This window comes from Agelaius tricolor, unplaced genomic scaffold (genome assembly GCF_023055355.1).
Source record: "Agelaius tricolor isolate 1412-34295 unplaced genomic scaffold, bAgeTri1.0.p SCAF_8, whole genome shotgun sequence".
Classification (NCBI taxonomy): Eukaryota; Metazoa; Chordata; class Aves; order Passeriformes; family Icteridae; genus Agelaius; species Agelaius tricolor.
Genome location: NW_027269268.1, coordinates 31,414,334 through 31,658,120, shown reverse-complemented (window position 1 = coordinate 31,658,120; position 243,787 = coordinate 31,414,334). Strand labels below are relative to the sequence as shown.

The window sequence follows — 243,787 nt, the reverse complement described above, 5'->3', positions numbered from 1 at the left end:
CTTACAATGGCCCCCATCTGGTGCTTTCCTGATACACTGAAGAAGAGAAAATCAATTGTATCATACCATGAAACACAGAAACTGGAATGCAAAGTCTTACTTTTTCTAAGTTTAGATACATATTTCACGTTGAAAAGTGACTGCTATATTTATAAAAATAGTTTGGATGATGAATGGTTTCATGAAATTACTCAGAAATTATTAGCACAGTAAGGATTACATACTATCTTATCTGAGTAAGTTGCTAAAAATTCGTACTCTTGTTTTGCCAGTTGCCTCCACCAAAAATTAACACTTACCAAAGCAAATACTGTGAAATGTTATTCCAAGGTTTCTTGAATAGGTTGAAACCAAAGTAAAATATCCAGGATTGCTGCTTAAGATACCTGAACATCAGCTTTTCTATGACTGTAGAGAATATAATTATTTTGTTAATAATTTATTAATTAGGTCCAACACATAGGAAGTGGAGCTGAAAATCCTTGTTAGGAGGTCATTTGTTTCAATGGTACTGAAATTTATTATTACTGGGCCTATCTTTCTACTGCAATGGGATAGGGCCTTCATATATACAAGCCCTATATACATATATTCCTATTTTCAGTCCAGCAAGTAGGTGTTACTTCTGTACAATAGCTAGAATCTTGGCCCTGGGTAGTTGTATTCTGCAGCCACTGCCTGGATTGCCAGGTATCAATAGAAACTTCCTCTCCCTGACCCAAGTTTTGATACCCCAGGGAAATTACACCATTCCTCACATCCTATGCCTCTAAATGCTCCTCAGTAGTGGATCTGAATTTCATTAGAAAGGGAAGGGTCAGCCCACATGGAATTTCTGCTGCTGGGGTAGCAGCATAACCTTCACCACAGTTCAGTTCACTTCTGCCAAGGGAATGCAGAGAACATGGAACAAGTGTCCCCCAGCTGGCCACTGGCAATGCTCAAAATGTGCCGCTAGGTAGAGAGAATCTGATGGCTCTGCTCCCTTCATGTCCTGCTGACAGAGTAAGCACAACATTCTTCAAATGACTTTCTGAGAGAACTTCAAAGGGAAAAAGTCAGAGGAAAGAGAAATACCAAATTAAATTCTTCTGGAGCTTTACCTGGGCCTCCAAGGATATGTCACTGTCTTACCACAGCTCAGGAACTCCTGATCCCATCCATTTCCCTTGCCAGCAGGATCAGTTACAATTAAACTGATGTCAACATAATTGTCTAGCCTGCCTTGTAGCATCTTTGTCACTGGAGATCTTCACTTTCCAAAGTAATATATTCCAGTGCTTCACTGTCACTATGGTTGGACAGCACATTTTTTTTGTTTTGTTTTCTCCCTAGTGTCTTATTTAAACTTTCAGTGCTCCATCCAAGGGACATTAATTACTGTCCTTTTCACTTAGACAGATTGTCCCTTTCCTCTTGAAAGCAAACTTTCACATTACTGAGGATTCCTGACCTCAGTCCTCTCATTTCTAGGCTCTGTTCTATCATTAGAAGTCATTGTCTTCTATATCTTTTCTCTATCTTGTTTGTTTGAACTCCCTCCACACCTTTAAGCATGGTTTCTGAAACAAAATAGCACACAATTACTCAACATCTGAAAACAGAATTCCTATTTATTAGTCTCACAAGATTTGGTGGGATTTTGCAGCTTTCTTTTTGCTATGGCACAAAATTAGCAATATGTTGATCTTTAATCTCTTCACATCCCGGGGGTTTTTATCATTAATTATTGTACTATATTAAATAATCATTGAAGTGGTATTCCTTAACACTAGTATCAAATTAATATTAGATATGTTTATCTGACAGACATTTAAAATTACTATTTTTTCTTAATTTTAAGTTTAAAAATTACTGAAGAATGAGCCAGATTTGTACTGCTTGACAATTACATGTGACACCAGGAGAACTGGGTTTGGAGTCATGATGGAAAATAGGTAAACTCCTGAATATGCTCCTCTTTTTTCTTACATGAATGGTATACTCCAGAACTATCAAATTCTTCTACCCTGTGACTTGGTCAAAAAGGAAAAATGAGGAAGCTGGCTAATGCTGATAAGGTAACTTCATGAAATGCAAAGAATAAGTTAATAAATTTTGTGCTTCTGCTGAGAAGTCAAGGAGTGTAAATGTTCGTAAAAATTACTTCAACTTATCTTCCTAAACAAAATTACTCCCATGTCATCTTCATCCACTCATTTGCCTCCTTTCACTGTGATAAAACCATGGTCAGTCATTTTGCCAGGTTTTTGCTACTTTAAGTAATGACACAAATATATGAATTTCTGCTTATATGTTCTCATCTTCTAAACTGGAAATGAGCAGGAATGTTGGGCTTTCATTGATAAGAAGGTGCATGATTTATTTGAAATTAGGCTTTGTTTTGTGCATCTTTAGCAAGCAGTGCATGGGACTCTGGTTTTAGGTATGACTATTTGTGACTGACTCCTTTTCCCAGCTGAGGTAGATGATGATCATTCCACTCTGTACTCCTTCTATTTCCCTCCCCTCTCCATTAAAAACAAATGAGAAAAAACCAACCAAAACCAACCAAAATCCACACACAAACCTCCCCCCCCCCAAAAAAAAACCAAACAAAAAAACAACAAAAAAACCACAAAACCCAAACAACCAAACAAAAACAACAACAAAAAGAAAAACCCAAAAGACCAAAACCCAAGAGCAACCAAGCAAACAAAAAAAAAACCCAAACACAAAAAATCCCAACCCAGTACTGTCCCTCCATTGCCAGCAAATGCAACTATTGTGACAACCTCATGTTGGCCCTGTCTGGGCTGTTGTGTCCCAGTTGAACCTCGCTGTATTCCTTACTGGAAGGTTACAGTCACAAGTAAATTGCAGTTTTTCCCCCAGAAGTATGAAAAAAGTTTACACACCTAAAACTTGTTAGATTTTTTTTATCCATACTGCATACGCATCCAATCTGCCGCCCACAAAAATCTCTGCCTCACTGATACCCATAAAGGGCCAAAATGAAGTTTGGGGTGGCATCTACCTTCCAAAGCCTTCCATTTCCTAGCCTGACTGGTGACCTAAATAAAACTTTTCAGTATTAGGTTTTTACAAGATGTAATTTATACTATGGCTGTCAGGAGTTAAGATAGTAGTTGCCATGGAGCTTTAATCTTTTTTTAGGCTTTAGTCAAAGGAAGCTGGAAATCAGTATGCTGGGTAGAACCCTGCTCAATAGAATTTTATTCAAATTGGGGCAGGATTTAATCCTAATTTTTCTGCTGAACATTAGTATCAAACGTTCTAGAATTCATTCTATTTTCTTCTCTTTTGAGATTCTTAAACCACATCACATTCAACCCAAAAAGTACCTGAGTTTCTTCCCTTCTATTCCTTCAACTATAAACTGTAACTTTCTTCTAATCTTCATGTGCACAGCTAATCACTGTAGTGAAATTCATTCACCAGTTCTTTCATTTTCAGTGGAGGCATTCTGTAAGTGTATGAAAGCAAAGCTTTAGGGAGGATTTTATTTTTTTCTATGCACACACTAAGCACTAATCTCTACACTGGAAAACAGGCCTTTGAAACAGAAATTACAGTTTGAATCTGTGTCTATGCTACTTATAACTTCCTTGATGTATATTTAAGAAAAAACCCCAAAAGCATACAATGCATAAAGTGCATCTCTGAGCAGTACAAAATTGGCCAGTAATGCTCTGCTGGAACACAGCTGCAGCAGAACAGAAATGCAATTCAGTTTAATACTTACAGTTAAAACATGCACTTAAACTGAACTTGCCCTATATGAGGTAAATTAAAAGAATGCAGATCTAGATAAAAAAATGAATTTGTTAAAATGAGCTTTTAGAACTCTTACTCACCAAAAAATTAAAAAAGATTCAGATGCAATCTTAACTTGACCTTGAAACTAGGATTCAAAAGCACATGGCAGTTTCACTTAATGAAAAATTTCCCAGAATTTTCACTAAATACAACTGTTTATTGCCCAGCTGTAGTGGCACTGCATAATTCTCAAGCTGTTCCAAAGACTGCAGAGTAATCAGAAAATTGTCACAGGAGAGAATTTCAGACTCCTTTCAACTCTTTCATGGCATGTATTATAAAAGAGGCAGGAAAAAAAATACATCTTTTCCCTTCTACGGTATGTGTGGGACTTGAACACTTGCACATTAACATCTGTTTCTACCACTGATAGCAAAATGTCTTACCTAACTAGCATTGAACAGAAAAACAATTGTGGGTTTGAGTGAAAGCCCTGCTCATCAACTTCAGAGGATCAAATGCAAAGAGACCTGTGGTATATTTTTCAGTCTGAGGTGTCAATATCAAAGACTTGCAGAGCTACTGGAAATGAGACCTCTTAACAAAAGAAATACATATGCAGATAAGAGGGAGAAAGAAGTCCAAGCCCTTAACTTGCTGGTGTGGCCAAACAGCTCATGTGAATTCAGACAAACCATAGCAGTTTCCTTAAAGCTGAAGTTAGAGACTTTTAAATGAAGAGTCTTCAAAGTTATGAAATGCCATCTTCTTTATAAAGGCCCATCTCAGCTCTAAAAGGATCCAAAACAAAATCCTTATATAAATTCAGGGAAGAAAGGGGCATTTCCCTTACCTTTATTCTGAACCAGTTTCAAGACCTGTCAGTATCACATTACCATTTCTGGATGTGTAGATTAGTTGAAGCTTGGCAGTGAAATACAGTTAAAACTAGTTTAAGTACAGAAGTATTATCATAGTGCTGCAGATATCAAGATGGCCTTACAATACAGATGACAAGCATTAAATTGCTTGTTTTGCTTTCAAAACAGTATGCTTTCTCTTATGTGCATTTGTGTTTTGCTTTAAGGCTTATTTCATCAAAATTTATCAAACCAGTCCACAGGACAGTGATCAAGAAACATTCTTGCTCCAATAAAATTTCTTTTAAGTAGCTTATTGGGGATGTTTTGCTGCTGATAAACTTGCATTACTTCAAAACTGAAAGGCGAAAAGAACAAACATAGAAGTGCACCATTTTTTCAAAAGCTCCAAGAAAACAAGATGTAACTAGGCTGAATTAGGATTTTCAAAAGAGAAAGCAGTAAACTGTGTAGTCACATATACTACCATCAACTTCCAAAGTATGCATTGCCCTGATTAATTTTTTTTTTTTTTGCAAGAAGACAGACTTACTTCATGAGACTCAATACATATCTTGAAAACTAGTTTAACAGTCTTTACTTTTCATTTTGACTTCACTAGTGAGGTTCATCCCTTTAAGAAATGTAACTCAACATTAAGAAGCAACATAAGAATTCTCTACTTAACTTTCTGATTTCCTGCTAGCATCTTATGTGCATCTTCAGCAATTCATCATTGATCTTCTATGGGAATGGATAGAAACCCATAAAATTTAGGTTTTGTTAAAAAAAGTGGTGAAAGGCTAGATACCAGATAACATCAGTCAGATCTTTTCTCATGTATGTCTTAACAAAAAATTAGCTAGAGCATTTAAAAGAAATAATTGCAGAAGGACCCAGTATATTTGAGGCATGCTGCTAATTTGCAATATGAACAGAACTATTGCTACATTTGAGCAATTTCATACATTAGGCCAAGCAAGTGCCATTTCTCGAGCACTATCTTCACTGGAAGCCTTGAGAATTCCTATTCACTACTAGAAGGGTCATTAGAATAAAAGAAAGCATCCCTGCATTAAAGATATTTATCTGGACCACTTTCAAAATCTAAAATTTCCTTTCTGTATCACCCCAACATACACCTCCTACTTCAGCAATTATTTCAGATGAATTATGTAAGGCTCCCAGATTTCCTCTCTGCATTGGAAAGAAGTATTCTTGTTTTATCCAGTACAAATTCAAGCAATACTTTTCCAGATAAATCAGTAACATTAATAGTTATAATTTCACTTGTACTTTGTTCTGCAACTTCAATGCTTACCTAAGCAATGTTTGTTTTTTAATACTAGGGAGCATTGTCCATTTTAGGTAAATGTTAGATTTTCATGTAATCCTCAGCCCAAGGCTTCTAATCAATCTTCTCAAAAAGGAAATTTGAGAATCCTTAAGCCATAACAAATAAAAAAAGGAGTCAAATGTTCAGAAGACAACTTACTGCCACTCATCTCCAACAGGTCTGATCATTCTCCATCAAAAGCCATGATCCAGCCCCTCAAGACTATATTTGCAACCTGAGATCAGCCAGTAGGCCTGGAAAGCAAGGTAGGGATAAGGTTTACCCTCTATCCCATCCTACTAATGGTCAGAGCCCTTACAGGAGTTTCCTGCAGGAGCTGTTTACTTACTGTGGTACAGATCTCCCTACTGGAGCACTACTCCACTTCATAAACCTATAGTTCAAACATTTGCCTTTCCACTCCCCTGGTACATGCTAACTACTTGCAAATGCTCCATCCTGCTAAGGAATCAGATCATACCTGAGGAAACAGGTTTAGTGTGTTACTTACCTTATGATAGTGAGCATGCTGTGCACTGATTTGTGCCACCTGATCTGACAGCACCGAGGCTTTGAGCCCTGCACAGCACATTCCCCCCTCAAGCCCCAGCTGGCACAGCCCTCTAGTGGAGATGCAGGAAGGAGTTCTGATGGCATTCATCCATCCCAGCTCCCTTTTGCTCATCTGCCTGCCTTCTGGGCCGCTCTCATCTCACTCAGCACAACTGCCTTCTAATCGGCCTTGGCCACAGCTGGTGTCACTTTTCCCTCTGTACTGTCAAGGGACACCTTAGCAGCAAAGGACCTACAGGGACTTCTGAGCACTTGCAGCCCACCCTCAGGTAACCCCACAGGCAGCCCTGCAGAGCTGCTGCCTGCCTTGCCAAGCCCAGCCCAATTCCAGTCTCAAGAGCACTGCTGAGCAGGAACCCTAGGACTGAGCTTTGGTACCCACTCACCTCTCCATTAGCATCTCCCATTGCAAAGGAGCAGCAACAGCTGTTCTCATCTTTTTTTCCACCTCCTTTAAGGCATGGGGGTGAGGAAGTTCACTTTTAACTACCACCCAAGTAGTGTTTAGATACTACCAGCATACTTCAAGACAAAGCTCTTACATCGCCCGTCAGAAACCTGCTGGGATTTGTCTATTGGCTGTGTGCCACGCATGCTTATGTTTTGTTAGTTTGTATCTATGAACTTTTTATTGAAAGCTTTTGCCTTCAGGCTTTTAAGGTAGTTGCCCAAGTCCAAGAATTTTGGTGCTGTGCCTAAACCCAGGTCTGGCCACATGCACACACAAATCCTACTTGACGAAGAGCAAAGTTTACACCCCAGAGAATACCAGTCATGACTCAGCTCTCTACAGATGGATTATAATGAAGATTCCATCACATTTCCAGTTCCTGTTCCCCAAAATGTTAATATGCCCTCCTCTCAAGGAATCCTTCTACCACTTCAAGGCTTATAGAGAGATCAAGTTAAATGATAAAGACCACATCAGGATGCTTGACAAAACCTATTATGAAAAACTGAGTATACACCATAATTATATCATACCCAAAAACTGACTCCCAAGTATAGTCACAAAGACAAGAGTTTAATGTTGGCAAAAAAGAAAAGTTTAAGTTAGTGGTATTTTCTTCCTTGCAATAACATATTGATCATATGAAAGTCACTGGAGAGGTCTGCTTATAGCTCGGAAGACTTTTACAGTTACAGCTGAATTTAAAACCCCTAACTCCAAACACATGATGTTAACACAAAAACTGAAAATGTAAAACTTGGGATAAAGAACAAACTCAGTTGTTAAGATGCTAGCAGAGATATGAGGCCTTTCAATCCCTTTACCATAACATGAGAAGTTCTTCAGTATCTTTCCCACCACCATTATTTCAGGATTCACAAGGTTCTTTAAAATACTAAAGTAAATTGAAACCAAGCGCCATCTGCTTGTAATGTCTTCTGTGAAAGGTCTGAAGCCACCCTGTTTCAATTATTTGGTTATTCAGTGCAGAAAGTTAAAGATCACAGAAGGTATAACAGTTTTTAATATTAATATTATAGATTAAAAATTATTGCATAGTCTTATGCATTTCCTAAAACAATGTTCTGTGGAAATGAAACATTTTAATATAAAAGGAGCAACTCTTTAAAACATAAATTGTTTTCACTACCTCGATCTCCTATCTTTTTTTGATTTGTCAGTACATTTGTCCATCGTTTTCTCATTGTCTCCTCTGCACTTGGGACAATACCACTTCCCCTTTGGTTTGTACGTCAGTCCAACACAGGAGAAGTGGAACCACTCAATAGGGCACTGTTCATTGTCACATCCTATCATTTCGCCGTAAGACACTTGGTTGCATAAGCAGTAAGTTGGTTCATTGGGATCAATTGCAAATTCCACAGGTGAAACCTCTCTCTCCTGTTTGGCTTTGGAGCGTTTTTTCTTCTTGGAAGATTTTGATCTTTTCTCTTTCGGTGGCTGGTCATCGCAGTCATCGATGCCGTTGGCTATGTGGCACAGGTCGCGGCTCTCGCTGGTCCGCTGCCGACGAGGCCTGCGCGAGGATCTCTCTGGCTGGCACGACTCCATCTTGGCCTTTTCTAGAGGCTTTTCGTTCTCAGACAGGTCTTGGAAACACTGAGAGTGTGTCTCCATTTGACGGGCTCTGTTCTCGACCAGTTCTAGCATCTGAGTAACTATTTGAATTTTTTCATCTCCAAGTTCTTGACTGTTGATTAATGCACGCTGAAGATGTTGTTGCAAGCGTTTCTTCTGGACAGGATCATTTTCTGACTTGTATTTTTCATAGACATCATCTATTTCTTTAAGGGCTTCTATAAAATAAAAATAATCATAGGAATAATTACACAAGATGGAACACGCTCAAGAAAACAAATATATTCTCTAACTGATGAGAAATAGTACAAATCTTAATTACACTATACCCTACATATGATTCAAGTGCATGTGGTCATCAAATCAGTGTTTAAGGTCACAATATGTTGCAAGAAAATATTCTCATGTTCTAAGAAAGAGCAAGCTTATTTTAGCCACTGGAAAAAGAAAGGATAACACAAGAGAGGGGACACGATAGTTGTTGAGGCATGGATAATCCAGATCCTCCTTCCATTTGAAACAGGAGGAGTTTCTCCTAAGAGTCCTTACCACAATAATTCCAAAACTCGTCCAGCAAATCAAAGCAATCACTTATCAGGATCCTGAAATTCACAGAATTGTCATATATCATGATATATAACACTCCAGAATTAGTTTATCCAGGTCCTCTGCCTTCCCCTCTTACTCATCTCAAGGTTTGGCATTACATTTTCAAGTAGACACAGTTATAAAAGGAATATGACAACTGAAGTTACATAATAGCAAATTTACAATCAGAATGAAAATCAACTTACACCCCTCAAAATACTTTCCCTATTGCCAAAACAAATTATTTTAAATCAGTGTTGAACTTTTCAGAATAGGCGACCTTCTCTTTAGTGCATCATAGGATATTCTTAAGCAACTAGTAAATGAGTGGCTCACAGTTTGATTTCCCAGCTTTCCCTCTTCCAAGTCACGCAAAATAACCGCATGAGTTGCTGTGAATCTTTCACTAAATTTAGTTCTAAGAAGCAAGTTGAATGAACCCGAATATGAGATCAACGTCTTATAAATCAGTCGATACTCTGCTGTTCTATATTGCTGGATTTTAAAATTACTTTTTCCAAGCCAAATGTTACACTAGATCGACACATAAAGGACAGAGAAATTCCAAATGGGGAAGGAAATAATTAGAAGAGCTGGCAGTGAAACTTGATGTAGTGTTAGGTACAGTATTGGTTCAGTCATCACACTGCAACAGTTCAGTGAGAACTTCGGATTTTATTTGAACAGGTAAGGGAGTTTATAAATGGTACAAAACTATTTACTTCTAAAGCAGAAGCACAATCTACCTCTTCCCAAAGACCTGCATTTAAATAATTTGCTTTCATTTTAAAAGAATTTGTCTGCACTGTTGTGAAATGATTCAAGCTTGTTATCTCAACATCATTCCTAGTGATATTTTTTTTCCTCCTGATATCTTGGAACAGTAGCTTAAACATGAACAACTGCTTTTTGCTATAAATTCTGAAACGTGTATGACAACAGGAGCCAGCTGAATTTTGTTCTGTTCCAGACTTTCACTATGGTAATATAAAAATCACTTCTCTGGCCTGTCCAGTAACTCAGCCTGTATTTTCTGTATTTTAATATAAGCATTCCAGCTACCATTTAAACCATAAGCTTTATTTCACTATACCTTCAGCTGCATCACTTGCCTCTGGCCCTGACAAGAAAAATAAAATTTTTAAAAATCATACTCTCAGCTCCTGAGAAGCATGGAGTAGTGTACTTTGTATGCTGTTGAACAAGAACGGCATAACCAGAGTACAATATTGTACAACCACACAATCTCCCACCCAGACTTCTTTTTTTGGAGGCAGGAGTGTAGGTATAGATAGATGAGCTAGATTTCCCATATTGGGAATGCCCTATGCAGAGCCATTCACAAACAATAGCTGTTCACTCGTTCATACTGTGACACAGAACAACATTCATCCGACATCGGTTATTGCCTGGATGCAGCCTGTGAGGATATGCTGAACTTTACAGGGATCCACATCCACTAAAGAACGCAAAGAAGTTTTGGACTGATAGAGATGGAAGTTTACCAAACTACATGTGAATCCCCAAAGATTAGACGAGGCATTCATACACCCTAATAAACAGCTCTGAAACCTCTGTTTAAAAAAACAAAAACCCCACAAAAAACTCCAACCCTAACCAGGGCCCAGTGTTCATTACAGATAATCTGATTAAGTTTGGTGGAGCTAATAAAAGCTAAAACGATTTGTTTTCTAAGCACAAGAGTGACTTTTTCCCTCCTCCACAGACCACCATTACCTTTTAAATTAGCTGAAATAAGATAGCATTGCTGTTACATTTTTAGACTCGGGTCTAAAATATTTTTATGCCATTTTTAGGGTTTTGAAAATGTTTTGTTGTTGTTTTAAACCAGCTAAAGGCTTTGATTAAAACTAACAACAAATTTATTATATGACCCAGTATTGGTGGCTGGATAAACAGACAGTAATAAACAGTCTAAAGAAAATATTTAATCTATTAAAGTCTGAGGATTGCTGGCTAGTCACCATGGCTCAGGAGGTAAAGAGTCAGCCTTGACTAGGAATTCAAAATGCTGCAGGCAAGTCTATGCCATTTAAACTTTAAAATCCCAGGCAACTTACAAAAGCCTGTTCCTATGTGTTTTCTCGGGTAATTAGAAAGATAATTGAAAGAATCCCTTCACAACAGCTGCCTCCTGAGGTGGCCCTTCAGCGTCTGAGAGGCCTTGCCGGTCCCCATGGTCCCTCCTGCCCACGCCGAAGGAGGGAGATGCGGCTCCGGTGCCGACTGCCCGGGATCAAATTCCTGCCGCACAGCAGGGCCGGCTGGCAGCTGCCGGGCACCGCCAACGTGCCCCACAAACTGCGCGGGGCGCAAGATCTTCATCGGCACTGAACCTGCCTCCCGAAGGAGCCTTCGGGGGAGGTTCAGGGCAACTTCCCGCTCCGCAGCCTCCCTCCACGACCCAAGGGAACGCTGCTGGCGCTTTATGTGTCCCCACCCCCACCGTGCGTGCGGTCTACCGTGGGACGGGCGCTGGGCTCCGCCGGGACACCGCCCCCCGGCTCCGCACGGCGGGAGGAGCGGCGGGGAGGCCGATTTCCGGACCGCACCTCCAGCGGCAGCGTTGCCGGTTCGGGCAGCAGGGCTGCCCGGCGGGGCGGAAGCGACCCCAAACGGCGGAGCCGGGGCCTAGCGCCGGGCAGCGCGGCCCCGAGGCGGGGCGGCCTTCCCCGGGACCCACCGGGCGCCGGGAGCCCCGCGCCCCCGCAGGCTCAGCCCCGCGGGGCCCCAGCAGGTTTCACCCCGGCCCCGGCTCCTCCGCGCCGGGCGCATGTGCGGCGGGTGGAGGCCGTCCCCTTTTCCCCGCTGCCCGGTGCCCCGCGGCGGCGCCCACCTTGGCACTGCGTGTCCATCTCCCGCAGCAGCGAGGCGTTGCGCTGGATGTCCAGCGGCAAAGACTCCACACACTCCAGGTAGTCCTGCACGTAGAGCGAGAGCAGGCGGGCCCGCTCCCCGCCCGGCGCCGCCGGCCCCGCCACCAGCTGTGGCCCCGCCAGCATCATCCCCCCGCGCCAGCAGCACATCCGCCGCAGCCGCCGCGCCGCCCGCACCGGGCGCGGGGTCCTTGCGGCGACCCCGCTCCCTTCTCCGTGTTCTTCTCCTCCTCCTTCTGCCGCCGCCCCGTTGCCCTGGGGCGGCCACGCCCGGGGGGCGGTGAGCGCTCGCCGGGCCGGGCCGGGCCGGGCCGGGCGGGTGCGGCCGCCCCTCCGCGGGGTCCCGCGGGTCGCGCGCCCCTTCCCGCGGTGCCGCCGCCGGAGCAAAACCCCCGCTCGGCGCCCCCGCCCCTGCCCGGAGCGCGCATGCGCGAGGCCCTGCCCTTATAAGGCGCGGCCGGCGGCGCTGCCAGGGGTTCGCATTCTCCCGCCTTCCCCAGGCGCGCGCTCCCATTGGCCCGGAGCGCGGCGAGGGGCGGGAGCGCGCGCGGGGGGCGGGGCCTCCCATAAAGGCGCCCGGAGGCTCCGGCGCTTCCGCGCCCGGCGGGGCCGCCACCCGCGCCGGGATCCCTGGTCCTGTCCGCAGTAAGAGCCGCCTGATCTATCTTTAACGAACAGCAAAGAGGATTTGGGATGGGCTGTTATTTAGGGAAGCTGAGTGACAGTTTTATCCTGAGAAATAATTTCAAGAGTATTTTAAATAAGGTATCAACGAACTTTTGGCCTTTTCAACGCCACTCGCCAAACAGCAAATCTCGAAAATTTGACACAGTATCCTGCCTTTCCCATGCCCGTTGCAGAATTTGTATCAAATCTTGGCCACAACAATTATAGTGGGAAAAAAAAGCTAAATTATACTTTTAGACTATATACTAAAATGTCGAGATTTCATCTCCCCTTTGAGACATTTTTCAGGTCTTTACTACATGAATAATAATTGGTAAGCATCAGGAAAAAAAATTAATTTTGCTGAGTCTTGAAACACCCCGAGGAGACCTGTATATTTTGCATTGTTTCATTTATACTTTAGGCATCCAAAAAGATATCAGGGGAAAATGCACATGGTAAATGTAGCAGAAAAACAATCAATAAAAAACAATCAGAGATTATTGAATTCAGGAAGAAAATTGAAAAGAAGCAAATTCAAATCCCCAGACTCTCTTCTGTCTTACATTCCTACCTCTAGTTGAGTAGCCAGCACTAAAAGAGTACCCATAGTAATCTTGTAGATAGCATTTCAGGATGGCATGATCTGGAGTAGTGGTGAAGCTGCAGCACAGGTTGCACAGGGAAGTTTCATAATCTCCATCCTGGGATATTTTTGAAGCCTGGATGAGGCCTTACACAACCTGATCTGGCTGTGAAGCTGGCTCTGCTTTGGTGGCCTCCCAAGGATCCCATCTAGTCTCCTTTTTCCTGGGATTCTGTCTTTGTGTAGTCTGTACCAAATAGCTCCATGGCTACTCCTACAACAAAATTAATATCTCACATGATGGCAGTCTGCAACTGTTATTTTCTTAAAGATCCTAGTTCACAGAACTATTTAAACATTCCTAACTTCCAAGTCTCACAGCTGCTAGGCAGGTGTTCTACATGGCAGGGATTTTCATATGTCTATGTCCAAGCTGTTGAGTAATTGTAGCTGCAGTCAGTCAGCTTTGCCCAAGTCAGCAATGTGTTGGCAAGGTCATAAAAATGAATGAAAACAAAGTTGTAGACAGTACTTTCAAAACATCCTTCACTACACTGATGTCACTCTGGCCAAAAAACCAGGAAGTCTGTAATTCTGCGTGTTCATGTTCTTAAGAGGGCGCCTTCATTTTAAAATGAACAGTTTTAATTTACAGTAACACCTGTAAAACCAACTGCCTTTTTTTTTCCTTCTTTTTTTTTTTTTTTTTTTGTGCACTGTTACAGCTCAGGTTAATGAAGCCTCAGATAATTTTTTGCTACTTGTCTCATTTTTGAGCAAATAGATTTAGAAAATGGCAATAACGTGGTTACCTTGGCTTCCATCGGCACTGATTCACTGTAACTTTACTGTGTAGTGGTCATTGCTGTCACTTCTGAGTAACTGAAGACGGAATTTCTTGATGTAATAACAGATAACACTTATGCCAGTGAAAAGGACCTGGATTAATATAATTGATACAATGTTCTTGAGAAAGGTGTTGGCTCTTTTGAGGGGTTGTGTTTCTGCTTGTAGTCAGTTTGAGTAGGTGTAACATCCTGCCATCTCATGAAGAAATAAAGTTAAGAAACAGGAAATTCTCCTACAGAGCAGAAAAAATAAAGCAAAAATGTTCATTCAAAATTAACATGTTATTTAAAATTAAATATTAATTATTATTAAATATTAATTTAAACCAAATATTTTGGCATAACTTTTTTTTTTTTCTCACAAGAAACTGTGCATGCACTGTCCGTAAAGAAATAGCCAAGAAAATAATTAATAACATTTGTTACAGGTGGTTTCTGTGCTAAAAGCTTGCTGTTTGTCACTATAGGGGAAACAGTATCTAAGGTACAGCAGAGAATAGCTAATGACTTCTAAATTTAAGTGTTATCTACTGCTTTCAAACACTAAAATAAAAATTTTAATTTTGGGGAACCTCAAGAATGCAGCAGTGGCACTGGACCAGATTTCCCTAGGAAAAAGAAGCCTTAGCTTGCTGCATGTTTGAAGCCTCAGGGGAAAGGAAAGCAAGAAGAGCTGATTGAATTCCCTGCTTTGCTCATGACTCAAAATGGCTAGGAGCAAACACAGGAGAATTTTGATGTATTGGGCTCAAGTTTGCAGGTTGATTGATAGCTGTGAGAACCAATTGTGTCCCTTCTTTCGCTGTCAGTATGTGAGAATACTCTGGAGATAGGAACAGGCATGGTAGAGCAAAACCTTGCTAATTGTAGAGATGGACAGGCAGAATGATCACATAGTTCCACCAACCCTCTCTGCTAAGTGGGAAACTGTCAGCGTGAGGTTGACATACACAGGGATGTGGTATTAGGGTGTATTGCATCAAACATATCTCAGTAGTTGTCCACCAAGGGTAAGTAATACAGAGAACTCCTATATCCAGTTTATTTAGATTTATTTATATATCTCTAAACTATTCCCAGTTTTCAGGAAGAATAGATCCTAACAATTTTTGTTTCTTTATAAATTACCAGTATAGGTTTTTAAAGTCCAAACCAGAGTATTCCCTTTTTTTTTGTGAAAGATTTCATTATATTACAGATTTTACTATGATAAAAATATTTCCAGAGATTTAATCCAACTGTTATTTTCCCCAATTAAAATTTTGCCTCTCATCTTTCATAATCCTGATTTTAAATCCTCAAACCACCAATGATTCCTATCCTGTTTCATATAATAATACATAAGTTGGTTAGGGTTTTTTTTTTTTTCTTTTGGTTTTGGTTTGGTTTGGGTTTTTGTGTTGTTTGTTTGTTTTACTTTGGTGAGGGTTTTTTTGGTTTTGTTTTGTTGGTGGGGGGGGGGATTTGTTTGTTGGATTCGGTTTGGATTGGTTTGGGTTTGGTTTTATTTGGTTTATTTGGTTTTGTTTGGGATTGCTTTTTTTTTTTTTTCTTGCTTTTTATTGATAACCCAGGAAGTGTTTCAGGCTGTGGAAAAAGAAAAGCAACATTATTGATGAGGACAAGTCCATAGTGGAAAAAGAAAAGCAGCATTATTGATGAGGACAAGTCCATAGGGGGCTGTAATTGTGAAAGACCTTCTTAGCATTTAGTAGGAATGCTCAAAAGATGACAACAAGGTCCTTCTTTTAAGCAAAAGAACTGATTTTTGATGATATATATTTCTTGTCAGAAATGCTTCTCTGTCTTCCATGGGATGAAAAGCATGAAGAATTATCTGAGATACCATAAAAATAAAAAGATTTTAAAAAGAATGAGTACAAGCCAGATGGGCTTCTTAAGAGTCAGCTGAAAGAAACAATAGGCAGAGTTTTATACAGGTGATATTCTTGGAAGAGGTTATCCTTGCCAGACATACATATGTTTGACCAGGTAAGCTATTCTCAAAAGTTTCTCTAACATGAGGTCATCCAAAAAAGATACATCCCTGTAATGCCAGACATTGCTTTTTGTTTTCCTTAAATATTAGGCTTGATTTATCTGGTGGAATACAAATCATATGAATTCACTATTATTACTATTTTTCTCTTTCATTTACGCAATGTAGAATACTTAAAAATAAGACATGGGCTGACAACAGATAATTTCAATCAGATGATAAACTAAACAGTAGCTTTCCTGAAAATACTGGGATGTGCTTTTTTCCCTGTTAGCTTCATCCTCAACTGTACCAAAGAGCTTTCTAGTACCAAGTGACAAATATCCTGCACTTATCAGGAGATGTATGTTCTTCCTTATCCACAACATTTACTCTGTTTTCTGCCAATATGCTATAATAGAAAATCTCTTCCTGAATCTTAGTAACCAGTTGACTTGTATTAACACAGGAAAGAGGGCAGCCACAATATCCTGCTCAATTTTTTCTTTAAGCAGATAAGTTCTACTAATTTCACCATTGTTGGGGAAGATGAAACAGGAAAGCCTTATAAATATGATTGTCTGACAAAAGATTTTGAGAACATAGAAACTATAAGCGAGATTGAAATGAAAGCAAGCTTTGAGATCCCTTAGTTACTGAACAACAGGAAAACAATGCTGTGGCTGCTGAAGGTAATCCCCTTTTGATGAAACAAGACCCTCTGCAAGCAGGCAGGTCCAAGGGTCCAGCAGATCCTGCCAGCTTGGCAGAAGGGGCCCAAAGAGGAGTTTTTAGGGTTTAAAATGTAGCACAGTATGGTAATGTAGTGATTCTTACAGGCTGTATGGAAATGCTATAGGATTTGTATGTTGGACTAGATCGGTTAGTGAGAATCAGAATATTCAACACAGAAGATGATTTATTGTATTGTAACGGGAACTTCGCTCACTTCCTTTCCATACTCTTACTTACTCACTCACTTACTTTCTATACCCTTACTCTTGTCTCTTAGCTCTTACCCCTTTTACTCACTTATGCTTTTACGCTCTTATCCTCCCATCCTCTCTGCCCCTCTCTTCTCTCAGGGCTGCTCCAAGCTGTGGCTGTCAGCTCCCAGCAGGGCCCTGCACCCACGCCCTTTGTAATAAACCGCAAGTGCCAGGACCTGGCTGCAGAGATCTCTCATCTCCGTCCGTCCTGACCGTGCAGACCCCCTGTCACTCCTACAACCATGAGCAGACTGAAAAAGGGACTAAAAAGTGCAGACTAACTATACTCTGTGCTTTGTTTTGTAATAACTATTTATTTATTTATTAAGGTTCTTCACATTCAGTTTCCATACTCTAATGCCACAGCAAAATGTGTTTTGAGAAATTGGTAGGTCCAAGGCAAGACATGTTAAGAAATTCACTTATATATGACTTCATTGCTTTCATGAGAGCATACTCATACACTGTCACTTTGTTTTGAGTAGAACCACACTGCTCCTTTTTGAGGCTATCAGCTCTGTTTGGAATAGCCTCTGGAAATCAGCAGGGGCTGGACACCACCAGCTTCTCACAGGTGCTATGGACCATGCTTGGCTGGCATAGGAAGTGCAGCTCCTCAGAGGAGGGGGACAGTGCTGATCAGCTGAGCACATGTGAAAAACACATTCTTACTTCTTCCATTTGTGAAGAACATATTTACACAAGTGCACCTTTGTAATCAAGGTTATTACATGAGGGCAGACAGTACACCTGCAGAAAGTTTCAGTAGGTGAAGGTTTAAGACATTCATAATACTCTCCTATATGCAGATGTTAATTTTTCTTTCCAGCTCAGGAAATAAAGGTGGGAGTCACCCAGCTAAATATGTGGAATGAGAGAGAATCTTAGTATAAATAGGTATGGCTCTTAAAACGTCTCCGTTGACTGTAAGGTTAGCCCAGGTCTCTTGTCACAGAAGTCAGTGAAATTAATTCCACTCCGTGTGCAAAAAAGGGGAAATTACATCCCTATGATTACCATTTATGAATTTCAGAGTTCCCCGAAAACTTGGACAGAGTTTTGGCATATGTCATTAAAACTCTGCAACAAACAGTAGGAAGCCTCATTTTATTTCCCTCCTAGTGTGGATTTTTTTTTCTTCTTTGGAATCCGCTTATCCTAACCTAGTAAAAATTATTAGTTTCTAGTGCAACTGAAAAGTCACCACAAACAGCTCCAGAGAGTAATTTCATATCTTCAAAATAACCCTATAGCACCAAATCACCCCCATTAGGGGTTTTCCAGCAGTGCTTCTGCTAAGCAAATTTTTCAGTGCCCTCACTCACTCCCAGTTACCAAAAAGTGGTATTATCTTTGACTACTAGGATATGACCAATGTACAGGGCTTTCTTCCCAAGAGCACACAGAGTTTACATTTGCTGTGTTATTCAGTTGTAATTGTGAGAAAAATTAATGGTTAAACAAGATGAATAGATTCCTGCCCCTCAAACATCCTCTTCCCCAAAATAATGAGAAATGTGGCATTTACTCCAGTGTAAAGGAGGCTTTAGGCTGGAAGACTGCTATCAAAATACAGGCAGCATCTGACTGAACATAGAACTTAGCTGCAGTTAAAATCACAGAATAACAGAACAGGTGAGGCTGGAAGACACCACAGTGAGTCATCTGGTCCAATTTCCCTGCTCAGGCTGGGTCCCCTAGAGCACATTGCACAGATTATGTCCAGACAGCTTTGAAACTCCCTGGAGATGGAGATTCCACAACTTGTCTGGGCAATCTGTTCCAGTGTTTGGTTACCTGCACAGTAAAGAAGTTCTTCCTTGTATTCAGATGGAACTTCCTGTATATCCATTTCTGCATGCTGCCTCTTGTCCTATTTCTTGGTACCACCTAGAAGAGCCTGGCTCCATCCTCTTGACATTCTTCCTTTGGATACTTATAGGCATTGATAAGATCCTCTCTCACCTGTCTTTTCTCCAGGCTAGACACTGGAAGATTTGAAATGTAAAATGTAAAACATCAGAGGATTTAGTAAATCCATTGGTTAGATCAGTTTTCTTACTAGTGACAAAATATCTTTTGCCCAATGTGATTCATCTCTACATTCATATTGAGAAGAAGTCCTTTTGCAGCCCACTTGGGCTTAACAGTTAATGTTACTTGACCACTAGTGGCAATGAAAACTTCAAAGGGCTGCAGGCTCAGATGTTAGAGGTGAACAATGCTTTTTTATTTGCAGGAATGTTACTAGAGGAGGAAAATACATAGCTGGTAACCACTGTAACTCAATCTTCCATTACCTTAGGAACAGGCAGTAGTGCTCAGAAATTATCATGCACTATTTTCATGATTAGCCTACAACATATTTGAAACTGTTACCAAGTATCAACATAAAACCTGTTTTCCTAATTGCTTATCTGTGAGTGAGTGTTAATTAATCACAGACCAGAAATTGGTGCATCCTGACAGCAGATTTAATGACAGCATTTTCTTAAAAATGCTTAACCTACCTAATGGCAGTACCTTTGCTGTGGCAGTGGCAACTAACAGAACCATCTAGAAGCCACATACACAAACACAAGTTAATTGTTGTTACCTGAACAAAGAGTGTGGCATATTATACATTAGGTAAACGTGAAAATCTAGCTGAAAGAAAAACTTTAAAAATATAGATATTGCTTTTATTTTCTCTGTATTTTGCAGCTTACAAGCTTGGGGACAGATTTGTCCAGTGAAAGAGAGAGACAGTATCAAAATTCTTTCAATGTGTGCTTTTTTGCCTCAATCTCTGGACCACTAGATCATGTCATGTCAGCTTAGTTTAACCTATAGGCTAGAGAAATTTTATGTTTGACATATTCTCTCCTATTAACAAATTTGAAGACCAACATTTACCATAACATTTACCAACCTACAAGTGAGACCATTTTGTTCACATGCATAGAACTAGTTCAAGTCATTAAGGTGCTATGGTGCAATTTTAGGGCCAAAAAAACCCCAAGCACACATCAGTCGCTGCACAAGCTTCAACTTATCTCCACAAGCTTGACTGTGGTCTTTAGCCTGTACAGCAGGTGCTTCATACAGCTTTAGATATATCCTTTTAGTAGATGAAACTGGGACACTGAGATTTCATCACAGTTTCTCAGCCAAAAAAACAAGACTTCATAGAGCTGTGCCCCAGTTTTGTTGTTTCTTTGGGGATGGGTTCTTTGATAGTGTTTTAAATTAAAATCTCTCTTTTCCCACATACATATAGGTGATCAAATGCAGGATCACAGGAGAAAAGAAAGACATTTGAGTAGTTCAAGTAACAACAACGAGTAGTTCACCAAAACAACAGCTCAGGCCAGGTGGTTTCTTGTGAACCCTTCCAGGGCTCTCATGTGAGGCAGTCAGAGCTGACACCACCCACTCTGCAGAGGTGCTCCCCACTCTGCACACTGGTCTCCCCTGTCTAGTGTGGGCTCTGACATGGCTGGAAAGAGGTCACCATGAGGATATTGCTGGAAGAGGAACAGCAGGTGTAGGAAACTAACAGGGTTTACAAACTGTACTGTGCCTGCATATAGGCCACATGTCTGAGGCTCAGCCAAAGAGAAAGACGCTGTTTAGCAGACCTGGCCTCACCACAGGAACTTCAAAAATACCAAGACAGAATGAACCAGAAGGAAGCATTGTCTCTGGGCCACTTGGGAGCTTTTAGGGTAAAGTAATAAAGATAATTTGGGGTAAGGTAATAAACCATTTATTTTGGGTCTGAGATGCCCAAATTTTATGTCATTTTGGGGATCTCTGCCGGTGCTCTTCTGTCATTTTTTATACCCAGACATGACTGTAGTGCAGCAGAGGGCTTTATTCCACAGTGGAGCATAATCATGTGCTATTTGCTTGACATACTAGAGGCAAAAGTGGCACTGCCTATGACATTAATTCAGTTTTTCAGCAGGCAGCAGCATCCTGCAGAGTTAGTCCCTGGGAGTTTAAGCATGAGAACCTAATTAAAGTGGGCAAATAACACTGGCGGCATGCACTCCTTCTCTGCAGAGAAGGTGGAGGAGGGGATCCCGGGGGTAGGTGTGCCCCGCACAGCACAGCCTGGGGAAGTGGCCGCTGTGCTGAAGAGCGTGGCCTGTACTGGGTGCTGTGTCAGCGTTTGTGCTCAGATACCCACCGAGCCCTCCTGTGCTGGTGCACCCCGTCAGGGTACTGCCATCCGGCCTCTTGCTGCTTCCTGGAGCGGGGAAGGAGGGAAAGCCTCTACAGACAGGTAAGTGCTCCGCACGAAGTGCCTCCCCAATAGAATGTGCTCAGGTTGGACAATGGGAGAAATTTCTTCACAGAAAGGATTGCCAAGCATTGGAGCAGGCTGCCCAGGGAAGTGGTGGAGTCACCGTCCCTAGAGGCGTTTAAGGAAAGACTGGACATGGCACTTAGTGCCGTGGTCTGCCTGACGAGGTGGTGTTCGGCCAAAGGCTGAACTCGATGATCTCAAAGGTCTTTTCCAACCTAAATAATTCTGCGGGCCAGGAGGCACTTGAAGCCCAGCGGGTGCGAGCAGCGGGGGGGTGCGGGCCCGCTTGTCCTGCACGCCGCTGTCGGGCAAGCAGCGGGTTCCCCCCCACACGCTTTGCTGTTCCCGCGCAAGGCTGTGGGAGCACCACCCCGCCCTGGGGGGTCCCGTGCAGCCCCCGCCCGGCAAAAGAGGATGGCCTGAGAGTGAGCCCCGTTCTGTTGGCGCGCTTGCCGCGCTACCTGCGTCTCTGTGGCCGTGACGAGAGCCCGCCCCGCGCTCATCCGCTCGGCCCGCAGGCGTCTCGGCGGGAGGTGTGAGGCGGCGGCGGCGGGCGGGGGCGCGGTAGCGCCCGGCACTCTCTGCCTGCGGTCCGGGGACTTTCCCCTAGGCGGGCGCGGGGCCCGTGAGGAACGGCTGTCCTCCGTGCGTGGCCTAGCGAGCAGGTCTTCAGAACATCCCAGCATTCACTGCTTTCTAGTGACGTTATATAAACCACAGCAGACTGGAGAACTTCCAGGGCAGGGTGAGTGGTTTCTTTTTTGTTTGGTTTTTGTTTTTTTTACATTGCGCTTGCCTCCCTACTGGTCCCCGCAGGCGATGCGCAGTGGGCAGGCGGCCTAGCAGCCACCTGAGGGGCACCACGGCCCCGGAGGGCCGCGGAAGGCGACCGTGGAGGAACGGAGGGGCGCCGGGAACGCGCTATGCAAATAGAGCGCCTCGGCCCCGCCCCGAGCCGGGCGGGCGCGCCAGCCCCGCCGTGTGGCCGCCGCTGAGGCCGCCGCGCTGAGGCCCCCCCGCTAAAGCCGCCCCAGCGCCCGCAGGCTGCAACCGGGGGCGGCGGCGACATACCCCGCACGGGTGAGCAGCCGGCAGCGGCTAACAGCAGCCAGCGGGCGGCTGGCCGCAGGGACCCTGCCCGGCGTGCTTAGGCTGTGCTAGCAGAGGAAACGGGAGTCACTTTCTGATGGCTGCGATTTCCCGTACTTCCGTAGAAAAAACAGGGTCAGTTTTCCTTTTGGTTGGTTGGTTTGCTTTGTCCCCCCGAAGACAACTCTGCACGCCGACAGTGTAAGTGCAGGTGCTCACCCTGGCCCTCGTCAGCGGCGTCTGACAGTTCAGGACCAGCATCCCAGTCGCTAGAGACCAGGACAGTAGCTGGAGGAGAGACACAGGATTTTAGAACAAACACCTCTTGCCACAGCCAGTTCTTTCTATTTCTTTCTTCCTTTAGGGCTAACAAAATGTTAGTAGATTCTCATTTGAATACTTGACTAGTGCTTATTCACTTGTATGTGAATCCGTTTGTTTAGTTGCTTTCCATGCAGAATGTGAAATAAAAATAACACACTTCAGCTTTCAGTTTCTTTTAAGAGTAGCTACAGACTTGTTCTTTAATGATTCACAACCAAACATCAAAGAGGAATAACATTCAAAATTTTGAAAAAAGTAATTCTAAATCAGGTCTTTTAAAAAAGGCATCTAGCACCTCAGCCTTTTAACACAGTTGCCCTAACAGCCCCTTGAGGTCAGTGAATACTGAGAGCTTTGCTATACAGACGAGAAACACAGGTTTTCACATTACAGCATGTGCTGCAATTCTGACCCAGAGATCTGGAGGTGACCGAACTAGCAGCAGAGAAAGCTGTACTACAGAGGGCACAGGATGCAACTCCTGCCTCACAAGCACAGTCCTTACATGTGTCTACCTGAAAACAGATCTCACACTTCCCATCATGAATACCATAGCTCCTAAGCACAGCACGAAGCTTGCCCTGCACTAGAAGCAGACACCAATTCTTGCACTAAGTCACAATTTAGAACACTGCATTCCAAACGCCAGGTGGTGCTCCAGGAATGCCAGGGGGGAACTCCTGAGAAATCTAACTAGGGCGAAGGGCGACCGAGGGCACAGAAGCACAGGGGTCAGGTGGAGGAGGTTCTCAACCAGCCATCGGGAAGTGCGAGCGCCTTGCAGGCTTCTGGTGCTATGGACTGGACAGCCACTGCTGTTCAAAAGCACACAGGGTACAGTGTAAACACCACTGTGGTTTAGTCCCAAAACTTACAAAATAACTGAAAGTGGATGTATGTACTTCTGAGATCTCAGAAATTCCTATTCATTCCTTTAGCACTTGATCAATGGATCTGACAGTCAAGTGTAAGGACACCACTAAATGATGCTAACTACTGTAAAAGGACAAGATTAAGTCAAAATAGCACTGAAGACATTATGTTTTTACAATTACATGTCATTATCCAATATACCAAAACATGCAGTTTGTGCAGGTATTTCAGCAACATTGAAAATAAAAGGTAATCTTCCACTTTCTTTGCCTCAAACTATTCTGTACAGGGAGTAAAAACGTAGCAAAGGAAGGGCTTGATTAGAATGAGTGTTTTACAATACACTTGCTGCCTCCAGCAGACAGCTGCATTTTCATTTTGCTTACCTTGGTGTTACAAAAGTTGAAATTCATATTCTACAGGTTCCCTCTATCAGTTTTATAGTATTTCAGCTACACACCTAAAGAAACCAACTAATTCTTGTGGGATTACACCTTGAAGCCACTCAACGTAAAGCTTTACTGAAGGTGTTGCAATATTATTGAAATGGCTGGAATATTTAGTAGCCAAAACCAAAATACTATAGATGCTTATCACAGAGGTTTTATTGTTTTAGTAGCAGTCAAAATATACTTAGTATAGAAATCCATGTTCATTTGGAAAAAAAAGTACCAAACAAAACTGTAAATGATACTTCACCATATAAATTAAATCTGCTTACAGTTTTGGTGGCCGAAATAGCTGTGACTTGACTGCTAATTGCTAATTTGCCAATGTGATATTAAAAGGGCTCTAACCTGATAGCATAATGTTAAATGGGATCAGGATGTCACTTATATTGCAAGTGTTATGAAAACATCCCATAAAAAGTCAACCAACTACTTTCTCTCCTAGTATGAGCAACAGTGAACATTATGAGCAACAAGCCTGAAACATGTAATTCAACTTTTTGATTGAAATTTTTAAACAACTTTCAATTATTCAAGTATTATGGTCCCTATGTACACACTTCTACAAGCCTAGAAAAGATATGGTAGACAATTGAGCACACTACCATCAAATTGTAAGAATTACAAAAACGTCAGGTTTTAAACAGCAAATTGTACCTTAATAGTTTAATTAAAAATAGAAGAGTTAGGTAGACTATTTTGCAAATACAACAGCACACTAGTGTGCTGTATATTAAGGCAATACCTTTAAATGCGCACTTGTCATCTCTAACAAGTTTTATACAATTGCTACCAAGTGAAAGAACTATCATTGTCTTGCAAAACTGAGAAAGAAATACAAAATATCTGGAAGCCTACATTTTCAAAGTACAAAATTAACCTTCAGTCCTTGTGTTGAAATACTATACACAGTACAAACAGTGATTCTCCCCTACAAGATCTCACGAGGATTTCTTAAAGCTGGAGGCAAATTTGAAGGTTTTGACTCTTCATCCAGAAGCACCAAATCTTCAATTTCACTACCTTTGTATTTTCTTTTACATATCTTCACAATAACTTTCTTCTTGAGGAATAATTTCAAAGCTTCTCTTGAAGCCACTGCTTTGGCATTTTCCATACTTTTACCACAGCCAGTACCCAAGTAGACAGACTTGCACCTCAGTTCACAAACTATATTTTCTAGAGAGCTTTTATTTTGAGGCAAGTCTGCAAGTTCCTTCAGGGGAACGAAAGCAACATCTAACGTAGCTTTTACAGACTGAATAGATGAATTTAGAAGTTCTGCATGATTTACATTAGGACTGAAGCCTCCAACAGCAACCAGTTTCCAGGCTACAGCTTTGTAGAGTCTGTTGAAAAAAGGTTGTCTTTCCTTTGCATCTTCACTGGTTAGAGGTTTGCACAAAGCCTTCGCAGGGCTCTCACCTGCCTGCGCGCCACTCTTGGAGGCCAGCAGGGAAGCGCCTGCCTGAGCTGCACCCCGGGAGGGCCCTTGCTGAGCTCCGCTGCGAGCGGCCAGCAGCGAAGCCGCCACCTGGGCGCTGCTCTTGGCAGCCAGCAGCGAGGATCCCGGCTGCGCACCGCTCCGGGCAGCCAGCAGTGAGGCGGCCACCTCCGCACTGCTCTTGGAGGCCAGGAGCGGGGAGCCCACCTTAGCTGGCCCTTTGGAAGCCAGCAGCAGCGAGGTGCCCACCTGAGTACCACTCTTGGGGGCCAGAAGCAGTGAGCTGCTCACCTGAGCACCGTTCTTGGACACTGATGCTGGGGCACCCACCTGGGTTTTGGAAGACAGCAATGCAGCACTTGTTTGGGGGGTGCTCTTGGAAGTTGGTGGCACTGCTGCTGCCACCGCTGCTGCCTGTGGGGTGCTCTTGGACGTTGATGGCACTGCTGCTGCCACTGCTGCTGCCTGTGGGGTGCTCTTGGAGGTCACTGGCACTGCTGCTGCCACCGCTGCTGGCTGGGGGGTACTTTTGGAGGTCACTGGCACTGCTGCTGCCACCGCTGCTGGCTGGGGGGTGCTCTTGGCAGCTGGTGGCACTGCTGCCTCCACTGCTGCTGCCTGAGGGGTGCTCTCGGCAGCCAGTAGCGCTACACTTACTGTAGTTTTCTTTTCAGGTGACGGCACATTTTCACACTTGCTTTCCTTAGGTGGGCTTGAGCAAGGCTTCTTTCCTGGCTCTTTTTCAGATGAAGGTGGCTTTTTCTCAGCAGTACTTTCAGCATTAGCAGGTTTTCCTTCTGTTTCTATGTCCGAGACTACGACCATTTCTTGATCTGAACTGCAAGTTGACTGGGAAGTTTCTGGATCTTTGCTAGTACCTTTTTCCTGCTTTTTGGGCAAGGTACTCTCCGTTTCCTTCACTCCTTCTGCCTTGGTTGTTTTCACATCCTTTCCAACATCCTTAGAGTCTCTGCTTTTCTCAACAGCTTGTCTCTTGCATGGCTCCTCTACCCCTTCTGCAAAACAGGTAAAATATGTGATCCTCTTTGATTTCTGCACTATCAAACAGCCATGGAGAGAAAAATAATCTAAAACTTTCTAGCAATATTATCTGTGAATTTAAAGGGTATATATTAGCAATACACCTGAACCATTGTTTCGAGTATTAACCTGCTATTTTAGAATTTTGGGTTTTTTTGACAAAATCTGGACAATACTCATACGAGGTTTCAGATGTTGGTTTGGACCCAAGTATGTATTTCTATTCTTGAAGTCCAAACCAAAACTGGCCAACATACATTAAAGGGGCTATCTGATCTAAAAATAAAGGAAGTGTACTTTGTCTACTAATACCACAAAATATCTTTACAACATTTGTCTGAGAATTACTTTAAGAAACTCAGTTTCTTACACAGCAACAATGCCTGACTGGCAACAAAGGCAAAGTAACAAGAACATATTTAAGCTGGAGCACAGCAGCCCATATCACAACACACAAGTTAGCAGATTAAAGTGCACCAGCTGTAGAAATTCAAAACAACAGCTCATTACCAAATGACTAGGTACACATTATGTGCATTTTAGAGACATTATATTAGAAAAAGAATAGCACAGAGAGAGGAAACTATTAGCGGGAGTTTAAAAAGTACATTATTTTTACTACTTTCTAAGCCCGAGGCAAACCGAGAACATTCAGAAACAAGCATTTTCTAGACTCCTATGTATTGTCACAGCTATGATCTGCTAACCATTGCTACTTGATATGCCTCTTTTCTTCACCTTGGCAACCAGTTCGTCTCTCGTGGTGCGGACAGGCGCGTTGGTCACTTGGATGCCTTCGGCCATTTCCAGCGCCCTCTCCATGACCTGCGGCGGGTACCTGGAGGGGCGACAAGAGGAAAGGAGGGAAGGGGCTTCGTCAGGCGGCCGCGCCGCGCCGTCCCCCCGTCCCCCGGCGCGTCCCGCTGAACCCACCGGCATCCCAGGAAGACGTGGTTGGCCCACACCATGGAGAGGGACACCAGGCGCTGCAGCTGGGCGCTGCCCGCGGCCGGCAGCTCCCCCACGTTGCGCAGCAGGAACTCCCGGCGGTACCGCCAGTGGTGCTCAGGCTCGCAGGCCCCGCGCAGCGTCTCTGCCCAGGCCGCCTCTTCCGCCGTCCGCCCCAGGGGCTCGCCCGCCGCCGCCTTCCCCGCCATCGCCGCCGCGGAAACACCCGCCCCACTGCTTCCGCCCGGCGCGCCGTGAGCTCACATCCGCATGGGCCGGGCCGGGCCGGGCCAGGCCGGAGCGGGCGGGGCGGGGTGGAGCGGGAAGGGGAGCGCCTCGCCGCACCCCGCCCCGCCCCGCTCCGGGCGGGTTGGGCCTTGGCGCTCAACCGGAACCGGCTGTGGCCTGTCCTACCCACACACCTCGGGTGCCGGGGGAAAAGAGGTGCTCTGGGCTCGGCTGCCAGCCCTGCATTGTGACTGGCGAAAGCGTGAACAAAAGTTCTGCTTTACGGGTTGTTTGTGGGGGATCAAGTGGTGTTTTACCTCAGAATCACAGAATCACTTCGGCTGGAAAAGTCATCTGAAATCATGGACTCCAGCCTCTGACCGAACACCGCTTTGTCACCCTAGACCACGGCACTAAGTGCCACGTCCTGTCTTCCTCTAAACACCTCCAGGGATGATGACTCCACCACCTCCCTGAGCAGCCTGTTCCAATGCTTCACAATATTTCTGTGAAGAAATTCCTCCTAATTTTCAACCTAAACCTCCCCTCGTGCAGCTTAAGACTGTATCCTTCAATCCGTCACTGGTTGCTTGGGGGAAGAGGCCGATCCCCACCGCGGTACAGCCTCCTTTCAGGTAGTTCTAGAGAGACATAAGGTCTCCCCTGAGCTTCTGTTCTTCTAACAACCCCTGCTCCCTCAGCCACTCCTAATAATGCTTGTGCTCCAGACCCTTCACCAGTTTAATTTCACTTCTGTGGCCTTCCTCCACCACCTCAATGTCCTTCCTGAATTGAGTGGCCATAACTGGACACAGCCATTGAGGTGTGGCTTCACCAGTGCTGAGTACAAAGGGGCAATCCCTTCCCTGCTGGCTGCACTATTTCTGATCCAGGCCAGGATGCCACTGGTCTTCTTGGCCACCTGGGCAAACTGTTGGCTCATGTATTGCTGACTGATATTCTTCCAGCACCCCCAGATCATCTTCCACCAGTGAAAGGAAAAGGACCCTCAGATCCTTTGCCCTTTTCCTCCTCGGTTTTGTCCATACAATCGGATTTGTTGCCTGGTGTGCAACAGCATAAAATTGCATACTCGAGAGAGACAATGATTGTTTATTTCAGAATTGCACAAGCCTGGGTGCTCAGTGGTATTCCACAAATCAGGTACACCCCTCCGGACTTTTCGTGCCATTATTGCTACACAGAAGTTTGGAGTTAGTTGCTTTCCAAGGGAAGCCCCACTATTATGCTTGGTTAGTAATTTCCATACAAGTTATATAACCCCAGCTAACTTCTATCCAATGCTCTGAGGAGGGGTCTTCACCTGGGCAGGGGTATTTTGACCTATAGGCATGAATTTTAATATTATAAGAAGATAGTTCAGGTATAGGATACATGGACCTTGAGTACTTGGCAAGTTAGCAATGTGGACATAGATGTACATCAATGTCTTGATTTGCTCCATTCTTAAAGCCTGTTAGTTCCTAGATGTCCTTGGCTAAGGGATGCTGCCTGTTCTCAATTAGGTCTCCTTTCCTGATGGCTTGCACCAAAGACTTATCCAGACTTAAAATAATCTTGACATATTCCAAGTTTTACAACATTGGCATGTGACAGAAAGGTGGTGGCAAGGGCATGGGTTGTTGTAGCATTTTTGAGGAAGCAATAAATGAGGACTGCTGGCTACAAAGGGTTCAGCTAATTGCTCTTGCATCTCTGTAGGCTGTCTTTAGTTTGCAAAATATTACTCCAGAATTTGATTCAAGACCATTTGAACAATTCTCTGTGAAAAAGGGATAAGCACACTGTGAAAATACCACAAGCTTCAGTCTGAGATAGGGCTTGCTGAATCAGTGCAAAAGAGGAAAGAATTCTGAATTCCAAAGGGCTGTCCCTGGAGAGTTGTATTGATTTTTCCTCCTGAATTAAAAGTCTGGGTTTGCTTAAGTTTTCAATTTTTAACACCTACATGTCATCATGAACTGAACTACAGGACAGATTGCATTGAAGGAAGGAGTATTTTTCTCCTTAATGACTTAGATGTCTTATTTTGTGGAAATTGTTATGTAGTGGTTTAACTAAGAGTGCCTCTACAGAGCAAAAACTAAGGGATTAAGGAAATGAAGTCAGAAAAAAGAAGTCAAATGCACTTTTGCTCTTTATCCATTGTTAGAATGGAAGTACTTTTTCTTTGCTTTTCTGGTTAGGCCCCGCAATGTTACCTTGTGCATTGGCAGAGGGCAAGGGAACAGTAATGAATGGGATGGGGCTGACAGGAAGAAAAGGGCAGAAAGTTTGTACCCTCTCTGCTGTGGGTGTCTTGGAACAACGGGTTTGTTACAAAACAGTGTCAGAAAGTTTAGAAACTGTAGTCACCACATCTATTTCGAGGCATTAGTTGTATCAGTCCCATATATGGTTATCTTGTAGTATAATTCCTCGAATACAGGAGAGGCATGGTCTGTCACATTAGGGTTTCTGCTTAGAGGTGAGGTGAGCCTGTCTCCTAGACCTCTGAGTCTGTGATACCACAGTTCTTGACTTCATGGTCCATACAGACCTTGACGGGTGAATGAAATCCTTGGCAAACATAGGTTTGAGTTTGCACCTCAGCCAAGTTCATCCATTCTGCCAGCCTGTTTATGCTCTTCAATGAACCAGTTTGCTTTCTAATGAAAGGCTGGGACTTCACCAGGCTTGAGATCCGCCCCTCAGAGACAGCAGGAATTCAACCAAGCCTGAGTAGCTGCAGCAGAATTGTCTGTACTCTTGCCGAAGAAGAAGAGCAAGCAGTACAGACAAGAATGTCCTGTCCTCCTCCACAAGCATCTGAGTTGCCAAGTGGACTAAGGACTAGCCCACGTTGAGCTGCTCATATACCAGTTAAGGGTGGGAGCTGAGGAGGCTTAGATTCCACAGGATGGTGATAGGAACATTTCATACACTCAGAGGGATCTCGAGAAGTCATATTCTGGTGTTGCTGGGTTAATGACAGCCAAACTACAGAGACAGGACTCCACACCTCAGGGCTTTGTGAGTGCTTCCAGTCACCCAATGTGCATAAGATTATATGGACTCCCATGTGAGTCCTGGGCTCCTACAGAAGAATTGTTCTAGGGAGTGTTGGAGACTCAGCACATTATCCGGTCCTAGAGTGGCTAAAGGACTGATCAAAAGAACTTACTCTTGCCCAGTTTTAGAGGACAAATTAACTGAGAACCATTTCACCTCTTTGCCTGCTGACTATACGTGTGGACACAAATATTGGTGACATCTGGAGAAAAATCAGGAGCAGTTTTGCACGCATGTAGAATGGCTCACAACAGTTTTTGGTTGTAGTGAGGAACTTCTCTAGTCTGATACCTTTCTGGAGCCCTATGCTTTAATTTTGGGTTAATTTTCTCTGGTGTTACTGCTGCATCAATGTATTGTTGCTGGTACAAAGAGGACTTAAAATGAGCCTTTCATCTTCCCTACCTGCTTTTTTCCAGTCATATTCTTTCTACTTTATTAATGTGTGCTTGAATCACACTGGAAACAGGATAAATCCTACTCCTGGAGTATGGGATGGTGTGCACAGACAAGCATAGGTGTATACCTGTAGTGCTCTATGAGCCTAAGAGATATATTGTGTCTCAGGTTGATAAGTATGTGTATTAGAAAAGAGAGAAAAACACTGCTGTTAATTTTGAAAAACAAAACAAGTACGATTTTCATTCTCACCAGGAAAGGCAATTTTGAAGTTAAACACTTCACTGATGGTGTTAATGCTGTGCATTTAATTTTCAACATTGGAAGAAAAGAGATGGTTTTGTTCCCACTAGGGGAGGAACTTCTAAATGCCATGTCGATAGTAGTGTTGTTACGAGTCATTTGGGGTTTGATAATAGCTGCTTTTGGCAAGATACAACAAAAATCTCAAGGTGAATCATACCAGTGTCTATAAATCACAGTATTGCACCTGCACTTCTTGTATAATAAGTTTATTTGTGCCTTTATAAACCAGTGAATTATTGTTTCTTCAAAGTCAAGTCCCACTGAAACAGAGGGCAGTATCTCCCATTGAGTTCAATTATGTTCTGTGCAGTTAAGTTTAATATATAGTGACATTCCCTACTCAACTTAATATGAGAACTGTGCCCTTAACATCATGCAATGCAAAGGGAGCTCAGAGTTATTGCCACAGAAAGCCAGTAACAGTGGAATCCTACTGGCCTGACGCAGTAAATCCCCTGAACACCATCTTTGGTTGGTCTCTGCTATAAGTAATAAGTAAACTACTGGAGAGCTCTGGTTTAAGCTCATTAGAAAAGCAGCTTGAAGAAGGATGGGGAAGAGACGTTTTGCTGTTTCCTGATATCATGTTATGTATTCTGCTAGAGGAGATCATTGAAGTTCTCCTACCCAGGCAAGGGACAGCACTTCCACAGAGATATGTGTCTGTATATGCCAAAGTACCCAGTCATTACTGTTCAGTAAACTAATCCTTGGAATAAAAGAAATTATTCGCTAGAAGAGCATTAATTACTATCTAGGCTTGTCAATGGAAACTAGAATAGATCTGGTTTTTTGTTTCACTACAGTTATGCAACTGTTCTTATGCTACCATAAGCAATTCTGGATTACAAAATCATCCACTCTTCTAAGATTGCTCAGCTGAGGAAAATGTATTGAGTAATTACAGAGTATAAAAACTAAGGGTGGAAAGGAAGGTGAATTCATAATAATTTTCCTTTACACTTACATGCTCTTATTATTAACTTAAACACTATTTTGCATTTAGTAATACATTATACTTTACATATATAACTGCCTACAATAGGGTTGTCAGTTGTTGTTCTTTAAGTTTGTTAAACTTTAACTACAGCTAAAGGTAGCATATCAATTGCTAAATTTTTCTTGCTAAACTATGCCTTAGGTAACATGCCACTTGCTAAAAGTCCACTGCTTGGCATGAGATGTTCCATATTGAGGATAGAAGTTTAGGATGACTTTACTACTACCAAATATGATCTAAGAAAAAAAGGCTTTTTCTAGTGTAAATTATTCTGGAGAGCTTATATTTGAGGTTCTTAAATGCCTTTATACTCTAGAGCAAACTTGGAATTTGTCAGAAGAAAACTGAATTGGGGTGTCTGGTCCTTTGACTACATGGAGCATAATCTATGAGCCTTGAAGAAATTAATTTTCCATGTTCCTGAATTAGGATGTGTCCCTGCCATCCTTACTACTATTGCAGTCATCTGTTCCCCTCTTGTGGGCCCAAAAGAGACCTCTGTTTGCCACTATGGGCTGGGGTGGGTCTGTGGACTGAGTGAGACTATGGAAATCATCCCCCATGCTCCCCAAAAGCTGCTGTTTTCTCTTTTTCATGGGTTTTTGAGTGTGTCTTATTGGAATGGTGAGGGAACAAGGACCTGACTGAAGGGAAGGAAACAGTAAGTATGGAGGCAAGACTGAAACTGTTGGAAGTGGAATACCTTAACATGAGAGCAATAGGTATAGGACACTGGGATTAGGTGAGGAAGGAAATGAAGTCCTCAAGGAGAAACGTAGGAGAATGAGTTCAAGGCAATGGAACAAGTACATATCGACAAGGAATCTATATGAGACAATAGACGTGGAGGCCAGTGAGGAAACCAGAAGAATGAGAGCACATTGGTAGAGCAGACAAAATCAAACAGAATCAAATCTTGACTCTGAGAAAAGGGACAAGCTATGATGGGAAGGGGAGCATTGACAGAGGAACCACTGGGATTTGAACAGAGACTTAGAGAAAGGAAAGTTAAAACTCACAAGCACAGAGACATTAGCATTTCAATGACTTTTTTTCTTCCATTTCCAATAGTTATATGCTAGGGTAAGTAAAACCAAGAAAATATTCTGACTTTTTAATTTAGAAAAAGATATTTTCTTGTCTTTTCTGTGTCCTATAAAGGAACAAAAGAGGTAGAACTACATTAGGTTGCAGAAACCCATCTTAAAAGCCACCTTTAAAGAGTTTCTAGGTAGGAAGCCTTAGGCCTTTGGCAGGCAGCTGTAACCTGGAGTTGGAAAAATCAAGAAAATGGCCTTAGGAATGTTAATGCAAATATTGGCATGAGTTCATTGTAATTCAAGAGGATTCAGGAAAGTACTAAAAGGGCAAGGAGGTTTTATATAAAAGAGAATCTATTGTGAGGCTGCAACATACCTACATTTTATTTGTGTGTGTGCATATATATGTATACAGCAGGTATGTATGTCTGCATACACACGCATATGTAATACAATATAGATGTGTGTGAATATATGTTAAAAATCCTGTATTACTGATAATGTGAGTGCCTGTAAATCCAGATATCCCTGATCTTTCAGTTAAGATATTCATACCTCAGAGGAGAAGCAAAATTACAAATAATGTTTTGGTGGCTTGAGTTGCGGATAGGAGCATTACACAAACAGATGCTGTTAAATCATTATACCATGCTGTACCAGTATGACTTTTGTATGTCCTACATATTTTTCAGACACAAATAACTATTTTAGAAATTATATAAGGAGCTTTCCTGAGAATACAGGCAACAATGTCAGATCTAATTTGAATTATAGCTATTGGAAATCATGGTTCTGTTTTTCATTACTGTTATACCAATATCCCTGACAACCTGCAATTTACCTGGTATGAACAGCAGCTCCTGAAAATGTAGGGTTGTTTTGTGTGCTCTGTGCTGTTGTATTTTTGTATATCCTCCCTGTGCATGAGTGATATTTCACATTAATTCCACTGGATGGCACTGAAGGAGACAAGATTGCCTGGAAATATCTCTAGAAGTCGGTTATAATTCCAAAAATTGAGAGTGGCTTACTTTTTCATTCCATTACTGAAACAGACAAATGTGGACCCATTTTCCATCCTGATGTAATAATTTGTCATCAAAATCAGCTCTTAAACATTCCTAGCTGCAGTTCTACGTTTTTGACAGTAGCAAAATTACAGTGGAGGCAGAGTCAAGGCTTCTGAATCTGAATACCCCTTCTTCCCCAACAAAGGTAAAGGCTGAGAGAAGTGGCTTTGGCCCATTCTGGATTCTTAAGTAAAGATTTACAAAGCATCTGAAAAATTTTGACTCCTCTCCTCCATGGCAATGCTGTTCACTTCTATCCTTATGAGCAAGTGCAAGTATTTTAGTTTTCAAGCTAATTTGAAAAAAACTACTTAGGAAGGCATTCAGGATTAAAAGCTTCCACCTGTTGAGGAAGTGTAGTATATTGTTTCAGAGAACCTCCTGAGCTGAAACTCCATCTGCAGTCCCTACACAAGGACCACTGTTTTTTCCTGGATAAGGAGTTTGCAATTCTGTCTGGAAGGTACACAATTACACTCTGTCAATCAGACCTGTAGGAGTCATGAGAGTCATCTTTGACTTCACTCTTTTTTTGACCTGTTTATCTTGATGTATATGAATTTTATTTCCTTTTCTTCTCCAAAGTATCTTCTTATCTTTGTTCACATCACAGATATGCCTTTTTAGGCTTTTGTTATCTCTCATCCTGCTTATGACAGCTTTTTTTTTTTTTTTTCCCAGGCCTGACCTGACCTGTCAAAAAGGTCCCTTGAAACACTATTCTTGCACTTATCTCCCTGGCCTATTTTTGTGGTTCCTTTTTGTACTTACCTCTTTAGTGTATCTCCATAGATTTCCCTGTCTCTGCAAACCCCGTAGCCCTCTGAGAATGCAGTTTGACAATTTTTTTGGCAGCTATGCTGGCCTAAGACAGTTTTTGCTCCCAGCCATCCGTGCTTGTCTCTTTGATATGCCCGTTGGTTTGCTGGCACAGTTGTTTTGTTCAGCTGTGTGATAAACCAGATTAGGAACCTGATTTGGCTGAAAAATAGCATGGGGGAGGGAGGAGAGGAGCCTTTTACAACCAACTTATTTCTCCAGACAAGGCTATGAGGCAGTTGGGCCTGCAGCAGGGACAAGCAGTGAGAGATGCAGGGCTGCAGAGCAGCCATGGCTTGTGCTGGTTTGTGTAGGGCTGTTGCCAGCTGTTGGGCTGTGACCTGATTCTGATGTCAAGCCAAGCTCATAGCTACCTGCTGCCAGCAGGGTGCTGCTGCAGCTCCTTCCTCAGCCCCCAGCACCCCAGGGTTGGTTCCTGTCCCTTCCCTGGTGCCAACACAGGTGCTTATCCCACCCAAGTGAGCCGGCTGTGGGAGCTAACCCAGCACAGAAGCACTCACTCCTTCTGAGGCCTCTCCTGGTTATTGTTTCAGGAGCCCATGGAGCCCACCCACTCAGCAGCACCTGGGTACTCTGTCAGCTCAGCTTGGGCCTCAATTGCACCACAGCACTTCACAACTTTGTCTTTTCCTGTCTTGCCTGTCCTCTTCTCTCTCAGTCTCCAAATCTACTCCATCTGCTTTTCTCATTGCTGTGTTAATGATGTCCTTTTGGTCACCCTCAACATATGGAATACACTCCCTGGAGCAATTGCTGCATCTTTCAAATCTCTCAAGATTTTCTATTACCATGACACATACTACAAACTGCCAGCAGATAATGCCCAGTTTAGTTGCTTGTAGGAATTTTGGATTTCGTTACTACACTTAATGTGTCCATGTGTTAACTTGAAACAGGCACAGTCTATCAGTTTATTTGATAAGCTAAAAGAGATTAAATAGAATATATATATATTTGGGGCTTTTAAAAATTTTGTTTTAGAGAAAAAATTCCCAAAGCTATGCCCTGAAGGAGATGTACTTCCCTAAGGTCATATATAAATATCAGAGGATTATTTTCTGTTGCTTTCACACCTTGGATCATCATTCATGCTTGTGCAAATGGACATAGCATTGCTACTAAGCAGTTTACAGTAACATCTTACAGAATTGAAAATTAGTGCCCCAGAGACATGATAGCAGAGAGTCAGCACTTACATGGGCAGCTGAGCATAGAGATTTAGGAATTTCTTTTCACCTAGCTGTTTTTACTGTTTGGGTTCTTTTTAGACTCATGTAGAAGCATATCCTAAAAGTATTTCATCCTAGTACCTCAGTGTGCTAAGCATTCTTTTTCCCATTCAGTTTTTATAGAAGAATAGAAAAACAGTAGTGAGCAAAGCAGCATATTGCCTTGGAAGCAATAAAATAAAATTATCTGTGTTTGCTATTTAAAAAAACAAGCAACACAAACATGACAGGGGATACCTCTGCACCATGCAACAGAGCACAGGACTTAGCATATATTCATCAAGTTACTTGTGGAATAGGAGATAGCAGCTGTAGACTTGTGTATGAGTGCTGTTGCACCCAAAGTACTTAACCCTGTGGTAGGTGGTGCTAATTAGGTTGGACATGGTGCTAATTAGGTCAGATACAACATTGTGGTCACATGCAAATACACAGTGCCTGTGAGTCCAGCTCAGACCTGGCTGGAGGATTCTGCACAAACTGCTGCATGAGCCCATATGTGTGCAGCCAGAGAGAGAAATTGTTTGCTCGTGGCTTCTTGTTCATTACCCCTGTAGGGTTTAGCTTCAGTAACAGATGCATTTGCCACATACAGGTGTCAGATGTGGCTTTGTTCCAGGGTTTACCTCCCTCTTGGTAAAAACAGAAGATGCACTTTTAAGTGTGTTTTTCAGGCTCTGAGTTGTTGCTGTGGAATAATGGGTATCCAACACAGCTGCTTCTTAAAACCTGTTTTACTTTTCATTCTGTTTTACTTCCTAATTAAGGCTGTAAGTACTGAGAGGAGCAGGAAAGAAGGGGATAGTAATTTTTTCAGTCACCAGAAGTTTATAGAAATTGTGAATATCTGCTGCAAGGTCATGGAGGCAGAACAGCAGTATGACAAAGAGCAAAGCACATTCTCCTCCAGAACGTTTATCAGGAGGTCTGCCTTCCCCCTTCAGTGAGACAAAGCAATGTTTCAGATTGGAGATACAATCATGACTACAACATAAATTCTCTGTCTATGTAACTACATGGCAAATATATCCCCAAAGAACTGACTGCAGAATTGCTGTCTTTGAATAACTGTTTAATAGATCTATAAACATAGCATTCTTTCAAAATTTGAATATTCAAGTTGATGTTTGTAGGAAGGTTAGTGCTTATTTGTAAGAACAAGATAAGCTGAAGAAGCATTGTTCAAGAGGCAGCGTTCAGAATGACCTGTGGGATAAAGGGTATTACAAGATCTTTCTCCTTTTTTTGTATTTTTTAAAGGATCTCAAGTAGTCGTTCTGGCAACTTCTCTCTGTTGTTTCATTTCCATTTGACAGATAGATGAGACAGAGGTTTGATTAGAATGTCCTGAGCTATCCGTAATAACTAGGAAAGACTAGTGAAAATGTGGGCCCTGTCTGTAAGGAAATGGGATGTGGTTATCCAGTATATGGAGAAAGCTGAGGTGAGCAACAACTTTTTTGCCTCAGTCTTCACTGACAGGTGCTCCAGCCACAGTGCCCAAGTTACAGAGGGCAGAGACAGGGACTCAGAGAAAGAAGATTAGGTTCTGCTCTAGGAGATCAGGTTTTGAGAACCTGAAGGTGCCCAAGTTCATGGGACCAGATGAGATACATCTACAGGTCCTGAGGGAAGTGGCAGAGGAAGTGGCTAAGCCACTGTCCATTGTAATTGAGAAGCTGTGACAGTTTGGTGAAGTTTCCTCTGAATGGAAAAGGGGAAGCGTAGTCCTCATTTTTAAAAATGGGGAAAAGGAAGATGTAGGGGACTAGGGCCCAGTCATCTCACCTTGGTATCTCGCAAGATCACAGAGCAGATCCACCTGGAAACTACTCTATGGCACATGGAAAATAAGGAAATGATTGGTGACAGCCAGCATGACTTCACTAAGGGCAAATCTGACAAATTTGTTGGCCTTCTGCAATGGGGTAACAGCATTGGTGGATAAGAGAAGAGCAACTGACATCATCTACCTGGTCTTGTGCAAAGCATTTGATACTGTCCTGTACAATAGCCCTGTTTGTAAACTGGAGGGATACAGGTTTGATGCATGGGCCAGCTGGCAGATAAGGATATGGCTGGATAGTCTCACTCAAAAAGAGTTGTGGTTAATGCCCAATGTCCAGATGGAGGGGTGCTCCTCAGAGGTCTGTATTGGGACAGGCACTGTTTAACACCTTGGCAAGGTGACATAGAGAGGGATGTTGGGGGCACCCTTAGCAAGTTTGCTGACAGCACCAAACTCTGTGGTGCAGTTTACACACTGCAGGGAAGGGATGCGCTGGGGGACCTGGACAGGCTCGAGACCTGGGACTCTGCAAACCTCACGGAGTTCAACAAAGCCAAGTGCAACGCTGTGTGTGTGTGGGGGGGGGGCAATCCCAGGCATGAATACAGGCTGGGCAGGGAAGGGATTGAGAGCAGCCCTGAGGAGAAGGACTTGGGGGCATGGGTGGATGAGAAGATTGACTCTTCTGTATGAGAATGTAAGAGAATAGTGCAGAAGGTAGTCTCACCCCTGAGGAGTTGCAGCTGTACTAATCACCAAAGATTAGGAACAGGCCTGCCCTTAATAGGCCACAGCTGTGTCCAATAAGAAGATGAGTGCTACAAAAGATTGGGTTAGCTGGGTGAGGAGAGATGGAGTTTGTTGGCTGTGCTGTTAAGAATATGGAGTTAGTGCTGTGAGGAGATGCCCATGAGAAATTACTGAAAAGGCATGGGAGCTTTTGCAATATGGTGACAACAAAAAGCAGTATGGCTGGCAGAGTGAGAGAGGGGATTCTGCCTCTACTCTGCTCTCAGGAGACACCATTGGAATGCTACATCAGGCTCTGGGGTCCCCTACATAAGAAGGATGTGGACCTGTTGGAGTGAGTCTAGAGGAGAGCAGGATGATCAGGAGGCTGAAGCACCTCTCCTATGAGGAAAGACTGAGGGAGTTGGGGTTGTTTAGCCTAGAGAACAGAAGGCTCTGGGGAGTCCTGATTATTGCCTTTGAACACAGAGGGGGGCTGCAAGAAAGCTGGAGAGAGACTTTTCACAAGGGCATGTAGTGATAGGGTAAGGGGGAATGGCTTTGAACTTAAAGGGGTTAGGTTTAGATTGGGTATTAGGAAAAAGTTCCTCATTGTAAGGGTGGTGAGGCACTGGAAAAGGTTGCTTGGAGCAGTTGTGGTTGCCCCATCCATGGAAGTGTTCAGGATCAGGTTGGATGAGGCTCTGAGAAATCTTAGTCTAGTGAAAGGCATCTCTGTGCATGGCATGAGGGCTGGAACTGGCTGACCTTCAAGGTTCCTTCCAACCCAAACAGTGCTATAGTCTATGATAATTGACCTGTGGCAAGTCAGCAAGCAACTATGTTCCATAATATACTTGGACACCATGGATTAAGATATGACACCTGTGAAATTATGGAAATTATGAGAATTCATAGCTTTTTGATATTGGTATGGTTGCTCCTGGCACTTTTTAAGTTGTTTAATGTCACAGAGAGTGATGCAGTTCCCTGAAGATTTGAGCAATCGTTGTAAACTTCATAATGTCATCAACCAATTTTTTCTTATTCAAGGTATGGCAGTGATAGTGACCACTTCATAACACGAACATAGATTTTAAAAAATAATATTGCTTAGAAAAAGGCACACACAGAGTAAGTTATCAAAAGTTGGGTATTTTAAATTTTCTGAAATTCTTTTTGATGTTATCTTCAATTAGTTGTTTTTTTTTTCACTGTGCCTGCCAGAAAAATATATGCATGCACAGCTAGATATCTCTGACTTTTAAAGTCATGGCACTTGGCAAAATGCTTTTAAAGAGAGAAACACAAAAGCCAACATTATCCATGAAAACTACGTAAATATTTATAAGCAGTATATGTTTGATTTCTGTTCTTTTCAAAAATTATTTATTTTAAAAATCCATCTGCTGCTACCAGATGATAAATATTTAAATCAAATTTGTGCCTGGGATACAAGGGCACTATTTCTTCCCAAAGGGACATAATAAATTTGATACTGTAGGCCCAGCCTCAGTTCCCCAGCTCAAACAGCATAGCAGGCACTTTGTTGGGGTACATTTATAGACTTGCATGAAAAAGCTTCCTGTCTGGTAGGCTGTAAACAAGTGATCATTTTGCCTAATCTCTTTCAGGAGATTTCCTAGAGGCTGGACTGGAATATGTCTCCAGGGAAAATACCTCATTTTGCCTGAAATACTCCAAGCAGTGGTGACTTACCACCTCAGGTAAGTTGTTCCAATGTCTAGTTACCCCCACTGCTAAGAAATCACATAATTTCAATCCTGAATTTGTCTGACTCCAGTTTCCATTCATTATATCTTTTTATGTTTCTGTCTGCAAGACTGAACAGCTCATCCTACAATCAAGTACCTTTTCTCTGTGTGTGTATTATCTGGGTGCAGTGATCCAGTCACCACTCATCTCTGACAGATTTAATAGATGTCTTAAACCTTATACCTTAGGTGTTATTTTTCAACCTCTGGATCATTTTTTCTGCCCTCTGAATTTTTTTTCTAGTGCTTATATATCCATCTTTAATCATGGGCACTGCTTTTTCTGATGCTGTGTGTAGGGCAAGGTCATATCCTAATAGTTACTCCCTTTTTCATACAGAGGAAAATCAGTTATTATGTATTACAGCTGACATTTGCTGACACATTGCATGTGTCAATAGATTGGTTGATAAGGTGCCTGGAGCTGTGGAGGTCTGACACTTGCATTCTCAATGTGTGCTTGTACAGGTGTATGACTTTTAATTCCTGTGATAGAGAATTATAAAATCACAAAAATGTTTGGGAAGGATCTGTGCAAATCATCTAATCCAGCTCTGTGCTTGATGCAGGCTGTTGCCAACATTCACTTAGGAATGGACCTCCTTGGTAAATCTGAAAATTTTGTCCACAGCTCCTCCAACTCCTTATCTACGACGCCTTTTTCTTATTGCACTATCAGACAGGCAAATCTTATTCAGCTCTAACATGAACTCAATCAGGGAACACCACCATCAGGAAGAAAAAAAACCTTTTACTTCTTCAGATTTCTTGAGTTTAATTAGGCATTGATCCTGTCTGACATAGGCTATATGACTGTGGATGCTGGGACACAAATGGCAAAAGGGTAGTTAGGAGCATTTAAGGGGAAGTGCTTATGTAACACAGCTTTCTAATGTAACACAATGCTTGCAGTTTGCTAGTCTAAAAAAAAGTGAGATCATTCTGATTCTCCCCGTCCTCCTTGGCCATGCATTTCCACTTTTTCTGGTGGCCATGGCAAGCTGAACTAGAAGAAAATAAACATCACCATAAAAAGTAAGTAATTACTGAATGGTTTATTGAATAGCAGTGCCAGTTGGGACAGACTTGTATGGAGCTGCTCTTTTCAGTGGCAGCTAACCATTTGGTTGGCTTTGCTGCAATGAGAGATTTCATCTCTGAAGTATGGTTCCATAGCAGTTCATCCTTATCTAAGTCAGAGCTATTGTGGTCTGTCCTGGTATTTTTGCAGCTGAGCAGGAGGCTGGTCCAGGGAGCTTTGCAGCCAAGAACTAAGCTTGAACTAAACCCCAAAAAATCCTGCTGTTTCTCCACTGATTTCAGGGAGTTGATGTATCTGAAAATGAATCGCTCTTTTATACAGCGAGTTTTAAACTTGTGACCTGACATGATGCTAGTGTGCTGGTACATGTGGTGGGAAGGGAGAAAGGCTGGATTGGGAATCTCTGTCCTCAGACATGGACAATGTCCACGATTTCCTTTTTTTGTTTCCTGAAGTGTATTATTGATGTGAATTTTTGTGTTCACAGTAGGTCTTAAGATTATTGTAAAATGATGAAAGAGACCTGTCTTGCATGTAAACATTCAGGGTCAATATTCTGTGGATCATTCTGGACTTGGTGATTATTGAATGACAGCTTATGTTTGCAGGGTCTGACTCAGTGACTGAGATGGTCTCTTCCAATCTTACATTTTTAGCTGTACCTATGCTAAGAGTACCCTAGTGTTAAAACTGTTAAGAACTCATTTTTCTTAATTTGACATTAGTTAGCCACTTTCTAATTTGTTGCATTTGGTACTATTCCATCCTTCACTGCTGTATTAGTTTAACAGCAGAGTGAGAGAGAAAGAAAGAGAGCATTTTTGCTCTTAGTTGTGCTAAAGATTTTCCCCAAATGCAGCCATTAGAGACCAGCTGCAGACAAAATAGCACAGGCAGTTGATTTTTCAGCAATGTTAGATTTTGAGCTCCTGTCTGCAGTAATTAATTAGCTCCATTGCTGAGCCGGCTCCCTGCGGGACTGCGCGATCATTAGTGCCAAAGCCAGGAAGGGAGCATGAACTCCCAAACCCCTGAGAAACTACTGCAGCAACTCTTGTCATCTATAGAGCATTTCAAGAACATTTCAAGTGACACTGGTAGAAAAGATTCCCTTTCTCATCTGTATGAAGGCCTTGCTCAGATTCAGTTAGACTGCTGGCTGGGACCAGGCAAATCTACTTCCTGAGCAAGATTTTGTCAAAGGCTCTCCAAAACCCAAAGGGTTGCTCTCAGCTAATTCATCTTAATTTTGCTGATATGTAGAGAGAATTATAGAAGACTTGAGAGACATCAGGGTACAAATCAATGGTGATGTACAGTACTGGGGCTGTTGTGCAAAAAGCTAGCCCAGAACCAAGTATCTGTCAGCTAAAAGTCAAACTTGGACACAGCAGAGACACAGATGAATCCAAACATGCCAAGATGAAAGTGCTGGCATGAAGTTACACAACTTCCTTCAGGTGCAGAAAACCAGCGGACACTGAGATTATTTACAAATCACTTTTATGAATTACTTTTTGTAGGCTTGGGATGCAGTGTAATATAGTTTAATCTCTTCTCTCATTCCCCATGCTTGTTTCAGAAGAGAACAAGAAATTTAATCCAAACAAAGGATTAAGAAATTTCAATAACTGGACTATTGCCATTATTGAAACAATGGACCAGCTCTTTAAATGCTTGTTCTTGATTGAAGTCAATGACTACATCAGAGGGAGCAGAACTGGAATGCAGAAAAGAGGAAATGAAAAGTCTAGAAGTGATACACAATTATTTTACCTATTATGCACTTCTAGCAATGCATTGCGTAAACAAAGCAGCTCTGAGAAAGGATCTCTCCTCACTGGAGAATAAAGTTAGGGAAAACTTTTGAGAGATGGACAGAGGAAAGAGAAATGAGATTTAATATAGATAAATGTAAGCTAATACACCTGGGAAGAAATAATAATCATCCTGTATACAAAATCAGGAGCTGCTCTTTAGAAAACAGTAATAGAGAGGAAGGCCTGGGAGCAGTGGTTTATAATTAATTATTGCAGACAGGAACTCAATTCCTAGCACTGGGGCAAAACCCAAATACATTCCTTTTCTGGGCCAGCACCAGAGGTTTGTTTCTACAGTGAGTGCACAGAGATCAGGGAGCTGGCAACAACACAAGCAAAATATTAAACTTATGGCTATGCTGTTATTAATTCCATTTATAAGCTACAGACTTGACTGCTGATACCCAAGCTTGTGGTTTTCTATTTGCTGAATACAGTAAAACAATAAAACATGTCTAAGATAAAAACTGCTGATGAGTTTGTAGAAGGGTACCTTTTTTTTTTCTTGTCCTCATATTTAAATGCAGAACTGTGGCTTAAAGATTGAGATTTAGCCTAGACAAGATGGTGGAAGCAAACCCCCTTTCCTAAAGAAACACATTACATTTGAAAACAGTATAGAGAGAATTAAAACAATGTAACAATGCCATTACTCAGTGAAAAGGAATCTGTTGGCAAGAAGTGAAGGCCAAATGTAGAGCTATGCTATTATTTAGGTGAGAAATGTTGGTCAGTAAATGCATTTTAGCAGGTAGAAAAGAAAGATATTACAAGTAAGTGTGTTCCACCAAAACCAGATGAACATTGCTATGCTGAGAAGACAATGTCATGTGAAAGCCTGCCAGACAACCCAGACAGGGTGCCATGAAGAGCTGTCTGATTGCAAGACCTGATGTCTGTGTATTTAGAAGTTCACAACTTGAGGATCACAATGAAACACAAATTGATTCTAGTCCTAGAAAAGCAATGGAGGAAAACCCTAACAAGATATAGTATGTGGAATATTAAAGATTTACAGGATTATTTCCTCTTACTGGTGCTGTGAGCTAGTATCACAGGGTAATGCTGTCTTTGATTCCTTACAGGCCATGCTAGAAAGATGGCACCTCTCTCCACTATAAGGCAGCCTTGGAGTGGTATAATTTCTTCCCAGGCTGGATACAGCTTGGACTGACACCACCAGGCTGTATGCAAGCACAGAAAGAGGAATTCATTATCCCACAGACAACTTTTCCTCCTCCTGGGAAAATAATGGTGGATCATTTCTTAGAGCCCTATATGTCAAAAAGCTTTTTTTTTTTTTTAATAAGTGTAAAACCAGGAAACTATTTTTTTAAATATGAAAAAGAAAAAGTCCCAAAATATAAATGCTCTCAAAACTGACTTTTCATCTTTTATCTGAGAAGGCAGATAAAGCTACATAATTAGTCAGGGAAGGATCATTCCCTTTCTCCCCACAGTCTCCAGAGGATAAACTCCAGATAAGCCTTTTGGAGACTGCAGAGCTTGAACTGTAGAGGGTTTTAGTCTGTGAAAGACGTTTGGAGCACACAATAATTAGCAGCTCACAGCTGAATTTTGCTAGCTGTCATAGTATTTGTTGCTATCACTGCATGAAAGTACTCCTGTAAGTCTCCTGAGTCTTCCTAAATGTGTGCTGTAGTCTGATTTGTCCACATGGAACTTTTTAATAGAATATTTGGTCAGAGTACAACACTTAAAGGCTTACAGCAAATCCCTTTTCCATGGCACAACACCACCTGGACAGAATGAGAAAATAAAAGTTCTTTCTTGGACAAAGCAGGAACTCCTTTACTCTTTATACTATATCCAGGCCCTTACAATCCAGGGGGATTCAGTATGCTGGGAGAATCAATGGGTAGCCTGCTAATCCAAATCCACATCTTCTTTGTATCCCCAAATCAGTGCTCAAGAGTTCTGACAGAAGACAGGCCCTTTCTTAAGACTTGCCCTTCATCTCTGCTTGCTCACAGTTTTTAAGTCCCAGTGGGAAAACTGTAGAGACTCTGGGAACAAACCAGAAAATATATTGTAATTCCTTTTAACTCAATTGAGATTCACCTCTGTTTTAAGAAAGCAAACACCAACAACTGTCTGGGTTACCTTGAATCCAGTTGTGCTTAAGTGTTTCAGGACACTGTATTTGAGATAGTCTTTATTACTGCTGCTTTCCAGACTGCAGTCTCATTTGTATAAATTTCTTACCAGTATTTCTGACTTTAATTACAGTTCACTTAATGGTAGATGCACTTGTGCTGTTTCTTTTCACATCCAAAACAGCTGTTCAAGTTGTTAATCTGTGGGCTGTGCTTTGTTTTCAACAGTTGATGTCTGTCCTGTTACTGCTTTTTATCTTTTTCAGGTATGCTTGGCTTACCTTCTCTTCTCAGCTCCCATGGTCTCTCCCCACCTCCCTCCACAGAAAGCCAGCTGCCAGGAGCTATATGCATAACATATATGCACTTAACAACACTTTCTTTGTCTTTCTGTCCAATTGCAAAGGTCATTTTCTCAGCTCCTGAGAGAATGTCACTCCTTTTTTTTTGGACAGTGCCATTGGCTCCCTTTCTTCACTGCATGAAATACAAATTACTTCTTTTTACTTTTCAAGCCATGTCTAATCTACATCACCAAGAAGTATCCCTCATTGCCATTATACAAATGATACCAGTATTTTAAGGCAGTCTTGTACATTCACTTTCATGATTTCACCCATGTTGCTGATTATGCATAGCACAAAATCTATGTAATAGCCCTAAACTCTTCTTTCTCTTCTTTTTCAAGCATCAAGTCTCTGCCTTGAGCTTTGTCAGAGTCTGAGCATAGCTGCATAATTCTTTTGCTGGAGATGCTTTTTCATAGGAACCAATTACAACCTCTTCCTGCTCATCTTCTCTCTATGAGGCACTTCAAAGGCAAAACAGTTTGTTGTTTTTATGTCTGTACAGTGCAAGCTGCAGTGAGGATGGGTTTAGGTGTAATTTTAAGAGTAGTATTAACAATAAAAATACAGTAAACCAAATTACTTGTCTTGTTTCTAAGTCTGTAAGATACTTCGAGGAAGTAGTTCCAACATAGGCTGTTTAATTTGCCATACCAAAGTTGCTTAAGTCTGTGGATTCCAGGCATAAATTTGCTGCAGGGACTAAGAGAGAGAGAGAGGGACTGGAACTGTGCCTTTTCTGACAGATGACTGTTACTGGCTTAGTAGAATTACCAGAATGCACCCTGAGGGGCTGTAGTCAGTCTGTTTGATTCACTCAGTGAGAACCACGCTCAGCGTGGAGCAATGGGGGCATGGGGTTGTGTTTTACAGGTCCCTTACCAGGATCATAGCTAAATTCACCCACAGTGCTGACTGGACAAACATCTGGCCGCATTCCTTTTAGCATGGAACTAGGAGTCGCTCTGCACAATTCTGTTTTATGGAGAGCTAATATAAAATGGCATTTCCCCCCCTGTTTCTGTTCCTTTTGGAAATTCTGTTTTTTTATCATCTCATGTGTAGGTAGAGTAAAATAAAGAATATAGAGTAAAGAATATTCTATTATAAGTTATACTTGTCAAAAACCAATTAAAAGGGTTAAGACAGGAGCAGAAATTAGAGTAATAGTCAGGGTATGCAATTTAAGATTCTTAGAGACTTAAAATATCACTGAGAAGTGGGCAAAAAGCTAGAGAAATGAGATCTACATGCTTTCAATATTTAGCAGCTAGAAGATCGCATTTTCATTCATGACCACAAAGTGTCTGTTTTATTTGAGAAAAATGAATCTTGTCAAATAGCTTTCATATCGTTCTTTGGCAGGATTACAAGTACATTTGATAAAGATGACTCTATTGACATAATACACTAGTTTATGTAGGGCATTTGTTTTATTCTGTGTGGCAGCCTACATTAAAGAGATGTATGGGAAGCAAAAAATTTTAAAAGTGTTTTTCTATATGGTTGGTTGCCATGTCACAGCTCCCTGCAATATGCCTGGCTCCTTTCTGTGTTTTTACTTTATTGCCTTATAATGCCTCTAGTTTAAAAATGCCCAGTCTTTGCATAATGTCTAGCATCTTGAAGTATTCAGAATACCAAACAATGGGCACAGGAACCAAACCAGTTTGTCAAAGATCTGTCCTTTTCTAGTTACACCTCAAAACTCTAAGATAGTCACGTCTTCTGTATTTTATGAAATAAGTATTATCAGGTTCCTAATTGAATGAATCAGTGATGCAACCATGCAATAAAGCTCATGAACTGCTGAGCCCAGTGCAGGGCATGGCTCCATCCAGTGCAGACTGGATAAATATACCTTTAAAAATAGCCAGCTATCATTTTCATGCTGTTGGACTAATCACAAGAGAATCTGTGGACTGAATAGAGAAAGGGTGAAAACTACTCTCAAAGCCCCCAGTCAGAGTGAGCCCTCAGCAGTGTGAACACATCTGCCAGATGAGAAGAGAGAGCTTCAGTTCCTCTGTGGTCTTGATGAGTCCCTAATGTCATTCATTGATACTAAGTTATACAAAGTTTAATCTCAGTGATGTCAGTACGCTTCTCGGCGCAATTCTCAGCAGATGTCTTAGTAATTTCTCCATGCAGGCAATGAAAGGTGAAACCATTTTTTTTCTAGCACTCAGGAATAAATAACACTGATAATAAAATGTCTCTTTACTTGTCTAGTAGTCTGGCTAATTAAGGTGATGGGCCATGAACTTTCAGAGTATTTATACTTTTAAAAAGTGGAGTATACACCCAATAATCACCTATAGATAGCTGACTCTGGTATTCAGGAAGACCTGATTCCCAAGCTGCAAAGCCTGTTATTCATCTGGGTATTAAGTGTTGATTCTACCAGGTACATGGTGAAAAGGTCTTTGACTTAAGTAATTCAAGTGACATACACACTCTATGAGTAAATCACATAGACAAAATCTCTGACTACAGGTGAGGAAGGCTCTCTCCTTTATCTGAAAAAGTCTCAAAGACTACACGTTGTCTTTTTAGTCATGAATGTGTAAAGAGCTGAGGCCCTGAATATTTGGTTGGTGAGTGTAGGAAACAAGCCAGTACAGAAATTACTTTTTGTAAGATCTGGTAATTTGATAGCAGTCAAAACATTTCATTCTCTTCAAAAGTATATTTTGATTGAGACAATACTGTAAGAATAGATATTGTGTATTTAATTTTATTAAACTTAAAAATGGTGCTATTTGCTATGAGAGAGATAAAATTAAATACACTTTTTAGTGGCTTGTAATCATCTGATATCTCCTAAAGTAACAAAGTGCAACCTGAATTGTGTTAAAGAAAGTTTCTTGGGATTGTGAGTATGTCTGTAACAAGTGACTAGTGTTACCAACAGAGCTTTTAAGTGAAGGCTTTACTGTTATAGGCTTGTCTGACTTGGATAACAAACTCTTTTAGTATTTCAGCCCATAAATCCTGAACAGAAAGATACTATTCTCTTGTGTCTCTGACAAACTAAAAGAGAATCTTTGTTTGCAGAGCTCCCCAGAGTTAACACAGTACTAGTTAATGATTTCACCATGGTAATTACTTTCTAGGGTCTGTCAGTCAGGCAGTTTTAATGTATGCAGAATGGGTTGCGTCAATTTTGTGCAAAATTATTGTTTTACCTGGTTTCATGCTACTTGTCTGTTAACCTGCCCATAACAAGTTCTGAATATATGGACCAATTTATCATAGAATCCTAGAATGGTTTGGGTTGCAAGGGACCTTAAATATCATGTAGTTCCAACCCCCCTGCCATAGGCAGTGACACCTTCCACTGGACCAGGTTGCTCGAACCTCATCCAATTTGACCTTGAACACTTCCAGGAATGAGGCATCTACAGTTGCTCAGGGCAACCTGTTCCAGGGTATCACCACCCTCACTGTAAAGATTTTTTTCCTAATATCTAATCTAAACCTACTCTCTCTCAGTTTAAAGCCATTCCCCCTTGTCCTATCATTACATGTCTGTATAGAAGGTCTGTGGCTTTCCTGTAGACCCCCTTCAGGTATTGGAAGGGTACAAGTAGGTGTCCCCAGAGCCTTCTTTTCTCCAAAAAGGCTGAGCAATCTCAATTCTCTCAGCCTTTCCTTTCCAGATGTGTTCCATTCCTGTGATCATCTTGGCATCTGTCTTCTGGACTCACTCCAACAGGTTTATGTCCTTCCTATGCTGGGGACCCCAGGGCTGGATGCAGCATTCCAGATGGAGTCTTGGCATCTCACCAGAGCAAAGGAGAGGGTCAGAATCACCTCCCTTGCTCTGCTGGCCATGCTGCTTTTAGTGCAGCCCAAGACATGTTTGGCTTTCTGGGCTACGAGAATACATTGCCAGCTCATATCCACCTTCTTATCCACCAACATCCCCAAGTCCTTCTTGGCAGGGCTGCTCTTGATCCCTTCGTCCTCCAGCCTGTTTTGATATCAGGGATTGCCCCAACCAAGTGCAGCACCCTGCACTTGGTCTTGTAAACATTATGAGGTTCCCGTGGCCCAGCTTCTGGAGCTTGTCCAGGTCCCTCTGGAAAGGGCTCAGCTATTGCCATTTTCCTTAGATACACTAGGTCACCAGCTGGTATATTTCTGAGTTGTGTAACTCAGAAATGACACATCATGTGCTGTGTCTTGCCATGCTCAAAGGTAGGGGACATGGTGGACTAAAATGGACATGAAATGATAGCTGTCTATTTTTAAAATAGTGCTTTTATCCTCTGTGCACTTGATTTGGTCTAGTCCTAAATTAGCAGTTCATGAGATTTATACCATGGTTGCATCACTGGTTCCTATGTGCTTTATTCAAACAATATAATCTAATAATACTTCTTTTATAAAGTAAGGATAAAGCAGGTCTAATCTTGCAGTTTTGAGGTGTAATTACAAAGGGACAGATCCTTGATTAAATTCTGTGGTTCCTATACCTGTTGTTTATGTATTCTGAGTACCATGAGACATTAGAATTCACGCAAATATTGGTCTTTTTTAAAATATGAGTTCGTTGAGTATGCTTGCCAATGTTTGTAAAGGACTCTGGCACTCAGTTGGAGTGCTGACATTGGTTTCAATTAGAGTGTGATGAGTCCCTTTGTCGTTGAAATCATCACGTTTAAAGGTATAAATAGGCAAAGCAACTGGCTAATAAAATTTGAAGTGAAAAAAATCAGTTTTAATATGTTTGTATGTAGCTCCTAATAGGAGCTAGGTCGTGACTTTTTTCAGCACAACAGTTGGAGTCACAGCTTGGAGAAACTTGAGAACATCTGTTATTTCTGTTGAAAAATACAAGTACATTGAGTAACTCACACCTTTGAAATTCCTTTGTGGGGGTTGAAGACAACTCCTCCCCAACACAAAGCTGATTTGCTCAGGATTTGGAAAATATTTGACTAGTTCATCCTTTAGGTCTCTCATAATTCAGACACAAATGTTCTTTGGAGGGAAGCTTTGAAAAGGTTTTTCCTGTGAGGTTTGTTGATTCCAGAAGGAAGGGCTAAAATGACTTACACATTTGCAATACATAGAAGTTCATTTTACATGTAGGCTTCTTTAGTTTGTAAAATACATGAAGTTGCTGTCTTAAAGAAAACAAAACAGAAGTAATCTAGTTACAATTGATCTATGATCCAGCACCTAATTTCTTTTGTACATGCTATATATTTTGTAATAGATTTTTGGAAATCTGTTTGCATCTGTAGCAAGTCCTAGGGACAAGGAAAAAATCAGTGGCAGCTGAAAGCATTTCTTATCATCAACATATCTATCAGTTATACTTACATGTTACATGTAAGGCATATACATCACAACACATCATACACATCACAACACATCATTGAAAAAATTTTATTTATTTTTTAAACCCTATGAAGATGTATGCTCTTTGCCAGCATACACCAAGGACTTAATGGTTTACTCACATATTCTATTGACCCTTTAACTAGCATCAGCAAAGAGGCTTGTTTTATGGGCTCATGAAAAGGGTCTGAGTGGCAGCCATTTGAGAATTAAGATTCCTGGACAGGCTGGTGTTCCCAAAATGCCAAGGAGAGAATATTACTTTTCACTGCAGACATACGAGGCTGTCTAGCAGGCAGTGTCTAGTAAATAAAGGAGGGAACAGAGAGAAGGTGGCAGAAGTGTGGGAAGAGGTGTAGAGTATGGAGCCTAGAAAAGTATCTTTGGGTGTGAAAGGATGTGAGAGTAGGAAATAGAAAACCATTATAAGGCTGTGGACTGGAAGCAAATAATAACTACAAGTGGGAATGGTTACATCTATGAAGGTGTTCTGTGGCCTATTGCCATTTTCATCTCCAGACTAGGTGTCTGTTTAGGTGGTGTGTCCCATGACATATGGATTTTCTTGCAAGTACTCTATAATGTAACAGTTTTGGCAGATGGAAAGCTGCAATTCTCCTTGGGAAAGCTAATCCATTGAATAGAACGTGGTAGTTGAACAATAACTCCCCAGAAGCTCTGCAACAATTCACCCAGGAGAAGTTTAGTTATAGATCAACCCCAGATAAGGGGATTGATTGGTTAGGCAAACTAAACATCAATTCAGTTTAACTCAGCATAATAGATTTTGTTCTACTTTTTCTAACAGAACAGAAATAGTTCAGGAAAATTGTGATTTGGACATTTTTTTTCCCAGGGAAATGCAAAGCAAAACGTTTTGTAGAACCTTCCCACCTTCCTCTAAATCAAACAATATTCTGTGTAATTTAGATTAGGTTTAGTACAAATGAGAAAATGATGGATAACTTAGGGTTTTCTTTGTTTTTCATGTTGTTTTTTTCCTTTTCTAGCTTGTTTCTTTAGTGTAGCTTAGTAAATTTTCCTGGATATTCTATTTTCTTCTGCATGTGCAGTATCTGGTTATCTGTCTCATGCAACAATCCATGTTTCTCTCTCACATCTTCTTGATGCTATTTCCTTACTATCTTCCTATACCTCCGTGTGATGCCTTGTTAGTTTTCCTCATTTCTCTATTTTTTTCTCTTCATGTCTCTGCATTTCTCTTTCCTCTTTATCAAATCAACCAAAAGGACTCTCTCCTGCATTTTTCTAATGTTATTTAAAGCTGCAATTCCAGCCTGATGTGAACTTCTTGTTTTCTATCTCAGAGTCACATACTGAGTCTTCTCTCACATTATTAGAAAGCAGGTCCTTCAGTTTCCTTCCCTCTTCACTCAGCATAGCCATGATTTTAGTTTTCTAGATCAAGACTTCTGAGGGGCTTTTCCTCAATTATTTTTCTTCCAGCTTCAACTTTGCCCCTAGGAGGAAGAACAAGATAGTAGTTTAGCCTCTTGGATGGCATTCCTCTCCACATGAGTAATGTTATTTCTGTTCTTGATGGTGTTTAGTCATTAACAGACAGTTTGCCTTGCAAATATTTGTCAATAATTTGGTTAAATAGTAACAAAAAGTAAACTGTGTGATTGCAAATCGAAAATTCCTTCTCCTCCAGTGGTTCAAATGGTTTAGGCCATACATAAAAAGGAATTTGAGGTTACAGAGTAAAATATTTATAAAAGGTCTTTTTAGCATGAACACGTGTATATGCGGCAAGAACAATCACAAAAAATATTCCTATTAGGAAGTACATATAAAAACTAGAATTTAAAAGTAACAAGTTATCTAATTGATACTTTAAAATACATTAAAATAAACTGAAAGAATGCACACATTAAACTTTAGACAGTACAAAGCTTATTTTTCCCCAGAGAAAGAGAAATCATGGCCAGAGTACAAGAGTAGAGATAATTAGAGATTTGTTTCTTTTCTACCTCCCAAGGTAAGGCTTAATCCTACAGTAATCTCTTTATTGAGAGCCAAGTGTTAGTCAAGGAGCCTGCTGCACAGATTCCTAACTAGCATTTAGTTAGATGTTTTCAGTATCTGGGAAGCAACTATCCTATGAATTTATAGTCTGCATTGTTTTTTATTTTGTCCTTCACTGTAATGCACTGGCATGGATTCATTACAGATTTTCTAGCTTATATCGTGATATAGAGTGAGACTTGCAGTCATGAGCAGTAACCTCCAGAGCCCTGCTGTCCTTTAGCAGGGCAGGGAGTTTGTGCTGGGCACACAATGACTGGCACACTCTGGCAATGAGCATAAACCGATTATCTCAGAACAATTCTGCCTTTGAGCATTTCAGCCTTGTTCTCCCCCATTGTCAAGCTTGCTTTAAGGATAAATGCCAGAGAAATTTGGGGTTCATTTGTGGGGTAGATATTAGGCAAATTGGTCTTCTGTCTTTTTAATTTCCAAACTTTGGTTTGCAGCCCTGTTGTAAATTTTTTGGCTCTTTTAATTCCCAGGTGAGATGGGAAAGTGAAACATGGCAAAAAAGAGAAATATACATGCTGAAGTTAAGTTTTGGGGTTTTTGTTAAAGGTCCAAAGGTTAGATCTACCAATGGATTTAAGTGGTATTTATGTATGTGATGTTAAATTTTGCACTGAAGGATCAGTAACCCAGAGGTGCTGCTTCTCTGATAATAAAGTTCCAACAGACCTTGTGCCATGCCCTTGGGAGTCTCAGACTTGGTGGTGCTGGAGAGCTCTCTCATCTATATAGGTCCTGTGGTATTTTCGGGGTCCCCGATGGAGGAAAATGATGAATCTGACTCCATGTTCTTAGAAGGCTAATTTATTATTTTATGTTACTATATTATATTAAAGAATACTATACTAAAACTGTACTAAAGAATAGAGAAAGGATACAGACAGAAGGCTTAACAAATGAAAAACTCATGACTCTCTCCAGAGCCTTGATGCAGCTGACTGTGTTTGGTCATTAAGTAAAAACAATTCACATGTTGGATAAACAACCTCCAACCACATTCCAAAGCAGCAAAACACAGGAGAAGCAAATGAGGTAATATTGTTTTCCTTTTTCTCTGAGGCTTCTCAGCTTCCCAGGAGAGAAATCCTGGGCAAAGAGGTTTTTTCAGAAAATATGATGGTGACAAGGTCCCAATGATGTTCAACAATGAGATAACTCCTTCATAACTGGAAATTAATCCTGTCACCATTTTGGACTTAACGAGCTCAGGGTCCATGTAAAACACAGTAGCTCAGGAGCAGTGGTATGTTTTAGTGGAGGAAATATGGAGCAAGGGGTATTCTATAGGCTTGGGAGAACAGCCACAATACTTAATTAACTAATCTGTGGGTATCTGATTCATACTTAACTGTGTAATTTTGATACCAGTCTAGAAAGAGAAGTGGGTGGTCAAAAGACAAGTGTCTCTGGAAGGGATGGATGTTCAGAGGGTGTGGATATCCAGGTGACCCTATGTGACACAGTTGCATTCCTACACAGTGGTCTGAAGGGTCAGGTAAAGAAAGGGTAGAAAAAGTATTTTGCTGCTTGCTGGGTTGACTTGCTTCACGTATTTTTTGTTTGTCTTAAAATGAATTTGACATAGAAAAATTTTATTTATTAGAGTAGTGAAAATGGAAGAGTGGCCTGTACCCTCTCCTTGTTTATCCAAGGGCTTAATGATTAGAGCATTAATGCACACAGTAGGTGCACAAAGTCCATTTAATTTACTGCCTGCAGGAATTCCAAATGCAATGCCTTAATTGTGAGACTATAAAATGTTCAAGTATTCTTCTTACTGAATTCCTTTTACCAAAGTTTTGTATGAAATGATTAAATATGCTTTGGATCAGGAAGAGCGAGTGTGTCACTTGCTGGTGAGAGGACTCCCAAAGAAAAGGGAAGGTGAGGGAGCTTGGTTCTTCCAAATAGTTGACATAGGATAGTTGCCAAAAGAAGGACTGAAATCCATGTGCCCCCTCTTGAGCAGATCTAAAAACCAGGCTGTAGAGGTTACTTCCTTTACATGCAAGAATTAAGAACTGGGCCATTCAGCTGTGTACTTCCATACTGGGTTGAGGAGCAGCTCCTCACTGCTGTTTCTGAACTTGGTGACATGTGGTGGCAAGAGTACTTTGTGTTCAGTTTTGCAGCATTTAAGACAAAAATCTTATGTTTTATTGGGGAGGGAAGTGGTTTTGTTTGCTGTTGGGAGGGCTAGTATGATAACTCAGCAGTATCCACAAGAACATACCTGTTTGCTGGAAACTTCTCCAGTGTAAATGACATTCAATGACATAGTCAAAAGTGAGTACATGTCATGTGTGTAAGCATACACAAACAGCTGGGACACTCATTTGAAATCTAAGGGACAAAGAGGTCAAAATCAGTTTGAATAGAGTCTCTTGTATCTCAGCTGAACAACTAAAACTATTTATTCTTCTGGATTAACAAGTCTATCTGATTTTATTCCTGTAGGGTTTTAAAGCATAAGCATCCATCTCAAAGCAAAAAACCTTGTATTTCTGAAACCACTGCAAATCTTTGCAATGACAGAAAGCAGTCTGTTTCCTGCCTTCTTCCATGTAAAATGCAACCTAAAAATTCCTTAATGTCTTCTGTACACATTACAGAAGTCTGCCCTCTTTTGACGATAGGGATGGGAAGTTGTTGTGGGGTTGGCTCACTGCAGAGGTATAACCTTAATTAGCAGGAAGGAAGCTCAATGGAGCCTGAGGACCTAGTTGGCTCTCAGCTGTGCCTGGGGGTTTGAGGAGCCTGTGGAGGCAGCTGAGGAGGTGGGCAGGAAAGACCTATGATAGATGAAAACTCGTGTAGTGGAGTTAGTGATAGCACTTTGCTGCAAGAAAATCACAGTCCACGTGAACTGAGAGGAAACAGGGAGCTGGAGGAACCAAACTGAGAGCTGGAATTTTACGATTTTTGCTTTGAGTAAGGAAAGGCTGGGCTCAAATGGGAGGTCTGCAGAGAACTGTGCCGTGAGAGGGGCAGACATACTTGATCTGCAGTGGTGTTTGCCAAGGGATGTGGGAGTTGAGAAGCCTCTGCTCCCCTGAGAGAAGTGTGGCTGCAAGGCCTCAGTGGGCATCCAGAAGGAGGCTCACTTTTTTTTTTTGTGATGCTTGCACTTAAATCCTGACTGAGGCTCCAGTTTGCACAGTCCAGGAGGATTTGTATGGCGGCACTGGTGCACTGGTGTGGAAAGTTGTTGTTTGCATAGAGATTAGATTGAACAAAGGGAAAAGTTGAGTGGCTTCTTGGAAAGAGGTTGATACCTTTGATCACTTGCCCCACAAATAGCATTAAACTTTTTTCCTTCCTGAAAAAAAAAGATGTAGCAAGGTCCATGCATGCCTATGGCAGGGCAGAAGATGCTACATAGCTTTGGTATTCATGCTTCTAAGACAGTTCTTTTTTGCTTTTTTCTTGGCATTCATAAGCAGTGTCCTCTCTGTCCCCACTCAGGTATGTGGAATGAGTGCTTATGGATTTCTTTCTAATGCCTGAGATAGAGACTTTTGAAACTCTGCTTTCCAGAAAAGATACAAGAAGCAGAGCTGGCAGACTGGTCAGGACCACTGGGAACTTTTGACTTGTTTGCTTCATAGGCCTAACTGAACCTGGAATTTGTGACTTAAAAGATCTGTTGGTATATTCCCCATGTACCTCACCAGACAGTGCAAATAAGGGAGCTGGGCTTTTTTTGTCCACACACTTCTAACTAGCTTCAACTCTCAAAAAGAGACAAAAATTATGTAAGGTTTTCTCTTCTAAGCTAGTGAATTGCTTTTATAATGGCATTGTGAGGAAGTCTGTTGGTTACCTGGGGCCTTTCTGTAGCTGTAGAGTTTATTGCCCATGACACTGAGCATGTCTTTCATCATACTTTTGTGGTGTAAGGGCTGAGCCTTGTCACAAAACTCTTGCATGGGACTGGTCTAAATTTAGGCCATGTAGGTAATTGCAGCAGCAACTGTTTTGAGCTTTCATGTTATCAGGTGGAACTTTGCCAGATTGTTCTGGTTCCATTTAGAAGTAACTTAAAAAGGAGGCATTTAATTTACTTAGAGAAGATCTATTCCACTCTTTACTAGGACAATTATCTCTTTTGCAAAAACAAAATGGTCTCCTTTATAGCTAAGATACATATTTTGTCTTACCATATAAAGTTATTCAGCTGCTTTTCCCCTAATTTATAGATGGAAATTTTCTTCTTCCTTCACTCTCAATGCTTTTAGGTGGCATATATTAGAAAAGGTGCTTGATTTCTCTCACAGAACATAGCTGAGCAAAGAATCATTGCTGTTTGTCTTCTAACTATTTGTCTTCTACCATGGCAGATACCGAAATATTAGCTTCTGCTAATTTGCAGAACTGACAGATTCTAATAAGGAATCCTAATAAAACTGGCTCATTACTTCTATTCCTTTTAAACATTACATTTAAATTACATGCTGGAAACAATTGTATTAGAAACACTTTTATAATTAAGAAGTTATTAAGAGTTACTAAAATCCTGCTTATACATACTTATGTTATCTTATACTTTTATCAGTGTGTCTTAAGGCTCTAATGGCACTAGAAATAATATCTCACAATGCATCTCTCCATAATTCCCACTGGTATTCTGAAAGATAGTATTAAGAAGATCATTAAGAGCATAGTCTCTTTGTGTTCCCATTAGCTTTCCATTAATTTGCATTTAGCTGTCTAAACTACAGCAAAGTTAATACTTACAGCAAGTTAATACCTGGCTAATAGAAATGTGAAGCACACTTATTCCTCCTGGTTATTAATACTCCTGTCTGGGCACAGATGTGTTTTCATAGCGTGTGTTTGGTTGCTAGGTATGTGCTGATGACAAGTGCACCCAGAATGGGCACAATCAATTCATAAGAGCATTCTGTCCTAAAATCTTGACTGTACACCAAGCTGTGAAGCCCTTCTATGCTTCTAAATGCCCCTGTAGAGTGGTGTTGGGAGCAGTAGCAAGCAGGCTTTACTGTAGATAAACAAAGTGTATGGATTGAAGAGCAGCAGTGGTGATTGAGCCTCTGGGAGATGTGTACAGCTCCATTTTGGAAGGCATGCATGTCTTGTGGGTCTAGCAGTGGGCCTGAGGTTACAGCCCAGGCATGGAGAAGAGATAGGTGTTTGTCAAAGCAATTAAATTAGGCTTTCTGCATGCTTGGACATGCATTGCTGTGTTTAGTGATCAAGAACTGGAAGCACAGATTTGGATGAAATCGCAGGATTCCATAAGCTGGTACTCCAGGCATGAATCTTCTCTGCCTGTACTACCAAGCTGCTGCTTTTATCTGCTGGTAAGGAAAGGAGCAATGCTATAATCTTTCCAGATGTGATGAAACAAATATTTTGCTAGAATAAAACATATTTGCATCTATTTGCTACAGTCTGAAGATATGTGTTTTCTTCCATCAGATGGCAAGGCAGTATATTTCATTGATTCAACTTGTTTCTCACTGCCAGCAATCTTCTGTGCCTTACAGATCTGTTTTTGCTGAGACCATTTCTAATGTTCAAAAGTTGGAAGCAGTTTTAATCTGCTTGTTTAAAAGCTGTCAGAAAGCTGACGAGAATGAATGTTTTCTTTAAGTAGCCCCAGGCTTCCCATCTGATTGTGGGCTGTGCTCCTGGTATGGGGACCCAGCTTAAGACCAGAGAAAGTTGAGGCAAATATTGTTATTTAGCACAACATCTACTTTTATTGTGCACTGGTTGGAGCCCCAGTGAACTTTGGCAGTAATATTAAATGTGGCTTTTTCATCAGGCCCTTGGGGAAACTCTTACAGAAGATTTTAATCCTTTCTTTTTGAAAGTCCTGAGGATCAGGCACTAACACTTTGTAGGTTGTCATAGCATGTCTCAAAGCATTGCTGCATTTGTGTGAAGGATCACCGAGAAGTCATATCCTGAAAGGGAAAACAAACTCAATTGCTTTTGGTTGTGCCAACTGCACTGAGGTATTTGTTTAAATGAAATGTTTTAGCATAAATAGCTATGCATACAGAAACTAATTCAAGTTTTGAGAGTTCTACCTAAAATTTCTGTTTGCTTCCATAACAGCTGTAAAGATGAAATAAACGGAATAGTCTGACAGGAGCCATATGCCCCTTCTCATGTTAGGGCTATAACCATCAGCTTATGGCACACTATTGCACTAGCAATAAAATGTAAACTGCATAATAAAGGTGTTCAGATGTTGGTCTCTCAGATGCTGAAGAAGTCAAGCTGCATTTAAGGGAAAGTCTTTGAAAACACTTAGCTCAGGTCATGACATAAGAGAAATTGTAATGTAGGAGAAGTAAGTATAGTGTTAATATCAGTTGTAACTTTCTCTGAGGTAACCATTTGGTTTTGTTTATGAATACACATAAACTGTAGCTGGAAATAACCTCCTAACTGTCTCTTATTTAAGTGGAGAGGAAACTTATTTGTGGGCAAACCGCCTGGAATGGTTGTTCATCACTTTACTACTGATTGATCATTGTTATGCAGAAATATGCCTTTACACTTTGCTTATTCAAATATGTAGCAACAGAGGACATTGTGCACGTGAATGATGTTTTTACGTGATTTGTTTAAAAGAACAAGCTCTACTTGAGAAGTAGTAAATCTGGCAAGTCAGAGCTAGTTCATGGTACAGTAAATTATTCCAGCCTTCCTGAAAATGAATATCTGGATACGATAACATTAGCATAAACCCCAAACACTACAGTTATAATAAGCTCAAAGATGTTACCACAACCCTTTACAACACAAACTTTTTATTTTTTTAACTTCTAACATTATTTAGATGACTGTCAGATCTGACTTTTAGGAATTTAGGTAATGGCAAGTATAACAAATTCTAACTTCCATTGCCGTATATGTAAGCATGCAGAACAGGGTCCTACTACAGCTTTACAGAAGTAAGAAGAAATAGAGGCTTAGCAGGAGGTGGTTTAATTTTGCTTCACTTGCATTTAGTTCTTCAGGCTTATGTTTCTCATTTTATCTGGCTTCTGAGTTATGCCTTACATTGTAGCATAAGGAAGGTTTATACAATTCTCAGAGCTTGTTCCTAAGTAATCTTTTAGAGACATGGATTTTCTTAATTGATTTTTTTTCCCAATCCTGTTAGGATAATAAAATGGAGGCAGATATTCTTTACCTGAAGACATATCAACCTAGTGGCATTTGTGTTCAGATTAGGAATATAAAGCAGTATAAGATTGATTAAAGCAAAATCTTGTGTACTTGCAAATGTTACCACTGTCATGTCCTTCTAAGTTCTGGTTTGTGTTGATATTGACCTTGGGTGCTTCAGTGGTACCTGAGTCAGAAAGAAAGATGGCTATTATTACTATTAATCAATACCTACAGAGGAGCATCTGGGACCAATTATGATGTATTCTAAAGGGACAATCAGGACTATCTGGAATAGAATAAATATTAGCATTATTACTTAGTGGGAAGGAAGGAAGCACAGAGTACTTAGCCTGCTATATCTAGTTGAGATGTTGCTGCCGTAATAGGAGATCCTGAAGTTGTTTTTTTTTTTTTTTCTTTATTTTCCTTTTTTTCCCCCTACCTGGAGGTCTTGTTTACAGAGAGTGATGTTTGATAACAGGGTTACAGTTGAAGTTGACACCAAAAGGTGTAATTTCATTCAGAATTGCTTATTTTGGCACAAAAATAAAATAAAAATAGCTAATGCAATTTAAAAAAATCTTTAGGATTGAAAGATAGGGGATAGGTAACAATGACTGTGATTATGGGGCTTGAGATTCATAGCTCACTTGTTATTTACTCTCTAGGATGCTAGTGGGATCCCAGAGCTATGTATTATTGGAATTTATGGGCAAATGGCAATGTAGCAACATGCTGAGTTGTTGAAAATGTACATACTTGCAGTGTTTTGATGGAAGACTCTGTGGAAATTAATTTCCTAATTTGGTTTGGTTTCTTTGATGCTCGCAGATTCCTTGTGAGGTTATGCAAAATAATTTTGTAGTTCCTGCTAGGAAGTACGGAATAGCTAGGTATGTTGGAATGTAAGAGTTTAGTATTTTTAATCATCTGTGTGTGAAACTAAACACAGGCAGCATGAGGGGAAAATGAGTTGTCCTTGGAGGTGTGTTCACCAGAGATTCTAGAAATCCAATCCTATTATGCAGCATGTTCTTTTTGAGACTTAGGAGCAATAAAGCAACATATTTTTCTACAAAGTAAAGGTATATCCCCTTTTTGGGTTGAATCCTTTTGAATCATGTTCTTGAAATTCGTGCACAACATAGTTTTGATTTATTAATAGGCACTGGATACCTATCTGAGCTGCCAGTGCTTGGTCAGATGAGTGAAAAAGATATAAAAACCAAAAAACATACCCCTTGTTTTTCCTTTTTATATTTGCCTCACCTGGGATCCTGAAAAAAATCTGGCATCAATAGGTGATCAAAAAAAACTAGACCATTGTATTTTCCTTAACAGACATATCATTGTATGTCTGTTAAGAAAAATATTGGAGCTGCTGTGTACTTTTCATTTATTTGCTCTCACAGTTACAACAGGGGAACTGTTTAGATCCATCCTGGTTTATACCCCAGATAACTTAATTTGGTAGGGTTAAGCAGTGAATTATATGCTGCCTAAATTACTGATACTTGCTGTCCTTTTGTAGGTTTGATTTTTATTCATTACTGGATTGTACTTGTGGCATGTTCTTACTCTTTCCTGATTTATAATGGATCTTTTTATTGAATTATTGAGCAAAACTTTTAAATAAAACATCAAAGAATTCTCTTCTACTATCAGTTCTCCTATAGTCATTAGATGTATCTACCCTTAGGACCATTTTCCTCACCAGAATACTGACACTGCTAGACTTATTGCCAAATGTACTGTGCACTAAAATGTTCATCCAATATAGCATTTTTTTTTTGAAAGTGAAACGATTTGCCTTATAAATATGCATAATTAGTTTGCTTGTTGTACAAGTATTTCCCACAGTAATTGTTTTGTTCTTTCTGGCCACCTCAAATGTGGAATAGTTTTTATAGGTGAAGGAAAACAGTACTTGCAGAAAATGTAGTTAAACTGCTTCTTAAAAGTATGTCTGTTATCAGAATTAAGAAAAAGGCTGGAGTTTGTCTTCCAGCCATTGGTCATCTTCCATGTTCTGTGTGTTACGTACTGCTTTCCTTGGTCTGTAGAGACACTGAATCCAGACTGTGAATTGTGATGATTTCTTAGTGGTCCAGTTTGTGTGAAGGTCCAGACTTAAGCTCAGGACTTCTCATTGTTAATTGTATAAACTCTCCTAGTTCATGCTTTATTTGTATATTTACCTATATATATTTTTATATATTTTTGCCATGGATTAAGACTGACTTGACTTTATGGTTCTGATTTCTATTAGACAATAACTTTAGGCTATCTTTGAGTTTCTTGTCACTTTGATAGAAGCAGTAAGTCTTTTTTGCCTGGAGGGGGATTAGTGTTTACTTTGCACAAAACAAAACAAAGAGAAGGCACAAAGCACTGTTCAGAACACCAAGAAATAGTTTGTAGTGTAAGTTATATGCTTCAAGGATAGATGAGGCTAGTGGAAACAGCATTCAGTTTCTGAAAGTAAAGCAGATGCCTAGATTCACCAAAAAAAAGAAAGAAAAAGAAAAAAAAAAGAAGGAAATGTGTAACAGCTTTGCTTTTTTTTTTAATAAATGAAATATTATAAGGAATATGTTTGTTTATATTTAAATGTTTCATTTCTATGGCCATTATTTAAATATATATTTCTGTCATCTGGTTATTTTTGTGAAAGCTTGAATAGTCTTGCTAGGATATCTGAACTAGAAAGCCCTCCTATTGTGTTTTATTGTCTATTTTAGTCTCTCAAATGGAAATAAGCAGAAAAACTTATTTAGGTGCTGATTTTAAAAGAGGAGGAAGGGATCATCTTTCACTGTTCGCTAACACTTCTACAGGCAGGAGTTTTTTGTAGTCTTGGCCTGAGAAGGTTTTTTGTAGTTAAACATAATTTCAGTAAGTGCTTGGACAATTGATGAGCAAGCCATTAAATGCAAAGACATAACCTCTAGACTTAGGAAGCCCCTGACCTGCATTTATGTGAAAGCTGGAAAAGGTATTGAGGGTATGATACAGCATTATGTCCTTACCCTGTTGTTCTGCCAGTCCCTGACAGAAATAGGATGCTGGCTAAACAGTGCTTTGGTGTGTGGCTGTAATGTGTGCTCTTAGTGCTCCTTCTTGGATTTGGCCCCACCTGGGTGTGTCTGGGTAACAGAAGACTTTTCTTAAAGCTTGGGGCTGTCAGTATGTTTTCAGTTGAAACCCTTTGAGCTCTTGGTTCTCCAACCCACACCCTTGGCCACCATTTAAAACCAGAGTAAAGCAAGGTAGTCAAAGGCAGTGCAGGATGTATGTAGATACAAACTGCATTATGAATCCTGTGACAACCCCCTTCCTTAACTGCTTCTCATACCAAATTCTAACACCAGTGTTTCTTTGCTTTATGATCTAAATTATTTTATTTTGTGCCTCCAGGGCCCTAGATATGTCTCTATAAATTAGGTTTTTATCTGTTTCAGATGCTCATGGCATTGCAGAGTCTGAAGTTTTCTGTATTAATTGTCTAATGCGTCACATACATAGCATTTCAAAGATGTTTTTTATGCTTTAGTTTGCAGCATTTCTGTGAGGCACATTCCCAAAGACAGTTTCTTGTCCCAGTTTGCCCAGCTGACAGTAAATCTTCCTTTACTGATGAAATGTTAGGCTGCTCTCAGCAGCCCTTAGCTTTCTATCAGTTATTGCTTCTTCCCTGAGCAGTTGGGAACTCCCAAATTATGCATTTGTTGCTTCTGTTTCATTTGCAAGAGTCATTCATTTCTGCCTTTAATTCCTGTTCCAACTGGCAGTGGGGATTGTGGCAGTCCCAGGCTGTGCTGTAGTACCTGACACTGTAGATCCATCTGCTGAAACTTGAGTATCTTCAATCACACTCAAAGATCTTTTCTGTTACTGGTTGTTTAGGTCACTTAGCAGGCTCTATCGGTGTGTTTTCAGTCCTGCTGTTCTCTGATAGAAAGCTAAATCATATGAAAGACAAAGGAGACATTTGTTTTTGTTATCTTTTTGCCATGGGAACATGAAAACTTTTCCATGGCCCGCTTCTGGTCTTGCACAAAACATGTAGCTTTGTAGTCAGCAGTGTGTCAGGAGATCCCATTACCTGTTACATTGGGAGTTCAGGGCTGTGTCCAGCACAATTGCTGTACTCTGATAAAAGCTGTTCCCTCCTCTGGCTAGTTTCATTGCAGCTGCTCTACTCAGCCCTGTGAGGATTGCTGGCTTTGCAGCTTGGGCTGCCCCAGATCAGCTGGAGGTAAAACCATGTTTTCCTGTACAAGCCCAAGAAGTTTATTTGCTGTATTTTGTGGTACACAATGTGACGCATCAAAGGTAAATGTTCTGTGTGGTACCTGGGAGATCATTTGAGCACATTAAGGTTTTCTGTGCTCTAGAAAATAATCAAAGAGATGTGACTGCTCTTTTATTAAGTGGGGAAAAGTGCCACAGCTCCATGCTGACACATCTTTTCTTCACATATGCACTATGCCTCACATGGGCACAGTATTTAGGAACTGAGCTCCAGATCTTTAATCAGATGTTCCCAGGCTATATCTTTTCCCAGCCCTTTCCTCAACCCACCTCATTTCCAGCTTTTCACAACTTGGACATAGTTTAATTCTGATTCAGAAATCTCAGAAAGTCTGGCATTTATGGAGATGAAATAAGAGTTCAACAGGGAGCTCAGTGAACATTCCTACAAGCAGGACCGCTTGCAGAGGTGAGAGACAAAGGCTTTTCTGTCATAGTGCATGGAGGGATACTAGCAGGGAGTAGAGGAAGGGTAATGATTGTCAGTCCCCATCTTCCATGCATCTGCTAGGAGCTGGGGAAGGGCTTTATCTTATCAGCATCATCAGAGGATGTATGTGTGCTGCAAGAAATGTGAATATTAGACCAGAATTTAAAATTAAAGCAAATCAAAAACTGAATATGATTTAATGGTGACAATAACCAAAAAATGCTACTTCCTTTAAGGGATTGCAACAAGAGGAAAGTTTGTAAGAGAGCAGACAGTGCCCATCCCTCTAGCAGTGCACATCCTCTGATTCTCAGTGTTGCTTATAAAGGGAGGACCAAATGTGAGAAGATGAACATGGCCTTAGGAAATACAATCCATAATCCAGTGCTTCATTAGAACAGGTTTATTAGGAATGCTGTGTTTATTCTGTCAGCTGAGATTTTTTTTAAAAGGAAAGCTAAGTAACTGTCTATTAGTTGTCATTTGCTTCATTTTGTCTTGTAAGACAGAGATGGGCAAAAGTGACTTTTACTGATTGTTTGAATTTGTATGGAAGGTAGATGTGATTTAATTTACCTTTTTGGGGAAACTCCCCTGGTTAAAAGCATTTCAGCAACCTGCCGTCAGTGGTGTTCCTGTGGGTTACAGTCTGTATAGCTGGACATATAGGTCAGATAGTGAAATTCACTTGCACTCTTGGAGGGCTATAATGCCCCATTTTTCCATTTACCACAATAGCAGAAAATTCTGTGATCATTGTCCTGTGGAGAAGTGATAATTAGGTAAAGAGAAACATGATAATATGCTGTAGTATAAAGGGGTTTTAAATGAGTACAGATGTATTGCTCCTAACCACTGAACCTGTACTTTATGAAAATCATCACACACTTGATACAAGGAGCACTTCTCTCATCTCATGCCATCTGTGCATCTGGCAGAATATTACTGGAAACTCATTTGTACATTCACTGGAGAGTGTGTCCTTCCCATTAAGAAAAAAAAAAAACCAAGTGATTTTTAGATCATATCTTACAGTGAAAGATACTAGATTTCAAGCAGACCACTGTTGAGATGACTCACTTTTTTCCATTTAATTTCTAGGGCTAGAGTCTTGTTGCCAAAATGTAGATGCCAAAATGCCAATACACCAACAAGATGGTGTTGTTCACAGTATTTTCAACTTCAGGGAAGATTTAAACAAAACTTCTGTCCTAAAGTTAGATTTAAATTCCAGACTTGGAGATTTTTACACTGGAGCATGGAGACAACAGCAATCTATCCTCACCATGTTTTTATATTCTTTTCCTGCTGGGCTGGATAAAGTTTTGGCTTGTCCTTGCATACTACTGCTGTTCCTGTATGAGTGAATGTAGCTTTGCAGGTGTATACCAAGTTCGGTAACATGTCTGTGTACAGTCCTTTAACTCATGCAGCTACTTCCTTTTTCTGCATGGAATTCTGTACAAATAATACAAAAACTTGAGTATATTTCAAAATAGTCACTTTCTCAGTATCTCTTCCAGGGTACCATGTAAATTAAAAGTAGACTCTTGTGATAGGCCAAAGAATCAAAAGAAATGCCTGCTCAAGTGAAGACAGGTTATCTTCATATTGGGGAATACCAATTTTAATCATCTTCATAATTGTATTCCTGCAGTTGGAACCTGAGCTCCTTCACTGACTTTCATTTAGGATGGAGCATTCTCTGTTTAAATGTTTGAGTTTCTGGATGGAAGGAACCTTCACCTCTCTGCAAACATGTTTGGAAAACGTCTGATACTTTGCAGCAGATGCTTAGTACCTTTCCAAGATACATTCATTGTCAATTAGTAAAAGCAGAAATAACTATCCCATAACCATTGCAGAGGTGTGATCTTAGAAGTCTCCAGGATTTCTCTCTCTCTGTGCTGATATGAAACGTGGGCAGACATTGTCTCAATCTCCCTAGCAGCATTCATTGGAACTCCTGCACTCTTGCTTGTCTCAGCTGTATCAAGTTTTGCAGCACATGGGGCATTACATGGGCTGGTGGATTCTGTGCATCACCCCTTTCACCTCTGTGGGCAATGTTTGACTCTGAGGGTGCTGCTGGGTGGTTGCAGTTGGTGAAGTGAAGGGAGGAAAATGCTGTCCTGCCTTCCCTCCTTCTGTGTATCCATTCTTTCCTCCAGAGCAGCCATGGGCACCTTGGTTTGACTCCCTCCTCTCTGCCCTTTTGAAGGAACCTGAAGAGATAGTGACCTTTCAGCTTTTCTTGATGTAAAGTAGGGAAGGTGGGAGGGAGTAGAGAGAAGGGGGTGAGGATGAATGTGGCAGAGGACAACAGTAAAGTGTATATTTAAGCTTTAACTAATACTGAAAATGTTAGTGCTTTAATTTGTTAATGACAGGATGTCGTGAACTCTTTAAACAGTAGGTTTGCTTAGATAGATTTCATTACTGAGGGGATACTTAAATTCTAATGAAATCCTGTGAGGGAAGAAAGGGAAGAAAAGCTGGTTCAGGGTATTGTGTGTGGGGGTTTTTTTTGTTTGGTTACATTTTTTGGTGTTACTTGTTTTTTGGTGTTCTTTTTAATTGAAAAGGTATTTTAGTGTGAGAGAGAACAATTGCTTCCTAGGAAAGATCTTCCCTTTTTGCATTTCCTAGCTCTCTGAACCTTAAAAGGTAAAGGGCAAAACCAATGTAATCCACTAGAATCTAAGGAACAATCATATTTCAAACAACCATAAATTTGTTCAGGTTTTTTCCTTCCTTCCCCTCAAATCTCAATATGGCAAATGAGCAAAATGCCCTAGGTGCCCCACACTTCCTTGTAACACTTACAGTTTGTGTTACATTCTGGCTAGATTGCTGTTAAAAGGTTTGTGCAGTCTTCTAATTTATGGTTAGCAAGTCTCTATCACCTTTGCAATCCCAGCTTGTGCAGTTACTATTCCTATGTAGGTTCAACTGGCAACTATAAGTAATTTCTCATAAGTTTACTGATAATAAGAAACATATCTTAAAGAATGAGAGAGAGCTTATTATAATAATTGTCTGCAGATGTGAAATGAAAAGCATTACATAAATATATATCTGTAACACTCTATTAAACCAGAATCTCCCAATGAGGGATCCATGGTAATAAATAAGCCCATACATTTCACAGCTCAGAAATTAGTTTCTTACACTTCCATCATTCAAGGAAATCACATTCCAATCACTGCTCAACTGACATGAGTTTTCATACTTACAGTAATCTCTTGTATTGACATTATATCAAAAATAATTCCCTGAAGAATAAGGCTAATTTTCTAACCCAGTCAACCCTCACTTTGAAGTCTGCATTGGGATGGTGATGGAAAAGTTTCGCAAAGGTTGAAGTACTGAGTCTTAAAGCATCCTTTATTCTTCCAGTGTAATGATGGTAAATCTACCCTCTCTCATTTCAATGTTTTGAAGAAGTCCCTAAAGCAGAAATCCGCAGTTTCATGTTGCTGTGCTTGACTCTTTCAGTGCCTTTCCCTTCTAGATTTTGTGAACTACCATTAGTTCTACATGACATCCTATTTCAAGCTTTTGATTGATCTTACAGAAGTGAAACTGTTAGCAAGGTCTTTCAATCACAGAAGTAACAGGCTCTTGCTGAAGTTGCTTAATGAATTACAACCAATGTTTGAAGAGGGAAGGTATGCGTGCTTGGGAAGTCCCTGCAATACTGAAAAGCAGGGAATACGCCCTTTTGAGATCAGGACAGTGATGGCTGTACCCTTTTCCCACTTGAGAGGGTTCTGCAGCCCTTTCCTGGCTCTCCTGCAGGTGCTAAATCCTCACCTTCTCCTGCTGTGCTCAGCCCAGCCCTGCCTGGCTGTGTCTGAGCTGGCCCTGGCAGCATGGAAACATCTGCAGGGGCTGCACTGCTGGGCTGTCCTCACTGCCTACACTGGAGGGGTGGATCAGAAGAAGTGTTGTGGCCTTTGTGATGATTTTCTTTGTCTCTGCTGGACTGTTCCATTCTGCTCTAAATTCTCCACCAAATATTCAGTTGTTTGGGTTTATGACTTTGCTCTAGCAGCGTCCCACCATTCACTGAGTGGCAGTGTCTTCAGATGTAGTAGAGAAACAAATAATGTGGCCTTATAAATCATCACCTCTAAATATTGAGCTCAGTTTTTAGAAAGTGTAATGACACCGTGAGCTCACTCTGTGTGTTTAAAGTTACTCTCTTTTCCCTTTTCAAGATGGAAATTGCCATTATCTTCATAACTGGCCTACCCCTCTCCATATTGCCTCTTACCTGCTTTCACAATGGCTTCTAAGTGCCCATAATTAAAGGCTGCTGTTGTGGATTGCACTAGGGCTCAAGGAGAAGTATAACAAGTGCCACTGATACATTGGAGTGGGCAATACTAGTGGACATTGTGTTGCTTTGATTCACTGAACTTCTCACATTACTACATTTACCCTTCCACCTCTGTGTGAGGCTGTGTCTAACCTGGTACTGTAATTCCAATGAGGGAAACAGAGGAACTCAAACAGAAGAACCACCATACTAACTTTAGGAATAAATAAATAAAATTTAGATTGCTCCACATCATTGGGAGGTCAAAAGGTGCCTGGTGTCACTCTCTTGTGAAGTTTATGACTCTCAAGATTTGGAGACATGCAGATAGATACTCAGGGAGAAATTGACTTCTGTGCTGTAATGCTCTCTGAAGCACCCTGAAACCTTAAGCTCTACCAATACAAACAATAATTTTTGTGAAATCTCACTTAAATGCAGACTAGAGTAAGTCAATATGGATAGCAGTATGGGTTGTGTTATTTGCTTGGTGTTTCTGTGATTTCACTGAAGAGCACATTGGCTGTGCAAACCCAAAAGATGCTTCAGCTTCGCTAAGAAATGGATTCCTAGTTGGGTGGGGAAATGTTAACTCTCATGACTTCCAGTTCAAGCAATAAGGTGAAAAGCAAAAGACTGCCAAGCTGAATGAATTAAGTCACTCATAGTAAGATGCTGAAGACACTTCCTCGCCAGCTTCTGACAACAGCTGTTTTACTGGCTGTAACTGAGATTTTGCCATAGAGAATCTATACACTAGCTCTTATTTCCATATTTTGTACATATGTCTGTAAGAGGGGAATCTAAAATTGAAAGATCTGTGAATGATTCATGAAAATACCCAATATTTAAATGAGCAACAACAGCAAATTAGGGAACTCCAGGACTATCTTCAAATACACAAAACAACAGCAGTGTCTGGGCAATGGCACTGGGGACAATCGTACTTCAGATGAACACGCTTTTTGGACCACTAGGGGAGAATAAACAAGCCCACAACATGAACATGCTTTACAAAGGAACTGAAAGTGTAGGAAAGAGCCAGTCTCATAATTCTGCTTTTGGGGGCTTGAATTGCCTAATCAGATTACAAAGTGGTAAACTTAGTATTTCTTTTCACTTACACTGACCATTAAACATTGGGATAATTGTGTGGGCTCCAGAGCTGTGTAAAGACAACAATTCTCTAGTGCCCTTTGCAGGGGATAAAGTATTAGTGTATCTATCCCTGGCTGTGGAGGTTCCCAGAAGGATTAGTGTAGCTTTTAAAGAGAATATGTATCACTTGCAGTAAGATTCAGAATCCTTGTGTGCAGCCTGAAATAATTTTATGGGGAGTAAAACTTTAATGCACTTAACTACATAAGATGATATGCAAACTGACCACTCTGATTCTGCTTTAGTCTAGTCAAAATCAATTTGCAAAATGATGCTTGAAGCTAGTTTGAATGAATGATGTGATCTCCAGTACTTGAAAAGTATTACTGAACCTGTATGAACCTACCTGATCATGACCTGTGCTATATTCTTCAAAGGCATTATTTTACTTGCATAGGCCTCTGTAGGCTGGTATCCCTGTATGTTATATACCTCAGACTTTAAAGTCAATACAGAAAAAGGACTGGGGAATAAATGCTCTAAACACAGTCAAAACTCCCTCTAAATCCATCCTCACCTTCCTTACCTGAAAGCACAATGGTCAGTGATAGCTGTACCTGCTCTTCCTTTTCTTCTTGACTAGCCTGTGTTGCCCAAGCCCAGTGCTTGCTGTAGAGGCTGACAAGGGGAGCAGGGGCAGAGCTGTCCTGGAGCAGCTGTCTTGTGCATGGGCCCCCTACCACTGGCATCAGAGGTTCCTGGCAGGCACCTTCCCTGCCCTGCTGGCCTGGGACCCATCTTTCAGTGGCCATCTCCACTGAAACCCCCCGAGATGATCTGTTGTTTCGGGTTGTGCAGATGCTGGCAGATGTTTGTTGTCACAGCAGAGTAACAGTAAATCCTGGCCTTATGTTTCCAATTGCTCTGAGCCATGGGACAGAAACTGATGGGGACCCAGTTCTAGCCCTTTAGGCTTTGTAGTAACTCTGACACTTGTGTAGGAGCCAGTCCACCAAATACAATTATTCTGAGGATGAGATATTTTTAGATGTAGAGAAAAGAAGTAACAGTGAGGAGGAAAAGTGTGAAAGAAGAACAAGGGAGATAAGACTAAGGCAGTGACTGACCTAAGAATGTACATAGTCCAGCTGTGTTTTTTGGTAAGATCAGTAAATTCCAAGTAAAGGCATTTCAGACCTTGTTACAATCCTAGTCCCAAGTCATGTGTTACCTTCTCCTCCCTCCAAAAGAACAAGAATTGCATATAATCCAGAATAGTGTAAGGAAGCTTTTCTTGCTCAAAGTTAGTGCATTGTTAATAGTAAGTTGCAGAACTTAATTGGCAGATCCCACTAATGTAGCAGTTCCAGTACTTCTGATGGCTATAATTTAAAGGCTGGTATACTGTGCCTGTTGTAGTCAACAGTTGCAAAATGGATGGACTTCACAGACTGGATGCTGTTCTCAGACTATATTGATTGTTGGAATGAAGAGCAGAGAAGAAAATATTAAATGTTCACAGTCAAGAGAAGCACAACAGGCTTCTGTAACAGTCTTTCAGTAACTGTGATTTTAAAGTCAGATAAACATGTAGCCCCTGCAGGCACAGAATCACTCCTAAATCATGGTTATCTTAAAAATTATTTAAATGGTGTTATGGAGGTTCTCATTGAAAGTCACAAGGATTTCCAGAACTAGCATTGCTCCTCTGAACAGAGAAAGGGCACAGAAACAACACTGCCAAATATGAAAATATTCATTCTGGAGAATGAATGAATCCAGGATTGATCTGTCTTATTTTTCTTTTGCCCTGTGGATGGCCAAAGTTACAGGCTAGCTTGCAACACTTTGTTCCTAGTGTTGTCAGTTATATCCTTGGTGATTTCTGGTCTTGTGCATAGTAATTTTTTTGATCAAATATAAGCTGCCAAACTAATGAGTTGGTACAAAAGAAAGGGAGATAGATCATATTTCTGGAGGTTTTTTGTTGGTTCTTCACAGCTTGTGACTGACAGGAAAAAACCAAGGGTTTGAATTTAAAACTCTCTATAAAAATGAGGAAGGAGAGATAATCTCACAGTGGCAGTTCTTAATGATACCCTTAATGATACCCATGATAATGATTCAGGATTTTGGAAACCTTCAAAATCAGTGTTATGTTTTCCCATCACATAACCCATTTTGAGCAACTGAGAATTAAAATATACAGATAAATAAATTATCCTGTCTAGGAAATGAAATAAAGAAAGACTGGAAAACATCTCTGGGTCATACTCTTGTAGATGTGTTCATGCTGCTCAGCTCCTTCCCAGACAGGCTGTGCTGTTACATGTGGGAAGGGAAACAGCAGCTGTTCTCCTTCTGACCCTGTAGACAAGCACAAGGTTAGCTGACATGAGAGCAGGAAAAAGCAGGGTTTCCTAATGGAGTAATGGCATAATGGTATCTTGCTTTGATCAGGAAGGTGTGCTAGGCATTCCTGGCCCTGGGAGCATTGAGTGCCAAATGTTGTTAGATGCTAAGTGAATACTCTGTGTGACATCTGGGACAGGGGCTTTAGGAAAGGGGACACTGAGCTGGTGTAAGCTGCTACCATGGTGTTGCTGAAGTCTTGGGGCAGGTAAAGTTTACGCTGGCTGATGATCTGCCCGGGTTCATTATGGTGGAGGGCATGTCTAGGATTTCATTTTCTATGGTACTTTCACCATACCCGTCTCCTTTTCCCCTTAAGAGTCCGTCAAAACAAAGCCCATTTTAAAAGAAATGAATGTAGAAAATGTGAAACATAAGGATCTTTTACAAAGTGTCTTTTACAGTGCTGGGTACATAAAACAGGGCAGTGGAAGATAAGCCATGGTGTATGTTGAGGAAGCCTAAGAATAAAGATTATAGGCAAACAGTCTACCTTTCTTTACAAGGCCTTGATTTACATCCCTGAAATCTCAAATTTAGCTATTACAATGAAGTCCTGTTGCACACAGGGCTGCCTTTTTATCACCACTTAAAATCTAATTAATCCGTATTGAAGCACAAAGATTTCTGTTGTGTTTTAGGGTGAGGGGTCATAGAGCCCTCTTTGTTCATCCTCAAGCTTGTAATCATCAGGCATTGGGATATAATTTTACCAAGCAAATTGGAAGGTAACAGATCAAATCCTTATCGGAAAGCCTAACTCATGGTTTAGTGAAGTCCTTCGTCCTTTATGTGAAACTTTATATTCATGAAGAACAAAAACGTGTTTCAGAGCTTGCAAAGGGTTAATAGCAAGGGCTTATATTTGGGGCAGCAGAGACCTAAAATCATCACAGCTTCCACCATCACTCAAGGTAGCAGTTGGTACAGAACTGCTGGGGAGACCTTTCTCCGCAAGCTTTCAGGACTCTCCTCTTACAATGGCCTTAGTCTATCAACCAGTGATGCAATTAAGTGGCATATTGGTCTCTCTGTTGGGATGGGTCCTGTCCTGTCTCACCACCTATCTACCCCAGTGGAAAAACCTTAACTTGGAACTAAATGAACTGGAGATCTGGACCATGGGACTCTGGCAAGCTTGTGTTGTCCAGGAAGAAGGCGGAATGCAGTGCAAGGACTTCGATTCTTTCCTAGCTTTGCCTCCAGAGCTCAGGATTTCTAGGATTTTGATGGTTTTTTCCAATGGATCAGGGCTTTTGGGCCTTTTGCTCTCAGGATTTGGGTTGGACTGTTTGAAAATTGGTGAAAGACAACAGGAACAAAAGAAACGGTTGTTGCTGTTTGGAGGAATGCTCTTCTGGATATCGGGGATTACAGCTATTGTCCCGGTTTCCTGGGTTGCCCATGCCACAGTCCAGGAATTCTGGGATGAGAATATACCAGATATTGTTCCCAGGTGGGATTTCGGGGAAGCATTGTTTGTTGGCTGGCTTGCTGGATTTTGTCTTATATTAGGAGGATCCCTACTTAATTGCACAATCTGTTCTACTGAAGTCCATCCATCTTCAGTCCATTATGCAGTAGCAGAACAGCAGGATCAGTGTCAATGCTTGGAAACTGAAACAAGGCCTTAAAATGGGAAGTTTTAAGCAGTACAGCAATACTGCCCTATCTTTTCCAAACCCTAGTGCAAGCCAGAAGCTTGTTCCGGTAGTAATTCAAAGAACTCTTTGTTATGCAGCTGATTTTCTAAATTTATATCTGTTTTCTCCATAAACTGGTATTGGAAGGTGGTATGTTTTCTCACCTGTGGAACTGCTTAAAACTGTTTCGCAGCAAAATGCTGAGGTGTTCACAGACTGCATGCAAAAGGTGTTTTTGCTTTCTTAACTGCAGTGTAAAATCCTGAAAATGAATATGCATGTTCTCTTACATCTTGGATTTTAACCAAAATGCGCTTTCTTTTTTATGTAACCAGTGAAATAAGCCACAAAGTTTGACTCCCTGATGCAATTTTCCACTTGACTGATGCAGTGACATATGAACTTAGAGGAAATAGCTGATCCTAAACAGTCTGAATACCTGCATTGCATAAAATGGTTTTTCTGTGTATTTGGAAATAGTAGGTTTCTGAAATTGTAGCAAGCTTTGCAACTGTCTTTTTGTGCATGGGGTGTGATGGTGTGGGTGCTTAGACCCAGCAAGCTGTGTTCTTCCAGTCTGCCACATTAAACTGCCCATACAAGTTATTCTAAGTGTTTCTGGCACCTGCATACTTTATGCACCAAAAATAGGCTGAGAAATGCCTCTTTAAAAACCAGTGTAGCTATCTTCCTCTGACACAGGTCTTGAGTCATTATGCATCCTGTCTGAGGTCCCTTAAGTTCCATTCACTCATGCTTGGAACATGTTGCTGTATATTTGACATTAAACATATAGCATTTAACTAGCCACAAAGCAGACAGTATCATTTGCTCTAAGTGAAAGTGCATCAATGTGATGATAGAACTTAAAAACAAACTGAGATGCCAAAATCAGCAAAATTGCTGTAATGCTTTAGCTGATTGATGAAAAACCAAGTATATGCTTTTCTTAAAAAAATCAAACAAAAAACTAATGAAAAGTGAGCCCAACTGTGGCCACACCATTCTCCTACTGCTTTACCACACCATGTCCCAGTCCCCCAAACACTGCATGTGGAACCAGGCAAAGCAGGAGGGAGGGGAGAAGTAGTTCATACTTCATAGAGCATTGTTTTAACTTGTGCTTATTTATGACAGAGTATGACAAAGAACTGAGCTGAACAGTGCCCGCAAAAGCCAATGGTTTTGGGCTTCTGTGATTGCAAAAAATGAACTTGGCAAGCAGGCACAGGCTACTGTTAGCTGGATTTCTGATATCTGTGCTAGGAAGGATTTTAACTGATACCTGTATCTACTTACCAGGCTGGAAAAATCTCAGTTTAGACATAAACGCACGAGAGCTTTGGAGCATGGGACTCTGGCAAATGATGTAGGAACACAGTGTAGAGATTTTTATTCTTTCCTAGAATTCAAGATTTCCATGATTTTAGTAGCTACATAGAATGGACTAGGACTTCTGAGCCTTGTGATCTCCAGTCCTGGTTTGCACTGTCTAAAGATGGAGGATACAGTGCAGAAGATAAAAAAACCTGTTACTACTTGGAAGAATACTCCAGGTGAAGTCTGGAGACCCTGTCCCTAGTTTACACTGTAATCCAGGAGATTTGGAATAGTGGCATCCCAGAGATTCTGCCCAGATCAGAATTAGGGGATGCCCAGATAGGAATTTGTGGATTTATTCTAATTCTAGGGAGATCTCTACTCCTCTTCACAATCTGTTTATCACCTGACCATCACTTACGAGAGCAGTATCCAATGGCAATGTACAAGATGCCCATCAACATCTGGAAACTGGAAATGGAAGACTTAAAAAAGGGCAGGGTAGGTTTTCTAACATCTTGCTTGCAGTACAGTAGGAGACAAAGACTTGCTGAACAGACAGGTTACTGTTTACAGGAGCGGGGGTGGGATTCTTTCTTACCGAGTAGTTCCTTTAATCACTACTTACTTCCACTTTTAATGACATGAATTGATGAGCTATGGCAATTTAAGCCACCACTGTATTTCTCCCAAGTCTGATAAATGGCAGATTTTGTTTTTGTGGTATGACTTGGAGGAGTGAGTATAAAATTTTTAATCTCTAGGCCTGAATGGAGACTTGACCATATTTTAAATGGCAGAACTCCTACTGGGGCTGCTTTATGTATTTTCTACAAAAGAATATTAATTGAAGTCATAAAGAGTTTGTATCACCAGTTCACCATGCACTACACAAACCTAATGCAGTTCAAGCTTAAATGAAGTTTGCTGGGCCTGTAACAGGAAACTAAATTTTCTCAGACATTATGTAATGTAATGCAAGATTCTCCATTGTGAGAGACAGAGAATATTACCACCTCTATCCCTGCCCAATCTCTCTCTCTAAGGAAAGCCAGTATTTCTGGGCAATAATGAGCTGCTGTCTGGAGGAGACTCAGCCATGTTCATTGCAGGTGCAGTTTTTCCTTCATGAATGTAAAGAACTAACTGAAGTATATGAATTAGTTTCCATATAACTTATCCTTACAGCTGTCAGTGATTGATGTGAACTTTCTATAAATTGCCATGATTTTACATTGACAAAGCTGTAGCAGCCATCTGTTTCTGCAAAGACAATATATATAGAGAGAAGAGCAATAAAAGAACTAAATAAAACACTAGTCTGGAAAAGAGCTTTGTTAAAAAATGTATTTTCCAATCACTGAAACACATGAAAAGTGCAGAGACAAGTTAATCTATGTAATGTACTTGCATACTCTTACAGACAAAATTAGAACAGAAACACATTCAGAATATAACCTGATTAAATATTTAGTTCAGTCCTGAGCATTTGATATTTAATACAGTATAAACATAGCAATAGTAAAAAGAAAAATAATCTTAAAATTATTTGTGTTCTATTACAATTCTGCTAAACTTTGCTCATTTGGCTAAATATTCTTGTACCAGTAATATTTACTTTTTGATATATTCAATGCACTGACATTGGTACCTGGAAATAGAACTAATTACATTCGTTATATCCTGCTGTGCAGGGTAAATTTCACTCCAAGAGTAATATTTATCACTTTACACTGATGGAACTTTATTTGTGTGTAATATTTTAGCTTATTCTATTGAGTGTTTCAAGTGTGCCACACTGAATTAGTAAAAAACCCCAAACTCCAAACCCAGAATTGTTAAAAGCTGCCTATAAAAATGTTCAACTTTACAAATCTGGAAAATGAAGAGCATGAATATGTCTGTCTCTCATTTTTAAAGGAGTTTTGTAAGCCAAAGCCAGCAATACTCAGGTTTTGACTTCACCATATGCTTACAAATCAGACAATAATACTTTTTTTTTGGAAAATTATTCAACATTTGAGAAAAACCAGCTAACTGGGCAAGAATTTAGACACTTTTAAGTATTTTTCACAATCGCATCCTTAATGACAAATACTTACATGGCCAGAACTGAACTATATTAAACAGAACATAAATAAGACTGTAAATAAATAAAAAGAAAAATCATAAAGTAGACCTCTAAACATCATTCTACAAACACCTTATATAATCAAATTGAGAAGTTGAAACTGTCAACCTTCATTTCACCTCTACATTAAATAATTCCAGATTTTTTTTAATTGACCTTTAAAACATGAATGTTATCTCAAACCAAAGACACAAAAAACAAATGGGGCATTCATAAAGGATGTTGAATCAGTCATCTTGCTCAAAATAGCATGTTTGGCTTTATATTTCAGTGAACTGATGTATTTGTGCATAAGAAAACCCTTGGGTGTTACACAGACCTGTCGTTACAGAATTGTCACTTTGAATCTAAGACAGCTGCTACCATATTGTGGTTATATTGTTTCCATTTGCTCAGCAAGTAATTATAACATTTCTGAAAGATGAAGTTCATGCAATGTGGCTTGTTGCTTGGGGAAGAAAACTGTAGCCAGTGAATGAAATACATCTGAGTGCAACATACTAAGTAGAAAATGAAATATTTCTGTTCTCTGCAATATCCACCTACTTACACAGTATCCACAGAAGATGACCCCAACTGCTTTACCAAGACAGGACTGCTTCAACACCAACATCCAATGTTCTGAACTTCTAACAGAAGGCATCCAAGTTGCCTTCTGATGAAGCAGCCTGCTAGGAAGGAGCACGCAAGACATTTGAAACAAGCTGTTCACATCTATTCATTAAACATGTGCACCCCCAACTGCATACATGGTCAATTCTATATTTTAAAAACTGTTATTTATTGTACCAAAATTTGTGCAGCCTTTTAGTAAGGACCTTTTTCAGAAAATGGTTTACCTTACCTACAGGACTTCTGTTATCTGAGTTAGCATGTGAGAGATTTTTTTCTGGTATAAATACTTTCATGCTGCGTCACAGATCTGCAAACCTAGCACACTCCTTCATTATTCCTAGCTGGCAATCAGACAGCCCCCTTGGACAAATGATTAACAGAGAAAAACTCTCTGTTTTAAGAGCACAGTGGGTATAACTCTTCCAATTGCAATGGTGGTATTATGAATTTGATTCATCCTGTTCAGAAAGCAGCTGCCCCTTTTGGTAGTCTCAAAGTTAAGTTTTTAGGGTTACTTGTCTGCCTTCCCTTTCTCACTCTCCCGCAGATACAAGAAACCTTTTAGTGCAGGTTAAAGTACTGTACATTCACAAAACTAAACTCTGAACTCTGTATCTTCCTACAAAGTATTAAAAAAACAAAACCAGAAAAAAATTATTTTCAGAAACAAAATTACATCGTGGATGATGAATCTAATCAGCAGCTGTTGTGAGGCAGCCTGGATGTTTTGGAAAGGAGCTTACGCTTGTGGTTAACTTTAAACTATAAAAGTTACACTCTTGTACAAAAGTATTGCATGGCAGAACAGCCATTTTCACAGTCTGCTCACATGAAAATCGTGAAAAGATAAACAATTGTCTGTTGAACATAATTTTTCTCAACACAGTGCAGTTCAACAGGATATATGCTTAGTGTACTGCCTTTGTTCCTTTGTTCCATCTTTACAAAATAAAAACACAGATGCAATACACACAAACTGTACAAAATCAGCATCAGCATACCAAAATTAATCTACTTTGGTTTTCTGTTTGTTGGGTTTTTTTGCCATTTTTTTAAGCTTACAACAATTCAGTTCACTATATTTTACAAATAAACATATCAATAGTGAATGTAAAATAGAAGATCTTTGAAAGCACATCACTGGAACTACAAAGCTCATCTGAAAAGAGATGAACAAGTGGAAAAAACACTTCAATGAAACTGCATAATTATACATCATCAGCTGGAAGGGCTGGTATACTGATCTTTGCTCTTGTGAAGTATGCTATCTTCTCCCTGAAATTAGAAAAGAAAACAAGAGACTTTTTTTACCATTTGTGGCATGACTTCAATGTTATCTGCTGTAGAGTTGCTAATGTAAGAGCATAATTCTTTAAAACGCAGGTTTGGAAAATACACATAAAATTTGTTTACAACAAATGTAGCATTCTGACACAATTACCTTCCTACGCAGATTTATGTAAAAAGCAGTTCCAGTTTTGAAAGAGAAAAAAATACCAGTATTTCATTAATAACTGCAATGATAAGACTGAAATGTAGTTCCAGTCACTGAATTTCCAATGATGATATTTTCAGTAGGGGGATGAGAAGGCAAAATAAATAATTTTATCCTGACGTGGGAAAAGGCCAAGCGGGGAATAGTCGTGTCTGGGCAAGACTCAGAGAAGCAGAATTGTCAACCCATTCTCCAGTTGCTTCCCCTGTGCTGTTACCTTTTCTGTCACCTATGAACTGAGACATTACTGAAGCATAACAAGTTTACACAGGATTGCCTAGCAGCAGACTAGAAAGCAGCAGAGAAGTATTGGGGGCTTAAAAATTAAAGCTCAGAAGAGTCATTCTTCTTGAGAGCTTTAAAAATGACTCTCTGTGATTAGTCTGAGGCCACAGCACTGTAACAAGTCCAACTGGCAGGGCACAATTCAGCCTCCAGAGGTAAGTATTTATCCAGAAGACTAAACCATGTTTTTTGCTGGAGTTTCCATGAAAAACAGTAGCTCAGAGCAAAATCAACCTAAACTGGCTTTCTCTTCTTAGTTGTGTGGTGACTAGAAAATAAAGGAAAATAGAGCCTTTTGATATCCTTCTTGCAGGGGAATGGGGTTTTAGGCACTATTACACATTCCTGTGGATTTAGGCAGCAGTCTGTCTGTGATGATGCTTAAATGACCAGCACTGACCAAAACCCTTTCTCAAGATATGCACAAAAAGTGAAATCTTCAGGATGCTCTGAATTTCAAGCTGAAGATAAATTACTCAGCTGTAATACACCTTAGCTGAGGAACCCCTTTCCTTTCTCTCTTGCTTTGGTTCTGCATCACTTACAGCTATGGTTTGCAATACATGCTGCCTCATAGGCCCCTACTTGCTTATGGATTTCTCCAACTGCTCACAAAAGAAGGTTAAAAAAAGGGAAAGAAGTCTCAGCAGCTGACTTAAATTTCCTATAAAGGAATCCAAAATTCAAACTCGAAAAATGTGTGGTAACTAACAAAACAAACCAAATTAACTTGCAGTACTGTTTCTATGTGCAAGAGCAAGCATTGAAACATTGCATTTTTCAATCAATAGATGTGTATTTCTTTCTATATTTAAGTGTGGCCTCCAGGCTGCAAGTCCTGCCACTTACTGGCCGGTCTTTTAGGAATTTAGACCAGTGAGGATTAAGGTTTAAGATAAATAGTGCTTATTCTGTCTTATGCTAAGCAAGAACACTTCATTAATTGCTTCAAGTAATTGGTTGCTTCACAACCAAAAAGAGAAGGGAAACAAAACAGAGGAGGGATTCAAGATCTTTCTTAAATACTAAGTCTTGAGCAAGGCACAAGTAGTGGTTAATAAGTTTCCTGATGAGCTGTATCCTGCCCTACTTCTCATTGAGTGGCCATTTGTTTCAGGCCCTTGCCATCACTGGAAGAGCTCCCATGACTAAAAGCCCACAGTCAACCTGATGTGGGTGAGGTGAGCTACAGCAAGAGCCACACACGTGCCTGCCTATAGCAGATGTCACACAGGGTATGACACTCCTCTCAGCTTCCTCACCACCTCTGAACTCCCACATGAGCAGGTCACCGAAGCCTGGCCCTCTGAAACTCCAACTTAGAACCATGTTAGAAATCTGTGATGTTTCTGGCAAGCCAAAGCCATGTGGATTTTTTACTAATACTACAGAGTATGTCTGGTTATACCTAGAAACAGTTCATGTTACTTCACTACATTAAAAAAGGCATGAAAAGCAGAACAGGCCATACCTGAATGACTGCACCTGCAGTGGCACTTTCTGGCTCTGCTCCCGTAGCCGGCACACATCCTTAGAAGCCTTCCTCATCAATTTCTCAGCACTTAAACCTTGTTTCTGCTCTTCTTTTGACTGTTCAGCCTGTATCAAGAAAAACAACTGTATTTTGCTGATAATGAACAACTATTCATTTCAAAGAAATGAGAGATGCTTCTGTGTTGAGCAAAACACTTGGCAGTGTCATGTTTACTGTTAATGCTATTAAAGGTCTTTTCCAGCCTAAATGAATCTATATAAAAGGTCAGCAAGATAAGACTGACATCACAAGTCTAAACCATGGCTGTGAAATAAACCAATGGGGCTTTTCCTAAAAAAATAAATAGAGCAAGTTCTGTGCCATCACAGGTGGCTACTAGGTTTTGTAAATTCTGATATTTCTTAGAGCTGTAGTTAGACGATACCTAATATTGTATGAGCACAAGTTGTCTATCCAAGCATCTTTTTAGAACTGCAAGCCACTGATTCTCTTCCCATATAAAATACTTCTATTTCCTGACAAAAGCTCTCAGGAAAGTTGCCTATACCTACTCTAAAGTGACGGACAGAAAAAATAGGGAAGGCGTGCTCTCAAAACACATTTTAAGGTTTTGCTGACCATGTTAGCAAGGAACATGAACTTTTATGACTTTATTCATGACATAGTACCTATTTTGCATGAGACTCACTTCTTTCATTTGCATTGTAGAGATGTAAAAGCCAAGGCAAGTGAACAGAACACCAGTGGTAACAAGAGATCAAAGGTCCTTTGTGAGCACTGCTGAGCAGCTATATACCCCACAGTAAGTGACTGAATTTCTGTACCTCAGTGTACCTCAGCTCTATTACTTATGTCTTTACTAAGCATCAACAGGACAGCTTCAGCTGTGCCATCCACCATTTTAGCAACAAGACTGCTATTAATAGCTGTGCTTTGGCCTTAAAACTTTATCAAGGATTTCTGAATATCAATATATATAAATCAATATATATTCTGAATATCCAATAATTTGAACAGTGACTCTTTTTAGGTGGGCAGTCACCTGAAATTCTTAGATAAATGACCCCCATTCCTACACAGGTGAGTTCTGTAATAAATGCATTTTTGCCCACATCACATGTGGGGTGCATGGCATGGGCAGTGCTCTTCTAGACTGCAGAGGCTGTCAAACAAATGTTATTTATTGTATTTTGAATTTTGTCAGCCATTAAAATTCAATAGAAGCAGTTCACATTCTTAAACAGCTATAAAGTTGCAGAGACTTTAATTTTTGATTCTTTAGAGACTTGAAAATGCTGTTCATTACCTCAAATTAAAACACATTTGCAAGGCTGAAACAGCAATCTTCAAAGCTAGTTTGTGACTTAGAAGTTCATGTCCCAGTTCTGAATTCAACCCAGTAGACTCCTAAACAACAAAACCAACTAATTCAAAAGAGCTAGTCCACACTATCAGTTTCATACTGGGTAGTTATAAGAAAGCTGCTCACAGCAGGATAGTGGTACCCTCTGTCTGTTGAAACGCACTCTGGTTTCTATATGAAAGTGTTTTACATGAAAGACAACCACCCTTTCAAAAAACTCACTCAAAATTCAGTCAGCTTGTACTGCTGTTAACTTCTTCAGTCCCCAACTCCAAAATAGCTTTGATTTTAAAATGAAATTAATCTATAAGTATTGTTTTCTTTATTAGTTAGTGAACATAAATTTGCAATCTACAACTGGTAAGGTCCTAATTAATTTCACGTATGTCACTGGTCATATGATTTACCAGCTCCCCTAATTAATATTTACCATCAAAGCACTAAACATAAATATTTCAAAATTTTCTAATTTATCCTTCCCTAACTATACATGAGATTCTTGTGATTACAGCATTTCATGTTTAAGAGCATAGATGACTTGTTTTCATACTCTCTATTACCATGTATCCTTTTTTCATTTTTGAATCCATTTATTTTTTAAGTATGCTTTATGAGAAACCTGGATTTCAGCCCAATGTCTCTAGTAATATGCATATGAGAAGGTATGTACATAACCATAATGTTTATATTTACATTATGTTCTTTGAGTGCTTTATATAAAATACAGAAAATCACACTAATACAAGGGCCAGACATTCAATAAGTCCTAAAATCTGGCACATTTTGTGATGTACCCCCTGCCCCCACCCTGGCAACAGTATGATCTCAGATTCTTTAAGTGACCTGAAAACACTCATTCACAACACTTATCTACCAAATGTAAGTGTCAGATAGGAATCCCTCTATCTGGGATTAGCTTAAGCTTAAGTTAGTTTAAGATGAAGAAGAACCACTATCAAAATTAGAGCTGAAATGCTATTTCCTGTCTTGTTCTTCTGTGGGTTTTATATAGAAAAAACAGAATCCAAAGAAAAACTAACTGTGCTAAACACCAAATCATTGGGACAAAGACACAAATACCAAAATATTGGTATTAATGACATAGTTACATATTCCCTCAACATAAATGATGTACTAAAAAGAAATAAAGAAGATATTTACAAGAATCTTTTCTGGATATAAACAGCAATAGTACTTTAGAGGACACTAGGTGTCTGTAAACTTACTTGTATGAGGATTTAGGACTCAAACTTTGAAACCCTGTATGATTTCTCACAAATATCCAATCTAAGCAAGAGAAAATGCTTCTGGTGCACAGAATTATCTCTGTTTTCTGATCTGCAGGTATTAGTGGGCATTACATACTTGCTGCACTTAGGGAGGTGTGGAAGGAATGAGAGGGAAGGTATGGAGTCTGTGGATCTGGCTTCAAGCAGAGTAACTAACTGCGTGCTAGCAAGCAGCCACTGATTTTTAACATCCCCCACATCAGTGGTTTCATTTTTCACTCGAGACTCTCTCAATTTCTCTGGTGTTTCCAGCTGCTGCATTAGTCTGTGCCATTATAATGCCTGCAGGATCTAAGAAATAATCTATGACAATGTTCTCTAGGCTGCTGTGTTTTGCTAACCCAAGGGGAAACACTGACAACACAGTACAGCGCTCTCAGGGTTGTTTTGCTCTGCAGGGGAAGGCTGCAGTGATTTTAAGGGTAGAAATATTTCTAGAAACTTTGTAAGCACTCTTCAAAGAGGTGGAATGACCGTGATCACTGTTCTGACTTTTACCTTGGGAAGGAGGACTTAAATGCTGTGCTACTGCCCGCATATATTTTAGGAATGTGTATTATTACCCTTATTGTTCACCAGTGAGTGTAATGATGTTGATCACTGACATGAACCATAAAAATGTGACAAACCTACCTCCTGCCTTGGAAGAGCCAGCTGAAATAAAGCACAAATCCGAAGGATTCATAATATGAAATGTTGCAGAGGCATACTCTGTTCTAGAGGGAACAGTTTTAGAATGGGAGTAGTTTTAAATTAAACACTCAGAAAATATAATTTCTGTCCTGCATCCAGTATTAGATATAAACTATTAAATTCCACATAAATTTAGCTACGCTTCTTTTCTATAAGTTACTATTTTTATGAGTTAAAACTTGGATCAAATGAATATAATGGTAAAAAACCAATACAGTTACACTAAGTTTAAACACTACACTATCTTCCCCCATTTTGCCCAGTGTTTTTCAGAACACTCATCAATGTTTACCCTAAACTCTGCTAGTGTTTTATAGTAATTTTAGTACTACACTAACTGTAACCAACAGTAGATACCAAAAAGTGAGACCAGAAGACACAACAGGACATAAATGTAGAATTGGGAGAGCATTCTGGGGAGAAGTTTTATTTCCTAAGGTATCAGTCAAGGACTTAATGAAATATGTAGTGCCATTACATGCATTTTTCTACTGTGACTTTGGCCAATCCATAAATTAATAATTTTTTGAACCTAATTTTTTGAAATTTGTAGCATTCAATGTTTTATTGAAAACATTTTTACAGTTTTTGAATGTCATGCTATGTTTGCTTGCATTTTACCTGCCACCTGTTCAATTTTCTACTTCTCACTGAATACAAGACCATGATTAATTGCTCTCTTCCACCTCACTCATGGTTACATGGACTTCAGTTGTAGCTACTTAGCTGTTCCTTACACAGAAATTGTTTCCTCCCTTGACCATCCTCCTCTCCGCAATTTTATCATCCACTTTGAAAAGGGAAACCAAAAATGAACTATGTTTATGGTACAGGCATAATAATATTTAGACCTTAAGGCAATGATATGTTTTGTTCCAAGTATTTTTCTTAGCAATTCCTCTCATATTTGCTTTTTGACATCTGCTGATCCTGTGATGTTTTTGTTTATGTTTTGTCTCTCATATGTGGAGTACCTCATTCCTAACATTTCCTAACAAAGAGCTCAGCTTTGTAAATGTAAATATTAGGATCATCCTTTCCTCTTCTACACAAGGCTATTTACTGACATTTAGCTTTAAAAAACAACAAAACAAAGAACTATTGCTTACATATGAGGAGGGCCTCTGCACCTTGTTAAAATGTTCCATTTTTACAACTCTGAATAACCTGGTGTATCAAAGCTCAAGTCTCTATCAACCATAAAGAGCTAAGGAGCACAGACCCTTCCTGGCTGTCACTCACAACCTCCCCTCATTGAAAACTGATGGACATTTACAGACTTGGATGGGAAGGGGGCTCCAGAAGGTGTCTACTCCAACCTCCTGCTCACAGTAGATGATACCAAAGTAGTCAGAGTCTTGACCAGTTAGGTTTAGAATACCTCCAGCTGTGCAGGTTGTGTGGGTTTGTTTTACTTTTTTTACTTCGTTGGGTTTTTAACTCCTCCAACAACCTCTCCAGGTACCTATTCCAGTCGATGATCTCCATCTCCAAACAACCTCCCAAAAAACATAATAAAAGCCCCACAACATCTAACTTATTAATGTATCTTATTGGAATTTTCCACATTCTAACTTCTCACTGTTGCATCTCATTCTTCTATTCTGTTTCTTGTCTTTTAATCATGTGGGGGCATCCCACCTTATGGCAGTGCATATATACTTGTATTGTTCGAGAGACCATCACGTAGAAAACAGCATTTGGCTTTCCTTTGCCAAAACGACAACAAGTATGTCCTGCATGAAGAAATAAGCCACTGCCTTTTCTCCATGCCCCTACCACTGTGAATAGTGGTAATTCTTCTAAGTCCTACCTGTTACAAGCATCTTTTGGCTACAAGTTCTGTGCAGACTGCAAAGCAACTGATGCTGAGGGACAGAAAGCACATGCAAGTATGTAAAAGTATGGCTGGGATGTGAGAATTCTAAATTAAGTTTTAAGTAAATGCTATTTTACTACACCAACCATAACTACTACTCCAAATACTAGAGTTTCTAATGTGACTTATCAAAGTATTTAGAGGGCACTAGGAAAATGTTACCTCAAATTCTACGTTTAATGTTGTAGTATTGATCAATAAAGAAACAGTTTACACTATGTAATTCAGAGATATAATTAGTCAAATGTGAGCTTCTGTAAAAACATTTTAACATCATTGAGCAAATTCTTTAACAAATTTATATCAAAGGTAGAGGCATACTTACATATATATGGATACAAATATACATATATGTGAATATATACATATTACATATATGTGAATGCTGCTCATACCTGTTTTTCAGCTTGTTTCAAGAGTTTCTGGAAACGTTCATCCTCTAGCAAACACAGAGGAAGGTCTGCCTCTCCTCTGCCTTTCATTTCCTCAAGCTTTTGTTTCAGGTCCCTTAAGGCCTGGAGCTCGTCGTTCAGACGATTCTGTCTCGTGCGCGACACCTGGAGGTCCAGCTCCAAGTCCAGGGAAGTGCGCGCGGGGCACTCTTGCGCAGCTCTCCGCAGCATGGGCTGGCACACGGGCTGAGTCGTTTGGGAGACAGAACAGTAACAATTAATACCTAGAGAGGCTGGTGGAGAGCTTGACATACTGCAGTCAGAAAAAGCTCAGATATTCTGGGGGGGGAAAGAGGAGGTTTACCAGTCTTTTTTTCTGAAATAAAAAAATTCACCTATCCTGGAATTTTTCTGTAGTCGCTAGCTAAAAATAAATGCTCCAACCAAGTGCACATTATATATTTAAGGTTAAAAACAAAAAACCCATTCTGATCCCTGGGATGACACTGCTGGGAGACACAACACTACACAGAATTCCCTACAGATGTCAACTACATTATTTATTTTTGTAAATATTTGCTTTTTCAAGGCCTAACTGAACACATAATGTTACCAACTCAGTAAACATGCACTTCTTCAGCATATTTCACATTATTTACTGTCCTTTCACTGTGACTTTCTGCATGAGTAAGTCAGGCAGGAGAAGCCATCTCGGACTATTCAGTATCCCAGACTTTTCTTTCTTATACAAAATGTATCCTGCTTCCTGGTAACAAGGCTTCTAAAGGACTATTTTTCTAGTTACAATTAAGATTAAAATATAACTCTCTAAATTCATGTAAGAATTAATTTCATGCAAGAAATTGCTCTCTTGTCTCTCTCTCTCTCATTCTTGCTCTCTTGTCCTTCAATCCTTTTGCTACTTGAATACTTTTGGTGGAGTGTCAATTCCCTTTAAAAGGGCATCTAAATCCTTGAAATCTTCACCAAAATTTGCTCAAGATGTATACTGCTGGTGTTGACTTTTGTGCAGCATAGGCCACCTTGTGTCACATTCTTTAACACGGATCCCTTTTGACAGTAACTTAAGTTCAACAAGAAATGCCATGATGCTGAGCATCAGTGTCTCCCTGCTGGCTTCAGCCACGACTAAAACAACACAGGCTTTGTTGCAGGGGAGCTGACATTGGACTGAGACCAATATGTTGATATTTCAATATGAAACTACAGGACAGAATCATGGTACTTGTGTTGCTTTTGCTGAAATACTTGAAATAAAGGGTATCCTCTATGCCATTTGATATTCCCAGTGTCCCCATAGCTCACTGCAAACCATGTGCAGGTAACAGCACATACCCGTTTAACTCTCAGGCTCCGTCGTTCTGTGGCGTTTCTCACAAACAGAGATTTCTTGGTCAGCGTGGAGCTGTCGCTGTCGCTGCGATTCAGCTGCCAAAACGTACAGAACAAACAGACATAAAGCACCTCCAGATGTAAATACACCTGCACTGGTAGAACCAGTCAGGGAACCTCAGCCTTTACATACACGTAAGGTCATATTCTTACTATAAAGTTAACAAGTTTGCAACTAGAATAAGCATCTACTCTAAAATTATAATCCTATACCAGGACAACCATTGATCTTACTGAATGAATAGTGAGTCTCTCTAGGAATTCAAGGAAGGTAACCATGGTTATTAAGTACTGATAAATCATTGTCTGGCTGCAGATACAAACTATGGATTTTGCTTACCTGGGGCAGGCTTTTAACAAACTTACTACAGGGAAGGTAAATTACTGTAGACATACACCTGTCCAACAAGCAGTATTTTTGTATTGTTATTAATTGCAACAAGCAAAAGCGTGCCTACAGCTTCCCTTCAGAAGCACTGTCTGCTTCTTAAAATCATGTGCCACAGCTCAGTGGTAGCTTCTTCATAACTTTAGCATTATTTCATACACATCAATGCAGAATGATTGTTAGGTGCATCAGCATCAGTAGGTGGTCGGAAGCATCCCTCTGCAGAATATGTATTTCAACTCTTCAGGAGAGGACAAGAAAAGGAATCCTTCTGCTAACATTTCAGTAAGCAAAGGCAGGGCCCTAAAGTGTGCTTACACAAGGCTGATTGGGAGCTGGGGTCAGAAATACAACCACTTGCAATATACAGTACACCTCTTGAGAGACAAATCTGTCTTTTCACCATGAGCCATTACTGGGAGCTCACTCCTTGATAGAGAGAAGCGGCCATCGCCACTGATGTTCTTTAGGCACTTTTCAAGGGACATTTTCCAAAGCATCAACAGACTTTAGTTCTGTCCATTAGGCCTCAAAGATCTCTGTTTTCTGTAACATCAGAGGTGCTCTCTTAAAGCCAGGCTATCTCTTCTGATTAGAGAGCAGCTGGCACTTCACCAGAGTGTATCCAACAGGCGCTTTCCTCCCCTACAGCATCATAATGCAAGGAATGCTGGATATGCCTGTGGTACAAGCTGGGGACTGGGACTGGGGACACCCCAGCTCTCCAGCCTTCTTTGTGAACTAGGATGCAGCTACAGTGCCCACTCTGGAGCCCCCAGCGGTGGGCAACAACTGTTTCTGACACTTCAAAAGATATATCTTCAAACATGTTCCTTTTTTTTGCCAGTGAGAATCACAGAGAAGTGATGAACATTAACATTCCCAAATGATTAAGGCAAATGCCTCTAACTGAACTGGGGAATTAAAGCATAGGTATTACTTTTTTTAAAAAAATATACTTGTATGAATAACCTGTAGAAACTAAAGATCAAAATAAACAGCCTTTTCTATGGTATCTGTGATTAAAATCTATAGAGCTGGGAGTTCATGCTTATATCTTGTAACACATTATTTTCATAGTTAGTTTAGCAGTAGCAAGACTCACAATTTAAATCTTTTTTTCTTTTTCCATGCTACCATAGATCTAGAGAGACTGGAGAACTTAGCTGCCAAAGCCATGTTTAAAACCCAGCCCCGAGGCAGCGTTTGCACATCTTTCAAAGATGCAATTACAGCAGGATTTGGGCTGCCTAGGTTTAAAACCAGTTGAGATACAAAGCGAGATTTAAAATTGATGACTGAGCTCTTTCCACACTGTTACCCTTAAATGGCTGCATTATTAAAATATGGTAATGCAATGGCATTTTACAGTGAATTCTATTTCATGTTGTAACAAATTGTTTTGCTGCGAGAGTGCTGGAGTTGCTGACGTGCAGGGAAACACTTTTTGCAGAGAGCCAGCACAGGCATCTGTGTTATTTCTCTCCAATAGGATGTATTTTTGCCCTAGCAGAGGTGTTTTGCAAGAGTATGCAACTCTGCTAAAAGTCAATTCTACTATACATCAGCTCAGAGAGGGAAGGACTCTAGAGAAAGCACAGGCTCTGCCTCTTGCAGGGAAAAGCAGTACATGACTCAGTGTCATTAATGCTTCACTCCCAAGAAGTTAAATGACTCTTTGGTTAATAGCTCTTCATCCCAAATGCCTCTGCTCTTACCCTGCAGATGTATTGGTTCCGCTGGCCTGGAGAGAAGGTTTGGGAGCGCACTATCATGCTGTTCCTGACAAAGGGACGCTGTCTGCAGCTCCAGCTGGCTCTGTCCTTGGGCCGGACTGCTGTGTTCTCGTTAACCAATTCCTCAGTGTTAGTCTCTTTATCAACCTGTGAACAGGAATTTAATGCATAAGACTTACTATAACCAGATACATGCCCCCACATAGTTTCTGTGCTTTCAGACTTCACAAGCATTCTCATTACCTTGTGGTGGATGGAAAAAGACCAGCGGCAAAAAGCCCTGTGCATTTACAGAGAAGCTATTCTAAGTAAAGAAATGCAAAATTCCCAAGAGGCTTAAGAGTGTGTGGAGAGGCTTTGAAGGTACTCTTTGTAGCCAGTAAAGCTGGAGCTTTTGCAGAAAGGCTTTTGCTGCTTTGCTGCTTGGCAGAAGGTTTGATGCAAACACAGTACAAGTAATGTTTTTCTTTGCCATTTGCAGACATTATGATTATTGCACATTTATATTTACTTTGTTTGGTAATTGCAGAAGGGCAAGGTTCTGCCATGCCAGAGATGGTGCCTGTGCACACTGAAAGGGGGCAGCTGGAAAAGTTACACTGCCCAGGTCCTTCCAGACATACTGCCATACATCCCCAGGCCTCAGCAGCAGGACTGCTTTATGCAATCTCTAGAGCCTCACCAGCCTTGTGAACCCAGGGAAAAGACACTGCTGGCTGCTGTCCCTCAGCACAGCCTGCTGCCTACTAGAGTTGTCCCACATGTGCCAGAGGGAGCCTCAAGTGGCTCCATCCCTGTGGGTGGCACAGCCTGTGCTTACTTCCATGCTGCAATCATCCTGGCTGCTGGGCTAGACCAAGCTCTGCAGCAGCTGGGACATCCAGTGTTACTGATGAGCAATGGGGCTTTTTCTTCAGCTTGGGTAATTTAATGAGGTTCATGATTTCCATAGTGCAGGAGATAAATACAGTGACCTAAATAGCACAACAGCAACCTTGAGAGCATGTGGCCTACAGAGATCTGTGCTGTGTCTGGCTCTGCAGTGGGGACTGCTGTCTTTCACTCATTGTCTGGGTCCACCCAGCCCAGGTTTAGCAAAGCACTTTGTGTGTGTGTCTGACCTTCACGTGTCGTCCTTGCCATCTCCCCTTGCCGAGTTAGGGCTTTGATCTATATTTACTTGCTACCCAGCAGACTGTCAGTCCTTTTAATACCACAGCCTTAGCTCATTTGGCATCTTGCCACATTAATTGGAAGTTAATTACAGTTACCAGCAAGTCCACTGAGATGTTAAACTTTTATATTGTCACAAAGTTGAAGGAACGAGATGTCACTCTTCGTCTTTCTACTTCAGTTATTTTATAGAACTTTTGAGTTTAAAATATGCAACGATGTTTTTACTAAGATGCAGAAAGATTCTAATAATTTTATTTCTGAGAGTGTTCTACCACATCAGAGATATGTTTACTAAACATTTAGTAAAAGTGCTTTCAGGAAAGTGGAATATAATTTCAAAAACAACAGTTACCAAGAACATGGAATTAGAATTTGCTTTATGCAGTGTGTGGACACAATAGTACCCTCAATTGTTCAAAAGTATACACAGTTTTAATACACATTTTGGAATTTTCTGTTCATTAGTCTTTTGTCCTTTTTTCTGCTAAGACAGTTCTTGTATTTCATGCCCAAAAATTAGGGGAAAAAATAAGGAAATCGCTGCATTGGCTTAAAGATCTTGACCCTTGTCATGTGTTTTTTCCTGTTGAGCAGACAAATCAGAAAAAAAGAAAAGGAAACAATGAAACAGATGTGCAGAAATATTTTAAATATGCACAAGCTGAAGCTACTGAACTACTCTTGTATTTTGAATGTCCTCCACATGCAACAACAAAAAAAGTGAAGATAGAGAGTCTTGGTTAATTGTCCTGGACTTACAAGTCCTGCTTAGCATGTCTGTCCAATGTCCTCTTCATAGTTCACAAGTGACCACATCAATTTTGTTACATGTACATACATACAAGTGCTACAGCAAAGGCCTCATCAAATTGTAAATGCATAGATGCAGCAGACTTCTATATTAATTGCTCAGAAATAGATTTTAGACATAGTAAGATACTGCAGGAATGTGAATTTTAAGATATTCACCAGTGTTAGAATTACAGCAGCTTGCTGGCTTTCCTGGGCCTCATCACTGTTCTCTCTGTTCTTGTCTTCATTCATTTCTGGTGCATCCATGAGTAACCCCAGGTCATCATTACAGTCACCTTCTACTTCCAGCTTAATGCCATCTTCCTCTTCATCCACAATTTCATCAGAGGCCTCTGTAAGCATCTCTAGCCTGTATGAACAGAAGTAGCCCAGGCTTATTATGAAACTGAAAAAGCTCACCAAGGAAGATACCAGAAAGCCCAGACCTGCACTAATGTTTAAGGCATGCATTTTCCTGAGAAGGAAAACAACTATCAGCCAAATGCTTCCACCAAGTTCACGTGAAGGCACATTTCACTGCTGCCCTAAGCAAAACCCAGCACTACTACAGTTCACCTTCAAGGTTCTTACGACAGCACTGCACTCTATTCAATAGCTGTAACATTAACAGTGTTGAAGGACTTTTGTTATAAGTTCATAAAACAAAAAGCTACTCCCCCCTTTCCCCCAGTAAAGAATGTATTTTCTTCTACACTGCAGCTAAGAAATTGAACAATAACAGACCTCAAATAGCAATTTAGCAAGAAATCTGTTTCTTAGGAAAGCTCACATTTTCTTCAAAAACAAGCTCATCAACAGAAGCACACCCACACTGACTTTGTCAGACAGCAGCTCTCTTTTCAGATCTAACAGCTTGCCTGTTACAGTTAATGCAACTATAACATTTGAAATTATGGTACACTCCCAGTGGCTTCACAACCCAGGTGGTTTCACAGGAAGACGTACATGGAATGGAGGAGCATTGGCAGTAGGAGTTCATAGAGCAGCCAAGAGACTGTAAACCTACAAGAATGTGAATAAATTGACCATACAAGAGAACAAGACTTTACTCCAATTCCAGTGGTGGTGAGGCACTGGAACAGGGTGTCCAGAGAAGCCACAGATGTCCTGTCCTTGGAAATTTTCAACGCCAGGGTGGATGGGGTGTTGACCATCCTGATCTAGTGGAAGGTGTCCCTGCCCATGGTAGCAGCATTAGACTGGATGATCTTTAAAGATCCCTTCTAACCCATATCATTCTATGAATCTATGATCTCCAAAAGTACAACTCTTTTGTTTGTCTAAGAAGAGGAAGAATGAGCTGAATCATTCAGGCATGAAGAGTGAGGGAGGAAAAGTGTCTTTACCAGTCTTCCTCAGAGGCCCTTTGCTCTTGTTCCTTCTCCTCATCTTCAGCCAGCTCTTGTTCTACTGCTTCCAGCTCAGCAGATGTCCTCTCCAGCAGAGCTGACACAGCATCCTGCTCACAAGGAAAAAAAATAAACCAGAGTTGAATGATACATAACAGGTAGGAAAATGACAACTCTTGCAAGAGCTGACACCCTGATGTCAACAGACACAATGACCCCCAGATCACAAGGATAAGGGGTTTGAATTGTCAGTGTATAGCACATTGAATAATTACTTTTATACAGAGTAAATCTCAATGAAAAACAATTGGTTTTAAAATGACAATGCAATCAAATATGCTCCTGTCATCCTTCAATGTAGTTTCTCATCTTCCCTATCGTACTGTTCTTAGGTGAAAAAGGATGCTTTTCAAAGTTACATTTTCTATGCAGTTCTCTTAAGAAGGAATTAAAGCAGAAGAGCTGATTTAACCAGAAGAGTTAGTATGTTTTGCATAAACAGCATGTTCAATGCAATGGCTTTGAGTATGCAGATTCAACAGTTAATAAATTGCAATTTTTAATGTATGCATATGAAAATAAATTACACACTTAAGGAAGCTCTTCAATAACATTTTTTCTAAAAAGAATCACAGCTGAAGGCCCTACTCACACAAAGTCACTCTAGACAAAAGTGCCTGCAAAACAGGGCCTTGGACCTTCAGGATGGCAGTTCCCACATTCAAATAACTACAATGCAATGGCACAATTGGAGTCTCTGGCTTTTTTCTTGCTATCACAATAATAGCCAGCTCATCACTCACCAAGTCCAGTGAGTCCAGTGACTGTGATTGCTTGCTTAACAGAAACATGTATTCATCATTTTCTTCCTTGGGTTTTTTGCCAGGACTCTGCTTGCAAGGCAACAGGTTGTACCACAGAGTACAGGTCTCATCAGAAAGTGATAAATCTGCCAGGCTGATCTGAGTCCCAGCCTGTACAAAATAAGAAAAGGGAAAAAATTATTTAAATTTGTTCTGTTTTCTACAAAACATTCTACTGTACTCATCATGCAAAACAGGCAGCACAAATTTGACATGAACCTCAATTCCCTTTCTAACCGTACAGTTTTCTATTTCCCTCTACTTCCAGTTAAAATTGACAAATATAAGTACATGGAAATGTCAATTCTGCCATCTCTTATTTCAATCTGCAGAAACGTCTCCCCACACGCACACGCACACCCCATACCATACCACAGTACTGCACACACCTGCTCTAATGCATTCAGCAATGAAACCCTGTGCAGCACCAGTTTGTGGGACAGCGAGTGTCACATGATTTTTCAACTGTCCCACCACAAAAATCATGCATATGGCAAATAATGGATGACCTTGGATGCTCTAACCAGGGAAGAAGGAGATGAAAAGCCAGTAAAAGAGATTAAGAAACCCTTTCATTTGGACAAACGCTGGCATCCACTGAGTTGGTACTCTGGGAAAACTTCTGAAGTACTCATGTTTGGGCTGTGCCTTGGAGATTAAAATCCTTTGTTCTTTGGCAAAGCATATTATCTTCACAGCTGCTGGGCTGCACACATAGCTCTTGCCAAGACTCTGGTCATGCTGTCCAGGGCATTCTGCTGGGGATGATACTCCCAACTCTTTCATTTGATCTTTGGAATAACTCTTGTCCACTGGAGGTTTTTGTTATTGTTGAGTCCTTTCTTCACCTTTGTATCCTGCCTGAGGTTGCATTTTTGTTCTGTTGCCCTTCCCTTTCCTCAGGGGAAAACTCTTACATACTGAAAAAGGCCAACACATTCCCCAGGAATTAAGTTAACTACTGAAAAGTGAAGCTGTTTCACAGTAGTAAGAGCCAATGAACCCCAGCAGATTGCAGCATCTCTTCAGTGTGTGGGAACTGCAAAAATCTCACTGTGCTACTAAAATCCCTCTCGTGGTGAAAAACTAGACTTGAGTTGCACCAGACCATGCAAAAGCAATTTGAAAGTAAATGAAGCATCACTGATTCAGTGATGACTACGATTAACAACAACATTCAAAGTGACAGCTTCCAATGGGCTGATCTATAAATGTCATGCTTTTTTATTTCAACAGATCATAAAGACTAAAAAGGTGTCCATCATATAATCTAAAATAACGTCCAAAATGTAATTTAGTTTGTTCTTTGTGACAAATGGTGATAATGAGGGCTTGCTCTCATTATTTTTTACTGTGGCTCTTCTTCTGTTTTTACTTTAAAACCTAGCATTGAAGTTTATAAGGGTTTTATGTATAAAATGGTAAAGATGGAATATTGATCTGTAATTAAATTAATTCTGTGTTAGAATTATCAAAATACCTTCCATCCAGGATTAGATTCTGTACTAGGAGTTTCAGAGAAAAGCAGTATTCTAGGTACTATAGCAACAACTAAGTTATGCTTCAGACTTTGTCTCCAAGTGCCGTGGAATTTTAGCAGCCTTGACCATCAAAATAAGAGGGGACACTATAAACAAATGCATGCCAAAAAAGCACCAGAAATAAAACCACATACCAAGCATTCTTCCCGACGAGTCCTACTGACAGCACACACATCTACTCTCAGTGTCTTCTGTAGCAGTGCCACTTGAGAAACGGCCACTCTGAATATCTCGTTGAATAAAATGGTTTCCATGGCAGGATGAACTTTAGTGCGGAACAGACAGCTGGTATCAGTGGAGGATGGAAGGACTGCTACTCTGATATACCTGCCAGAAACAAAACAACATCTTTACCTCTGTTTAAACTGCCACTAGCTGGTGATGCAGGGGAGAAGTTCACCCCATCAATTTAAGGACCGCATAGCAACAAAACGGAACAGTAACTTTATCAGTGGAATGGAAAAGAGGTGACAAAGATGAGTGAGGAACTCCCCTGCAGAAACATTTCCCAAGAAGGAATTTTTGTGCCTGCAAGGTAGTAGTAGGAAGAGTGGAAGCAGTTTCTGACTCTATCCAAGTTTAGTACTGTAAACAAAGAAGATCATGTCACAGGTGGCAGGAAACATGCCCTTCACGTTAATTTTAAAAAATGAGAAGAACTGGGGTGGACGTAAAAATTAAATTCTTAGAATAATGCAAGCATCACTGAAAAGCAGTGATGTCTTTTAATCTTTTAAGGAAGCAAATCAAGTAGGATTTCCAAAGAAAGCAGGAAACTTAGGAGAGCAAGGAACAAAATAGCTAGGGCCATAGCTGCTTAAGATCAATTTATAACACATTAAGTGAAACTTGGAAGAATGCATCTTGCAAGCCTAAATGGAAGCACAGAGAGTAACTTAAAATTGTTACAAGGCTGCATTCATTTCATACAACCAATATGAATGGGTATTATGTGCATGAAAGTTGTACTAGCTAACTTGCAGGTGTCACTTTAGCAGCACCTTGACAGAGTAAAGACATTTTTAATGCAATTTGTATGTGCTATTTACCTATTGCACAGTTTCTCATACACACAAATGAGCATAGTAATAGTTTAACATCTTTTCTGTGCCTATATATTAGTCTGTTTCTGGTACTGGCTCTAAATATAAATGGCATTCACTGGACAATAGAATGCAATGAAGCTGGCTAAAGCAAGAAAAAAGAGTAGGTCAATGTAAATAATTGTGGAAAATACTTTTTCTCTCAAAATTTATAGCACTACTATTATATTTTCTGACTTCGTGCAGAGTTTCATTAATTTTATTAAAAACTTAATTTTACATTAGTTAAATCAAAAGAAATTAGGTCTGTGAGAAATATGATTTTTTTACTTAAATTTGGGCATAATCTTTATTTCCCAATTATGCCAAACTTCTTGGAATAAAGAGCAAAATCTAGGTTGTTTGGTTCACATGTACAGCCTGGATAGCAGGTATCCAGCATTTTGACATGCCAGTCCTGAGGTGAAGTGGTAGCGTATTGTAACTCCAGTAATGCTGCTGCTGTATTCATGCAGGTAGGTAAGCAATTGGCAGTCTACTGAAAACAGCCATTTTAATAGACTAAGCAATTAAAAACATTTATAAAAGATGTAGGAATAGAAGATAAAGTGTATCAAAAGTATGTTTAAAAGGTGGTCCATTAGAAGTTTCTTTTAATAACTGTTTGCCAATTTATTGGCATCAGGCCAAATGAAGGGTAAACAAAGAAGTGAAAGAAATTGTTCTTTCACTTTGTTGTATACGAGTGATTACTTTCATTTTAATTAATAAATTTAAAGAGTCAATCAATCAATCAGATTTTACTGTGACAAACCTATGACTTCTCAACTGATGAAGAAGTGACCCTGACACAGTAACCCCTCAACTGTGCTCTACCTGGGCTAAAAGTGAGCAGTTTTCACAGTATCAGTAACACCTCATGTCAAATCTATTCTTCCATGTGTAAAGGTTCACTAAAGTACTAATTTATCCAACTGATGTTCTAGGAAATGCAGCTATAATGTAGCATCTTTTTTCAGACCCAATTTTTAATCTGTACAGATTATACATACATGCACACAAGTGCAAGTGGCAGAAAAATGCTATTTGCAAGGTCCTGCCTTTACCCTGCCCCTTCTTCCTCCTTGTTTTGTGCAGCTTTAATTTCATCAAATCTCTTTTAGCAGCGGCAGGTTAGGACTTCTTGACTATCAATTACAACCTCACACTTTAATTCCTGAAAAGATACCTGCTCTGGCCTAGCTTTATGTTATTGAACATCTTTTTGCCATTCTACATTATCTACTTTTCCTCTCACCTGTGTCAATTTATTCTTCCATGGTTTTTTTGTTTTCTTGTGCTAAATGTTAGTGACTTGGAAGGTCAGCAAAGGAAAGACTAGTTCAAAGAAGGAAGGATAGTAGTAGAACAACCATTGTTATTAACAAAAACAAACAGAAAAATCCAGCAAGCACCCAGGCCTCTATCCTTAATGCATCCTTTCCATATCCAGTGGCTTCCTATTTATCTGCCAATCAAATTTAAGCCAATGGGATACAAAGGGAAAAGAACAAGCAAGAAAACTAAATTTTTCAAGGATTGATTATATCCTACTCCAATCTCATTAAGCTTTTCAACAGTTTAAAGTAAACTTACAGTCTGTCAAAAAGCTTGCTCAAGTACAAGTGTCCCCAAGGCAACCTGTACTTATCTATTCAGATGAGAATTTTGGATTAGAAACTCAGTGATAACACATTCAGGCTTTTCTCTACATATGATTCAAACTGCAATTTACTTTTAGACTTTGTTGGTCCAATTTGAATCAAGAGCTAATTCTTAGCAGACCCCCAAGCTCTAGTTGTTAGGGATGGTGTATCTCAATGTGACTGTGCTTGTCCTCTTGCAATTTATTAAATTACCCCTTTCCTTTAAAAGCTCACTTAAAAGACAAATACTGCTTTAAATACCATTTTACATCAAAAAGACACATAAATGCAAAAAGACAACATTCGGAGCTGAAAGGATGCCAAAGAATCAAAAGAATGGTTTTAGTAACTATGGCATAGCTGTTTTGCACTCACAAAGCTGGAGTGTTTAGAAGCAGTAGAAAAAACACCATTTTAAAATCCGTTTTTACTCCAGTTTAGTGGAATGTGCAAGTTTCCTGATAGCATCTTATTCTTGCAGCATTGCTGGAATATGCAAATACTAAATATTACATAAATACTACAATGCTAAATACTACAACAATTTGAAAAGTTTTGTATATACTTCAGTGCTCTTAAGCCATAAATCAACCAATTCCTTTAGAGAATTTTTAGAATTTATTATTATACTCATATCTCAACACTACTTCTCAGTGATTGTTTGACTTACATCTTAGAGCCAAGGGGGACAGGAAATGCTGGAAGGTTTCTAAGCCGTACTATGATTATCACAAAACTTGAATTGCTGTGGTCATATCTGTTAAAAAAAGGACAACACAAGGGAAGTTTACTATTCACACTTATGGATCAACAGAAATATTCCCCTTGCTGGTCACTCACCTGAGTCCTATTTGTACCTGAGCAGCCTCTAGAGTTGTTGCATCATCTTCACTATATACAGTGTCCTCAGTTTCATTTGGTCTAGGAAAACCAGGCAAATACTCAAATTTTGGAAAATTATAGTTAGCTTTCAGCAATTATTAAATATGCATACACAGAACATATATCCATTCTCCTAAACATGCTGATTTAATTACAGCATGCACTCCAAATAAGGATTTCAGAGCCTACACAACAACAGTACTTGTTTTAGGGGCAGTTGCTGCTGGAATAGTTTGACAACTGCGGCAATGATTCAGAAAGGCCTGAGGCTGATTACTGAAGATTACAGGCAATACTATATAAACTAATATGAAAAATCCTATAGAAGTTGTCTGGTCAAAAAATAACAGCAAATATATTTCTTATATCCTGATCACTGCAGTGAACATTAAGCCTCAACCTGGATTATTTTAATACCAACATTACAACAGAGTTTTTTAATGTCTTTTCTATAACCTCTTTTTAAAAATAAAAACATTCCAAAAAATTGCTATGCAATCTTAAAAATCCTTAACAAAGCAAGAAGTAAAAACAATAACTCTGAGTATTGACAATAGAGTCACATGGCAGAACCTGCATAGTTTAAATCAAGCTTTTCTCTTGGGAACACTTCTAGCAAGGAAAAAAACCCAAGATTATAAAGAAGTATATTAATGCAATTCAACCAAGTTATACAAGCACAAAAAATAACCCTCAGATCAAACTTCATTGTTTGGCAAATATGCCTTCCTTTCCATCTGAAAATACAAATTATTTCTAAAAAAGGCAGGGCTGGTTAACAACTTCTGTGTAACTGATCATAGATATATTTAAATATTTGGTGGAAAGACTTGCATGATTTCTCAAACCTACTGTTTCACAGAAGCTTCATATACACCACTATCTCCAGCTACAGACTCATCTGACACAGCAGCAGAAACACAAGCTGTCTTCTCCTCAAGCAGATGACCAGCTGTTCTTCTTGGTAAATCACCACCTACAAAAAGGAAAAAGAATGAAAACTAGTCCAAGAGATGAATAGTCAGAAAGAGAGATGAGCATAGCTTAGGAAGTTGTCACGTTGAAAGCGGTGACCCTTAGCTGAGTATCACAGAGTAGTTTTGTTCCATATCATTAAACATTCTGAGACTGTACTGCTGTTGCTACATATTCTGGCTACAGATATAACCAGACTGATGAACTTGAAAATATACTATTACTTCTTCCCAGAGATGCAGACTCCTATCATCACCCTTATGCACTGAGCTAGTTATTATCCTTCATTATAAGCCCTCATTTTCCTGATCTTTAAACCAGTATTTGCCATGTTCACATTCAGCACTGTGGTAACACTGCAGCTACATGCCAAGTGCTTGCCTACTGTTTATTAAATATTCAAAAGTCTGACAGACATCATCTCCCCAGTGATATAACTGCTGGAAATAAAATCCCCTCTGGTTTACTATCATCAAAAACTTTCTCTGCTACAGCCTTTCAATGACTACTTAGCTTTAATCTTCAACTTGCATTCATATGTGAGTGTCATGCCATGAAGCCACATTCTGCAGCACAGCAAGCTGAGGGCCTATGCAGTCCTTTTATCTGCCAGGGGTGAGGATATTGGTATGCATTATCATCCCCATCTGAATCATGACTTTACATCCTGTTAAGATGTTAAAATTTCAGGCTCTAGATTAGATGATTGATTGCTGCATTTGTGCTTTTATTTATGGCAGTAGGAATGCTTTTTCCTTGATGATGAAGTGCTCTTTCCTTCCCCCTCGCCATGTGAGGGGTGAAGGTGATGACATGATTTATTGATTACCCTTAGGAATTACCACGGCAGCCTGAATTGACTTTGACAATGACAGAGACTGACTGTGGAAGAACTACAAGATATTCCAACTTGGTTACTGACAGCAGGGACATGCGCAGAGGAGCAAATATCTCTATGGTTCACCTGTACAGAAAAGTCAGAGACAGCCAGAGAAGCAGGTGAACACTGCAGCTAGAGAGCCAGTGCAGATTACATCACAATAGGAGCTGTACTACCTTTGAGTCTTTGTCTATGCCCAAGTTAAGATTCAGCAGTATTCAGATTTGTAGTCCTGTAAAAACCTAAGTCTGTGGGCTGTAATTCTGAATGCAAGTTTAGTGCCTCTGGCTGAGTTTGTTCAAACCTTCCCATTCAGCATCACAGCAGTTTCAAGGATGAAACTGGAGTAGAAACACTGAACAAACCCCAGACCTGTGTCTCACTGTTAATTACTGAAGTCTCACCATGATGCCCATTTTACTGTGGAAACCAGAGGTATTGAAGTGTAATTAGTTAATACCTGGCTATTCAAAATTCAAATACTTGTTTTGGCAGCTTTAATACAAGTTTAAAGACAAACAGTATTATGCATATGGTGCTACATGGGGAAGTATCAGTATGAAGAATCACTGAATGAATTTACATTTTAAAACCATAACTACTTATATAGACTTAAAAGGCAAGCAGACAATATCCAGAATAAGAGGTCCTCAAAAAGTGAAAAAATGTTAGAGAACAACACAATGCCTTTGAAAATAATGACCTATAGAAATATATTTTTTTTAAATTTCTGATTTTACATAGGCCAAAGTGTTCCCAAATTCCAAGCCATTTTGAATTCAGTTCTCCAACTATTTGAGCTGCAGACAGATTGCAAAGACAGACTGAAAGTTGTTGTTAATTTGGAAAGGATATGCTGCTGAAATACAGGCAGGAAAATTAATTATTGTTTCAATCTTTTATAATATGGCTCTAAAGTAAAATAACTACTGTGCTACACTATCCTATAAAGACAAAGGACAAAAAGACCCCCTCCCCCCAGATTCCCTTTCCATGCTTTTTCAACTTTGCATTTTACAGGTTCAGACCATTAGGACATCAGTCAATTTCTTGTTTTCTTTTTGCACAGTGAAACAGAGTGAGGCCTCCCAGCTTGTACTAAGCACACCATACCTTTCTCTTCTGATGCCACATTGCTCTGGCCAACTTTGAAATTACCACAGTACTGCAGCAAGCTAATCTAATTAGACAACAGATGTTACAACAGTTCCTTGAGAGAATTAAAAAAATAACAGCAAATTTTTCATTAAAATATATAACTGTATGAATGTGACATGGTACTTCTATTATAAATTTAAAAACTCCAAGCACAAGGGTTCAAACTTGGTAATAAATCTGGACAATGCTCAAGAGCTAGGCCATGTTTATTCTCTAAAACACCAAACTCCTTAGTTAGCTGCTTCCCTACCAGCTCAGAAATACAATTGGAAATTCCAGGTACTGACCAGGTTTCAAATAGGGCTGCCAGTGCTCAGCACTACTGGAAATCTGTCTCACTCAGTTCTTCCTTGAGAAAACAGAGTGTAACATAAACATGAATGGTTTGCAACATACTCGAAGACAATGACACAGAATGACACTAGAAAAGAATAAATGTGCAGAGAGAGCACAACATACTGCCAGCCTGAACAAAAGGCAGCAAAGAGAGCACTCCAAGACTGAGCACGAGCCATCTTGACAGCTGGGATTTTTGAAATTCTGGCTCTGCCAAAGGTTTTGACAATATAAGATGATTAAGTATGCTGTATGGCTTTTGATACAGACCAGAAGTGGAATTCATCACACCTAATTAACTAATAACTAAGGATACCTTGATAACTCACAGTCATTCATCCCTTCTTCCTTAAAGGGAAGTATGCTTTAGGACAAGATGTCTCATTCTTTTGCAAGTTACCCACAGACTGCAAGGGGATCCTAGACTCACTTAGGAGCTCTGTTCTAACTTAGATTAAAAGCCAAAAGCTGTGAAATTTATGTTAAAAATGGGGAAACTCTCACTGTAATGTAGTCACCTGTCTTTCTCAATTCAAAATGAAACATAGATCTTTCAGTGACAGCAGGCTCAAACAATTAGATACACATAACACATAATTTACAGTCCAGAAGTCTCTTTTACTGAGGATGTCACTTTGTAACTTACTCTTCAATGAGAAAGTACCAAAAAAGTACCTGATTTCAAGTTATGAAAACACCAGCAGAGGGTGTTTGCTCTATATCCACACATCCTGATAAAACCTAGGAACAGCATGCATCCTCCATGCTTTCAAAATCCAGCTTCAGCTTTTTGTGTTACTGTTTTCGGGACAGATTGCAATATATGAACTTACTTTCTAAAACAGCTATGGTAAAATATGGACAGAATCAGGGTGATTGCAGCTCTCTGCAGCCAAAACTAGAAGTTAGGTAACATCCCTCAGAACATGCAAGTGCGTGCTGATCAAGATACTCTTCAGGTACACAAGGTACCTCCTCATTTCAAGAACCAGCTGTTAATTTTCATGTTGTACATACATTTGACATTAGATTTTTTTTTTAATTACCTGAACTTCCTTCGTGTAGGGAAGGCAGAGGCTGCCTAATGTTTAGACCTTTATCATCTGTAGGAGTCTGAGATCCTGCTCTGGCTTCAGAGTCCAGTAATATTTGGTTCTCGCAGAAGCTAATGCCTGCAAAATCACCTGAAAGGTCAGAGTCTTCGAAGTCCGTAGTGAGGTGATGCAGAGGGGAGTTTTGAGCTGACACTGAAAATGCAGCTTCTAAAACCAAAGGGGACCCTGGTGGGGACAAGGAGGAGAGAGAGGATCTGGAAGACAGTGATGTCACAGATTTGGGAGGTTTAGTCAATTTGGGATGGTCTGCAGCTGAAGGAGAGTCACTGTAACCGAGTCTCCCATGGGAACTGACCACTTCATTTTCATGAATAGTAGTGATAGGCCCCGAAGGAATGTAACCAGTTTTTTCTTGCAACATGAAATCAAGTTTGTACTGATAGTCCAAATCTGTAATTTGCTCGCCTTGGTTATAGTAGAGGTCCGTGGAGCTGAGCGAGTTCAGCGAGCCTCTACTCGATGTGTTCAGAGATCCCCGGCTGGACGCCAGGGATCCCAAACTGCTCCCTGAAGACACAGATAACGTACTGGCTGAGAGGCTGCAAACAAAGCACAAACACATGCTGATGTTACTAAACTAAACCAGCACAAAACAGAATAAAAAGAGGGAAGCTTGACTGAATCTGCCTTGTAACAGATTACAACCAAAGGCTGCTTGGGGCATTATGTTTTTTAGGCATCTATACCTGGCTTAGCTCAGTGTGCCCAACCTGCACACTACCAGGGCAATTTACCCAGCCTTTGGCCACCTGCCTAAACCTCTTTTCTTCTGCAGAAGGCTGCAGATTTGTAGTCTGGCAGTAACAGCAGCCTTCTCAGCTGTTATATCCCATTGGAAACCTGCTCCACTCTGGTGTGGTGCTCATGTGGTCAATGTGACAGCACAGGGATACCCAGGATGGAGCCTATGACAGCAGAGGAGTGTTGCCACCTCTAGAGCAAGTCATGCAGCCCACCCTATGCCCAAGCACCTGGGAAAGATGCCAGATAGACAATTTATAGCAGAACTGCTTCCCATCTGCGTGACAACACGCACTCCACGTGCACAGTAAATCTAACTATGTAAATTATGACAAAGGCTGTAACATGCAATCTTGTCCTGTTAATAAAGAGATAGGGAGTCCTGCTGGGCCAGAGAAACTGAGTGCTACTGCCTTGGTTCTGGAGGACTGCTGGGAAAAAATGTCAGGAAAAGTAATTCAAGCAGGCCCTTCTAAACACTTAAAATATATTTACTAAACGATAACAGAACTATCAACTTAGAAAATTTGCTGAAATTATAAAAGCACACCAGGTTTGCATGGTGACAAAACACTTGAAGCTATTACATTTGCTTTTTTTTACTTTAATATATTTTGCTGATCTTCCAGCTAAGAGATAAACCTAAGAATGAAGTTGAGACATCCAGATGTACTACAAAACAGGTTTTACATCATGCAGTACAGTCTCACCTCCTAAGTTGTGAATGCAAATAGGTAGTTAACTTTGTAGTTTCTTCAAGTTTCTGTACCAACTCTTTTCTTCTCTCCTCCAATTTTAATCTGCAAAAATATGTACATATTAGTTCAGGAAAGCATTACAGAATAGGCTAGAACGTTTTATAGATAAAAAAGAAACAAAGTGAAGATCCCTCATTTTTTTATCAGGTTGCCAGTGACTAAAATCCAAAATACTGTGTTAGCTCTCGGTCTGATCATAAAACCCCAACCGCTTCAGCAGAGTGACTTTACCTGCAGAATACCAAGCACTCTAACAAACCTGCTGAGTGTACAAGCAAGCACAGGGTTGGGACATTCACACTGTACCAAGGGGAACATGCACCCAATAAAAGAGTAACAAATGAGCACTGGGAAAATAGCTGCAACTGCAGGATAATAAGATCTGCACTCATGCAGTTTTTAAAAGCCATACTGCAGACTCCCTCCTCACTTAATATAGTTCCAGGGGAAAAAAAACAACCAACCAACAAAACCAGGAAAACCAAAAGAACACCAGTAATACCAGTATTAGTTTTGATAATTTGAAGTTTAAAATCAAAGCACTCCCTTTAATTTCAGAATATTTACATAGAGATAAAGCATAGCAAATCAAAGCAGCATTCAGTAAAAGGTTCTGAGATTATAGACCATATTTAGGAGTCCTTGGTAGAGATCTCTACATTCCCAACAGCTTTGTCAGCACCTCAGAGCCACACAGCATAGTAATGCCCATCATCAAGTTCACCTTTATGAGAAGGCAGGATTTATTGCCTCCTGCTTTGTTATCTAGAACAGCTGTAAAGCCACAAAATGGGGAACTCTCCTATTCCTCTTGGATAGGAGAAATGATTCACTAACCTTTAGAGTGATTTCCCCCCCTCTTTTAATTCCCTTTTATCACTCCATTTACACTAAATAAATTGCTTGCTTTCAGTGGATTCAGCTAAAATCCTCCTGTAGTTTTGGATTACTATATTCTCCTCTAGGCCTTGCTCAGTCAACTGATACATCGCAAGCTCTCCAGCTACTAATCTGAGAAACAAGAAACATCAACCATTGCTTTCTTACACAAAGTGAATTAACTTAATTAGATACTCAAGAGTGCTCAGAATTCACTCCCTTTGAACATCAGATACCAGCAAAGTACATTAAGTCCCTGATTCAGCAAAGCATGAAGAGCACTTGCTTACACCCATGCTTATTCAGCGAGCAAATCTGGGTTATGTAAAGGTGAATAAGTTACCCCGAGGTCAGCCAGGGTGTGACTTCCACTCCACTGCCCACGCCACAGTGCTCTCACACTGCAGTGATGTGCTCATCTGCCAATACCTGCTAAGGCTGTTAAAAGCATACACAGTATTTCATTCTGTGGAAGACATGCACACAGGTTTCCACACCAGGAATTATGTTCATCTATAGTATCAGACACTCTTTCCAATAATTTACTATTTATTGATGCTTTCTGTCTTATTGTAAAGCCTAATCTATCCTGCTTTTCCCAAGCAAGAGTGCTCTTCACTAGCTCTTTTGTGGCTTTTCAGTAGTGAGCTATAATTTTTTCCTCAAGGAAGAGGCATAGAAATTGCTCTGTGTTCAACTACTAATGGCAGAAGATGGGAAAAAAAATAAAAGCTTAGGAATTGCTCTGAATGAAGTCCTCAAAAAAAGCCACCTTGAGAGAGACACTATAGCAACTGAATTTGTACTACTGAACTAAAAGGTTTCATTGGTTTTTGTCTCAAAAGCACAATTAACAGTTTGTTTTCTGTTACCATCTTAAGGAGGTTGATGAACATAATTTATCCCTTATAATTTAGCACCTGAAAAAAATTTCTTTCCTGGAAGTAATTTGATCTACTAGTAATTAAATACAATTGTTAATACCTGCAGGCTAATGTCAGAAAGATGCTAGTCACAAATCTCAAACACAAGCCAAGTGATGAATCACTTGTGAAAGTTTGAGGAAATGCAGGAAGTAATTTTATGATCTCACAACAAATTGAGATTCAGGTAAAGTTTTTTCATCCTACATCCAACAAAATGGAAAAAAAACCCAACAACCCCACCTCCAAAACTTTCAGACAATGAACCTTCCCTCTTTATAGCACAAGCAGGAACTATAATATCCACAAACCCCTGTGTAAACACCTAAACAACCATTGTGTAATCTGTTCTGACACAGGCCTCTCTCTGTCTCTCTTGTTTGTACCACTTCTATTTAAATTTGTTTCTCCTTGCAGGAGGGACTTCAGTGTTAGTGAGAACATCTTTCTCTTTTGATCTTAGATTGTAACATTGCTGAGAGGTGCAGTGAATCTTTAAACAAAATACATAAAAAAGGTAAAGTCTTTCAATGCAGACTTAGGTGGACATGTTTGTGACAGGCACAAGAGCAGGTGCCTGTTTTGCAGGCAACAGCACAATCAAGTATTTAAATCATGGACCTGTTCAAATGGCTGTGTTTACTTGGGAGATACTGCCAAGGATTAAAGCAATAATGGAACTCAGAGGCAAAAAAGTAGCAAGTAGTTCTCAACAGTTTCACAATGCAGTTATTTCTACACAGTTGCTTTAAGGCTTCTTAAAGCAGCCAGAGTATGCCCAGTCTCTGCCTTTTTGAAGTTGATATGTTATGATCTACACCCTCCTCCTGTAAATTGAATCCATGTACATCTACTAGTGGCAATTTCAGCATCCTGCACTAAAATAACCCAGGGCTATGCTATAATGTTTTTGTTTTAAGTCAAAGCACATCTCCTGTTTCTTTTCCCTTTAGAAATAAAAAAACCCCAAAGCACTAAACCAAATGAAAGAACCCTCATTGCATTAAGCTCTGGCACAAACCACAGCTTCTTATGCTGCTGCTTCATTATAATTACCTGTGAACACACTGCAAACTGAATGCATTCATGAAACCTCAGAGAAGAAAATGATAATGCAACAATAGCACAATATTTTGAAGATAGCATGGCTCCTCCACTGAGAACGGAGAGGAGAATCTCCCTCATCTCCAAGAAACAAAATCCTGCTGATTGATCTGGCACAATTAAATGTATTCTTTTTAAATTAACATTTTAGAAAAAGTTTCATCATCTGAATCCTTCTGAAAAAGAAGATTCACTTTATGTTTATAGCAGACAAACCAGAAATAATCCTCAAAATAGCCTCATGTGAAAGAATTTATGTGGTCTGAACTCACCAAAGGAGACAGTTTTAATATAAACAGTTGAAGCTAGAAATTCACTGGAGATTCACTGGAATAACAGAAAAGCAACCCAGAAGCCACTGTAAGTGCTACCTCAATCAGCAGAGCACAACATACCGTACATTAACTTCAGGAAATAAAGCTTAAACACTCCATATTTTCAGGATTAAAAATCAAAGGAAAAAAGTTTGAGGAAAAGAGAGGGGGAAAAAGGAAGCTCTAACAACTCATTTTGTCACTACACATGGAAAATTCATTTCTTCTTGACAATGGGGGACAATTTTACTTGGCCTTGGTACTCCAAGTTTGGCACCTTACATGTATGGGAAAACAGTCAGGTGCAGAACTTACTCTGCGCTAAAGCAAATCCCAACCACAAAATTCAGACACCAGCCATCTATTTATAGCTTGAGTCAAGATTTAGCTATACAACAGCATATTATCAAAATCTTAGATTCAATTTACCTTAGACAGGCAGCTTCTCCTGTGAAAATATAGTTCCCCTCTTCTAAAACATATTTGGATTATTAATATAGTGCAATTTAAACTATTATAAAGTGTAAAAATATTTTAAAAAATATTGCATAAAACACACATTTGTACTTTGTAAGCAAAAAACTTCCTTGTTACTGAGCTAGAATTTAGGCTTCTAATCCTATAATAGGAATTTGGCCATACAGCACACTGGAGCAACAGCAGGTGTTTCCTAGTAGAGGAGCTTTGGAGTAAGAAAGCCACACAATGCTGATAGTATTACTTCAGTAAGGCATACTACACTGATACACACAATGACATTTTGTGTTTATTGCATTTTATGTGGGCTAGAGGTGCCCCTAAATTTATTTCCACTTAGAGCTGATGAAAAGTCCATCTGTGACAGTCAGCTTTGATTTTCTCAAAGTCTGAATACAGCTAAAAACAATTTATTGTGAGAGTAGCTACCCTTACTAGTTAGGCAGCAGCAAGTTAGGAAAGTTTTGCAGCAATTATCCTTCTCATCTGAACTTTCGGGGATTTTCCCCCTTTTGGTTGCATTTTTGTGCATAATAAAACTCACAATGAAAGGCTTCAGATGTTGCAACAATCAAGATAATCTTTGTAACCTGAGTTCAAACAGTTTACAGCTATTATCAGAAACGAGTGAATGATGTATTGCCTTCCTGCTGGTGTGTTGACATTCCTCAGTTATTTAACATCTGTCACAGGCATTTTCATGCTGCTAACAAATGCAGAGCAACTGATACTGCAGAGCAGATACAGGGTGTTCACATTCTCTCACAGTACTGAAGACTTCTTTGTTTCTCTGCCCATTGGGCTAATAACAAATTTAATTAAGACCTACTGAGAACAGTCACTGAAGGAAAATAGCCCATCGAGGCATAGTTCAGGGTCTGCAATGAGTACAAAGGTTAGATTGCAGAAAGCAGCATTTAGTATTAGCAAAAAGCAACCACTTACCTTTCAGCAAGTGCTTGACTGGGTGTGCTTTTCACAGACACCAGCTCTTCCTCAAGCCTCTTCCTTTCTGCTTCTAGCTGCTCTAGCTCGTCTTGAGTCCGTTTGCGTGGTGTAACAAACTGAAGCTCCTTTAAAAGCTCTTCTTTTTCATTGATTAACATCAGTTTTTCCTTTTCCACATCCAGTGCTCCAGGCCAGGCTTCACTATCTAGCTTAGAGAGTTCAATCTTCAAATTAGCCATGCTAAAATAAAACAAAGCAGATTTACTTGAGTCCATCACAGCACACAAAGCCCAGGAAAGAGAGAAGTGATACAATATTTTGAAACCTATCAGGATATAAAAACATTTTATACTCAAGGCCCTACTTTTAGTTTTGTTTCACAAGAACACAGACTATGCTAGAGAATCAGGCCACATGCATATGCATTAAAAATTAGTTGCTCCTATTGCAGTTCAAGTAGAAGTCACAATGTTATTAAAAGCTTTATTGAAAGCAATCTGTCTGCTAACATAGCAGTGGCACCATGCTTTACTCATTCACGAGTATGATGGATTTCTCCTACGCTGTGGGAGGCTGAGGGCTCCTCAGAAACAGACACGGCCATGGTGAAAGAATGTGCACCACAGCAAGGTGCTCACTGCAGCAAATCTTAAAACAAAAGCATTGCTCTTCTATGCAATTAAAGGAAAAGGCAATACAACAGTAGCTACCTAAAGAGAAAAGAGATGAACAGTTTGAGTTCGTGCCACTGCTGTTCCCATTGCAGTAGGGGGGATCAAGACCACCAAAGCTCCTGAAGCCCTCAACCCATTTCCAGAAAGGTCTGGAAGAACACACTGCTCATGATAGCTAATTTGCATAGAACGTGAGAAATGTAACTCCAGGGCAGGGCAAGCCTGGCTACAAACAGGTACCCCCACAGGTACCCCAGGACCTTGGACACCCCATCAGATGGATTGATGCTGGGGCCAGGGCTGGTGATGTTTGTTTGTTTCCTTGCTCTATTTCTTCTTTTCTCTCCCTTTCCAATTTCATCCTACCCCCTATTCAAAATCCATCACCACTTGTTTATACTAGGAGGTCAGGGACTGACATCCCAATTTCCAGGCCGTGTGTATAATTTACTAATACAAGTTCCTAAGTTTTTGCTGACTCTTTGACTTTTGTCATTCCTTTTCCACGATGGGCATCTATGAATCTTGGGTGCTCCTTTCCCCTTAAGGGTGGGATGCCACAACAAGCCAAAAAGGAATATTAGCCAGATCTTCACTACATCAGGAGAGGATTGTCAGCATGCTGTGTCAGTTCCTTTTGAATAACCATTGCAACTGAATTCAGCATAGCTATGAACACTCCATCTCTTCAAGACATTCTGATGGCTAAGCAATATCAAATCAGCAATCTACAAAATTATCTGATAATTTTCAAGTAGAGATATTCACTTACAAGATCCTCTCTTCATCTTAGCTATTTTACCACAAAATAATTGAGAATTTGCACATTTAGTATTTCAGAGAAGATGGTCAACACTTATTAAATGACAGTTGATGGTTACACTGGCCACAATAGTTGGAGGAGGGGTATAATTAGGTACTGAACTTCATGTGCAAACTGGTATGTATCTTCATAATTCCAAGTTACATACATTGAAATTTTAACCCATGTTCTTGGGTAAGTAATTTGTGAGAAAGAAAGATCCTGTGCTGCAGTACTCCACACTCTGAGCACTGTACTGGTCCTTTTTTCTCTTTTCCCCCACACCCCAAGACAGAAGTGGCAAACTGACTTCCTTCAAGGAAGCTTTTTGTTCCTACAAAAGAAAGATAAAATGCAATGCTGGGACTTCTTGGTATCAAGACACAGCCAGAACATAGGGTGATCAGGTTGGGGATCAATTATGCCTGAGAAACAAAGCATCTATCTCCATCTAAGTGACCACCTGACAATTAACATTATGTACATGATGATTCTGAGCCAAAATCATACATGTTCAATATTGAACAAGCACAATAGCCTTGGTGTTCTCTGATGAATGCGCTGATTATACAATGAGGTTTTATGATCCATGATAAAGGATTACTGTTGTTACTGGTAAGGATGGGAGCTACTACCCTGTAGGAGGAAGTATACATTTGAAATTAGGCAAAAAAAACACTCGTGCAGACTCTCCTGCCTTTAAAACTTAAAAACAACTGAGCTGTTACTTGGTACTTTTAACTTGCAGATTTATTTTTGTAGTTTTTTTAATGATCATGCCACAGTTTTCCAACTAAAATAATATTTAAATCTCAGATTAAATGGCATTATAGGCACAGTTTTCATCTGGGGAAGAACACTATTTTTTAACTTTGTTGCTTTGTTTAGTTCTTCATAGTTTAAAAAAACCCAAAACTTTGGGTTTGGAATAGTGCTTAGATTTCTATTTCCCTTAAATTACAAAGAACCTCCACAAAAAAAGCAGTAAGGCTTCTGAATAGCTGACAAATAATTTGCTGACAAGTATTAGAAAATAATACCACACAAGAGTACTATCCCAATGGTAAATCTTGCCCCAGTATTTTGCAGCACTTCTGGTGCACCAGAAGATGTCATTCAAACCCTGAATGTTCTACTTCCTGATGCTCATTTTTCAGTGCTGTGGCAATTCATCAAGATGGCACCACTTCCACGGGCAAGCACCACAGAACTTTATTTGAAAGGCATTCCACATTCATCAGCAGAGCAGTTCCTGACTTCTTTTCTCCCCAAATTAAACTAATGGAAAAAAAGCACCAACCCATAGTGATAACAAGTTTTTAAATTACCTAAAGTCCCAAGGGAAAAAAGAAATAATTAAGCCTACTAAATCTGCACTGGAAGTCTGAAGCAACTCTAAAAATGATGAGCCTTCAGTGGTATAGTAAAGTGAAATTATGATCCTGAAGAAGGATATAATGGACATAAATAACCTGGTGACTGCTTTCCTCAGAAAGCCAGCTCACTCTATTCCCTTAATCCTGGAACAGCCAGTAATTTGTCAGCGTTTTAATTTCGTTTCACAACACATCCAGTTTAGCACTAAGGAACAGCCGCAGCGTTCCCGAGCGCTGCAGTCCCCGGCAGGGCGCGCAGCGGTGCCGCCCGCTGGATGTCGCTGCGAGCCCGGCCTTGGAGCCGCGGGCACCCGCAGCTTCCCGGGCAGCAGGAGCTTCCCGGGCACCGGCAGCTTCCCGGGCAGCAGGAGCTTCCCGGGCACCGGCAGCTTCCCGGGCAGCAGGAGTTTCCCCGGCACGGGCAGCTTCCCTGCCCCGCGGGCACCCGCAGCTTCCCGGGCACCGGGCGCCTCCCGGCCCCGCACGCTCCCACCGTCCCCGTTACCTTCGCTTGGCCTCTTCGTACTGCAGACTGAGTCTGACCTTCTCTGCTAAATTCGATCTATTTCTTGCTCCGATCTGTTGAGGGAACAAAACCAACCAAACAAAAAAGCCTCGTTACCGTGCAAAGGTTTTAAACGAACCAACTAAACCCAGGCAGAGGCTAGAAAAATTACAAGTTAAAGAAAAATAAAACCACCACCCTGCCCCTGCAGCCAGCCCCACACTTGCTGTTAAATGCCTAGTTCTCATCTACTCAGCTGTACAAAAGCTGTTTCCTTCTGAGCCACTTCATACATTTTTAGCTACTGTACCATCAAGTGCTGATATTCCATCACAGTAAAGCCAGAGCTTTTACTTTTCAAAGAATTTACTTTCACTTTTCAAAGAATTTACTTTCTTACTTTTCAAAGAATTCTTGCAGCGACTGCACTGAAAATTCTGATCTACTATGAATTCTGTTGAACTCAGAATTTAGAACTATGTCGGTGCGTTTCAAAGTTAGACTTCAATAAATTTGTTACAAAACACAGACAAGCTCTTTGTCTGGAAAACCTTGTATACTCTCTTTCTTACAACCTTAGCTTGCAGAATGTCAAAGAAGGTATCAAAAATAAACAGCCTTCTGTGTATATAAAATATAATATCAGTGAAATAAGGTTTTACTAAATCACTGAACACTAATCACTAAGTAGTTCCATGAACAGTTTTTCAGCTGTGTGAAATGAAATTGTGCATTTAAATTGAGAGCTTTTTCCTGAAAATTAAAAAAAAAAAAAAATTCATCTTCATATTTAATAGGTCTGTAAGGTGAAACATATCCTATAGATAAATAAAAAAAAAATACTATGCACCTCTCCTGATCTTCACTGTACTGGTACTATTTGACTAAATCAGATTTTCATAAATGCTTTGTGACAGATGTATAAAGTTTATCTGAATCTTGATTTAAAATTCAAGGGCAAAAAAACAGAAGAGTAATTCTAGCGTGAGTGATTCTAAGTAATTCTGTGAAACAAGTACACATATATTTGCTATCTGCAGCAGTGAACAGCCATTTGATTCCAATTCCATTAACAGTAGCATTCTTCTTCAACTTCTCTTTACACTGGACAAAATGAAAAAAGCTCACCTCACCAGAAATGTCAGTCTGAGACCCTGTATCCAGAGTTTGTCTAGGAAAACACAGCTGTGAGTTTACAGAGCTGGAACTCAAGTCTGATTCAGATGTTTCAGTGGTTTGGTCAATATTGAATTTTTCCCTCAGCTTTGCAAGACTCTGTCCAGAAATCAGAGAAAGAAAGTGGCATTAAAGTTCCTTTGCACTTTACCATGTTTATACCAGTTTATCTCCAAAAGATATTTACATAAAAGACTCCACGATAAAAAATTCTGGGTTTATTTCAAATTAAGGAACCCATCCTTTTAATCAAGCCATTCATAGGTGACACTAAGGATGACCAACATCTGTAAAAATGTAAAAGCTACTCATTTGGGTTTGTGTCTGTTTTGGGACTTTGTGTTTTTTAATTTGTCAAGCAATTATGAGTTTTGCTGAAAAGAAAAAAAAAAAACTAAAAAGGAAATCTGTTTTCAAATATGGAAATAGGACAATTTATTTTAGGAAAACTTTCATTGATTTACAAAATGGTCAGGCATCTCAGAATATATCAATTTTGTCCACTTAATATTCTAAATTGTACTTTAGAGGTAACATATGCATTGTACCTTAATTCAAGTTCCAAAAAAATCTATATTCTCTGACACAGAGCAGTTTTTGAACTAGGAATGTCACAGGCTCCAGTTTCTGCATCTGAAACTTCATTTTAATACTAGTTTGGCCCAAAGAGTTTTGAGAATCCCTTAAAAGTATAAAATGTGAAGTATTTATCATCAGGGAAGTGAGTCATGTTAAAACAAATCCACACAAAACTTCCATTAACCAACCAAAATACCTTCATTAAATCTTGTTTTTCTCTCTCGCCTGAAGTGATCGCCTTTCGGATGGACTTCAGCTCCTTCAGGATGGCTTTGGCCTCACACAGCTCATACCCACTCTGGCCTCCAGACATTTTTTGGTCAATTCTGTGGGAAGACAGAATATTAACAGCAGATAGAGAAAACCATACTAATGTCTCTGCTGTTCTACTTCAGGCAGAAGCAGAGTTAGAGAACAGAAGGGAAGGAGGTGAGATACCGTTTCTTTCAACAGCCATGGAAAGGAAAAATGACATTGAAATCTCCATTCAAATACAATTTAATCCTTGGCAAACATGTCAAGGAGCACAGAGTTATTGCTGACAACACTGTCAAAATTCCCATTCCCACCATAACTGTCTGCAGCATAAAGCAGGTTTTGGATACACCTTTCATACTAATAACTGTTTGTGCTCCTTACAGAAGCAGAATTTATTTCAACTAGTCTCCTTCCACCCAAACCCACAATGGGACACGGGCAGACAGGCTGGCTTCTTGGTACTAATCAGCCTTTCTGAGCAGAAACATAACCAGCACCATTCTTGTCTCAGCTTCCCTCTAGTTCACTCTAATCCTGGGCATTAACTGTCTGGAACAGCTGTTCTGCTCAGCCAGTCACCAGGCTCTCTTTATTCACAAAATCTCTGGATAATTAATACCATATGTCATAGATTGGACAATTCCTGAACTTAAATGCCTGAACTACCAATGATTTTAGAAACTGAAACATGAAAGTAATAAAAGGCTACCCTAAACTTAGAGATAAAAAGATGATTCATTTTAGTATTTCCTTCAAGAACTACAGTTTGTAAACACATTTCTCTGGTCTCTAGTTTAACAGAGTATTTCATAGCATCATGAAAATGACTGCAGCTGTGCTTCAAAAATTAAAACCAACCAACAGCCATCTTGATAAAAATCAAGCATTTACTAGAGAATAAATTTGTGTATAATACAATTGGTTTTTTGTTTTTTATCATCATCCATCATCTTTGCTGGAAGTTAACAGCCTTGTCAGTGAGGAGTGAACAAACCAGAAGTGATCATGAGCATCCCCAGCAAGAACAGCAACGTGCACAAAACACCTGTAACTGTATTCTATTTTTCTTAAAGTTTTAGCCACAAAAATATCAAAGTTCTAGAGTAGTCTGTAAAGCTGTGAGCATGTCTGTTCTCCTTTCCTACATTCCAGTTTTTGAGAAAACTAAACTGCATTTGTGTAAGGAAATTACCTCTGTGACTTGGTAATCATTCCTATTCAAGGACATATTTATTTTAGCTTGAAAGTTCCTCGAACTCTTTCATAGGCAGGCACTTAGTGTCTGACAACTCTCAATTTTTGGTAACTTACCAGGTTGCTAAGGGCAAATAGATACAGGATACACCAACAATTGGGATCATGAATGAACGGTTGGGTAATACACCACATGCTGTCTAGTAATATGACATGCCACATTCAAATTGCTACTGCTTTATTCTGTATATAATTAAGATAGACAAGAAGGATCTCTGATATATAAGATATTCCATCATCCTGTTTTAAATTAATGGGATTAGTACTGTTTGAAAGTGGCTGACTGAATTTTAAAAACAAATGTCCATTGTGTTTCTGTGGAATGCTGTTGACAGTTTCTGAAACATGCTTTGGATTCCTATCAAAATGGCTTGTGAGCAAGCTGCTTTAAAACAATACTTCATTGTTGAATTAATATAATAAAACCAGCATGATTGGCTAACCTTTAATCCTGGGACAGCAGCATGAGTTTTTATTACCTTAAGCTTTAGAATCAATATGTCTTTCTTCTTTTAAATTTTACTACAAATGAGATCTGATTCATGGTTAAATTCAATCAACTATCCTTGCTGGTCTGTGTATATTTAAGTAACAGACAAATCTTACATTTCTGTTTAGTCAAAATGAAGGAGGATAGAGACTTAACTGGCATCTTCCTAATGTGCTGAGGATTGCTTCTGCTACTGGAACTAGTGTACTAAGGCCAAGCAGCTCAGCATTTTACTGTGGAAATGTATCCTTAATGTATGGGTACAATGTGGAAAACAGCTAGCATTAATAAATTCCTCTTCACTTTACTCAAGAAAACACTCTTGTTAGCAAGGTTTCCTGCGCAGCAAGTTCTTTATGGTGACAGTTCCAGTAATATTTAGTATTTTAGGGCCTAATGTTGTAAGGCAGGAGCAGCAGGGAGTTCTTAGACTGAAAAAATTAATTCCCTAGTAATCTAACTGGTTAAATACCCAGAAAGCTCACCCGGTTCAGCATCAGCCCTTTGGACACCAGGCATCCCAGCAACTGGAACAAAGAAAGGCAGGTCTCTAATCCTCAAATTGTGACTAATTTCCAGCCCTGCAGAGTTGTGTACCATTTGTACCTCCAAGAGCAGCACCTTTCTCTTTCTTTTGAGCTCATAGGTGGGGAAAGAGGAAAGAAAGACCTAAGTACCTTTTCAAAAATTAAAAAAAAAAAATTAAATCTGACACAGAAAGCAGCTAATTTTGTCCTTGGGTCCCCTGACCACTGCCCTCTTTTCTGCCTCTTTGCAACACAAGCTACCCCATGGAAAAAAAAAAAAAAAAAAGAGGGGAGACAAATTTCTTATGTTAACACTTGCACTAAAGGGCTGCCATTTCCACAGATTTCCCATTTCCTAACAGAGATATTAGATTCTCCTTTTTCTCCACAATAATTCTCTCAGATAAAAGAGATTCAATTCCATGCCAAAGAAAAGAAACCCGGTGACTGAATTACGTCAGTTTCTACTATTTTCATTTACTCACTGTTGCAGTGTTTCAAAGCCCTGCTCCTTGTACAGCAGCTCTTGCTTCATCTGAGAGAGTTCTCTCTTCAGCTTCTTAACCTTGTGTGTTAAATCAAAGCAAGAGTTAGAAAATTCCTCTTGTTAAACGATGTAACACATGGCTTTAAACAATTAAAGTATGCACTACATCAGATGAGAGAAGAAGAGTAAATTGCTCTACTGACACACATTAAAAAAAAAAAGGATCTTATCTCTTCCTGATGTCTACGGGCAACATGCTTTAGTATTAAAGGGACACAAGCAGATTAAATCACATTCCTTATTTGTATTGATACCACACTGTGTTATTAAACCTGAGAGAACTTTAACAAGTAATTTACTTCTCACTTGTTAAGCATGCATTCCAACTGTCCTACAGGGACATGCCTGTTTACTTTTAGTTTTATTATATTTTCACTTTATAATTCCTGTAAGCTGTTCAGTCATTTGCACTGTAAAAGACAAAATGGACTCTTTTTTTCCCTAGGAACTATCCATTCTTTTAAAGCTTTACAGACACTGGATCCCTAAATATATAATTCACACTTACTTAATCCAAAGACAACAATCACTAAAGAATGTGAATCACAAATATAAGTGTCTATTTAATAAAAATGTCTTGGGAAAAATATTCCCTACTCTCCTTAAATCTGCATGGTCAATTGCTTCTTACCCTTAATACTGCTATTTGAGATGTCAGCAGAAATATTTATGAATCAAGATTAAATTTAAGATTAATCAAGATTAATATTTACAAAATATTTATGAATCAAGATTAAATTTAAAAATCCTCCATTTAATTTTCAATGTTGTATTTCCCAAATGTATGAAACAAAGTTTTAGGAACCACCTAAAAATGAATGTACTTAAACACAAATTAATCATCAACACACCCATAGAGACAAATGCCTACTTCAAATGTGGAGTCCAAGATTTTGGCATTTATACATCTACAGTTGGCTCGTTTGCACTCTACATACTAGTAGAGATATTGTTATCATACTACATACAGATATTGTTAGGCTTTCTAATTTTCCAATCATTAAGGTGAAAAAAGGAAAAGCTAAAAGTCCACTTCTGTCATCTACCTCTGTAAAATTCTTGCTTGTTTTTATAAGCTACTCAGATGTTCAACTCTTGAAAAATGTATTATACTAATATCATGAAATTAGACCACTTTAACTGAAATTAATTTCAAAATATGCCTCCAAGACATTTTGTATCCATATCCCCTTAGACTTCCTACTTGCTGATATTCTTCAAATAAAAATAATTTAAAAGAATTAAAAAAAAAAAAAGTATGATTCCCAGTATGCCAGGTAACTAAAAGTACTCAGCATCAGCATCTTCTGCAGTTCAACAAGAGACTTAAAATCCTTTACATTTCTAAAATAACTAGTGATTTACTCAGTCTTTGTAGGGGGTTGTGAATGATACTTAGACATTTCAGCTTGCAGTTTCTAGCTAATGTATTTTCTGTGACAGATATAAAATGCTTTTAATCTCCATTTTCTTCAAAGCAAAATCTGTTCTCTGGATGAGGGGTTATGTTCAGGCTTTTGGAAACTATCATACTATCATCACTAGTTGCTTTACTTGACAGAAAACTGTTTTTATTTTGACCATACTGAATAGTTAGCATGACAAATAGACAATTTCTTCAATATACATTCAGTGCTGCTTGGCTATTTTCTCCTTGACTAGTGTGAAAACTCTAAGAATAATTTCTCAAGTGTTCTGATCAAGGTTAAGGAAAATGAACAGATATCACCTCTGTGTTCCAGCTAAAGTGATGTGTAAAATATGAAACAAGTCTGAATTTTTCTGAAAAATACAGAATAGCTAAACCTTTCCCTTTCAAAATCAGAAACAGGTATTTATATTAATAACAGAAGGCATACTTGATTTCAACTCAGAGGATTGCATCTCTCATAAACTCTTACATTTTTCCTCAAGATCATCTTCTGAGTGTCCTCTGCTGTACTTCATCATCATTTCATTATCAGGAAATGTGAGTTGGGTGCATTATCCTAGAAGGATGTGACCTACATCGTAATATAGCCTCTGTGTTTACTGCATCATCCCTGCATTAAACTATTCTTAGGCTCCTTGTCTTCTCCTTCAAAACTTTCATGTAATTTCTGCTTTTTCACAACTCTTCACTTGTTTTAACATTCACCCTCTTCCTATTGCTTCTGCACATCATCCTCAGTCACCTGACAGATCTCTCTTTCCTACTCCTAACCACATCTTCAAGCAGGCTTCATGCTAACCCCCTTCCATTCCCAGCATTCAAGTCCTACAGGAACAACATGGCCGCCTTCCCCAGCCCCTCCACCCCTTGTTATTTTATAAAGGTGCATTTCCTACTCACTTGCTGCATGTGCATAAAACTTACTGTGATCACATATGCTTTGTGCTGTTTGAGTTGTCTTGCTGATTGCTAATTAAGACCCCAAATGGCCCCACTCAAAAAGTCTAATGCAGGATGTGATCCCTCAGTCTTAGTCTGGTGAGAAAAATGTTTCTTCTCCTTCTTATTTCATTTAACAGGTCTCTGATTTCTGTGATATTTTCTCCATGACCTATTGCACAACAGGCAGTTCATGTATCCAGAAGGCTCCACACATGTCTATTACACACAAGGAAAAGGCCAAAGGCCAATTCAGAACTTCCTCCAATGCTGTTTCCCTCTCCAGCCACCATTAACCTGATGATCCCAGTAAGCCTCAGATATTGTCTGACAAAGAAATAGGTTTAGTAAAACTGATCTAACAAAGTGCAAAATCTAAGTAGCTGGCTGGCAGCTTACTAATGACTTTGTTTCTCATTAAGTCCATGCATGCATATACTGCAAAATGCCCAAAGCTGGCTTATTAGCAAGCATCTTCCAACATTCAAATAAGGGTAAACTGTGGTAACAGCCATACCTCTCTTGCCATCTTCCATGACAACCACTTTCCAGCCCTAGCATCACAGGGTTCCACTTTTTCTTATCTCAATTTTCATATCCAGTGACTTTGGATGACCACACACTTTATGCTGATACAGATACTCTTGGACTGCACCCTTCTAAACTCTGCAGACAAGATGCAGGTCACCTATTTTAGGCACATATGCAGGACTATGCAATGCCAATAAATCAGGAACCAGCAGGGTATTAGGCTCCTTGACTCCAAGAAACAGTGAAGAGAGGAAAGCACCTCCAAAAAGTGATAAACATATCTGACTCTCACCTTGGTTAGCAATTTGTAGATCTGCAGTCAATGCTAAGGGGAAAAACTGAGCACAGGACCATGCCTGAATTTTGCCCTCTTGACAAGAAGATGACTATATTTAAATTTTGTCACCTTTAGTTCTTCAACAACACTGTCCATTTCCTAAATATACTGGTGCTTGCCTTGCCAAAGGAAACATCTGTTACTGCTCCACTCATTTTAGAAAGAAGCTATTGCCTTGTTTCTTCTTTCTTGTTCCTGATAAGGTCCTTACTGCCTTTGATTCCCCCTACTAAGCTTACAAAATTTTTGTTCCCACCTCCAGCATTTGAATAAGTTCCCTTACTGATCACCATCCCTTTGCCTTAATGGATAAGGACTACAAATTGAGATTGGTAAGGATAAACAGGTGTAGTCAGGAGGGCAACATGAGTTTTAGAGTGCACTCCATCACACATCATTTATACTAGGTTTTAAAAGTTTAATGAGCACAGTTCCTTTCAGACATAAATTGTTTAGATTCCTAATCACAACTCTTACTGCAGGTGAAGGAGGATGTTACTCTCTGGGGTTTCTATGAGGGCTGCTCTGTGCACAAACCAGGAGAGGGCAAAGGAAGAGCTGAGTAAATGCTGTCACTTGTGCTGCTTCTGCTCCCCTGGAGTCTGTATTTCTGCCCACATGGAAGAACTGTGCTGTGAGGTGCTATCTTTTTAAAATGCAGACTTTGATGTATTTTTTTTTTTCATTACTAATTACAGAAAGTTTAGGCTATCCATAAAGCATTATATGCCACAGCTGAAATAAATGAAATCCCCATAGATATTTTAAAAGTCTTGCACACCATTTCTTCCCTATTAAAGATAAATTCACTAGGGACTAACCTGTGAATTAAAGTTCTTTCTACAGAGTTTGTTACTGACTGTACTGAACACAGCTGACCAAAGCATGGATTTGTGTTCATTAACAATTTCAAAATCTAAACACAGACTTTCATCCTTGATCTGAACTGCTTCATTTTGACAAAATAGAGGGGTTTCGCACCATTATTGAAAAGTATTTTTCAAACCAACAGAAACTTCTGAGGCAGTTCAAGCAGCTAATGATGCATTTCTCACAGAAGAAAGATTGTGTAAAAACAGTCATCTAGCTGCAGCTCACCTTAGCCTACTCTTTTCTATTTTTACTCTTCCTTTAGAAAACAAAGGCATACAATTGAAAATAATTACCATATTTATTTAAACCTACATCTAATTAGAATATCTGTCAAAGTTGCCCAATAAAGTGTTATCTGACAGCACCAGAGACAGCTTTAAAAATTAATTTTAAACCTCTGAATGGTATCTAATTAGAATATTAGGAGGTTTCAGTACCAGGGTACAAGATACATCTGCTAGTTCAAGCTATGCTTATTCTATAATCATAAACTTGGCAGACAGAATCCAAATGAACATGAATTAAGGACTCTCACCCTTAATCTTGTAGTGGAGATTTCAGCCTTCAGAATGTCAGGGTCATACTTTGTGCTTGATGAAGAGCCTGAAAACACTTTTTAAAAAAATATTAAAAAGACAAATATTTAAGTACTTTTAGATCACTAATTAGTCCCTTCCTTGATGAATCGACACTGATCAAAACCCTACAATGTGCTCAAAAACATAGAATGCTTTAAAAGTTAGCCTTTTATAGAGCAAGTCATCATTGCAGTATGGCAATAACTACTGAATAATCAAAATTTTCCCCTTTTTCCTTCCACCACTATATGGTATCTCTCCTCCTTTACTTATCCCAGGATCCTTAAGTAGAACTCATTCTCCCTGACATCCTATTTCCTGGTCCCTGTTCCCATTCTTCTAGCTGAGCCACCTTGCAATCACTTTCTTCCTGAAAGTTGTAATTTCTAATGAGATCTCAGGAAATCAGAAGATTTATTCAGAAGTCTCAGAGATCTGGCACTCAGTTCTTCCACAGATGTACCTGCTCCTTGCATACACTACTGCTAACATAGGTGTTGTTTGGCCAATAACAGGCCTCTGATACTGCTTTTCCAGATGTTGATTCCCTGCCCAGGACAACAGCCTGTATCTATACTCCACCTGGTCACAGCACACTGGTCACAAAATTACTGTCTGCTCTTCCTATAAATAATCAACACATTCCCTTCTTGGTCTATTGCCACTTGTCAACACTGAAGGGTCATTTCAGCAGGCAGCCAAGAAGGCAAGAGATCCTCCTCACCTTGAACGTAGATTTGGCAAAATTTTGTCTCAACAAACTGTATGACAAAATACATTTCAGAGCCAACTGCTCTAAATCATAGCTCAAAGGAATTCAGTCGTATCAGAGAGAAGAGAATTCTCTCCAGCAGAATATATTTATCTTAAATAAAGTAATAAATAAATAATGTAGGGATGCTCACTCTAAAAAGGCCAGAGTACAAGGCGCTCCTAGCAAACCTTGAAAACTTATCCTAAAGTGAAACAGGATCCCCTGGAAGGCAGAGATCAAAGGAGTTACATTGTATTCTTTACTGTACTTACAGCTTGTACGAGAGCTTGATTTTTCTTTGTAGGCACCATTCAGCCGCACATACTCATCCAGTGCAAGTGCCAGTCTCTGCTCCTTCACCTGGTACAGCTCCTTCTGGGTACTGAGAGCATCCTGGGCTATTGTAAGGTAATCTTTTAACATCCTCTCTTGTTCTTGCCGCCATTGTTTCCTGGGATCTTCTATTTGTGTTGTTTCTTTATAGGAGAAAAATAAATTATTTAAAGAGACCTCTGCTGAAACCCATTGACAACTAAAATTGCTTCTTTGCCTGTAACTCACAGTTAGAGCAGTCTAAAACATAGTTTGCCTTTGGTTACTAAGCAGATGCTTCACTTTCTCTGCCACCACAGTGTGTGTAAAAGAAACAGAATTCAAGGGATCAGTTGCAAAGTTAGAAATTAGAGTAAAATAGGCAAATGCTTATGCAGATTATTCCCATGTTGTCAACCTTGAATTAGCAACATCCTAAAACTCAAAAAGAAAATATCTTTTGCATCAGAGTATTTGGAAATAATAGGATCGACAGTTTCTTTCAATGACATCTTAAACAATGCATTTCTGAACAAAAACTAAAAGCCGTCTTAGCTATTACATGTTTTCAACTCCCTTCCTCCCCACTTCATTATTTTTTACAGCCATATGTTATTCATGTTTTTAGTGGTTCTCTCTTCTTTTGCTCTAGGAAAACAATTTTATCTTTCCCCCTGTAACTGAACTAATAGATCATTAACTCTCCAGCTCACCTCACCTAACTCTATCCCTGTGCCTGCTAGGCATCTGATCCAACACACAACTGTCTTTTATGGCAACAGACAGACAGGGCTGCCGTCAGAGGGCACTTCCTGTCTCTCAAACACAGGTGTCTAAGATATGTTGGACCAGACTGCTTTTTTGAGGTGCCTCCTCCTTTTCACTGACTACTCAGGTAATAAAAATGAGTAGGCTGGAATTTACAGGCCTTTTACAAAGGGCGTCAGGTAACATTTTCAGTCCAGCAGCCACACGCAACACAGACTTGCATAGGATACACAGACAAGAGGATCAGACATAACAGAGATGTGACATAAGATCAATCTAACTGAAGAATTTAAGATTTTATTTCTAATGCAAACATACAAAGAAGATTATATATGTATGGTTCAATGCTCAAACTTATCAATATTTCCTGACTTAGGTCAGCACTTTTTGAAGCTGTACGATGAATATTCTTCCTTTAAAGCTGTACTAAGTACAAAAATATTCTCATAAGACATAGCCATGAAAAGTTTGAAACCTAAATGCAAATGTGCACCACTCTTCCTAAGTTACATACTGTAAATCTGCATAGATCTACAGAGATAAAAAATAACATTCAGTACCAAAATATTTAAGTGCAAAGTATTCACTTCAGAATTTTTCTGCAAAAGCAGGAGGCGCATTTATTCTCTTGGTTAGATTTCTGTCACTTTAGTCTTCTGAATTGCTTTACTGTGAGAATCAATGCAGGGGGGAAAATGGGAACAAGTGGCTGAAGATGTGGAGAGAAAAAAGAACTGCAGTTGAACCAACGTGATTGCTCTTAACTGTAGCTGAAGTGCACTCTTGGGAGAAGGCACTCTTTCAACTCCATGTAAGAAAACATATTTTGTAACAGCAAAAGCTGATAGGGACAGGATCTGGTTAATAACAATGTCTAATAATGACTAACTACCAGTTTTTCAAAAGCATTTTCTCTTGTTAATATCACAATAACAGAAAGACATACAAAGAAAAAGCAGTATCCTATAAAAAAAGCCCTGTAGAATCCTAAACTGACAATCTCTATGGAACTACTGATGCATTTAAAAACAATTAAATACATAAACACCCTCCCCCTCACCATTTACGAATATGACATTTCTACTTGGGAAAGGCATTCCTTGGATGTGCACAGTGAATGCATAGAGAGAATAACCCACATAAGCCCAAGTGTGGTGCATAAAAGATTAAAGCAGAAAGGCTTTATACACAGTTGGTTTTCCAATAACCCCAACAGGAACACTCTCTCAAAAAAAACCTAACTATAGCTACAGACACACATACACCTACATCTGTGTTTATAGCCACCTGCTCTTTTACACAAAGATATTGGGCACACAAAGAAGCAAATCAATACCTTTTCTCTCCTAAATGGTCAACACATGTTCCTATCTGTGCCCACTTACTGTTGTTGTGCTTTAACACACTGCACATTCACAGTTATTTACACAAGATAAGAAGTGCTGGTTTCCAGAGTTGTCCTTTTTATGAAGCAGGTTGAAGAGCATGAAGCAGAATTCTCATGGGTCAATGATCAAATACGATAAATGCAGTTATGGTGGTTTTTTAGATGAATGGAATGATGTGATTGTGTTTTAAGAGTGCAACCAGCAGACATCAAATAATCTTACAAGATTGGAAGGTCTCATCTTCGAGCATGTTGTAGGTAATTGCTTTGTAGGTTTTAAGTGAGGATTGCTCAACATGCAGCCCAAAGACCAAGCATAGCCTGCAGAGTTCTAAAATGTGGCCTACAGATGCCCTGTCCTTGTGACTGCATGAGAAGGACAAAGCTGATCAACAGCAGATTATTTTCTATTGCTGACAAATACAATCAAACATTTCCTTTTTGCATCTCCAAGCTGCAAGTACAAAACAATATTATGATTATATGAGCTAGCATCTTTTATACTGATAGTCATAAATGAGTTAAAGGTGACCCTGCATTTAAAAAAAACTGCACACTAACTTCAGCACTCACCAACGTTTGGGCATTTGCATGTGTAGATGCATTGGCTGGTCAAATTACTCTCAGTCAATTCTAACTGCATGTATTTATTCTGGAACAAATGCTCTGCTGTGAAAATATATTACCATGGAAAAAACAAAGCAGTATGGAATGATTATCCTAGAATTGTTACTCAGCTTTTACCAGAGAAGACTCTGAAGAATTTTATTCTGTACTCTTCTTAAATAGCATGAATTAGAAAACCCAAAAATGCGTATCATCTCTTGTCTGGCAAGTTGTTCATATATGTAAAAACTTGTGCCTGTATAAAGCACCATATGTTTGTTTTGTTATCTATACTTTTCAGTTATCTCTATTTTATCAGTAGGCTTACTCCATAGAGGAAAAAAAACCCAAAGACAGAACTATGGATGATATTTCTGTTTCTGTAGCACTACATTTTGAAATGTAGCACTGAAAAGCATGTTCATTTGAGCACATATACCTTCCAAGAGCCGATAAATTTTTTTTAAGCAGCACTCTTTCAAAAACAAATATTTATACTTCTCAGAATAAAGCCTCAGAAAAGATAAGGATTTTTTTCCGTGCACAAGAATTTTTCAAGCACCTGCTGCTAAGGTCACACTTGTATACACAAAAATATTGTTGGGATAGTTACATGCAAGTAATTGAGGGAAAAGTTTTCTGAACATTTGAAAATTAGTTGTGAAGCCTTTCATGCTTAAACCAGAGTGAGATTTAAACCACAAAGAACATCCAAACTTTTTCCTCCCCTTATTATTCAACAGCTAATGTAAAGTAAAGTAGGGAGATCCCATTTCTTTTCTAAGGCAGATAAATGTTCCCACTGGGAACTGCAACAGGATGCCCTATAACCCTGTCTGCAGCAGATATGAATAAAGCAGCAGATTGCCAGCTGGGCAGATGGGGAGATGTTATTTCTGCTCCTCAGGTGAGGAGTAAGCATTGGTAATGAACACTAGACAGAGCTCTAGAGCTGCATCTGAAAATGTTCTAGAAAATGCAAACTGGACTTCAATAATCAACAGTGGAAAATGAACAAACCACCTCCTCTTGGCAGGGCCTCTCCAACATTTACTGCATAAACTTAGGTATGAACTAAAGGAATCTACTTCAAATGGATCTTTTAACAAATAGGCTTCATCAGGCTCTATGAAGACCACAGCTTAGATTAAAAACCAGTTGTGTATATCAACTTCCTCTACCCAATCACAATGCAAAAATAATGATGCATAGTAACAGAATGAAGAGGATGGCAGTGTGTGTAACACTCAGGCTACTTATTCCTAATTTGACCTGGATTTAGCATCAAGTAAGCAAAGGTTCTTGCAAAGCAAAATCATTCAATTCTATTAAGATAGCTAAAGTTAAAACAAATTAATTAAACTTGAAACAAATTACTGCAAGTGCATAGCTAATAAATTTATTTTAAAATCCCAATAAACAAGCATTTATTTCCTCCTATTTTTACAGATGTGAGTGACTACCCACACTGGGGGAAATTCTGTGCTCTCACCCAGGGGAACCACACAAATGGCCGGATGGCATGCTCCACCCAAGGACATTCCTGTCACTGAAATGATCACAGCCTGTAACATAGAAGAGGAAGCTGTGCTGGCTTTAATCACACTGCTATTCATGAAATGCACTCTTCCTGGCTCACTGCCACAAAAGTTTGATACACTTAAACTCAGGAAAAAAAATAAATCTGGCCAGAACAATAATTCAAAATCAAAATGTCCGGGCTGACTTTAAGTCTTGGAAGTTTTGTTTGTTCTTTTGGCAAGAGCATGCTTCAAGGGCAGCAATGTTATGCATGTCTTTGTAATTATACATAGGATATATACTATACTTCGGATACAGGTGAGAGTTAGGCATGCCAAATTTTTTTAAATTATGTATTTTCACATGTTACGTTCCTGTCTGCTGGGAAGAAGTTCTGCCAAATTTTTACAGTCTACTTCAACAGAAGGAAACTATTACTTTATCAGCAGTGGATCTTATTTCCCTAAAATAAATGGAATTACAATCCCACTAGAAAATCCCACTGGGAAAGGAATGGCTTCCTGACGCCCCACTGCTAGACATAAGAAAATTGGACATTTTACTACAGGATTAACAATATGTGGAAGCAATAGTTTTCCAACATCTCCCCTTGCCAAACAAAATAATAGGATCAACTGGCTCTAGAACAACCCACATGTAACTTGTGTTCAGTCAGAGACAGTTGCATTCAGGCAACACAGTTAGAGAACAAATACTCTCAAGAGGTCCCTCTAAAAAAACAAGCCAGATACGCTAGATTGCTACTTGAGGAGGATGCATAAAGACCAAAAGGAGACAAAACAATGACCTGACATGACATACTTTTCATTCTGAAGAGAGAAGTCTCATCTTTTTAAACATATGCCCATATTATTTCAGTTTGTAACTGTTGCAGAATCACCATCTCAGAAGAGAGGCTACCCCAAGGGAAATTAGCTGAGCGGGCAAGAAATGAGGACCAGAGACCTAAGATCTGTAGGAAGAACAGGGGAGAGTTGCATGTCACAGCTGGAGCTGTGTAATAGCTCTCTTTTTTGTCAGTGATGGTTTCTACCATGTCACCTCAAACCCACAGACATTCACATGTTCTCTCTCCACAGCCTGGTGCTTAATCCAGCGCAGTCTATGTGATGTACTAAGCCCACCCAAACACTACCTGTCTCTAGAAGATGACATGAAGGGAGACACACCATGTGCCAGCAGGTTAGGTGAGCTGTGACATGGTCCAGTGAGCCAGTACAAAGTAGGAAGAACAACCCAGCTGGGGAAAGATCTTTTTTCTGGCAACAGTAACCTACTTACAGATCTAGTAATCCATTGCATTCTTAAATATTCCCAAACCTGGAAACCTGGACTACCAGACAGGAGGCAACAGAAGTGCAGTGGCTGAGCCCTGAAAAGGGTAGCTGTGACTGCTGCAGAACTACTGCTCCATGTCATGGCTGAGCTCAGTGCTCTGTGTCAAGGTGGCAATTTCTCTGCCTGAAACAATAAGTGATGAAAAGATAACTCCACTACACCTGACATGTCTGGTTATCTTGCATAATAATTACAGGACTACCCCTTCCAGCCAAACAAACCCCACCTTCAAGGGAGTTGTGCCGACCTCAAACCCCTAAACCCAAGAGCTGACTACATTCAGGATCCCTCACCACTGGAACTGCTCCTGAGCCTAGCTGCTGAAGAGAGTGTACAAGCTAAATACACATTTGTTTTTCAACAGTGCTCAATAACTTTGCTTTGGCAGGATTACATCCTCTTCCATGGAGGTGGTTTGAGAAGAAGATACCTTCAGAGCATCCTACTGCATGCTGAGGGCAAGCTCTTGGTTAAGGGCTGCAGGCAAACCAATCTAGGGCCAGGCACAGCAAAGGAGAATCAAGATTTTAATGGTAACTTGCACAAAAATCTCTCAAGAACAACCATCTGACACATAATATCAGAAGAGGAAAAATGTTGTTGGATACCAGCTACCACAGGATAGTACAAGTTAGCTAAGTGGTGGTTGATGAAAGCAATTTTATCAACAACATTACACAATCACTATGGATATGTTTATTCTACAAGTATATCCCACATTACTTGATACACAAACTGGCTTTCAATCCTCCATTACTTCTGCTAGTTTCAGGGAGAATAACCAAGTGTTACTAGACTGTCTTAAGAAATGTACTTTATTTTTTACAAATAGAAAGCAAATGCTTTCTGAATTTTTTTCCTTCTTCCTTTCTTTTCTCCCTGTTTTTTAAAATACTTGCAATTCAAACTGAAACAACAATAAAAGCAATTTGTACTCAAAAATTTGTGGAAGGTTTCACAAGTAAATATTGCGTCATTTCATACTGACATTTTTGTTCAATAGGTACATAAAAATAAAGAATTGCACATTACAGAGACAGCAGTTTCAGTAAGACCATGCAAGCCAAAAAGATGACATATTAAAAATGATCTAACACATTGCTGGATACTCAAAGAAAATCACATTCTATCACATAATTAAATGGAATATGGGTTCTAAAGAGAGACATGGATGAAAACTACATTATTTAGAGGAGGTTCAAAACTGACCTCTCTACAGCTTGTTTCCTACCATCAAACATTCACACAAAAAGTGACCCCTCTCTTCCAGACACTTTCTTCACTTTTCCATTAAATAATTTTGTGCTTGAATTTGGGCAATGAGATAAAATGAGAACTTTTTCCAGCTATACTCTCCAAGTATGAGCAGATTTCCAAAAAAGATTAATTCAAATATTTTTACTATTAGTTTCTTCCAGATATGGGACAGAATGTGCTTCTATGTTTACGAGTGAAATACAGTAGTAACCCTGAGGATTTTGTTCTACATTACCAAGCAAGCAGGTAACGTTCTGCTGCCAAGGCTAGCAGAACAAAGACATAAGAAAAACATGCAAGTATGATCTTTACATAAATGCCAGCAAGTAAAACCATGTTTTATCCAGAGCCTTCACTACTTGAGCCCTCCTTCTGTAGCCAGCATGCACCAGATTACTCTAATCCATTCCTACAGCCAGAATACAGAGAAAATACCTACAAAAAACGTTCACATATTGCACTTGGGTAACACATATTGCACTTGGGTTTCTGCCATGTGCATTTGCTGACAGCAAAGAGTCCTCACAATTGATTGCATGCCACCACTTGCTTAGAAGATGGTGGTAGGTCATGGGAACAAACCAGGCACATTTGTGATGATGCTACATTTGACTCCCTCAAGCTATTGGTAATTACAGACTCGTGGTGGGATTTTCAGATTCTTCCTTTTCTGAAAATCAATCCAGCCCACTTTCATAGATGCAGATGTACCAGACTCCCAGGCTGGAGCAGTCTGTCCACAAAAGTCCCTGTTTTAGATAAACCAGTTGCACAAGCATAAAGTAGCATGAAAACCTTTAGGATTACAACAAGAAATAGAACTCTTATAGTTAAAACATTGTGCTGCAAGTGTGAAACAGTGTAAATAGCTAGCCTTTTCTCTCCTTTTTTTTTTTTTAGCATCACTGACTCAATTTTTTCCTTTTCTTTGTGGATGAAACAGTGGTAGAAGGATGCTTCTGGGAAAGACACATTCATGCTTCCAAAAGGGACAGTTGAAATTAAGTAGGGAGAAGCTGCAGAAGCAGAGAAGGTAGTTTTTGAAGAAAAGTGCTGGGTAGAGTTCAGGGAGAAGAATCATCATTTTAAATACAGACTGGCAAAAAGAAAGTGATGTGATGGTCTGAAATTGCACATGGCTAGGAAAAACTACTCTTTCCTATTACTATCTTTTAAACTCCGTCACTCATTGCCATTCTGCCACCTTTGCCACTAAACATTACTAACAGCAGAGTATTTGTTTTATGAGTTAACTAGATCAATGCAATGAAGAAAACAACCATTTGCCTTGTTATTCCTGAGACTTATCTGGAAGATAAGAATTGAAAGTAAGTGGGGTAAGTTATTTAGGAACAGATAGGGTGCTGAAGGCAAGGCAGAACTTGTCACAGTACAGGATCCTCTCAGACCACGCACATCAAACCAGAAGTTTCCTTTTCTTTCTAACTGTTCATCTGAACATACCATAGACTGATTCAGATCAGAAAACCTGAGCAGCTGGGGAAAGGGAAAGGAGGTGGAAAACAACTCACACCTCAGGAAACAGAGGCCTTCCCTGTTGTCCATGTTTACTGCATATCCTCATGCAGACACAATGTGGGGACAGGAACTGGATCAAGCAATGGCTGCTACTTCAGCTGCCACCACCACCTGAGAAGTGCACCTGGAAGTCACAGCCTCAGAGTTAAAACTGTTTTCTGGCACAGAACAGATGAAAATTCCAGGGTGTAATTTCAAAATGCCTTTAACCATTGCTACTGTGAAAAGTATCTATCCTCCATCTCTTCCACCTGACTGTTCATTCATATCCCCAGGTCACCTTCCTTTTCTTGCTTGCATAAATAGAGGTGTGGAAAGGAGAACAAATAGCAACTTTTTTTTTTTCTCCCCCATACCAGATTAGTTTCAACTTGAATCAGCTCCCTGATCTGATTCACTGTCTGGCCATGCAAATGTTCATGGCAGTATAAGCAAAAACACTGCAGAGACAGAACAAAAGGCCAGATGTAGCAATAGAGCAGGAACAATACTTTCAAAGATTATATCAACTTAAAGGTGTTTGCAAATCCAAGCCCTAAGAACATAAATGTTTACATCTCAGACACTTAATGCTTGATGTGGAAAACCCTACAGAAGAATTGGAAAAAGATTGAAAGTGATGACTTCACCTGGAGATACATGAAATAAAGTGGAGTAATATGTTATGTATTATTTTTAGTAATAATTTTTAGGCCTTGAGTTCCTAACCATGTTGTTTAGCAAAATTAATAAATGTTAGCAAATTAGCTGAAGTAGATGAACACATGAGAACAGGTATGCAATAATGACTACAGGAGTCAACAGCATAAGTCATAAAATCTTTGGGCTCTCTCAAACCACAGTAATCAGGATCTTGCACAAAACAAACTCCTCAGGCCCTGCCCACCAAATAATATCCTTTCAGTCATCCTCTAACAAAGGGTGCTACTGAAGCACAGGGTAAGCATTTAAGTTCTTACAGTATTAGCTATCCAGATCATATGCATGTTCTGCCTTGCCAGATGGCCTGTAATCTGGTCTCCCTTGAAGCTGAAAGCATCACATTAAAACTCCTAATTGGGGTAATATATTCATAAAGTAATGACCTCAGTCAGTGCTTCTCAAAGTGGGTTACATCATCCAAAGGGATCATGAGAAAGCTCTAAGGCTATTGAAAAACCCAAACTGAATTTGGGGGCGAAAAAAAATTTAAATATAGAAAATATAGAAAATGTGAGATTATAATAAAACTAAATTATCCTTAAACATATTGACACCAAAATAATCTGAGGGATTGTTCTACATTTGCAGACTGCTCACAGACAACTCTTAACTCTCTGCAGAAGAGAAGAGTAGGCTTTTCTCAGGTTTATGTGAGAGAAGGGAAGGAAAAAGATCAAGACAAATAATTGCACAGATTAGGAAAATATTTTGAAAAAAAATAATATGTATATTGATTTACATAATTTTTGAAAAAAATTACTTTATAAAAATTCAGTAGAAGTTTCAGAATTTTGCAAGGTGCAATTGCTTTCTCTAAATTATTGGGGAGTTTTGTCAATATCCACTGCAGCAAGTACCTATCTGATCATTAATGGAAACTCCACCCTTAACATTTTCAACCTCAAATTTTTGCAAAAACGGAGGGAACAACCATGAGTAGCAACCTACTCCTCCATAGCTCTGTGGGCTGGCTTGAGAAATATAATAAATTTGCAGTCATCATAGTAAAACTGGTCCAAGTCCTGTGGACAACCTGAAACTTCACAGTGGGATCAAATGTAGCTTTGTAGAGAGGCACACAGTAGGAACGATGCTAGAAAAACAAATGAGAAAAAGGACAGATATGAGAGAAGTTGTTCAGAATAATTAATTATGGGATGCAAAAGTAGAGACTCTGTGGGCCTTCCCTCAAATATTTTGCTGAAATAAATTCAGCCAGACAGCAGTGAACATGAAGCATTGTTAGTCACCTCTCCCTACCTAACACATGGGAGCAGATGTCTTCCCAAGGTGCTATCCCTCAAGCTGCTATTTATGAGTCCTGAAATTCTACTTTATCCAACCTGTTTTCAGGCATCTATCTATTTGTTCTTCCTCCTAGCAGTAGGTACAGTTTTTCTCCCTCATTTGGCTTCTTTGTCCAGTAGCAGAGAGAATTAACAAAACCACTTTCAAAAGAGTAAAAGAGTCTTCCTTGTTCTAACACAGCCACTGTCCTGACAGGGAATTTTAACAGTTCAAATCCAAAAAAGCATACAGAGCACATCTGACTTGTTATGAAACCAATAAAGCACTAAGCAGACACAAAACCTGTTTTCTAGAAAGGCTTTTCTCCACTCATTTCAAGTGATCTCCATACCAGAGATTTCAATAGCATCAAAACATTGCATGCGCCCTAGTCAGATGAAGTAGAAGTTATAATCTCCATATCTGGTGCATCAAACAAATCACCTACTTGTAAGATTCTTAGGCAGCTTACCACCCAGCAACTGGAGAGTACTCTCACCAAAACACTGTGCAAAATACAGTGTACATAACTAAAATACACCACTTAAAAATAAGTTTCACTGAAGTTGCTACAGAGGAATACATACATTAATATAAGAGGAATCAAGAGCACTACTGAACAAACAAGGGATGGAAACTGCCTTTAAGTATATCAAAATTTCAAACCATGAATAGCTCCTAATACTCAGGAATTCACTTTCAATGCACAGGTATAACATTTAAGAGTAAAGAGAGCAGTCAAATTCTTTCTTAATAAAACAGGCAACAAAGCTACAAGAGGTTTTTAGAACAGATTAAAAATTTTGAACATGCATGAAATAAAAAGAGCACAATGAGAGTACAGTGATCTGAAAGCACTCTCAAAACACCCAGAAATGCAACTTGGCTCTCAAAATTTTACTGGTGTATGCCCGATAATTTTGGCCAAAGCAGAAGTCAGAGACAAGTTTATGCTGATAATCATATTTAGATTCAGAAGAAAACCCTTTACTTTCTTCACCTTTTGAATTCAATCAAGGATGCTTGTATGTTTAAAAGTTCATGAGTGTCTAACACTCTATGTAAGATCAGAGGACTCTCATTGCAAAGCAAGGCTTTGCACAATGAGGTTATTGGGTGGGATACCCTTCAATATTAGGTGTCTATCTGCAGGTGCTTAACAAGTACAGCTGATATATAATGCCCCATTCTAGTTATCAGAGTTCTAGTCCAACCTAACCAAAGGAGGTTAAATCATCTCATCTGCAAAGCAGACAGCCAACCAGTCAGCTACATCACATTTTACATTACACCAACTGTACTGACTAGAGGTCTTGTGACTGCAAAAGTGGCTTAGACAAGGCAGGGTGGATTCACTTGCCCCTGCATTTGAGATGCCACTTTGAGATACCAGATTCAGAAGGCCACTGGTCTCTTACTGTCCATGCCACATCTACTGACCCTGTGCAGTTGCCTCTGCTAACTTCAAGCATCTGAAATGGCTATAGATACCTGCTAATTTTTAGGTAAGTATAGGTACTGCTAGCACAGATGCACGTACATTCAGGAGTTGAGCTCATATAGAACCTTTGCTATTGTGCTGTTAAAGACTATTTCTGGGAAAATAGAAAAACATATCAATATGGAGTAATAAATGTATAAAGAGAAAATAGAAATGCTTTCAAGAATATATTCATTTAGCAGGCTAAAATAGCATTGTATTTCATATTTTCCTAGTTTTACATGGTTTAGACATATTCACTATGCAATTCTAATAGATGTAGAAACAGACGTCGCCATTTTGTACCAGCAGATTTTCTTATAAGCATTCAAAAACCAATAATGTTATAGCAAAGGGCAAATTTTCCCTAGCATTTTGATTCTAATCAAGAATTCTGAGTCTAATCAAGATGAGCTGTCTTTTAAAACCAGCATGGCAAACCAGAAAGTACTTACGGTTTATGTGGTCAATGTAGTAGACACCAATCTGAGGGTCACACGCGGCTTCCCATCCCCATGGCAATTCATCCCCAACACAATCCGCAAATGACAAGGGCTTTGTCAACCTACAACAAGGAAACAATTCCGTGATATAGCTTTTCTCCCTTCCATGTATCTGTTACTCATATTAATTCCTATTATGACAGAAGCTGAAGAAACATAGTAGAGAGAAAGGAGAGCAAGTTGGTTTTTTTCCTCTTAAAGCAGAACATATTATTGCAAACATTTTTCAGTACAGGAACTCAAGTGAGAAATCCACTGCAACACCCTTCACATTTGACAGTCTAAAATTAAACAACAACCAACAGCTTTAAAAAGAATAAATTATCTATATTCCTATTTGTCCCCAGGAAAACTGGACCCTTCAACTTCAAGTCAGTGAAGAGAGCACAAGATTTCAACATCACTGTTCTAATGACCACAGAAAGCCTAGGATGCAGTTAGCAGCACTTAGATGTTCACATGTTGCTTTTGCAGGAAGACAGACTACTAATGTTTTTCACTTTAATAATAGAGCACCTATTTGTTATAAGAACTAGAGTGATAAATATAATACATGGGCTCTTTTCCAACTGAGGCTGAGCAAAGCTTTACGTGATCATCTTTTGGTCCTTTTTTAAAAAAAAAAATTAGTATTGAGTTTCCTATTGATAAATCCACAATAAATGCCACCTCTAACACAGTGATATATTTAATAGAAAGAACAGGAAATTTAAGGTTTTATTGTTGCCATAGTGACAATAAGATTAAGTAGATATCTAGAGTTTCAAAAAATAATCCACAGAGTGACATAATGAAGAGAAATTTGTGGGACACACATCCAGCACTCCTTTCCTCACTGCTGATTAAGTTTCATCACCTAAGACTGTTTTTTCATTTCACCATTAAAATTCTATACAGATAAAAAGCTAATTCATATGTTTCAGGATTTTTTCTTTATTAATTCCTGACCAAAAGAAACAGGTTTATTGACACTGTTGTGAGAAAAGTAAAAGAAAAGAATAGTACATTTTACCTTTTACAAACTGAATTGGATTTTGTGTACAAAACAGCAGATAGAAAGTACCTTACAAAAATATTTAATTCTTTATGCAGCTGTAAAAAACAAATTTAAGGACAAATTTGATTTAGAAATAATTGCCCCACTATAATCTTTATTATCATCATCATCAATGACTATGACCTACCAATTCTCAAAGTTGAGCAGTATTTCTTCAAGCTAGGGTTGCAGAAATCACAAAGAACAAGGCTCTCAGGATTCAAAACATTTTGAATATTGATTCTTTTTCAATTTATGTTTTTAAAATTGCAAACATGAATCCACTTCCTCATATTTCTCCAAAGTTTACCTCATAATCCAGTAAAGGTTACTAACACTTTATTGAGGTTCTGAACAAATTTGCAAGTATAACACAAATTTGCTGATTTATTGCCACTTATAAACTGCTATGTTAATCATTAAACACACCAAAAACTATTCTAAAATACAGATAAATTTAGCAATGAGGAATTGCATTTGGATCACAAGGACACAAAAATACAGATTATAAGCAGCACAAGCAGGCTGTCAACTTGCCAGTGATTTCCAGGGCCAGAGAAGGTCTGTAGCAAGTCAAGCCTATGTATTGTATCCTCTCACACTGCTGACCTGCATCTTTAATTCCAGACACTGGCACAGCCCTGAGTGGGGCTGCTCCAAGGACTCTCCAGAAACCCCAGCTCTGACCTGCCACCTTGCTCCTCCTCTCTGGACAGCAGAAATGGTGCTGCCATGGCCAGGATCCAGCTGTGCAGCTCAGCAGGCCAACAGCTGGCCTAGTGCTGCTATACCAAGCACACCTGCCCAAATGCTGCCTACTTATAATTACCAGCACCACTTCAAAGATTACTGCTCTGTTGTAAATAGTAATTGCTAGAGAGAAAGGGATGGCTCTTAGGGAAGCAGGAGAAGCCTTTCAACTCCAGCACAATTTCAGGCAGGCAGCATGCAGCAGGGCATGAACACAGGGCATCCATGTCAAAGAGTTCTCAGGCCACTAATGCTCAGACAAAGCATCAATCACATAAAAGCAACAGTGCTTTGGTGAATCTGGTTAGTCATGGGAACAAGATGTGCCAACTTCAAGGGCACACCTACCTGTGAAGAAAGTCCTGTCTCAAATTTGATTACAAGTGTAGATGTTCGTGAAACAAACTGAATAACGAAGTTCAGTGTCATCCTTGCCTCAACATTACAACATTAACTCAAAACTCAATTCATGTAGTTCTAGTAGGAAATATATTTGAAATGCCATATAGCAACATAGAAATCACAGTATGGACTCGCACTCATATAAACACAGCCAGATGGTTTTTAATAAACATTCAATACATTCACCAAATTTACACACCAGAGCTAGCAACAGTCATGATGTGATTTTAAGATCACCTCTACAGCAGGGATATAAATAAGCCCAGTACAACCCTGACTTTTCATCTGCACTGTACACTAATTTTATTTTTAATCAAATACTCACTTCTTCCTATAAATAGCACATTCTCTAGGCTAGACTGCATTTGACTCTGATCACGCAAATGTTCTGTCCAGGTGTTCTCACCTGTCTGAAACCAGATATGATAGGAATGAATAACAGCCATTCTCTCATCCCAGACACTCCATAAATTAAAGAGACACTAAAACACTGTGGAAAAGTACTTGAGTGACCCACGCTGGACATTAAACAAAATGAGAAGAGAGAGACAGAGGTCCAAAAAGACAGGCAATACAGGACAATTTGTTTTATGAATCCTGCTCTGCTGGATCATGCTTGAACATCGCATCCTTAAGATCTGAACTATGTCAGAACTGCTCCAGAGTAGATTTTTAAAACATGAGAAGGTTTGTACATGATAAGATCACAATTACCTAAGAGGGTAACATTCCCATGACTCCCTCTTTTGTTCCAGAATCTTTTAATAGCACATAATTTTTGAGCCTGATGTGTAATTTTACAACTGAACAGCAATCAGCACAAGGTGATTGATACCTGATTGCTTATGGCCCTCAGAACACAACATAAGCACTACTTACTTTCAAAATACGTATGACAAATGGATGAAATTAACACAACAGGAAGCAAGGGAAAATTTGCAAGACAAAAGTTGAGAGCAGAGTTACAAGATGTAATTGGACAGGAAATAATATCTAGGAACAAGGACTGAAGGAATCTTGTCTGTGTGAAGATCATTATCTGTGACATATAGTAACCTATGATAGATGGACTGCCATTACATTCATTAAATGTCATCCAAGAAAAATGAGGTTTATTGCACCATAATAGAGGATTAAATGCTGCATGTCTTGGGCACTGATACTCTAAGGGTAGTTCATAATACTTAGTTTCAGTTTGTAGCCATACATTTAGATGTTCCTAAAAGAATGCCAATACTCTAAAGATGCCTTTGAAGTCCACATTTAGTATCCAATGAAGTTCAATTAGTTAATAAAAAGCTTGGATTTCTTTAATGCATATCATTAAGCTTAAGTATTCTCATCTAGGGGTGCCTTTTTTTTTTTTACCTTAGTGAACAAGAGGCAGGTGTGCATAAGGAGAAGTGGCTATTTTAAGGAAAACCAGGAAGCATTCTGCAATTCCATTATGTAAACAATCCAGGATTATTATTATTTAATCACTTTACAGATGCTTGGGGAGACTTAGGAGACAAATACAGTTTGCAAATTGAAGACCTCTATGATCATATCAAATCCACATTTTTCTTTAAAGTTTTCAAAATACAGTTAGCTAGCTAGGCTCTTAAATGCAGATTCTGCAATGATCTATGTGTTGTCATTAACAGATGTTTTTGCTTCTACAGCCATACCTGTAAGAATAAGTCTGTATATGCAGCTAAAGTTAATAATGAATCACAGGACCACAGCATATTCTTGAGTTGGAAGGGACTCAACAAGGATCATTGATTCAACTCTTAAGGGAATGGCCCACATGGGGATGGAACCCAAAACCTTGGTGTTATGAGCACCATGCTCTAAAAAAAATGAGGGTGAAGACACTGGAAAATGGAACCATAACTGCAGACTGATGGACTGTCAGTGAAGAAATACTGCTTCATTTGGACAACTTTCTTATTTGATGTAAATCACATTTTGAAGTCCCCAGAACTCAGAAACACATAGAAAACAGGCTTCTTTCCAAGACTGAGGTCCACAAAAATTAGGCATTTATTACATATAGCAGTAAAACTGCTATATGTAATTGTGGGATCTCAGCACATCGTTCCCGATGTCCAGAGATGCCAGGAGAACCCTTGGGGGTCTCGAAAACCCTGGAATGTTGCCAAGAGTGCTTGGTGGCTTGATTTTGATCCATCCACAGAAGTAACAAGAGTCTGAGGACAAGAGAATCACTTTAGAATACAAGGTGTAAAAGAGACACATTTAGAAGGTGAGATATAGACTTTAAGGTTTTTGGTACAGGGGGGTTATGGAGACAAGATGGAGAGATCGGGGCGTGTCTTGTCCTTCTTCTTTCTTCTTCTTGTCCTCCATCTCCTGTGATGATGTTGGCACTTAGAGATTGGTTTCTGGTGAAGGTGCACTTGCTAACATGGGCGAAAAGCATTGGGAAATAAAGGTAAATATTGTATACGTAGGTTTTAGTATAAAAAGACATGACCGCCCCGTGGGTGGTCAGAGAGTGCCTGTGACTGCCTGCAGATCAGACCTCTGTTGGGCAGACAGAAAAATTTTGTAGATAAGAAATAATAAACAACCTGAAGACCGAAAGCTGAAGAGTCCAGACTCGTCCTTTGCATCGCGCCCACCAAAGAACCACTCTACCCGTGTCGGGGCAGAGACAGACAGCCGGACCCAACATTTGGCGTCCCTGGGTGGGCACCCCGTGGGCACCCGGTGGGCACCCCGTGGGCACCGGCACCGGTGGGCACCCGGCGGCGACCCGGGAGCAGCTCGGCAGCGACCGGCGATCCAGCAGCATCCAGCAGCCTTCGCTGAGCCACGGTGAGCTCTGCTGTGCACCTCTTGCACAGGGACAGCCTTGAAGCACCGAGTGGGCAGCTCCCGAGTTGGACTCATTCCCAGGAGAGCCTGATAACTCCTTGGGAAAACAGCCAGAAAGCAGCCAGGAGAATCTGAAAACGCAGCAGCCGCAGAAAACATCGCACTCCACCTCAGCCGAAGAAAGTTCGTAGCAGAACAGCCCGGATCGGAATCGGAAAGGCGCCTCCGGATCCATCTCCTGTGACCTGCAGGCCAGAGACCAGGAGCCTCCGGACTGCTCTGACGACAGGAATTCGGTGAGAAGGTCAAGAATTAAGAACATGGGGGGTACACTTTCCCAGGAACAAATAGAAATTCTGTCCGACCTACAAGGTGTGGCAGACACACACACTAAGGGGATCCCAAAGAAAAAGCTTAGAGAATTATTGCTATGGGTGCAGTGTAATTACCCGTACTCCGAAACAAGGCTGTTATTTGAAGTAGGCTTTTGGCAAGAAGTTAACAGACACCTATATTTTCTAGCCATCAATGAGGATAAAACAGCCTTAAAATTGCTGTCCTCAGCAAGAATTATGTTAGAGGCGACCTCGACTCAATTTAGGGGGTCAGCCAGGCAACAAGTTGTTGCAGGTCCCAGAGGGGCGGAGGGAGCAGAGCAAGGTTCCAAGCAGAAATTGGCTCTGATCTCAATTAGCCCGGGGGAAAAGGTGCCCGAGAAAAGGGTACAAGGGAAAATGTCATTGCCCTCAGTCCCACCATCCCGAAAACCCAAGGGAACCCTAAAGCACCCTGAAACTACAGAGAATAGAGGGATTTCAGACTCCGACTCAGACACTGATGATACCATTCCTCTTCCTGATGAAATAAAGTTTTCTCCCAGCGACATCGAGGAGACAGGCCACCCTTCCGGAGTGTACTGTCCCGATTCGCAGGAATCAGGGGGGGAGGAGGTGGAAAACGTGGCGGAGTCGGGGAGGGGGGTTCAAAGGGAACAAGCGGGGAGGGGGGATGCGCTCTCTCGCGGCAGGCGCGGCGGCGCGGAAGCGGCGGCGGCCGGCGGGGGGGGCGGGGAGGCAATGGGAGACACGGGTTTCCATGCGACTCTTGCGAGCGCAACGCCGAAAGCGACAGTCGCCTTTGGAGCGGTGCCAAAGACGCGCGGGTCGAGCAAGGCTCAGGAGACAGCCGGGGAGAGCTCTCAAACCAGCGCGGGAGCGTCAGACACGGGCAGCAAGGACGGAGCAGCTGCAGAGCTCCGGAGAGCTGCTGTGAAGGGACGCAGGAGACGCGCGGTGGTGACGTCAGACCCGGAAGTCTGGACCCGGAGATCGGCTCGAATCGCAGCGAGAAAGGGGGCACCCGCGGGGAGGGGGCCGCGCGCTTCAGCGGGGGGTGTGGATACAGCGTCAGAGGAGGAGGAGAGAGGGGCAGGAACAGACGATAGGGAGGAGACTTCGGAGGTGGAGCGGGACGGAGACAGTGACGTCAGTACAGGGGAGGCAGGGGGCGTCCCCGAAGGCACGCATGCGCGGGAAGTGCCGGCGGAGCGAGGTCGGGGGCGGGTCCGATCCTCTGTGACGTCTGGGGCGAAAAGAAGGAGCCACGCTCGGGGTTCGGCATCCCGGGGCTCCATCCCCTCTCCGAGACCGATGCCTCTAGCCTCAAATCCTATGTTTCAAACCCCTTCCACTCAAAAGAAACGCTCAAGTACTCAACCCTCAATGCCAGCTCAGTCAGTCAGCCGAAACAAAATGTTTGGGAAACGTTAGCCCAGGCAGCAAATTTAGAAAGTATCTGCCTGACACATTCGAAACCAGGGAAACCATTCACGGCATGCATGGTTGGGTTGCCAGTGGGCGAATGGCCAATTCCAGGGCATCCTCCAATGGAGATTTCACAGGTCATCAAAGATCCTGTGAATGAATGGTGTGCGTGGACACATCTTTTACCTGTAGTTTCTACTGAACCGCAGGAATTGGAGATTTTTGGGTCCACAACAATGGAACTATGCATGAAATTTGAAAATTCGAATGTGTCAAGGACAAACAATAGCATTGATGTCACACCAAATCATGAATATTATAGAAATGCATCAGCTTGGTGTAATCACACTGTGACGACAGCCAAAGGATCAATCCAGGTCCCAGTGCAATTGCCACGTGGGTTGTTTTTAATTTGTGGGGACAGAATTTGGCACGGCATTCCTGCAAATGCCAAAGGAGGTCCATGCAGCATTGGGAGGATTTCAATGTTGTCACCAGATTTAAAAGTGTTGAGAGAACAAAAACACAAAGAGAAAAGGTCCTTGCAACATTACAGTGCAGACTGTGATGATGAAGTGTACACCTGGGACAAGGCAAGGAGAATTGCAGCAGCAATTTTCTCACCTCAGACAGCATCGGGGGTGGCCTTGACTCAACTAGACCACATGGGTTGTTGGTTGAGCAAGCATGCTCAATCAGTTTCTCTCGCTTTGAGTGACATGTTAAAAGATGTAAGCAGTGTGAGAGAGGCAACTCTTCAAAATAGGGCAGCAATCGATTATCTGTTGCTCGCTCATGGACATGGATGTGAAGAGTTTGAGGGGATGTGCTGCATGAATCTCTCAGATCATTCGAGATCAATTCATGAAAGCATTCAAAATATAAAAGACAGTATAAAGAAATTAGGCGAGATCACTGGGTCATGGATTGATGATGTGGCGGGATTTTTTGATCTTTCTCCCTTATGGAGAGGGTTTTTAAAAATGGGATTTTACATTTTAATGATACTCTTAGTCCTCATGCTCATCGTCCCATGCATCTTTATGTGTGTGAGACGTGTCATGAGTCAAGTTGCCAAAGAAGTCTTCTTGGTGCAAACAGAAGGGGGAGATGTGGGATCTCAGCACATCGTTCCCGATGTCCAGAGATGCCAGGAGAACCCTTGGGGGTCTCGAAAACCCTGGAATGTTGCCAAGAGTGCTTGGTGGCTTGATTTTGATCCATCCACAGAAGTAACAAGAGTCTGAGGACAAGAGAATCACTTTAGAATACAAGGTGTAAAAGAGACACATTTAGAAGGTGAGATATAGACTTTAAGGTTTTTGGTACAGGGGGGTTATGGAGACAAGATGGAGAGATCGGGGCGTGTCTTGTCCTTCTTCTTTCTTCTTCTTGTCCTCCATCTCCTGTGATGATGTTGGCACTTAGAGATTGGTTTCTGGTGAAGGTGCACTTGCTAACATGGGCGAAAAGCATTGGGAAATAAAGGTAAATATTGTATACGTAGGTTTTAGTATAAAAAGACATGACCGCCCCATGGGTGGTCAGAGAGTGCCTGTGACTGCCTGCAGATCAGACCTCTGTTGGGCAGACAGAAAAATTTTGTAGATAAGAAATAATAAACAACCTGAAGACCGAAAGCTGAAGAGTCCAGACTCGTCCTTTGCATCGCGCCCACCAAAGAACCACTCTACCCGTGTCGGGGCAGAGACAGACAGCCGGACCCGACATGTAATAACAAAACATCACATATAGCAGTAAAACAGCTATATGTAATAACAAAACATCACATATAGCAGTAAAACATATAGCCCATTTCTGTGACCCAAGAATATCAAGAGGCATGTTCTTAAAAATGTGTATGCACATATATGTATACACACACACACACACTACTTTGAACAAACTGTTCTATGCAAGAGAAATGCTGGATTCTGCTGCATTCCTTCTCTGACTCCTTTTTTCTCCAAAATTCAGGATTAAATAAACTGTAATAATGAAACATAAGTTATACATATTATGATTAGAACTCTATCAACAGAAAAAAGAAGAAGAAGAAGGTTACAGTAGGCAGATCTTAGAAAATCACAGTGGGGGGCAGGGGGAAGGGGACACGTACATGAAAAATAACCCCACCCTGCTCAAACCTGAAATTACCTCAGTTAGAAAGGAAGAAAACACAGGTTTGTAAGAGGTACACAAATACCTGAGAATTATTAACAGGTTCATCTTAATGCCTTTCAAAATTACTTCCAAGAACATCTTCTTTGCTGTGTGGTACTTGGCCTACAGTCAAGATTTGTAGTTTGGAATTCAGTTGTAACTAGGGTCAATGCTCAACTTCTATAGCAACTTCAATGTGCATTTGAGAACTTTCTCCAAATACCCAAAATGAACTCATGTGCTTTGTTGTGTAGCAAGATCCTGTGTGACACACAAAATGTTGTATGGATTAAATTTAATTCATTTCTCATATATAGTGATGTATATTACACATTAATTCTTTTACAGTGCAGTACTTGTTAGCACTTTTTCTTGACAGAAATTTTTCTGAAAAATATACCTCTTCTCCAAACTCCAAGGAAATGACAAGACAAAACATAAGCTGCTATTCAGATGTGCAGAAATGGGCAATCTATTAAAATGCAAGAGAAGAAATCCAGTGATGGAAGGATTGCATACACAGTTATCTGGAATCCATACATCATTACAGAAGGTGTACAGATGGTTTATCCACAGTAACACCCACCAATACAACAGTTTACAAAAAGTTTCCTTCAAGCACTTTCAGTTGGCACAATTACACAGAATAGTAACATAAAATAAGCATCAATTTTTTTTTTATTTTGCAAAAGGATAACTGAAAGTATTTAATTCTTATTTTGATCCATAGCTTGAGAGAAGCCAATGTAAAATTTTAATCAATGAAAGGAATGTACAAACAGAAGTAGAAAAATGTTCTCAATTCTTCACCAAACCTCCTGAATTTAGTGCTCAAGTTGGATTTCAAAATCAATTCAATTCTTACCCAACTTTCTAATGCTATAGGCATTACTACTTTGAAGGATGTATAAAAATGCATTCTAATCCCATACTAATATGCTTACAAAGATGGATTTTACTCATTTCAGGCACTCAAGACAAATTTCTTAAATAAAACTCGGGGGTGCAATAATCCCATTAACTTCAAAAAGCCAGTTACCAAACCTGAATTACTCCTTTAGGTTCCTTAGAGAGGAAGATTCAGCACATCTACTTCATACCTGAAGGTTTCCCTCTTTCCCTAGTGAGTACAGGATTCTGAATGCAGGAATCCTTAGTGTGTGCAAGGGTAACTAAATGTAACTGGGATTAGTTCTTTTGCAGGCAGCAGAGTACACACAGAATGGCAAAAGAGACCCAGCTGCTGCTCCACATTGCAGGTCAGAGTTAAAGAGAGGCATTGCTGCTCCCTATGGCCGAGGTCACTAACAGTGTGAAAATTACATTGCATAGGAAACAAAATTTTCTCTTCTACAAACTACAGTGGCTGAAGCAAATGCAATTACTTTGTATTAATTATATTGCTGTCTCTTTCCTAACTTTAAAAAGTAGTAATCAGGCTGCTTACCTGTCAAAAGGGGCAGAATTGGCCCACATAACACCCTTTTGCCATATTCTTTGTTCATTCAATTCTCTAAGTTATGAACTAGCAAATCCCACACAAAATCTCTCTCTTGAAAAAGCTCATTCATGAGACAGGACTTCTGCTGCTAAATGTTTCACCATGTTCTTAACACAGTAGTGCCTCCCATTCAGATATCAGGCCAAGACATTATGTACAAACTTTGAATTGTTTAGGTACCCTTTTAATAAGGGTACTATTAAGATATACTGCCACTTTATTACAGGTATTATTTTGAAAGAGTAACTAAGTGGACATCAATACCAGGTAGAACAGATCAAACAAGTAGCAGCACGGTCGCAATCCCAGCTTGAAATAGTGGTGTAAAATAAACAAATACGGTAAGGTCATGCATTTTTACCTTGTTCACGAGATGTGTGCAGCCAAATGTCAACAATGCCTGTGCTCAAAAGACAGCAAACATGCATGTTACCTTTTCTATGCCAAAACAGAATCACTAATAGCTCAAACAAAATATAACCCATTCCTTAACGATGAGATATTCTCAATAACATTAAATTAAACTTCTTAATAGCACTAAATGTATGCCTGTAGACACTAGCATGTGCACCACTAATGTCTTTGCTTTGTTATAACACACATGTGCACACAATGGTATTGGTTTATAGTCAAATGTTCACAGCTACACTCCTGGCTAGAATGGATATGTAACAGTCAACAGTACTGCACCTTCACCTTTTTGCACCACTGGATACTCAAAAACTAATTGCAGAGACTGAACTCACAGCAGTTATACACTTCACGGAGACAAAGATTTATTAACTCCTGCAGCAACTATTTCCTGGATACATTGCATGAATTTTCACTTGTTTTCCAGATTTCAGATCATTTTGCTCCTGGTAATACAAAGAGAGGTAAAACACTCAAATTTGTATAAGAATGGAAACTTGAAATAAGCACTGATTCTGGTTTTCTAAAAAGTATGCTGGTATAGTACCACTTTTAATAGCTTACAATTTCTATCCTGTGATTCTTTTAAGTCCTTGAATACTTACAACAGACAGCAGACCTTAAAGAAATATATTTTTTGGTTTTGCAGAGTTTCCTTGGTAAAGAAAAATGTACAAATGTGCAGATGGAGAATTACGCTAAGAGACATACACTATTTCTCTACTTCACAGCAACCCAGAATGGAGGGACCTTATTTGAGTACATACTACTCAGATAACAGGCTCTCACAACTATTTAACAAGCTCAAAAACTTGGTTTCCAGCACTGAACTCCTACTGACAGTGATTTACTATAATTCCCACTTATAAGTGAGCTGTGGGTTCAGGCAGATATACCACATTCAATGATGTTTCAGAGAATATCTAAGACTTTGAAAAATACACTTTCCATTAAAAGACTCTTGTCTAGCCAGCCAGCAAGCCAAGTAAACACAATACTATATTCAGGAAGCACACAAGGTCCAAGTAGAAACTAAAATTTAATCTTTTTCTGTCCTCATAGGGTTTGGGATTTTAAAAAAGCTTTTTAGAGTACTGGATAAGTGGTTTCTTCTCTGTAATTTAGGCAGAGTACTCAAGGTGTTTTTGAAATGCTTTGCTCAAAAGGGCAGTGTGCTGAAGAGTGTCTCAGTTTCCAGTCAGCCTTCCAGAGACAGCTGCACTACCACTACCATGTGAAGTGGCAATATCAGCCATCATCAGTTCTGATTGCTGCCTTCCTGCAGACCAACTCAGTCTCCTATGCTGTAGCACAGCACGAACTGTTCAACATATTCAGCAAGTCCTGCTTAGAAATAACAAGTCAGCACCTCACCAATGCTGGGGCTTGGAGACAAGCACTAACTACAGCAGCAAACTGTACTCCATTCCCCACATGTTTTCCAGCTCTTCTTGATTTAGTTAAACATTAAACTGCCAGGACAAGGATGAAAACAAGCCAACAAACCTTGCTGCAACCACACTACAACAAAAAGTCTTAAATTCACTATATTTATACATAACTTACTAAACTTGCGCAATATGGAAAAACCCAGGAATCTTGTCAAAAGTTCTTAGTTTCCAGTATCAATTATGAACATAACCAGTTTAAGCCAATACAGCTACAATTTTTACTACAAAAATTGTATTGTACATAGAGAACAAGTTCTTTGAAACAAAAATTTAACTGCAAAGTTTTTGAGCCCACTTATTGTAACAGCAGCACAAGTATTCAAAAGTAAAACCTGATAGCAAAAATAGCTGAACAACAAACCCACTACAGAAAGAACGATATAGCTTTAGACAAGCAAAGGACATATTCAAAGTGAAAGAAAGTAGGTTTTGGTCAGATATTAGGAAAAAATTCTTTACTGCGAGGATAGTGAGACATTGGAACAGGTTGCTCAGGGAAATAGTGGATGCCTCATACTTAGAAGTGTTCAAGGCCACGCAGAACAGAAATCTGAGCAAGCTGGTTTAATGAAAGATGTCCCAATCCATGGCAGGGGAGTTGGAACTAGATGATCTTTAAGGTCCCTAAGGTCTGTTTTCCAAAAAAACACCTTCCTACTTCATTTAGCAGTTTTTCAAGTGTAATGTAAAAACATCAGAAATTAAGTGCTTGCAATATATTAACAAAAACAATACTCTTTTTATTTCTTTAATTTAAAAGACTTGTTCTCAATGTTCATAAGTTCTACGCATTCCCAAACTCCCTAGGCTTTATGCAGTACAGAAAAGCTATGGATGAAAATCTTCAGGTCATCCAAAGACCTTGCCTGCTTCCTCCACAGAAAAGAATCCATACAAAATGGGCAACTGATGTCCTTCTCACACACACACACTCAAAAGGAAGGAAGCAGAGAACACACAGGTTAAGCTTTCAGTGCAGCAGGCAGCAGACAGAGGGAGGCGAGTGCAGAGGGAGTGCTCTGCCTCCCAGCTCCATGAGATGCTGTGTGCATGTTAATGACTGCCATAAAAATGTGCTACCAGCAAGCAAGCCGAGCATAACTGCCTCCTCCCAGCTACAAAGAGGTGGCATTAGCTCAATGTCAGCTCACTCTGTCCCCTCACAGGTGCTTCTGTGAAAAGGCACATGAACTGAATAGCTGAGACCCAGAAAAGGAAGAATGTATTTGGGAAGGAAGGGACCCACACCCACTGGTTGCAGGACCAGGTCAAACTGCCTGCTGGCTTGGTTTTTTGTTTCCTTTTCCTTTTGATTATGATAAACTATTTTGGCTTTCCACTTCACAATTGCCATCAATGAAGAAAAACCCCACGCTGAACTCAACTACACATTTTACCACATCATTTCATCACTGAAGGTAGTAAAAGTGAAAAGGAGAACCGATATTTTCCATCTCAGCATACAAGCTATTTGTTTCTGTAGGGCAAAGCCTCCAACCAAATCACTATTTGTAATTCATTTATCTGTTTAACATTGCCAAGTTCAATGCAAAGATGACATTTTGAAAGGTTAGGGGGGAAAGGGGACCACAGAGAAATGGAAATGGATAATACCATGAATGTTTTCTGCAGCGGTTTTCTTTGACGCAGCAGTTGGTCCTGCACTGGCATGTAAGCACTATAATATTAGACACCTGGAATGTGAGGAATGTCTGATAACCATAGCCTAGCACATGGATAATTCCACAGCCATAAACCAATGATATGACCTTTGCCATTCCCCTGGAAAGCTCAAATGCAGTGACATTATGAAAAGGCTATTATGTGCAGTGTTGCTATAGGTTATTTATATATACATGACCACACACTGTTGTTAGAGGGAAAATGCTATCATCAATTGACAGCACTGTTAAGAAACTTAGGTATTAGTTTTAATTTAATTACATAAATGCCATGCTGTTTTCTGAGCAATTTTAAGTGTTCCCGATCCTCCAATCTCTGGGTGCAAACTTGACTTCGAAATGTTTTCCTCTACTGTCTTGTACCACTCTGCTCTTCATTTGACATATTTACTAGCAAATATTCTTCCTACAATAGAAGATGTACTCTTAAGAATACTCAAGGTAAGAAAAGAAAAAAAAAAGACAAACCAAACAAACCACAACAAATCCAGTCAAGCAATGGTTCATGAAATTCAAAAAATGGCACAAACTGCAGGAATTTCCACATGCAAATAGGAGCAACCAATCCATACCCCAAAGCTTACTGTTTGATAGAAGTATGATACAACAAACTACAGGTAGAAAATGTCTAAAGACTAGAATACTTTATTAGGAATTAATCAAAACAGATAGCCTTATGATAGAGGACTAAAACATTCTGTTAATTTTAATGATTTGTCATCTTGGCTGTCAGGCACAAAGTACCAAAAACAGTTTTCATGACATATTGTTAGAGTTAAATTTAGGACATTTTTGTATTGTGATAATTAAATATGAGAAATAGAAATGTATTTCAAAGAAAAAACAGTCAAAACCCAGAAAATGATCATATTTAATATCAGCATTAAAAGATCTTCCCAATCTCTAACTTTTCCCCCTCCTCCTTTCTGTAATTTCATATACACATTAGTCCAAATCACCCCACTACTCACCTCATCAGCCACAGAAAATTATTGTGAAAAAGAAATCTGTTCTGTAAACTCCACTTCTCCTGTAAACAAACCCTTGCATTGTAAGTGACCTTTGGATTTATAGAGAGGATATCTAAAGACTCTCCTCACCTAACTCTGCTCCCACTGAAGTCAGCAGAAGCATTACCAATTTAGTAGGAGGAAACCTAAATCTAATACTTTCAAGAAGTATTATCCATCTGAACATCTCAGATAACCTCACTGACATTTGACTTCAGTGCTGTGAAGCCCTTCAGCCAAGTATACCAACCATTCCAGAAGTGGGAAAAGGGAACTTAAGTTAATATATCCAATGTCTCTGCAGCTCGGTTACAGACCCACAAACTGCACCCAACAGGAGAGAGCACCCCACTCTGTTATTCTCAATACTGAGTTCTTCATATCTTGATTCCAGCTTCTCATCCAACCACTTGTAACAATTTTCAATGCATACTTCATTAAACATTCTGTGTTTTGCAGTACAATGCAGCTCCTGTTGCAAAAAGACTGAGCTAGATCAGAGCTCAAATGGCACACAATCACTTGGTGGATCTCTAGTCTCTGGTAAACTGTTTCCAGATGCTATAGGAGAAATCTTTAAAAATGTGTCACCGATTTTTTACATGGAAAATAAGCAAATACAGCACTGATTTCATAAAACTGCAACAATGTAATACTAAAGAGAAAAAGGACAATATATTTGTATTTTAATATTAGTAAGAGATCATTAAAAAGTCTGCCAACCCTTGGTGCAAACAGTTCAAAAAGATCCCTCAATCTCAGCTGTTTTCACAGATAAGAGACTCTAGAAAAATCATTCTTGAGAGCAGAGTGATGGAAGTTAGGGGCTAACATACATTAGTAAAACTGCACAAAACTGAACTAATGAGCAAGGACTGTAGCAAACCTTTGCTTCATACAAATCTAACGTTGAACTTAAAAGTGCAAGATAATGAAGTCAGAGTACTGTAAGATTACAGCAATGTAAAATTGTAATTATAACATGATTTCAGATACATGTTCTGGCCTACACTTAATCTCTCACACTAATAATTTTAATACAAAGAACTCTAGTTCATAATGCTTTTTTTAAACTGCCTTTCTTTGTATCACTCTGAGATACTCAGAAAACAGTGTTACATTAAACAAAATCAATGCAGAGTTCCTTCAGCTTCTCTACTGCTTTTACATTTCTTTATTCACAGTATTAATTGACTTCAAGATTTAGATCAAATTTATTCTCAGTGGCAGCAGGGTTTGAGGAATGGGAAATATGTAACAATCCTCCAACAGGAAACACCTAAGTTTGCTGTGACTTCCTTCGCACACACCCACTCCCAGGAACTGCCTGAAAAAAACATCCCAAAATCTTTAATGGAGGGATTTATTAAAATTTTCTAGCAGTTCCTAGCAGAAGCACAGCACAAACACAGTTTACTGAAGTACGGCCTTCTATTGGAAGGAAAGGAAAAAAAAAATCAGCTTCTGCTTCTCCCATCAAACGGACTAAACCCCTTTCAGGTCAGCTATCCTTTTTGGTTCCCTTTCCCTGAACACTTCCAAGCCTTTCCTCTACCTCTGGCCTATCATTGCTTGTCACACATCCCTCTTTACCAAGTGTGGCTGGCACAAAGTTGTTTAGGGCAAGGGAAATACTTCCAAGGTGGTAATTTGCAAAAATTGCTGAGGAATTATCTGAGACACTGTAAAAGGAATACAGTACATATTAAAACCTCATTCCAGGAATACAGTACATATTAAAACCTCATCCCTATTTGTGGTTGCTAATAGCACAGAGTAAATTACCATTTCTTCAAATAAGCATACAAACATCAAAACAATATTCAAAAAATATCTATGAGTAGGTAACAGCCATGTTTTATGAGTCCTCCCTTCCAAGGTGAAAGCATATGTGAGAAGGGGAAAGAAGATGAGACTAACACAATGAGGCTATTCAGCACATTTTCAAATTCAATTTCTTAAGCTAACACTTAAAATTAAAAAAGGAGTAGTTTTTATGCAAAAATCTGTGAAGAGATTTTGTACCACTGTACTAGAATAAGAGATATCAGTTATTTTTGCCAACAGCACTGAGGAAGTCATTCAACTTCTCATGGGTGGCTCTGAATCAGCTGAACATTTAGCAGAAGTCAAATACCGAACAGCTCACTTACAAGTTAGGAGGAAACAAATATAAAACAAATAAGAAAACACCACCACACAATTTATATAAAATTGTTGTGTGATTACCTTTAAATACTGCATTCAGCTCGGGTAGCCCCTGCACTTCTGCACCATGACAACATGTTGAAAGGAAAACTACAGATCAACACACAGAGGAAAGTGGGCAGTGGCAATCAGGGTATAGAATGTAACATAACTGAACAGGTTAATATCATTCATCTTGGTAGTTGCTTACAGAGTGCAAATACCAAACACATGAAAGGCACAGGCAGCATTTACTCTGTTTCTCATGCTACAAGAAACGCATGCAGGAAGCACAGAAGAGTAGGCTCAAAACAAAGTTCTGCACAATGCACAATCATAGCTGGACCTCACTGCCACTGCATTTTGTTGAGTTCAAAATCAAAACTGCTTTCAAAAACAGATTTGACAAAAATTACAAAGAACAGATGCACAATGACAGTAAATATGATATTCCGGATACGACCATTTTCCTACTGGAGTTTTGTCTTCTGCTTCAAGACACATACTTAAAAATGAAACTTATTAGAAAGTATTCTTAAAACTGTCTTACTACAGAGAATATTGTGAGTATCATAACTCATAACCAAAAATATCCTTGAAGTCTCTTCAGTGTATTCTTATTTAATAACGATTTAGTTATTGAACCCATTTATAATGAATCACTAGAGTTTTGCCTAACTTTTTTTTTTTTTTGCTTGTGTTGAATTATAGTCACAAAGGATTTTTTTTTTAGAAGTATTTATTCAAGTTGACATTTCTTAGACTTACATGAATCCCATTTCTGGCAAATAATACATGGTCAAAATTGAATTTTACTAACAATGAAAAGCTAACTTAGTCAAGAGACTAACAAGTTTGAGTTACATCTTGAATAAGAAAGAAGTCATAGCTAGTCTCAACTTTTGACTAAAAACACAGTCCCAATTCTCTTCATCTGTCCTAGTTTTGCAACAGCAGCCTGCATATAATTATTGACTTTCTTCAGACTGGTGGTCAACAGATTGTATTCTACCTGCAAGCCAGTAAAAAGTGGACTATTGGAGGGACCTGTCCTGTTTAACACCTGTATTAATGATTTGGAAAAGGTATCAGACTTGCCTATGACGCCATGCTGGGTGGGAACAATCAACATCGTTAAGACATAAACATCATTCAGATGGAGTTGGGCTACAGAAATGGCCCAACAGGAACCTTCAGAGACTCAGAATCAACAAATGCAAAGTCCTGCATCCAGGAAGCAAATGCCCCTTAGGGCAGTAGAGGCTGGGACTGTCTGGGGAGCAACTCTGGGCCCTGGTGAGCAGTGAGCTGTCAGTGAACCAGTGCCCTGGATGCAAAGAAGGCCAAGAGCCTACCCTATCAGCAAGAGTGTGGCCTATAGATCAAGGAAAGTTATTACTACACCCAGTTCTGATCTTCTAAGGCAAGAAAAACATGAACAAACCTAACTGGTGCAAGCTCAAGGGAAAGCCACCAGGATGCCTGGGAGATGAAGCACTCAAGCACTAAACTGAAGGGAAGAGACAGAGACTGGGGGGTGCTCAGCCTGGAGAAGAGGCAGCTTCAGGGGGATGCAGCAGCAGACTGCCCCTACCTACGAGGAAGTTTCTGAGATGACTGGCAGGCTCTTTGCAAGGGTTAACGTGGCAGAAGGATGAGAGAAAACAGACATAAGTTGAAACAAGTTTAAGATGAATATAATGAAAAAAAATTCACCATGAGGATAGGCATGGTAGGAAAACTAAATGGAGTAGTTGTATGAGAGCAACTCTGATCTCACAGCTGACCATGTGTTTTGCATATATTTTTTAAATCTTTGCTATTGCCATGCTTCCAAACCATATGCACACATATAAACAGCTGTGTACTCACTCCTGCCTTGCTTTTGTTTCTTGGAGCTTAAAGCTTCATCATTGTGCAACTTGAGTAGAGAAAAATGATTTTTGCACCATCCTAATGCTGCAGTTCCATAACAATTTAAGTTGACCTAAGCTGGCAGTCAGAGTTCTGTGTTTCCTCCATGCTACATGTTCACACCTCTTCTCTGGCATTCTTATGACTCCATAGTACATCAGTTCAAAGAAAAAAAGCTAAGAGGAAAAACTGAATTTTAATTTTTTTTTTAAATTTTTTAAATTTAATTTTTTTTTTAAATCAGTTTAGCTGCCTAACCACTTCACTACCAGTAAAAATGCCAATACAAGAAAAAGGGTGGAACCATTTGCAGTCTGAATTCAGACTGGTGTGAATTGGTCATGAATCGACAGAGTTCCTAAAAGACACTGAAATCCTGGTTCTTGATGGGATCAAAGGCAGTGCTGCAACATACATGATTTCATCTCCTCCTCCTTATGATTTACCTATTAGAACAAGACAGACAGGACCAAGCAAGCAAAATTGAGAAATGTTTACCTGCTTTGTAAAGTTTTAATGTGGGGAAAGTTAGGAGGGTAATTTTGGTAGGTTGAGGGTTTTTTTGACTAACAATGAATCTTAACTGGTTGCTGTTGGATTATGAAATGCAAATGCTTGAGCAGTTAGGAAAATTTCTCTTTATTCTAATACCTTGATCTACTGGCTACTTGAATTTCAAATTGGAATAATGTAAATCAGTTAATTGCCCAGTCCTGTGAAAGATCCAAAACTTCACAGAACAAACCAAGGAAATATCTACATTCAAGTCAAAGGCAGCCTTGCCTTGGACAAGGCTAGAAGCAAACTTTGTATGTGATTAATACTTTCGTCATGCTTGCCAAAAGAAAACCAAAAAAATATTTCATCCATCTCTGAGAGCCTTTACCTTAGGCATTTTGACCTTTTTTTAAAGTTAATGAGGCGCTCATAAGGAGAGAGTTAAAAAATAATTGCCAGTGACACAAAAAACTACAATGCTGTCTCAAATATTGAGCAGAGGCACTTTCATAGAAAAACAACACCTAAGCATAAACAATTGATTTAACGGTAATCTCCCACACTGTATGCATCTTTTGTACTGTAAGAGGCAAGCTGCCATATAAGCAATGCTTCAATAAATTCAGCTGAACTAGGAAGCTGCAATTTTACAGACTTCTAGAATTTCTTAGACACAGTATTTTTAAATGAATACTTTATAAAAATCACTTTCAGTATTCTGTTAGATGTAAAGTTTTTATATAGTTTGAGTAATGAAAAAACCTCAGGATTAGCTCATACAGTGGAAATATGGTCACTCCTTGCCAAGATAACCATTACATCTCCATTTTCCATTTATTATTCTTTTAAACTGAATAGAGAAGATTGCTCTTAAGAGATAGTCCAGATACAAATCTCTACTATCCAATTACTTATGTACTCTCTTTCAATTTCTCAATGGAAGGCTCTTACTATCTCTCATAAATCAACCTACTTCAGTTGCTTTTGTGAAAAATCTTTAACATAAATATTAATGCTTTGAGCTACTATTTTTCCTGCAATTCTACATAATATCCTTAGGTTCCTTTAGGAAATTACTTCATGTATCATTCAAGCTTTTAAAATAAAATGTATCTTCTTGGAGGCTAGGCTTCTGACTCTCATCCTATAAACATCAGTCATCTAAAACAATTTCCAGAAGTACTGGAAAGTTTAAAAGTTGGCACACTGTAATTAAATAGGAGTCAAACTTCTCATCTGTTGAAAAATACCATGGGGTGTCTGCATGCATTTTAATGCTTTTAAAATGGCATGTACAGAAAACAAATACAAGGAAAATTAACCTTCAGTCAGAATGTGTATGAGCATGGAGTTTGACTAACAAGAGGACAGATTTCCAAGCTCGTGACAGTCCATGCAATTCTTTTTTAGTTTATCTGCAGGCACTCAGCATGGCTAAAGTTCTAATTTAGAAAGTATGTGGTCAGGGAAGGTTAGGGAAGAAAGAAAGGACCATGATTATTCACAGTCCAGCAAAAATCTGTTTTCTGAGTTTTAGACTCCAGGAATTCCCCAGTAAATTTAAGAGAAGTTGGAATTTCCTGATCTGGCAGATATTACCTAGGGTAGGGAAGTATAATTCTCAAAAGAGCTTTCAAAGGTGGACTTGGAGTTTTGCTGGATAGAATAATGATGGATTTAAATCAGCCATAAAAAGAGAGATCTGATCTTCTGTCAAGTTCTTGAAAAGGTAGAAGTTAATCATCAGCACTATATGCTTGCTTAAAGAAAATACATACTTTTAAATTTGGCTCAAAATATTTTAACCAAAAAATAAATAATAAAATATTTTTACGAGTTGATCAAACCATGCTTTGAGTTGTCAGTATAACAAGCACCTCTTTCTGTGCCATACTATGAAGAACCAAATTTTTGTAGGTAAAAACAATAAGGAAGCAATGCAGGGTTTGTAATAAAATAAAGCATTTGCATTCCTTCTTAAATGCAATCTGCATAGCTCTTTACTGACGTTTTCAGTACATGGTAATTCATTCTCTCCCAGCCCAACTTCTATGTTTCATCAGTTTTTTACCCTGAAGAAATAGTGGGAAAACCCTGCTCTTTACTAGAAATCCAAGTGAAAGTCCAAGTCCTGTCTTTTTTGCTGACTTCACTGCTTCATGCCACAGACACAAAACGGATTTCATTTTGCCCATCACATTTTCTCTCCTTCACCGTACTGCTTTCTCTATATTAAAGTCTATATATTGTAATTCTATTACTTGCATTTGCAATAAACAGATTGTAACAAGGTCTCTGGTTTGGTTTACATAAACTTACATAAATAGCAACAAGAACTAGAGACCTCTACCAAATGGTACCAGAGCAGTCTCCAGGTACCAGGGGAGAAACAGAACTGATTATTTTTTAACATTACAGTATTTCAGTAATTATCAGCATTTTTGCATCTACATTACAAGACATTCTGTCCCAGAGTCATTGCTGTTTTCAATAGTCCATTCATACCAGCAGACATCTTCCATTTGGAATCCTAATAAATACAAAAAAAGCCCACCCAAACCCAAACCACCATGTGTAACTTCTGATAATGAAACCATTATTCTTGGACAAGAATCTGCAGAAGAAATGTATGGCCTTGTGCAAGAGAGACAAATAGAATTTGCAAAGTAACTAGCCTTATCTCCTTGTTTTTCCATGCCTGGATTATTCTTCCTGTTGACCCTCTGAAGCCAGCTGCTGGGAGATACACAAGGAAGCAGCAGTGCTTGGTGACCCTCACTGGCAGCCAAAGAATTAGTCTGGTTGATGGAGCACGGCAATCCACTGTGCCAGCTGAAAAAAGCTGGCTCTGGCATTTTTTGATTCTTTCACTGGGCTTTGGGAAGACAAAATCTCTTCCTTTCACAGACCTGACTAGGAAGCTTAATTGATGTCCAAAGGGCCTTTACTGTATTGACATTTCCTATGCTTAAGGTATAAGCAAACTCCTTTATAAATGGCCCAAATACTTATGAATGGCTGAGTGTGCTGCAGAATGGGTAACTGCAGGGACAGGAGGGACACAGGCAAGAAGATGCATGTGGTGTGCTGCTCCTATGGTACACACTCTAGGCAGAAAGGCTGCTGAGTCCATCTCTCAGAAGAGCAAAGTGGCACAGTATTTTTTGTAGAGCATAATTTGCAGTCACTAGGGGCAGAATGAGGTAGAGAGGGGTCAGGGAAATCCCTCAGCTGAGGTTAGGGGAGATGTTTGCAGCCTGCAAACTCCCCACTAAGACAATACAAAGACCTAAACACCCCAGCCCTGACCTTCATGTCTTTGTTTCCTTCTGTTTTGCTGTTGTGGTCAAAAAAGTAGAACTAACAAGAACCATACAGCACAAACCATGCTCCTTCTGGCAGCCACTACCAATCTTAGTAGTGTTGTTAAGCTGCCAACATGCTAAAATGTATTGTGGATTTCAGAGCATTGAAAAACGTTGCATTCTCCAGCTGCCATCACCCTAACCTACCTTTTATTTATTCCATACTACTCACACACACCGAGTGATACATTCAAACAGGCTAAGACCCACTCTCTTCATCACACTCCTATCTGCTGCTTATTCACTCCAGCTATTTTCTGAATGAAAGAGAAAAAATCAAATATTAGGAACAGAGGGCACTCAGGACATGGCAGCTGAAGCTGGGAACTGCAGCTGATAAAAATCTGAGAGGAATTTACATAGATCACAGACAGTACTCATTGGCTAAATGCTTCTAGTGAGAGGCACACCTCTCAATGCTATCTAGGGGACAATGATTACATTCCTCAGGAATTTCAACAGTATTGTTTCTCTTTATTTATTTGTCTGCTTTCCCCCCCTCAAGTTTTTCAAATGGATCCATTTTCAAAACTGGAAACTGGATTTTCCTGTTGCCTTAGGTTATGGCAGCTCAGGAAACATAACTGGGATGCTGAGGTACCTCTTCCATCTTATTCACTCAGGGAAGGTGGCTTTTCAATAGCACCAAGGCATTCAGAGTCAAGAAAGGGACTGGAATCTGACTTTTTCACAGTCCTGACCACTACACTGGCTAACAAGCAATAAAATATTGCCAGTTTTTTCCATTCCCAAAAGAGCCTCTGACACAAATTTTTCATCAAAAATGAAGAAATGGAACTTTTTATACAGACTTATCAACACTGTAACTTTTTTTGGGGGAGGGGAAGAATGTTTATTTAAATATTTTAACCAACTTCAACTGTCAGTTTGTCTTCAGACATTCATTTCTTCCTTTTTCTCCTGCCTGGTTTATTAGTGATAGTTCAATGAAATATCCATATAGCACACTATTGCTTTATTGATACTCTCAATAAACTAATACGGCAGTTTTGCTTTTGTACACCACTGTTATGGATATCACTTGGAGCTATCCCTATAACAACTGTATCTCCTACAAATTGAACAGTTTCCAGTCCATCAGCAGCTATTAGTATAATAATTATTTATTACATAATTTATTACTTCCATTAAAAGAATGATGCAAAATAAGAAGCAGCTATCATTTGCTAAAGAAGATTTTCTGTACATCTTATCTTGAAATGACATTTTTTAAAACAAAAAACAAATTAAAGACAGAATTACTATTCTTCCTAAAATTGCAAGAATTTGAGAAACAAAGCTGACTATGTAGTACAAAAAAGATTAGAAAATGCTAGGATCATCAAGAACCCCATGTAATTTAAAGGCAACTTCAAGATAGCCCTCAATCAAACCAAATATGTAGCCAGCAGACCAATTCTTTCAAGTATTCATCCACAGGTAGTAATTTAAAAAACAATCACAGTGGTGAATAAAAGCTGTTATGATCTATGAAGTACAGCAAGGTGCCATTCAGGAGAGTTGTTTTCAATCATCCATCTCTCAAAGTGCCTTCTGGAACAAACTTTAAAAGGCTGTCTCTTCCAAAGTCACATTTGAAGGAACAAGGGAAAAAAATTGTAACAAGATGTTTCTAGTACATTTAGTAGTAACTTTAACATTGCACTGCAAATGATGTAGCCCACACAGAAGTATCTTTAATAAGCCAGTCATTAGATGTAATTTATAATTTCCTCACCACATTCCAAAATTCAAATTATTACAGGTACATGGTAACTCCAGGGTGTTAGAGATCTACATTGATATCAAACAGAGCAGAGTTGGTTTTAAAAGTGACAAAGAAATTTAGTTTCTATATTTTTGCTCGTAGAATTGATAGCTACAGCAAATTGAAGTTTTAAATCTTCTTAGACACTACTGAAGTGAACAATGGTTGAGTTAGCTCCATGACACTGCTAAACAGCACTTAAAAGTTTCAACCACCCTCCTAATTCCCATTCCAATCCAGCACATTTTAGTCTCCATGTCCCACAGCTACTTGATCATGTAAATTTGTCCTTTAAAGGCACAGGTGTTTGGGATTAAGGATTTCATGTTGGATAGGGTAAAAAGTACTTTGCTCGAATTTAAACAGATTATATCAACACTTCACCTAGCTAAAACTAGTATCTTTTTCCAAAATAGTCAATAGATGTCTAGTTAATCAGATGATCTAACACTAATAAAGCCGCATTTACCCATGTATGCCTGGTAAAAAATGAAGGGAAGGCACATCTGGAGGTTGCCTGGTCCAACATACTCTCTAATGCAGGACAATTCTGAAACCAGACCAGGGTGCTCTGAGTCATGCCCACAAGCATTCAGGGCAACCTACTCTAGTGTTTGCCCACAAATCCCAGGCTACACTGCCAATTTTTTTCTGATGCAGTAAATAATCGCAATTCCATTTGCAAAACTTTTTAAAGCTCTTCTGGGATGCAGTTTAGATTATATATTGGCCCATCAGTTTCAATACCATGAACAGTATTAATTCTATTTCCATGTTAAAACTGTGGTTTCTATTGCAAAAAATTTCATCAGTTGCCTGCTGTTTCTTAAACATTTGTATGGAAGACCAAAGTCAGTACTTTGTGGCACACATTCTATACCTAATTTATCCTTTGTCTCCACAATGTGCAGGGACTGTGTTCAGGTGATCAAACTTTTCAAAATAATAATCTTTATAAAAAAAGGTAAATTGGCTTTTCACTGCTGCAGAAGTACTATAAGCTTTTGTTGTGCTATGATCTTTAATGCGATCTTTTTCATCTTTTCTTGCTGCTTTTAAACCCTTCTACTCTGATGTACAACAAATTTCCTCAAACGGATCTGCAGTACGACTGAAGATGGGCATCAAACAGAAGCAATACATAGAAAGGGAAATACCTTCAGCCTTTAGTAGCACAAAATTTTATTCACAAACTCAAAACTTCAGATCCTGCTAGCCTTGTTTCACTCTTTCATTAATTCATCAGACCACCCAAACTGACAACTGTTACTTAAATCATGCCCCATGAACCATTTTATTGTCTGAAAGAAATGTATAAATATTTTCACACGAAAATCAAATATAATCAAAATCAAGCAAACAGGTAGAACTGCAATATGGTAATGCTCTAATGTGTTTCTCTGAAATGGAACAGTAAACATGGATTTTGTAAAATTTAGTGCTTGCTTCTTTTTATTTAAAAAAATAACTAAAACTAAAGACTATTATTCATCATATAGACTGTCTGCCCACTCTCCTGCCTTCCAACTTAATTTCTGATTTTTATTACTGGGTATATTCTTAGGATAGTTCTACAGCAGATCCAAAGGTCTTAACATTAGAGGAAAAATTTGTCCCTAAATTGCCTCACTTGGACCTTGATGAGTTTGTACACAGCAGCAAGAAGCTTATTTATGCTCCTTGATTAGCTCAGAATTCTATGACTTCAGTGTAAACATTGTTGAAAAAACAAAACATCACACAGTATAGGAATGGGCACTTTGAAAGATTTTACCATCCCAATATTCCTTTTTCCCTTCATCATCAAGTGCTGTCAGGCTGATCCACAGCCAAAGGAGATAGTCCAAGGACAAATAAAGAGGTAATGCTCTTTGGGTACACTGCAACTGAGAAAAGTGTCATTTCAGAGTGCTTCCAACCTCCTGGGCTGCTGGACACTATAATGAAGTGAAACTTGCTGAAGAACTGCTCCCAGCTCTCAATGCTGCCTTCTGGATCAGCTGGTCCAAAAGAGACCTATGACCTTTTATGGTCAGGACTACAGTTCAGGTGACCATGGGACTAGATATCCAGGGTGTGTGCTCATACTTCTGTTAGATGCAACCATTCTTAACTTGGGACCCTTTAAATTTCTCGCACATCAAAATTTTTTACAAGTATCCAATCATATCATGTGTAAAGTTAAGTATTAAGTTATTACATAATCAAAATCCTCACCAGGACATCACCACCATCAAAGCCACATGACACCTTTCATGGTATCTGAATGTTACTGTGTTCATCATCAACGCAGCATCAGCTTTAAACATTTCTGCAAGTCTTAAACAGTATCTTAAACAGTTACTTACCACACCTAAGTAAAAAGAGGGCACTTAGACAAAATTCTAATACTGGCCATTTTAAAAAATTCAAATACAGTATTGCAAAATAGCTATTTATGAGAGTTTATCCTCAAGAGATCTGTTAGAAACTTATTACCTTAATAAGCAGTGACGTACTACCTCAATAAGTTCTGCCACAAGAAGGGTTCTTTAAATACTGTCATCCCTTGACATCAGACACCTGCAGTGAAAGTGTTTCAAGAATTTCAGGCAGCTGGATGAAGCTGCTTAACTAACTAGGACACCAGCCAAATTCAGAATAAAATAAAAAATAATTATATTGATTAAATGATTAATCGTAAGTGTTGATTATGGGAACGTTACTTCAGAGCATTTTTTGAGTTTGTTTTGTTGTTGTTGCTGTTTCTTTTTGAAAATACTCTTCATATATTTTTTAAAATACAAGGCACCACAACTTTGGCCAGAGAGAAGATACATTACAATTTTTCATCAAAACCTGGCTGAAGAAGGGAAAAAAGAAAAAAAACCCCAAAAAACAACAACAAAAAACCCCACAACAAACAAACAAACAAACAACCCAACAAAAACTACAAACAATCAAAAAATCCCACCAAACCCATGAAATATCAAATCTAGGAGGTTCTAAGGATTTTGCATTAAAAATCCCTAACTGTTCTACATTTGTCCTCCAAGCTCATTTTCTTGCCAAAATCTTGCCTGGAAAAATAAAGTTTTGATGTCTTTCATGTATGAGCCAACAGGCCAGCCAGGTCCTGAATGCAAATCAGCAACCTGCTACAGCACAGAAGCCCGTGGCTCATTTTACATCATTCTAAGTCATGCTAGCAAGTGAGCCAGAGCAACCACATAAGCAAACAAGAACAAAAGCAAGAACAAAAAACCAAAATCCATACCACCATAGTAATTTCTTTTACTATCAACAATTTATTCATCTTCTAGACCATAGCATCATTAATTTAGCTAACAGCTGCTTAAGCAACAGCCCCTTAGCAAACTTCAAACTTCAGTTCACTAACTTTCTCTCCAAGAGTAGATATAAAATGAGAGCCTAAGGATTATCAATAACAGAGACAAAAAAAAAAAAACAAACAACCAAAAACCAGAAAAGAATATGCAGAGTTCAGAAACTTGAACAGAATATCTGTTTGCTGTGTACTAAATAATCCTGCATAGTCAGCCTTACTTGCTGCAGTAGTAAACCACTGACCAGGCTAGCTTGACTAAAAGGCTTATGGTATTTGTATACTTTCCTGCATCCCATAATATCTCTAGTCATTTAAACACTATTTCAGGAATGTCCTGTAGAGGCTTCAGATGATTATTCACATCCATGGCATTCTACTACTCATTAGAACGGCTGTAAATGTGTTAGCAGTTCATTTCAAACATTGCAACATGACAGAAAGAGGTCATGTCAATCGCCGTCAGATTGCTGCCTTGAATTGCATTCTCTTACCTATGCTCTCCTCAATGCTTAAGCCAAATCTATTTTAAATATTTGATACTTCCATTCCAAATGAGCTTTCCTCACACTGTAGCCCAATAAAGCACCACCTCAGCCTACCTCTTCTGCATAAAACATAGCTGTAAACTGCAAAATAATGTGGGAAACATGAAAAATTTTGAAAAAAACTCCTACTAGCCAGCATAATTAAGACATGAAAATATAGAAAAGAAGACATTGATTTCTGGGGTTTCTCCACATGTCTACATTTCAAACCAATCAAGTAATTAATCCATAAATTAAATGGAACACTCTAACTTACTTCAGAAGGGTGAAACTGGTGAAATTCAAGTCAGAGATCACATCAGCTGAGAACTATCCCATTTTCTTAATGGGAAACTCCAACCCTATGGACATTCCAATGCCAGTTTTGTCAGTTTGTCAATGTTCATTCTCGAATGCAATACTAAATAGTTTTGTGCCTTAAACTCATACCATAACTTATTTTGTAAATCTTTCTGAAAGAAGCCCATAGCATTCCAAACTAGAACTCATTTCCACTGTACAATTCCATCCAAACTAAAAAGGGGGGCTACATGCAAGTCTTTGCACTTCACACTTAAAGTCTCAAGCAACAAAAGACCCAAAATACCATTTGAGTCAGATCCTGCACACAATAAAATTTTCCATTACTGGGAATGTAACTAAAATAAATCTCAGAAAAAATACAGTCACAAATAACATTTTCAAGATCATAATTTAGAATTTATTACAAATTACTGTACAAGATGAGGACACATTAAGACAGCAGTAACAAAATGAAAAAGACCTGATTTTTCTTTTCTGTAACATGTGACTACACTGAACATACATTGTACAGGTCTTGGGAATAGGGGGAACAGATTTAGATGAACAGTGAGTTTAGGTACACATGGGAGTACATTCCCAAGAGTACATAAAACCATTATCAAGTCTCATAGAGCCCTTAGGCAGACCCTGACTTCTGCCACAGTTTTAACAATAAATTAAGAACACAAGTAACGTGTTAATCTATTTCTACTGAGAAAATGCTTCCTATATGAAATTTGAGTTCCCAAACTTCTGAAGCCTCCTGAGTTTCTAGGAAAGAGTATTTTTGCCATCTCTCTTCAAAAAGAATTAAAAAATAAAAGTAGATTATTTCATGCTCTACAAAGAAACAATGTATTCAGAGATACCTCAAACTGGGTATTCACAGTGCAAACCAGGACAGACAAAATGACCCAAGTAACAACACACATATGACAACAGAAGTACACTTGAGTGGTGGATAATCTATGAAACAAAAATGTCACTTATCTCACAAGGAAACTTGGTATAACTAGCATCTCTTATGAACCCACTAAAGACTAAATCTAAGTCAAAGAAGCTTCATAAGCTGTAGTGACCACAGTCTATTTCACAAAAGCAAAGTTCATTATAATATCACTAGATGTCCTACTTTTCCCATTGCCTTCCCAAAACTAAGAACAACATCCAAATATTCCCTGTGTAGTTCACCTCCCAGCTGTTTCAGCCTTCCTGCACTATAAATCTTTCTCCACTGACAACTGGCCTCTGGCTGCATGCTTTGTGGAACAGAAGCCAAAAGCAGCAACCCCTTGGTCAGGCTCTGCAAGAGTCAGGCAACAGGCAGAATGGTTCAGGGACATGAATCAAACCACAGGATGACACTGGAATCACTTGCTAAATAGCAGCATTTTTAACATACAGTTATTTGGCTAATAACAGCATTTCAAAAATCGACCACATAAATCTGAATCACATCTCTGATGCAAAATGGCTTTTAACTGGTTTTCTAAGAGGAATTAAGATTTTTCACAGAGACATTTTGTTAAACATTGGTGAAGAGGCAAAAAGTTTAACTCTAAATAAACATTTTTTGCATAATCAAGAAAATGTGCATTAAGAATCAAAGTACTAGGTTTTGAATAAGAGTACTGATTGTAGATCAGATCATCATGGCCTCTCACGAGACAGACATTTCTGGGCTACACTGCAGTTTAACCATTGACAGTACTAGACAAAGGAAAAAACCCATCCCATTGTTTCTCTATCAAGAATGAATAAATGTCTTTCCCTGACAATTTTCTGCACTCCATCACAGACAGCAAGTAAAGTTAAGATGCCCACATTTTTAGCCAAAGTGGGTCATATCTCCTCTTTTGGAAGCACTACGGGAACGATACAGCAAATACCCTGCCCAGAAGTGTCCTAGTGAGTGACAGGCAGAAGAGACCAGAATTGTTCCTCCACAGTGTGATCCCAACAAAACACTGCCATGCAGCTCTACGACAGGGGACACCTGTGCTTTGGTCAAAGCCATCCTGACAAGATGCTACTGAGACATACGCCTGCCACTTAGCTAAAAGGCAGGCGACATCCATCATGCATTGGGCATATTCTCTGCCATATGGCATGATGTGCTTGTACACAATTTGCAGACTATCAAAAGTTCATCTGCCATATGATTAAAACCAGCCCCATTCCCAGGCAGACATTCCTAGCTCTATGAGGGAGGTAAGCTTGAAGGGCCAGGCATTGAATCAGAATAAGACTTCTTTACCAGACAGATCTGTAAGCCTTAAAATAAGCTTATCTGGACAAAACTACAGCACTTAAAAGTATTTTAAGCACTTAAAAGTATTTTAAAATGAAACAATAGGTTTGTAAAGTACTATTCCTTCATTAACAAGGAGAAAGCTGCATATATAAAAACTGTGTTCTCACAAAGTTTAGTTAAAATACAGATTCTCCTAGATCTTTCCCCCTGTACCAAAAGTCAAAAAATACTGGTATTTCTAGATATTGAAAGCATTATTACCAAATCAATCAGCATATTATGGAAGGCATTCCAGTAGGTTGTGCTTTTTTGCTTTTCAAATAAAGATTGAAGTTTTATTTCATCAATTGAGAAAAACAGCACAGACATCAAAGCCAGTCCAACTTGAAATACTGTACTGCACACAGCAAGAGTATACAGAAGTTCAAGTTTGCTGTCCCAAGATAATGTGTCTTTACATACCCACACAATTACTTTGAATACAATATGAATTCAGAGTTGATGAGATAAAGTTGCCTTTCTTCAAGTACAAACAGTATCCAAGTTCAAAGGACAGCATCTGATCTTGTTCTATAAGATGCAAATGATTGTTTCAGCCAACAGCATAAACTGACAGACTGCCTCTAGCCCACAAGTCCTAACGAACAAAAAAAAGAAATCCAAAAGCAAATTAGCTTTTAAAAAGTACAGTTAAACAAAGGGGGGAAGGAATCTCTCCCCCAAGAAGCTCTTTTAAAAACAAGAGTCAGAGATTGACTTCATCAGGTAGGAACTTCACCATTATTAACAGTTTTCAGTTTTGCACAGAAAAGGTCACTGGGAAGAGCAACAGTCTTCATCAATACTCAATATGTACTATTTAAAAGACCCAAAATCTACATCCACAATGCAAATCCCTTCAAATTACTGAAGAAACCCAAAAGGAAAACCATAACTAATGTGTAACTCCCCTTTTCAGCCACTAGCTGCTCCTTCCAAATGAAGGACAAGTCAAGCTGTCCATACAGATGATGACCTCAAATGCATGAAGACAAATGGCTCCACTTTGCTTCACACAATAAGACATTAAAAATCTTGAATTACACCATCATTCTTGTGAGACACTTTGCACCAGAGCATAAAACACATCTTATGAATAATTAGGAACAAAATGTATCAAAGTCAAAGAATTTCTTATCTCTTTCATTAACAGTAGAAATTAGCTATTCATAAGCATACTGTCAACAGCAGTACATTCCCAAAAAACAACTTCTAATTCTGCAATGACACAATGACAAAATTTCTCTTCAACACAAGCTTCACAGCAACAAACTTTTAGAAGGTCAGTAAAAAATTTTGCAACATCATAAAGTTTTCTTGGTTACAGAAAACATATTCAGAATCAGGACGTCTGTGACAGTTTTACTGCTGACTCGCCCAGCAAAGGTGAACACAAAGACATGCACAAGAAAACAATGGAGACACCCCACAACAGAAATGGACACCTACGACAATAGTTCCATGGCAACTAGGATTGATCTTCATCTTGATTTCTACAGCACCATTCTCCCCTTCTGCTCCCAGCTCTGGACTTGCCTCCTGGCTCACACTAGCATTAGTACCCAGTCAGTGACACAACACACTGATACTGCTGGAAAACAACCCTAAAACAATGGGGTTCATTTTAGCCAAATCATCTCCTGGGCTCAGTTTTGGTGGCAGAAGGAGGACATGTAAGCAGAACCATGCCAGTTTGGACTCAGTAGGCTGCATTATCTTCCTGGAAAACTTTTCTGCTCTCCTTCCAGGTAGCTTAAATCCATAAGAACTTAAACACACAGCATAACAGTTGTGGAATCTTAGAATCATTTCTATTCATGCCTTTCTGAAAGTGTATCACCATAGAAATACTACTGTATGTAAATTTTTATTTGTCCATTTTCAATCTTTTCATTACTTCCAGGAGTATGAGTCCAGTTTCCAGTCACCTGTGTGATGAATAAATAAATTGTTAAATCACAGATACCTATAATACTTTTTTAGGCTAAAAAGAAAGAGGTAGCAAAAAACCAAAATAAAACACTTTTCACAAAATTCAACTTATCTATTGATGTTACAAACATTAGAACGTGGAAGTAGAGAAATCCTCTTATCTTATTAGAATAACCTTAGTATCACATTCAAAGCACAGAATTTTAGCCAAACAGTTGACAACTGGTTATTTAACTGGAAAAAAATCAAGAACTCCTAATGCAATCTGTACAGATGTCTAAAGTTATAAATAATTTTTCGCATTTGATCTATATATTGACTCTCGCTATTTTCCTTAACGTGTACAACTTCTCATTAAGTCTTATGTTGTGCATGACAACTACTGTAACATTATTTTGTAAGTCAAGGTAGGTTTTAATCGAAATAGTTCTAGCAGGCAAGTACTACAGACACAGGTCTGGATAAAGCACAGCCTACAGCACTTGTCCCACTTCACATACCAGGTCACAGTTCTTGGCTGTGACCAGCAGTACATACTTTGCACACATAAGCAAATAGTCCACAGCATTTCCTGACTTGTTAATTTCACATGCCCCGAGATGAAAGACACAGTGCAGCTCTATCACTTCCAGAGAAATAAAGAATAAAAGCCTTATCTCAGAGTTACCATAGCCATTTTCACTAATGCTAAAATCAACAACACACAGCCCCATGCAAATGACAGACTGGTTAAAAAACTCACATACACAATCACTTTGTATTTTAACACTGTGTGATGCTATCACAGTTATGGTAGCATTGCAATATTAGAATTCTACTTTACACTGGACAAACAAATGAAGATGTCAGAACTTCAGACACAGCTAGTCTCTCATTGCATGTTCAGTACTTGCATCATGGGTTTTATTTTGAATAAATATAGATCAATTAAGTAAAAGCAGTCCTCAACCTGTCACTGAAATCAGAATGAGATACTAGAGAGTTTCACAGGGAGCATGCACATTCCTGAGCAGACAAGGAGGCAAGAAATAAATTAGGTGGAATTGGGATAAAAACCAGCAAATTATTCTACAGGATAAAACAGGGAAGAAAAAGATATCTCGGGAAAAAAAATTGTTGCCCTATCTCATACAGGATTATTTCAAGCTGTATATCTTGGAGTGCCATCAAAGGATTCTCTACTAATTTTTCAAAAGAGCAAGTTGAACATTGCTTATTAAGACTCAAATGTCATTAAGTATGTTGAAACAATCATTTAGCAGCTCCACACCATCAAAAACATGAAAGCCTCATTCCCTTCTCAGTTACTAGCAAACAAGGGAAAGGAAGATAGAAAGGGAATGAGAAATGATGTGAGAAACCAGTGATGGTTAAATTCGGTCTTAGCAAGCAGCAGCCTAAATAAAGGCCATTATCAGGTAGTTGCTGCAGTGGTAAATAATCAATGTTGAGGTCAGCACTTAAAACAGAATTAAGATCAATCCCTTTCAAGCTGTAATAACTAACACATTATTTTATTCATCTGTCACAGCACAACTCTCTTACATGCATGAAAGAATCAATCCAAATGTATTTTCAAGTCTCTGATGATGCCTCTCACCATGTTATTTCATTTCTTCTTGCCTCTTATTTGCTACCTTTAATGAGCACAGTGTCTTATATGACTCCTGTTTCTGCTGTGACTGAAAGTCTTTTACCATGCATCCCTGAGCTACAGCAATGTCCAGGAAAGAGACAGGATGAAAGTTCCCCTGCTTAAATAACTTCAGTATCTTCAGTCCTCAGTCTCTGCTGTCCACCACAAGACAAGAGAAAGCAAGTTCCACTGAAAAGGTAAGGAAAAAGCTGCCCTTTTCTATGGAAAAAGGGCAAATTACATTTAATTGCTGAAACCTAGTAAATTTTCTAATTCAGGCAAATCTAGCAGAAGTTACAAAATCCCATGCTAAAATTTGTAGTGTTTTCACCTCCCCAAAAGATGAGAGAGCAGCAATGGAAACTGCTTTCCCTACTCACAAAGCACACTCTTTCACAATCTCTTAACTTGTAAAGTTCTCTGGTTTTCTGACATCCAATGCTTCTCAAGCACTTTCTTAGCTATACAGCTAGCAAGTACTCTCGAAACATTTTAGCAGAAATATACTATAAACTATTTCAAATGTACAAATGTATTTTTAAAAGGTTTTAGACCTCAACGGAAAGTGAAGTGAGAACAGAAAGGATAATTTTGTTTTCATAGCATCGCATTCCTTACCACTGACAGGAGTGGGACAGGAGTGCAGATAAGGATTTAAATGAAGATCACTTGCAGCTTCAGAATTTGTGATGCAGAACTCATTATAGGCAAGCAATAAAAAACCCCATCTGTTTTGAGTCAATGGTGATCAGCAGTGTGCATTGGACTTTATTATGTAGAAACCAAGATATGAGAAGCCCTGAATTCATAGTAAGAAAACCAAGGATTATCCAACTGCTGAAAAATTCAAATTACTGAGATTCCATTTCATTCCTCCTTGGTGCGTTATTCTGTTGGTTCCACAAAGGAATATAACAAACATGAGGCCTACTTAAAATGTGTTAAATGATGGAAAAATAGAAGAATTTCCCTTTTCAAATTCCTGTCCCACTCAAGCCCCTATTAATTAACAGAATAAAAAAAACCCAAAGCAATACTTTACAATTACTCAGTATTCCAAGAACTTGAAAGAGTTTCAAGGGAACTTCAAAAAACAGTATGCATTCCTCTAACCCTTTCTCCCCTTTTCATCTGCTTCATCCTCTTCAGTCCATAGCTATCTTCTAATATTTTCGTCAAGTAGTAGGAGGATAAAATTTATACTTGGTCTGTTTCTCTGCTTACAATAAGCCAGTTCCAGAAGAACTGTCATGACCAGCAAGTTCTCAGCTTGCTGTAGCTAGAGGGAGTAATGAACAGAGAAATCACATCTATATATTTGTGACTGAAAATGTTGCTACAAGTCTCACATTCTTGCCTTTATGTCTCTCTATCTGAATTACAGATCTTAAAGTTCAAGTGGCCCTCTCTTTTGGGACACTAGCCTTTAAAACAAATCAGCACAGTACAGTAAGTAGTTGGAGAGAAAAATCACTGCTGAACATTGCAAAACATTAAAAACCCCATCTGGGAGTGTTGTGGGAACTCCCCCATTTGGGAGTGTTGTGGGAGCTCCCACAACACTCCCAAAAGACAAGCTAAGTCACTACTGCCCTTGAAAGTGTGAGATTCTCTAACATCAGTGGGATTATTCAAATACATCAAGTGGGCAAAACTGAAAACTGAGTCCCAAGCTTGAAGCTGATGTAAGTTTTTTTCCACAGTTGTACACAAGGCTATAATTGTATTAACAGACCTGCACCACCTAAGCAGTAACAAATACATGTTGTACAAAAGAACACAGGAAAAAAATATTAAAAAGCACAACAACCACAAACACAAATTTCCAAGAAGCTTTCGAATATGGCATTTTCAACTGTCCTCTTATTTCTAGATGTGAATATTTTAAACCAGTAACAAAGTTCCCGACTGTGCTCAAATACACCTGGCAATTTACAAACATATGGCTAATGTCTCACAGCACTAGTCTTCAGTATTTGTATCTTCTAAATCAAAGAAAATAAAAATTATTTTAGAACATCAAGCATGGCTTTTCTATATAATCGTCCAGGGAATGCAGTGTAACATCAGCAGAAGGAATATTATCAGTAAAAACTTATCTATTTTACACTTGCCTTACCAATGAAACATTTTGGAAGCCTGTGTACTATAATATTCCACAGGTACACCATGAAAACTTTATGATCTCTATGAGAGAAAATAGTTGGGGGAAAAAAGTCCTAAAGTATCACCAGACAAGGCAACAAGTTTTCAGTCATTCTTTATAATCTATTACCTTCATTCTGACAATTCATTATGAGTTTTAGAAACAACATTAATCCAGTTTTTATTGTATTGACAAACTTGGAAAATCACTTTTCAACTTTTCTGACAGCAAGCCCAAATAATCTCCTGTATGCTTTCCAAATGTATAGGCTCTAAATACATGGAAGATAAAACTGAATCTAAAGCAAAAACACCACAAGACTTGCACCAATTTCTTATTAGTTTTTCCGATACAGGTCACCAATATAAATACAATCTGCAAACAAAGATACTGTAAATAAAAATACTGCAACTTGCACATCAAATGGGCTTGTCAGTCTCTCTTCTGTGCAGGCAATTCAGCTTCACGGCTGAGCCATGTACACTAAAGCATGGATTCTCTTAAGTACCTAGGGCAAAATCCCTTTTTGTTTGTTTTGCATGACTGACGCAGGTTAACAATTATTTCAAACACTACTACTCTGAAAAGGTCTTTATAATCTGTAATGAGAACTAAGGGAGTATGGTCTCAGGACTTGGTTTCCCTTTCACCTGTAAGGCATTAATGAAATTATATTTATCCTATCCCTACAGGATGGCAAACACACAAGTGTTATGTCACTGTCTACTCTGTTAATGAGAGTGAAGACTCAAATTTTACCATCAAATATGAATAGTCTTGAACTTTTCAGGACTACAGAATGTATTAAATTGAATTAGTAGTGTACTCATTGAGGCAGTATTAGAACAAGTACATTCCATATCACATTTTGCTTTGCCTCAATCATACTATCTTTTATTCCGCTTTGAAAACACACATTTAAGGTCTAAAACTGAACAAAACCTCATATCCTCTATTTCTAGAGACAGTAAAGGCAGAAATTTTATACTGCCTGCATTAAAAAAAAAAAAATCACCCAAGAATGCCAGGTGTAATAAATAACATTGTCCTGTATACCTTATCACCTCATAATATTTACAAGGTAATTAACATGTTGCGAAGTATAGAGGAATTTAAGCATGAAGTTCGCCACTACTGGAATTTGCTGTTATAGCAAGTAAGACTGAGCAGTAGGCCTTACACAGCACATGATGCTCGTCAAAACTTCCCTCTGCAACTTGCAGCCAGCAAGCTTCGCCACCACCACCTTTCCTAAGTTCACCTGAGAAACATAAACCAAGGCCTTCATTTATAATTCAGTGCTGCTTTTTTCATAAGTTTATAGTGTCTTTTAGAAGTCTGTTTGGTTTTGTTTTTTTAAATAATAAGACTGCACTTTTTCCAACTGCAACACCATATTTCATAATACGCACAAAGTTTTGGGGTGTCATTACTATTCAGCAGCAGCACTTCGGACAAAAGATACGTTTTTGAGGTATCTTGTGCGCCTGTGATGCAGCTATTACAAACAGTCATTGAAGCCGGCGCACAGAGCCAGCATCCGTGTCCAGCACAGAGCCAGCATCCGTGTCCAGCCGGCAGAGCTGCCCGGGCACTGCGGGACGAGCAGCCTCGGCGCAGGGTCCTTCACTCGCCAAAGCATTTCCACAGGAGTTTTACGGAGCTCAGCCCGGGAGGGGCAGCACACACGGCGGGCTCCGGCCGGCGGGGGCTGAGCGGGTTTGGGCTCGCTGAGGCCTAGCGAGCACACGAGGCCTCCGGCAGCCCCGCACACGGCGCCGGGCGGGCCAGGGGAGCGGGGCACACGGCAGGGCCCCGCGCCCGGGATGCTCCGCCAGCCAGGAGGGGGGAGGCGGCCCCGCTCCGCAGCGCCCGGGGGAGAGGAAAGGGAGGGCGAGGAGCCAGCGCCTCCGCTTTGGGAGGGACTTGCAAACTTTGGTACCTGTCGGAACTCCCCAAACGCCAGCAACCCCCCGGCCGCTCCTAGAGGAACTCTACAGGCTTCTCCCTCCCCGCCCCAACACCAACTCACGCCACAGGCTTAGAAACAAGCCTATAGCCGTGCCTGTGGGCAGGAGGGCACGGTGTGCCCGGCTGCAAGCAGGGACTTCTCCTGTCCCCCCGCTCCCCGGCCCTAGAAGGGACCCTCCGGCGCGCCCCCCGCCCGTCCCTCCCGGCGGGGCCGCTCCGAGCCCACCGCCCGCCCGGGCCTCGCCGCCTCCCTGCCCGCGCTCCACCTGTCCCGCGGGTCGATCCAGCTGGTCTGCTTGGTGTTGTGGTCGATGTAGAAGACTTTGCCGTCGTAATCCCTCGCCTCCTCCCAGCCATCGGGTAAGGGAAGCTGCCCATTCCCCGCTTTCCTAGGCATGGTCGGTCGGCGGGGGTAGCTGCTCCATAGGGACAGAAAGAAAGACGGGAAGCGGGAAAAGCCCCGGGCCGGGCCGGGGAAGGGGCCGGGAGCGGGGGCTCGCGGGAGCCCAGGGAAGCCCTCTGCCGGGTCTCAGTCCACCATGCCCGGCTGCCGCCTCGCCCGCGCCGTGGCGGCGGGTCAGGGCTGCCGGCGGAGCCCAGCTGCCGTCTGGGCGCGGGGAGCCCGGCTGAGCCCCGGGCGGCCGCGGCCGCCGCTCATTAGCATGAGATTAGCATCCATCTCATCTGCATGCACATTCCTCCCGCCGCATTCCTCAGGGTTAACCCTGGCCGCGCTGCCCGCCGGGCTGGGCCGGGCAGGCCCCGGCCGCGGATCCGGCGCGGAAGCGGCCGGCGGGGCAGCGCGTAGGGCCGGCCGGCGGGCAGGAGCGGGGCAAAGGCTGCGAGAGGGGCCCGCCTGCTTCCATCGAGCTTTGCTCGGGGGCTCGGCCGGCGTGGGGGCAGGAGACAGCCCCCCGCGGGGGACGGGCGGTGCCGGGCGTTCCGGTCGCGTCCCCGCAGCCTGGCGGGGCCGGGAGCCCCGCGGTCACCGCCGCCCCGCGGGAGACAGCAGCGCCCGGCATGACGGACAGCGGCGCTCCCCATTCTTTGTCTGCGAACTTGCTGCGGCCCTGCACCGGGCGGCGCAGGAGACGCTGTCGCGGAGCATGTCCTGGCCCTCGGAGCGCGGGGAACGTGCCCCGGGCAAAGGCAGCTTGGCCGCTGCCTCTCTCCGTGCCCTGAGTCGGGGCGGTGTCGGGTCCCCTCTCCCAGCCGTTCAGGTCCCGCCAACCTCCCTTCACATCCTTGTGAACTCTCGCTAAAGTCCAGTAAGGTTAAAGGGTTCCTAAAAAGGACCTTGTTATTTAAAATACTTGAGTTCTAAATTTAAATACAAATGGGAGCCCCTCTTTAACCATGGAAGTACCTAAACTTAGTGTCTTTAGTTTTGTTTTTGTATGTTTGTCGGTTTGGGGTTTTTTAACAGAATCATCAGTGAAGAATACGTGTACCCCATGGGTGCCCCGGACTGTTGTGGCCTGAAAAGCAAGCAGCTAAATCGCATTAAGTATAGACACCAGGTGTGAGTTACTGAGTGTTTATCTCTCATTTGCCACAGGAGAAGAGTACCCCAGGCTGGTTACCATGGTTCAGCTGATAGAAGGTAACTTAATGAGCTCTATTAATTTGCATGTGTATCTGATTCCCAAGATCTGGCACCAGAAGTAGAGCATCAATGGGGGAATATGACTCTCTAGTTTAGCAGCTAGAACTCCTAGGTAACTCAAGTCCCTGTTTCCTAGAATGTTTTATTTCTTTTCATTTAAGGTTACCGGTTTTAAGTGACAAGATTTTCCTGGGAGAGGAAGTCTCAAACCCAGAGCTGGTTTTGTGGTGGGGTTTTTTTTTGTTTGTTTGGGGCTTTTTGTTTGTTTTTGTTTTGTTGTTGGGGTTTATTTTGGATTTTGGGGCTTTTTGTTTCATTTTGGTTTTGGGTTTTTATAATGTCTGTTTATCTTCTCCATTATAGGTTTCTAGTACTCAGCTCTATAAATTATTCTTCTAGGGCAATTTACACTTATTAAGTACTGGACTTGTTCTGTGCATAACAAGTTTTTGGATTCCACTTCAGAGGCCACATATCTGATAAGCATTGAAGTAACTCATTTACAGCTATCTAAGTCCTACTGTTGGGTCTGCTCCTAAATAGAAAAATGTACCAGCAAGATATTATTTTAATTTAGCTAATTGCCTGTCTGGTACAGATAAGATCTGCATTTTATTATTTTATTCTGCAATCTTGGCTCCAAATGACCCATATGCCTCCCTCCTCCAGACTTTTTTGAAGATTTTGATGTCTAAGGTAATGTGCAGTGAAACTATACATTAACTGTACTTCATACATGAAGTAAGGTCCTGGTAGTTAACAGTGGAGAAAAACTGATCTGTGGATCTTCTGAATATCCATAAGAGTTGAGTTGCTTAGGGAATGCAGCAGGATCATTGGCTATTAAAGAGACAGATGCATTTCTTTTCATTGACAATATTGTTTCAATGAGCTTTTTGATTTTTAGGGGCCAGTTTTCTTGTCCATCAGTAAAAAAGCATCTCCACATTTACCAAGCATTTAGTTTGTGTCCTTTTAAACATACTCAATTTTATAATTTGTTTATAGGTGTTGCCCTATAGTGAGAAATTACATGTGACAGTTGTGGGACAGGATAAAGTGAATTTCCTTTTCTGTTTTAAAGTTCATTTGCATTATCAATAAGACATTTCAATATGTAAGTTGATAAAAATCTATAGAGGATATACATTTCTTTCTGCCAGTTACTGATCTTTGGCATTACCCAGGAGCTTTTATAACAATATAGCCTTTTCCATCTTAAAAAAGCAGGCCTGTTATACAGCAGCACTCCCGTACTCCTAGTCAGTCCCTAAATAATTCACACAGAAGAAAAAATAAAATTAGAAAATCTGTTATACCAAGACAAAACTGGAACATCATTTGTGTCAATAATTCCTCTGAAGGCAGTCATGGCACCTGAGGGAATACTCAGCTCCTATTCTCTGTCACCACCAAGGCAGGCAGACCCACATCTTTGATTTTTGGTCAGATGAGATCCACATGGATGTGGATCTAAGTTATAACCATCTTTACCAATATAATACTTCTCATAAGAAGACATCAATATTTTAATTCTCCTAAATAAATGGAAATTGTAGTTCTTAAATTTTGAAAATGAATACACTGAAGTCATTGCATAGTTGTCTAATTTTTACATATATGCTTGTGTGTCAATATACAGATGTGCTTACGCTGAAGTATAAACTGCTGCGTGGTGTTAGGCTCACCCCTTCCTCCCTCTATTTTCCATTGTTTGAGTACTTCATTGTGTTTCCCTCCATTGTTAGAGTCTACAGTCCAGAATGCTGGTTTAGGGCTACTTAGGCATGACAGTGCTTGACATCAGATGGACAAAAAGTAGGTGTTATTTGTGTAAACAGACCTTTAATATTGCCAGTGAGAACATATGGCTCTTTGAAGGTATTTTTTCAAGTGTACCTCCTGCATTTCAACTGATAACCTGCCTAGCATGTTGTGCTGACATGGTCAGCTGACAGCATACCACAGATTGTTTGGCTTAATTACATGAGACACCAAAGTTCAGAAGATGTAAGCATGCTTTATTCAAAACACAGAAGGGTTCATATGAATGAGGTCTCCAAAAGCACAAAACAATCTAGCTGTGGCATGATTTAAGTATCAGAAAATATGATGGATAGCAAGAGGTAATCAATGTGGAAGAGCTAATCATTCCTATCTTTTGCTTCGCATATGCACGTTTAAGTGGCCTGAAGAAATTCCTATGGTAAGTAGTGCATAGTTAAAGAATTGAGCTAAAGGGAATTAGAATCATAACTAGAAAAAAAATGTTTTGTGTTGACTAGAAGAAAAAATGTCATTGTGAAAATTCAGAATACAAGTATGGAAATGTATCCAAAGGAAGTCTTCAAAGGCCTGTACTTGTATCCTGTCACATAACAAGAAACATACCCACTCCAGTCTTTGCTAATGTAGTTAATCTCCTGATACTCCCTGCTTGCTGCTTCTTTCATAATAAGGCTGTTCCTGGAACTGACTGTGATCAAATAAACCTGTGTTTGTACCTTGTCCTTCCCTAATAGGAGACTCCCCTAATTTGATGATCCACTGGAGTGTCATCCCTGGTGAAATGTACAGCTGTTACAGCTCTAACTTCTACTATCCTCAAATGCCTCTGAAGCAGGAGCTGCAGCAGTTTCCCTGAAAATTTCCATAGCTCAGCTTTCACTGCTTGCATGCAGATTTTGGGTATAGAATGAATTGTGAAGTATGGCAACGGAATTAATTTCTAGAAGCATCTGACAAAAATATTTATTGGTTACATTGGGGTTTTTTTTGAACAATTAAACCACCGAATATGTTCCATGAGTCTGACTTCCGTCACATGTAGCTACTGTAGAACTCTAAAAAGTAATCCGTATTTTCAGCATTATAAATATTTATTTAATAATGGTGAATTTTATCTGACAGCTATGGTTTCAAAGAAGAAAGCACACACCAAAAATTCTCCCATATACAGTGAGATTCTTACTTTTTAAAAGTGTTTTAAAAGTCCTGCAAAGAAAAACTGTGTACATGCATGAGGGAGGAAAGGAGGAGGAGTGCTGCTTTTACTGTTGTCAGCTTCTGATGCATGTATACATCTGACAGTAAAAGATCTTTGAATAATACTGTTTCTGGTTGAATTTATGATGAAGCTCTGCAGAATCGATGGAGCCAGATAATGTTTATGCTCATCCAGCTTTTCTTGTTACTCCAAAGCCTGCTCTATCCACTTACATCCATTTGAACAGCTTGCTGCTTAGACAGTTCTACAAAGATTTCCCAGAGTATCAGTGAAAAAAGACTATGCCAGGTTCTGCTTCAAATTAATATACTAGCCCTTTCTTCCCTGAATTTTGGCTTTTTTTTTTTTTTTTTTTTTTTTTTTTTTTTTTTTTTTTGGCTTTCAGGCATGCACAGGAGAAAATACTGAGCAATCACATGTTTTCAGTCATAATATGAATCTGAAAGTAAGCACAGAGAATGAGTTTAAATTAGTGTTAGTCTGATTAAAAGTTTAGAGTAGAAAATTAAAAGTTTAGAATGGAAATGATATGAACTTTGCCTCAAAGTTAGCTGCGGAAATGTGAGCAACGTTTTCATGGTAAAATCTTCTCAAACTCACCTCAAGGCACTCATTAAACTGATTTAACATTTCATTCTGTTAAGTCTGATTCATACTGCTGAAATTTCTGTGGACAAAGAGAAAAGAAGATGGAGAATTTTGGTTGTTCCAAAATCCCTAGAACTGATGAGGTTCAAATTATTGTCTGATGCATATTCCCAAAAGATTCTTGATGCAGTCTTGGTATTAAACCTCCCATAGTAACAGTCTCACTGTATCTTTTGTGTATTTCTGATACTTGTACACACATTTAGGTTTCCTACATTTCGTCATGTCTGTGGAATTACTCTGTATATTCACTGCTGCCTAATGGCTTTGGAAAACCACAAAGCATGTCTGGTTAGCCAGGAAGGGTCCCAAGAGCCTGGTCTTCTCTTTTGGCCACATGTAAGAAAGAAGCTGGCCAGCAATAGAGGATTACTGCTGATTGGCATGAAGGGAAGAATGGAGGAACTTCTCAGTAACAGCTCCTTTGGCAGTGAACAGCAGTTAATTTCTTGAAGTATTTAAGATGTTTTATGAAGTAGTATTCAAGGTCACAGGTTTACAGAGCTAATGCTTTTAACAGTTCCTCTCTACTGTTGCAAGGAGTTAAGTGTTCCCACCTCAGCCAGAAGAAAGCACTTAGTGTACATTTTTGTGTTGTATCTAAGGGGGAAACAGATGAAACATGAAATGTCATGTTTTAGCATCCTGAAGTACATTTCTTCTCTGTATTTTCTGTGTACTTTCAGGAACACTGTGCAGTGAATGAAGTAGACTGGAGTAATGGGGTATTTAACATGTGTATTACAAAAGAAAAAATGATTCTCTGACTGATGGAGAGGCTTCGGGAACCTTTCTTCTAACAAATGAAAAATTGTATTTTAAATGCAAAGAAGTATAGTTGCCAAACTAATATTAAAAAAGTGCTTCTTTTCCCCTTTACCCACTTTTCATCTCCTTCCCCTCAAAAATACAGTTTCTTTGCATGAGTCTGAAGTATTTTGATGTCTGACCTAGCCAATAACAAAGGAACCTCAATCCTATCTTATTGCTAAGTGAGGCTAAAAACCATGCTGCAAAAATGAAACCAGTCTGTGTAAATTTATAACAAAAATGGAACTGATCCATCAATACCATGATTTAGCACTTCTAGACTGCTAGAGATGTTGCTGATTTGTATGAATCATTCTGTGGCAATTTTCATTCTAGTCTGATTATCCAAAACCCAGAATCCCAATGTTTGCACTTTTTGGAGGATTGAAACAATTTGACAAACACAGCATGATATTATTATGTCCACTTTTCAGTGAGCATCAAAAAAAAGAATTGTGTTAAGTGATATGATGGAGTAAAAAATACCTATATGAAATAGAGTAGGTATTAGAATGTTGGGTGCTTTCAGCTCCTGAACTGAATCTATTGAACTAAATTATGTCAATTTTATGATTTCAATATGTGATCTCAGAAATGCTTGGGATAAGCTTTATTATCACAAGGAAAACATTATAATTCATACAAAACCTCTTTTTTTTGGTATCTTATTCCCAGGTAAAATATGTATAAAAGTTATCAATTTCATATGGTCAAGCATGTGTTATGAAATGTTTGTGTCCACATATAAGACACATGACAATATTTCAAGTTCTCTCTTTTGAATTTCTTTGTGGAAAAATATAACAAAAGCATAAATTGTAGTTAGCTGCACTTGTGTTTTCATAAGTGAAACACACTAATAAAGAAACAGCTTCCAACACCATAAAAAACTAACACTGAGCAAGAATTAAAAAAATATTTTGAATCTAGTCAAAGTCTGCAAAATTTAAGTATTAAATAATGCATAATCCTTGGGCTATGAAATGTCAGAGCTGTTGCTGATTACCAGCTGTTCTGTAAAGGTGAAAGCAAAAGGATATATAGTTGATGCTTATACCAAAGGAATCACAGGGTGATGGAGGTTGGATGGGTGTCATCTGGAGGTCATCCTGTTCAATCTGATTACACAGGGCCCCCTAGAGACAATTGCCCAGGATCATATCCAGGCATTCTTTTTAGTATCTCCAAGGATGGAGATTCCCCAGCCTCTCAGGTCAACCTGTTCCACTGCGTGGTCACCCTCACAGGAAAAAGATGTTTCATGATGTTCAGAGGGAAACTCCTTGTCTCAGTTTGTGACCATTGCCTCTGATCCTGTCACTGAGCACCACTGAAAAGAGCCTGGCTCCATGTTTGCATCCTCTCTTCAGGCATTTCTATACATTAATGAGGTACAATTGAGCCTTTTCTTCACCAGGCTCAAGAGTCCTCTTTGCTCAGTCTTTTCTCATGTGCGAGGTACTCCAGTCCCTTAATCATCCTTGTGTGGTGCTTTGCTGGACTCTTGCACAGGACAGCCCATCATTGTGGGACAGCCCACAACCCAGCATGCCAGATGTGGCCAGTGCTGAGTAGAGGACAAGGATCACCTTCCTTGGTCACCTTGTATCACCAAGGATCACCTTGGCCTGCAGTGTGTACTGGTGCATGAGGTCCTCAGGTACAGGACCTTGCTTTTTCTTTTGTTTTGCTGAACTTCGTGATATTCCTGTTTGCTCATTTCTCCACATCTTTAAAGGGTTTAAAGATTTTAAAGATTGCCTTTTAGATCAAACATACCAAACCAAAGAATCTGCTGAACTGCAAACTGTCTTCTTGAACTGTAGGCCAGAGGTGCCCTGGCAAGCCAGCGACTGGATGTTCGGAATGAGTGGTGCTTTGCTTTTAGTCTCTCTAGACAATCAGAACAAGTAATAAACTGTCTCAGGATTGTGGTCTCTGCAGCTGTCAGTGGTGTTGTGGACATCATCACTCATAAAAGACCTTGGTTCTTCTACAGAAGCATTAATACATGACTGTACAACTCAATATGTCATGTTCAGTAATTGAAACAAATTGAAGTGTGAGTGGGTTAATATAAAGAAAAATGGTGTTTTCAAATATTGATTCAGAAATTCTCTGATCACTTAACATGGACACCTTTTTTCCCAAACATAATTGGCAAAGAAGAACAATACTCTTATGCAGCAGCGTGCTTTTTGCTCCAGGAACACAGAAACAATAAGTTTGGGCTTTCTTTTAGATTGCATAATTAGGTCTTCCATCCCAAGGAAATAAAGTGGAGCATGTCTTCAAAATACAGAACGAGGTACAACTTCCATCTAGTTTCACCCCCTCTACTTAAACCAGGATTCACGGTGATTTTGATCTACCACTGATGGTCACTGTGCCCCCAGTATGTGCTGTCATACCTATACCAAGCTTGCTGCTCCCTTCTCTGGAGGACCCCCACACCCCCACTTCTTGGAAGAATGTTGTAAGTGGCTGTAGTCCCTCTCTCCCTGCTGCTGCGCACAGGCGGCAAAGGACCATGCTGCCAACAGTGACATCTGCTGTTCCAGTCAGTGCCTGGGGCTGGCATTTAAACCATTCACCTCAGCCAGAAAAACAGAGTCCCTGTCAAACCAGGAGTTCTTAGCCTGGGTTCTGCTCGGGAAGGGCGCTGAGTGGAGGGGAATGTGCTGCACATCCTGCAGTGGCCTCAGAACAGCACCAATAGCCACTCTAGAGCTGGAAGAAGACTCGGTGGTTCCATAGAGTTCAAGAAGAATTTGGCCAACACTCCCAGATACATAATGTGATTCTTGGGGTTGTCCTGTGCAGGGCCAGCAGCTGGAGTCAATGATCCTTTGAGTACTTTCCAACTCGGCATATTCTGTGACTCTAAGGAGCAGCAACTGGAGATTGAGGGCTGTACACACCCTTCCCATTGGTGTGCCTTCTACACTGTTTTCAGGGAAGGAGCTGTTCCCAAGCTACCTGTGACATAGCTAATCACAGATGCCAAGATGCTGTTAAGAGAAAACAAAGACCTGTCCAATGAAAACCAGATTTTTAAAATTTTAGATGGTTTTCATATATCATGGGCAATCTAACACAGGATTGTTTTGTTTTATTTTGGGTAGAAGAGGCAAGGAAATACTCTGAGGCAAGGAAGGAGAAGATAATGAGTTGTTTATGAAAAGAGATTTTCTTGAATGAAGTAAATCCTTAAATCATGTTTCAGAAAACAAAAAATAGAATAAAAATCTCAAAAGCACATATATGCACATTTTGTGTCCATAATACTGCATGAAAGAGTAATGCTTTTATATATTTATCTTTAAGAGCTCTTTTTCGATGTATCAGCATAAATGAAGAAAAACTGAAAATAGATAAAACTTTCCCACTGTAGTGAACTTGCAGTGCTGTTCCTACCTGTAATCCTATAAGGCAAGAAAGAAAGGATAATGATACATTGCCTTTTAATGCAGCAGAGTTTACAGTAACACATTCACAGTATTCCACATCTGTGCAATATACTTCTCTAGCAGTCTCATTTTAATAATATATTCTCGTCCATTAAACTCACTCTGATGAGCTTGCAGTGAACCATGACATTTCCAAATCAAAGTAAAATAAAAAAACCAAACAGACTGAAGAACTAAAATTCTTTTTCATAACCTTTTACTTATTTACAGAGGGTTCATATGTTTAAATATACAAAACCATAATGACAGAATACTTATGAGGTTTTGTCATGTCATATTTTTTTGAAACCATGTCAAACACTGAACTGAAGGACCTGCAGAAAACTAAGAAATAGCAAAAGTGAATAAAACCAAAGCCAAGCTATGATGGGTGAAGGACAAAGGGTAATGAGCCCATCAAAACTTTGTTTTGTCTGCTGCAGTACCTGACAGTTGGTACTTCTGCAGCACCAAGCAAAGTCCTGCTAGTCCAGTGATTTCAGTTCTTGACCTGATCCCATGTTCCAGATGGCATCCAGCCTGGGTGCAGTGCAAACAGTGTCAGTTCCAGGATATGACTGGGCTTCTTCACCTCTGGAAAACCTTGCTTTTCCTGACCAACACTGGGATATAATCCACTTGGATTGTTATTTGGATGATTTCTGAAATCTGAGATTATCTCAAAGTGTAGTCAGGCTATTGATATTTTTAATGAGTACTTCTATAAGCAAATTGTTCTGGGACAAGTCACAGGAGCAGACTTTCTTGAAAGCAGCCATGTAACCAGTAGGAAGAAAACTACATTGCTAAACCAAGCAAGGATAATGGAATACCAAACCAAATAGAAGAGTTGTCTTCAAATGATTTCAAGAAACCCAAAGAGCTGAATGTTAGTAACTGTTGAATTTTTAATTGAAACAAGTCAAGCAGGGGATTTTTACATCCTAAAACCTCCATAGATTTTAATTTATATATACCAGAATTAAGCAGAGCTATACCATTTCCATCACAGAATTCTTCACTCTTGTATTTTATCAAATGTGTTTAAATCTCATCCTGAAAAAGTGGAAATGAATATTTCTATTTTGCAAGTGTACATAATATGATCAAATAACTTCTTCATCTCTTCTTTGATAAGTTTTCCCTGTAAAGCCCACTTCCCAGTCACTTAATAATTTTCATTTTTCTCTTCTCTCCACTCCAGATAAAGGAGCTCTTTTCTCTTTGAAATGTCAGAAATAGAACTAACACCCCATCAGTAGTCACACTTATACCAGATAGAGAGATAGGAAGCATCTATCCCCCTCTGCAACAGTTTCCATTTTATTTTGCCATAGACTGGATTAATTCCTTCTGTTACACCACCTCATTGGGATGAGCTTGTGTCTGAAAATTGCTGCTGTGACTGAAGCTCCTCTTCTGAGACAGATTCCCAGGACAAAGGGCGCCCTCCTCTACTCATAACCTGCATACTTCTTCCCTAAATAACACAATTTTTTTTTCCTATTGAATCTCTTTTGTTTGCTTTTGACATCGTATTCCAAAGTTCAGCTCATTCCAGTGCCATCTCCCACTTTTTCATAATTTATTGTCAGGCAGTATTTTATTTGCATCATTTATTAATATTTAATATGCCTTTTGCCCAGCTACAAGACAGAAGTATTTCTTGGCCATGTCTGCTTTTTTTTCTCTACATTATGTCTAATTATCTTGTTGCTATCCATGAATGGAACAAAATCTCTTGTGATACCAGAATGCGAAAAACTAAACTACACAAAGTCAAAATACAGGACTCAAAGTAGACCTCTGTTTTTAAGCTCTGATGCCATCAGAATTATTCTGGGGAAGCTGACATACATTTTCAAGTTTTCTGAGCAAGGATTTGTATATACCTTTAATTTGTTTGAAATCATTTTGATTTAATTCATGTAGTATTAAAAATATTTTTAAGGGATTCTTATTATTTTTTCACAAATTTTAGTATAATCTTAATACCACCCATTAATCTTAAAATCCATAAACTTTCTCTAGAATGGCCCTGCAATTTTCTGTGATATTTTAAAAATAAGGGCTAATAGTTATAGTGATAACAACAAAAATATCATTAAGACCTTACTTCAGCCCTGCTGATCTTGCTTTATGTCACTGACAATTTATTTCACAATGTGTAATTTTTGACTAACCACAAAATAATTTGAACTTTTTGTTAGGTAGTCTAGAATTGTTCTGTAAAGATATAATAATTTTTGGTTTATAAAGTAAGTTTGCAACCCAAGAAAGCACAATCAAAAAACCCTGGGCTTAGAGAAATTCAGTAATCTTAGGTTTCTTTTGCTAAGGGCCCCTTTAACATTTTGACAAATCTCCTGGACAGTTTTCATTTCCCATCTATTCCTAGATGGACCTTCCTGTCCTCAGCCCTGAACCCTGCCTCCTTTCCAGAAAATTGCAGTCACCTTTCCTTCAGGGACAGCTTGACAAATTGAGGCAAGATAAAGATTTGGCATCCCTGCTCTGAGTCCCCATCTGCCTGGAAGAGCTATAGTAAGAGCACAGAAATGGACATAACCCTTTACTGCAGCATATCATTTTCTGGACATTTTTCTGCCATATGAAGTTGTGATTTATGGCTCAAATTAATGAATACATACTCCCACCTTCCCCAGGGGGTTTTGTGTGTTTTGGAGCCACCCGTCTGTGGCATTGGGAAGCTGCAGACCCTTGATTTCAGTAGAGGCAACACCTGGACCTCTCCTTCCTGCTGAGAGCACTGGGAACAGCAGGAGGATTTTTGTCTCCTGGACTGAAGAAACTGACCCCAGCAGCCAGGCTGCATTGCTTCACTGAATGGGCCTGGCTGACTGCATCCTTATCCTCCCACAATCAGCAGAGCTTTAAGTAGGGAGGATTTTGTCACACTTCTTCTCTTTCAGCAAAGCAGGCTAATAGGACTTTTATGGCTCAAGGTTTCTGATTTTCTACAGTCACAGGCAGACATTACAACAGGGAATAAGATTATCGTGATCTACTTTCAAATTTCTTTTCAAACCACTAGTCCAGGTACTTGAGAAATACTGCTCACTATCTGATAATTTTGTAATAATAATAATAATAATAATAATAATAATAATAATAATAATAATATCATTTGGAAGGCTCTAAAAGAAAGTATATGTCAAAAATGTATGTAGGAAGGGGATGCATCAGAACCAGTTCTGTTAGTACAATAATTATTGCACTCAAATCAACATATTATCATTATTTTGCCCATTTTTATATTATTATATCCAGAGGGGAAACAAGTGTCACAAGCAGGTGAGCAAAAGGTTTCTCCTAGCAGGATCAAGCTGTGAGGAGCTAGAGATCTACAGTGTTTCTGAAGTTGGAGGCACTTTCAGAATTCAGTCTTTCTAACTGCCTACACAGAAAAGTTTTCAAATCTGTTTGCATGCTTAAAATTTAATCTTAAAAGATTAGATTTTTTTTGTGCTGTGGTCACATGTGGATAACAGAACACATATGTGCAAATACAGTACAGCATTTGGAAGAACTGAGCCTTGTGAATCAGCAGAAGCTTGGAAACTTAGCAAAAGATGATTTTAAGTTAAATGGCAAAAATAATGGTAAGTGTATAAATGTATAATTTGACAATACATTAGGTTTTGCTATTCTCTGCTAAGAATGATACCTTTAATCTCTTGTTGCATACAAACATTTATTTGACAAACATAAGTACGATTTTTTTCATAAATATTACAAAAATTGTGTCTTAAATAAAAATATTGTTGCCATGGGACAAAACTTTAGATGATATATGCAGAAGTTACACTAGCATCCAGGAGTTCATATTTTGTAGCCATTTACATTAGGGAAAACCTGTATTAACAGTTAGCATTTTTTTTTCTCAGCAAAATGCGTTCAAAATATTTACTAATTAAAACCTTTATATCTTTTAGACAGTAAAAGTGCTTTTTCCAACCTGCAACAGCTATGTAACTTATTTTATTAGTGGTTTGGTAATAAAGTCAGATAAACCTTTGATTTAATAATTAGCATTTATAGAGTGCTTTCTCTTCAGAGCACTTTGCGAACATTAACTAATTAATTCTTGCAACTGACTCTCCTGTAATTTGGGGAAGCAAGTATGTTCATAGACATTTGCCTATGGTAAGGGGAAGAAAGTATTATCTCAGACATGTTATGACTTAAGACATAAATTAAGTTATTCACTTAAGTTTATGAAGATGGAAACATTGTCAGAGTAGGAACTGAAATTAAATGATTGTTATGGTTTAATCTGGCAGGCAGCTGAACACCATACAGCTGTTTGCTCACTGTCCCCCCGCCACTGGAATGGGGAAGAGAACTGGGGGAAAAAAAGCTAAAATTAATGGGTTGAGATAAAGACAATTTAATAAAACAGAAAATAAAGGAATAATGGTGATTGTGATGATGATGATGATGATGATGATAATGGTAATAATAATAATAATAACAGAAAGAGAATTGGAATATACAAAACAAGTGGTGCACAATGCAATTGCTCACCACCCACTGACAGATGTCCAGCCAGTTCCCAAGCAGTGACCCCTAGCCACCTTTCCCCCTAGTTTATATACTGAGCACTCTGGAACTCCCATACCTGTCCCTCTAGGGTTGAGGTTGGTTTTCCTCATGTCATCTCTGAATTCATGCAGATAAAGCCACAGGGTGACCCATGGTGTGTAGTCACTCTGTCCTCTCTCTTGAGCAGAGTCCTTGTAGCTGAGATACTGGTCTGTAGTGGTGGGGAGTAGAATATATGAATTGCTGGAATTCACAGGACAGTTTTTTGGGCAGTTTCTCCACAGCTGAGGCATAGGTCCATAATGGGGCAGAGATACTTTCTTCATATTGCCAGAGCTGGACAGCCAATTCACCCCCAGTTTGTCCCTCTCTGTCTCTCTGGGTCATTACTGACAATGAGTTGGCATACGATGGTGTTGAGCTCGGTATAAACTTCCACACGTACCTTTCTCCATTTGTCTGGGTGATGTACAACAGCTTTCTTGAAGAGATACCTTTCCCTAGGGCCTGACAGGTGTCAGCTCCAGAAGCTGAATACTTGTGTCCCTTTTCCTACTGCATTGTCAATGCCCTCTTCCCTAGAAAAGGATCCCAGATGTTTGGCTTTCCTACCTTCTAATTTCAGGGTTATCTCAGCAGCAAAGCTGTGAGGTGACAATGTACTCACCTGGATGATGGCTGAAATCTTTTCACATATCTCACATCTGACTTGGGGATAGGCTACCCTCTCCTTTATGAGTCCTGCATCTTCTTTCTCATGTTCTCCTGATGGCCCTGCTCTGGGGTAGTCTGCTTGTCACTTCTTCCCTTAGTAAGGGAAGAATTTCTTCTTTTTCTAGATGAGTTGACTTTTGATTCCAACATTTCTACTTGTGTATTGGGCAACTGATTATGGCAAAGGTTGGTTCAATAGTTCAGCTGCAGTGCTTGTCATGGAGGTTGGAGTAGCTGTGTCAGTCACTGGGGTTGGAGTAGCCATATGCCTGTGTCTACTCAAGCCTGTCAGGGAACTTTGAGTAGCTGTAGTGCAGGTTGCAGGTGTTGGAGTAGCTGCAGTACCTGTTGTTTTCTCATCAGATCCAAACACTTTCTTTTCCCCTTGCAGGTGCTGAGTAGTGTTGAGCAGGGCTTGGTTGGGCCAGTCCCCAGCATGCTGCAGTGATTTGTGTCTCTCTGGAATGGTCAGGGTGATGGCATAATTTTCCCAAATATTTTATTAATTATTCAGTATTCTCCACTGGTTCAGAAATGCAGTTCTGAAACATTGGAGGTTTGCACTGTCCGAGGTACTGGCTCTTACTAGTACCCCATACCCTGCCATGACTATCCAGCCTTAGGGGAGATCTCTGAGTGGTATTCTTAAATAGTTGTTTCAACATGACCTGAAACATATTCAGGAGTAGGAGACGAATCAACAGGAATATGCTGGTTTGAACATCCTGAGGATATAAAAATTTTTCAAGAGCTGTTTTAACTAGCTTGGAGGAGAATGGGAAGGTGAAGGAGAAAGGCAAGGTGGAGGAGCAAGGGAAAGTGTCCTCCCTTGTGTTCCCCACAGATTAGCACTCTGAGTTGAAGAGGTAAAGAGTGTAATTATTAATAATTAATAGTTCTGAGATGGCTCCCAAAGTACTGAGATGATGGTAATGCTGAGTAAAAATACTACATTAGTTTCATGGCCAGTAATTTTATCCTATCATAAGCCAGTCTTACAAAGTACAACAAAATTATACCCTTAATCCAGGCCCCAGAGGTGATAAACAGCACAACAGGGAACATACACAGCAAATAAAGTGTTACATAAGACAACCCTGAGAACAACTGCAACAGCTCTTATAGGAATTAAGTCAACATTGTGATCAGCAACTATTAAACAATTTCATAAATGCTTATAGCAAATTTGTTTTAACACATTTTAGTCTGATCTCCTGTTTCATCTACCCTTTGTGCCCCATGATGGGTGGGGCATTGTGGTTTAACCAAGCAGGCAACCAAACACCACGCAGACGCTTGCTCACCAACCTCCTGCCACGGAGATGGGAGAGAGAACTGGGGGAGAAAAAAAAATCATGGGTTGAGATGAGCACAGTTCAATAGGACAGAAAAAGGAGGGAAAAAAATAATTATTATGATGATAATAATAATATACAAAAGAAGTGATGAACAGTACAATTGCTCACCTCATCCTGATCAATGTGCAGCCAGCTCTTGAGCAATGGCCCCTGTCCAGTTTTCCCCTGGTTTATATAATGAGCATGATGCCGTATCCTTTGGCCAGTTTGGGTCCTCTGTACCAGCTGTGTCCCCTCATGGCTTCTTGTTCCCAGTTTGGTCACTGGTGGGGTGTGGTGAGAAGCTGAAAATTCCGTGGCTTGGTGTAAACACTGCTCAGCAACAACTTAAACATCAGTGTGTTACCAACATTATTCTCATCCTAAACCAAAACACAGCACTGTACCAGCTACTAGGAAGAAAAATGACTGTATCCCAGCTGAAACTAGGGCCATTATTCTCTTCATCCTCTTCTCTGTTCCAGTCACTCAGCTCTTTTTACTGATTTTGTCTTGGAGGGTTCAGTGAGGTCTGCCAAAGCAAAGCAAAGCAAAGCAAAGCAAAGCAAAGCAAAGCAAAGCAAAGCAAAGCAAGGCAAAGTTGGGCAAGGCAAAGTTGGGCAATGCAAAGCAAAGTAAAGCTTTGGAGGCTAAGGAGGCCCTTCCATCTTCTCTTAGCCCATCATCTCAGGCCACTTGCTGGTGATGTGTGCATTCCTCTGGAAAACATGTGGCAGTTCACACAAGAGGTTTGCCCACATGTGCTGGGCCCAGAGTGCGACCATTGGACAAGGAGGGGACCTCAGCAAGGGCTTGCAGCTCTCTCCTTGGGGTTCCCAGCCCCTGCACCTCCCACAGTTAGTGACATCGAGCCAAGCAGAAATGTGAGGCTGGGAGCAGGGAGTGGGTGATATGGAGGATTGGCAGGGTGCAGCAGTGTACCCAAGTGTCAGACTTAATAGATCTTCCAGTACAGTGGTGCTCCTCCGGGATCTCTGACCTCGCTAATGAACTCTTCCCACTCTGCTCTACTGGTGTTAGCTCTCCTAGGCCACAAAATGAAGAGAAAATTTAAAAAGAGGCAGAATTCTCCTGCTGACAGCTAACTTTATTTCTGCCTTGAGTACAACCAGCTACAAGCATTTATTATTGTAAAGGTGGAATATTGTTTGTTCCCTTTCTTTCCTATGGATTTATTGATTTGGGGCCTACAATAATGCAAGTTTCCTGTTTATTGCATCCCATCTAGACATTATGTTTTACTGCATTTTACCCATATGATAGGTATGTAGGTCTTTGTATGTTGCAAGTGATATGAGGAGAGCACAAGCTGCAAGAAGGCTGTGTCATGGCCTTGATGGTATCAGAGAGTAATGAGGAGTCATTTGCAGGTTTTTGACTCAGCAAGACAAGTAAGGTCTCTTGGTTCACAGGATTTAGGAAATTTCCTGAAATTAAGATAGTATTTTTACAGAAAATAAAGGCCATTAATAAAATTTCAAAATTAATGGTTTGTTTTCAGTGAAATGTAGAATTCCATCATCTATGAAGGTCCAGTTGTTTATAATTTTTTGGTTTTGCTAAATGTTTTGACAAACTAATTATTATTAGTTTGTCAGATTTTTTAAGTGTATTATTTTTTGTGTGATTAAATCTTAAACTAGAAATAAATTGTATTAGTTCTGTGCATCAATTTCTCTTCAACAAACATTTGAAAAAGCCTAGGAACTTCGTGATGTTTTTAATAGCTCAACCAAGTTTTCATATATCATGTATCTTCTTTGAGCAAGAAAAACAGGGTGAAACAGCAACAGAGAGATATCTGCTAATGCACACTTCATCATTACATTCAGATAAACAATACAATTAAATAATGTAGGAGGTTTGTGAAGATTAGAGCATTAGGGGCTAAGAACCCCTTGGTGATCAGCCATTTGTTAAGTTGTGAAGAGTAACTTTTTGTGATTCTGTTTCTGTACGCTGAGCCTGTCAAGTGGAGACTAGTAGAAAACAGAGCAGTGCTGTGTTTTGCAATTGTTGTGCCAAGCACTATTTCTCTATGGAAATGAACAGATTTTTTTTTAATTTGCTACTTTATTGTATTTATAATTAGCCGTCTGGAAAAAAAAGTTCCCTTTTAGCATCTGCAGTGATGCATTGATTCTTTCATTACAGCAAATATACATGACCCCCGGTGTTCAACTGTAAACAATAATAGTTACTGGCTTCATTAGGAAGCTAGCAGATGGCTTGTAAGTTCTCATGGTAGCATTTATCCATTTGAGGCTTGCAGCATGCAAATGTTTGTCTTTTAAACAGGATAAAACAATGTAAAAGGGAATCTGTGCTTTGTTTTTATTAGTAGCAATTCATTTGTTTTGCAGATTTGAATCCAAGTATCTGAGTGCACTGTCAATATTTCCTGGCTGCAGGTAAAATACTCTCTGGGCCTTACCTCTGCCTCTGTGCCATTTTCTGTACCAGAAGAAATGAGGCTAAATACCACTTCCAGAGCTTTGACAGAGATGTATTTTTCTTAGCAGAACTCATGCTATAAACCCAACCCTGTATCCTTTCCTCTTCCCTGTCCCAGTGGTGCCCTCTTTTATCAGAGAGGCAGTACTGCCCCCAGTTTACCCTACACAGGCTGGGGATCTGGCCATGACAGTCATTAGTGCCCTTTTGTCATTCCAAAACATTTACAGAGCCAAATTTTTGTTCACAGCTTTGGAATACCTGATGAATAACAGCTCATTTACTGTCATCACCAGTCTGGTGCCTGGAGTGTGATGAACTTCAGGGTGCTTCCCAGATAGGCTGCAGGCAGTTGCAATGATTGTCAAACATAACTGCCACATTTATTATCTCAATAGCCAGAGCAGGCTGAAGACCAGTTAATATTCAATAAAATTTAGTAGAGCACAGTAGCACTTTTAAAGCAGAGCAGCGTGTGAGCATTTGATGGCTTTTCCTGTAGCGCAAATACAGCTCAGACTCTCATTACTCTTCTCACATACTCAGTTTTGTTGGTAGCTGGAATCAAGCTACATTACCAAGATGCAGAAGCAGGGTTCTCATATTAAATATGCTGTTAAATACCTTCAGTTTTTTTTGAAAGCACAGATATGTGGTGGTGCAAACTCCCTCAAAGAGTTGCACCACTGCATTACAACTGGATCTGCAGGTGGAGAAGCCAATAATTACTTCATAGTTTGTGTTCATTCAGTATTGGCTGCTCACAGTTTCTTCACATAAGCATTTGGCTGTTGGTTTTTGCAATATGAAGGTAGAAATCAGCCATTTGTTTCAGAAAGGACCATCAAAAATTAGAAACTTTTTTGTAGGAAAATTCTTATTTTGAGGGTTTAAATGAACCTGACTGCCTGGGTCTCATATTTGCTTTTTGTACAATAAAGGCATGAGTATCAAGAAGGGAAATTTGAGTAAGCAATGGTGTAAAATTCTTTAGGGTTTCATATTGTATTTTCGTGTTTTATATTCAGTTTTAAAATTTAAAATTACTTTTGTTTGGAGGGACATCTGTACCCTCGAAGAGATACTGGAATTTTGCTTTCAGAGCATGTATCTTCACTTTTTATCCTCTTTGTTTTATTAAAAATAGTATTTGCATAAAAAACTTCCTTTCTTCTAAGCACATCTGCTCTTGCTTCTACCTCACCTAAAGATCTAACCCTTTGCCAGTGATATCTACAATGAAGAATAAGCAGCAGGAGCTGATGAGCTTTCAAGAAATAAAGATCCTATTTTCATGCAAATGTACTAGTAATTAAAATCGTTGGGAGAAAAGAAAAAGGCAACTCAATATGTAATACATTCAAATTTAATTTGAAGTATAATAGTTTTAAACTTTTCCATAAGAACACCCAGATTCTTTAAGTGGTTTCATTTTGAGAACAGTAATAATTGTCATTCAGATTAATGGGTTAGATTTTCTTCTCAAAAGACACCTTTAAAATAAGTTTTGGGGTAATAGTAAGAAGTTTTAAAGGTTGTGGGTTTTTTCCCTGTGGTTTGAAATAAAGTTAAATTCCTAAGTGAACTGAACTGCCATTCAAGCCTGTGGGTGAAGTATGGCTGTACTTAAACATTCAGCCTAAGGCCTCCTACAAGCCCAACATGACTTCCACTACAGAAAGTATGTCAAGCTGTACCTTCAGCATTTACTGTTGTCATTAACCATCTTACTTTCCTGAAGGAAGCAGTTTATTGAAAAACAAAAGCTGTTGTTATTAAGTTTTCCCATTCCTTTCAATCACTTCAAATCTTACAGATTCAAGGAGAAGATACTTTGTGGTAGTAAGGCATTCCATAATTCTATCCTTTTAAAATTACTGCAGGAATTCAGAGAGAATCAACTTACACCTCAGAGAGACTTAACTTATACCATTCTCTTCTAAAATTTGAGATCTTGAGCATTCTCAATTCTCATGACACATGAGCAAAATTCATAATAAAATAACAGAATTGCCTAAACATGGGACCCAGTTCCATTCATCTTTGAATGGAAGATTCTAAGGCTGCAAGGTTTAAATGCATGAACGACTTCTGCCATTTTATCTTATGTTATTTAAATTCCTTACTCTGTATATAGAACTAGTCACAGCTCCCAAGTGATATGTGCATCTTTACTGATTAGAAATAAGTTTACTTGTGATGGTTTGGAAAGGCTGGGCATTTAACATAAATATGTTATTTTGTGTATATATATATATATATATATATATATATATATATAGCTACATAATTATATCTCATAGAATAATGAAGCGAGGTATTGATGATTTATTGATTAACGCTTACATTTGGATGATGTGGAGCAGGAGCTAGTAAATAATATAAGATCACCATATAGACCATACCTGATGACCATTTACTTACAAATGAGCTACCAGTAAGTACACATAATATATTAATTATTTTCAATATAATAACATAAAGCAAGGAGCTCACAGTAAGTCCTTTTTTTTATAGCACAGTGATGAGATTGCTTCCATTTCTGCTTCTACTCTCATTTCATTTTCATAGCTTCACTCAGTACATTCCTATTAAATATATTATTGTATTTCTTCCAACTTATTAGAAAGACTTATAAAAAAATTCTGGATGTCTTGAAAGCTTCATAAAGCAAACAATTAAATGGAAAATTGTCCAGAACAGGATCCCAAGAAACTATTCTCAAATGCATTGGGCCTATTTGTATTCATCATTGTACTCACCAAGAGTAGGGATAATGCCACTGATGCCAACTATGCTAACTGCAGATTGCTCTATTTTACATATTCTACCAAAAAAAGGTTATTAGTATTAAAAATGAGCATTCAAAAGTTAGAAGCTGAAAATATTATGAAGTGTTAGAAGATTGCTTTAAGCAGGTATAGTTTGCATATTAATGTGTGGATACAAAATCTGGAAACCTACTGAAGGTGGATATATGAAAGTCTTTGAGGAAAAATTCCTTATGAAAATATTAGATATTAAGTATAGATCTAAGATTCATCAGAACATTTGACGGCACCTTTATATTACCATCACCCAGTAAGATGATGAAAACATCTAAGATATGTTAAGAGTTAAGCAAGAACAGCCACAGGCTAATTCAAAAGAATCATAGAAGAATACCACGAGCATTGTCCATATCAACTTAGATAGGTTTAACAACACAGAGGAACTAAAAAAGGCCAACACAAAATGGGTCAGCATGGCAGAGATTAGTAATGCCCTTGCTGTGAGAAGGATTCAGACGGGACAAGGAAAATGTTTATTTTCTTCTCAGTACCTTGATCTCCAGCAAAAACACCTGTCAGGAAGGATCCCTCACAATCACTGCTTTCAGTCCCATTTTCTCCATAGGTATCTGACATCAGGAGTAAGATACTGCTCTATGTAGTGAAGGTTAGAACTCACTGTGAAAAAAAGATCTATTCTATTCTATTCTATTCTATTCTATTCTATTCTATTCATTTTCTTATGCTGCATTTAGTATCTTGGTATTTGAATTCTTTCAATAATGAGGTATGGTATCATTTAACCTGTGCCCTAAAAATACTGGGGAAATATGTATGCATCATTTTGGTTTGTGTCATTGAGGATGGGTCTGTTTTATAGTGTAGTTGGTCTTGCAGATGAAGCAGAAGGTAGTAACCAGGTGTGATTGTCTTTTTTCTCTGCAAGAATTGATTCTATTTTTGTTTCTTTCTCCTATGTCTCTCCCTCCAGAATTTTGTCTGTCGTACAGGTAGAGGTTATTTTGATAGAGGCTGGCAGTGAAGCATCTCTTTCAAGCCATAACCTCACATTCTTCATCCTCTAGATTTCAGTTAGCTTGGCCTGAGGCTGCAGAATACAGGGATCTAAGATCTTCAGATTGCAAATCCATGAAAAAGCAGTGTGAAGAGTGCAGAATGAGTTTTATGTGACCAGAATTGACTCTGAGTTTCAGAAGATAAGAAACAGGCTAGAACATCTGGAAAAATGCAGGTTTCACTCTGCTTTGCTCCTCTAGTTAACGGAAGTTAGAATAACAAAGCAAGATCATTATTTAGTGGAGTTCAACAAATAGATCTACCAGAGAGCAAACATTAGTCCCAGATGCAAAGATGTAAGGATCCACAAACCATCCGTAATTATGGACTGAGTTGGCCACTTAGTTGACCACACTGCTTTTTGTGTTCAGTGTAAACTTACTGCCTCTGTGAACTCCTCAAGTAGCATCACTTATTTCTTTGCTTCAGCTTCAGTCAAATGTTTATTTAGGAGCTGTTAAAAGAATAAGCTATCTTGATTCTAATGAGTGTGGTTATATGTATATTCTGAGTATGGTTATATGTACTTTACACTTGCTGTTGCCCCATCTTCACAAAATCAGAGAATTGTTTGGGTTGGAAGGGACCTCTGGAGACCATCTGGTCTGAGCCCACTGCCAAGGCAAGGTCACCTGGAGCAGGTTATACAGGGACTCATCCAGGTGGGTGGAACCTCTCCAGAGAAGGAGACTCCTCAACCTCCCTGGGCAGTGCTCTACTACCCTCAATGCAATGAAGTTCTTCCCCATGGTGAGGTGGAGCTTCATGTGTTTTAGTTTATGACCATCTTGTCTAACTCATTCTTCTTCCGCATGTGGAAACTGAAAAGGCAGGTGGGAGACTCCGTGTCTCCCATGTGACTTACGGAAATCCAGGATTTGGTAGCAACAGCTCTGCTTCCACTCACTGTTCTTGAGTACAAACTTTGAGGGTGAGGGGAGAATTCACACTGCAGCACTCAAAGTGCAAGAATATATACACCAGTGATGAGTTTAGCATATACTGGACTAGTTAGAGAGTATAGCAACAAAGAACATCACTTAGTGCTTAATACATACACTTTTGAAATACAGTGCACTAAATCTGTCTTTGTTCCCAGAAATATCACAGCATTCTTCCAACAAGGGCTGTTCTCTACCTCTGTAACCTTTCTGATTTTTGGCAGTACCTGGAAAATTCTCAGAGTAAAATTCATTTTGCAATTCCATCAGTCACTGATGTGCCTGCTGGCATAATTACCAGTACTCTGCATAGACAAACAAGTAAACTGATGGAAAGAAGTGTTAATCTTTGTCTTCCTGAAACAGATTCAAAACGATATTGTAGTTTTCAATTCTTGCCATGCTCCTTTGTACTGTGAGTCTGGATTTGGCATTCTCCATTTTCTGTATATAGTTTTTGTCCTTTCTAGCTGCTGCCAGATATTGAATGATTAATGGTATTTTACATTTTTACCAAATAGTGTGAACAGAATTTAATGAAATCATTTATCTAATTACCTGATGTTGTAAGCTTTTTATTGAACACCACAAGGTCTTTGACATGCTCAGTACAACCCACAATTTAGGGCGTAATCTCCATTATTTTTTTAATATTCTTACTTTTAGCATACTTACTTTTAACATACTTTTATACATTATAAATTTTCACTTTTATAGCATATACATATCCACCTTTTTTTCTCCACTGAATTTGAGCTGTGTTGTCCTTGTTTCTGTTCATGGTCAGCTGTTACCTGTATTCCTCACACGTGAAATTGCACACCTTGAAGCTCTGTCAGTTATTCTGTTCTTTAGTGTGGTGCAGATGTGTATCTAATGCTAAGCTCTCTGCATTTGTCATCTTCCTTTCACATTTATGGCCATTCCTTGACTTGGAAAGCAAGCCAGTTTGTTGTCCAGTTGAGAATTACTTCCTTACCTTCTTACCCTGTTCATTAGTAATGTATTTGGTACTGGATTAAAAGCTTCCTTGGAATCCAAGTGAATAATATATGCTTCTTTACTTTTGTCTACTTTTGTTGTCCTTTTCCCAAAGAAACAAAGCTACTTTGTTATGCATGATTTCCGTTTTGGTAATCTTCACTCCAAACTATTAAATATTCTATTTGTGTGGAAGATCTGGGCAGTTTACCAAAACAGAAATGTTCCTCTTGTATTTTTAGATACCTGTCATACTGCCATAAGCAATGTTTAACATTTTACAGACAGTACATAAAGCAATGTGTTTGGTACTGTACCCAATGCAAAAATATGCTTTCACGTAACAGAAATGAACTACAACCTAATAGAGAACAAAGTACATTCCATCAAGAAATACTTTAAAATGTCCTGAAACATATATTTTGTGCACAAAAATCTGCCAGTCAAGTTTTTACAGCAGTTACAGTTTCAAAGAGTACCCTGGGGTGCGACTATTACAATGTGAAAACAGCAAAAGAAATATGAGTCTGCAAAAATGTCACAAACACATGAAATCTAAAAAGTACCCATTAAATTTGATGGAAGAATTACTGTTCCAACCTATTAGGCTGTTATATATTTAAAACTGGAATTCCTTTTAAAAGTCTTGCCACTGAAACCCCAATGAATCCCATAGTGATTCATGTTGGAAAGAAGTCTGATTTGAGACTTTTGCCATATCCTGTTTTTTACTTTACTGAAAATTTTGTGAACATGTTAAAGGTAATGTAGAGCTTTATTTGCAACAAAATGTTTTCCTTGCATAGTTGGTATTTCTGGTCTTTGTGATTTATTAGTGGATACAGATTTTAAAAATGATAAAAATAAAGATGAAAATGTAAGCATCTTCATTGTTGGCTTCCTGAAATCTGAAAGCAAAGCCTGAGTTTGTGACTCTCCATGCAGAGATAGTTGTGTTTTATATGCAAATTATGGTTTCATAAATGTGACCACTACAACCAGCTGCACAAGTTGGTAGAGCCTTAGAGGGCTGGTTCTCTGGCCATTCATGTGACTTAATGCTTTTACCACACTGACTGATACATCCTAACATTGCTTCTGGAGGATTTCTGGCCCCTGGGCACTTCCATCATGACAATTGATCTCTTGGACGCTGCAAGCCCAAAGCCCCTTGAACCATTACCAGATGGAGTTGTAACTGGGGGTCATATAGTGAAGTGACATCTCCCTCTACATAATCTTGGACCAGCAGATGTCCCTCCTGGCATATTCTCTTTCACTCCCTTCAAAGAGGAGACACAGTTTGTATTGTATGTTTAGGGGCTTCATGGTCTCTGGGACTGCAGCAGTTCTTTACAACAAACTTTTGTCCCACTAAGTATTAATTTTATGGTATCACCAGCACACACTGGCATCTCATTATTGGCTCTCCTTTCAAAATAATTTATAAATATAGTGGAAAACATATCTCATACAGACCACTGTGAAACTCCACTTTTGACCTCTTTTACTATGAATACTGACCATATACTCTGATGCTCTCACTTTTATCTTTTAATCAACTACTTATCCATGCAGGAAGCTTCCCTTTTTAAGCTGCTATTGTTTAGATAGATGCAGAGTCCTTTAGGCTGCCCTCTACTCCCAGGGGGTTCTAGTTCTTACTTTGTCCCCACATCCCTGTCAGGATTGTATTGAAACAAGCCTTAATCATAACCTAGCAACAGCTCAGGTTCAAAGAGTGGACCTGGAAGTGGTTTATGGCTGGGTGGGCTTGGTGATCTTAAAGGTCTTTTCTTACCTAAATGATTCTATGATTCTCTGAATCTATAAAGAGCAATACAGATATTGCATACAGATAATACATAGATTTCATAACTTGTGATAGGTCTTTTTTTTTCCCAGATATTTTCTTCCATGTTGAATCAAGAAGCACACTCTTTTCAACCACCTTTTCTGACCTTTGTCAAGGGCTAACACTGAGCTTAGGCTGAAGCCTCCTGGCATGCTTAAGGTCCCTTGAATAATGTTCTACCTAGGAATCTCCTGGACTTGTGTCCTGCACTTCCTTGGAGTCCCTTTTCTACCCTCAGCCTCATCACCCTCTGTAAGCTTTCTAGTTTTTCAAACTTTAAACCTAGACCTTAGGACTTGCCCTAACCTGAGGCTGTACTCATGTTACTTTCAAATCCTATGGGCTAAAAGGATCATGCCTTAAAAGAGGAGGTACAAATGTAGTGTTAAGCCTGCTAATGTTTTAATAATCTAATGGTACAATTTACCCCATTAATGCAGAAAAAATACAATAGCAATACAGCTGAAATTGTTCCTATAAACTTTGTTTTTCCTACTTTCTCTGAGGCTGTACTCACCTTCTGCATGTCCCAATGGGTCCTAAGGGTAACAACTTCCATCTTCCTTAAAAAGATTGCTTCAGAAATGGATGTGTCATTGGCCTCCTGGGTCCTTTGATGGAAAGACTTCGGTGTTCAGAGTAGGAGTCTCTTTCGCCTATGATTTGGGATCTGCTTGGGTTTTCTTAACAGCAGTCTACATTCTTCTCATTGGATAATCAGATGATTCTCAGGTCTGAAATTTTCCCCACAGCTCCTTTCAATGTAAAAAGCCACTGTTACAATGGGATAGTTATGCTTTTGCCATATAAAGTACACACAGGCTGTGGTCAACCCAGGCAGGCAATACTCTCTTGACCACTAGGTGATTGTCACACACACACACACACACACACACACACACACACAAAAGAAAGCCCCAAATTATAATCAGCTTATGTCGAGACAAGCCCAGACAGCTCCTGAAACCCAGCACTGTCTGATCGTATCAGTGTCTGGCCTTTTACTTGTATTTACAAAATCCTATTTACTGAGATACATCTGAAAGCACTGAAAATAACAAGACAGGGAATAGTTTCTCATTGCCTTTGCTTTTCTGTGCCTTTTCCTTTATTTGAGAACAAGATTCACACTCTTTGAAGTAATTGTTCCTTAGTCTTGCCCCAAGTCTATGCCAGACCATGCTGAACTTGCTTAGGATGCCCTCACATAATGTGCTCCCTATAAACCAGCATCCCCAAGGCCTGTCTTGATGGTCTTTTTTTTCTATCTTCAGTCTTACCACCCTTGTAGACATTTGGGTTTAGAAAACCCTAATTCTAACCTGAACTCATGTATTTTGAAAATCAAAGTATGCTGTGTCAATGTCATCATTCCTATATAATCCACATCTTTTTTAACTCCTTTGAAGAACTGTCGGTATTGTAAAGCAGTGTGTTCCTCAACAGAATGCTAACTCTTCCCAAATAAATCAGATCTACCCAGGTGTCTCCTGATTCTGTTTCTTATCAAAGTTTCTAGTAATTTGTCCTGTACTCATCAGACTTAGATTCCTACTATTTCCAGATTTTCCCTGGAACCTTTTTAAAAGATTGATTTCCCATCTTCTGCCTTCCAGAAGCAAAGCAATTTTAAGCAATAGGTTAAACCCTGCAGTGAGTAATTCAGCTCTTTTGTCCTTGAGTTCCTTTAGAAATTTGGAGTGTATACTATATATTCCTGGTGATTTTCACTTTATCTGTTTATTACATAATCTCTTCAATTTCAGACTGCTCTTCAGATGAGTTCCCTGCCAAGACGGGTTCTGATTTTGGAATCTTCCCAGTTCCTTCCACAGCGACCACCAATGCAAAGAGTTCATTTAGCTTCTCTGCAATGACTTTGACTTCTCTGAGTACTCTTTTATGCTGTGAAAACAAACTAGCCTTACAGATTCTGGCAAACCTCCTGCTCCTGATGTGTTTTGTGGTGAAAAAGATTATTAGTTTTGGTTCCTTTGTTAGGTATTCTTCAGATGCTTTTTGGTCTGCCTTATTATGTTTTCACATTTAACCTTGCAGAGTTTGTAACTCTTTCTTCTTGTGTCATTTGAACATGACTTCAGCATTTTCAAAGACAGATTTTTGCTTCTAACAGCCTAACTTACCCTGCTGGTTAGTAACACCAGCTTCCTTTGCCCTTTCTGAGGTCTTTCTTTAGAGAAAGTATGTACTTCAACTACAGTATCTTTAAATAGGTTCCTTGGTGCCTGTACAAAGTTGAGACTCTGAGCTGCCCTTCTCTTCATTTGGCAAACTTCCTCATTCTCACTTTGTTACTCTTTTTTGAATTACAACAGAACTGTAGGGAAGAAGTGCCTGGGTGTAAGCCCCTAGCTGTTCCTTGACCATGATCTAGTCTAGAGGTTTTTCAAGGAGATTCCTAACATGGTTCCTTTCCTTAGAGCTGGGTCTGTAAAGAACAAAGAAATAAAAATGTGGGGGAATATCTGCTGGTCTAGGACTTTCTGTGTGCTTACTTGCCCTTGCTTTTTTCCCCTAGTCCTATGGATATTTAATTCACGCAGCCACCCTGTGCTTCCCTCCCTCGTAGCACTATCGGTTTTAGCGGACAGTTGTCCCCATTTGTATTTTTGTGGGGGTCTTACTGGTGTCACATCTGGAGTGACAGTTGTAATGAAAGTGAGTGATGCTGTGCACAGTCAGGCTGTAGATATGCCTTGAGCTTCCCTGCTAAAGCACCGGGGACAGCCCTTCATGGTAGGTGTTCAGTGACCCAGATGTGTCACGGGTCTGGCATACGCAGGGCCAGCAGAACCAAAGGGACAGCTCGGTATTGGGGCCTCTGTGCAGAAGTGATGGTGAGATTGCAGAGAATGAATATGAGACTGAGCAGAAGGCAGGGGTAGGGATCCCCTCTCATCAGTCTCATCTAAGGCACTATCAGCCTTGGGTAACTCAGCTGCTAGTCAGGCTCATTAGAAGATCCATTGCTCAGGGTGATGACCTGCTTGTCTGGATGCACCGTACCTTTGGGTATAGGGAACTGACTGCCTGTCTGGGAAATCTGTACCATATCTGTACCATGGCTAAGAAAATTCAATTACAGCATTAAAAATCAACAACTTTTGAAAATAATGAGATGTAAAAACAGTAACAGGTGGGGGTTCTTCTTACTTCCTTTCCATGGCACTTTCGACTTTTGTTCTAAGGGTTTTTTAACTCTCATATTTCTCTGCAAACCAATTCAGAAACCTTTTGAAGACCTTAGGAAAAGATGAAAATACTTCAGCCAAAAAGTGAAATTCAAAAGTTAGAACTTTGTGCCATGGCACTTTCCAAGTGAAAGTGAGAAACCAGTGAGAAAATTGAAAGCTTGAGTCCTGCCTACCATTTTAATTTAAAAAATATTGTCAAGTGTGAAAATAAACATGTAAGATTAACCTATTTTGACATAGTCTAAATTTGGGATCAAAGAGATAAGCTTGTCACAGTGGGCTCCCACAGAATTTGGGGAGATAAAATTCCTGAGGCTTTGATCAGCTTTGACTGATCCTGAGCTGTCATTCAGTGGTTTATATCCCTGGAATATATAGTCATGGTTACAGTATGTTCCTCCTTTAGTATGCACAGATCTCTGCTCTGCAGAAAGGAAAGGATTTTACGCTCTTTTATAAGATCACAAATAAAGATTAAGATCTTGCATAGCGTAAATACTGGGTTTTATTTATTTATTCTCTAGCAGTGAGGCACCACTAGTACATGGGTGGGATTTCTCCTGTCTGTGCACTTGCTATATCCCACTTCCTGCACTATCCATTGTGAGCTATAGCTATCTTACTTATTTTTGTTCTGTGCATTAGTATTTGCCAGCGGGTGGTCATGAGTACAACAGAAATTCTGGGCAAGCAGCTGGTACTTCTGACAAGGTTTTCTTGGTCCTACTGCTGTTGAATTATCAGGAGAATAGAGCCGAAAAACATTTTTAGAAAGCTGTGTTTGATGCCAAGTATAAACAAAGACTACCTCTATCAAGAAACCTTTCTTTCCTGAGTACCTGATGCACTAAAACTAGCTAGGTATAAATGGTTTTATTAATGCTTTTTCAGCTTCAGGCTTGGAGAATAAAAGCATTAGCTCTTTCAGACCGTAGTACTTCTCATATAATCCACAGCTCATTTCAGCAGCTATCACCTTTCATTTGTCAGCTCAGAAAAATTGACAAACTCAATCCAATGGCTGTTATTGACTGCAAAAGCTTCTGTTTTCGTGGTAATTATCTTAGTTCATGCCACAAGTCTGAATTTAAGTGCATAATTCAAATTCTTTTGAAGTTATATGAGCATTAGCTGTTTCATTCCTCTGTGTTATGCTTGACAAATTTGGGTCCTATTTAACATTTCTAATTATTTTTTTTTTATCTTCAAAGAAATTATTCTTGTCAAGCTATTCCATTAAAACATAGTTTTGGAGCAAGATTTTACTCATGGAAGCATATTGTTGTCTTTGCATAAGCAGAATTTATGAGTTCAGCTCCTTTCCACAAGAGATTAAAATTTCTTTGTTTGCTTTGTGATTTTAGAGGCTTTCAGATTCGCTTAGTTCACTTTTAAAAAGTAGTTAAAATTCACTTTTTATTGACAAAATCTAGAAAAAATGTGGGGGCTTTGTAAATGATTACTCATATTTTCACACTAATATTTATTGGCTCAACCTTTTGGAAAATCATGAACTATCAGAAGAATTGGAATAAAATAATCAGAAGTAGTAATTATGAAAGCAACATGGAAGTAAGAGTTTTGATAAACAAATAGTATAATAGTAACTATGGGGATGTAGGAAATTAATGTTGATAAATTGCACTTTAAAGTTTCTCTGGAGGTTCACTTCTTCACGAAATTGAGGGCAATATTATTTTTTACAAAAATTGATGACTTTCTAAATTTGGACTCAGAATACTATCAGAGAGACTGCTCTGTCATTAAAAGACTGCTTTCTAATTATGAAAATCTATAAATATGCCTTCCAGACATGCTAAACAGTAGCCACACCATAAGGTGAACTTTATTTAAATTGAAAAAATGAGTTTTCAATTTATCTTGATCTTGAAATGTAGGCTTGTAAGTGTTCAAACACTCCAGAAAATGAATAGATGACATGGTGAAAAGGTCAGCTTGGACTAGGACAGATCAAAAGACTCTTAAAAAACTGTGTTAACAGAATCGGTATTTATCTTAATATGATATATATAATATGTAATGGTCAATTTGAAGCTAGTGATAACAAACATTTTTTTATATTTAAATAAAATTTTGAAAAGACAGGATGACTCAATAATTTTTTTTACATTGCCTCTGTAGTTGACATATGACTGTAACTGTAAATGCTTGGGTATCAATATTGTTCACTTGACTGATAAGAAGTTAAACTATATAAAGGGCAATAACCTGAAGTGGGGTTAGAGTTCCAGACAACATTTTGCAGCTAATTTCTTCAAATAGGAAATACCACAGACTGCACAAATCTGAGACTCCAGCATTCTACTGGCTGCCCATGGAAATATGTGTAAACCTTGTATGGAATACACTAATGAAATAAAACATCTGTGGGTATAGTTTCTGCCCATGCTCAAAGTAATTTGTTTTATATCTTGAATCGTGAGAGTTTGAGTCCCTCATGTTAGTGTTGAGTCTCTTTAATACTGTCTTACCTTGCTATTCTTATTATTCATGTAACAGCATAATTTTTTCTTAAAGTTCTGTTTAAGTCTGGCCTCTAAGATGCCTTTCAAACCTCAGTTTACAGGCTAATTATGTATCAAGAAAAGATTTTTTATCATTGTTAAGTGTGACAATTTTTTTTGTTTCACAGTGTCCTTTATTATAAGAAAGGTAAATAAAGATAAATATTTTACCAACTCATAAATGTTATATATGTCTGCTATGGCAGTATGTTCTCATATCTCCATTTTCCCTCTAAAATGGAAGCATTTTATTGCCTTTGCTGCCTTCCATTGTAGTGTTTCGCCTTCTGTTGTATTCTTTCAAATTCTGGTAACAAGAATACCGAACACAGTATTAAAGACATGCTGATGGAAATATCTCATCTTGCTGTGTTTCAGAAGAGCACAAAATGCAAAAATATTTTGGTTTTAATAACGTACAGAGAATATGAATTTCACCATATGTTTTTGGCCAACAAATGTAATTCTTGGGATTCTTCTCAGGATTGGGTTTATGTGAAATTGTCCACTAGAGTGCAGGCTGAGACCAACAAACTCAATTTGTTCCTGTCATAAACTGACTTTGAACCCAGGTGTCTTAATGTACATTGTTAGTACATTAAAGCACTGCACCTTCTAGCTTCAGCTGTGAGTATATATACTGCTATCAAATTTGATGGATATAGCTTGTGAAGCTTAGTGACCTAGGGTGGTGATAATAAAGTATTCTGGAGCCTGGATAACATTTTGTTCTGTCACTATGGTTTTCTTGCTCTGGTGACATCAACTAATTTGTACTGCTTTGTAGGAGATTTCTGTATCCAGCTTTTTAGCCAGAGTCTCCATTTCCTTGCACTGCTCTTACTCATCTCTGTCAGAGTGAATTTCTTTCAGAGACAAAATATTGCTCAATATTGATCCCATTGTGCTAATTTCAGGTTCTTGTATTGCAAATCAGCTGAAGTGCTGTTCAAAACACTGAAGAATTTTCTAACACAAAATGCACAAAGAAATTGACCCATAGAATATCTTCCAACAAGAATCCTCTGTTTCCTAATCCTTTAAAAGACCACTAAAGTCAATTTAACAGACACGGCATAAAAACCATTTTTATTCTAAAAAGTTGTCACAACAGGAGTAGCCAGTGTTCACAAAGATCATAAAATTCTTAGGATTTTTGGCCTGTTTCTTATTTTTGCCTGTTTAGGACATTCATCTTCTACAGAAAAGTGCTTACCCCAGAGGACATTTATATCAGCAGAGTGATTTGGAGTTCTCCTTCTTACTGTCCCTATAGAACCTATTGAAGTTTTTGTAGAACTAATAGGGAGTTTTTTAGTTTACTTTTCTGTAAAGGAAGAATATCGCATATCAGTTCCCTTTTGCTTCCTCAGTTTTGAAAAAAATAAAGCACATCTGTTATTTAATTTTTTTATCTCCCTAGGCTGCTGTGAAGGCTGGCTTCAAAAGACAGTTTTTCTTCAGTACTTTGAACCCTAAAAACATTCTGTTGTATGCTGAAAAATAAGAATTGGATAAATCTTAACTAATGCCTGTCTTCCTTTTCCACAGTCTATAGCCCATCTACTTTTGAATTCCTTAATGATCCCTACTTCAAAAATCACATCCTGCTCTTTGCCTTCTTTACCTAATCATCTCTTTTGTATAGCTCAGAGCTGCTGTGCCTCCATGCTAAAACTCCTTATTTACTATATGCCGTCTTTGCCATCTGAGTCAATGTCTTCCTAATGTGAATATGTTTTTATTTAGAATGGTTTTAAAGTTACAATAGCATAAAAAGTATGGATACAAACTGAAAGATAAAAAAATAATCTTAGTAGTAGCAAGTGCTCAGCTTGGGCTATTTCAATCTGAACAAATCATGTTTGTCTGATGTAGACGACTAAAAGCAGAATCTCATAATAGGGAAGTACCAGGAAATATTGAAAAGGAATCATGCTGTCAACTCTGCTTATGAAATAAATTAGGTTTACTAATGGTTATATTTCCCCTCATATCTACAGTGGGAGCATAGAGTTCCTGTTCTTCCAAGTTAGGATGTCAAATGTATTTCCTGACAGCTCCAGCTCACTTTTCATTATTGATAAGTTAGAGCAGTGTGGCTGTTAGCTGCTCTTGTGTAATTAGTTCAATGAGGTTAGGAAACAGCCAGAATAGAGAAGAGATGAAAAGTACTCACATATAATATGATAGTGGCACCTGAGCTCCCTCTGCCCTGATGCCAAGCTAACACTCAGGATGTTACAAAATGAAGGCATTGTGCCTTGTGTCTCACTGTTCTCCTGGTGTTATGTCCTAGGGACAGAGCAGTTATCCTCCCACTAAGGAAGGAAAATGTGTTTGAAGCTAATTTGGGGAATTGGGTGTATTGGCAATTTGAAAGGCAAGTAAGTGGGTTGAAGAGATTTCATCATGCTGAGGTGAGACACAGAACAAACCCAGAGTGAGTGCAACAGTTCATTTTATTTTTTTAAACTTAGTTAAATTAGCCAGTGTATGTGAGAATGCCAAGATATTGTCTTGCCCCCACCCCCAATCCACAGGTTAACTGAAGGGGTAATTCATCTCTCATTCACAGAATGGATTTAGCTCATTGCTTAAAACCTTCCATGCTAAATCCCATATAACGATGTAAGAAAATGAGTCTATATAGCAGCTCTTACAGGAAGGTTAACACGGTGTAATAATGAAATCTAAAAATGCAGTTAAGATAAATTACAGGAAATTATAAATAAAAACAGGAAAATTCTTCATACCCAAAATCTAAAGCTTATCATAAACAAAAAGAAGGTTTGACAGATGTTCCACTGAATTAAAAAAGATGAGTATAAGTGGAATTTGTATCAGGAGAAGAAAAAATGACTAACAGCAAACTAGTTTGCCCAAATATGAAGGGATACATGTATTCAATATAATTTGTATGGAAGAGTAAAAATTTCTGTCTTTAAAATATATCTGATGTAAAGATTACAGATAATGCTATTTTCCAGTTGGAGTTTTTGCAAGTTGATACACTGCAAGAGATTTGGGGACTTGGGGAAAATTCATGGATGTAGTGTGAAAAGCTACTACATCATCACAGGAAAATCTTGCCAAATCAGAAGGGACAGAAATAGAAGAAAATCTTCTTAGATATTAAAAATAGCCTTGAAAAATAAGGGGAAGGTAACAGAAGAAATAGAAGTCTATGAAGTATGTAGGCAGCTGCTGAGTCTAGAAGCAGCCTGCCAAGAAAGTGAAATTTTATACTGAAAGCCAAAAATTAATTTCTTGCTTCTAACTAGAGAGTATCTGTGATTATGACTAGTATGGGTGGGCAAAGAAGGTAATTCATGTTTTGGAAGGAATCACTAGGATTGCCAGAAGAGTTGCAGTCTGAGACTTTGTGTCTCAGTTTACTTTCCAAAGCACAGCTTAGCAAGATTATCTGTGATTTCCAGTTGTGGATGGAGATAGGAAAAAAGATCATGTGCAATATCTTCCGTTTTTCTAGCACCTGTGTTCTGCTGTCCTGGTTTTAGCTGGAATGATGTTACATTTTTTCTTAGTAGCTGGTACAGTGCTGTGTTTTGAATTTGGTATGAAATTGTATGAGATTGCCTTAAAAGGGGAATTTGGACATGAGTAAGAGCGAGTATGAATGGAAAAGGAGTTTCAAAATTAGAGGACTGGTCAGAGACAGATACAAACATCAGGAAAAAACAAACAGAGAAAACATCAGCAAATAACACACAGCAGAGAGAAAGAGCAAATCTAGCTGGAGAATATACTCATACCAAAGAAAAAATGAGCGATCAAGGTACTGCAAAGACAGTATTTACCTATAACTAGAACCATAAGTATGAATAAAACAAGAAAACAGTTAAAATTCAGAAATTGCTGTATGTCCATAAAATTTTTATGTGACATGAAAAAATGTGTAGTTTTAAAAATTGATCAGAAGACTGTTTAAAGAGTATAATTTATATACTCATTTCTGACCCCAGAGAGAATAAAGTGGAAAAATTCTGGATTTAGGGAATTTTGCAGAATTTTCTCTGAAATACTGAGATGTGATACTCAAAATAGTATCTCACTTGGACAGAAAGAGAACTTAAATCTAACACTAGACTCTAGTTTTCAAGGAATAGATGCTATAGAAAGGTAACCTAATAAACAAGCCATCAAAATCTAAGAATAGAGAAGAGTAACGATTTCCTATTAGGACATGAAAAGCATAAAAATACCTTAATATTGGCTTGACTGATTCTGACAGATACTCACCATGCACAAGAATCTCTGGCATTTACTGCTTATAAATCTCCAAAAAAGGTAGGCATCTAAACACAGATTTCAATGTCCTGAATTTTGGCACCTGAGTTTGAAAATACTGGATTTGCAACAGGCTTCCATTGGCACCATAATTACCATGATATCATCCTATTTGGTTTTAATCAAAGGCTGGTAATAAGTTGCATTTCTTACCGTCTTTATGAATAAGTAGTTCCAAAATTGCATAGTACAAAGAATTATATGCTAAAGGTAAAAATCCTATAGTAATTCTGACATATTTATACTCCCTACAGAAAATGCTACAATATAAAAATCTAACAGTTTATTGCAGTCTATTAATGGGCTGGTTTGCTAACAAGCTTCTGCAGCTAACCCTGCTTAGGTCTTCCAGCAAGGGGGTTCCAAAATAGGACTTTGTTCACAGTAGAAAGCCTGACATTACAACAAATGTTATTTGAGCAGTGAGGAAGCCATAACTTCATATTCTTTATTAGATTATGTATAGAAATTCAGAACTGCAGCATATACCAGCAGCTGCATTTGTATTTAATGTGCTCCTCAGACTGTAAGCAAGTATGGATGGAAAAGTTTAACTCAGGTAGAAATTTCTATTTGGAAAAATATTTAGAAGATGAGTCTTGCCTAAAAAATAATGTTCTCTAGCTATGAAAATTATTTTCTCCAAGAGCAATTTCTTCTCTGTAAGACAAAGATATAAAGACATACTGTCATATTTATTTGTCTTTCTCTTCAAACATAGTAATTAGTTCCTGAAAAATTCATTCTATTAGAAAAAAAGACAAGAGCTCATTAGCAATTTCTTTTTACTTTTCCCTTAAGTTTTGAGATTGATTTCAGGGTGGACTACCAAATTGCATGCTCCATATTCTGCCAAATAGCAAACACTGCTCTCTGAGCAACAACTTATACATATGGTACATTTGGGGAGAGATCTTGCTTGCCAGCAAAGTTAAAAAAGTCTGTTGGCAAGCAACAAGAAAGTGGGGAGGGGGGGTCTGTAAACTGGGGGTTCCCCAAACTCAACTAAGTTTGCTTTTATCAAAATTGACAAAAGGTAGATGTGAATGTTTCATAAGAAGTAAGTTAAAAATATAAGCAACTTGACAGATGGTTACATATTTAGCATGCCTTTGAAACTTGTATCACTTTTCGTTAATAAAAGCATCTAAATTATTTGTAATCAGCTCAGATTGTTTATTGACATCTATCCATCAAAGTCATAATAGTCCACACTTGAGACCTTGTTAGGAAATGAGACACAAACAAAAATAACTTTTGAAAGATTACCTGAGATACTTGAAACTTTTTAGCATATATCCTCCTTCTATGGAACAAGAGAGGAATGTGCAAGGACAGGAGTAGAGTTCAGACATAAATTTAAAAGAAATTTGGCCTATTTGAATGCCTGTCTGTCTTAACAGGGGTTTTGAGTTAGAGCCCTCTAGTTCTGTCACAGAGATCTGAATGCTTCTGAGGCAGATGAAAGGTGCAAATAAACTTTTGGATCTCAGAGTTAATGGAGAGGAGGATTCAGACAGCTGATCCAGGGTAGCTGCTGCTTTTGCAAAGCAGGCAACAGCCAGAGAAGTCTTATGGAACCTGCCAGGCAGCCTGATTTTGCCCCACACCTGTAGTAAGTCAAGCTACCTACCCTCAGCACAACCCTGTGTTTAGAACACAGGATCCTGGCCTAAATCTTGCCTAGTCCAGGTGTACCCTTCTTCCCACGTGTGCTTAAAGAAAGAGGCTGTTATGTCAGATACAATAGCACATTGTCAGAAGAACAAGTCACAACTTGGCCACAAGAGTTTTCAGTATAACTCTTTGAAAAAACCTAGGGAAAATAAAAATGTAGCAAGGTTTCCAGAAAATGTGCCACTTAGCAACATTACAGGAGTCTACTAACTAAAATTCCACCAGAAGTTTTCCTCCTCAGGCCATATTATAAGTAGTAGTAGTAATAGTTAGTAGATGTTATGGGTTTAGCCTCAGAATCCTAATTATGAAAAATAATGAATTTGGCATGGATAATTGTAGTACTACAATTTTAATTCATACTTCAAGAGTGCAGAAACAGATGCACAGACAGTAGATAACTTTTTGAACTGAATTATGCTATTTTTTTCCCTCCAGATTAATTGCGTGCTCTTTAACTGTCTCAATGATCAACCATCATCAGGTCTTTCATTTCACCTTCATGCTCATGCTTTCCTGAATGATGCTACTTTCATTAAATTTGTTTTCTTTTTCTTGCATTTAAACAGTTCCTTTTCATTCATTAACAAACCATATATGAACATTTGTTGTCCATATGAAATTATGCCAATAGAAGTCTTGCAAACTGAAATAGCTATGTTTTCCCACTCTGAGGGCTGGAAAACTTGTCAGTTGAACTATAACAGGTTGCTTTTGCCAAGTTTTCTGGTTACAACTGAATAGGAATATCTGTGAAATTAAGCAACATTTTCATATTTGATAGTTTGTCAGTTGTCTAAAAAAAAAGCTAACTGATACAGCAATCTTAATATGGAAACATATTAGCAATATGCTCCTCTGTGTTGATCACTGCAGAATCTCTCTGATTTGGCATAGCTTCAAGAATAACTATGAGCATGGCAGGATCCTTGGCTTAGCCATCTTCTTGCACTCATGTTGGTGTAGTAGGGTAACTAATTGTGCAACTTCTGCGCACATAGTCAGTAAGGGGGAACTATAAAGACAGCTTCTGAGATGCTGTGTACCCAGTTTCCAAAAAATGTCCTGTTTTCCAACCTGAAGCGTCCTCCTGGATGAAGAGGGAGATTTTTGATCGGGCTGCAGGAAACCATTCTCTCAGCCCCATCAGTTGACTGCATTCAGATCAGTGGTGCAGCTCACATGCAGTGCAACCCCACGGCTGGCGCACACAAACCCCTCTTGGGGATGCTCTGAAAGGCAGGTGCTTTCCTTTTGTCCATCACGGAGTTCGCTGCCCCTGTCACTGCCTCCAGTGGGAACCGAATGGGTCACGTTCGGCTGCGTTCGGGCACTCTTCACTTGATGCCTCCCGCCCCGTGGAGCAAACATGTGTACCTTGCTCCCATTGAGTGCTTCCATAAAGGCATGCCCTAGAGGCAGCCAGCCAGCCAAAGTAGGCAGCTTCTCACACAAGGAACACAAACACGCCATACCAACATTTAATATTTATTATCATACCTCTTATTTTGCACTGCAATGGGATATATATATGTGAAAAATGCCAATCGCTTGTTTTTAATTTTTTTAAAGTTTAATAGTAATAAAATAGTTATAAAAATAGCAATGTAATTAGAGTAGTAATAATCTGGACAATTTGGATTAGGACAATATGAGACAATAGAAACAAAGAGTTGTGGAAAGTCCAGGTACCTTTTCCTGGGCAACATAAGCCCAAAAAAGGACACACGTTAACAGAGGATTAACCCTTAAAAACAATAGCCTGTTGCATATTCATACATCTCATCCATGATGCATAAATTCCATTCAAACACAGGAGTCTGGTCATCATCAACTTCTTCCTCTTAATCCTAATGGCGTCTTCATGGCTGAGCGAGTTGGGGAGAAGTTCGTTTCTTCTGATAAGAGAGCAATAAATTCTTTTTCTCTGAAAGATTTAGGTGTCCTATGGCTGCTATCTCACTGCCAGTCATTTCTTTTAAAAAAGTATCTTACATAGCATCGTGTCTATTTTAACATTATGTTATAACCTAAAACTATATTTAACACACAACGTAAGAGAATTAATCCAGCATAACTTTCTAACATAACACATATAATATTAATTTTAATATTTGCAAAAAGCCAATCATAAAATACACATTTTTCACATATATATAAAAATATATATGTTCAGCTACCTGTGCATCCTGCGAGACTTCTATGATCTGGCAGCAGCTGGAGGTATATAAACCATAATAAATAAATCATAACTCAATTTCCACATCAATTTTATATCCAGAGAACAAATAAAAACTCATATTTTTCGACGTTTTAATATGTGAATGTCAAGCTTTAATAAACAACATTTACCTCAACAGCGTGAGCAGGGCGAAAACCCGCATGCTTATGTCAAAGCATAACGTTAGAAGCAACATCTGTCAGAAAACTGAACAGACATTCAAGTGACTGGTTTACAGTGTCGCGGAGGCTCCAGGCTGGCAGCGGGATCAGCTCCGCGGCGCATCCGTAGCCGGGCTCCGGCCGGGCCGCTCGGGGCGCGGCTCGGCAGCCCCGGCCCGCCCCCGGTCCCGCCCGCCCGCGCTGAGGCGCCAAGCGGCGAAAGCGGCGAACGCAGCGTGGCCGCGGCACCATGAGCGGCGCCCAGCCCGGCCCCCAGCCCGGCCACCAGCGGAACGGGTACGCGAGTGCAGGGCCCGCGGGAGGCCTCGCCAGCTCTTCCCGCCCGCCGTCCCGCGGCTCCCTCCCCCACCGCCACCGTGCTCCCCTCACACGCCGGCTGGCTAAACTTTTTCCGGGCGGGCCGGGCCTCGGGGGAAACCCTGGTGGCGGGGGGTGCGGCCGCCCCAGCCTCTGAGGGCGGGAGGGAGCGAAGCTGGAATCCTCCGGGGCGGGAGGGAGGGAAGCTGGAATCCTCCGGGGCGGGAGGGAGGGAAGCTGGAATCCTCCGGGGCGGGAGGGAGGGAAGCTGGAATCCTCCGGGACGGGAGGGAGGGAAGCTGGAATCCTCCGGGACGGGAGGGAGGGAAGCTGGAATCCTCCGAGGTAGGACGAGAAGGGTCCGCGCAGCCGGGAGTTCCCCGAGCAGCGCCGGCCGCCGCCGTGCCGGGGGAGATCCATCGCGGTGGGGAGGCCCATCCCCGGTGGGGAGGCGTTTCCTGGAGCCCCTGGAGGCTCTGTGGTGAGGGTATGGCCTGTTTTACATGGGTTTCGTAATCGCTGGGATGGGAAGAAGAGCAGGTAGGGTGTCTTGTGTTCATTATTTCCGGAAATGAGGACCGGCGTGAGTAATAGGCAATTAATTAAAGTCAGAAGTGACTCTGTAGAAGTGAAGTACGTTCAGTGAAGGGAAGTGTTCCTATACTGCTTAATTGAGGCTCAGTATTCAAACGCAGTGTTTCTCTTTACAGGTTTGATGGGTTATCTCCCAAGAAAATTGTGAATACAACTAATTTGCAATGAACTAAGTACTGTTTTTCTGTAAGAAAGATTGAGTTTTCTCTTTGAAAACCTTCCCTCCCAGTACGGAATATGTAATGACCCTATCTCAGTACCTATATAATGGGAAAAATGAGAAGCCTCAAGTAAAGAAAATCCCACATTCATTTAATCTAGTAATGATCATAAAATATGACATTTAAAGAAGAAGCTTGTATTAAAGGTCATCAAGAGCCCGTATCCTGTTTGGCTTTTGGGGATCAAGAGCTTAGCTGAAGATGTTTACTTCTTATTTTTTAATACACGCTAGATTTTTTACCTGTGATTTCAATGCCAAGGTATTGATAGTTGGTCTTCAGTAGTATACATGATACTGGGGAATAATACTGCTTGAATAGAGTTGCAACATAATGCACATGACATCAAAGATAAGGAAGCAGAGGAAAAACTTTTAAAAAGAGTGAGATTGATCTGATACCCCCCCACTCCTTCAGCTGTACTATATTGTTGTATAGCTGTCATAATTGTCATATGAAAAAAATTTGAGATTATAAATTCCGGTTTAGGATTCTCAAAAGAAATTTTCATTATGTTGGACTGTTTTTTTAAGTAGCTGAATGACATTTGTTCCTTTTTCAGATGGTGTCACAGCTTACTTGAAGTGAAAAGGGAGGCAGTGTTCTGTAGTTATAGAATCTTTTTCTCTATTTTCCCTTGAAATAACCTTTACAAAATTTTCTATAGACTACTAATTATTCTAAAATTTAGGTTTTTCTTTCCCCCATTGTCCTTAGCAGTATTCTTCATAGCTTTCAGTTTCTGTTATTTTTATTCAGAAGTTCCTATGGATTATCCTAAGGGTAAGCCTTGATTGCCTGTTTTACAGCTAGCCATAGTATTTTCTAGAGCAGCTTTCATTCATGCAATTCTAGAGCTTGCAAATGAGCATAAAGAAGATTATCAGCTGCCCCAAATCCATAAACTAATTTTCATGTGTGTGCTTGACTGCTAGCCAAGGCCTTGGCTTCTGCTCAATCAGAAATTAAGTGGTTTATACCCATTTCACACTCTTGAGTTCTTGTGCACTGAATAAGGGAATTGTCTTGCCAGACATGGTGATATTAAGTCAAAGTAATTGAGTAAGGGCTTTGGGGGGGGGGTTTATTTCTCTTTGATGTAAGCCTTCTGCTTATTTTTTAGCTATGCTCTTCTCCCTGTGAAGTTGGTGCTCTGAGGGACCTCCACTTACATACAGTTCTGTATTTATTAGAAAAGTAAATACTAGCTTTTGTTATGTTTTGAATAAGTAGAGTTGCTAGGGAATAATTTAACAAAAGGAGATCTCACGACCTCTTAGTTCAGAGTACTGCTATCTTTCTGGGGCCCTTTTCCTGAATGTTTTATTCAGTGTAGTTCTGCATTGTGTTTTATCCCTCTCCAAAGACATCACAGTGAATGTCACTTAGCCAGAAGTGATCGTTGAAAGTCCAGTTGTGGTTTAGATTTTGTAAATCCCTTTTTTGGAGATATTTTAAATAATCATACAGCTGAAACATTTTCTTGATGTTTTAGTTAACCTGGCAAAGTTCAGTTTGGCACAGAGTGGTGTATATCTTTAATCTCTTCTTGCTCTGAGCACTTTCCATTCTTGGTAGGATATAGCCCCAGCCCTTTAGTTACAGTGAATCAAGTCAGTTTGGGCATTTTTAGAATCACATTCTTGATTTGTGTGTTTGCTTTGACAATTGACAGTTCTGGGCACTATTTGCAATGTTGTCAAAGTGTGAGAGAGGTGTGTGGGTTGCATCAAGAGTGTGTGTTCTTCCCTCCTTACTTTGAGATGGTGGCCTTAAAGGTGATCCTCATTCATTCCAAGAACAAGCCAAAATTGCTAACTTGTAATGTGCCACATACAGACTATTCAAAACTAGCAATTTGTCTTTGCTAAATAGCACATTGTAGGCTTCTAAAGTACAGTTTTATCATTGTTTTCACTCAAAAACTGAAACCTCTTTTATGGCAAGCTAACTGCAAGCCTCTAATACTTGGTTTTAGTTATAAAAATAATGATTAACTAAACACTTGCCTTCTAATGTTTGTCTTCTGAAAGTGCTGGTGCTAGTGTTGCTGGGAGATGTCTTGCTGCTTGCAGTTACCTGTGATGAATTTTTCTGCATGGCTGTACATCACAAGACAGGCATCTTGGTCTTAACCTGTAGTTTTTGGTAAGAGGAGCCCAACAAGAAAAGTACTGTGCCCCTTGTATTTTGATAGGCTAAATCATTGTATTTGGGTTGTTCCATTGGTTTGGTTTTCAGGTTGTAGCAATGATAGGTGAGAAAGTTTGGGGGAAATTTCTTTCAATTTGATCTTCTGTTTGAAATTTTCAAAGCTTAAATGTATGTGTAGAGAGGGAGATATCTGCCTTTCTTTTCTTTGAGCTGAAAAGCACAGAAATTCCCCTGTTGTGTCTTACACTGTCTGAGCAGGCTTTCACCCATAAGTAGGCAAGAGAAAATTCCTTCTTCCTTCCCCCAAATCTACCCTTCAGGGCAGGGAAAGAAGCAACCTTTTGTGGCACTTCTATATATTATTTCTAAAGGAAAAGTTCTTGAACCCATCACCTGTTAGTTTTCAGAAGGCTTCATAAGACAAAATCACAAGAGAAAATTAGCAAGGAACTGTTGGAACGGCCTCGGATCTTTGGTGGTAAATGTTGTAACAAGAGGTAAACTTAGGGTGATAACAGATATTAATGCCTGCAGAGGAAGTTACCAAATAGGAAGCTACTGAGCACTTGTAGGCAGAAGTACAAAATAACTTAGATTAGAGGTTGGCAGTTATCACAGTCATCATAAAAAAGATTATGTTGTTTGGGTGAGAAGAATGGCAGTACATGATATACCCGAACCTTAGAAATACACAAGGTGTTATCTATAAAGGATAAATTGCTCTGTCTTTGAATTGCTCAGTGCTCTGAATATCTCAGCCTTCTTATCTAAAAATGTAATTTGCAACCTTGCTTGATATCTTTTCCTTGAAAGGAAATGTTGCATGTATAAGTTCCTGGAAAGCACTTGAAACTGATGGTTTTACTGTCAAAATATTAGTGAATGTGTGGTCTTAGCCACATTCTGATCCTGGTTACTTTAAACTTGAGCACATTAAAATAGTACAGTTTGTAATAACTCTAGGTCTGTGGTGTTTGCTGATAGCTGTTTTTTTCTGTCAACTATTGTTTCAGCAGTGAAGCATCCTGCAAAAAAAGAGAGGATTATTTGGAATGGCCTGAATATTTTATGGCAGTAGCTTTTCTGTCAGCACAAAGAAGTAAAGATCCAAGCTCTCAGGTAAGAAGGTAATATATAATAATAAGATAACCTAATCTGTATTGCCAATCACATCAGATGTACACATAGTGGTTTCAGGAATTTCTTAAGAAAAGTTATTTCAGTGTATAGCTATTCAGTTTTTAACATAGTCAGCACCTTCTGTTACAAAAATTCTCTTATTGGGCCTGACCTCATATGTATAATTCTGTGTACATTTGTAGCTTGGAGTTTTATAAATCATCTTTTCATCTGGAAGTTAAAATAACACATGCATTTTGTCTCCTTTTTCCAGTAAATACAGTCACTTTTAGAAGAGGATAAAACTGCTGGAAGTTCTAGGTTGTAATTTTTTGAGACACAACATTTTACAAGTTTCTTTTCCTCATCTGTAAGAGTATTTGTTTGTTATTGGGTTGACTGGAATTTTCTTCTAGTTTGTTCCTCCCTCAGGATCCCCTGTTCCGTATGCTTCACTATCTGTTTCCATTTTTCACATGTTTCATGTGCCTCTGTTCAGTATTGTTCAATATTGATTTCAGGTGATTGATACAGCTCCTGAAACATGCTATTTGTTCTGCAGGATCCAGTCATCCTGTTAGTCATCACCCTTTGTGTGAAAAAAATCAGGAAGCAAATCACAGAAAAATAATCTGTTCATTTCATTCTGTCCATTACGGCACTTAGCTCTCTGAAGGTTATTCACTTGGGGCTAAAGTTTTGTTACCCAAGGGCTGGTTGAGAAACACCTTGTGTGAATTAAAATTAGTACTGTTGCAATTTCAACAAATAATATAGGCAGAAAACATAAAAATGGGACACATTGTCATTCTTTAAGAAGAGTATCTTTGTAGATTTAGGTTGAAGCAATAAATGGTGAGAGTTAAAAGGTTTGGAATTCTAGTGCATGTTTGCAACAAGCCACAAAGTCTTGTGAGGCCTGCCTAAGCCAACACGTGTATTTCTGTTACATCTTTGAGAACTTGTTGCTCCTACTGCTGCTGGAAAGCTAGTCTGAGGAGCTGAACTTTTGTGTTTACTAGGGTTCATTCAGTGCTGTTTCTGCTCTCTGAACTAGGTTATTTCTTAAGCAGACAAGGAACAGTGCTGGCAGGCTGGGATGGGAACAGCATGACCAGAGGGGTAGCAGAGTTACATCTGCCCTGACTTATTTCAAAACCCCATCAGTTAGGTACAATTGTAGCCCTGCTTACTAGATGGTGTGACTTAATATATTAAGTGAAGCTTGTATCTCTTAAATGAAAATCGTAGGACTGACTATTCATGTCTCATCTTCATTGTTGACATACTGTTTTGCACGCTGTTAGTACTATGTAAATCTGATTTTATTTAGGTTGGTGCCTGCATTGTAAATTCAGAAAACAAGATTGTTGGAATTGGATACAATGGGATGCCTAATGGTTGCAGCGATGATGTACTACCCTGGACAAGAACAGGAGCAAATAGACTGGACACAAAATATCCCTATGGTAAGGCTTCTTGTGGTTGGCAGGTTAGACTTGTGATGTCTGTATCTATGAAAGTTCAGCGGGTAAAGTATCAATCAGTTTTCTTCCACTCACTTGATAATGTGTCCATATGTGGTACACCAGGATAAAAAATCAGTCTTTTTGAAGGACTGAATTCTTGGTGAAATAGGTTCATAAATATTAGCCATTTTGGATTGGGTAGTGAAAGCCTGTAAACATGAAGCAGCTCATTAGCAAACAGTTGCAGTGCATGCAGATAATTGCTGATTCTGTGTGTTTGTCTGCACAGAAATTACAGTGTGTGTATATGTAAAACAAGTAATTGGGTCTAAAATACAGGTATTAAAATTATAAACTCCAGTAGTTGTGGGAAATTTCCATTTCAGGTGTTGATGGCATAGGTTGTATACACTATGAAGAAGCTGAACATTTGTCTTGAAGTCTGTGTGCCGTGGGTCTACCCTTCTATGGGTGAGGCGACTTTCATTGTTTATTTCAGCCTCTGATGTGATTCCCATTTACTAAGTGGACAAAAGGAGCAAAGAGCAAGGATGGTAAATGTGGTTGAGTGCTGCTTTGGATCTTGCCTTTGTCTTTGCAGCAGGCATTGTTTGGCCTTCTGTAAGTTAGTTAAAGGGCCCTATCAGCAGGGCTGGCTCTTCTGGATCAGGTGTGGTTTGCAGGAACCAAGGAGGCTGGGCTACCTTGTGGCCTGCAATGTGGGGAAGAGACCTTGGTTAGGACTGATAGGAGACCATACAATCCCCATGCTTCCCTAAGTCCCTCTTCATCTTTCTGTACCCACTCCAGCTCCTGCTGCACGTCTGTGTGTGACACCAATGCAGCAGAAGCCACAGGCAAAGGAAAAACAGGAGCTTCTTCAACCTTTGCTGCATCTCAGCCTGTCCTGAGCTCAGGAACGGCAGGGCAGAGAAACACAAAAGAGAGAATCAGAGCCTTGGGAAATTTTCTTTCTCTCTGTGTGGGTAGGGGAAAGTCAGCACAAGAGTTCACATTTTGGAGAGAAATACTGACTCTTTTCCAGTGACCAGTATTTATCTCTGCCTACTATTTCTGTTTCTTACTTGTAACTTTAACAATTGGTGTGATAGAGAAATTAAACTTGCATGAGTTTTGACATAGTCTGAGCTCACTCAGAGCTCTTTCTAAAAACCATTTTCTGGTTTTCTATGGCATTGAAGTGAAAGATGATATGCAGTGGCTCAGCACATAATTCATCAGTTTGATATTTTTGACTTCTTAAAACCTCAGTACTTTGTCCTTGTTCACTTCACCAATTTATTATAAAACCTCTAATGGTAACTCTCAAGACCATTTCATATTATTTTTTGGAACAGGTGTATTCCCAATACAGAGCCAAATTTGAAGTCTGCTCCTGCCAAATTTGAAGTCTGCTCTGAACCACTGGTTTTACATAGAGTGCTGTGACCATAATGGTACAACTTAGTATGACTGCTCTTTATTTATAGGGTGAAGAAACAGGTGTTAGCCCATTGATTAAATATAAAGCACTGAAAACAGAATATTGATTTTGGTTGAGTTTTTATGCTGCTGTAAGGTCTCAGTTCTGAGCTAAAATCAGCGCGGGTGGTCTCTGGCATCCGAGCACGTTCCAGGCACTCAAATCTGAGCTGACCAGTTTAAACTAAAAGTACTGTGAGGAATCTTTGTACAATACGATGTGAGAAATTTTTTCTTTTTGTTAACTCTGACTGCAGAAGATGAAGAGCATGTGATGTTTAAAAAATGAGCTAACTAGTAACAGCTTGGAGTGCTGTGTTGATTTCCAGGAGTTGGTTTAACTACTGCCCTTCCCCCCATTATCTTAGTCTTCACCTCATTAAAAAAATCACAACTTTGTAACACAAAGTGTCTGCTGTGATGAATAAACAACCTATTTTGTAATTCACAGATCATTTAAACTCTAGCAATTTCTTATTAATCTTGATAGCACAGTTGACAGACCAGACAAGTATATATAAAAAAAAAATCTTCTGCTTAAAAAAATTCTTGGTAGATGCAGAGACACATAGAATTGCTGCTAAAATCTCATTAAACTGTCATTTTTCCTTTCTCCTTTTGCTAATCATCACAGCATTTGTGTAAATTGAACTTTTTATCCTTGCATCTTCCTGACTGGCTTGTTCAGAGACAGTGCAATCTTACTGTGAGCTCCATTAGCTAACCACGGGACTGATGGCACTTTCATCACTACAGCGTGGCTTATTAGATGAAGCTGTGGTAATTGTGCATGTACCACCACACTAAGTTGGAAGATGTCTTCTGGAGCTACTTCATGCATCTGCAGTGCTACAGAAAAGGTCTGGGGTTGGATCTGAGTGCTGACCACCTGGTCCTGGGCACTCCTGTGGGTTAGACATACACGCTTAGCTCCCTTCCCGTGTTTGGCACCACTCTTAGTAGCTTTCTCCAGAACAAAGCTTCACTATTGCTCTTCCAGTGGTGTTCCGGAGGGCAGGGTTGGAAAAAGACTGCAAAGAAAACAGTCATCAGGTATAGGCTTATAGTGCAAAGCCTGCTGAGATGGTATGCTTAACCCTCCTCCTTCCCTCAGGCATACTGGCAGATCTGCAACACATACTCTGTTTCATGCTCTGAAAATCCCTCTCTGGTGGGCTGCATAAAAGTCTTCTCACTTCTTTATGCACTTTGAACTGAGACATACAAAATAACTGTGTGGTGTCACGGGACTCTGGAGCTTGAGGAAACTGAGGCCTGAGGGCAGTGTGTTGCTGATGGAGCCCCAAAATGAGCATGAACCAGTGTGTGCCAGTTGGCCTCAGGGCCAGGGGTCAGACCCTGGCCCTGTGTGTGTTTAGCAACATAGACATAGTAGAGGATTGGACCCAGAGGCAGTCTTTGCAGAAGGGGGTTAGGTGATCCTATAATAAATTTATTGAGCTCCAGAAGAACTGATGAAAGCACTGACCCTACAGCTCTGATCAACTACAGCTACTGTTTCATGGCTAAAAATCTTCCAATTTCCACCCTAAGTTTATCTGTGGTTAGTTTCTAGGTTGTTCCATGTGCCAGCAATGTTTTTTTAGCTTTTCTTGTGGTTAACCCTTCCTCCTTCCCTGTGCACTTACTGATAACAGTTACCTTTTGAACTTCAGTTGTGAGGTTAAACAAGTCCTGTCACTCTTGAATTTTCCTGTATCTTGAAACTTGTTGGTTTGAAATTGACCTGGGTTACCTTGGTCTTGGTTTCCTATGTCTGCTGCAATATACTGTATGTGTCTATCTCACACCCTCAGGCATGGGTTCTGCTCAGCTCACTGTTAGGGGCAGTGTTGTGCTTGATTAGGAAATCCAGGTGTAACCTGAGCTACTACTGAGAGAAGGCATCAAATAGAGGATGCAAACATTTGCAGGGCATTTGGATGTTACAGGAGCAGTGACATGGATCACGTGTATTGGTACTGTGCATTCCTTACAAGACTCTTGAAGTGGATGGAGGCTCTTCCTTCTTCTGGTTGTGGTATATATTGGAACAATATAGGCTTGGTATATCAGAAAGCACAGAGAGTTCTGCAGAGTGCCATTTTTCACAGCACAAAATCAAGATGTCATCGTTGTGTTGGAACTGGCTCCAGGCTGCCAGTCAGTAACAGCAGCAGGGATGTGTCTGTGCACGAGAGGAATGGAAGGCTAGTTTTACTAAGATTAAAAGCTCTTCCTGAAGCATTGTGTTCCGTACTATGTGCAGAAGCTTCTTATCGATTAGGCAAAATTCTGATTTTCAGAGTCAAAAGTGTGCCCTCTGTTTCTGTTAGATGAATCTGAGGATTTGTTAATGCTCAGTTTCCTCTCACCAGTCATTTAAAATGCTACATTTTTGTCCTATTAATGCAAATCTTCCCACTAAATCTAGTTGCTGTGCTCCTGTTATGCCCTCTGTCTCCACTGTAATCTAAGAACATCCATTTGACAACCAGTCTCTAATTAAGGGTTTTAAATTAAAATGACTGGCAAATTTAGAAACCTCTGAGCAATACAGAAAATAGTGAATAAGTATGCTTACAAATATTTATACAGGTTCGAATATGATAAAATATGTGCTGTGGCAAAAATTATGCTCTAATTGAACAGTACCTGCTGTGTAAAATGAAACAAACTGTTATCAACATTTCCTTGTGTTAGGATTATGAGCTTTTTGTCAATTTTTCAGAGAAATGAACACTCAACAATATTCAGGCAAATGTTAGTTTTGTAGAAGCTGTTATTTTGACAGCACAAAATTTGATAAGGCACTCTGAGGAAGTGTGATGCTCTCTCTCCAATTGGCAGTGCAAAGATGAGGCTTCAGCTGGGAAGGGGATCTACAGGAGATGGTCTCCACTTACAGCCACTCACTCTTGTCCTGCATGGATTTCTGTCCAACTCTGGTGTCATACATCAAACCTGTAGAAAGTTTGGAGATTTAGAAACAATAGTTCCTCTTGTTCTACTTGCCTGATAAGAAACACTTCTGTGTCCTGCTAGGAGTAGAACCAGCTTGGAGCAGGATGGGAGAAGCTGTGAAATAGGGTGGGTTCGCTAGTGCTGCTCACATTTTGAGAGGTGTTTCTCTGGTCTGACCCAGCAAGTTTTGTCATGTTCATAAATGGCTGAGTGGTTCCCAGCTTCACTTTCCAGTTCTTGTGGAAGAAAGCTGTGAGGCTGGGGTTCTGTTTTTCTTTCTGCAGTCTGAAGAGGTTAGGCCTCCCAACAAATCTGCTGCTGTTATCCTTGCCTCTGTGCCCTGACCACAGCAGCTTCAGCACAGAGAGGGAGAGAGAGAGAACAGCAGGAGGGGCTGAGGGCAGTGCCAGCCCAGCATCAGTGTCCTGCCTGCCCTTAATGAAGTGACCAGCAACCATCCCTATGCTTTCAAAAAGGTTGAAAAAAAGAGATGTCATTCTACAAGTTCCAGATCCATCAACCACTGCCCCCAGTGGTTGTCACTCCAGACTCCATTCCTTAAATTAGTGTTTTGATACCTTCTGGGATTCTTGCTGTGTCCAGTGTCAGAGTTCCAGCAAGTAAAGGATAACAAAATTCTTAGTCTGGCTCAATTAGTAATTAATAGCACTAAAAAGTCATTCTCCTTAGCCCTTCCTCTGATTGCTTCTTTAAAAGGTCTTTAAAGTTATGGTGGTCCTTAGCATGTTCTTCATCAAGCATGTAAGCCTTTAAACACTATTAAGCACCTTGACTAGTCTTGTGGTTCTCATGAAATTGCGAGTCAAAACACGTTTAGAATGTGGGAAGAGTACTTCTGACTCTGCAGCCCACTGGGAACATGCTCATGTTCAGTGTTCAATCCTGAAAAGGTACCATTTATAGGGTAAGCTGAGGTCTCTTATTTACAGGTGAGCTTAAGGATGAGTGCTACCTCAGCTATGCAACACAAACCAGCATGCAATAAGAGATAGAAACACTAGCAATTAATACTACCAGTAATGAAGCAGTCATTCTTTGGCTTTTTTCCTTTTTTCCCCTCTCATGAACCTAATAGCAGGTGGTGGGGATGTCAGAGCACACACTTAACTTCTCGTTGCATGGTTATTTCTTCAGCTAATGAAGCCTTTTGAGAATACTTTTCAGCTACTTCTCCAGAATGGAAACCACTGTTGTGGACTTGATATTATGTTGGCTACATGTGAATATTCTTTTTTTAAAACCGAAGCTCTTGAGCCCCTCATTGGGTATTGTAAAAATTCTTAGTTTTACTAGTCTGCCTAAAGATAACAATTTTCAGAGTTCTGAAAACTGTGCACCTGTTATTTTAAGACAGCTTCTTACTGTCTCAGAGAGAACAATTTAAACTATTAGCAGTAGCTCTTAACAGCTTAGAAAACTTCATAACACCCCAAATATAAGCTAGTTAGTAATTAACAAGAAGGATTTTGGACTTCTGGATTTGTTTTCTGTCTCTCAAAAAAGCTGGGGAGGTCTATAAGAAGAATCTGGGGGTCATAGACCTATCTTACCTGGTCAATGCCTATTTGTCAGAGAGAAGTGAATATGAGTAAGAGAGAATTAAAAGTGGTGAGACAAAGCCTAAAAATATTTGTCTGATGCCAGCACCTTCTTAAGAACCATCTGGCATAATAAACCTTTATAAGTAGCTCATGTCCAGGGAGATGTATAAAACAAAGACATGTGTAATTATAGCTTACCTGAATATACTTCCAAATCACAGCAACTGAGACAAAGTGGTTTGGTATTTAATAGCCCAGTAGACCAAAAAAGTAATACTGGATGGAAAATTATTACCTCTGGAGTCAGTGCAAGGTTCTGGTTCTGTACTAGTTTCTGCAATAAGTTCAGTAAGAAATACTTGGTTAGGCACATGAAAAATGTACCTAATTTTCTATCTGAAATGAAAACTTGCTGGGTTTGTTGTAGACTTAAGTACTTTTTGTCTGGGAATGATTTGTCTGTTTCTTATTGCTGTCACTGCATTTTCTGTCCACGTGGGATAGTTGTAATTTTTCTTAACTTCAGATTGTGTGAAGATGGTCAGGAGGCAAAATTTATGGTCTTCCCTCGCTCCAACTGATTATCTTCTATAAGTTATTCTTGGCCTGATCTTGTTTTTGCTTGGGAAGAGGTTTGTTGTTGAAAGTTTGTAGAAGTCTGCCAAAAGAACCTTTTTCTCTCGTTAGTGCAGGAAGGAAACTTGTTGCAGTACTAATAATGAAACTTGTCTGGTTTTACAGCTGAAGATTTCTGAGTTTTAGTGAAGGAAAAATGTTTACTAAAGCCATTAGTTTTGGGGTTTTTTTTAGTTTTGGGAGCCTTTGAAAACATATTTCTTTCTGGATGCCTTCTATATTTTAAACTGCTGCCTAGAACACAAATATATTGTTCAAAGAAACTTAAAAGTGATGTTTCTGTTCTGTTGACATAACCCCTACTTCCAGTTGTGGAAATTATGTCACTCTTTTATTCAGTCCTCTGTAGCCACAGAAAAATAATTCTCTGACTATTTATTGTAAAGGCTTTATAAGATTGGTGCAACTTAGTAATGTACTTGGAGTTCAACATATTTTCTGGATTTTCTAAATGTATTGGTTCGTATAACTGCATCTCTCATACACTTAATGGTATATATTTAAAATACAGGGTGACCCAATAACAGTTGCAGTAGAAACAGTAAAAATGAAAGAAGCCTTAATGTGATGATTCTTGGCTCTTGGCTGATTTTTTTTTCTTTTTCAATTTCCTGGTTTTTGTATTGGTTTCTGGCTTTACTGGTTATGAGAAGGTATGTGGACAGCATAACATGGGCGTGGTGGAAGCCAATACTGAGCTTTCTTTTGCAAGTGTTCAGTCCTTTGTGACTTGCTTGCGTGGGAAAGTTTGTGTGCTGTAAGTTAGGCTGTAAATTTGTAGTGCATTAGCTGTTGTATAGAAAATTCCATGTAGACATTTAGCCCATATGGAAAACATTTCCATTCAGCAATGATTCCTGTGTGTTGAAGGTACTGTGCTCAGTTATTTGTGTGGTGAGATCATTCACACAGAGGTCAGCATATAGCACCAAGTTTGCTATGAAGTTGTGCTGTGCAACTTGGTCTGTTTTAATTTTCACATGGGCACAAGGGAGAAGAAAACAACTTTTTGAAAAAATCTGTTCTTCAAAACAAGCAGTGGAAAATCTCTTAAAGTTGTCTGCACATGCAGGTCTCTAAATGATCTCAAACCCACACCACACTTCATCTGTTTAAGAAGTCAGGGCAGCAGGCAGTTTCTTAGTAGGTAGGTGTATAAATTATGCAACTTGCTGTTATTCCTAGGAGTAAACAGGAAGTTGTTGCAGTCCTAATGTTTTTTTCAGAGCTTGATTGTGGACAACACAGAAACTGCATTCTTCTCAGCTGTGTTGGTAACACATTAGATAACCTGCTCTGTACTCATTATAAACACTGGTGCTGTCTGTCCTGAAAGAGCTGTTATGTATGGTGGAGCAAGGCAGGATGGTCCATTGCTACCTGGCCTGTCTCAAATCCATGGAGAAATACAGGACTTTGTTTTCCTGCTTATGAAGTCTGGCACCTTTTAATGAGCAGTAAAGTCACTCTAATATTGAAGCTGGATGTTTTTATGGCCAAGTGTGTCTTGTGTATTCTGGGGCTGGGAGAATCCTGCAGCAGTGCTGAGCCTTTCTGAGGCCCAGAGGACAGAGCTGCTTGGTTTTACTTGGCCATTCTGCTGCCTTTAAGAGCGCACAGAGCACTCCTACAACCATAAGACTGTTCCTATCTGTGCATGTAAACACATAAATGAGCTGTTTTATACTGGCAGTTAGATACTCCAGAGAGTTGTGAAGCTGTGAGATATTGCTTCACTAAGGGTGGTTGCAATGGCTTGGCCCACAGCCTACGGCTTTGTTGCCTGCAATAGGTGTCAGCAAATGGCAGTGCTAATGCACTTAATGATATCATTACTAATCAGCAGCCTGGTCAGAACAATTGACCTTCATTGATCTTGGTATTTCTGCTTTTATTTCTTTCTCTGCCCTTTATGATAAGCTGTGCAAGCTATTTGCCTTTGAATATACTGCAAGCAATTATATTGTAACACTTTAATTTTAGTTTGACCAATTTATTTAATGATCAGTATTATGAATTGTTTCTTCCCTTGTTTAATCAGTGTGCCATGCCGAATTGAATGCCATCATGAACAAAAACTCAGCTGATGTGAAAGGCTGCAGCATGTATGTTGCCTTATTTCCATGTAATGAATGTGCAAAACTCATCATCCAGGCAGGTAAGCAGTAGTGCCAACTTGCTTTTTCAGGGTTGCAGTGCTGCCTGCTCATTGGCATCTTCTAATAGATGTATTTGATGTTAAATTGCTGATGTTAGATCTAAATTAATTGCACTGTCAACCTCATAAGATGCTACTTGTGAGGGTTTTTTGCATCTGAATGGTGCCAAATTTTTCCAGTGCTAATTGCATCTAGTGTGATTCTAAACGTGCTTCTAATTTAGGTTTGTAACTTCTTAGACCAGGAGCTGCCAAAGAACAACACAGGCTTTGCATATAATTACTGTCAATTTTACTGTGCTCTGGCACATTGAATAGAGTAGGGCAGAAAGAAATAAACTTCTGCATGACAAAAGGTCTGTTGGGAGTATATACATGAAATTTTAATTTGAATGTGATGCATAGTAGATATTTGAAGATTTTAAAATATCTTTGTTCATAAATGTCATAAGATTTCTATGATCCTATTTTAATTATGTCTTTCATTACAATTATTATAAATCTGTGCCACTGCAGCGAGTGTGCTGGCCTGAATGTGTCTCCTTTTTTGAGATTAGGCAGTATCTGCAGCAGGCTTCAGTTCTGTAAAAATCTCTGCTTAAAGTAGCATGTATTTTGCTCACTGAGTAAAGTCATGCAGTCCCAGCATGGGTTGCTGTTCTAGGGAGTGTCTCTCACTACTAATGGCCACAGGAAGAAAGCAGCAAACAGAAGGCTTCTTTATTTTGGTTCAGTATGGTTTGAAATCAAGAGGGGTGAAGAGGGAAGGAAGATGGTATTCTGCATTTGTGCTTCATACAGTTCTCTTACTTACAGAATCAAAATCAAATGGCCTTCAAGGTAGATTGGCTGCTTTTTCTCAATGTAGTCACTCATCTTTTTCCTTATGCACTTAGGTCAGCACTAAATTGCAGTGTATTGGTATTTATATTGTCTGGCGCACACAGGAAGGTGTTGATCAGCTATGAAATGCTTGTGAATTCTCTTTTGAAACCTTTATATTTCTCCCCTGCCTAAGTGATTTAGGCAAGATCATTCAGCAATTTTACACAGCATACATTTGTGAGTAGAGGTGTACCAAGGAGTTGGAGAGTGTGTGGATGAATGCTGCCTCTTCTGATTTTGTGCACCAGACATTACTATTTTTTTCTAGTGTAATTTAACATTTTTTCTATGTGACTTCTTTAGGCATAAAGGAAGTTATTTTCATGTCTGACAAGTATCATGACACTACAGAAATGACAGCTGCACGGCGGATGTTTGATTTGGCAGGTATTATATATAGGTGAGAGAATTAACTTTATTTTTACTCTGTAATGAAAAAAATGGGAATGTGAAAGATACCAACTTTAGGGCAAATGTTTTTCTTCTTTCAGTCATGGAGCATTTTATTCCTCTGTAGTGTTTGTAGATGGCTTGCTCTGTAGAGCTGTTGCACCATTCTTTTGTTTTGTGTATGGTTAGAGTGCAATTCTGAAACGTTTGTATGAGAAAATGGTCCGTGACTCATTTTGTTCCTGGAATGGGAGTGAAACTGCCAAGGGGGTGGTTATTTATTACATTGCACTTGGGAGAGTCTTCCTTGACTCTGCTTTGGGCAGGAGGTGGGGCTAAATGATCTCCTGAAGTCACATGGAACCTGAATTATCCTGTGATCATATGAGTTGGACTGAAACAACCAACTGATTTTTCATTGTTGTTTTTGTGGATTACTCCATCCTTATTGAAACTTCAGTGTCTTGTTGTTGCTGTCGGTTTGGGAAGGTGTCAAACAGGCTGCCCATAAATAATTCTTGATACTCATAGCTGTTCATCTTCTTTGGTCAGCTTTTAGGTGAGAAAAGGATAAAACTTGGAATATTTGCCTTAAAGTAATGATAACCTGAAAAATGTTTCAAGAGTGGGGTTTTTAAAGACACTGTCAGAGATACCTAAAGACAATCTGTTCAACAGTGAGTTTGATGGGAGTAGCATGCTGTGGGTGAGGCTAATTATGTAGTCAGGGAGGCTCTGCAACTCTAAAAAGTTTTACAGTATTAATATAAAGACTTTGAAAAATTTGCAAACATAACAATTCTGACAGATAAAATTTTAGGATGAAAGATACCTACTGGGCTAAGAAACATCCATCGAAAAACACAGCAGTACTTGAAATTCAGTTTTAGTCCTTCGGTGTATTTCCTGTCTACTAAGACTATTTGACTAAGAGGCATAAATCATTCTCTTGCAAGTCAAATCTTGTAACTTCTCCAGGGTGAGAGATGTTTCTTGCATTTCAGATTGCTATTCAGAACAAAGCGTTCAGAGTTTCTGTGGTCAGCAGCATGTGCTTTCCTGCGTGGACTGTTACTTATCCTTGTATCGATTGCTGAGGATGTAGGTGGTACTTAATGAATCTCTTGAACTGAACTGCAGAGCTTAATTAGGCACTAAATCCACACTATTTGCATAATCTTTTGTTTACTGGTAGACTGGAAAATATATGCTCAGTCCCTGTATACCTTCCTTGCTAATTGCTGCAGCAGATGCTGTAATGATAATAAAAGGAAACATTTTGCGGCAGCATAAACTTTAGAGTTCTAAAGTTACAATTTTTAAATTATTCCCTCTTAACTAGTTTGGGTTTTACCCAGTATGGCATAATGTGATCTATTTCCCTTCCACAAAACATATTCTATTAAGCTTGAAAGTGTTTTTCTAAAACTTGGCAGGAAAAAATTGATCAAAATATCAATATTATCAAAATGTATTCCAAATATCTTTTTATATGCATATATATACAGAAGATTTAAATATTTTTTTCTGGATGCCTATATCTGTACCTAGATCTTTAAATATATATTAAAAATATTTGAAATATTAATATATATGAACAAAAATCACTGGTAACATTATGCCACCACCTGCAGCTAAGTTGGTAAAAGTCCTTTGACTCCTGGGTAATTTATAAATTCCAATAGCTGAAGAATGTACAGGGTAACCCACCCCATGTGTCTTTTTGTCTTAGTCTTTCTTGTCCAGGTTTCTCTCAGTGTGGTGCACTATAATTGGCTCCTATAGAGAAGAAAACTACAAGAATCCAAGGATGTGTTTTTTGGAATTTTTTTATTCCTTCAAAAATTTAGCTGGAACTAAAGCAAGCAAAATGTTTTAACTACTCACTAACTAATATATGTATTTTTCTTTTTTTTTAGGGAATTCAAGCCAAAGTGTAACAAGATCATCATCGACTTTGATTCGATTAACAGCAGACCAAGTCAAAAGCTTCTGTGAATTATGTCTCATTAAGTCTTTAGAAGAGTGTGATTATCCTTTTCTAAAAAGCTGCTAATGCCTTTCATCTTGAAGTTACTTGCAACTTTTTAATGGTTTCTGTAGCTAAAGTAGACTTATAAGAAATCCAAGGCATAAAATGTCCCGCTCACTTCATCTTGTCATGTGGAATCTAAATCTACTTCAAATTTTTTATGCCTTTATCAAAACTGCTTAAAAAATGGAGACACATAGGTGAAACAATATAAATAAAGAAAACTGTGCTGATTCTTCCTGTATTTATCACCACATGCTCTGGTGGGCTGTCAGCAGAGATTCAGCCTCAGTTTAACAGCAGTACTTGTAACCAGTGGTACGGTGGAATATGCTAATAGATGTTGATCTCTCTGTTGGATATGTGGATCTTCACAGCTGATCCTAATAAAGAACAAAAAATGTTATCCATGCAAGTGCTGATCTTACAACTAGCATAACACTAATATTTAAAAGGTTTTACAGCTTTAGGAACGTGTGCCATTTTGCTTGTTACCCAACAAATGAAATGCTGCTTTTTCTTCTAATTGCTATCTGACATTGCCATACCTGGGGAGGGTTGAGAGAGGAAGCTGTTCTGAGAATTGTCCATGCCTGAGTGAGCTTTACAGGTGATTTCAAATCCTTGGTTTCCCCAAGATTCCAGAATTGAAGGGGCTTGAGGGAGGAAATAATTTGGTGCTTTGCCTCTGGGACTTTTACACTGAATTTGTTTTCATGTGTAAAAGAAAATAATTTTATTGGTCTAAGCTGTTCCTAGATAATCCAGTATAGCTCAGTCTTAAATTCTACCTGTAAGGTAACTGAATAATTTTTTGTCTTTTGAGAGAAATTGGAGATATTCAACCCATATCTGTATCTATGCCAAAAGATGTAATTGCGGTGTTAGCTTGTTTCCCAGTGCTGACATAGTACCTCCATTTTCATAAATGTTGCCTAAAATAATATCCTTTTTAATTTTATCTGGAGATCTGGGAATAGATTTGAGTTCATTTTCTCTAATTTGATTTTTAAAAATTAAGTATGCCTAATGGCTTTGTTTAGATAACATTGGTGGTTGTTGGGTTTGTTGTTTTTGGTTTTGGTTTTTTTCTTTTTAATGTGGTTATACTTCAATGAGCTTTTATTTTCTCTACAAAAGCTTTGTTTCATATTTTGGAGCATTATGTAATTTGGCTTCATACCAGTATTATTAAAGTCTTATTAAAATCCACTACACTGAAGTAGACTCATTATTATAATATTAAGTCATGCACTTGGCTCCAGAGCGCTGCTGTTTTTGCAATCATATGGAAAGCATATTTTGTGCATTTGTGATATTACATAAAATATAATGTTCATGAACCATTTGACTACTAAAGGGATCACTGTAATGTATTATGTGTCCATTTATAAGATAATTTCTGATTTTCTTTTTCCTACAGCTGTTTTCCATGTCAAAATTGGTCTGTGGCTTAGTGCCAGAAGAAGAAATTTGCGCATATGTGTGTGGGGGGGGAGCATGAAACCTGAAAAATTACTTTAATAAAATGTCACTAAGCCAGTTAATGCACATTGTTTTCTTTGGTCTGAATTAGTAAGTAAAAGCATTTTGACTTATACATGTCTGACAATAGGACAGAGGGGAGAGAAGAGGCAGAATTTTGGGGTTTTGCTGCAAAATTGCTATTCTCTTCATATATAATTGATAATCTAAATTCAGATTTAAAATGTGCATTGTGACTCAAGTTACTGTAAGCGTTTCTTGTTAGGCCTTGGATACTGTGAATATGTAACGTGCATAGAAACTTGAAAGTTGTTTTGAACCAATGTCCAGATATTTTTAGGGAAGTACTTTTATAAACTTTTTTTTTTCCCCCCCAGGACTTCCCTGGTTGTGTAACAAAGAAGCAGTACTGGAGAAAAGGGTAGGATTTTAGAGTTCTCCTGATCAGGTGTTGGTCTGATAGAGGCGCACGTACAAGATATCAGAGTAATGATCAGTTGACTCAGGCCACTAGGTGGACTCTTAATTCCCAGGGCAGCTTTATGGAAAGGGAAAAAGCATACGTACAACTCTCGAGACATTGTGTGCTTAGTTTGAGGGTAATGTTTTAGAGAAAATCTTAAAGAAGTTTGGATCCTTACTTTGTGCATGTCCAGAATTCCGTATACGTCTCCGTTTTTTTCGTTTTGTTTTAACGGTTCAGGAGATAGTGCTTTGACTTCCAAATAAAGAGCACTTGGTAGAGGAAACAAAGAAAACAGCTAAATATAATAAAGTGTATTTCTGCTGCTGAAGCTCAAGTTTGAGATGAATAGAACCATTTGGAGTGGAAGGATTTCTAGAGGGTATTTAGTCTTACCTCTTGCTGAAAGCACCATTGACTTACAGGTTAGCTCCAGTTGCTCAGGCCTTGTCCAGGTGAGTGTCTACAAGAACAGATTGTGCAGCCTTTGTGGTCAGCCATTCCAATTCTTGATGCTCACTGATTTTGCTCTTCTGTGACACAGGCACTGCAACAGGATCCACTCAGTGGATGCAGGCATCGAGGTGCATCCTGTTCTTTCAAGCTGCCTTCCATCCCCTGGGCACTCAGCCAGCTGGGAGCTGTTCTGTTCCTGGTGCAGGACCTCATCAAGTTTCCATCAGCTCGTTCCTCCAGCCACTACTCCAGCTGGACTTTGAACTGTTGGCCCTTGGAGCCTGATGGTTCACCCTTGTGAAACTGCACAGGTCCTTCTGTGGCTGCCAGGACCGCTCCTACAGCAGCCTCCCCCCAGCCTGCTGGGAAGGGGAGCTGGCTGCAGGCTCAGGCCTTGGTAGGGATTGCTTGAAAAACCTGGTGCACCACCTGAAAGCAGGCTCTGGGGAGCACTTTGATAGTTACCTTGGTACCATTAACTAGAAGAAGTCACATTCAATAAAATGCTGAGACACTATCCAGTTCGAAATAATGCTGTCTTAACTATTAAATCTAAATCCTGCCAGCATCTAGATTTTCCTTATAAACATTAGACCATTCCCTTGTCAGAAAACCCAAGGAACTGGCAGTCTTATTTACATAAATTTCATTTAAGAAAGGGTGGTTTCACAGCCTGGCATACTGAGTAAAAGCACAATCTGCATCTTTGGAGCTTTGATCACTGGCTGCATTTTATTGCTTTGTATATTAGGAATATTTTCACAAAGATTACAAAAAGTGCTGTGACCAGTACAGTTGCTCTGATTTCTCAAATAGCCTGTGATAACTGGCAATATCTCAGCCTGAAAGCTCCATGTACATAACTGCAGAAGCTGCAGTAGTTCATCAGCTAACAAAATGAGACTTGCAGAGATTTTAAGCTGTTGACAACAAGCAAAATGAATTAAAATTTGACTTGCCACCCTTGGCTTTTCTCTCTGAAGGTGGGTCACAGGAGCCTTCCTGCAAGTGAACGAGGTGGGGCTAGCACAGAGGCCTCACCTGATGCCCTGAAGCAGCAATTGCAGGGGGCTGGGGCTAATTCTCACCTGGTGCCTGGGATAAGTTTATGAGCTGCAGCTGGGGCTGTGGGGAGCAGGTGGGCTTTAGGGAGCCAGGAAACGGCTGTGGAGCAGCATGAGACTCATAAAGGAGCAGGCAGCAGTGCTCTAGTTATCCAACAGGGTTGGTTTAGGTTTCTGCTGCACTGGGAGCACTTAAGAATGAAGTACGGAAGTGACCACAGCTGAAAGGCCATTTATTTGCAGCTGTTTCTTCTCAGTTGCAGGTAAGAAAAGGATTTATATAATAGAGGGCTGAAACTGTGAGGTACCAACTCTTTCTCCCTTCAGTGGTGATGGCTCAAAGGGTTTGTACCACTATAGCTTCTTTTAGCAGATTTATCTCCCTTCCCTTTAAAATCCAGGTTTATCTAATGTAAATCTCTGATTTGAGAACAGAGGGGTAAAACTTGTTTCAAGTGTTCAGTCTGCCTCTACTACATGGTTTTAGCCTTGGGAACTACTGTAAGGTACAGTGCAAATGCATGGACAGAGCTGACTGTCTAAGAAACCCTACATGAAACTTTTAAATCCACATTCCATTCCTTTTACACTTAATGCACCTGTTTACTTTCTTTGGTTAGAAGGAAATGGGGGAGTGGGGTAGGAAAGAGGGGAAAAATTTAAAAATTCATGAACTGTCTCTGTCTCATTCAAAAAAATCACTGCCTTCCTGGCATTTACAGCTCAGTTAAACAGCAGTGAAAGCTTTAATGAAGCATGTGGTTAATCAAGCTATAGAAGATTGCAGCATTTGATTTTTTTTTTTTTTTTTTTTTCTCTGCTGGAGTAAGAGCTTAATCGTAGCAGCTTGCTTCCTAACACTGCTCATCTTCAGGAGCTGTGGATTTATGTCTGAATGTTTCAAAGACACTGCTGTGGCTGAGCTTTGAACCCCTTCCCTGCTGAGGAAGTATCCCGGGGGAAGGTGCCTTGGGCAGCTCCATGCCTGGAAGGCACCACCAGATAATTGTGGTGGGAGGGCTGCTGCCTGTCACTCTGAATAAGCAGCGAGATGGGCACCATCCTGCTCTGAACTGTGCAGTGGAAGGGCAGCACCTAAAATTGAGATAGATACGTGAGACAGGGTACATGAATTACCATCATTTGTTTTGTGCATCTACCTGTTTGGGGTTTTTTTATTTTTTGAAGGAATTAAGGTGTAGGGGTTGGAATGGGAAACTACTACTTCTGTCTTGTATGCTTTAAGATTTGTGCTGGAAAATCTTGCCTCTGCCAAGGCACTCCCCCTGCTAAATAGGAGGCAAAAGACAGAAAATCAAGCTCGATGTGCTGGATTTTTAGTTGTTGACATTATATATTGTGTTCTTAAAAAACCCTGCCCTAAGGAGAGTGTGCATAATGTGCTCCAGCAGCAAAATATGCATAATAAAGAAGAAATTGCTAACGGTTTCCTGGGATTTCTTACTCAGTTCTGTACCTCCCCACTCCTTTATTGTTTCAAGCTAATGTGTACGTCAGTTCTGCCAGGCAAACGTTCAGGAAGGCTCCCCGCACCAAAGGAGAGGAAAGGAAATATACTCAAATCACTGCTTCAGAGGCATAAGTTGTGTCTTGGTTTGCCAGACCTGGGTACATTCTTTAGCTGGCTGTGTAACTCTGCTGTTGCTGCTTGTTGACTCGTGCAGAAGTCTTTTATGTGGCATATCTTGTTGTGAGAGGGTTTTCTTTCCTTCACTGTTCTATCAACTCTGACTGCTAATCAGAATGTTGCTGGGTAAACAGGACTGATTAAAATTAAAATTTTAATTTTGTGTTGTAAACAATATGGCACTTTAATATTTTTCCTGTTATTAAAGATACTACTAATAACGCATCTAGTGTTTTTGTGGTACGGTTTTCATATTTATTTCTTGAAGCACTGACAAGTTTTGCTTAAGAACTTCGCATTCAGATGCCAGGATTTGTTTTCCTTATATTCTCTTTTTTCAAGGGTGACTGACTGTACTTAATTATATTGGATATGGTTTGCTTTGTTTTGTTTTTAATCTTATGGAGAAGAAATGTTTCTTTGACAACTGGAGACATCACACTGTAACAAACAGCCATATCGTGCATGCTTTAGTCTATGTGAATCTACTTGTTACTGTAACATTGCTTATCTAGCTTCCAGAGGAGAAAAACCAGGCGCTAATTAGGTGTGGAAACACTGTAAAAGAGTGTTGGTCGGAGAGTTCTTGGAGACTTGCCCTGAGGGGAAGGACAGGGAGACTAGAAAATCCTAGACAGCAAAATAAATTTGTGATGGGCTGTTGAAGTGTGGGGATGAAAAGAAGCGTGTGGTCACACAAGAGGTCTGTTACCCGCCAGACTCTGCAAGGCCAAAGGAAGCTTGTCAGAAAACAGGGTAGGAGGAAAGAACCTCCCTGTGATTTGGTGAAAAATAAATGGGGTAACAGAGGGTGGAGAGTCTGAGTATGTCAGACAACCATGTTCTAAACTGAAGGAGTTTTCGAAGTGGCCAGGGAATATATATGCCACAAATCCCTGCTTCTCTTGTGCTAACTGGAGTCACCTTCTTCTGAATTGGACAGGCTTCATAATGCTCCTAGTGTACCAGGAGGTCTCACCAAGAGATCGCTGCAGAGCACGTGTGTGGTTGGTTGTGGGAGTGCACTGAAATTTCTGTGTAGGCTGGATGCAGCTGGACTACAGCCTCTGTTCCAGGGAGTCCCATGGACAGTGGCTTCAGGGACTGCAAGGGAGGGTGACTCTATCCCACTGAGAGCCACATCTCTACCCTGAAAATAAAAATGAGCAGTAGCTTCCACGGTCCAGTGGCCCCTGGTGACTTCCAGGGTGTGCTTTGACTACTGCTCCCTCCCCTACCTGTCCTCTTGCATCCTCTCATTGTCTCTTCCTGCAGACCCCACCATCTCTTCCAGAGCCTCTTTCTCTTCAGAGATTTCAACAGAGATGTGAGCAAGGGGGAATTGTGGCAGAAGTGGCATTGCCATGGGTCAGCATGGCAGGGTCAGCCCCTGGCAGGGCTCTAGGTCTCTGCTCCTTTCATTGCCCTTCCATGAAATATGGGGTCTGGAGCACTACAGCTGCCTCTGCAGGGTCATGTTGTGCAGAGAAGAGTGGGAGCCATGGTGAGCACTTCCATCTGAGGGACACTTCTCCTCTTCTTGGGCAATGCCATGGTTCAGGTAGGATGGCTCTAGAAACAGGATGTCCCTACTGCTCTTCCCCTCATTGTTCATGCTGGCCCATCTTCCTGTTGTAAATGCTCCTGTATGAGCATGGCTGAGCCAGGTCACCCCCCAGCAGGATACATCTGCCTGAGCCTGGGCCTTGGGATCCCCGGCACCCTAGGAGTGACGAGCCTAGAGAGAGGTCCCTGATCATAGAACCATGGAATCACTAAGGTTGGAAAAGGTCCTTAAGATGATGAAGCCCAACCATCGGCCTAGAACTACCACTACTATGTTCACCATTAAACCATGTCCTCAAATGCCATATCCACACGTTGTTTGAACACTTCTAGGAATGGTGACTCCACCACTTCCATGGGCAGCCTGTTCCAATGCTTTACAACCCTTTCTGTAATTTCCCCAGGTAGTTTTCCTGGCACAGCTTGTCCTGTCACCTATGACCTGTGAGAAGAGACAAAACACTACCTGGCTGCAATCTCCTTTCAGGTAGTTGTGAAGAGCCAGAAGTTCTCCCCTGAGCCTCCTTTTCTCTTCACTAAACATCCCCAGATCCCTCAGCCGCTTCTCATAAAACCTGAGCTCCAGACCCTTCACCTGCTTCACTGTCCCCTGGACACACTCCAGCACCTCAATGTCTTTCTAGCAGTGAGGGGCCCAAAGCTGAAGACAGAGCTTGAGATGTGGCCACACCAGTGCCAAGTACAGAGGGACAATCACTGCCCTGGTCCTGCTGGCCATGCCATTCCTGATACAAGCCAGGATGCCACCAGCCTTCTTGGCCACCTGTGCACACTGCTGGCTCGTGTTCAAACAGATGTCATCCACTATCTCCAGGTCCTTTTCCACCAGGAAAAATGTCAGGGATGGTTCTTGCTGTGTGGCATAAAAAATTGGTACTTTCATACATTTGTGTTGAACAAAAATCTCAATAGACTGATCCCACTGTTCACTTCTGGCCAGATCCTTTTCTGTTGATCATAGCTTAGAGTGCAAGAAAAGCTGCACCTACGCTTTGCTGTGAGCTAGGTAGCTTGTATAAGTGAGTTTGCATATTCCCCTTGCAGCTAAGATGAATATAGTGCTGCACATTTCCTGTTCATGACAGAAAAGATATGTGCTTAACTATCCTTTAAGTCAGCAGGGCTAAAGCTGATGATGTACTTACATCCCTTCCTGACCCAAGGTCTATAAAGAGATGGAGCCTGATGTCCCTATTGGCATTCAAATATCTCCTTTCTGACAAAGTCTGAGAAAACAGAGCTTTACAGCTCAGTAATAAATATTCCAATTTGAGATTCTGCCCTCAAGTGAGGCTACACATTACCTGGATTGATTTTAAATGCACTTTTAGCTTAGACTGAAGTAACTAAGGTATTCTTTCACATATCCCCAGAAGGGTTGGGAATGGACTGGGGAAGAGCAGAAGAGGGCCGTTTCAGGTCACAGTTTCCTCTAATGGGTAACTCCCTATAAAGTCAAAATACCTGTGTGGAATTGGAGCTTCACTTTTGTTTTATTTCAACCGCTTTTTAAGGTTAAGGTAAAACTACCAGTATCAGGCATGCAGAGCTGACTGACTTCACCTCAGGCAGAGGAGGAATTTCGAGTAAGATGAATGATGTTTCTGAAAATTTGGCATTCAAGGGAGAGCAGGTCATGCGTTCACACACCCAAATGTGTTTTCTCTCTAAAGAAAAATCTCCAAAAGAGACAGAGGGCAGATTCTGATAACATCTGCAGGATTTTTTTTTTTTTTCTGTCTCTTCTTGGTTTTCTTTTCTTTTTTTTTTTTTTTATCCCACAGACAGGTTCTGGTACTTAAAACTCTCTGGAAGTAATACTTAGGAACTTCCTCACCCATGTAGTTTTTTCTGACTACAGAAAAAGAGTCCTTTCCAGTGTGCATGCCTATATACATGTAGCAG

General features: G+C 39.6%; 5 protein-coding genes and 1 pseudogene across 9 annotated transcripts; 3 read left to right on the top strand and 3 right to left on the bottom strand.

Annotated features, from left to right (window-relative positions):
* Nucleotides 1-7,531: 7,531 nt before the first annotated feature.
* ING2 (inhibitor of growth family member 2) lies at nt 7,532-12,577 on the bottom strand. The gene is given in 3 exon segments (XM_071432165.1): nt 7,532-8,796; nt 12,024-12,378; nt 12,380-12,577. Coding segments are annotated over 3 exon segments (1,224 nt in total). The 3' UTR covers nt 7,532-8,125.
* Nucleotides 12,578-21,904: 9,327 nt separating this feature from the next.
* On the top strand, nt 21,905-236,391 carry DCTD (dCMP deaminase). 4 transcript variants are annotated; one of them, XM_071432163.1, is made up of 8 exons: nt 21,905-22,169; nt 40,929-41,021; nt 83,231-83,324; nt 221,496-221,601; nt 222,935-223,070; nt 231,756-231,872; nt 233,061-233,157; nt 235,067-236,391. In XM_071432163.1, exons 4-8 carry the CDS (start codon nt 221,551-221,553, stop codon nt 235,143-235,145), a joined length of 480 nt encoding a protein of 159 aa, XP_071288264.1. In that variant the 5' UTR covers nt 21,905-22,169; nt 40,929-41,021; nt 83,231-83,324; nt 221,496-221,550; the 3' UTR covers nt 235,146-236,391. The 4 variants fall into 4 exon arrangements, with proteins under 4 accessions (XP_071288264.1, XP_071288265.1, XP_071288263.1 ...); XM_071432164.1 differs by lacking the exons at nt 21,905-22,169; nt 40,929-41,021; nt 83,231-83,324 and adding exons at nt 172,712-172,928; nt 178,407-178,451; XM_071432162.1 differs by lacking the exons at nt 21,905-22,169; nt 40,929-41,021; nt 83,231-83,324 and adding an exon at nt 217,242-217,492 and having other exon boundaries at nt 221,499-221,601.
* Nucleotides 22,995-27,872, bottom strand: CDKN2AIP (CDKN2A interacting protein). 2 transcript variants are annotated; one of them, XM_071432158.1, is made up of 3 exons: nt 27,578-27,872; nt 27,352-27,482; nt 22,995-26,619 (listed from the first exon to the last, which is right to left on the bottom strand). In XM_071432158.1, exons 1-3 carry the CDS (start codon nt 27,799-27,801, stop codon nt 25,091-25,093), a joined length of 1,884 nt encoding a protein of 627 aa, XP_071288259.1. In that variant the 5' UTR covers nt 27,802-27,872; the 3' UTR covers nt 22,995-25,090. The 2 variants fall into 2 exon arrangements, with proteins under 2 accessions (XP_071288259.1, XP_071288260.1); XM_071432159.1 differs by having other exon boundaries at nt 27,383-27,482; nt 27,578-27,716.
* On the top strand, nt 74,519-75,172 carry LOC139592625 (claudin-22-like). The gene has a single exon (XM_071432707.1). The coding sequence runs from the start codon at nt 74,519-74,521 to the stop codon at nt 75,170-75,172; it is 654 nt and encodes a 217-aa protein (XP_071288808.1).
* On the top strand, nt 76,390-77,037 carry LOC139592653 (claudin-22-like; annotated as a pseudogene).
* On the bottom strand, nt 77,835-177,463 carry WWC2 (WW and C2 domain containing 2). Its single transcript, XM_071432160.1, has 23 exons — nt 177,115-177,463; nt 137,941-138,050; nt 125,540-125,743; nt 124,471-124,547; nt 119,762-119,841; nt 116,944-117,073; nt 116,121-116,267; nt 114,993-115,066; nt 111,633-111,875; nt 106,943-107,032; nt 105,423-106,030; nt 101,880-102,003; nt 100,986-101,066; nt 100,816-100,902; nt 97,552-97,744; nt 95,817-95,987; nt 95,011-95,123; nt 93,821-94,013; nt 91,658-91,822; nt 89,495-89,587; nt 88,142-88,384; nt 82,499-82,626; nt 77,835-80,522 (listed from the first exon to the last, which is right to left on the bottom strand). The coding sequence occupies exons 1-23, from the start codon at nt 177,243-177,245 to the stop codon at nt 80,456-80,458; spliced, it is 3,552 nt and encodes a 1,183-aa protein (XP_071288261.1). The 5' UTR covers nt 177,246-177,463; the 3' UTR covers nt 77,835-80,455.
* Nucleotides 236,392-243,787: the final 7,396 nt, after the last annotated feature.

Bases quoted from the DNA above. Each gene is read 5' to 3' on its own strand.
- CDKN2AIP (XM_071432158.1), bottom strand. From the start codon at position 27,801: ATGGCGGGGAAGGCGGCGGCGGGCGAGCCCCTGGGGCGGACGGCGGAA. The intron at 27,483-27,577 runs GTGGGTTCAGCG...TCGCCCCTCCAG, and splicing joins CACGTCTTCCTGGGATGCCG to GTACCCGCCGCAGGTCATGG. The intron at 26,620-27,351 runs GTTAGCAGATCA...CCTGTTTTGCAG, and splicing joins AGGCATATCAAGTAGCAATG to AAGGGGTAGAGGAGCCATGC.
- LOC139592625 (XM_071432707.1), top strand. From the start codon at position 74,519: ATGGCCTTAGTCTATCAACCAGTGATGCAATTAAGTGGCATATTGGTC.
- WWC2 (XM_071432160.1), bottom strand. From the start codon at position 177,245: ATGCCTAGGAAAGCGGGGAATGGGCAGCTTCCCTTACCCGATGGCTGG. The intron at 117,074-119,761 runs GTGAGTAAATGA...GTCTTCCCACAG, and splicing joins GGCTTTGAAACACTGCAACA to AATTGACCAAAAAATGTCTG. The intron at 100,903-100,985 runs GTGAGTGACCAG...TTTTTTTAACAG, and splicing joins CAGGTACAAATAGGACTCAG to ATATGACCACAGCAATTCAA.
- DCTD (XM_071432161.1), top strand. From the start codon at position 217,446: ATGAGCGGCGCCCAGCCCGGCCCCCAGCCCGGCCACCAGCGGAACGG. The intron at 217,493-221,495 runs GTACGCGAGTGC...CTATTGTTTCAG, and splicing joins CCCGGCCACCAGCGGAACGG to CAGTGAAGCATCCTGCAAAA. The intron at 231,873-233,060 runs GTAAGCAGTAGT...TGACTTCTTTAG, and splicing joins AAAACTCATCATCCAGGCAG to GCATAAAGGAAGTTATTTTC.